Source organism: Aythya marila (assembly GCF_965140915.1).
Source record: "Aythya marila genome assembly, chromosome: 2".
NCBI classification, from domain to species: domain Eukaryota; kingdom Metazoa; phylum Chordata; class Aves; order Anseriformes; family Anatidae; genus Aythya; species Aythya marila.
In genome coordinates, this window is record NC_139043.1 from 47,963,749 (window position 1) to 48,251,394 (window position 287,646).

Genomic DNA, 287,646 nt, shown 5'->3' on the forward strand with positions numbered 1-287,646 from the left:
CTTCAAAAGGAGAAAATACAAATTATTAGCACCACAATAATCAATTTGCAGGCAGCTTAAATGTGTGCTTTCACCAACTTTTACATCACCTGGCTCTTTTTTGAAAAATGCAATCTTCATGCTCAGATATTTCTGGCAAATACATTTGGCAAAGCTCTGTGCTCTTCAGTGGAAATATAGAAGAGGCTAATTTAGCTTCTCAATTTTTGTTTTTCTTGGGCAACCTGAAAGAAAAGGATATATAAAAAAAAGAAAAGTTTGTTACTTTCCTCCCCCTCTGCCCCTTCTCTACAACAGGAGTTAGTTTTACACTGATGAATCTGCATAGGTATATTTTTAGGAGTGCAGAAAATTTTTGCATGGCCCTATATGTCAGTATACAAACTGGCTCAGGCCAGCTCATCCATACAAGAGATTATCACATACACACCTACATGAGTATGGCTACTCGTACATACCTCAGCACAGACACATCCTTTTGGTCCTGCCCTTGAAAACCCTTCAGGTATTTGTCCTTAGTCATAATGTAAACCATAATTTACTTTGTTGAGGCTACTCCCCTGGTGCCATGACAGTCAGGCTTCACATCTTGGAGCTCAAAGATTTTTGAAATGTGTGACTTGGAAGCGCTTCTCCCTGTCCTTAGCAGGGATATGTAAAACTCAACATCCCTTCCCTCCTCTGCAGAAGGACAATATATCAAGGCATTTTCTTGTTGATTCATTTGGGACAAAAGTGAATGGAAGCTAATAGCAGAAATTTTTGTGCCGTAAGAGCAGAAATTCATTCAAGCTCTAGAGCAGACCATCAGCCAGAAAGGACAGATAAATTGTCAGGCAGTTGAAGCTGTTTGTGACTGCAAAACTTTAGAGCAGTTATTTGCAGCCTGTGTTCAGCAGACTCCTGTGACCTGTTGAGGTCCATTGGTGGTGGTTAACAAAGACACTTTGCTGCCTAATAATCTACAGGTGTGAATGTCCTAGGGGGTCCCTACCTCCACTGGAAAACGTACAGAGATGAAAAACAGCAAATAGTTGAAAAGCCCTTCTTAACAGATGTGAGAAATGTTTTGTGACCAAAACCTTTTACCTTTCCCTTCCCTTTAAAACCACTGCCACGACTCTTCAGCCCAAGAAAAAAAAAAAAAAAAGGTTTTGAACATCTTTTGGAGACGGGCAGGTGGCAGCAATGAGGCTGGATAGCGCTGCTTGTGCTGTGCACCGTGCCCACAAGGTGGCACAGCCGGACTGCTTTCTGCAGCGGTAGTGGCATACATTTGTCTGTACTTTACCTTAAGCAAAATGCCGCCGTGTTCTTTGAGAAATAAAGTTGAAAATACTGAGTGTAACAGTTCTTATTTCTGCCAGAAAAAATCTCCACAAGCCTATTTAGAACACTAGGGAAGAATCCACTCAACTGGGAAATAAGAAGTATATTTTTTCATCTGCATAGGAGCAGGTAAAACGGATCAGGTAGAATTTAAACCAGTTTAGAAGAGGATTGAAGGTAACACATTCGTGCTTGTGGTGGATCAAGCAAAGTTCAAAAAAAGCAAGAAGGGATAAAGGTGTAAAAAAAAGAATAAGCTGTATGCAGTGATCTTTAATCAAAGGGAAAAAAAACATAGCACGGCAAAGAGATAGGCCAAATCAAAAGTGACCTAGAACAGAGCTGCCAATAGAAGTGATAACAAAAAGTCATTTGGTATAGTGCATTGCTGAGGAAAGATGTGCCTGGCAACAGAACAGCCACAAACAGGTGAGAACAGGGTGAGGCAGGCACCACTTTTTTTTTTTTTTTCAAAGCAGGGATGAAAACAAGTACATCTGAAATGGAGGGGAGAAGATGGTACAGCTGCATAAACAATCAAAGAAGACATACCATATGCTGCATTAGCATAAGAGACAAGCATGGTAGCTTAACCAACCATAAATTATGGCAGTAACATTAGGTGTAAGTACCTGGTTTGGTGGAAGTGCAGTTCCATGCTCATTGCTAAGGAACCCATAATCATATGTTGAGACACTCAGAAACAATGTGGGTGTGCAAAATGAGGGTTAAGTCCTTCTTCCCTCTTTATCTGAAAACTTTCTACATAGTGCTGAGATTTTTCTTTCTCATTACTTCAGGAATATCTTGTGGGAGAGATATTCTGTCCTCTTTATGGCAAAATTTGGACTCACCCTGATGCTGCTGATAGACAGTTTTTAAATAGAAAAAAAAAAAGGTCTTAGTGATTCAGGCAGGAGCCTCAGTCAGTATACATTGCTCTATGGGCCAATTTCTTACAGCTTTTGACACATTACACAGATGGAGAAGCCAGCTCTGAATTAACACAGTCCTGGATCATGCAGTCTTTTACAAGACTCCTATGTGTTTCCTAAGGGAGACATACTGAGAGCTAAGAACCCACAGTATCCCAGGGTACCCTGTCACTGGTTTTTAGACAAATGTATGTATTGTATGCATCTCAGTCTGACAAAAAGTCTCTGTTTTAGAGATGCAAGTGAATAGGGTATGTGTCTGCTGAGGGTGAAGACAGTGCTCAGTATACCAACTTCACTTTTTTTTTTTTTTTTATTGTAGTGAAATCACAGTCTAGTAAAAAGAGCAAGCCTTCAATGTGAAAGCACCTATCAGAACCATCCTCATGCAGAGTTCAAGTACAATCAAGACTTTCTAGCAAACATTTTACTTTTCAACTGCATATTTTGCACACTATTTGCATGAAATCTCTCTCTTTCCCTTGTTGGCTGACTTCATGCCCTTTTGGCTTGTCCATTTTTTCCTTTTTATGCCTAGTGGTGATTCACTGGAAAAAAATCCATTTAGCCAGTGAGCAGGAATTTATGACCTATTTACAAGTGAACTTCACTATACTTTTCATAGGCCCAAATCAACATTAGGAGAATCCCCAGACTGTCTTTTAGCTGACCATTAGTTGCAAGTGATCCCCAAGGACTCAGCTCCAGGCTATCTGTACTTTCCTCACCTGGCCTGCCATACCACAGCTACTATTATTCACCATTTGACCACCCAGACTATTTTCCCTTTCTTTTGATTAAGAACCTACATTCCTGGAGATGGACAACGTGTCTTCTGTAGAAGATACTGGATGCAAAAGAACAGTATTTGATATTCTACTTTCTGCTTCTTGGGGCAATTCCTGGTGTAACTCTGAGAAAGCCAGCAGACTTCTGGCACAGCAGTGAAAAGAGGGTGTCAGTAAAAGCCTGGGGTATATGGAAGGTGCTCACAGCAATCTCCCTGAGATCAGAAAAGTTGTAACCCTAGCAAAGATTTGGAAAGGCCTGGGAGGCACTGCTTGTGAGGAACACAACCATCAAGCTAAGGGTGTCATCTTTACAGAATTTTCTACCTCTCCTAGAAAGTGAAACGCCGAGTACCATTACCACAGAGCTGGTACTTGAGCTGTTGCCAGCTCTGCTGCACAGCTGTCAGATTTCACAGAAGATAACTTGCAATCCATGAGCTAGACAAATTCATGTTCTCCTAACTTTCAACACATGGTGGCAGTGCAAGATTTTAATTTTCAGCCTCTGTTGATGTTGTGTGTGTGCACGCCTTGTGCGTGTGACAGCATAGTTAGGCAGAAAATTAAAAACAGTAGTGCTTTTTTCCATTTTGAAAACAAAGATGTAGTAGTTTCCTGTCAACTAGAACTGGATTATGAAAACACAAAGCCAATATGAAAACAATGCTGTGCGTGAGGTATTGCCATAAATACCACATTTCATAAATGCACATCAGCTTTGTTTCTATGCTGACTACGCATTTAATCAATTTACACTTTTTTTTTTTTTTTTTTTTTTTTTTTACTTTTCAGTATACAACTTGTATTCCAAAGATGATATATCTTGAGTGTCTTCTGAATTCAGGGACCTACTGTCCTAATTGCATCCTTGGCCTGTGTGCTAATGTACACTCTGCCAGTAAGACTCCAAAGCATGTGGAACCTGAATATCCCCTGATACAGCTTCAAGCTATTCCCTCAGGTCCTATCACTGGTCACTAAAGAGAGTAAGTCGGTGCCTGCCCCTCCACTCCCCCTGGTGAGGAAGCTGTAGGCTGCAATGAGGTCTCCCCTCAGCCTCCTCTTTTCCAGGCTGAACAGGCCCAGTGAGCTCAGCCACTCCTCATACATCTTCCTGTCTAGGCCCTTCACCACCTTCACCATCCTCGTATCCTTCCTCTAGATACTCTCCAACAGTTTGATGTCTTTTTTTGTACTGCGGTGCCCAGAACTGCACACAGTACTTGAGGTGAGACTGCACCAGCACAGAGTAGAGCTGGACAATCACCTTTCTTGACCGACTAGCGATGCTGTGCTTGATGCACCCCAGGGTACGGTTGGCCCTCCTGGCTGCCAGGGCACACTGCTGGCTCATATTCAGCTTGCTGTCAACCACAACCCCCAGATCCCTCTCTGCAGGGCTGCTCTCCAGTGTCTCATCCCCCAGTCTGTACGTAAAGACAGGGTTGCTCTGTCCCAGGTGCAGGACCTGGCACTTGCTCTTCTTAAACTTCATGAGGTTGTTGATCGCCTAGCTCTCCAATCTGTCCAGATCTCTCTGCAAGGCCTTTCCACCCTCAGCAGAGTCAACAACTCCAAGTTTTGTGTCTTCAGCAAATTTGCTCAAAACACCTTCTATTCCTACATCCAAATAATTTATAAAAACACTGAAGAACACTGGCCCTAAAATGGAGCCTTGGGGGACCCCACTGGTGATTGACCATCAGCCTGATGTTGCCCCATTTACCACAAGCCTTTGAGCCCTGCCCATCAGCCAATTGCTCATCCATCGGATGTTGTTTTTGTCTAGCTGAATGCTGGACATTTTGTCCAGTAGGATACTGTGTCAAAAGCTTTACCGAAATCCAAAAAGATCACATCAGCTGGTTTCCCTTGATTGTCTGGATGGGTGATCTTTTCATAAAATATAATATGATAAAATCATATTTGATATCATAAAATGATATCAAATTTGTCAAACAGGACCTATCCCTCGTGAACCCATGTTGGCTGGGACCAATGAGTGCATTGTCCCCAGGTGTGCTTCAATAACTCCCAGGACAATCTTCTCCATATTTCTACCAGGCACTGATGTGAGGCTGACAGGCCTGTAGTTGTCAGGGTCTTCTTCCTTGCCCTTGGCACATTTGGATCTCAGTTTGAACACAGACAAAAGAAGGCCCGGCACTCTCAGCTCTGGTCTCTATTCAGCAAAAGCTCTGAAAGGCACAAGTGGGGGAATGAGCTTTTGTCACCTATTTGCTCAGGCTGTTGCTGGAGAGAGACAGTTTGAGCTTTTGTTTTGATGTTAAGGGGCTCTTCAAGTGTCAGTGTTGCTACTTTTTAAAGCCTATGTACATGTGTTTAGTGGTCCCAATAGTCCCCTGAAAGATAAACATAATGTACAGTTCAGCAGTGCTGTTTGAAGTGTAATAACGTCTTCACATAACTGCAGCAGGGCAGCACTTCTGCTTTCTCCCCTTCTCAGTAATGGGCAGTTTTATGTTTCAGACAGTTTCTGGGATGACTGATATGATCTTGCTGTCTCCGGTACCAGGCTGTATGCAGTGGGAGTGTACACTGGAAGACTTAATGGAGGAAAAATACATTTTCTATAGCTAGTAGCTCCCAGCACTCTTAGCTATATCTGAGAGAAGAGCTACTCTTACACTGTCAGTCTTACACTTTATCTCATATCAGAAACATCTCTGAAATACAGTATTTTTTTCTGCAAGGTAACTTCAAGTAAAATCTCAGTTATGTCTATAAAGAAGATTTTTTTTTTTTTTTCCCCAGGACCTTTCTCTCCATCTTTTCTAATGATATAGAGATAACTGTAACCTTTGGTGGTACAGCTAATACTCTGATATGTTTCAAGATGCAGTTTCCCAAAACAGAGACACTGCAGTTTCACAACTACACAGACCCTCAGCATGTCACACAGCGTGTAAGGAACTATGCTTCATCAAAAACCTGTGGCACATGGAAATATTTTGACTCCTGGTGGCAGTGATTTGTATTTCCATAGCAGCCGAACATGGCTGGCTGCAGGCACCATAGGAGCAGGGAAGCAGGGAGCTGTTCTGCCGCATGCAAACCACTGCACAAATAGCCACCACTGCAGGATGTGTGGAGATGTGGGGTGCTACATGGAAGAGTTGGGGGCAGCAGAGGAATGGGGCAGCCTCCTTGTAAATCACTGTTAGGATAAGGGATCCCCCTAGGCGTGATGTCCTGCAAACATATGTGCAAGTAGTTATTCTACCTCTGGAGAATTTTCAATATAATAGAGCCCAGATCAGTAGTGCAGGTGGGGGTTGCAACATAGGTATCAGCAGTACAGATGAGCCAGCAGCACCAGGTCAGAAAGGTGCAGATAGTAAACAGTGAAGATGGAGGCAGACCGCGACTATGGGCAAACACTGCCAGTTGCCTCTAATGCTTTTAATTACCTAAGCTGGAGCTGAGTTGTCCCCCTTTGGAAGGGAGGGTGCTACAGAAGAAAGTTGCAAGGTAGCAGTGCCTACCTCCTAATGTTTTCCTTTGACAGCTGCAGCTAGGGGCTGAATAGGGGAGTGGAAGAGATGGTTGAAAGTAAAACTGAAAATGGGCAAAGTGAAGAGGAAAATAGAAAGGAGGAAGAAAGAGAATGGAGGAAGGCAGGAAACATAGATTATATGGAGATAAGATATTGAGAGAAGACCTATAAGCGATGGGGATGGGTCTTGAAGAAAAACAATCATCAAAGAGCATCAGACCAAGTGGTATTACCTGTTCACAATCACTTGTTCACACACATCTCAGAATTGATGGAAAATGGATGTTAGAAGGAGGGAGGCTATCTCACAGAGCAAGAGGCAGGGTTAAAACATCTGTGGCCATCCTGGTTACAAGAAGGCCCCAAATACCTTGTGATCTGCACCCTGTGGAGATGATACTTTAACACAGAGGTTCTGGAGGTGTCCACAGCTGCACTCCTGGAGCTTCCTTCAGCTGCAGCACCAACACAGAGCAGCAGGAGAGTGGTTGCTGGTGAAGATCTCTGTGGCTGATGGCAAGCAGGTGAGTTGGGCAGCTCATCTGCAGGAGCCAGGCAGAGCTGAGAATAAAATCCGGATTTCCTGTGCTCAGTCTATCCACAAGCCCATCACTTCCCCATGCAATAATCTGACATTACAGAAGGTATGGCAATGCAAAGCCACAAAGAAACTAAATTCAGAGAGTAGTGGGCGTATGACTTGCGTGTAATGTTTCCCTTTTCACTGCAAATTTCTCATTTACTGTTATTTTTGCATAGACCTGTGTGACTGAATTCCCATAAAGTGGTCTCTCACACTTCAGGCAGTTATTAGAGAAAGGTAGTCACCAGGCTGATCTGTGCCTGGAAATTAGAGAGAGGCAGACACAGAACAGGCATTTGAGAAAGAGTCTGCTTCACAGGAAGGGATATATGAACCACTCCGGCACAATTCGGCTGTTAGGCAAATGATTAAAGCTAAAAAGGAGAAAAAATGAACTGCTTCCCTGGTTGTATATAAGCTGGACATTTGCGGAGAGTGAGCAAGTGGAGTGGTTATCAACAATAAAGGAGTAATAAAAAGATAAGATCTTTGCATTCCAATTAAAAGAAAAATCATTGCAACAGGATCAGATGTTTTCCCTGGCAAAGAGGCAAAGAATTTCTCTCCAGGCAAGAGACAAATACCTACCTCTTCCATTTTGTCAAGTATTAACCCATAGGCCTCAGATAGTAAGAGGCAGAGAACCAACATAGGAATTTCTACTGCAGATGAGAAAACATGTATTTTTTTTTTTTTCTTTGTACAAATCTGAAGAAAGATTGGACCAATGAATTAATGGGGGGGGGAGGGAAACCAAGCTATTAGGAGATTAACATCAGGGGAAACTTTAGAGCAAGATGGCTTTTTTGATGGAGCTGTGTTAGAAATTAAAGAAACCAATATCAGCTTTGCTTCCCCTTCCTGCCACCCCCACATTAGCCACATTTTTGCAAAACATGCCATGCAACATGTACTGATTCAATGGTAAGGCTTACTTCTGAGATAATAATTTTTCTCACTGAGACTTTCAAAGCTCCAAATCATGAAAAACAAGTATAAGTTTAAATGATCCAATGGCAAGTTTATGATATTAAACGTATAGGTGACATATATACAAAAACTTCAGTTAATGAAAAAAAAAAAAAGGTGTGCCTTTTCTTTACCGTTTCTTTCATAGTTGCTCTAAAGTAATTAGAGTGATGGTTAGGGGATAAACACACAATTTACAGAAGAACTTAAAGGACAGATTCTGGATTGTCCTCTCTCTGTGCCAGGCAGAAAGATAATCAGAAAGTGAAAAGTTGGTTTCACTGACTAATCTGAAGGAGTCATTATGAAGATTGTTGCTTTTTACAAAGTCAAGAAATGTCATTGATTCAACTCCTGAGGAGGTCTTCTGACTGTGTAACGAAAATTTCACATTATCTGAAAAATAGAAGTACTTCATAATTTCTTATCAAGTTTAATTTTTAGACCTGATTGTTGGTTGAAAATTTTCAAGTCTGTTTTCAGTGGAAAATTGTTTTTTGTGTATATGCTGCATAGACCTGAAAAAAGTATCTGCTTGCCATGGAAAATGTTGATTAGAATTGAAAAAGTGGTAGTTCTGGCATGTAATGAGTTTCTGCATTCACGTTTATAGATCACAATTTTGAAGTTGTCACTCTGCTGAAAGATGACAATTTTCCTCTGGGAAATCCCTTCTCCAAATTTTCTGACCAGAATTTATGTTTATCAGTCTCCTAATTCCAAAACCTCTTCTCCAGCACTTCCTTTCCTTTGACAATCCACTAATAGCTTCATTCTCTTCCCTATCATTGGCTCATCTTTCTTCTTATGTGCAAGCGTAGATCAGCTGAAACATGTATATCTCTTGTCTCCTTCCAATAGCAATCCGATTCTTTACATTAACCTTAAATTTCAAACACATCGAGGAGAAAGGTAAGAGGTTTTTGTAACTATCATTTTTTTTCAGTACTGGGATTAAGCAGAAATTCATTACATCATCCCATCAACCTCTTTTACATTTATGTTTTTTTTTTTTTTTTAAATAAAGATATTTTAACAGAAGAACACTGGTTGGCAATTGAACAGACCTTACTCATAGATATTCACAGGCTAAAATCTGCACGCAGTTGTCTGAATTTTTGCATATATTAAGTACCATGTCTTGGAAGTATTTCAATAGATGTTTATTCTGTAATCACTGTGAAAAAAGTATACACACACATGCACACACACACATATATACATATACAGTTATTCCAGACAAAGATTCCTTAAGAAGTTAACCAAGTGATGTCTTACTCTTACTTCTGTGGTCAGTGAGGATGATGAATACATCCTTAGTAGCAAGATGACAGTTACATCCTCATGCCAGGGGAATACCCTGAACAGCATTAGTAGATGTCAGTTGCAGGAAAATTGGCTGACCCATTGAACCTTTTTTTTTTTTTTTTTTTTTTTCCAGAGTAGTTAGTACTATTTAACATTCATTTTAACATTTTTAATGTTGCATATGTTTCATACAGTATGTGTTTTAAAAAGTGGGTTTCTAGTACTGCACAGTGTATTTGTCTAAGTAATCTTTTACTTAGTTGCTAAGGATCTAGTATAACACTAAGACCTATCTTAAACCAAGCCAACAGCTTAGCTTCTCAAGGGTGCCTGCTAACCTAGGTACTTCTCATTTAGTCTTAACTTAGAGCCCTTAGATCCTAACTTAGCCTCCTAACTTAGGTAACTGAAGTTAGGTGAATATGGACCCTCTCACCCACACAGTCTCATATCTTTGGCCTCAGATAGGGCATTGAACTTGATCTCTTGTAGTGTAGGTGCACAGGCTACTGGCTAATAGGGGATAAATCTTCTGTCTTCTCCTGTGAAGGGTGTTCCACTTAATATCAATAATTAAGTACTTATTTGAGAAGGTATTTGAACTCTGAACTCTGCTGTATTTCCCAACTAATGGGCTAGAGAGTCAGGGCATCTTGTCTCTCCCCTCTCTCTTCCCTCTACTTCCATTTCTGGACCAGTGGTAGTTAATAATTTATATGAAATGGAACATTTCCAAAGGAAAGATGGAAAGAAGCCACCCTTCTTGTACTCATATTACCCCCAAGTTATGACACTAATTAGAGTTTTGGGAGAAAGTTTGGATGTAAGAGCCATCTTTAGACAGACAAGAGCTTGGATCACACAATTTTTCCTTGAGTTGAACTTAATACAGGGCCAATCTTCATCTGTCAGCTCCATTGCACTACCCAGACTAATCTCCTTCTGGTGAACGTGGGGAAAATGAGAGAGCCTGAGTTATAATAAAACCTATTAGAACAGAATTACCTCCAAAATGGCTGAGATACATACTGCAATCCTGTTGACTTTCCAGAGTATTTGAAAGATATAATTAAATCTGCTTTCTTTAGATAATTTTAAATGCTATAGTTATTTTAATTAACCGTGTTTTCCTAATTTTGTGCCAGCAGAAGAAAATGCACTCTCAGACTATACTCGTCCACTGGCAGTAAATATTCTGGACTAAATTAAGGAAAAAAACAGCCAGATACCTGGTACTCTGGAAATACAGCTTTAACTAACAGAACTATGATACCTCAGGAAACTGTGCACTAATGATCAGCAAGAGCTCTTTCCTGATGAGTAACGGGAGAGATTTGTCATTGTGTTCTCCCACTGAAGTGTTTACAGATGAACTCCACTTTCAGAAACAATTAGGCATCATATACTTTTGCACCCAGGCCTGTTTTCCTGAACAATAAGGGAAGGACAAACTTTTGAATAGAAAAAAAAGAGAAGTTCAGATCAATCATGCTTATTTGCAGCTTGCTTTAAACGTGCTGTTTCCTTTTTTTCTTTAAATAGCTTTCTGTGTGGTTGCTGAAACATCTTTGTAAAAGAAGAAACAATACTCAGACAAGGAAAGTCCCTGGTGGTTTTTAAACACCCTTTTATTATTTTTTTTTTTTAATTAAACAAAAAGAGAAAGATCTAATGACTACATAGATGTCACATGTTAGTCTAGTCTATGGAGGTGTGTAAAGTAGTTTGCGAATGTACATTCTAAAGGAAACATTTTTACGCGGAGCTGAGTTATCTGAAACTGTATTAATCAGGCAAGGAGAACAGCTATGCAGGTGATTATTTGGGTGTATAATTTTACATCGTTTGGTGTGCTTAATCACAGGAAATGAAGACATATACATGCATATAAGCCAGCAGATGAACTGATCATTTGCAAGAAATTTCTTTCTTAAAAATATTTTCCCCAATTACATTAATTTCCTCTAGATAACGTTTTAATGACTGAAGCTAACAGCATTAAAGACTGATCTTTTGTTTATGCACGGTACAGTACAATGTCAATAATGCTATTGGGAGATCTCTCTTATAGCACCATCTAATTTTCTCACAGATTTCTGACAGGTTCTTGAAAAGGACTTTGGAAGAACTAGAAAAGAGATTTTTCCAAGGAAATTTATTCACAATATTGCACCAAACACTCCATAACTTTTGATAGGGCCACAAGATGTTAGTCATGGTAGGCAAATACTCCAACAGTGCAAATATGCACTTTAAAGATCACAGTTAGGAACCTTCACAAAGTCTTTACAAAGACTTTACAAAGTCTCTGTAATGTTCCAATATTTTGGGAATTTAAAATCTATCAAACCACGTTTTCTTTAGATAGGACAAAATGTCAGATTATCTAAAGCATGCTAATTGTCACTTATTACTATAGAATCCATGACCAGGTTTGAAAGTGCTAACTATTTCTTACTTTTGCAATCAAGTGGCAGATGGTAAATAATTTCAAAAGTATGTGAACAACACACTGGGTATAGAGATGTCTTTGCAGACCATGGGTAGTGCAGAGCATGGCTGGATGACGATGTGCAGCACATTGGCCATGAATCAGCAATGCCAACACTGCTTGGAAAGCTGTGCTAACTAGCTGCTGTCAATAGTGTTGCCAGCCAACACAGTTCATGGCCATTTTAGCATGTAAAACCAAAAATAATGTCCAATGAATCTGCGGTGTTGCCATTGACCTACTTCTTGCTGTGATGATTAAGATCAGCTATGTTGAAAGATGAACCAGCCCTGGAACCTTGTCACCCTAAGAAGACAGGAGGCTGAAGCCACACAGTTGATTTCCAGTGATTTTTAACTGTGCATTTTCAAACATGTACGAGCAGCCAGATTCCTTTCTCCTTCCCTATGAAAGATGCAGGGTGTTTGTGAGTAGTAAGGCTACTAGGGTGTTATTTTAAGCATTCCCAGATACTCTGGAAAAGTTTTGTCTACCTAGATGTACAGAATAAATTTGTGATCATTCTGCTTACTGGACTAGACTGATTTTTTTTTCCTTTAAATTTTGTTTTTAATAATATTTGACCTAAGCACTCAGAGGCCTTTAGGCACGAATCTCGTCATTCCTAGCAGTAATAATTAGCCCACGTTGGTACTTTTTGTGTCTATTGTGAGCAGGAAGCACAGAGGCTCAGAGCATGGATTGCTACGTGGTCATTATACAGTGTCTTTGCAACACTGGGGAAATGCGTAGACTCCTTATAGGACAGCTTATTTCTATATACAGTATTATACCACAAGAAGATAACCCTTATTTATTATTAAAAGGCAGCAACTAGGCTGTCTAGGTATTAATTTCATATTCCCCATAATTACGGAGTGCTTGCCTCTGCTCACAAACAAGATAGTGAGTCACCTTTCAAACCTTCCTCTTCCTGTCACTCAGGCCCTATGCTACATATGCCTGTGGTTCACCAACAAAAAAATCACTAGGTGAAGCTGACTGTCAGCAGTGACTTCTTAAACTTCTTTTACAATGAGGCTGTGAAATGAAATCATAGAGTTTTGTTTTCTTGATTTCCACTCAGACCCTACTCAGTTGTCTCCTTCAGTGTGCAAATTAAGCCTGGCTCTTGTGGTTCAGCCTCTTTTCAGCGTGGCTGTAGTTAGCAGTTGGCTGAACACCCAGCATTGTCACTTTGTTTCATAGCTTTCACATCAGCAAAGGACAAGTATAAAGCAGTATTTTTATTTTATTTTATTTTATTTTATTTTATTTTATTTTATTTTATTTTATTTTATTTTATTTTATTTTATTTTATTTTATTTTATTTTATTTTATTTTATTTTATTTTATTTTATTTTATTTTATTTTATTTTTTTACCAGGTATCTGCGTGACACTTGGAACCTGGCATGTGAATCAGTAAGATTATTATTATTTTTTTTTTTATTAACCAAAAAACAACCAATGAACCAAACAGAAACTCCACGCATCAAAACGACCACCAAAAAACACAATTTCTGGGCATGGCTGTCCCAGCACCCATGCTCTGGACAAGAAGTGCACTCTCTTAGGACATGGGCAATTCAATAGACTGAGCTGAGCAATCAACATATGGCAGCAAAGGGAGGTGTGTGTTACTTCATGTGCATTAAACAGAGTCTGCATGACAAATCAATCTCTTAAAGCATTTCTAGGGGCTTGAAAAATTTTACAGTTCATAGATTTTTGAAGGGTAAATGGAACAATCATCATCATCTCATCTCAGATTTCATCTATGCTCCATGTTGTCAAGTTGAACTTGAGTATCCATTTACTGTTAGGACCTCATCTCTAGTATGTAGAGATCTCCAAGCATCAGCAGGAGAACACATCATGCTCCAGATCACACTATGCCAGCTGCTGGCACCTCAACATCAGAAGACAGTCGCAGACATAAAATTCTCTTGTGTATAAGTTGGCCTTGGACTGGGACAGCGGTTTCAGTTGAGTACATGCTAACCATATTCTAACCAACCTTCACGTGGAAAACTCAGCTTTTTTTTCACACAGTTTAAGTGTATGTACTTTACCAGCTGAGCAGTTTAAGTTAACCTCTCCTCCCTGCTTCACCTGTTTGTAACTTCTACACCCATTTGCTCCTCATCTGAGTATCATCACTGGCAATGTGAGGACTCTGAGACTTCTTCAGTATGAAAGAAAAAAAAAAAAAACAACAAAAAACAAACAAATAAAAAACCACCACAGCTGAACAAAATCATAACATTAATAATTTCCAGACAGTGCTTTCCAAAAATGGAGTATACATGACTCACTTACTGGACCATCAAAGATACCTAGAGAGGTTAGACTAGAAGAGCAAAATAAAAAACATAAGCAAAGTGGCATCAGCATTAGATAATTTGATAAATTATGGTTATTAAATTAATGAAAGCATTGATTCCCTGAAAGAAGGGACACACATCAGATTTAATGCATCTTCCATTCTACATAATCCTGTACATGCATGGGATTCTTCCCCACACTGTCTGTGATATCTGTGGGGGTAGGGAAGGGGAAATGTTCAACTTGCTCTTCCTTGAAGCTCTAGTATGTGTAGATATAAGATGCTGTAAAGGGAAAACAACAACAACTAAACCAAAACCAAAACCCACAAAGCCCACAGCACATTCAAGCACTCCTATGATAATAGGAAATTAAGATGCCTTTTCTAGAATGTTACCATCTTGTTTTTTCTCCCCTCACAGCTTCTACACAAAGCACACACACTTACCATTTCTCTTATTAGGATTCCTTCCTTCTTTTTCCTGGAGAGGCCCTGCCCTGTTCTTCTTTAACAAAGCACAATGTCAGGGCTTTTCTTCTGGGCCTGTCTGCACGGTCCCTGTGGAGTGTCTGACCTACTGCCTCACTCCTCTTCTTATTCTCTCATCTTCAGCAGACAGATTGCCCTCTCCTCTTCTTCTTCCTGGTGTTTTTCCAATATTCTTGGTTTTACTGTTCAGGACTATGCTTCATAATACAAAATCTCAGAGTGTATGAGGATAGCAGCTCTTTCATATGTAATTCTGAGTGTCCTTGCACTGAAAAAGTGAATCTCATTTGTGAGTGTTGGTGTAAGAAACATGAATGCAATTTCCTGAAGTTTTGCATGAGATGTGTGGGAGCAACAATGTACCTTTCATATCCTGCCAACTTGATTTCATAAGGTCTTGGAGAATGTAGACTCTAGGGACAGTCGATAGCCAACTTGTTATTTTGTATAGCTAATATTTGTTATTTGACCTTTCCATGAGCAGGTCTTTCTGCATATTGAAATATCTATGTGTCTATCCCTCTGCCCATGGGATGTCTTAGATCCTTCATAGAGGCAGATCCGTCATACAACCTTTTTTTTTTGGAGACAGTCATTTCTGTAGGAGCTGTGCAGCAAGGTGAAAATGCTAATTCTTAAATGGATTGCCCCTCATTTAAGATTAAGCACAGCTCTTCCCCTTCACCTAATATTGGAAAACAAAAATTACTGGGTGCTAGGCAGGAAGGGATGCTGTTAGCATACTTATAAGCAATGCCAAAGTTTAATGAAAAGCAATAATTTCTACTTGATGTTGTACCTACCTGCCATGTGGGTTGTCCCCCTCTCCTCCCCACATGGTTTACCCTTAATAAGAGTACAAATTCCTACAGCATCCTTGTTAGGTAGACAAACAATATTATTCCTACATTACAGAATGAATGAAGTGAGACAGAATGGGCTTTGAGGCTATGCTTATACTAATTATTCGATTAACATAGACTTAGAATGACTAGCATACAATAATACTAATACTAATAGAAAATAATGACAAAATGTGCCATTGCCCATTTCTTGGCCCCAGGATGACTGACACAACATATCTTGCATCCATACAGATGGTAAGAGACTTGAGCCAAAACAAGGTGGACACTTTCAAATTACTTACTAAGAACTGTTCCTAGTCTTTTATATCCAAAACATGCTTACAAATTGCTTGGGAGAGTGTTAGTTGGCACAGGTCCAAAAGTGCCACAGATAATTTTGCATTATGCCTTGGCCCATAGTTTATGAGCACAGACATAACCAAAGGATCTTGCCTAAGGCCATGCAACCGCTACATTGAAGAGCTTGGTTTATAACGCTGTACTTCATTTTTGGCATCATCTTTTGCTTTTGTGAAAACTTCCCCTTTCCTTTTTTGCCTCTGATCCTCTCCCTCTCCAACTCAGCTAGGATATGTTGCCACTGGGGCCGGTCTTGAGAGCAAACAAACATGTTACTATCCCGCCAACTCACTTCTAACAAGACAAAGAGCACTGGCAATGGCATTTTGCCAATTTTTCTAACAACATTTAAGTTATGATTAACTGGAGTTCCTTTTTAAGGACTACATTCTGTCACCAGTGCCGTCTTCAAGTGATAGCTGTGTGTAATGCTCTGTTGAAAGCAGTAAAGCAAGACACTGCTCATTGTTAGAAAGAATAGCAGATTCTGGCCATAAAGTATTATGTTATAGTGGAAAATAAAACCATAGACAAAATTCAATACAAAGCAAAATTGATGTGCCATACCTCTGCTGTGAGCTCTGCAAAAGGCTCAAGTTTGAGAACTGGAAACTGGTGCAGCTGTATATTGAGTGTGTAGGAATCCTACATCACTGTATTTTAAGGGATTTTAATGTCCTTCATTACACAAAGTATGCACACTTCATTTGTGTAACGTTGGCCATATTAATCTCTGGCTCAGTTCTACCCAATGCATTCAAATCCCTTGGTTTATTAATTAGTCCCAGAGCTAAATATTTTTCCACCACTCTTCCTACCACTGCTGAAGAAAGTGGCAGTGAGATTTTCATTAATTTTCATGCAACACAGCAAATTGCTTCCTACAATTTAAATCCCCATTTATCTTGTAAAAGTCAGGGGCCTTTGATGAATATGGGAGTTGAGCCAACGTCAGTGGGATATTATATTCCAAAAAAGCTGCGTGTAACATAAGATGCACATTTTTATATGCAACTCATCTACTGCTGTGAGAAATATGAAAGACTATTAGAGTGGACTTAATACATTTTCTGAGCATCTATTCTAACTAGTTGGAACAATAGCAGCAGTCTACTATTGGGATACAAACAAAATCTCTGTATACTCATCTTGCAGACAGGAAAGATGAAACAATACATTCACAAATCATCCTGAGCATGAATCAGAATCTTTTTGACACTGAATCAGAAAGTAAGAGGAAGAAACTGTAGACACATACAGTCAGGGCTAACTTGTACAGATTATTGTAAAACTAAAGGACTAAAGGCTACTCATTTCAACCACAGTATGTCTAACATCAGACCATGTCAATGCACAAAAACTGTCATCACATGCTGCTGGTCAAAAGGTGCGTGCATATTTTAATTTCCGCCCCACAATTTGTGATACAATTTGTGATGGAATAATAAAAAATCCTTCTAAACAGAACTTGCTAGGATTCTTCACCATCTCGTCACCTCAAGACTAGTCTCCTGTAATATGCTTTACTTCATGTTATCTCTTGAGATCATTCAGAATCCAAAGCAAGCCCAAGATGCAGCAGTCACATTTTAATCAGAGCTTATCTGGTCGCACGTAACACCAGCACTCTCTGACCTGTGGTGGCAGCCAGCAGGATCCAAGGTATTGGTTTTGACATTTAAAGCTCTGGATGCAGGCTTTCTCCATAAAGCATGCTACCAGGCAGCCATCAGCAGAGGCATTTGGGTGGGAGCTCAACGGACAGCAAAGATGGACAGCAGGGCATGGTTTGCCAATTTCACCCTGGCTCAGCAGTTCACTGCGATAAATTGCCAGACATGCTGCTAAGGTGGTATTTTTTTTTCTCTTGAGAATTTGAAGAAAGGTGATCCAAGGGATGGACTGTCTTTCTCTTTTATGAGCTAATTCCAAAGCTTAGTATAGGTGTGCCTCATTTCCCCATGTTTAATAAATAAGCTCGCAATAGTTGAAAGAGATTAGAATACGCCTACAGACAGCACCTGAGATGCAGGCTTAGTGTACTTGGAGGCTTGACACATTAATTTAAGTGGAACCTCTGTTTTACCTTACAAAGTACTAAAAAGCAAATCTAATTACTGTGCTTCAGTGAGAAATGTCTGCATCAAGTCAACAGGACACAAGAGACAAGCACTGAGTGCTTGTTCCAAACCTGGCCTGTGGAAAAACAGAACCTAAGCTAGTTAACGTAAAGTCCAGTAATAACGTTGTGTTTTCTCCTGGGTAGGAGAAATGGCTGAACACTCAAGCATCTGTATGTTGGCAGTAAAGTGACCCGAGCTATACTACTAGATTTTACCATCCACAGTGCTAATAGAAAATGCACTGATGCATATTACTGAAGGAAAGTCCTGAATATGAAGTAGCAACAGAGTTAAAAACAATTCTCAGGACATTGTATGGGGCAGAAACTGACAGCAATAATGGGGATTTCTACCCCCTAAAAGTTGCTTTTCTTCAATGACAAAGTGCAGTTGCAGTTGCATGCTGCAGCATGCAGTGGCACCTAGTTATGATGGTGAAGTTTGTTGTGGTTTAACCCAGCAGGCAGTTAAATACCACCATTCCCCCCAAAAAAGGGATGGGGGAGAGAATCATGAAAAAAAGAAAAGGTAAAGGCTTGTGGATTGAGGTAAAGACAGCTTAATAGGGCATATAAGGATGGATGATAATAATAATAATAATAATAAAAGAATATACGATGCAAGTGAAAATTAACTCTAGTCCAGCTTAAACCAGGACACAGAAGCAACAAAATCCTATTTGTAATGAAGCAGAATTGAAGAGTGAAACAATTTCAGAAGATGTATGGATGGTTTGAAGGAGATGAGTTGCATTGTCTCAGGTTGTGTGTTGAGAAGACTAAGGAGATATGCAGTCCTTGTTCTGACTCCTACCTAAGTGACCATCATGTCTGTGAAAAAAATAATCATGAATTTTCTATAAAGAGGAAACACTGCTGTTCTTTACTTTGCTCGGTGAAATAAATAGACAAATAATCAAAGTTATTTTTACATATTCACAGAAGCTTATATGAGTATGTTAAAGACATGCTTTAAAAACACTAGAATGTTAATTGCATAAAAAACCTGCTTAACAAATAACTATATGTTCACATGCAAGCACGGATTCATAAAGTTACTTTTTCGGAGTGGATAAGTATGATATCTGAAAATAAAGCCACAGAGAGGTAGTTTTCCCAATGATTACCTACTATTAGAAGTTACATTATTCAAAAGAAATTGATGGCAGTGATACTACTGCCTGGGAGATCTCCTTTTCTTTTACTGTATTGATTTACTTAATATTTTTCCACATTACAATACTCAGCATTAAAGACTGCTTGTCTTGTAAATAGTTTCTCCATTACAGAAAATAAGCAGATATTACCGAATGCATCCCCTGGTCCTCAGCATTTGTAAGAATGACTCTCCTATCTAGTTACGACTAACTATGTCAAAAATATGAAATCCATCACTATGGATTTTACTCTGTTACCTGGTTGCTCTGTGGCATTATTCAGGTATGTGAGGAAGGCAGAAGCAACTTCAAAATAAAGATACTTCTAACATAAAAAGAATAACAAAATGAATAAATGCCAAAAAGGGGGGGTTGTGTGAACTCACTTCACCCTAACACCCTTTTCTTTAAAAATAAGGTAAGAATTAGGGGCCAAGCCACAAAATATTTTACAACAAAACCACGAAAATATGATTAGGTGGTGGCATCACTGTCCCTGTGTTAAAGAAAAGCTTGGACATGTTGCTTAGGGACATGGTTTAGTGGGTGACATTGGTAGTGGGGGGATGGTTGGATCACATGTTCTTGAAGGTCTCTTCCAACCTTACTGATTCTATGATGTTGTAGTTTCTCACCAATGTAACTGCCAGTGAGAGTATTTCACATAGCAGTACCATGTCTTGATGCTCTCCTGGGGAAGCTAAGCAACAGTGACTTTTGCCAAGAGTTAGGACCATTTTTAGAAACTTCAAAAGTATCTAGGGAAAATACTTTTTGCTTTTATTCATATAAAGATTAGATCTACCTCTTAAAAATAATAATAAAAAAAAAAAGTGAGAGATATTTTTTCTTCAACTTTAAATGGCTTTAACAATAAAATTCTGCTTACAAGGTCTTAGGAGACACATGAAACCTTTTGATAAATGGGGGTGTTTTGGTGATAAAGGGATGACAAAGACTCAGGATGTTTCAGATTCCTGCCCCTGGAGCACAGTGAAATAAAGGTGAGTTCACTCTAGATCCTAGCTCTGTGTCACCTACCAGTTTAATCTCTTGTATGCCTATGTGGGGATGGACTGTGATAACCATACAGCCTTTTCCATCTTAAATTGCTAAAAGGCTACATCAGTCTTTCCTGCTATGAAAGAAGGAAAAACCTATCTAAATGTCTAGGTTCCTAGGTAGCTACTTAAATATCATTGAAATCCATATAATTTAAAGAATGTGTTTAAATGTTTTGCTGAAGGCAGAAACATTGCTGAATCATGGACACGACTTCTAAATTGATGAACTGATTCCCATGAAATTAGTAACACATTCAGTATCAATTCCGTACTTAAATGCTTTGTTTAGGAAGAATAATTTATTATTTATTTATTTTTTTTTTTTTTTCAGGGCTTCCAGTTTGTTGTCTACAGGAACATCTGTCTGGATCAGGGATTCAGAATAGAGTTGATAAGTAAATATATCAGGGGAAAAAAAAAAAAAAGAAAAGCCCAACCAGAGAAGGAAATAGTGGGATGAGCCAGAGCAAGACTTCTGGACAACTAAACTGCTATTGACAACCTCAAAGTTCAATACACTCTCCTGTGGTGCTACCTCTCATTCTGAAGTTTGCTTTCCAGTTAACAGAAAACAAGATGCAGATTATATATTTACAGGAAATATATAATCTCCATTGGTACAAACTGTATGATCTCTGTCCTTTTGTGTCCTTCACCTGAGGATATGTCCAAATGTTTACAGTGTTAGCAGTTAAAACCTATGGTATGAACAGGAAACAAAATAGTTTAATACTGTCTCTCACTGCATAATAATTTCCAGTACCTTTTTCTAGCTTTCTTTTCCTGTCTTTCACCACTTCTGCAATAAGCCTGCTGATGCACCAATGTGTCAAACCTGCAGTGTGCTCTGAAACTCTTGCTGCCAGCTGCGGGTCAGCGTATGTGCCTGCAGTTAAGCATATACACACTTACACGATTTGCTGGGTCTGGCTGCAGCGATCAGCAGCTGATGAGATTGAACCAAACTTTTTAAACAAAACATCAGCGAGGCTTCAGACGTGAAAGACGGGCTTTAACCGGCCACTTCTTAACTTCAAGGAAGATGGGCTTCGGGTTCAAACGTTTTACCTTTTGGCTGTTCAAAAACTGTTGAAATGAAAAGCTGTGAGGTTTTGTGTCTGCCGTTCCCTATCAGAAGCATATCTCGGCTGGGCGGCAGTGAATTTTACCGTTTTGCTGGGCACCGCGTTACCCTCTGCTCTCGGTTTCCCTCATTGTCGGCTTTGATGTCTTTCTGCAGATCAGACCTAACGAAAAAAAAAAAAAAAAAACCGATAAAAAACAAACTGTCGGGAGGCGATTTCTGAATCTCTGAGTTCCCGCAGCAGAGATTCAGCGGCTGCCGAGGCGGTGGCAGCGGCGGGGGGCGGCCGCCAGGGGCCCTGCGCGCACCGCGGCCCCGCTGCGCTCCGCGGCACTCCGGCAGCCAACGGGTAACAGGCTCCGGAGATGGGAAAGCGGTAAAATGATGCGAGGAGAGCCGCGATCAGTACGCAAAGATAAACACTTTCGGCTGCCAGCCCTATAGCATATATAACAGGAGTGTTGTGGGGGAAAGCAGGAACAGAAAGCGTGAGCGCGCATCCAGGAAGGGATGGATGGTGGGAAGACTCCTGGCAGGACTTTGGGAAAGCCCACGCTGTTCAAGAATGCTGGAGCCACAAATAGTTTAGGCAGGAGAGCCTACTACGCCCAAATGCCACATCACTGCGTGTCCTTCTGGCTTCCCAGAGCTGGAAATTGAGCTATAGGGTTAATGTGCTAAATCTAACATCCAGGGAGCAAAGGTGGAACATGTGCCATAAAGCTCCCTGCAAGCAAAAGAGGGGAATAAAAATTCTCCCTGTGCAATTGAGGTCTGGTCTAGAAAGAGAACAAAATGCTTTGTGTTTGCATGGAAAGGGAAGCTTTGCTACGTACTTGCTAGAAATATTTTTCACCAGCTACTGTTCGTTTTGTGACAGCAGGTCTTAAATTTGACATTCTCCATAGTTTTAGTGCTGCCCAATGCAAATCTCAAATTGCTCTTATTTTGATGAAGAAAATTTTAAATACAGAGAAGAAGGACACTTCTTGCAACAGACTGATTGGAGGAAAGAAGAATGTGCTGTTCAATGCTGTTCTGAAGTCTCTGAATTCAGTCTGCGTGAACTGATGGCCACTGCAGTCACAAGCAAAACATCCCTGCCAATTTCCTTCCTTCCTTCCTTCCTTCCTTCCTTCCTTCCTTCCTTCCTTCCTTCCTTCCTTCCTTCCTTCCTTCCTTCCTTCCTTCCTTCCTTCCCCTTACCTGCTGACACTAACACACATTTTTGCAGCTGTGGACAATTTCAGCTTAACTTTATACACATAGGAAGTGGTGGCTGGCAACAGGTATTCTCTGGAGTACAAAACCCTCACAACGATAGCTCTCTGAAGTAAAAGTTTTTTTTTTTTTTTTTTTTTTTTTTTTTTTTAAAAAAAAAGGAGTTTCAGCTGCTTCCCTGCAATTTAAAGCAATGAACACTCAGCTTCTAATATTGCCCTGCCCTTTACTTCAAAGTAGCAACCTCTACACTCTACTGCCATTTTGCAACTGTCCAAGACAGGTGAATTTGTTGAACATATTATGAGAGGTTGACACTACAGAAAGAGGTGATTGAATTTGACATGGAAGGAGGTCCTTTCTGGGTAGACACAGGGCTGATGACACTGGTAAGGCAGTACTGCTGCACAGGTCAGCCACGTTCAACCCTGTTGCCATCAAACATGCCAAATAGATATATCCTATCTTCCTTGCATCTGTGAAGCTTGGAGGAAAATCTGAACCATTGTCCATATGACAAGAGATTAATCATGTGCAGAATTTGGCTTAAGGTACAAGTTTAATGGAACAGAAGGAGGGGTTCATCTGATTCAAGGAATCATGTGCTATGGAAAAGTGTTATAGGTTGCCCAAGTCAGAGCAGCCCTTCCCCAGCTCGAATTATTGCTTTGATAAATAGGAATGGATATAAAGTATGGAACAAACAAGACCCACCATTAATTTTGAAAGAATACAAGTAGATGGGGGAAAAAAACCAAAAAAATCTGCCTGAATAAATTCAGCATCTGTCATTTTCATCTTTGATCAAAAGAAATGGCATCTTTTAGTGCTTGAGACAGACGCAACTAAAATTACACAGCATCAAACTGGGTAGCAACTTTAAAATACTTCCAAGAAATTATCATTATGGTGTACAGAGCTCCTTTTAATGCATTCTACATGTCTCAAATGAGAGTTTTATCAATTCTTTTTTAAAAGCAGATAGCTCACATAAGTGTTTTGTTTAGGTATACGTAATAGATTAGTGGCAGAGATGAAAAAAGACACATCTTGGTCCACTGATCCCCAAGTCTAAGCTGCTCTGTCCTGTTTTTTTCTTTCATGGTATTACATCCTTAAAGCTAGTATATTTTGCCCATTTTTCTCCAACATGATACTAACATTACAAGTATTCTCATTATTTTAAGCACTGAGGGACAACAACAGAGGTTATTTCACATATTGATTTTCTTTTTAAACTGGAAATTGCTTTACTCAACCATTCAGTGTCTTTTGTTTCTTTTTTAGTCTATTGACAAAAATTTTCATCTAACCCAGTGTCCCGGTTTTAGCAGAAACCAGTGGCAAACACAATACCGGTGTTAAATGGATTGTTACAGACTGCAGGATGCAGTTCTCTTCCTGCATGAAAAGCTGCCAGCCGCTTAACCTCTCTATGGATGTCTGGTGTAACACAGCAACACCTGAGACAGCTTTAAATTAGATAGGTGTGACAGCATTAGCACTTGAACTGCAGCAGCATGGGGCTCAGCACTGGCTGGGAAGCTTATGTCCAGTATTAAACAGAACCCTCAATACTCGTGGTGAAGGAAATATAAAAGTAGCCTTTCTTTATTATGAAGCGCTGTCCTTAAAATCTTGTTATGCGTAAAACTGTTAGATGAAACTGCTTGATACATATGTCACATGCAATTCCTGTTTTATTCTGGAAATGTAGAAGTTAGTACAATGGAAAAACATCAGTTAAACCAGTAAGCTGATGCTTCAGAAAGCCAACATACACTACCTTACCCCTTCTTTCAGTTCATCATTAGTACAAGGCTCTAGGACAAGACATTGCTGAGTAATGCACTTGTTAGGATGCTGGAAATACTCAGCACTGCCTCATCCTCTGCTGTGCATCAATGTTGGGTGTAATTCAGCACAGCCATATAGAGTCTGGTCTGGGGAATTTTATTGCCAGGCATCAGGAATGACCCATGCACAAAGAATGATGTTAGAGTTTTCAGTGATCAGATTAACATTAAATTTCCTTTGGCTTAATTTTGCAGTTTGTTTTCTTCTTCAAAGAGAGGCAAGGTGTCCATAAGCAGGCATGGTCCACTAACAAGAACCATGGGAAACCAATACAAGGTTTATGAAATGCCTCAAGAAAAAAAGACGGCTCATGCTTGATAGTCTCCTGGCACACTCTAGCATGTCATTTATAGTGTATTAGGATGATTCATGAAATTTAAGCAGGACCATTTGTCAATAGATCATTTATAAACAAGTTACAAGAGTTTTAATTTTCCTAAATGAACATTTTGATAAATGACTCCTACTAGTGAAGTAAGTAAAGAAGCAAGAAAATAAACAAACTGAACTTAGAATAGATGTCCTTCTGAAAAACAAAAGGAGAAGAGGATTACATATTTGTCAGATACACTCTTTGCCACTAGAAGAAAAAGGCAGAATCTCTCTCTGCCAAAGTGTACTGTTTAAATATTCAGCTGGAAAGCTGCTGAGATACATGACTTAACAAAGCTGTTTTATCCTCATCAGGGAAAACTCTTATCTCTACTCTAGGCCAAACCAACTCCTTGAAAAGAAAATAAACACAATGTTTTCAAGCTGTGAGAAAAAACATTGAATAATTTTTACTGGATAATCAAGATAGTTTGATACTGAAGTGATAATAAAATGACTTCATAATTCTTTGCACTTGGGTTATTCTAATAAACAGAATTTTCAAAAGCCAATTCTAATAAATGAGGCCATTCTAATAAATTAAATAGTTCTACTCTCACATGAGAAACAATTCCCACTTTATACTAACTGTAAAGAAACGTTACTATCACTTTTCAAAATAGCTGCAGTTCTACAGCAAGGAGTGTAGCTCCAGCCATAATGCTTTCCAGCAGAAGAAGATGCAGCCCTGTTGAGTCCCTCCCTCTGGCCTTCTAGGTGGTCTTTCCTACGAATCTAATGATAGGCCTGTCAGAGTGATTTATGGCATTTGTCCATGCTTTTGTGTGTTTTGCTCTTCAGCTTTGGGGAAGTTCTGCTCTCCAGTGCTCTGTGGTTGTTCTTAATGCACATTCAGTCATCTCGCAGACCAGGACTGTATTTTTCTACATTTGTGTTTTCTTTCATTTTGCCTGTCTTGGAGTTTTCAATAACCTTCACCACCACAGGACTACACTTCTGTATTTCATGTGTCAGTAAAGACTGAACTAATCTGCTATGACTAACAGGCGTCTCTGCTGTCTTATATCTACACACATGCACAAAACCACAAAAATAGTGTATGGTCATATTACTGCTAGTTCGAGGTCCTTGTGCCTCTGATACTTGATCCATATCCCATAAAATCAGTATGAAGTTTACTATAAATATTAGCAGGAATTTTAATAAGATCACTTTATCTAATGTGAGGATGGACTGAATTCTCCTATATGGTGTGCAGAAGGAAATAATATATCATGGAAAGCCCCCTTCCATACTCCTTGCGTACAGTCATGCTATTAAGAAGTGCTAGTTAGTAATTTTTGAGAGAAAAAAAATCTGAGCAGGGCTGTGGCAGGAAGAAATTCTCTACTCCACATTCCTGGGGCACTTTGGTCACCTCATCATGGTGCAAGCAAAATGCCTACAGGACTTGACGCTGCACACGCCTTCGGAACATGAAAGAAGCAACAAATAGATCTCATGACAGAGACTTTGGCCTGAGACTACTTGGGATGACAGTCTTCTCTTGTACTTGTCTTGTTAATAATAAATCATACATTACTTACTGCATGGCTACCAAACACAGGGTACTACCCATTCTTTTATATTTAGCAACTGTTTCTGTACAGTGTTTCTTTTTTTTTTTTTTTTTTTTTTTTTTTTTTTTATGTGATTATAGTTCTAACAACCAAAACATCTTTGAGATACTTTTCATAACATCAGTAAAATACTGGAGGTTTATCTAGAGTAACTTCAAGTATTTCAGCTGAAAAATGTATAAAAAAATGACCTTCAATGGAGGAACAGACAGATAAAAGGAATGTAGACTACTGTAATAATTTTAATTAAATAAGAGGGAAAAGGGGCTTTTTATGTGTTTTACATAGAAAATACAACCCTACAGCTTCTCTGTAGGTGAAAATCATCTCAGGCAAATATTAGTTTTGTCCTAAATGGAGAACTGAGTCCATATTTACAGTAGAGACCCATTTCTTTGCAGGCCTGATCCTATATTTCATGATTAAATAAAGTTCCATTAAATATGAAGAACAGGAACTCTGTCCAAATAAGAAGCTTCCAGCCCTCAGTGGTTACACGAATTGTCATTTTCTAGAATAATAATCATTTTGGAAAAATAACAGCCATGAAAGCAAAGAAATAAAATAGGTTAAAAAGCAACCAATTCTGTGGCATTTAACTGAAGATGTTTCGCCACCACCTGAGACTCATGGTCTAGAAGAAATGACATTGAAATAGCCAGCAGAGGACACAGTGCAGCTGAAAGCAAAATGCAAGCTAAAATTTCCAGGAAGCATCTGACTTGTTTAATATTTTGACTTGGGTTGTAAAAGAAACAAGAAGTTTAGTTAATTTGCAGCAGAAGAAAAACATTTTTTATCAGTAGAAAACCTAGAAAATGCTGTATTTTCTAAAACCTCTGAGATGTTGAAAGAGAAGAGAAAAACCAAGACATGCTACCTCATGCCCATGACATGGGCAAATGTAGCTGGCTGAGGTAGCCTGATGTGCAATGTTGATTTGGGACAAGAAAGGTGGCAGGATTTTCTCTTAGTCTTCACTTGACTGACAATGGACACCAAACTTTCTCACTGAGTGATCACACCTTAGTTTTTGTCTATTTCTTATTCCTTTCTTGCACTACAATAGGAAATGCAAATCCTTCCCTCTTATTAAGTCTAGGCGTCTCAGTAGCTCTTGAGAGTCTTCTTGAAAATGTACATGTAGAACACTGACATATTTAAATTCTCCCTCATCCCAGCTCTTTCCACATTTCATACTGAACTTCTCCTGGTTGGACCCTGGAAGGGAAGTGACCAGATAAATAGGGGGTTCCTCTGAACAGGATCAGCCAAGTCTGAGTATGGTCACTAACATCTGGAAGAACATTATAAAAGGGTCCTGTGTTTTCAGGTAAACCTGTTCAGGTGCCATTTTAAGCCCTAAGGTCTAACTCCAATTTTGCTCCATCAGGGCTGAACTAAGGAGTGGTATTTCCCTAAGGTAGGGGCAGCAGGCTGAAAAATCAAAGAAACTTAACTCAGAATTTCTCTGTATCTTTCCCTTTGGTAGAGGCAACAGGTTTAGAGGTTCCAAAGGGGTGACCTTGCTCAAATAATGTGCTGTGAACACATTACACATTACAGATTTACCAGCCTTTGCTAGCTGCTGAGACTGTCTGTCAACACTGATAGAATATCAGTGACTTCTTCCATAATTTTAGGAAAATTGCTTCTGCAGGGTCATGGGATGAAGCACAACAAGGAGGTAACAACCTCTCTCTAAGGATCATCAGGAAGAGTATCATCTTGACATCTTGACTTACCAAAGTTCTGGACTAAATGAGTTTTTGTTTGTTTATTTTATTTTATTTTGTTTTGTTTTTCCTGTAGCTAACTATGACAGCCATCTAGCTCAGACACCAACCTTGAACATCACTGGATCACAGATGAGAGACTGCCTCAACACCGTGGTTGGGGTAGATTCTTCGGAACAGCTCCCTCTAAGGGCAGCCCCAGACAGACACAATCTGAATAACCCTACTGGACTGATCACTGTTTACTGTGCTACCTAGAACACCTAAACACTAAAAAGGGACAGATTGCAGAGCAACATATTTGACTTTTCACTTTATGTCACTGTCTCTTGGAAAGCTTAATTCACTGAGTATTAAATAATAACTTTTAATTAATTAATTTATTGATTGATTGATTTTGCAGGGCATTCATGTGATTTAAAAAAATAAATAAAAGTGACCTCAGGCTGTCACAGAAAGTGACAGACTACAATGGCAGAGTATAGAATTTCCCCTAGCTAAATGTTAAAATGCTTGAAACACCTGAGCAGTTTTGGAAAGGGTGCAAGAGATCAGAAGATGGTTTGGTAGAGGACAGACTGAAACTGTGCATGAACTGTCCAACTGCATTTGTCCACAGAGAGGTTCGATCACATATCCCTAGTGACATTACTAAAACCATGGATCCTTTTCTGAGCATCTCATTTTCAGGTAACTGCAGTCCAGATGTACTTGGTGCTGCTTATTACCTTTTATTTGGTGCCTTTTTGAGAAGCTATGCCACATCAGTGACACCCACAGCAAACATCCCATGTAGCACTACTGGACTTGGGGCTCTGTGCCTCACTAGTGATCACATACATGACATTATACCAACACCCACCTTTATAGTTCTTTCCATTTTCTGGTTTTGCTGAGTCCTGCACCAGAAGAGCTACGTGTATCCACCACTACACCTGCCACTAGTCACTGTATGATACAGACACCCACAATTAGAGATACAATCGTCCACAATTAGAGATACGCTCATTTTCCTCTACTTGCCTCCTCTTACATTTTTGCCACAGCAGTAGCTCTTAATAGCCCTCACTGGCATCTTGTGGTTTATACTCTGAACTTACTGCTTCTACTTTTTTCTTCCTAAATGCGACTCAGGTCTACCCTGTCCCCGTGGGCTGGATTTAGAGGGAGTATTATTCAGGTGACATACTACTTCTAAAACCCAGTAATGTTGCTAGGCAGATTGAAAGCTGAATGTGGTCTGAAAATATGGACGTACTTTGTTTCCCTGTATATCAATAGCAAAACTGCCATTGACTTTTGCATTTGCAGCATCAGAACCTAAACAACTTGCTGAACTCTGCATCATCAGCTTGTGGCAAAGAGTCTCATTCAGCACATCTGGAAAACACTTCACTGTAAGAGTTTGGTAGCACTCCATAATCTCACTGGGGCCTGTTGCTTTCATTTGCTCCTGCGGTCAGTTGAAAAACATCTGATGTGGGGCAAAAGACACATGTGTGCGTGTGTGTGTGTGTGTCTAATACACAGTGCATTACACTTATCACCTTGTTTTAAGGTGACTTGTGCTCCAGATGACATTGACTCTTGGGACTGTAAGTCTCTTCCTATTGGCTGTAGAGCTTCATAAAACTACCACGGAGGCTAAATTACCTGCTGTTTTCAGAGCAGCAGGTGCTGTGTGCACTCCTCTGTGCACAAGAGGGAGAGGTTACTGAAAGGACAACTGATAATAAAGGATGTACTTGTGGACTACACCTGGCATATGTAGTTCTACACATTGTGTTTTTTTTTTTGGTTCTATGCCTTTCTGATTTCCAGACAGCACTAATATCTTCTCCTCTCAAAAACAAAACAACAAACAAACAAACAAACCACAAACAAACAAAAGAAAACAAACAAAAACCAGACATTTTCAGTACAATAGATATGTTGCTTTTCTGCTTTTACAACAGACATAGCTATGAATGCACAGCGTGCATCAGGTCACAAATAAAAAAGCTGTATGAGTCCACAGAAGTGCTCTCTCTCATGGCCTGAGAGAAAGTTGCCAAGCATTTATCTTCCTTCACCTGACACTTCCACTGCAAGAAAAGACTGGAGGGCGTACAACAGCTACAGTGGAATAGGGGAAGAAAATGCATTTGCTCTTTGAAGAAAGTGTTATAAACTGGCCACAAAAGGTGTCCCAATGAGAGGGAGCTTCTGTAGCTTGTAATGAGTTATCAGATTTCCACTGAACTCATATGCTCTGTTAAAAAAAGTGCAAAAAGTACAGAGCTATGGCTATGCAAGATGTCTGCTCTGGAATAATTTTTGTCCTTCTGGAATATCAAAATTTCAGTTGGAACTAAAACTCCCAAGTCCAAGTTCTTTTCTGTGGTGTCCTCTTTGGGCTGAGTAGTAAAGGATAATTTACAATTCATTCCAAAACTAGTGAGTCTAGACCATGACTTAAGGAAACTCTGCACGGAAACACTAGTCAGCCCTGGCTGTGTTCCTATTCAGAATGGAAGAAAGGAAAGCTACACAAGTCCAAGAGACTGAATAACTAAATAAAGGTTTCCCTCTAATGTGCATTTTTGCAGTGTCGGGCTGGGGGTGGGGAGCATGGACCAAGTGACTCATACCATTCAGCATCTGCCATACTAGCAGTTAAGTTTGTCTGTTTTCACCCAGATGTTAAACATGAACTGTGGGGGTCCTAAACACTATCTGTGTGCCTTGCATGAGCATTTCCATAGATCAGAAAGCACTGAACTTAGTCTGATCTCATTAAGTATTGAATAGCTGTGACTCCATCCATTCCCTGAAGTTTCCTTGGAGTGCATAGTGTTTGAGAAAGCAACTTTTCATATTATTCTAAAATTTCATCTTTGCTATGCATTGCTTTTTCTGGCTTTGGTAATGGGTACATGAACAATTAATAAGATCAGAAATATAAGGTTAAGTGAGGATGTGAAAAGAGGCTCAAAGTGAGGGGGGAAGTATTGGTTTTTGTGGCTTGTCACAACGTGATGATGGGTCAGAATGAGTCACCTTATTGTCTGTGGACAATAACAAGTGCAATAGGAGAACTGCCCTGGGACAGTACTACGAGAGACAGTAAGAAATAAGATCAAAGGCAAGGAAGATATCAAAGTGGAGATGGAGTGAATGTTTATGAAACACCAGAAGTAAAGAAGAAAGTGGAAAAATGAAGTGGAAGCACTGCAGAAGCAGTAAATTAAGGGCAGGATTTTCACAAGTGCCTCACTGCCACAAAAAGGTGTAGTTACTTTCCCATTGATGATGGCAACAAGTACTGCTATTAAGTAGAAATAGCAGAGTTAGGCTAGTAATGAGCACTTTAACAAAAAAATCTCACCTTAGAATTGCATTGCTTTCTTATAACTTCTCCTGGAACAATGATGTCAAGCAATACTTGTGGCTACTAAATTATAGTGATAGTCTACTATATGTCCTGGAAATCTTCACATCTGTGGCAATAGGGCGCCCCGTGACAATTACAACACAGAAAGTTTTTGAGGCCTGGTTAGAAGACTTACTTGTTTTAAATATTGTAAAACAACAACAACAAACCCACAAACCTTTATTGTGGAGCTTAGAAAAATTGGTTTCTGAGAATAATTCTAATGAAATCACTAAAAGTCAAATTGCAGTTGAAAACAGCTTAAGCTTATACGCACCCTTTCATTATTCTGGTTTCCTAAGTGCATCCAAATTTGTGTCTCTGCAGACTGGGCTTCTCCTTGTTTATCGGAGGCTGATCAGAGAGGAGGGAGTGGTGACGTGTGTTTCCCGTGCTGCCCTGCCAGCCAGCCCCAGCCCTGACCTGGAGGGGCCATTGCCGGGCGTGAGAAGGCAGCTCAGGCTCCACACCTCTGAAAACTTTGGCATCTTTGCTGAATCGAATAAAAAAGAAGCCAGTGCTGCTGGTGATATTTCTGATGTGTACTTTTATCCATGGGAGACTATCACCATTAATTTCATTTCGCATTTTGCATACATTATTGAACAACTTCCTAGTGGTGACTGTTTCAGTCACTACTGCCTTGGACTGAGTCCATTCCTGCAGTTTAATATCTCACTTTTAATCCCTCAACTCAAACATTCAGCAAGACTATGCCTTCAGGTATTTATGCCAGGTGTAAAGAGAAGAGGAGAGTTTTTGTCAGTGTCAAACTTGTTTTGTCTGTTTAGGGTCCTAAGACATAATTTATCTGCATTTCCATTTGGGTCAAATTTTAAGCCTCACAAATGAAATATTTACCACTTGAACATGTTGGAAAGCTCAGATCCTTATGTTTATTAGTTTAGAGTGCAATAATTATTAGCTGGAGAGAAACTTAACTGCAATCAAAAAGAAAACTAAATAAAACCCACCTACACAGATTTCTCACACTGGGCTCCGGGCATGACTCACTGGTTATGCATTAGGCGCTGTGGGTGGGTACTCTAATTTGTATGTGTTCCATTGTTCAGATGTGTTTTGTATGCACTAATTCTGACTTTGTGTTCTGGCAAAATCTTAGGAAAAAAAAAACAAAAAACAACACACACACAACAACAACAACAAAAACCAACTGACTAACCTTTGTGGGTCAATCATGAAATGCAGCTGCATCATCTCACCTGACTATCTCAGAACCAGGGTGGGCTCTGAAGTAGAAAGTGATCAGCACTTGCTCAGGCTGCCGGCAGAAGCATGCCACCAGCGAGCTTTTACATCTTTCCTGCTCCATAAAGGAATATTTTGCACCCTTTTCAGGCCAGATTTTCAAGATCAGAAAAATATTTTTTGTGCTGTAAAGCACTAATGGGAAAAATAATAATGGGAGAAATTGGTTTGAAGGTCACACCCAGGGAGTGGTGGTCAATGGTTCCATGTCCAAATGGAGGTTGGTGATGAGTGGTGTCCCTCAAGGCTCTGTCCTGGGACTGGTACAGTTTATTATCTTTATCAATGACACAGACAGTGGGATCAAGTGCATCTTCAGCAAATTTGCAGATGACACCAAGCGGAGTGGTGCAGTTGATACAACAGAAGGAAGGGAAGCCATCTGAAAGGCCCTGGACAAATTAGAAAAGTGGGCCCATGTGAACTGAATGAGGTTCAACAAGCCCAAGTGCAAGGTGCTGCACCTGGATTGGGGCAATCCAAGATAGGAGAACAGACTGGGAGAAGAACTCACTGAGAGCAGCCCTGCAGAGAAGGACTTGGGGGTTCTGGTGGATGAGAAGCTCGACACGAGCCAGCAGTGCACGCTTGCAGCCCTGAAGGCCAACTGCATCCTGGGCTGCATCAACAGAGGGGTGGCCAGCAGGGGAGGGAGGTGATTGTGCCCCTCTGCTCTGCCCTTGAGAAGCCCCACCTGGAGTGCTGCATCCAGGTCTGGGGGCCCCAGCACAAGAAGGATGTGGAGCTGTTGGAGCAGGTCCAGAGGAGGGCCACAAAGATGATCAGAGGGCTGGTGTACCTCCTCCATGAAGAAAGGCTGAGAGAGCTGGGCCTGTTCAGCCTGGAGAAGAGAAGGCTGAGGGGGTGACCTCACTGCAGCCTTTCAGTACTTAAAGGGGACTTGTAAAAAAGATGGAGAACAGCTCTTTGCTCAGTCAGATAATGACAGAACAAGGGGGAATGGTTTTAATCTAAAAGAGGTGGGGGGGTTAGATTAGAAGTTAGGAGGAAATTCTTCACTCAGAGGGTCGTGAGGCACTGGAACAGGTTGCCCAGAGGGGTTGTGGATGCTCCATCCCTGAAGGTGTTCATGGCTAGGTTTGACAAGGCCCTGGGCAACCTGATATAGAGGGTGGCATCCCTGCCTATGGCAGGGGGGTTGGAACTGGATGATCTTTAAGGTCCCTTCCAACCTAAGCCATTCTATGGTTCTATGTTTCTGTTTCTATGATTCTATGAAATATCTCAGCCTGTAGTTTGCAATGCATTTCTGAACTCAGGCTAACATGGTAAAAAGAAAGGCAAGAAAGAATACATGAAATGTCAAATGAATACTTTTAAGGCAGAAGGAAAAGGGCATACTTCCAAAATATCATAATGCATGCCCAAGTGAAAAAGGTAATGATTGGAAAAAAATGGGAAGAATAGAATTGATTAGAATTGAAATTATTTTCTTGGCATTGAACCCTCAATAACCATCTTCATTTGTGGAGCTTAAATTATAAATAGAAATTTATATGCAATATATATAAATTATATAATATGTGCATTATAAAAATACACACACATATATATTTCTATTAATAGTAAGATAGCTTATGTGGCAATTGCCAGCATGAAATGACAGAGGCAAATAAGGAGATTATGAAAAATGGAGCATGATGACAACTTGAAAAATACTGTGATATATCTTGGAAACTGACTAGAACTGCTAGTCATGCTGGTTGCTTGGGAGACATGTAAGGCTGTCTCCCACTTTGACCTTAAAAATGTGCCTCCATGATAGCCTAATGTATGTCTCCGGATACATTCTTAGAAGAACTGTAAGTTCAGTAGATGCCATCAGCTGTGCAAAATAGTGTGACCATCACTGTCAAGGAGTAAGCACGCAGCTTTGACTCTGAGGCTGAACACCACACTCTGGGATAGTTCTCTATTCTGACAGCTGAAAGAGAACGAGGAAAGGCAGTACCACATATCACAAAGGTGTTCAGCCTGTCTGATGCCTGAGTGTTACGCTTGCCCCTTTGCCAGCAGTGCAGCAAGCTACATGACTGTTCTGCCTCTTCCAGTCCAATTTCAGGAGGATTGCTCTGCCAGTCGTTTCAATAGTTTCTGCCCACCAAGAGATGTATTGCTTCACAAGTGACTGTGCATGGACTGGGGACTGGAATGACAATAGGCTACAGCTCTCCAGGGAGTCCCCACAGCCCAAGAGTTGCTGGTACCACTGGAATTGCTATCACACCATCACTGGAAACTGAGGAAGAAAAGGTCTGCTTGAAGACCCAAACAATTCTTACCCACAGTCCATTCAACTGCATCTCTGAGCTTCCTGACTCTGTAAGCTGGCATCTCAGCGGCTGCTGCAGACTGTCTGGAGACATCACAGCTGTAGCCGATCTTGCTAGCAGATCCTGCTGGCATCCTTCATGATACCTGTACCCAGCTTTGCAGGAGAGAGAGGCTAAACCAAAATCTTGAGCTTTAGCCTTACAAAGCCAATATAAATGAGGTACCTAACACACCACCATTGCTTCCCTTGTTTAGTTCACTTGCAAAATATGCAACTGTCTTGACCTTAGGTACACTCCTTAGGAGTGTTCAGGCTGAAAAGGGCTCCACATCAGCCAAAAATAAGCATAGCTGACCTTAAGTACTTGCTTTCAATCACAAGGGAAACACTAAGGCTACACCATTGTGTGCAGCACTTTTCCTTAACGCCTACACTTGCAGTGAAAACGCTGCACGAGTTAACCCTGTCACTGCTGTTACCAATGCAAAAGCCCCATCAGTTTACAGATTGGAGCAGGTCCTTAACAGCCCCTCAGGCTTGTTTTCAAGGGGATACTTGTGAGATATGTTAGCCATTCAAATTTTCCACTACATCACAAAATGACACCCATGCCTGTTCCTACTAGTTGTTTAAATATGAAACAGTGCTCAACTTTCCAGCAGCAGTTTCCTGTTTAACAAGTATTTAAATGAATGGCTCCGTAGGTTTTACAAAGCACATTTGGCAGCACTAGAAGTGTGCTACTCAGAGACTGAACAGCAAACAGCACTTATGGTGCTGATGAGGGAAACAGCAGGTAGAGAGGCAGGGTGACCCTACAGTCCCAGATGTGCTGGGCTTTTTGGCACGTGGTCTGCAAGAAAACAGAGGAAAGTGCAGAAGCATAAAGCCAGGAAGATTATATGGCCCAAAATGAATTTAGGAGAGGAACAGCAGGCTTCCTCCTTGCTTTATTTTATTTATTTATTTATTTATTTATTTATTTTTTAAACACAGTTAAAGAAAGAAGCTGGTTCATTGCTCAGACACCCTGAAGTAGCTTAGTGGGAATATGTTGTCCTTTATCTCTCTGCTCAGTGTGAACTTGGGGCATTGGCTTCTGCAACAGACCCTGAACTGCACTAAATAGGCAGGGTGTGGTGGGCTTTAGGTCAAAAGAGATGATACATTTTGGCTTGATAGTCTGAGAGTCTTCTGTGTTCCTCACATATATACAGTGTGATTTCTGTGAAGTCTTAGAAATTATGCCAGATTTAAGGAAGTGCGACTCATGGCAGAGTTTCATCTTTTTTACTTAATGCCTATTCTTCCTAATTACTTCATTATGCCAGGACCAAAAGCATGCTAGGTGCCTGTAACATCCTCATTTACTTCTCTATTTCTTATAATTTTATTTCAAACTGCAAAATCATTTTCTGTAATTGGACCTCTAGATATCTATTGACTTTCTGTGAAACCGTCTGAAACCTACCGTTCTGTTCTTCTTATATTTCCACTGATATTTATTCAACTGTAGATTCCTTAATCTTTTAATTGGTTGAAACAGCTCACAGACAGAAAAGATGCTTCCAATGATATTTCACATAAAGAAGGTTACTGCACTGGGATGAGATCAGCAACCTTGTTAGAGGTATATGAAAGTATGCAAATATAGCACTGCATTAATTGTTTATATTGCAGGGAGAGAGCAGTGTCTACCTGATGTAAATATTAAGTAGTAAAATGGAAAACAAACAAACACACACACACAAAAAAAACCCAAACAGTCCAAATTAAAACAAATTGTCAGAATTTCTGGAAGTGAAATAATCAGATGCAGAACAATACTAACACTAAATGGTCGATCATTGGCTTTTACACTGCATTCATCACTGTAGTCTGCACAGTTCACCAGCTAAATGATTTGCCATTCAACTTCCCAGAAAGCAGAGCATATCACCATGATGAACTCTAGCTGCTGGGGAAAAAAAGAGGCAATATTTGGGAAAGCAGCCATTGGATTCTGATTGTCTTTGGGTTGGTTTGATGCTTTGTTTCTTCTACTATTAGCAGATTCAGGTAGCAAGAACCCCTCTTTAATCTGCTAGGAGCAAATCCCTGGAGCAAATACCAAAAAGCAACTTGGTCACATGATTTAAACTTGCAAGATAGTAAATACTATGTATGTACTTGTCTTTAGATCATTTTGCAGTCAGAGGGGATTGGATGCTGTTTATAATTGAGCTGCAGAGAGTTCCTTATCACTGGTGGCACAGACCTAGAAATAAAATTCTTATTGCCTGGAGTCTTAACACATTACTCAAACTTTTTGTGGAGCTAAAGTGTCCATGCAGATGTCTGATTAAAATACATTAGAAACTTTGTGCAAGGGGAAAACAAAAATCTTTAAAAGTGTATTTTTAAAACCACTCTTTCCCTCTAAAGTTTCCATGGGATGAGGCATTGTTGATGTGCTATTCCAAGTCTGGCTTTCTTCACCATGGGAAGCCTCTCATGGCAACTCGTAGTCCTCACAGTTCAGAAGATGGAAACTCTATGTAACAGGCCACCAGAATTCATATTTCACAGAGGATTTTGCTGGAATATTGATTGACATATATGGCATCACTGTCTTGTGCCTCTCAATCAAGAGGGACTTGCTCCCAAGCAGTAAAACACAAATAAAGTGCTTGGTTGCCAATTAAACTGTTTTGTTGATTCATGTATGACAGGTAACTTGTATTAGATTGCTCATTATGATCTGAGGGTTATATTGTGGTAATATCTTTAAGCGTGCTGAATGTTTGATAAACTTTGAGGTTAAAAAGTTCACTATTAGCTCATGCACTATGAGGAGGGAGAAAGTGCACTGATGGAGACCTGCTGGCCTCATTACTGTGCCATGGGGTGAGCCTGTTTTCCCTAGAGTGTTGTTGAGGCTGGCGTGTACTTGCCTTATGTGGAAACCACAGCAGAGACACAGTGCCCCATGGTTGCTGCCACGCTCACAGCTGCTGGGGATGAGGAGGCCTGGTTCAGCATTATGCTACAAGTTGCAGCAGTGAAGTTGGCAGAGGTACCCTACTGTAGAAGGAGTGATGGGTGCATGTGTGTGTGTGTGTGAGTGTCAGGCAGCTGGGGAAAGAACTTTGAAAGATTTACCCTCTGTGGTTAAAAAAATAGAAGTAATGTTTGTATTTGGAGCTCTGGCAATGAGTGCTGAGTTATACACTCTTTAAAGTCTTAACCAGTAAGTGATGATACCTAAAAGAGAGAGATGAAAATCACACAATTTTGATAATGAACCGTTCTCTTTCCTGCTTTCAGATCATCCCTTTTGGAAACTGTGTCGTGGAGTTCTTGGCTGCCCATTCAAACCAACCATTTTTAACAAAGCCATTTCCTTGCACGAGGCACCAGCAACTCATACCGGAAGCCAGTAGGCTTGTAATTTGAGTCTATAATTAAGAGAGCCTTGGTCACAGTTCCTGGGCTAACTTCACCTCTTATCCTTTCTGGCCTTTCAACAGCATTTGCTCAGATGGCTATTCCTTTGAGATGTAGACAGGCTTGTATTCCCTTTTCATTACATGATTCAGCCTCAGGTGCCTGACTTACCTTCAGCATCTGTGGTTTTAGGTGCAATGACAATGGCAGACAAGAAACCTAACTGACTTTTTAAACCAGAGTTATTCAAAAACAAAAATATGAGAAAACCAGTATGTCACAACATATCCTTACAATCTACATGCATATCTGCCTTTTCCAGGTGCTTTCTCATTCCTTGAACCTGAAGGGAGCCCCAGATCTTTCAACAAGATGTGTCAGCCCCTAAAACTCTTCAGCAACTGTCTCCCCCTCCACCTCCCAAGAAAAGGTTGTTAAATATTCAGCAACATTTCAACTAAGCAATCCATGCTGTGCATTTTGGCAGGAATAAAAAAAAAAACACAACCAACCAACCAAACAAACAAAAAACAAAACATTATGTAGCTGTCCAGTTTCTCTTACTACCCTTTCATGCATTAGCATCAGCATCTGAAGGTATGACAGGCTGTAGTTGTTCTTCCAGCAACCCCTATCCAATGGCACACAGGCATGAGATAATCACAGAATTAAGGACTTTAATAAGGACAGAAATAAGGGCTTTATTAACTTCCAAGACATACCAAATCCAGTTCCTGGTTAAGATACATACATTATTACATCCCATAACATTGGTTGTTAAAAATCAGCTTCATATCTGCTGAATCACCCCTTTGGGCAATAGATAGATTTTTAGGGAGACCCTAAAAAACATGGTAAGATTGTTAATTAAGGCATTAAAGACTATGTAGCACAACAGAGCAAAAGAAAATCAAACAGGCAAAAGTATGTGGATTTAGGGAAGGAAAGGTGAAGACAGAGAATCGATGTAGGTAGGAAAGTTACTTACATAACAAATTTGAAGTTTAGCTCTATCACTTGCAGTGATGCCGCCAGTGAAAATGGCAGGGAATATGGCTTGCATATATATAAATCCAGCATTTTTTTCTGTTGTTTATTGTTAGCTTGTTTCTTTTTTTCCTCAGATAAATTGGAAACTAATGATTCACCACCACCAATCTTAAGGTATTTTCCTTTTGCCTGCCATATGAAAGAGCTTAGTGAATCTTATTGAGCAAAAAGAGCTTAAGAGTCTTACTGAGCTAAAAACAATCAGTATAAAAATCTTAAAAATACTAACAGCAGTAGCAGTGCTGTGTCCTTGCACCATGCTAAGTGGATGAACAAATCATACTTTTACAGCTAGATTGCAAATAAGAACATTTGATAGCTTCACATATGTACCTTGGCTGTCTGAATACACTGCTGCTCTGAGCCTCAGAGCTTGAGCATTGGAGCCCTGAGAGATGACCCCCAGCTACTGCAAAATGCTGCCCAACAGGAAGGGAACATGAGAAGTAGTTTCTGAAATGTGACTTATGCCAAGTGCCTCTGGATTTTCCTGTGTCTCCGTGTCATCTACAGATCATCACAGCTTTTTAGATGCTTTTCTCTCCTTTGTAGCATCCAAAACAAGTGCAACAGGGAGAACTGGGAGATCTGGCTGTAGTAAGAGGGCTGTGAAGGAAAACAAGCAAAAGGAAAATACACAGCCCCTTTCCTGTAACACCAGCAGGACATTCTCAGAAAGCAATGCCATTTTTTGAGCTGATCGCTTGCCTTTACATTTTTCACATGTAATACTTCTATGGTCTGAGCCAGATGGCTTCTGTTCAATATTTCAGTTTTTACAAAGGCTATTGTATTTTGCTTGCTGGGCATGTACAGTACCTTCTGGCTTGCCTTGCTTGTGGTAAGGCCATGCATTTCCCTTGCGCATAACAAAGGTAGGAAGGAGCCTACCGAATGACCAGACTGTGCTGCCGACCTGCCTGTGCCTCGAGCAACAGGAAGGCTTCTGCCTGTGAGCTGGGCTCTGAGGATCAGCTTTCTGCCAAGCCATTCGGTGTGGTGACATGCTGCCACTGGAATTTAATTGTACCTTTAATCAAACGAAAGTAGCTAATTTCATGCTATAAATCATATCCTGACATGCAAACTCCTGGCGTCTCATTTTGTTTGTGTGAAATTATTTAATGCATCTGACTTTGAGGTGAGGAACTCTTTTATGTTGTTGATGTTTGGAGAAAGATTAATAGATTTTTTGTTACTGTTTTAATAAATGCACTCCACCAACAGTGATCGACTGTCTCCTATTCACCTCACAGCTGCTAATTGGCTCAGGGTACAGATTCTAAGCCTGAAGTTCCAAGCTTATGTTTATTAAAATATAATTACTTTAATGTAATTGTTCTGAATTATTACATCTCCACTAAGTAGGACATAGTTAAAACAAATAAAAGTGCTCCTTGATCAAAGCTGATTTTTTTTAACCAATTATGGAAATGACCATGGGGGAAAAAAAAAAAAAAAACAACACAACACAACAATAACAACAAAAAACCCAGAACAACAGATCTAACACTTCAATATAAGTTGTTTTCCTCATGTGAATTAATCTCAGTCTTTGTACCTGCATTAGGGCAGTACTTAAAAATGATTTTTTCACCTATAACTTCTGCATCACTCCACAAACTTCAAAATACACAACATTTGCTCTTTTAGAGTCAGCACTTCAAGGTCTGCCCATTGTTCACAAGACTATAATAGCAAAGATGAAACAAAGTGAAGGGCTCATATTTCTGTGTCACCAGCATAACCTTCAGGCTCAGACCAATATCAGAAACCTCAGTTTTGTGAACAGTATTCAGCAAGGAGAGTTTAAGTATTTCAGTACCTCAGGGTTTCCAAAAGCCAAAACTGATTCCAAATGTGCATTTCTCAGTTTTCTTCTACCTTTAACAACATCCTTGCAGAGGCCAAATCTTTAATAGATTGGCAGGAAGGGGGAAGAAGAGAAGCTGATCAACTAGGCTAGACTTTGGACTGCTTAAAAATTGGCTTGCAATGGTGGAGTTTGAACTCATTTCTAATTTCCAGGAAACTTGTCTGCCCAAATTCAGTTGCTTTACATAAATTCAAACTCCCAATTAGGCTATATTTGAAGGCCTGGCTGAATTTTAACTTGTACAAAACCTCAGAAGTAAGATTCATAAGCCAGCCTGTCTTACTGCCAGTGATGGATCCAGACCACTGAGACTTCCAGTTCCTCTGGGTACAGATGTCTATCCAAAGGGGGGGGGGAGAGGCCTTCCCTTTAAAACATTCTGGTTTTCTTTTTTTTTTTTTTTTTTTTCTTTTTGCTACAGCCTTTGCTTTTGTCCATTCCCTCAAAGTTACAAAAACAAATGAATTTTACACTTCATATACCTTGCCTGGGACATGCGATCCCAAAATGACACCAGCATTCACTGCATTTTAGATATTAAATGGGTTCTTCACATTGCAGAGACAATAAGTATCAGGCTGGAAGTGTAGACTTGGCAGAAATAAATGTTCACTGAGCAGCAAGCACCACACATTCAGGGTATATGGGAGTAGTGTGATCTGGCTTTGCACTCTTTAATAGGAACACCAAAGAAGATGGCACCAAATCGTACTGCTTTAAACCTGGGGTGTGTGAAGCAATGTAAATTGTTGTGATTTCAAGGCTGCCAGTGCTCCCGTTTTAACTACAAATCTCACAGTATTATTTATTATTATTACTATTTTTTAATTAAAACTCCATGTCCTGGACTTACATCTGCTTGCAGCCCTCATGGATATAGAGAAGAACTTTTATCTAAGAGCTGCCAAAAATTATAAAAGTAAAATAATTTTTAAAAATAAATAAAAAGAAAACTATGTTATCTTTTTATTAAATCTCATGATCATTAAGTCCCATGATTTATCAAGACATGATTAATGCATTTTGAATGTAAGGGTTTTCCCAAAAATCAGCTATGAATTAGATTTCCCAGGTTATGCAGTCCATTGAGCGATGTAGCTAACTCAGCTGTGTAACCCTTGTGTACTCCTGGGATCCTGAGCGCTGACTCAGATTAACTTAAAACTAAGCCATAAGAGTTATCTGGAGACCAGAAAATGAAGGCCAGCAAATGAGGGATCTGTGCTTAAACCAAGTTGCAAGAGCAGTTGCTTTGGGAAGGGGTGTTGAAGCCTGGAAGGAGCACTGTGAACATGGTGTAGCCTTGCGAGGAAGACAGAACGTTTCCCTTCCCTTCATTGACAGTAAGAGAATTTTGACAGTAAGAGACTGAAATGGAAAAGGGCAGTGCTCAGCATTCACCACTGCCAAAGCAGCAGGAGGGGATTCCCAGGGTGCCTCCTTGCCATCCTTGCAGGTATCCCAGAAACAGCAGGGTCAGGTACTGCAGCTACCAGGATCTCTCCTGCAACAGAGCCATAGCTCTTGCAATATAAGAACTGATTTCAACATTTTTGTATCTCTCTAAATTATAATAATCAAGGAAGCAGAAATATTAAATCCTGATCTGGTTTGTGAACTACAGTTTTGATTTCCTAATCAACTGGTTTTTGTTTCTCTTTTCTCTAGTTCTTCTCTAGTCTAGCCTAGTTGTTTATTTTGGTCTCCCATTTTACCTTTCCAGTTGCTGAAAATCTAAGCTCTGTGGCTAAATAATGGTCTTCTTCACTCAACATGTGTACAAGTACAACCCACAAGCCAGCCTACCCAGCACTACCATAATATCACCAAATTATAGTATGCTCTGTTCTTTAAATTGCAATGCAATCTTGCAGTTGCAAGAACCAAACTCTTATTCACATCTTATGGTTTTTCCATCCTATTTTACCCCTGGAGGTGGAGGAGGTTGGCAAATACACAGAACAGTGCACAACATGTTGGAAGGAGCCCCGTGGCCACCTTAGCGGTGGAGTCACCCTTCACTGGGAGAAGTCATCTTCAAACAGGGTTTGACAGGTTGAGGAAAGACCTGCTGGCTTCCTCTCATCTGCAGCACAAGGGCTGAGGCTGGGCAGTGATGTAGAAGCATGAGACCATGCAGCAGTGACATGCAAGTGGGACCGGGTGACTCAGGGGAACAACCTGTCAAACTACGCATGTAGTGCAGGGGTGCTTCAACAATGTGGCTGGTGAGCAATCAACAAAAATCTACGGAAAAAGCTTCTATCTACAGTATAAAAAAACAACCATACTTCTCAGCTTGTCAGGGTTTAAAAATATAATAACTACAGGAGCCTTAATACCTGCTGGGGAACTGTTTGGCACTCACTGACTCTACTCAACCAAACCAATTATCTAAACTTTTTTTTTTTCTTTTTTCAGAAAGAAGAAACTTTGGTTTCAGACACTGCAGCTTCTGACTAACGTTCTACAAGTGGGGCAGTGAGGACAGCTCTGGGGAGCAACAGCTACTGAATAACAAAGCCAAAAAAATCTGGTGTGAATTCTGCCCATAAAAGAGACAAAAATCATGACCCCAGCCAAATTCCTTTGTTTGCTGCAAGCATAGATGATTCTAGTAACCAACATAACAGTTGACTCAAATCACAGCCATCTACATGAAGAAGAAATATGTGGACACTGTTGCAGAAGGGACACTTGCAACAATGCTTCCTTCTCCTTGCAGAACAAGGATCAGCAACAAAACCCTGGGAGCAAGTTTGTCATCACAGATACCTGAAACAGCAACTTTTTTAATGTTAACAAAAGAAAAATGTAACATGATATAACAAAGATAATATTCTAGAGGATTTAGATGAAAAATAAAAGTTTCAGCCTTGTGAAGCAATGATGATAGATCAACAGGCCCCATTGAAGCAGAAATAACTCCCCTCTAAAAAAAGGGCGTAACAGTTACAGTTTGCTCTCACTTTTCAGCACCTACAGATAAAAGAACAAAACAAACAACAACAACAAAAACACAACAAAAACAAAACAAAACAAAAAACAGAAAGCAGCCTTAAGTCAAAGGATGAAACTGTTCAAAGAAACAGGAATGGTCCATATCCTCACATAAGAAACTCAATAGTGAAAGAAGAAACATCACTTGAGCTATCCAGAGTATCCACACATTTGCTCACTTGTGGAAAACAGGAAAAAAAAATAAAGAAATAGGGGATATGCCAATTGATCACTATGAGATGTTGTTTTAACTTTAACAGCATTAATTTGGATTACTGTAAATAATAAATTTTCAGAAGAGAGGTAACTAATATTGAAATCTGCTTAGCAGTTTAAATTGTCATTTGCTAATGTTACAGACAACCCATTTCAATATCGGGTATGAAGCACTTGACTTAATCAGAGAGAGCTTTGTGTTTTGGTTGCACAGCTCCTGAGCAAGTGATTTTCAGTCGCTGGGGACTGAGTGCTCAGCTCATGCAGTTTTGTTCAACTGTTGCATTACCCATCAGTTCCTGAGTGATCAACCACTAGCACATGCAAGAGGAGAGCAGAAGTGCAGTAGCACAGGCTGAAGCTTTGTTGTCCTGGTGGCAGTCAAGTGGCCCAGCCCCACTAAAATGACACCCAATCTTAACTGGTGAAAATCTGTCTGGATTAGACTACTCTGCCAGTTAAAGAAACTGATTATCCCATATGTGCACCTCATGGACAGCCTTCCAAATTATTTCTTCTGACTGTCCTAAATGAAGCAACGACTATTTTGTCAGAGAAGCTGTAAAATCGCACACTTTATAAAGACCTATATCACTCTGGAAAGTGGAGAGTAAAATCTTTGCCAAAATCTTTATACAAATAGTCTAGCGCCTTTTCTGACATCTATTATCCACAATGATCAGTCAGGGTAACCCCTTCAAAGGCAGGCCAACAATAACATAAGGAGGTCATTAAATATTATTCATTACCTTCAGTGGAACAAAATAGAAGCTTAATTCACAGTTTTGATTCCAAGAAAACATTTGATAGGATCGTAAGGGATTTTTTATCCTTTACTTTAGAACTTTTTAATTTTGGCTCTGAGTTGAGATCATGGATAAAAACTTTCTTCCAACAAACTATGCCTTGGTGATAACAGCTTGAAATCCCTCTTACCTTACCTCTTGATTTAAGAGGAATGAAGCAATAATGTCTCGTCTCTTCCTGCTACATATGCTATCCTCGTCACACTCACCAGGTTATAAATGAATAGCTGGGAGGCAGGAATACCAGAAGTCATTCTCAGAGATTGTCTTGAAAAACTAACTCAGTTCTTCCCAAATCATTTGCTCATGTCATAGTGTACCCATGTCTTATTCTGTAAATCAGTGGTCATTCCTATTTGGCTAGTTTTATTAAAATAATATACAAAAAGTGAATTCTTGGGTGAAATGGGTTTGGAATATTTTAGTGTAAAGAATCGGGTAGAACTGCTTCTCAAGAAAATATACCAATGTACCAATATACTCTATCAAAAAAAGAAAGAAAAACAAAAAAAAAGCAAGCAACCAACCAACTGAAAACAAACAAACAAACAAAATACAAACAACAAAATGAAAAAAAAAAAACAACACAACAACAACAACAAAAAACAACAAATGACAAAACACAGCTGGCAAAAACTTTCTAACATTTGGCCTTATATCCTTTTCAAACACAAACAATTTTTAATGCTTAATAATGATAATAATATTTAGACTTAGAAGTATTAAAATTAGAAGAATTAGAAGAAAGAGAAGGAGAAGGAGAATGAGTAGGAAGCGAAGAAGAAAAAGGACGGAAGGTTTGGGTGGTAAACCTCTGCCCTCCAAATCATTATTTTGCACTTTTTATTACTAGTATTCTCCTCTTTTAAAATAAAATGCCCCTGCTCACTTGTGAAAACCCAAGTGAAATAACTGGGAGGCTGATGAAACCTTGACTGTGCAAATGCAAATTAACTGCAGCAGCTCACATGAATGAAGAGGCTCATGTGAATGAAGAAGCTCCTTAGAGCTAGGACATGTGCTGGCACAGTCCTCTCTCACTGCACCTTACACCTGGAAGTCACTGCAACAGCTTCACACTATGTAGACCTTCAGTTTATACACTCCCCTTAAACAATGGCATGAATACAAATTCCATGCTAATGGTACTCATCAGCTACATTCAAAGGAAAACAGAGGCTTTTCTCAGCTGGTATTGTTCACCTCAGCAATATTTTTAAGATAAGGGGATGGCAACATGTTGCCTGATGTTCTGAGGACCTCTGTAATCTCACTCTTATTTTGGAGTCCAAGATGCTTCTATATAGGCACTATGGAGGTCTGGAGTTGTCAGACTTGCTGCCCCCCTTGCAAACCAGTAGTTACAAGAAATGACTAAAGACAGAAAGTTGTCATGGAGACTATGCACTAACTGTAAGGCTAGTTCAATCCCAGCTGACCATACATTTCCATTACTGGAATCGGGTATTAAATTGGCACTTGAAGAAGGAAGAGCCATCTCATGCAGCTTCTTGATCAATTTGTATCAGTCATGCAAACTCCAGACATGGGTGAGGCAAGCAATCCAGTGCATGGCTTCAGGTCTGAGAGGTCATTATCAGGGCAACATTTCATTACATCTTCATTTGATTTTGATGATCATGGAAAGTACTTATACATGAAATTATTGATATCATTGATTCTTTTTAAGGTTCACTGGTTAACATATGTCAACATATTTCAACAGTGACAGAACAAATATATGCATGAAGAAATTTCAGAGGATAAAGTGACAACAGCAATATCTTCTTAGCTTTTGGTTTGGCAATATATATAGCCAGATATAACATTTCCAATATTAACTGCAACACGGTTAAGTTTCCTAAGACTGTTAAACAAGATATGGTCAAATCTGGTGCAAAATTCAAATACTTATTTTAACCAGCTAAATATTCATCACCATGTTTTAATGAGTCAGTTTAGGCTGTGTCTTTATCCAGATAGAGAGACATCCTTGGGTCACTGCTGTGCCCAGCTGATGTTAAATTGCCCAGTCTAGAGTCCAGCAGCAAGGAAGTGATGGCAGCAGGTAGCTCCCCATCAGCTGATTGATAAAGTGTGCATGGCTGACAGCCCAAATCCTTACAGCTACCAGGATATTCACTACTGCAAAGACAATTTATGCATGTCTACTCTTGCTGCTCTTGCTCCTTTGTCTGTGTTGTACATGTGATATGCTCTATGTAGTCATTTGTTACTGTCCATTACATAGCCCACTTATTTTTATCTACTGGATCCCAATCTATGACTTTGATGGTGTGATGACTAGAAAATGTATACCACAGAGTTTAGTTGAGCCTAATTACGAATGAGATTAATTATTAAATAAAAACTTTAATTGGCAGGATTTCAGATATAAAAACAAGAAAACTTTTGCTCTACAGAAAGCAATAGTTCAATAGTTAACTTTTTTTTTTTTTTTTTTTTTTTTAATTGCTTAAAGTAACATAACTCTGAAAGGAAATAACCTGTAAAATTCTGAGATAGATTACCTTGATTTAGAACAGCTAAATCCAGCAAACCTGAAGTACTCTGTGTTAATTCCAGTGATGGAAACCCTTTATGATAAAGAAAAATGTATAAAACTATGCTTCTATTGCACTGTGGTTATCTGCAGAATCAATCTTTTATCACAGCTACAGATAGCTCAATCCGTTGGAAGTGTATCAGCAGAAGCAGCAGTCCAGATGACCTACATTTTAGCAGGACACTAATAGGAAACAGATTTCACATCTGTATATATGTCAGGGGACAGAGATATTATTGGCTTGAACAAAGTTTCAAAGAACAATGTTTTACCTCACCAATCAGAGGAAGGGAATGGGCATTTCCCTTTGGAAACCTTCTATGAAGTGATCTGTTTAGTAACTCCATGTAGCTGGGGCAGACCCATTCAAGAGGGTGTTAGAGAGGAGAATGGAAAAAGGCAGATGAAAAGGGGGAGAGAATAAAAAAAGGAATTTCGTTAAAGAACTGAATTTAAAGAGCTGGTGGGTTGGGTGAGGGAGGAGATGGTTCATCACAGTTACTTGGCTAGATTTCTCATTCCAGTGTGCACATTAGCAGCAGATGATTAGGAGCTGAAGACTCTTCCAGCCAATCAGACAGCAATTTATGGTATATTTAGCCATTCCTCAGTGATGAGGAGTCCTGGGCAAGCATTATCAGAGAGTTACTGCCTTTTCTGTGGCCCTTGTATCACCATCCAAACTCTGCAGTCATCATCTAGAAATTTATACCTCACAGCTAACTACTGTTTCAGTAGAGCAAACACTACACTATTTCTTACCAAGCAGACAGCTTGTGATGATATGCAGCTTTAAAAAGTCTGCTGAGATCTTACGTGTACGATAAAACATTGTTGGCAGCTTGTCAAGGAGAGAACTGCAAAAGTGATCATGTTTTGAGGAAGAGGCAACAATTACAGTTTGGTTTCTGTGGCTTGATGAACTGACAGGCAGAAAAGAAAACAGTTATGAAGCCAAATACATAGCTGTATTAAATTACCAACACTTTGTTTACTTATCCACCAAACAATCACTCTCAACCTCTTACTTACAGAAACAGTTAAAAATAAAACCTCAAAGAACACTTGAAGCTGGCCATAGGCATTTCACTGAAGTTGGTGTTTCCCAGCTCCTCGTAAGCCATTAGGGCTTCCCTCCTATACCTCAACGTGCTTCAGACAGAAACAGCTGAAGGCATTAAGATTTTAAACAAGGGGCTATTTACATGAGGCTTTTTTGCCTACATCTTTTCCACTGGCAGTAATGATGACAGGAGTCCAGGTAGGCAGGGCCCCAGGCAATTTCGGCACCATGTTGTCTGTTACCGCTGAGAGCACATCTGCATGGGATGGTGTTTGAGAGGTGGGCGGCTCAGGAAGTGACATTTACCTCACCATCCTTCTCCCTGCAGCTACTTCTGCAAGCAAGGAGATGTAACAACAAACTGAGGATGAAAACAATCTTCAGGTCTCAGGGCTGTGGTCCTGGGAAGAGGGTGAATCCTCTGGTGATGCTGTTTCTGTCTGCAAAACAGGCATATTTTGAGGTGTATATAATCCTTGAAAACTGTCTCGTGTTCTGATTTTATTATTCTTTGGTACAGCAGTCATATTATACTGTGCTGTGTGTACCATTCTGCATGGAATGACAAGTGTTGTGGGTAGGCAACTGTGTAGATTTTGTTCTTAATACCTTTGAATCAGACTGGGCAATTAGAAACACATGTCCTCTCTGTGATAAATATTTCTTACTAAATAACATTTTTGTGACATTGACTGGGCAGTCTCAATGTAGACAGAAAACCATCACTAAAGCTTCATCTAAACACAGCCAATTTTGTGTCAATTTATCTGCATCACTGAATTAAATAGCATTATAAGGGGCTACAGGCTTGCTGACCTCACTTTCTAGTTTATCCATAGCAGTGACCTCCTCTGAGGGTTGTTGCAAATATTTAATGGGTTACCACTGCCCTGACTCATGACCTGAGTCTTTATCTAAACCTCTAAAGAAATATAAGGAAAGTGGAGGTGAGCTATAGCTGTGGCAAACAGGATAAAAAGGCTTGGACACTTTGTACCTTTGGGATAACTGTGTCATCTCTTCATCTTTTATTACAGAGCACCTCTCCAGCACGTGTCAGATGTACCTTCTTCTGCTCAGAGAAAACAGAAGTTGGCCAAAAAACTGCTAAGAAACTGCTCAATGATGATTTGCTTGGCCTGACCAACTGCTGTTCGTGTACATGCTCTGAAACTCCCCAAACCTCCTGACATGATTGATCTGTTTCTGGCTGAAGACTGGGACAAGCTAGACAGAAAAGGAAGAATGTGGGAAAGAGACAGAAGAAGAAGGGTGGTGGTCATGAACAGAAATAAATTGTAGATGAGGGAAAAAGTCAGGGGGAAATAGGAAGAAAAGGTATTAATACAGTACAACACTCAAAAAGAAGGAAAATGAGGGGGGAAAGCAGGCATTGGAAAAGACCTAAGAAAGGAGAAGAGAAGGGAGGTGAGGACCTGGCAAGGGAGATAAGAAGCATCAACAAAAGCAGTAGGTTTTCTTTTTTATCTTTTTAAAAAACCCTGCCAAAATAAGATACTACGAGCATTAATAACCATAACTATAGCTAAATATGTGGACAACGTGAAGCTAAGGAGTGTGTCAAAACCATAGCTCTGGATGGATGCCAGGTACCAAGGAAGCTCGCAGGAAGACAATCTAGCAGTTTTCCTGAAGGGGGAAGGACACTCTAGGGCAACCTGTGTGGAAAGTCTGGAGGAGAGACAAAGTCCTTTGTCTCCACTTACAAGAGGAGGAGAAGGAAGGGCTGAGCAGATCATTAAAATAATGTGTTGTCTTTTCCAGTCTCACAGCAGGTCTTAATGCAGATGTCATGGTTGGAAGTAAGGCTTCTTGATGCGTATTGTGGGTCAGAGAAATCCAACTTCTTTTGTAGCTTGAATGCTGGTATTAGTGATAATTTAACAATGCTTTTGCATGAATTTCAGCTGAATTTAGCATTTGGATAGTATATAGTAGAAGCAGCACTATAGCAGGATTTTGGTATTATTATTAGCTGGTATACTGGGCAGATTTGAGCATGTGAAATTACTTGTCTGTTTTTCATTTTCCCCATCTGTAAATAGATAGTAGTACTATCTGATTTACTAATTTACTTTAAGATCCATGAGAGAAAAACACGAAATAAGAGCTAGGAGTGACTAAAATTATTTTTTCCCCTTGCATACACAGAATTAATTTTCTTTTCTGTTTTCAAGCCTTTGACATGTTCTATATCATTTTCCTGTAAATCAAATCAATAAATGTATCATCTCACTTACTTTTCTACTTTATAAAATGCTGATATTTCATAGCCCAGTATAAAGGTAAATGAGGGAGGAATATGGAGTCCTATATCAAAGGGACAGTAACATCACTTAAGTACCCAGAAAAAAAATCTTTCCTCTTAATCTAGGCATAATCTGCTAATTCCCCTTACGCCACTTTACGAATACATACTGCATTGCAGTGCTCAGTAAGGAAGATGGAAGGATCAGAGGTCATCCACAATATACAGTGCACATCCCAGATCCAGCCATCTTCATGAATAGCGGAAAACATCATAAGCTGTGTGCAATTTGCTTAAATTTTAAATATGATAATGTATTTTGCAGCAGATTATATAGCCCTAGCATTCTAAAGGTATTAGATCACCAAGAAGTCTATGTTTAAGCACCACTTTAAAACATCCTTCTCGTTTTGCACAACCTCCTATCAAAACATTTTTTTTCCTTTGTTCTGCAAATTTCTTTTACATACAATCTCATATCTAGAATACCTCACTTACTTGTCCTTTATATACGTAAGCATTAGTGAAAACTCATGTCCTCACCTTACCAGTACAAGTGATAGGCAACCTTCTAGTCACATTCACCTGTAAAACTAGGACTGTAGGTCATTCTGATAGCTGCTGTATTTAGTAGGATTTTTCCCAGCAGTGTCTGGCAGTTCCACAGAGGGCTATCAGGTTCCCCTTTGTAAGAGATGAAATGATTAGTGTCTATCAGCCACAAGCAGATCAGTCCTGAAAAGGGGAGAAGGGACTAAGCAAGTCAAATAATAAAAATTGGTAATATGTTTGTAATTTAGAAGTTACAAGTAACTTCCAGATATCAAAGAAGAAAAAAGTAATTATTTATGTTTGGCACGATTTTCAAAGTTGTTATTGTACCCATAGGTTTTTACTGAAGTCAGCATGAATTGTGGGTATGCAGCACCTTTGAAAACGTTGCCAAAATTGCCCTTAGACTGTAATCTCTATAGGGCAGAGACCTGTTACTCATTTGGCAAATTGTATTGCATAGCTCCTTTGCCTAAACAGGGCTGTTTGCATAATAATAATAATAAAAATAATAATCATAATCATCATAGATAACAGCTGCTGGAATTCAGAAATATCTGATGTGGTTCTATAGTCTTATTAACACAGTATTTCAAAACATTAGATAAAAGCTCATTTTATAGGCAAATCACCAAGGAAGTATGACCAAAGGAACCTGGCTGAAAACAATTTAAAAACAGAGGGGTGTTTACTTGGTCAAACTTGGAACTTTCCTTCCATTGCACGTTTCAGTTTCAAAGTATTTGATTCATAGGTTGCCAGCTGGGAGCCTTGGTGAAAAGGTAGACCATGAAATAAGCATTTGCTTGTGGTATTTTAAAGCACAGAATCTGATAGATGTAAGTACATACATCAGTGCACACACCCAGAGCCCTGGGGTTGTTGCTACACTCCCCATATGCATGTGCAATCCCTCTGACTGTGCCAGAGACAACTACAAATACATGTTGACTCACTTTGCCTGAGAAATTCTGGAGAATTAGGTTTCAATTTCAAAGGGTATCAAGACCGCAACTATTATTCTTTGCTCTTAATTCAGAAATCTTGCTAAGTTCAGAAGTGCTGTGCTTTCAGTCTACCCCAGCTCAGGATGATAGTATTTTGCATTTTAATTTACAAATTAACCTAATTACACACCTTCTCAACAGATGTATGTAAAGCCAGTGGTGAAGGAAACAGCACTCTCACCCTAACAGTGTTGGGGAGCTGCGAATAGCACACAGCTTCTCAAAACTGTCTACTTATTTCTCTAAGTCCTAGTTTCTTCCAACTGCTCCTCATCTGCAAAATGGGGATAATGATATCCACTTTTCTGAAGGGCTTGGAGACAGGAGAGGAAGACTACTACCCAAGGAAGGTGCATCCACAGGAATGTCTGCTGCACCAGTAAATTAGCACCACGGTGGCTCTAAATGCTGGCTATGTCAGCAGACAGCAATGCAAAACTACCTTTACAGTATTATTTATCCAGAAGATAATTACGAGAAAAGGGAAAGAAAACTGACCACTCCTAATAAATACCATCCCTTTCAGGAATGAATTTGAAATCCAGTTTTCTAGGTATCAGATGATAGGTATCATAAAGTTAAAACATGCACTTACTTTAATGAACCTGGTCAAAAGTGCTGTCTAGAGTGTTTATTTATTCATTAATTTTTACTTGTGTAGACAAAGTAAATCTGTCCTTGGTTTTCATAAAATCTGTCTTGCTACATTCTATTTAGTTTAAATTGGCATCTATTAGATTCAACATGGAAAACCCAGCCAAGTCCAATTAGTGTCATTGAAACTCCTGGAGTTCTTTTTTTTTCATCCAGTGTATCTAAAAGCTGAGAGGAAGAATCCCAGAGCTCTAAATCTGAAATTGTTCCCATTTTTTCACTTGCAAACAGGATAGGATGGAAGGGAGAAAACAACAATAATCTCACAGAAGTAAAAATAAAAGTAAAATAAAAATACAAATCCTGGTGGACTCAATTGCAACCTGCAAGTCGTAACACCACATATTTTGCTCACAGACCTCGAGTTGCTATTGGCAAGCAGAGAATTTGACAGAGTATCTGTTGCTTTTGTGCACCCCCATGCCTCTGCTGCTGGAAAGGTCAAAATGGAGCCTGGGCAATGAAGGCAGCCAGTGAATCGTGGACAAGCTTTTCTTGGGAGGCGGAAGGGAGCGTGTAGTGCCTGTCTCTTGGCTCTGTCACTGATGGCAGTTGCACGTGCTGCTCCTGAGGGAATTGCCTCTCCTTCCCTGCTGAACCAAGCCTTGATGGTGCTCCAGCACTCCCCTTCACTTTCCAAAACAGTGTAGCTGGACAGCTGCAGGACAGCGCGTGGTGAAGGAACAAGTTAATTTAGCTCACAAAAGCTTTAGTAGATCATTACAGAAAAGAAGCCTTCAAAAATATTGCTAAAATATGAATGTTTTGCAGGGGTTGCCACAGAAACATGTAGAGAATATAATCCAAAATAGGATGTCTAGACAAACTCCTACTGTCTGACCTTTTATGTATTTCCTAATCCAGCCAATCTTGCCAAGCAAATTGGTGACTAAGCAGCAATTCACTTTACACTGTGTCATAAAGGCCTGACAAGGCCCAGGTCACGGTTATAAATTTCAGTCTGGCTACTTCAGCAACTCTCAGCTTCCTTTACCAGCACAGATCCCGTGTGGTTTCTGGGCTGTGATGTGTGCTCTGGATCATCGTGAAGTAATTTTGGGGCTGTAAAATCCACAAGCCGCAGCTCTGCTGAGAAACAGAGAGCACTTTCATCCAGCAGGACCCCAGAGTTTACATAAAACCGTAAAAGGGAGGCTGGCGAGAGTCTCGGGTGAGAGCAGAATGAAAGGCCGTGGCGCTGGGGCCTGCAGTGGCTGGCTGGGCTGGGGTTGCAAGTCAGCCCCCCTCCTGCCTGGAGCTGGTAAGGGATTGACACAGACGATGGGGCTACAGTGCCAACAATGGATAATGCCAGTGGCTGCAGAAGTCTCGGTCCCCATTCCTCCTCCCAGGAACATCCCCTTTGCCTTTCTTTATTTTCCAGAAGTAGCCCTGCACAAAAGAGGTAGACATCTCTGGTTCTCCTGCTGCAGTGGCAAATTCATGAAATACTGTTCAGTGGTGTATTACTTTTCAGCACAGCCAGGTCTTAATGAGTCTGAAGAATGGCTTCAAAAAGTGAGAAGGAGAAAGGAGGCATTGACACAGTATTTGATACCTCACAGAATGTTATGTGCAGCTAGACAGATGCATCTATGTATATATGCGCATATACACATTTGTATATATACAAATGAAAAGACATACACAGGCATATGAAAGTGAATAGATTTTACAGTAAAAAGAAATCAGAGCAATAACATTATTATTATTATTATTATTATTATTATTATTATTATTACTATTACTATTACTATTACTATTATTATTATTATCACTTTGCTCCACATTGCCCATTCCTCACTCCCCACAAAACAAGATTTTGGGCTGTGCTTGGGCTGAAGGTATAAGGGCTTCCCTGGGTAGGAGTCTGAGGCGGAAATTGCTTCTTGAGGTAAGTTGGTCCTGGTGCATGTTCTGATGAGCTTAAGGAAGTCTTGCATATGCTGCAGGGATAGGGGTACATAACACAGATGTTATTGCACAGAAAGCAAGTGAGAGAGGGAAAAGAGAGTTGTTGTCAGAAGGAAATGGGAGGAAGGACCCAGAATATATTAGGAAAAAAAGTGACATAAATTACAGTTTGATCACCACATTAAAAGAATCATGTGCTGCACAGTATTATATAGTGGTAATTATATACCATGTATTTATTATACAGTGGTAAGAATTAACGACTTAATATCTGGCCACTCCATAGAGCTTGTTATAGAGAGGTGTTGGATTTTTTATATATTTTCTGTGAAGTTTAATTTTCCATGTGGTGTTGAGTCAGGAAATGGAGAGCCCCTCAGGTGGTGTGCTAGGAGAAGTCCTTTGAGGAGAATGTGTGTTCTGATGTGCAGGGGGAGCTCCCAGGAGCTAGCATTTCATCGTCTGAGCTGCTCTCTTTGCTTTATGCTCAAGATGTTTTTTTTTTTTTTTTTTGTGAAAAAGTGAAAAAAGGTCTCTGAAATGCACGGACATCAGTCCATGGGGGAAGCACAAAATATCTTAACAGCTTGTGATTAATTAGAGCAAGGGAGGCACTTGAGGAGAAGCGCTGTACTGAATCTATGTACTACATCATGGGTAAACAGCTGCTCCCTTCATCTAGAAGTTTAGAATTTTCCTTTTCAATCATCGCCTCTGTACCACGGCACACTGGGTAGAGCCATGGAGTCAGAAGAGCTGACTCTTAAACCTTGCACTGTCCCAGCACTATGTGGCTCTGGGCCAATTACTTTACCACTCTGGGTCTTTTTTTCCCGTGCCTGACCTTTCTCTGTCTGATTTCCTCAGCTCTCCAGAACAGGAAGTTCCTCTTACTATGAGCTTGTGCAGTGCCTAACACAATGAGGCCCTAAAGTGGAGGCTACCAGGTGCTACCGCAAACTGACTGAGCTGACACGGATGTTAAAATTTGACAAATTTCTGAGCTTCTGAAAAATTAATCTCTTGATGGGAAGAATTAGACACCACACACTTTGTCTGCAGAGCAGAGAGCTCTTTCTCTGGTGTAAATATACAAGAACAAAACAGCACTCACACAGCCTGGGTGCTGTGATCCACGTGCAAAACAGAGGGGATGATACTGAGGATGATAAGGAGGTTATGGAGGGATGCTTAAATTAGCTCTAGAAAGAATTTTAGTAATGGAGAAATACAAAGATAATGAAAGAAGAGCAGTCAGCCTCACTTCTGTGCCTGGTGAAATTATAGAGATTATTCTGGGAGTTATTGAAAAATACCTAAAGGACAATGCAGTCAATGGTCAAAGCCAACATGGGTTCACTAGGGGAAAGTCATACCTAACAAACTTAATTTCCTTTTATGATAAGATCACCCAGCTAGTTGACCAAAGGAAGCCAGTTGATGTAATCTTTCTGGGTTTCAGTAAAGCTGTCGATAATGTCTCTCATAGTATCCTTCTGGACAAAATGACCAGAATATAGTTAGATAAAAGCATAATAAGATGTGTGAACAATTGGTTGGCCCAGACAGTTCTCGTAAATGAGGTTACATTGGGCTGGAAACGTGACATTTGTGGGGTGCCTCAGGGGTCCGTTTCAGGACCAGTCATCTTAAATATTTTCAAAAATGATTTGGATGAAGGACTTGAAGGTTTTTTGAGTAAGTTTGTGGATGATACCAAATTGGATGGAGCTGCTGACTCTGTTGGGGGTGGTGAGGCCTTGCAGAGAGATCTGGACAATTTAGAGAGCTGGGCAATTACCAACAATATGAAGTTTAACAAGAGCAAGTGCTTGGTCCTATATCTGGGAAGGGGCAATCCTGGCTATATGTACAGATCAGGGGATGAGACGCTGGAGAGCAGCCCTGCAGAGAGGGATCTGGGGGTTTTGGTTGACAACAAGCTGAATATGAGCCAGCAGTGTGCCTGGATGGCCAGGAGGGCCAACCGTATCCTAGGGTGCATCAAGCACAGCATCGCTAGTTGGTTGAGGGAAGTGATTGTCACATTCTGCACTGGTGTGGCCTCACCTCGAGTACTGTGTGCAGTTCTGGGCACCACAGTAAAAAAAGGATGTGAAACTGTAAGATGATGAAGGGCCTAGAGGGGAAGACATATGGGGAGCGGCTGAGGGCACTTGGCCTGTTCAGCCTGGAAAAGAGAATGCTGAGGGGAGACCTCATTGCAGCCTACAGCTTCCTCACAGGGAGGAGTGGAGAGGCAGAAGCTGATCTCTTCTCTCTGGTGACCAGTGATATAAGCCAAGGGAATGGCTTGAAGCTGTGACAGGGGAGGTTCAAGCTGGATATCAGGACAAGATTCTTCACTGAGAAGGTTGTTGTGCACTGGAACAGGCTCCTCAGGAAAGTGGTCATAGCACCAAGCCTGTCGGAGTTGAAAATACACTTTTTTTTGACTCGGTGATCCTTGTGGGTCCCTTCCAACTCAGGATATTCTATGATGATTCTGATTCACAGCAATTTTAGCAGTCTTACATGAAAAACAGTCTAGAAATCCATATAGTGTAAGACTTGATCAAATTTCTCACAATAGAAATCATACTTTTCAGCTTTTTTTTTTTTTTTTTTTTTTTTAATAGCAATTTCCTGAAACCATTTTGCTGTCCAGATTGTTCCTACTCTTTGCTTGAATCAAGAAGATGAGTGTGTGGTATGGTTCTCTGTTTTGGAGGCACTTTAACTTGGGGTGATAGAGAGTTGTGCTTTTGGATCTTAATATATCTGGTTTATTCCCCACTCTTGGTGAAGACAGCAGCCTGTACAATATAGTCAGTGAAATAATTTTATCTATTGGCTGCAGAGAAAAAGAGCTTTGTGCCTGGCCCACAGCACTACTGCACTACTGGTATTTCTCAGCAGTTCCAACATAACCCCTCACTTCTGCTCAGCTTCTCTCTTCTGAAAGGGGACATACTGTTTTGGGAAAGATTTCTGTTCTCTGTAATTTCAGACATAATTATATTCTGACATATGGTTAGATATCACTAAGAAAATGGCAGTCTGATCTCTGTCTCCCCATCTGCCCTCACACATTTCATACACACACACACAACACACAAACAATTACATGTACTTGTGTATGCATTCTGTCACTTTCAGTACTGGTACTGGTAGGCTTTTGTCCAAACACAGCCCTGATGACCACTTTCTCCATTCACTGTTAATGGTAGCAAGATGATTCCATCAAAAGATAACACTCCTCTGGAAAATATTTATAAGGGAAAGGAAAAATATCATGCTAGGATGTTTGTTAATAGAAATATCCATGCTTAATTTTTTATAGGGCAACTAATTTATTTATTTATTCATTTATTTTCTTTTACCCATAAGGTAAAGGCAGCTCATACCTGAGGTTTTGTGGACTGTACAATAGTCATCTGATCATCATCTGATCAGTAGGATCAAGTGATATTAATGTTACTTTGGACTAACTTTGGACTAACATTAAATTAGACAATTGGTTCAACTAAGCAATGCTGACTCCATCCCAGAAATAAATGAAATAAATGCAAATTCCTTGGAAATCTTATGAAGATTTAACATTAACTATTCCCCAGCAATGCCTCAATGCTGTCTGCACCCTCAGCTGGTCTCACTTTATGTGTTCACCCCATCTGAGTAACAGCTAACTGAAGGCGATTAAGTCAGCAAGAGGGAAGTAAGCCTTGAAGTGAATGCACACAGACACAGATTATCACTTGCTGCTAGCTTCTTTAATGGTTATAGTTACTGCCATCTTCATAACACCATTAGAAATTAAGCTTGTTTTGTCTGAAAGTATGTGCCTCTTATCCTGTGAGACAGAGGACAGCCTCATTTAGGTTATGTATCATCCAGCTGAATTGTTCCACTACTTTCTGATACAGGCCAGTAGCAAGCATTCGTTTCACTCCAATAACATGAGAAGGACTAGGACCAGCAACCTTTCTGAAAACACATAGCCTTTCATTTTTGAAAGATCCAACATACATGTATGTTTCAAAACCTCTCAATTCAAGCTGGGTCATCACCATCTACCGTCTGTAACTTTTGTGTTACCATACAAACAATAGGGTGATCATGTTTTACAGGACCATTCCCTGGTAAGGAAATCTATTTGATTTTTGGCCCTTTTTTCTGCACAAATTCAGGATGTTTATCATTACTTAATAGGGTACTGCAACAAAAAACATTTCTTAAGCAAATATCTTCTCTGTCTGTAAACGTGCTTATGTAAGTACCTTACATGCTGATGTTGCTGAGTGTCTGAGAGCTGAATCTTTTAAATTAAAACAAGAAAATGAAAGTTTAAAAACTGGTTTTCTTTGGGGGCTCTGAGATTTTAAGAACAGTTTTGATCTGAAAAAGAAAATGGAAACAGCAACTTTTCTATTCATTTATGAGCAAATTAGTCATTTACTGCCTTTTGATCTTTAACACTAATATATAACACAATTATGTAATTTTTCTTATTCTGCAACAACTGTTAGCACTGTTTTTTGCAGAGAAGCAAGCATCTAGAGGTGTCAAGCTGACACCCTACTGCATGAAGTACTATTCAGATATAAGCAAGGGTTGTCTAAGCTGTCCTGACTGTTGTGAATTGCTTTTTTTTTTCTTGCCTTTTTTTTTTTTTTTTTTTTCCAAAGCACCTTATCATTAAAGCACATTTGCTATCAAACCCCATCTGTTAACAATTAACTTCTGGAAATCCAAACAAATGGGAAAGCATTACCTCAAATATATTTAAGTCTTTGCCATACAGTTTTTGCTATATTATTTCCTGAGGAATTAAGAAAATTTAATGAAGGGTATTTAGATGTCTTTCATATCATGGTAGGGACTTGTAAAAAAAGCTTATGAATAGTTGCTCACTGCATTAATCAAGGAAAGAAAACTATTTCATACAGCCCAAATAGGAAAAGTAATGATGCTAACAAACATAAAAACAAGAATATCTATTGGGACTCACAACCTTGATTTTGATCAAAAAGTCCCAGTTCCTATTCAAGAGGGATACCTCTGGCACTTGTTCAGTGCAGAAAAACGGCCACAGGACTGCTGGCCAAACTCTGTCTGAAGAGAAAGAGCCAGGATTAAGCGTAAATAAAGAAGTGGCATGTTGTAGGAAACACCTAAGCAGGTAGTACTGCAGAGAGTCCAGGCACTGTTGTTAGCTGGAGGAGTGCCACCATTCAGAGACTAAGTGCTTGATGAAGCAACAAAAAGAAGCTGCGATTACAGCATGGATAGGCATATCTGTGATAGCTTTAGCTTGGCAGTCATACATAGCAGCAGCAGTTAAGACATGTTGGCAAAGATATCAGCACCTCCCTAAGACACAACACTGAATTCAGGACCATGAAGTCTCCACAGACCATTTTTTGATTGCTTGGTTGTGGTGTAGTCTTTACTGCGCTTACTGCCCAGACTAACTAGAGTCAGTCTTGGACAGATGTCAGACCTTCCACATCCTGTGCAACCAGGACAGGAATTTCTCCTGTCCCTAGGTAATCAGAAACCTCAAGAACAGAAGAAGCTCCTGATACCATGTCTGATTTTTTAAATTCAGTTTTTCCTGATTTTCATTTTAATATAGAAGAGAACCTCAAAAGAGCCTCTTTCATTTAAATAAATAGTAAGCTCAAAACCAAACCAAATCAAACCAAACCAAACCAAAACAGTGCCTTCCTTTGTATTTTGGGTAATACCAAGAACATTGCCAGGCTCACAGAAAAGGCTTAGTGAGATGTGAACTTTTGAGAACCATACAGGCCTTATTCAGAATTATACAGGCCTAGCCTACTAGTTTTATACTGTGATCACACTGAATTTCTCAAGGTAACTGAGAGAAAAGTCAGGCACTGCACTCATTGTGATATTGTGCTGAGCAAAGTAAAGTCATTAATTTTTCCCTTCCCACTTCCTTATTTCTAATTTTGAATAAGGAAGCTGTCCTGGAGAACCTTCATCCCCTTTTTCTTAGTGTCATAATGAATGTTCCTCTTTGATTGATGAGTAGTTTTCTCAGACAGATGATTTTCAGTGATCTTCCAAAATGCTATTTCAAAAAAGCTACATTCAAAAATGGTAGCAATGTGGAATTTGCTTAATTTCAGAGTACTACAAATTTAGCATTCAGATCCTAAGCATTTAAATATTTTGTGAGATCAAGTTTATTCAAATCTGGAACTCAAGTCAATGGGAAGTAATGCAGAAAAATGGGGGAAGTAAATCATACGCACTCCAAAGACACCCCTCACCATCCCCCATATTTGCATGAATCACCTTATGCTACAGTAATGTGTTCTATGTAAATCCATCTGTTTCTGCTATTAAGTTGTAAATACATAAAAAGTATGGCCTTATAACATGCAATTTCGCCCAGGATTGTGGCTCTATTCCACTGTAAAAGCTTATGACCATATTTACTAACCTGAAAAAACAGGCCTCCCGGATTATTCTTTTTCTCTCTGATCTGACTAAATCCAGCCTATATGGGATCTACCATCCCATAACATCCATAGGGTTGGAAGGAGCAGGACTAGATGCATGCCAGGGTGTTTAATACAGCTGCCATTATTTCTTCCTGGCCCAAGAGATACCAAAGTGGGTTTAGATGTACTTCTCTAATGCAGTTGAAATATCCTGGTCTGATTGAAATGGTCAATATTTTTTTTTTTGTACTTAGTCCCATCTGCTTTTTCACCTTATTTCAACTTTGGCTAAAGCCGGGATTCTTGCTCCATTTCTCCCCCCTGTTTGAATGTTACCTGAACAGAAATCTTTCAGCTCCATCAGAAGGAGCCCTCCCCACCAGAACACTGAAGTACACTATGGACCACAGGGTATGGCCTACACAAAGTATAGGCAAAAGGAGATTTAGATCTGATGCAGCAAAGAATCATTCAAAAGACTCCAAAAGTACTTCATATATTTCGCAGTCCAGGTGAGAATATGTATAAACCAGCAGGGTGATTGCCTAAGATAAGCCAGGGTTCAAAAGGAGTTGGTTATTATTTGTTGGGACAAGGTGCCACTGCCATCTCTGTTTGCCTGTACTTTTGCAGCACTTCCCCTGTACTTCTTTGTTCAGTCCTTTCTGTTTGCATCAAAACATCAGAAAAATTTCCCCTAAATAACCACTGTATTATTTTATAGATTTAACCTTGTAACTCTTTCCTCTTATTTCCCTCTAAGTCACACGTTATCTCTTTCACTGCTAAATATTTCCTGTCTGTTTCATTCATTGGCTTATTTTAGCTTCTTCCTTCCTCTTTGTTGGCTGGCTGCCCCTTATATGTCTGCCCTACATGTTTATACTCGTACCCATTGTTGCCTGTTTTCTTGGCCAGCATACTGGTTCCCATTCTTTGCCATTGTGAAACTCTCAAAGAATAGCCAAGTTACTTCACATTTTCTTTGTGTGAATCATAACTCTTGTGGCCTCCACTGCAGCAGCCATCTTGACCTGTGGCAACTCCTTAGAGACAAATCACAGAGTAGACTCCGTCTGCTCAGTAGCCCTCGGTACCTCACGTTTAATAGGTAGCTATAAGTCTCACCCACAATTTCTTTAAATTCTATATTTTTCTTTTCTTGAAAATTAACAGAACCCAACATTCTCTCCTTTTATAAAATTCATATTGGGTCTCCAATGGTCAAAGCTAACTTAAACTTTGGAAAGCTTTATTACTGCTATTTGCTGTCAACCCACTGAAAGGAAACAACAATTCCCAATGCCCTCAATCACTGTCCTCGTGTATATTAAAAAAATAATTAAATAGATAATATGTGAGAATTTTTATTACCGTGAAGTTTTGTGTAATAGCACACAAACATCATGATACTAAACACCTTTTCTATTGATTCATGCTGATTTAAGAGGCACAAGAATCACATCCCAAACCAGGATTCTTCAAAAGTGACATTTCCTGTTTCTATGTCAGTCCACTGCTCTGTTCTGTCCCAGCATGTACCCTGTGCCATTACTTAAGTGCTCGCTTGTTGTTGTTATTTATATTAGGGATGCCAGAAAGAAAAAGCCTCAAGAGAGTGAGTGGGAGCTCTTATGACTCAGATTTGCTTGATTAGCAAAATGCACCCACTGAGCTCCTGAATGCAGGACTCCCAGGAATGGATGGGATAATCCAGGATTAGATTTCTGTTCTACTTTTTGCCTTTTAACTTTTTTTTTTTTTCTTTTCTTCTTTTTTTTTTTTTTTTTAAATGATGATCGTTGCTATGAGACAAAAGTTCATTAAAACATTGAAATTGGAAAGAAGGTATGTGTTGATTATGACTGAAACACAGATCACTGAGGGAGCTGACCTCCACCTTCCAACCTTGGATAGGTCGCCCAGGCTGTGAGAAACAAGGAACATGCACCCCAGATGACCAGGAGCTGTGCAGCTGTGCAGCTGCAGGGACCACAGTATCCATCACCATTAAGAAGCATTTCTGATTGTGAATGAAGACTTAACAGATTAACTTTTTGTTTGTTTGTTCCTTTTTGTTCCTTTTTTTTTTTTTTTTTTTTTTTTTTGAATACAAAGTAGTTGCAAAAAGGGGAAGAAAACATCCTTCTTACTTATTCCACAGCACACTGATGCAGTCTGTTGTAATAAATAACTGTAAGGAACAATCATGCTTAGAACTTAGTTGCATACTTAATCTCTGTTGATTCTGAAAAGTTGCATTTCTCCATTTTTCTAAGTATACTCCCCTGAAAAAAAATGATATTTGATGGTTTCCAAGACAGACCTTCCATATCCAAAAAGACTCATTTCTAAGGTGTATACAAACACTCACACATATATTCATATATATACTCTGTGAAATAAATGTATAAGTACCACCATTCTTTGAGAGCATTCTATTTCCTCCTTGGTGCTGTTTCAGCATGGCTTCAGCATTTGCTTGTGGCTTTTTTTTCCCAGTCACTGGATTTTAGTGGTGAAGTGATATGTATTTTTCAGTTTCTCACATGCAAGCTGTTATTCATTCAGATCATCAGAATGTACGGTGTGATTTAGTATTTATAAAATTTTAGGTTCACTAACCACTTCATGGGACATCATGAGAAGACAGCACAAGGCTACTTTTTTGGTAAGTATTTACAGATCTCAGAATAAACATTCAGTGGGAATCCCAGCTATAAAACAGCTTGTCACATAGTATACATACACTGGAAATCTTGCATCTTTGGCATTTGCAGACTGGAGAGACAGTTCCTCTTTAGAAGAGATGCTATCACAAGTCAGCATCAGTCTCAACTTGCATGCTGATCAGTTTTCATTACAGGACTGCTGTATATCACTCTCTAAGTAGTCACTAATAAATAAAATGCCAGGAGAGACACATCAGCAATTGTTCTCTATTCTAGACAGCTCCTTGTTTTTGCAGAATTAATAAAACACGTTGTTGTGCACTGCAATCCAGTTTCCTCTAGCTACCATTTCCATCAGCTCTTTGGCTGTCATAATAACCCACATATGCTGAATTCCCATGTTCTTGCAGGCAGGTTTTTATAGCCTGCTAGCATAGACCTCAACTCAAGCTCATGGCAATTCTCTGCTGCAACACACAACCTACCAGTCTGGTTTCTTGTGTTAGTCCCTGCATACAGCTCAACAGTCTCCTAAGTGCACTGAGTTGAATTGTTATTTCATCATTACGCTATTCAAACTGCTTTTAAACTGCTCATGATCCAAATATTGTGTATTTCTGTATGCATTACATCTGCTTTTATTATTGTGGCCTTCCCTGATTGCTTAGATAAAGGGTTCCTCAAGTTACTGGGGAACATTGCAACCCACATTTACAAAATGGGACCTTGTTGACCTTGCTGTGGCTCTCAGAGGGAAAATAATTCACGATAATGATGGTGTGGACTCTCCTACTCAAGGAAAAGTGCATAGCTCACCATCTTTCACCACTAGCCAACAGTGAAAATGAGGTTCAGTTGCTGGAGGGTGGCTAGTCCATGATGCCTTCCTTCACCTAAGAGTTTAATCTTTACTAAAGTTTAGTACCAGTAAGGTTTAGTATCAGTACAAGTCTATTGCTATGACTCTGGTGCTAGCCTAGGCTTATCCCTTCCACAACACTCAAACCTACAACATTCATTTCTATTTGATGTGACCCTGTCACAAGCAAGTTATCTGTCCTAGTTATCCATCTCAGAGATGGGGATGCCACTTTCAGGTGCCTACTGCCCTCTCTTCACATTTTGTGGTGGCGAGATAGACAACAACCTGGCTGATCTTCAGAATTACAGCCTTTAACATATTTCATAGAGTTGTTCTCTGTTGGAGAGAAACAGTACAGAGAGAGTAATCAAACTGCCAGAAATTCTCCAGAGCAGGAAACCAACTTGAATGCTTCTAGGTATTGGGATATCACTCAGACCTACTGCTCATCCTCCTAACCAAAACAATTTGGGGATGGATTGCTACATAAAGACTGTCATACCTCCAAATAGAAGCAATATTGGATATCTTTCACAGGAAGATGCCACAGAAAACCTCTCAAGGACTGAAAGTTTGATTCAGACTCTGCTTACTGATCCTCATGGTCTAAAGACATGTTAGGTTTACCTAGTCGTACCTGTTGCACACTCCAGCCATGATGAACAGATCCATTCAGCACAGTGTTTACCACTTTCACCAAACCCAAACAAACATGTTCTGAGGAAGAAAATCATCATCAAAACATCCTTCCCCTTTAAAAGTGTTACAGCTTTTATGTCTATTAAATGTGCATAGGATATTAATGAAATGGGAGATAGGAGCAGCTATTACCCATTACAGGCAAGATGCTGTGTTATACAGGCATATGTAAAATCACACATTCAGACTGCTACTTGTACCATTTCCTCTAAACATCTAATTTGAGTGCCATTCAGAACCACTGCTAGAAGTCCAGGTTTATTTGTAAAGGGGAAGAAAGACAGACATTTTCAGACAGCAGTTCAGAGCATAGATAATTGCCTAAAAGGATGTTTGGTCTTCCAGCCAAACTGCAATATTCATCTTAACTTGGATCTTTCATGATCTTCATAGTCTATGTATGGGATCACATGATTTACAATTCAAGTGGATTTGGTCAATCCAGTTATCAAAACAATCAGTTAAGGTAAAGCGCTGCCTTAAATCCAAGCTTGCACAAATTATGCAAATCACCCATGACTGAGAAAGTTAATTTATCTAGGTTTCTATGTATGTAAAGACTAACTTGGTGTTTGACATTTCCAAATTCGCAACATAATTCTTGTCTATTTGCAAAAACATGTAAGTGAAAAAATCCAACACTCAAACTGTTACTTTTACAAAGACAACACAGGGCAGAAGAGAACATCTTCTGAGGCACCTATAGTACTGAAAGTATTCCCTTGTAGTGTAATAACATATCCCTTTGCTGTGAAGCTCTGCTCTCTCATGTTTACTTGGGGAAAAAATCCTGAAATCGATGCTGAGCTAATTGCAGTCCCCAAAGGCTCAAACACACACCTTTTTTTTACAGAGGCAGTGGAACAACAACCCCATTAAAAAGCCATTGAGAAGGACCACAAGAGGCTCCTCAGGCACTTTGAAAAATCTCTGATGTCAGTGACTTCTATATCCAAACGATCTTCACCTGGCTGACAATCACCTTGACAGTGAAAAACATAAAACATTCTTCAGTCATCATGTCACCCCTTTTCCATTTGACCCATGGTTTCAAACCACTCACAACTCTGGCCAAGAGGAGCAACTCCTGAATGACTGTAACTGAGAGATTCTCAACCCTGGGAGCTTTAAAATACCCAACAGCCACAAATGCTTGAACTAATGGAGAGAAAAAAAAAAAAAAAAGTCATATGTTCAGCATAGCCTAAGTGTCTTCATTTTATGAGAGCTTAAACCTACTGCACAGAAACTGAGAAGGGGTAAATGGGGGCTTTCTGCAAGCCAATGAGGAATATATTTTGTCATGGCTCTTCACAACAGCAGTTGTAAAAGTCTTTGCATTCATGGCATTCTTGCTTAAAAGAACTTTTCTTGCTGTCTAGGTATTGTACAGGTAGAAATGGGCATGCTTCAGTAAAACACTCTCCATTAATTTTCTAACTTGTGTTTTCCTATTTGAACTGAACATGGGCTGTTGCCCCCTCTTAACTATGGCAGCAACATGGAATAGCTACTTTTCTGACAAATGACTAAGACAACAAATTACACAGGGCAAGTATAACTTGCCCTTGAGAATGGACTACATGTCCTGCCTGATTCTTAACCAACCCCTCCTTGCTATTCTAGTAGGCAGGAAAATGAACTGGCTTCAGAGCTGAGCAGCTTTCCCTACTCAGACTCTGTTTGTGGCACCATCAGGATGAAATCAATGTTTGTTTACTTTTTCTGAGTAAACTGGGAATGTGGAAAAGGAGGAGTCCCAAACCTCAAAAAACAAAAATGAAAATTTCAAGGAAATTCATGGATTGTACCGGGCAGTTTACTCAGCTGACAGAAGAGAGGAATTTTAACTTGGAGAGAAGGTAGGGTGACTCTCACATAACTTCTTCCATTTTTGCCCTAGGTCTCTACAGTGCTATTCCCAGCTGCCAACGTGGAGGAGAGCAGTGAGCTCCTTTGTGCACATTTACAATAGTAAGTACAGCATCCTGGGACCACTTAAATCCTCTGTGTTCTTAAAAAAAGACCTTTTCAATCTTTGACATTTTAAGTTAGAAGTAAAAGCAGTCAAGCACATTATTAAATTCAGCCTCAGTTTCAAGAAAGGGATGGGTGTGGGTGTGTCAAACCGAGACTACACTAGGGAGACGATAACTGTTTCTAGGAGAAGAGTGTCAACTTTTATTTTTGGGACAGCAGAATTGGCAGACGCTCTTGGCTTCCACCACACAATTCATGTGAAATGAAGAAAAAAAAAAAGAAAAAAGTTTAACTGGCGCTGCCCAAGAAAACCAGACAGACGCACACAAAAAAGGAATGATGTACCATACAAAGCATTAAATACACACACACGCACACACAGGCAGGACTCTGCTTTATACGATTCGAACCATATGGGCATGTACACATACACACGCACTAACTCACACCCGTAAATCATTTAGCCGGATTATCTGTCTGGTGTGTGGAACAGAAACACACTTATGAAATTTCTTTTCTTCTTTTAGCAGCAGGCTAATAATTGATAGAGAGCCAGACTGGGGGCTCTGAGTTTTATGTGACAGATATACAAGGCTGCAGTTCTCTCTGCCTGCACTTCGCCTGGTCTTTCAACAGCAGCAACTCTAGCCTGAGAGCAAGAAAAGACCCTCACCACCTGGAACATATCAGGCTCCTCCAGAAGCTGCCAAGTCGGCCTGTGAGGGCAGCACGGATCACCTGATTTAGCCAAAGAAATAAGAAAAAAATAGCCCATCGGGTGACTCAACAGGCACTGGAGCCAGCCATGCTTTCTGTCCCACTTGGGAGACTCCAGCTGCCTGTCCAGCCCTCCTGGTAAAGCCTGAGCACAGATCCGTGATTGCAGCAAGTCCCAAGCCTCCTTTAGCAGCCACCCCAGCAGCCAGAAGTGGAGAGTGGGTGGCAGAGTGGTCTTCCTGTAATGACAGAGTGGGCAAAGCAGCTGAAGCATAAATACCCTCTTGGCCTTTCTGAAGGCATCCCCATTGGCTCCCACTGGCTTTTCTGGAGGCAGGGAAGCACAGAAAATGCAAGTGAAAATAATGGGCTACTCTGAGGGGAAGGGCTTTTCTCCCTCCTCTGCGCATTTCCTGAATTACAGTGCGAAACCCAGACTCTGCATTAATGGCGTGTTGTCTAAAGTTTCTTTTTTAAAGATTTTTGCCTTTGCCAATGCAAAGGAAACTCTTCATAACAAACGGCCTGAAGGTGTGGAAACAGGGTGAAGAGTGAATAGTTCCTGGGTACTCGCCCTGCACTTCCACTGGGTTAGACAACCTCAAGCAAGTCAGCTGGTTTATCAGTGCTCTCCTTTTCTCATGCATTAAAAGGAAGAGGAGGTAACAACAAGTAGAAGATGAAGTGGGGTGTGTAGTGCTAACATGTACCACAGGCTGGCTTTCATATAAAGAAGAATTAGAAGTCGTAAGTCAGGATTACAAGGATGTTGGTCACTGCATAAGTCCACAGTGTTCTTTTTTTGTGCTTTTTAATGAAAAGTGCTGCTGGGAGATAACACCTCTGCCACTGCTGAGTCCTCCTCAGACGGCATGGAAATGGGTGAGGTGAAAGGGAGCAGCTCACCACCAAGAGGCCTTTGTGCAGGGATCCACTCCCCTTCCCTTAGGCTACCTGAAAACCAGTGAGCTAAATTAAATGCCCTTTGCACATGGCATGACAGCGCCCAGAAAAGCCATGAAGAGAAGAATTGGTTCCCATGTCCAACTGCACTCTGTTGGATCAATCTTGTATGCGACAGATAACAAGAAGCAACTCCTGAAGCAGCTTTGTGACAGGTAGCCTGGTGCTGCTTGCTGCAGGCTTGGAGGACTCCAGGAGTCCTCATAAGCTGTGCCTCAGAGCTGACTGTACTTGGAACAAGAGGTAGGCTTGGAGACTGCCTGAGATGTCTTCCAGCCTGACAGATCCTATGATCCACCATAGTACCACTCAGTGGATAGCTGGGACTCCCAGGCTTTTTGTGTCCTGCCTTCTGCTCCCTGCTCTCTTTGTTTGCATGGTACTGGCACTCCATTCTTTTAGCATACAATGGAACTGTGGGAAAAAAAAATTAAATGCAAAACAAAATCCAGACTTCAAATATAGTGATATTAAGGAAATAAAATCCAACCCACAAACAAACAACAACAACAACAACAACAAAACAAACAGTGAAACACAACCCACTCTGAAGTTGTTTCCATATTGTTAGGCATAACTTATGGACGTCTCTTTTTCAGGCAGTCCCAATTTTTGCCACTTTATTCCCTCACATTGAAGGGCCACAACTGGAACCTGAGAGCATCTAGAGAGACACATCAAGGAAAAGCCCCATGTTGGTGAATCTCACAAAACAGAGAGCTCATTTGCTTCAGTGACCGGAGCCTGCCAAGTAACCCTGCCAACAGGAGGTGTTACTGGCATAGAAAGTGCTTTTACCAGGCTTCCTGCTGACAAAAATACCTGGTGCTTGTAGTGATCTTCCTTCTGTTACACTGTAAGGAGTCCAAGTCTCTGGGGAGGCAGCTTTGTTTGTGCTGAGTTCTGCACAAATGCAATTGGAGTAAGAAGCAGCAGTATAGTTTCTGATTTTCACTAATTGTGTCCACCTTGATTTTATCCCCCTGCATCAATCCTGTATAAAAGGACTGAAGCTGGCTCAAGGATATGCTTCATTTTTTGACTCTCTGTCAGTTGGAGCACAAGTTTCAGCTTCGGGAACACACGTGTGCTATGCACACCCTGTTGACTAAAGGGAGACAAGATCTACATCATTAGAAAACTGACTTCACTTCCATCGAAGGCACAATACTAACCAGAGAAACAAGAAGAAATAATACCTCACCTTTGTGATCTACAAGATATTTTAACAATTCCATTCTGCTCAGAGAAACCACCAAGATTGCCACATATTTAAAATGCAATCACTTCAGACACAGCTTCCTTTACAATGGCATCAGAATACTTTCTTTGACCCCAGTAGCATTTCACCATCTTTGTAGAGGTGTCACTGAGAACAAGACTGAGTTGCACATGCTCTTATAGGACTGTGCTTCCAGGGATAACAGCATAAAGCTAAATGACAGCACAAGTCAGCTCCTTGTTAAGGTACACACAGGTACACATTCTGCTTAGTCCACTCAGAGAGTTTCATTCCATGTTTGCTTCACTTTTAAGCCCCATCACTAGTGAAAAGATGAATATGTAGCAGGCTTTAGATAACAACCCAGATAGAACCCTCCAGTATACCAGAAAACAGTCTAGTTAGTAATCATAGCATATTTGCAATAATGTGGTACGAGGGACCTATACCATGCAGAGGGCCTGTTGGAAGATGCCAGCTGCACAGTGGTACTGGGGAGAAACATAGCTCCTTGTATTTCGGTGATGACATTTTAATATTAAATCACTGTAAACTAGGATGATTGCTCTTCTGTGGTGAGCAAGTACAGACCTTGGCATCTACTCAGAATGGGAAGGAAAGGAAAGGAAAGGAAAGGAAAGGAAAGGAAAGGAAAGGAAAGGAAAGGAAAGGAAAGGAAAGGAAAGGAAAGGAAAGGAAAGGAAAGGAAAGGAAAGGAAAGGAAAGGAAAGGAAAGGAAAGGAAAGGAAAGGAAAGGAAAGGAAAGGAAAGGAAAGGAAAGGAAAGGGGAGCAAGGCTCTGTCTTTAGCTTGTGTCCTTTGAGTTGATGTTTTTCTACCCTGTCCCCTTTTCCTACTTAGTCCTTAACTGCCATCACCACATTACATTGAACTTCTATAGTTGATGCAACTCAATCCACTTTTGGCTGACTTCAGATCAGGTAACCTTGTTTATATCTTCAGTTTGATCCAGGAATTTCATGGGAGCTTTACCTTCTGACTCCAAGCTGCATTTGGCTGAATTTGGCCTTACATGTGGGAAAAACCCTTTGGAGAAGCACAGTAGTTACTGTACAGACACAGCTGCTGTTTTTCCAAATGAAATAGTATTTCATCTGTTTCAATGCTTTTTTAAGTCAAATCAATTTGGCCCATGACTTGCTCTGTATTTCATTTGCCAGATTTGATTTCTGTGTTCAGAGTTTGGGACAGTAAGTAATAATGACAACAATGTGTCTGAAATGAGAAGTTATTAACTCTATTTATACCAGCATAAGCAAATTATGAAAGTCTGTTGGTACCAAATTTCAAGCAGGCTTTGGTATGCATGGAATATATTAACGAGAAGAGAGTTTGGCAAGTGAGAAATACGAAGAAGCTAGGAGGAATGTCAGTTGGAAAGAAGACCCAGGTTTGCGCTGTGGTGGTGGTGGGATTCAACAAAACAAGCCACTTTTATAAGGAGAAGGAATAGATCTGGTGTATGTGCCTGGACTAGTCATGAACACGTGCTTAGTGCAAACCCTGTGGCGCAGCACACTTTCTGTGACACATAGGCTAGACTGCAACTACAAACTCCAAAAATGAAATGGTTAAGACAAACGCAGAGCTGCATATGATGTATGAATCAGTAAATATTCCCTACCCGTAGGGAAGTCTGCTGTCTCCCTGGGGCCAGGGTCAGGGACGTTGCCAGGAAGCTTCCTAACCTGGTACGCCCCTCTGACTATTACCCCCTTTTGATAGTCCAGGCGGGCAGTGATAACATCGAAGAGAGAAGCCTCAAGGCTATCAAAAGGGACTTTAGGGGGCTGGGTCGGTTAGTGGATGGAGCGGGAGTGCAGGTGGTGTTTTCGTCCATCCCTATGGTGGCAGGGAGGAGTTCAGAGAGGACACGGAAAGCCCACCTGTTAAACACATGGCTCCGGGGCTGGTGCCAACGCAGAAATCTTGGGTTTTTTGATCATGGGGCACTTTACTCAGCACCTGGCCTGATGGCCGCAGACGGGTCCCTATCTTTTAGGGGAAAAAGGATCCTGGGCCAGGAACTGGCAGGGCTCATTGAGAGGGCTTTAAACTAGGTAGGAAGGGGGATGGGGCTGAGGCTAGCATTGTTGGGGCTGTGCCAGGGGGAACAATGGCAAGGCCGGAGGATAAGGCAATGGCCCAGCTGAAGTGCATCTACACCAATGCACGCAGCATGGGTAACAAACAGGAGGAGCTGGAAGCCATCGTGCGGCAGGCAGGCTACGACTTGGTTGCCATCACGGAGACGTGGTGGGACCAGTCTCATGACTGGAGTGCTGCAATGCCTGGCTATAAGCTCTATAGAAGGGACAGGCAGCATAGAAGGGGTGGTGGTGTGGCTCTCTATATTAGAGAGTCTTTCGAGGCTGTAGAACTCGAGGTTGGGAATGACAAGGTCGAGTCCCTTTGGGTTAGGATCGGCAGGGACAACAAGGCTAGTGTCCTGGTCGGGGTCTGCTATAGACCGCCGAACCAGGATGAGGAGACGGATGAGGAATTCTACAGGCAGCTGACAGAGGTTGCAAAATCATCAGCTCTTGTACTCGTGGGGGACTTCAACTTCCCTGACATATCCTGGAAGCACAACACAGCCCTGAGAAAGCAGTCTAGGAGGTTTCTGGAGAGCGTGGAAGATAGCTTCCTGACGCAGCTGGTTAGTGAGCCTACCAGGGGAGGTGCCCCGCTAGACCTTCTCTTCACAAACAGAGAAGGACTGGTGGAGGACGTGATCGTCGGGAGCTGTCTAGGGCAGAGTGACCACGCAATGGTGGAGTTCACTATTCTTGGCGAGGCCAGGAAGGGGACCAGTAAAACCGCTGTATTGGACTTTCGGAGGGCTGACTTTGAGCTGCTCAGGACACTGGTTGGTGGAGTCCCTTGGGAGGCGGTTCTGAAGGGCAGAGGGGTCCAGGAAGGCTGGGCGCTCTTCAAGAGGGAAGTCTTAATGGCGCAGGAACGGTCTGTTCCCACGTGCCCAAAGACGAGCTGGCGGGGAAGAAGACCGGCCTGGCTCAACAGAGAATTGTGGCTTGATCTTAGGAGGAAAAAGAGGGTTTATAAGCTTTGGAAAAGTGGGCAGGCCACTAAGGAGGACTTTAAAGAAGTAGCGAGGCTGTGCAGGGACAAAATTAGGAAGGCCAAAGCTCATCTGGAGCTCAATCTGGCTACTGCCGTTAAAGATAACAAAAAACGTTTCTATAAATACATCAACACAAAAAGGAGGACTAAGGAGAATCTCCATCCTTTACTGGATGCGGGGGGAAACTTAGTTACAAGAGATGAGGAAAAGGCGGAGGTGCTCAATGCCTTCTTTGCCTCAGTCTTTAGCGGCAATACCGGTTGTTCTCTGGATACTCAGTACCCTGAGCTGGTGGAAGGGGATGGGGAGCAGGATGTGGCCCTCATTATCCATGAAGAACTGGTTGGTGACCTACTACGGCACTTAGATGTGCACAAGTCGATGGGGCCAGATGGGATCCACCCAAGGGTACTGAGGGAACTGGCAGAGGAGCTGGCCAAGCCGCTGTCCATCATTTATCAACAGTCCTGGCTATCGGGGGAGGTCCCAATCGACTGGCGGCTAGCAAACGTGACGCCCATCTACAAGAAGGGCCGGAGGGCTGACCCAGGAAACTACAGGCCTGTCAGTTTGACCTCAGTGCCAGGAAAGCTCATGGAGCAGATCCTCCTGAGAGTCATCATGCAGCACTTGAAGGGGAAGCAGGCGATCAGGCCCAGTCAGCATGGCTTTATGAAAGGCAGGTCATGCCTGACGAACCTGATCTCCTTCTATGACAGAGTGACGCGCTGGGTGGATGAGGGAAAGGCTGTGGATGTGGTCTACCTTGACTTCAGCAAGGCTTTTGACACCGTCTCCCACAGCATTCTCCTCAAGAAACTGGCTGCTCTTGGCTTGGACTGGCGCACGCTTCGTTGGGTTAGAAACTGGCTGGATAGCCGGGCCCAAAGAGTCGTGGTGAATGGAGCCAAGTCCAGTTGGAGGCCAGTCACTAGTGGCGTCCCCCAGGGCTCGGTGCTGGGGCCGGTCCTCTTTAATATCTTCATCGATGATCTGGACGAGGGCATCGAGTGCACCCTCAGTAAGTTCGCAGATGACACCAAGTTAGGTGCGTGTGTCGATCTGCTTGAGGGTAGGAAAGCTCTGCAGGAGGATCTGGATAGGCTGGACCGATGGGCTGAGGTCAACTGCATGAAGTTTAACAAGGCCAAGTGCCGGGTCCTGCACCTGGGGCGCAATAACCCCAAGCAGAGCTACAGGCTGGGAGAGGAATGGTTGGAGAGCTGCCAGGCAGAGAAGGACCTGGGAGTGATGGTGGACAGTCGGCTGAATATGAGCCAGCAGTGTGCTCAGGTGGCCAAGAAGGCCAACGGCATCCTGGCTTGTATTAGGAACAGCGTGACCAGCAGGGCTAGGGAGGTGATTGTCCCCCTGTACTCAGCTCTGGTGAGGCCGCACCTCGAGTACTGTGTTCAGTTTTGGGCCCCTCGCTACAAGAAGGACATCGAGGTGCTTGAGCGGGTGCAGAGAAGGGCGACGAAGCTGGTGAGGGGCCTGGAGAACAAGTCCTACGAGGAGCGGCTGAGGGAGCTGGGCTTGTTCAGCCTGGAGAAGAGGAGGCTCAGGGGCGACCTTATCGCTCTTTTTAGGTACCTCAAGGGAGGCTGTAGCGAGGTGGGGGTTGGCCTGTTCTCCCACGTGCCTGGTGACAGGACGAGGGGGAATGGGTTTAAGTTGAGCCAGGGGAGTTTTAGGCTAGATGTTAGGAAGAACTTCTTCACTGAAAGGGTTGTGAGGCATTGGAACAGGCTGCCCAGGGAAGTGGTGGAGTCACCATCCTTGGAAGTCTTCAAAAGACGTTTAGATGTAGAGCTTAGGGATATGGTTTAGTGGAGGGCTGTTAGCGTTAGGTTGGAGGTTGGACTCGATGACCTTGAGGTCTCTTCCAACCTAGAAATTCTGTGATTCTGTGATTCTGTGATCTTACCAGCTGAAATATTTGAGGCCAAACATTAAGTCCTTACTCAGTGGGATCTCTGCCAGTAAGCTCACTCTCCCTTGATATTTATGATTAACACTTGAAAACATCCATATTGTCTTTTTGACTCATAAGAATTCCAGTTGAAGGGAACAAATTTCCGGGGCAAAGTTTCTGGCTGTTACAAGAGAGGAGACTTCTTGTTCAGCTCTCTCTGTCCTTTACTGTTATTGGATCACAGAGCAGCAAAATACCTTTGGGAAGGAGGTATCTACAGGTGTCCCAGGATCAAAGCTCACTCCCCAGAGAGCTCTCTCCAGGCAAGCAAGCTGCAATGGGAATGAGTCCATCTGCACCTCACCAAGGTTTAATGAGAACTAGCTCATCTTGGGTTCCTGGGCTGCAGGAGATATGTGTGAGGGAGCATTGGCCCTGGGTTTATGACACACTCTTTGCAACATCAGCATTAGCTTACCTAGCCAGGCTGCTGTGCTCCCCCTTAGAAAAACTGGGACAGGAGACTTTGCAGGCAGCAGAGGCAAGTCTGGTGAGGTAAAGCAGCTGTGGACAGCAGATTTCCTGAGTCTGGCGTTTTGATTGCAGCTCCTAATAAATGGAAAGTGATGTATGTATGAAGAAGAAATAGAGTTCAAGTGAAGAAGCACATTAGGAGTAAAGAGCAAAGATTTTTTTTTTTCTTTCTCCAAACTCTTCCTAATTAAAAGAAGGATGAAGTAGAAAGTATTTGAAAATGAGACCTATGGTTGCAGAACCACATTTCTGAAATACAGATCTCTCAAGTATCAAACTACACTGCAGAATGACTAATTGTGGGGTGACTAATCCCTGTCTTCCCTCCAGAACTATTATTTCACAGTGGCCAAGAAAACATACCATAAAGATGTTGTTATCACATCACTCACATTTACTTGCATTGAGAAAGACTGAGGCTTTTATGGTACTTGTCTGATTACCAAGAGATATGTTTCTTCCACATAACAAAAGAAAGAATCACTTAGTCTTCATAGTTCATTCCCGGACAGTTGTGAAGGTGTTTGGTTAAATGTCTAGGGATTAGGAAGCTGGCTTTCAAGCAAAGAAAAAAATTATTTGGAGGGGAGAGAGGGAGAAGAGGAGGGGAGATGGCAGGAGCAGATGGATATTCAGGTTGACAGAAAATGAAAACCTGCCTTTGTCTTGCTTTCATTAGTCTTCATTACATGACCACGACAGCTTTAATTGCTGCCCCGCATACATAAGTAATAAAAATGTAAAATGTTTAAATGAACTGTGGCTCCCAAAAGCCATTATAAAAGATTAATGATGAGTACTCTTTGCTAACTTAAACATCTTCAAGAAACACATCTGAGCAGCCCTTGTGGTTACGATGATATTAGAACAATATTGGCTGGACCACTTGTCTCAAACCATTATGCATCAAGCTTTGACGGTTTTGATTATTCCGTCTTTAGCTAGTCTGAATTCTAGACATATTTGATTCCAATTTACTCGTTCCTGACACGTTATCCCACCCCTGCAATCCAAAGAAAGAGTATTCAGGTACTCATATTCTGTCTTCAAGAACTGCTGATGGCTTTTATTACCAAAGATGTTGAACATATGGTTTAATAGTATTACTCCAGAAATTATTCTGTTAATTAAGAAAATATTCACCTGAAGGGGAAAATACATGATATTTTCTATATAAACTGGAAGTAGTACTAAGACGCACGTTTGAATTGTAACTTTCCCTTGAGGCACACAGATTTTACATGTATTCTATTTGAATTCAGATGCAAGGGCAGAGTTAAATTTCTAGAAGTGCATCAAAGCAAATCCAAGCTTTAGCATAGTTTTGACCACCCATCCCTCATTTAACTTAGAAACCCATCTTAAGGTTTAGGGAATGCTTAAGTAGAGGTGGAGGTACCAACACTTGCCTTCTCATCGCCACCACTCAGTCTTCCATTTCCAATATACACGTATAACCATGTTTACCTCTACTTATCAAAATGGAGTGTCATACAAAGACTTGTAAGTTATTACCAGCCCATTATGTCATGTATTTGTGCCCTGCACACATAGCAGTGCAGGTTTCGGAAGCAGTATTTCTGGTCCACTAAGCCCATGGGAATAAGTTGTACCTCTCAGCAAAGCTTGTACCTCTTAGCAACCTGCTTTCCTCTTCCTGTTTTCTATAGGCAACAACCAAACTTCGTAACGGGGCACTCCGAGCTTTTCCATGGGTAAACACCTCCCTTGTGGAGTCAGCTAAGTACTTCAGAACTATGTATCTATGGAATGAAGAGATATGCACAGGCAAGCTGAACTGTTTCTGTGTGGTATACTCTTATGTTTGGCTTTCAGTCCAGTTTCGAGTTGGACAAATTTGGGAAGACTTATAAAACCTGATACTGTGAGGCATAAACCACCCTCCGGCTATTTGAGATTGAACTGGGTTTTTCACAAATGGCAGGAATTTGCTGTTTGCAGAGCTACTTTATGCCTTCCTTTCCGGTGTCACTCATGGAGACCAAAAAGTAGACTGTGGGACCGCCAAATTATGTATTTGTATCTTCCTTTCTGCTTTAGTGCTCATCTCACTCTATTCCACCCATTGTTGACTTTCATAATACAGGCCCCTCTGCCAGGAGCAAATTATATTGGCTAGTTAAGGTCCTCCAGGCCTTTACCAGATCTCCCTCACAAGGATCTCCAAATTTTCCCATTTCCTGTCCCGCTTCCATTAGCTCTTTGGGCTCATTTCTGTTCACGTGGTACCGTTTCTATTTCCTGACTGCTGTTTGGAAGCTGCCTCCTTAGTAAGTCTGGCTTCTGGGCTCTCAGCTCTTCCTGCACAGTCTTCTGGGCTGGTCTCATTCCAACCTGCAGGCCACAAGCTTGTCCAAGACAGCTATCTTCTCCTCAGTACTGAAAAAAAATACAAAATACAACACCCAACAACACCCAACAACACCCATCAACACCCAACAACACCACCACCACCAAAAAAAAAACAACATGAGAAAAAAATAAATAAATCCACAAAGAACACACACAAAAAAGACACCCTAAAAACAAACAAACAAACAAACAACAACAACAACAAAAACCAACAACAGCAAACGTTCTCTGTTCAGCACTGCAGAATAAACTGATATAATTAGGACCACAGGATATTCAGGGAGAGCAGGAGAAGTCTGCTGTCCCAGGGAGAAGAGCAAGACGATGGAGAAAGGAGAGCATGGGTTAGTGTTACTATTTCACAGCTGGCTGAGCAAGTACTTGGCTCCACTTTTCCCAGCCTAGGAAGTAGGCGCAGGAGCCACAAAGATACAGAAACTTTCTTGCCAGGTCTTTTAAATCAGTTGCAGGGTGAGCAGGAGGAGCTCATCCCACTCTCTGCCCCCTTCTCCTGTCAGGGAATCTCCTCGGGGTGGTGCTCAGCCTCTCTCAACTCTTCTGCTGCAGCTGCCCTGGAAGCCCCCAGACATTCCCAGCAGAGTCTGGACGGCTGCTTTGGTGACAACCTGGGCTCCATTTAATGAAAACGTTCTCGTTCACTTGCTGTGCTGGCAGCCTGCCAGCATATTTTCTTGAGGCACATAAGAGACAGAGAGAGAGAGAGAGGAGGGAAATGGTGATTTTTAACAGTTTTTTTTTTTTTCATCCAGCCAAACCTGACTGGAATTTCATGGATGAAAGAAAAGGCACTTCTCTAGCCCAAGGGCCTTGTCCCTGCCAAATTATAAGGGCCTGCTGCAAACAATTGAGGTGTTAGAGCTTCTAAAAAAATAAAAATGTTGAAAGATTCTTTTATAACGGAAAATATTAGGCAACCCAAATCTAGGGCCAGCTGGTAGTGGGCAGTATAATATAAGCTCTTCGAAGAAGAGCTGTGCAAATAATAGATCTGCAGAATTTCTTTTCTTCCACTCCACCCAAGTTTGAACTATTTTAGCCATTTTCTCCAGCTAAAATTATTTGCCAATTTCAGCCAACTGCTAAATTCTCTCTCTCATTTTTATTTTTTTTTTTTCAATTTGACAGGTTTCTTGTAAAAACAAACTCGTTCTCCCACCTCTGGTTTGGACTTGCAGTATTCATTGATGACACCGTTAGGAAGAAATTTGCCTGTGGTCAGCTCTTTTTTTTTTTTTTTTTTTTTTTTTTTTTTTTTTTTTTTTTTTTTTTTTTTCCTGCTCTGTTCTTGTCAGATCTCACACATTACAGTAACCGAGCTGGCCTGATAGCTATGTCTGGATCCAGAACCCATCGATATCCACAGGAAGTTTTCCATTAGACTCTGCCATCTCCAAATCAGCCTGCACCAGGCTAAAAGCCTGTGCACAGCGTGGGGTTGGAGGTTCAATAGGTAGCAGTTTTTAGCCTGAGCCTTCACTGGACCAGTTAATAATTGCTGTGTTTCTGGTATCAACTGCAGACCAGATGTTGCTTCCTGGTGCAGGGGGAGGGAAACAGGAGGTGTGGGGTGGGGGCATGCTGCTGGAGGGGAGAGCTTCAAGCAGACATAGGGAGTGGAGGCTCTGACTGCTCAACGTCATCGATTTCGTGGCATTTCTTGTAAACACGCAGGTGTTAGCCACCGTGTCCTGGCCAAATCCCTTTATGGCACTTCACCAGCTCTGGCAGTTTACTGACTTAAAACCATCTCTGTGTTTCTAATTGCAGGAGCCGCTCCTCGCCTCTTTTCTTTAGGAGCAGATTTGTGAAGTGTACTAATGGGCTCACGAATACCTGCTGTGTCCTTACCCTGCTCCTGGCTGGCCTCCTTGCCAGGGATGGCGGTGCAGTCCTCACACGTGCAACCCGTTAAAAGCTCTGACATCCCTCAGGGTGTGCGGCAGCCACATGCACACGCGGCCGGGAGGGAGGGAGCTGCCCCACGTACCCAGACAGGAACAGTGGAGACCTGGGCTGAGCCTGAGGCAGGGCTGCTGTTGGCAATCGGGCACTATAAATGGATTTAAACAAGCTGCCTGAGCCCTAAAACACAGTTCCAAACTAATGAAATTCAGTTGTTTGGCAGTGTCAGGCGTTGTGTTGATTTCAGAGGCTGCTTTATGACTGCTCGCATAACATCGCTGCTCCAAAACCTTCCCCGTTCCTTTCATTTTCCCTTTCCCTTTTTATTTTTATTTTTAATTTTAATTATTAGATCTATCTTCAGAGAGGCAGTGCTAGATTTTCAAAAAGGGTATTCAGGTCTGTTATTTAGGTGCTTAAGTGGATAGTGCAAGTGATAGATATTGCAGAGCACATAAAATGCAGGATAAGACAGATAATTCGGGTCCCCATGCTGGAAAACAGAATACTGACAATTTTGCCAAGAAAGAACTATTAAAACAAATGAATCTCTTGTGGCAATTTAAAGTGAAGCAAAACTCCTAGTGTGAAGGTAATCTCTTTTTGTTGGGGCTGGCGTTACATCTTGGTTGGAGGCTGTTCCTCCACAGCGAGCTGCGTTTAGTGAGGCCTTTGTTCGTGCCTAGCACAACGCAAACAGAGCTGGCCAAACTCTGGCTCCTGTTATGCCCCCACAGCTGCAGTCATTTTGTGAAGGGAAGATTTGGATCCATTGTGCTCCATCACATTGTCAGAGCAAGGTGGACTTGAGACCACTGGGGATGGAAGTGGTTCTCAGAGCTTTTGTAACATTCATGAATTTCAGACACACAGTAGCAAAGTAGGGTTAAACCAAAACCTCAGATTCAGTGATTTGGCAGTAAACATTGTACATAACCTAGTCTGAAATACGAGTTCTTCCATTTTCCATTTGACATTGCCACCTGAAACACTGCAGTCATGCCCCACATCCCTTCCCCTTTTCTGTTAAATCTGGGAACCACAGTACATTATGTGCCCTGAGCTTAGGGTACTGAACTCTTCTGAACCTTCCTTTTGCCACTTGAAGTCATGATGGAAACTGTACAGAGGAAGGATTGTGCTGTAGCTGTGGGCCTTCTAAAATAATTCCTCCATGCATAAATACTGTTACTCAGCACTGACTTCTATTCTTACACAGCATAACTGGAAAAAAAAAAAAAAAAAAAAAAAAAAGCATATGAAACTTAGAGAATATTTTCCTTAACTAAAGAGCAAAATCAGCCTGAAGTACAAACAACAAGAAAAAAAAAAAAAAAAAAAAAAAAATTAAAAAGTATGTATTTTAGCACATGTTCCTTTCTATTTTTTTCAATCTTTTGTCATATCTGAGAGCAAAGCATCAGCAAGCATTGCTTTGGAAATCTTTGAGACTGTGTAAATATGTATCGTTGCTAGGTTGTGAAGCATCCCAGCATCGTGCAACGCAAGCCGTGCACGTTAGCAGAGGAGGAATAAAGCTAGCAAAGGCCACAGGATCGGATTGAGATGAGACTCGCTCTCTGTCACAGTGATATTGATGGCTGGGTGGCCTCTCCATCCTGCCCAGAGCACAACTGGTGGCCACAGCTTCGGCACCTCACTGTTGAAAGAGCCTCGGGGCAGCTGGACCTCAGGGCTCCTGCAAGCTGTGCCTGGAACTTGCCACCTTTTGGACTAAGTGCTAAGGTCCAACAGGAGTTAACAGTGACATGGGAGGCAGCTTCCCTGTCACTCATAGGTGCCATTTCTCCTATGCTGCAGCAGCAAGTTTCCCTTGAAATAGCTACAGATGTTGCATCATCTGCAATTGAATATGCCTTTCAGAGAGGGGAAGGGGGATTTGGCGTCATTTAGGCTTGAAATATAGTCAGCCAGTCTGGCCACAGACTAAATCTGTAGGCTGGCACATCTGCAGCTAGTCACAGCAAGGAACCAAACGTTCAGAAAGCAAAGTGCTTGCTGTGCCCAGGAGGTAAGTGCACCTACAATAGGAACAGAGAGCAGCCAAGGTGCCCTGATCTCCCCTGAATGGCACCGTGAGGTCGGAGATGGAGCCTAGAGCCTTCCCCTGAGACATTAGGTGGAACAGGCGATCGAGCCTCCTCACAGGAGTTTCACCCCTCAAATGGTGCACCAGTTTGCACATAGGAGCAAGGGACAGGGATGCCTGCTTTGGGTAATAACTGATCTAGGAACTTGCAATACAGTAAGACATTTATCCTTTACTCAAATCCTTCCAAACATGACCATTGCCTCCGCACTGAATTTTCCACTTCACTCTTTCCAGTCCCCTACAAGCTGCAGTCTGGGATACTGCAATGAGTGAATGATGGGATTTGTCCTCACCAAGTGTGGTCCATGCAGGCAGCAGAGAGCCTTCTGGTGCCTGGTGAGCTTTGCTGGCTGGAGAAAGTCTACAGCATCCTGCAGACAACCTGTTTGGTAAGGCCTTCCTGTCTCATGTCTGCTGAGTGGTCCACCTGTCACCCAGGTATGTCCTACCCTGCAGTCACCGTCAAAGCCTTTTGCAGTATGCTTCTGGTTTCTCCACATGCATACAATTGTCTGTGCTTTGCATCACCTGAAATGAGACCCCTCTGGGAGCCAGTGCACAGACGGCACGTCTCTCCTTCCAGATTTGTCTCTCTGTGATTCAAAGCAGCAGAAGCCGGAAGCAGGAAATTATGGGATTGCCACACTGCTGTGCTCCCTGTGGCACCAAGATAAGTCCCTTACATGCCGAAGGAAGAGGAACAGATTGGGAGGCCAGCAGGAGCAGGCCTGACCTCAGACCCATAAGTTCAGCCAAGTGTCCTGGGTCAGGATGGAGGGACAGCAGGCCCTGCAGTGCTGATAATCAGCATCTACGGGCCCAGCCGCCTGGCCAGACAGAGCCTGTAAATCATCTGGGAAGAAAGCAATGCAAGTTCACCTTCTCTAAACTGCCAGGATGGGGTCTAAAGCACATTGCTTTTTTTCCTCCACATGGCAGCCAAAGTGTAGTGTGTATAGCGTAGCTACTGCACTAACCCTTTTTTGCACTGCAATAAGCTGATTGTCCTCTATTTCCTTTACACTCTAAGTGTTTCTTGTACAATATAACTTTGATTGTAAGGCTCTGGAGAAACAGGATTTTGAGCCTGATTCTGAGCTCCATTATTCTGGCATAATTCAGGAGTAACTACAGTTATACTTGTAGAAGAATAAAATCAGTCCATTTCCTTTTAACTGTGCAAAATTTGTGGTCTGCAGAAAGAAGAAAATAATAAAAGATGTGAACAGCCAGATGAAAAATGAGATTTTTTTTTTTTTTTCTCCTCAAGAGTTCAATATTTTTGGCTGGCTCTTTAAGTAATTGAAAAAATAGTTTTGTGGGGAAAAAAAGATCCCACGATACCTACATATTTGGCATTATGATGCAAAATTTTATAGAAGAAAACAAAAATTGGAAAATTCTCATCAGCTGGAAATAGTACTGATAATGTCTCCAGTGGCAACTTGTATTCTCAGAGCACAGGCAGAACATGGCAATGCTGGGATGTGTGGCTTCACTTATTATTGAGTACTGAATGAACTTGGTTGAGTAACGTCAAGTGGATACTCAGGCAACGGGGCTAAAAACCACTGCTCTTTTCCCATCCTAATGTGGAAGGCCAGTGTTAAGGGATGGCATCAAGCAGGCAAGATTTTTGTACACAGGTCTATAAAACTAGACCCCAGTAAGCTACAAAAGGAAAAAAGTCCAGAAAGACCTCTGAGTGTTGGCAACAAAGTGTTACTGCCTCATCTGCACGTCCTGTTGTAACACCCACAGTGCCCGGGAGCCCCTCGAATATCAGCTATCCTCTGCAGTTTTTGGGTGTAGGCAGCGAGCACCCACACAGCTCGCTGGGACTGCACCAGCTCTGCAGCTGGCTCAGCAGCAATCAGCAATGTGTCCATGCAAGCAAACCATCAGAAGAGGTTCCCTGCCCTGGGGGGCCAACATGGGTGTCCCTCTGCTCTTCTGAGCAGTGTCCTCAAACGGCCGATGCCAACGGAGGTAGCCGCAAGAGTCTGGATAAAGCCCTAGCAAGTAAAACCACAAAAACCATGGTCAGGCTGGCTCAGTCTTTCCTTTCGACCTCAGCAGTTCAGGCATTAAACTGATAAAGATCTGCCTAGAAATAAAAGGCCTTTCTGTGTTTTCCATCACCCAACTGTGCTGGCGGGAGCTGTACTCTGCAAGACTGTACTGTAATCTGAATCGGGAGTGAAGTGCGTCAGCAGACAGCATATGGTATGTTTATTATTCTACACTTCACAACCCTGGCTGCAGGGAAGGGGAAATGTTGGGGTTTTAGGTCAACCGCTGGACCAACAGGTAGCAGTGATAAGTGATGTGTCGTCACTGTGCATTACCACTGCTCTATAGCTTAGAGAGAGGACTTGAGTCACCAGAAAGGTATATGCTTCAGCCACAAAAATGTTTTAGAGGCATGCAGTGTTATATAAGAAGTTACTCAACATTATTAGTCCAACAAATGCTCTGCTTAATATTTAGGCCTATAAAACTCATTCAGGCCAAGTACACATGAAATACATGAATGTAGGGACCACATTCAGTTATTATTTTTAGTAACAAGTCTTATTTCTATACTTAACTTTTGGTATGCCTGTGTATCTTAGAAGGGCTTGGGTAGATGTTGAATTCTGACTGGATCTATGTTTTATTAGGTTCTTTACTACTTTGTGACCTGCCCTGCTGATACATCCTGCTAACACAGTGATTCCTGGACCTATCGGCCTTGGGTAGCAATAAATACCAAGGAGTTAATCTGCCAAAGGCAACATCCCTCCCAAGCCAGGCTGACTGCAGCAGAGGCACCAGTACCCTGTGCCTGTGGTGTGCCAGAGGTGTCCTGTAGGTGTCATGCTGCCTAGAGGCCAGAGAGAAGTCCGAGTGATCCTCTGTAGCCAAGGTGGCCAATGCCATGGGTGTGGTGGGCCCTTCTCTACTTCACCAGGTAGCCACCGTTGCCCTTGCTGTCCCTGAGGTGAGGAGGACAGCTCTGTCCCCAGCCCTCTGGCAGCACTTGCACACTCGTGCTTTGTAGGTTAAAACCTGAAACTACCAACTTTCTAAACTGAGAGTGAGAGTCTTCTGATCTTGTTCATAACTCTCAAAAATGACTTTCTGAAGTGCTGCTGCTCTTGTGCTCTGCAAGGAAAACTGAACCAGAAACTCCTACGCTGGCCTGCATCTTCACGCAGACACTTGTGTTTTCATTTGCATGGCCGAAATCAGTGGCAGTCATAAGTGGCTTCACTGGAGCACTCCTAAAACACCCAGCACGTCCTGCTCAGAGGGGTACTGCTGTGCTGAAAGCACTATTTTGCCCCTGAGGGCAAGGAGCGACAGCAGAACGGTGCCTGGTCTCTGCCACCTTTTGCCCCTCTGCCCGGATACGACTGTGCAGTTGGAAAATTGAAGACAAGTTTTCATCCACCCACCTAGTGCAGACTCATCCTGGGAGTCAGGCAGAGTTTGCTCCCTCCCACGCACTGCTGGTGCTGCTGTGCAGGCTTGGCCCTGGGTCCCATTCACCCCTTACCCCCTTGGGCAGCACGTTTGGGGGCCTGTGGGCTGCACCCTATGGCTCTCCCCTTGCTTGCGGTGTGCCGATGACTTGGTTGGGGTGTAAAACCCAAGCACTGCTGAGGAGCCTCATGCTGCACAGTGCTGCGAGTGGAAAGTTCAGGAGCAACTCACTCAATAAACTATAAGTTTGATTTAGTGTCATTATCTGCATTGTCTTATAGGACAAAATATACAGTAAAAAAATAATAAAAATAAAAGATTGCCAAAGGATGAGAGCAGTGGGCTGGATCAGCTTGGCCCAGGCAGGAGTCTTGGAAGGGGTCCAGGGAGGCAGCAAAGATCCACGAGGAGTTTTCTGCAAAGAACCATTCAAAAAAATTGGGCAGAGGCAGGTAGCATGTGATGCCTGTGATGCTCTACTTGGGTGGAGGGGGAGCCACAGCCTGGGAAGGCAGCCCAGTCTGGAGATTTGGAGGGGGGAGAAAAAAGAAGGTTCAGTTTGCATCAACCTGACCCAAAATAATATGTGGCTTGTATTTTCTAAGCAGGAAAAAAAAAAAAAAAAGAGGGTAGGAAAAAAAAAAAAAAATTATGTCAGACAAAATGTCATTTTTTCTCATTAAAAAAAAATATAATCCCAAACCTTATATTTAAAATATTCCTGCCAAACACTAACATATTTTCTAGTGAGACCCAGAGATCTCTGCTCTCTCCCAGTACCGTTGAACTGCTGTAACTGGGATGTCCTCTGGCTGGCGGAGGCTGAATTTTGGGACCCTGCTGTGGGACCCCACTATGGGTATTTGGCTGGTGAAGTTTCACACTCAGCATTGGGTCTCTGGCACCATGGGTGAGCAGACACCTCAGTGATAGGTATAGGGCACCCCACAACTGGGCAGGCTGAGAGTCAGCCCCTTGCTAGGACAGTTGTGTCACTGACACTGCTGCCACTCTTGGCTTTACGTTATTTTCAATCCAGAAGCCCTGGGCCAGCAGAGCTGGAAGCAGACTGAGGACAGGAGCTGTGGGTGTGAAATCAGTTCAAAAGGAGGGTTGGAAACCAATTGGAAAATGATGCTGGTGGCATTTTTGGAAACTCCCCATGTTAGGAAAAAAAAAGAAAGGGATTTCCTAAAATGACTGAAAATGAATTTGCCACATTTGCGAAGAGCAGCTTGTGGGTTGTAGCTTGTATCTGAAAGCAGCTAGGAAGAGCTACAGTCAGCAGCTTTCTGATTTAAATGACAAAAGCCAATATGCCACAGGCTACAGCAACTGCTAGGTAGACCACCAGTTGCCTTAAATCTCAAATACTCAACCAGTTGAATTGTTAAAGCTCCATGAGTTTTCACAGTCCAGAAATACACTCTCTTTGGCCAGAAAAAAAAAAAAAAAAAAAAAAAAGTTGGTTTTGGAATCAAAAATGGCTTGTAATTAAAGCCAACAGTATGAGAATCTGTAACTGATCTGCTCTGAACAAATTATTTGGCTACCTGAAGAGAATAAAAGCCTTTTTAATTTTTGGAAAGAGGCTCAAAAAAAGTTAGAGAAGAAAAACATGAACTTGCTGAGAAAGAGGAAACAATGCAGGCAAATTAAATCAGGCAAATGCTTAACATCCTTGTTGGGCAAGTGTATGCAAAGATGGGGAAAATCAGTGATAGTGGCATAAAATCAGAGAATTTGTTTAAAAATAAAGTTACAGAAACTAAAGAGATCCTATGCAATTGCCCTTAACACTCCACAGTAAATATACTTGAGGAGAAAGATTTTGTTTTACTGAGACAAATTCAATAGATTTACAATGATGAATACAATAAAATTACACACATGGTAAAGGAAAGCTTAGCTTTAAGGCAGTATGGTTTTATCCAAGAAATTTAACTCCTTGAAATTTGCCATTTTCAGCTGTAAAGGAAAATCTCAAAGGCACGACTCCAGGAAGGATATTTATTCAAGCAGTACCAGATGGATGTGTGGGATTCACCTTATGTTTTGGTTATGAATGAAAGTAGTCAGCTAGGAGTTTGCTACAGACTATTTTTGCTTTAAGAATTATGGTGAAGATATGGTTAATGCAGCCATGCTCGGGTCTGCTGTGTTTTGACAAGGGGATTTGTAGAAATGAGAGGAAGCTCAGAGGAAGCCAGGTAGCACAATGACCAAAGTATATTGCTCAAATGAATTCAATGTGTGACCAGACATTTTGGTCTGGTATAAAATGATGCCACAGTCTCCGGAAGATATAAAGAATGTGTGACAATTTTCTGTGCTGTCAATTTTCCAGGAACCTCCCCAACAATATGGTTCACACTGTCCACATGAGGAGTAATATCAGTATTTCCATCCTGAAGACAGGAAGCAGAGACTGATCTCTAAAGAGCTGAGCCACTTTAATGGGTTTGGAGCATACATCTCTCCTTAAATTGTGAGGGATTCAGCAGCAGACTAACTGAAAGTAGGTGGGATAGAGTGAGCAATGTGTGTTGTCCTGTACTCACAGGAAGTCAAATGCAAGGTCCTTATTCAACAAAGTTTTAAATTTTTATGTTTTGCTCTTCCGAGGATTTTTTTTAAAAGGTGTTCAAAGGCTTACCTAAATCAGGACTGCTGTCATAAGCATGCTACTCTTTTTCATATACCTTGTAACTTGCTTTTGGTCAAGAAAAACTGCAGAATCTCATTGTAATTTGGCCAATTAGGTGTCATATGTCGGTACATACAAATGCACCACCTGACAAGGTGATGAGAAACTCAGATGTACATTCAGCCCAGCTTTGACTAAGTTGACACCCTTCTGTTACCCCTTCTTCTTTGGAGCAGAGGGGGACTCAGAGAGCAGCATTCATCGTACCGATCATATTCATGTCACGGCAAGTCATCCCCTCCTGCCAGTCTGTGGGCAGCCCTCCTGTCACAGGGCTACAAAAGCCTCCAGACAAACAAAAATGTCTCTTGTAGACACTGCACTGAAGACCACAGGTCCAAAGCTTACCCTTAGCAATCCACACATTTCAGAAATAGTTAAGGGAGAGAAAAAGACATTGTCCAAGCAACCTATACAGACACAAATACTTTGTTGCATGATTAATAAGGTATCTTGTTTTATCGTTTAAAATTCATCCGAAGTGTTCTTTTTCACAGTCAGAATCATCCACGACAAAAGTACTTTTGAACATAGCTATAAGGGCTACACTTAAGTTCAGAGTGTTGTGGCTTCTTTGTTTTGCTTTTTTTTCAAAAAAGGTCGATGAACACAATTTTCATAAACTGAGAGCAACAACCATAACACACGTACAAAAACAAGATAGCAGTCTCATACTGGAAATATTTCTGCTTTCATTTTTATTTTATGAATACATATAACAGAGATGCATAATCTTCCATTATCCAGGCTTAAAAGTAACAGTTTTTTTTTTTTTTTTTTTTTTTTTTCCAATATAGCTTAAAGAGGAAAATAAAAATGAAGACGAAGGAGATGCAGAGATGCAACATATCCAAACCATACAGTTGAAAACCTTGCTAAAGTTATTGCTGAAATGCAAACATTGTGTAGGGTGTGTCTGTGTGTGTGTTGTCTTGTATCATAAAAGCCTCACCCAAGGTATTTATGCATGTGAATAAAAAATACTTTGGCATAACCATTCCTCCACACACACTTTGTTGACACTTCTCAAATACTGAGAGAATAAAATCTGATGATTATATCATATATCATTTTCTCTCCTTGGCAGCGATGTCTTTAAATGCAAGGGAATAAAGAAGAGTCTGTTGAAAAGAGGCTTTACTTCCATGCTAAGATGGTTATATTAGCAGGATGCAGCAGGATGCAAACAGTTTCAAATAGAAGAGATGGAGATATATATTTATAATATATATGTATATAACGTAAAATTGCGTATTTTATATGAGAAAGGAAGATTTGTCAAGATAACATAAAATGAACCACTCTAAGACTAGCTTCCAGCAAAACATTTTGCTTTATTGGAACTATTTTCTAGCTACAAGTCAAGCTGACATCTGTCAAGCTTTTTACTTTTCATATGGCAATCTATAAGAAATGTTTCATGCAACGTCTACAATGCTAAATACAGGGTAAATAACTGGGAGTAAACAGGTGAGGAGTAACAGACTATTATAAGGACGAATAACAGCATATTATGTACATATAGCCATATTATATTCTCTTGTCTTCACAGTAATGTGCAAATGTGACAAATATGGCTTTCATTTTTATTTTCTAAAGAAAGTAAGACATAATTATACAGAATAATGTTTTAAAATGCTTAGGAGGATTTCACCTTTTTGTGAAACCTGTTCAATCTTCATTGCATTACGGTTAACGAGTCACCCCAGCACGGAGGTGTAGTTCAGGTATATTTCCAGAAGGGGGCACAGATTCCTAAGGCACAATATTAATGTTAAACATTTTTAATTTAATTCATGCTATTTTATTTATTTTTGTTTTTATTTTTATTTTTTGGTTATACGAAATAGGTTGTCGCTAGTTATATAATAAGCAGTTGATTGTAAAAAATACAATGTTAGAGGCTACACTACATGCCTATTTGTAGCTCCAGAAACATTAGCTAATCTGAAAACACACTATACAGCGCTGCATATTAAACCTTCGTGTTTTTTTGGTAATATTCTTTTCATACATGTAGCAGAGAGTTATAAGGCTTCTGCGGAATAATAATATTATAACTGAACAAATATTTTACACTCTTCCATAATGGTATTTACAATTATTTTAACTAATAATTTGCCATTTGGTAAATAACATGTATCTTGTATGCATCCTTCTTGCCTATCTAAAGTGCTTGCTTAACTGCATGAGGAAAGAAAATGCATACCTGCTTTAGTTTCAACAAACCCTAAAAAGAAGTAGCTGAAATATTTGTTGTGGATCTGAAATGCATTCTCAGAAATTGAAATTATTGCTAAATTCAGTGCCCTCACTAGGCAATCATCTATATTATTTGTCATATATAAATATATGCATATATACTAGTATGTATGTACATGCATACACATTCATCTATCATGTAATAGATAGATTTCAATTTTTTGTCCATCAACCTTTTTTATTTTGTGCTATTCAACTCACTTGTGCTATGACTGAAGGCAGTTTAAATCAAAATCTTAACATGCTACTACTAACAATCCTATGATTCATTAGCACGTAATAAAGACAATATGCAAAAGAAAGCTGAGATGATGACAAATCAAGAGGCTTTTGAAATGCACTAAGAATAAGGCAATAGGCTGTACATTACAGCGAAGAAAAGCTGAAGAAATTCTGGAATTCATAAGCACGTCTTACTGGATAGGGATTTCACTCCCTACTTGGCTGCACAGTCTTATGTTTTGTTTATTTTTTTTCCAATATAATTCTCCAGAATGTAAGCTCTATAGTTTCTGCACCTACCAACACTTTTAATGGTAACAAATTCAAAGCTTATTACAAATGCCCTGATGCCACAACCTGGTCAAATAAGGCACTTCCAGGGCTGTATTCCAGCGGTGCCATGGCGAAAAGATCAGCATTGGGAAGAAGCACTCAGATTTTGATGCGTTTCCTAGTTTTGTCCCACGAAATGCGCCATCTTGGAGTGTACTCCCTCCTCTTTCTTTTGAGATGATTTTCTTTAAAGAAGCTATTTCATCAGCTGAAGTTGAGGACCTACTTCTTTGTAAGCAAGAGGTAAATCTTCAGTTCCTGACATTCAGTAAGGTGGAAGATCGGAGTGGTCTTCAGTTTATTCGGTATCTCTGCACTCAAGCTGACATGCCATCTAAGTCAAAAGCGTGTGTGGATTTCATAAGAGGCCCATATTGAAAGCTATGAATGGACACTGGTACTGGAAAGGTCATTCCTTATAATTTCATTTACTGTAAAGAAAGAACACAAGAAAAAAGGAATCGATTAGCATCACACTGCTGCAGGAGGGTCTCTTCAGTACAGCCCCTCCCAAACCTGCATTGATTCGACAGTTTCAGTGCAGCTCTGAACATTAAGCATCACAAGATATCTAGTAAAGGCGGATCACAGTGCAAAACAGCAGGATTAACCAAGGTTATTAACATGCTAAACATTGTGTAAAACCAGACATCACAAAAACAGCAGCATCCTGGATCCTTGATTGCATCAAACATATTTAACATTTTCAGTCAGTTACAGATAAAACATTTCATTTGCTCTAGTACTGGCTCTGGAATATAAAGTAAAGAGTATCACAGGAAATCTTAGAATAATCTACCCCTTCCATAAAAAGAGTCCTTTGGAAAGTATGTTAGCCATGGTATGTGCTAATGGCACAAAGCTGCCAGCCACTGAACTGGGTATTTGAAGCTGCAATGCCTAGATACAGTGTGATTTCACATGCTGATTTTTTTCCCACTGTAGGCTGAAATTGAGTGAGTGCGAGAGAGAGAGAGGGAGAAGAAACTGATGTGTGCTTGCCCATTCTCCATAGTTGATGACATGTATAAACAAATACTCTCCTTTCGTAGTGATCAACACACATGGACATGTGGTCTTTTTGCTCCTATCTGCACAGACAGGTGGGAGGGACAAGCAAGTGAAAACCCTCGTCAAGAGTCAGAGAAAAGAATAAACAAGGCAGCATCAGCCAGTCAGACTGCATCTCCATTGATAAAGTGTTGTTTTCTTTATTCGTGAATCTTCTTTCATTTTTTTCCCCCTCCCCCGTAGCTCATCAAGAAATACTGTTTCCCACACTCAAATTATGTCCATTTATCAGCTTGTGATTTTTGGCAGATGGACAGGAAATGACTGAACCTGGCAAAGGCCATCTACAGTAGGCTACACAACATCCCTTTTATTTCCACCCCACCTCCCTGCAGCAACCACCACCACCTGATTTACATGAAGATAGACAAAATACCATCAGTAGTGCTATCACCACTTCTGAGTGAAAGCTGCTGGGAGTGGGAAACACATGCCCACGTCATGGAAGTGCCATGGAAAAGCCCGAGTTTTCCTTTCCTTGTGGGCGGCTGTTCACAGCCATCCAGATAACTCCACGTGTTTACTGGAAAAGACCAAGACTGCCTAAAATCAACTTCCTGAAACAATTAAGTGTTATTTTATTAATTTATTTTCTGTAGACCCATTACCCATTTTGTACTTGTAGCACATGAATCAGTCAGGATTTGTGTCACAGGTCCTGGCCACAGCAACCACTTTTACCAGTGCCACACTTCAGAAAAGAAATACCAAGTGCATTTGTTACTACCTATTTATGGCAGTAAACTAAGAGCAGTAATGGAATTGAGATGTGAAGACAAAGCAGTTCTTTCTCTTAAGGGTGCTGTAGAATTTATCTTTAATAATCCTGAAGAATGGAAACAAATTTAAGCAACAAGCCTTGCTCTGTGACAAAGACTGCCTTGCATACATCTGAACATGGCAAGAAATGCTACCCCATGCATGTGCTGCAAGACTTGGGACAGCGTCCTGAATTGAATATCTACCTTGAATCCAAACAGTATACTTTTTCTGTGGGATGATTGTTCTATGATGCTTTTGAAAAGACAGTTTATTTAATAAACTTCTCAAAGCAACACTGGGCATGCAGCAAATCTCACAGTAGTATCTTTGTGTTGAGTGTGACAATGAGGACAAATCCTCATAGGGGTCAGCCAGCGTTCCAGTTTTGCTAACTTTGCCTCCAAGTTTCTCTTACACAAACAGAATTAAGACACTACTCAAGGCAATCATCAGACTTTGTATATGCAGTGCTTAGAAACATTAGATAACAAATCTTTATAGTTCTTCTGTACCATGTGGATATAAGCATCACCACTGCTTCACAGATGAGGACAGGCAGGTGGAAAAGCATAGGAGCTTCCCATCACAGTCAACTTTAGTACTCAGGTATCTCAGATCTCAGGGTAATGCTAGGTCATAAGCTGAGGTACTCTAATTTGGTTTGTTCAGTAAAATTTCCAAATGTGACATCCCCCAGCCCAACAGCACAAGGTTTCCCCTATTAAAGCATTTAGAAAAAGTATTTTGGAAGCAACTTGGTGACATGAAGGTCTAAGATCAAAAGGTCCATCACCAGAATCAGCTTAGGAACTCAGAGGCGGTCTTCTCCAGCACCACCCGGTACCCTCAGATGAATCCTCTGTCACTCAAGCACTGTAGGAAACATGACGTACCCTAGAAATGATGTGACTTTTCTTTTCAGCTGGGAGCCCACCTGCCTTGGCTTCGTCATTGTCCTTTGGCTCCATCATGGTCCTTTGCCCATGCACTCTCCAGCTCTGAGCAGCCAGACAAATCTGTTACCAGCTGAAACTACTCACAATTACTGACTCCAACAGGACACAGGTTAGACCCTTGGCTTTATTGCTCATTTTAATTATATGTTAATTCTTAACAGAGGTTGATTTCTGCTATCTTGAGTTGAGTTTGGTGTCTTCATGTAGCAACATCTGACAACTGTTCAACAGCAGTCACTACACAATATCAGAACTGAGCCTCAACCAAGGTGCATCCATTGCCACCAAATCTCACAATCAAATGGGGTCAAAATAGCCAAGAGGATGCCAAACACCTGTTTCACCCACAGTGGCTCACAGGCAACATGGCTCAGACACAGGTTCCTATTTCACTGTCGTTTCTCCCACTTTACCTGCCACTATGCTGAAGATGTAAAAATTCCCAATAGGGTAGTGGAAAAAAAAAAGACAGAGAGACAAGGTGCAAGCAGAAGTCCCAGGTGGGGCAATATACAATCCAGTAAGGCAGCTGATATTGTAGAGGCAGACTGCTTTACAGAGAGTGCTGAATATGAGAGCTGAAAGGGGAACTGCGCTGAGAGCGGGCTTTCCCATACTGCCCACCAAAGGCACCTGAAACTGGAAGGAAAACCCTCTGGCGGGTGGGAACTGACAGACACCGGGCATCAGGCACACGTGGGCAAGTGCTGAGGTGAAGTGAGCTGTATGACACTTGCTGGGCTCAGCTAAAGACATGTGCCCAGCCCCATCCAGATACACATCCAAGTGTTCCCATGAAGACATTCCCCTCTCCCTCCAGGTCTGAGAAATGGACGTGGGGTGGAAAATGCAGTTTTGGATCTGTTAAAATGACATGAAAATGTGAATTACATTTCTCAAATAGCTCAGTATAGAGAAAGAAATGTCTTTAACATCAACATTTTTATTTCAAATTTCTGGAAAATTTGCTTCTTTTCATATTCCAAAGTCTATTAACATTGCTGGATGTTAATGTTTTGTTTTAGATCAAATGTAATGTTTTGTTTGACCTGAAACTTCTTTTTCTTTGCTTTCTTTGCTGTTTGCTGGAACAAAAACATTGAACGCTCTTGTAGTAGGTTGACCCAAGATTATCCTTGCCAAATGCAAATTAGAAATTCTGTTATTGAAAAATGGCTCTATCGAAGGGTTCTGTATATCCGTCTGTACCAGTGCCACATCTCTGACAAGTAGGCAATTCTTCAGGAAAGACCACAGGCACCAGGCAAACCTTCAGTGATGCTTCCTCTAATACACCCTGTACCTCCTGACTGCTGGAGGGCTTCAAGAGCAAGAGGTCTGAGTCCTTGTTTTTAGTGGACTTTCTTCCATGGATTTCAGTGGATTTTCTTCCGTGCAATTCTCTAGTAACCTTGAAAACCTGTTCTGGCCTTCATGGTTTCTGCAGCAATGGATTTGATAGGTTCCAGTTGAAGGATGTGTTGGTGGAAACAGTACTTTCTCATTTTAAATTTGTTTCTTGATGGCTTCATTCACATGTCATGTGAACAAGCTGATTGCTCCCTGTTCAGCACTTCTTTTGCCATCCATCACACCCCTTCCCCCGGTATCCTTAGGGCTCTGCTTGGTCCTGTAGGACTGATGCAGAACACGCCAGAGAAGTAAAAGATATTGCTGATGCAAAGAAAATAATGAATATTTTTCTCTTATTTTTCTTCTGATTCTTATAATAAATAATCTTTCTCTTATTTTTCTCCCTACTAACAAAATATTTATTAAAAATCAAGGTGAGTCAACTGATTGCTGTCTTTAATGGTCCAGTTTTGGCTTACAAACCTGTTGCTACAACAGGATTGTGTGTGTGGTAGAGAAGAGCAGTATTCAGTGCAAGCAGTGTTTTGTCCTGGGTTTGAGTTTTATTTCTAAAACAAACCATGGTGTTTGATTCAGCGTCTGCTTGGATATATGTCCATTTACATACTATTCTAGGAGTAGCTGTGTTTGGAATGAGTGTAACATTTTTCAAAGAAAGATAGCAGATGCTTTACACCCATCTTTAAAACAACAGAAAATGAGTATTCATACAGACCTGTTTTATAGATAGGAAGATGAGACCCAAAGAATTACATGACTCACTGGAGGCCCTACATACAGCTTAGCAGCAGATCTGGAATAGCATGCAAAATGTTTAATTTTCGATGCCTAGATTAGCCTAACACGTCCCTTAAAACAACAGGGTCATCCCTATCAGATCAAACAGCTGATTACAATGATTTACAGCAGTTTTGTCATCACATTTTTTTTTCCTGTTTTTCTGCTGGCTTTGGGAAAGGGGGGCATTGTTGCTTTTATAGCTAACACCTACAGTTCCCCACAATGTCCTCCCTCAACTTATATTTTCCATCATCAAGTTCAGCTTTTCCACTGACATAAACTCAAGAAGTAATAGTGCTGAGAAATGCAGGTAACACGTGACCTCTCTACCTGTCAAGGCGTCTGAAAGCGGAACCTTTCCTTTGCTAAACAGCAGATGCCACAGTAGCAGGATGTGGTGAGCTGTTACACCACATTTTAGTTTAATAGGGAGTTTTTTTTTTCTTTCTTGTATTTAATTTTGCTTTAAGATGCCCTTTTGCAATGGAAATTTTTGCTTCATTAATTAGCAAAATCAGTGTCTCACCGATGAAACAGTTTGAGTTCCTGCATGAAACAGATATATTTGAACAAGTGCAGATTCCGTATATAGATGTGAACTTCATAGGAAATGAAATATTTTTAATGTTTGGTGGCTACACAAGGATTCTATAAACTGGCAAAAGTTTAAATTTCTGCAGATTTCTGCTCTCCTTTTACCTGATGACTAATTAGAACATGGATAACATTATGGCCTTTTGTTTTAATAAAATAACTGTTCTTTTGAGACTAAGTTCTGCATTCCAGCTCAGATACCAACCCCACTCAAATCAAGGAATTTATCAGGTCAGAGGTGCAAGAAGTGAGGAAAAGGCACAAGAACGGTTCACCTCAACTGGTGAACTCTGGGGGCTACACAGAACCCCCAGGCCACACAGCTACAGGAGCCTGGAAGACATAGCTTCATAGCAGTATTACACTTCATATTCCTCAAGGCACATGTTCTCAAGAGTCTGAAAAAATGGGAGGTGAGCTGAGAGCTGTGATCAAAATCACAATTGTAAAGAGCTGCGCCTACAATTTTAGGAGGGAACCACGGCACTCTGAAAACACATCCTATTTCTGTGAACCTTGCTAACAGTGTCACCCCTCTGCCTGCACTCTTGAGATTCTGCACTGTGAAACCACCAGCATACTTACACGGAAACATACCTACTATGACAGAGTCAGTGAGTTTGTCACGCCATGGACACTCTTCTACCATACTCCAGAGAAAAATGCTGAGGCGCTGGCCTCTCTTGGAACTGGTCTAAAGGCATGGCCTCTGGTCCAGTGACACTTTTCTGCAGCTCCCATGGTGCCAGGCAGGTTTAAACCCAATTTAGACAAGAAGCAGGCCCTCCACTGACTGTCTGCTCTCTATTCACATAAGCTTTTAATGCAAAACAATAGAACACCTTTTAATTAATGTTGAGAGGTTTCTGGAAGAGAGACTGATGCTAATATAGATCTTCCAGTTTCACCCATTATTTCTCCCTCCTTTTCTAATTAAGACCCTAATTTTGTCCTGTTTAAGACTGTCTCTTCACACATCACACACCAAAGTCTGTGGAAGTCAATGACCATCTTCCCATTAGCTTCAGTCCTCTTTTGCAGTGTCCCAGAGAGGTCTGTTAAATGAGTACTGGTGTTGTGGGTTGTATTTACTGTTGTGCTCCTTTTCAGTGGCACGCTTCACCTGTGTTCAAAATAAATAAGTAAACGCACTGAGCTCTTTCTTGGGCAAGGAGCATTTTTGTCAATGAAATCATCTGCATAAGTATAAGTAAATGACAGAGACACAATATGAGAAACTAAATGAAGCTCCTGGGGTCTTCTTTTGTCTGCTAAGAATGAAGACGTGGACTGATATTATCAATACAGTCCCATGCTAAGACATAACTGGGTTACCTCTACTCTCACAGTTCTCCAGCACCACACAGATGTGTGCATTTCAAGTGACCTGCCCTGCTTCAAGCCATATGCACTGCCATCCTCACATCTGTCTCCTGCCCACCCTGGCAGTGCTGTGCAGGAGTCATCAAGAGGCTGTTGGGTGACTGGGAGAAGTCCAATGGAGTTTTTCAGTGGAAAAGCCTGAAAGCTCATGTTGATCAGGAGAGTTTTACTATTCTACATTGCATTCTTCTTTAAGGACTGTGATAAAGCTGCAGCAAAAAGACACTGAAAGGTTTTGAGCAGTGCAAACATCTTGTGATTAATTGAACGAGCATGTGTCCTTCTTCCTATATAAATAGCAATGGTGTCTGCTCGGTGCTGTGAAGGCATTCTTCACTCGGGATGGTTTTTGATTTCCTTGATAGGAACAGCCACAGAGCATGTCCCAAGTCATCTGTGTCTTCAGGTCCATGCCAATCTTTTTTTTTCACAAGTGACTGACCAACCTTGTTACTTCTTGTCCACCTGTGACCACTATGGACCATTGTCTCTGTGATGCAGCTGAACTGAAGCAAAAAGTTCAGATGCTGTAATGCTCTCTCACCAAAAAGGAACAAAAGCAACCTGTTCTGACTGTTGCATGTGTCATGGAAAATACAAATAATACCAGCTGTATCTTTCAAGATACATGTGTGAAAAGCCTGTGTGAATTTTGCTGTGTCCTGATAATACATTTCATCATTCAAATGGGTATAACTATGCAAGCAATGTGGTGCCATGTTTGAACTCCATGCTCTGGCCCTAGCCAAATTACATGGCTGTGTGTCACATCTGAGCAACCTTCAGAAAAGAGCAGCAGTCCTGGAAACAAAACTGACTCAGTTTTGCCCATCATTTTTGCTTTTCAACACAACTCATTAGCACTGGTCAAGCCTTACATTGGTACAACTCCCAGGTACAACTCCAAAGCCTTACATTGGTACAACTCCATGTACATCACTATACAGTGCAGACATACATACCCCTAAGTGCCCTGAACTTCGATGACCTTCAATAGCTCATTGGCCGCGAGCATCTTGGAGTGGGGACCATATTTTCCTCTCCATTTGGTACAGCTCTGAACATGCTGTGACTATTCTGCATATCACAGAATCACAGAATTTCCTAGGTTGGAAGAGACCTCAAGGTCATCGAGTCCAACCTCCAACTTAACGCTAACAGCCCTCCACTAAACCATATCCCTAAGCTCTACATCTAAACGTCTTTTGAAGACTTCCAGGGATGGTGACTCCACCACTTCCCTGGGCAGCCTGTTCCAGTGCCTCACAACCCTTTCAGTGAAGAAGTTCTTCCTAACATCTAACCTAAAACTCCCCTGGCTCAACTTAAACCCATTCCCCCTCGTCCTGTCACCAGGCACGTGGGAGAACAGGCCAACCCTGAATATATGAATATTCAACATATATGGAAAGATAACTCTGTAGTGAGTTTAAGAGTTGACATTAACACTGAACTAATCTGTAGCAATACTGCATAGTATGATGTTCACTTTGCTGCCTATAATCACTGCCCTCAGATTATTCCAAAAGTGATGGCACTTCTTGTTCCATCAAGCTTCTGTGTTTTTGTATGTATTTTCTTTCAGATTAAACGCCACATGTTAGCATGCTGAAAAGGAATTCAAATTCACAAAAGAAGAGAGGAAGTAGAAATACAGAAGGAAAAATGTTTTCCTTTATCTCCATGTATAGGTTTTATTTAAAGAAAAAATGGCTAAATACAGACCCATTTGCACTGACAAAAGAAATGAAGCTTCTGAAGTTCCATCATATGAGTAAAATCCTACAGTTTTTATCTTGGTACCTACTTTCCCACTACTAATAAAAAGCAGCTCTTTCTGACATATAAAAGATGCAACAAACAACATAGACTTATTACATGAGGGCTGGCTTAGAGAATTTTTTTTTTTTTCAAAGCTAGTATTATGCTATGAATAAGAAAAGAAAGTAGTGATACAAATTCCTGAGATGCCAGTTGGTAATGCGAAACTATAGATCATATTATAGCTTACTGAATTAAAAACCAAACAAAACAAGTCTTGTGAAGCAATGGAAAATATAACTTCACACGTTCCATAAAGAAGTCAGATCTTATATTACCTCAGGTGTCCTGGATGTGTTAAAACCTTAAAATTATTTTTATCTGTTTAATCATAAAAAGCCACCACCACAGGGCATGCTATTTTTGGAGACAACGAAGAGGACAGTGGAGCAAGTGAGTGACAACAAGTAGCAGGTTTTAATAAAACATGATCCTCCCATACAAATGTAGGCTTGGCAGGATGAAGGTTATTGTTGTGCATGACAGCCATTAATATGGAGTCATTTTCCTACCTGCTCTATCCTTTGCCTTATTTAGCTCAGTAACTCCAAAGTAATGCGAAATCTCCCACAGTGGCTGCTCTGCAGAGGGCTAATAGGAAAGGTTCCTCACTGTAGTGCGATGACAGCACTGTGTGGCAGTAATTTAACTGGGGATCTTGACTAGGAGCCCAGATTAAATGAGTTCCATCCTACCACACCAGAACTCCTAGATTTGTATTCATCCCTCCCATGTGCAACCCTGGGAATGTTCTGCATCTTCTTTTCTGCAGACACTTAGGATTGAATCCCTGGCTGCTGAGAATTAGTACAGGAATCAGCAGAGTCGTGGTGATTCCCAACACTATGGGGTCTAAACCTTATCTGGTTTTTATTTTAGGTCCCAGGATGACTGTGCTCACACAGTTTAGCTTTTACACCAAAGAATCAAAGAGTCAAGAGGGAATTTTCAGTAGCCCTTACTGAGGTGAACCTTGCCTGGAGCTTCTGTGATTTGGACTGTGCAGAGGCTGCAGGACCTGCCTCAATATGATTCAAGCCAGATTTGATACGCACATACACACATCATGAAGAGAGGGCTGGGCAACACACAAATAAACCACATTTTAACCAAAATTATGTGTTTACGTTCCTAAGAGCTTCCGTAAGGGATACCGAGCAGACATACTTCACGTTTTACACAAATTTTCCATACAACAGAAGAACTACACAAATACTACCTAAAGCAGCCAAAAACAGAGGTCAGTGTTGCTGGAAGCTTTGTGGGTACAAGTAAGGGAGGAATAAGGAAGAGCATGCAGTATTTTGCTAGAGACAACAGAAATTTGCCCCCACCATACGAGATACAGTAATGCAAACTGATCATCACAATCAGCATTACTTTCCAGTTTAGTGCCCAACAGTAAAGCAGTGCTGTGAGACCCCAGTATGCAGCTCTGAGCCTGTCTCAGCAGGCTGCTAGCAGAGAGCTTCCTTCCCTGTTGGAGGGGCCTCCAACAGGCATGGACCAGCCCTTCTGGACAAAATCCAGCAATCCTCTTTTGGCCTAGACCTATCCACAGGGGACAAATTGTTCAGCATCTGGGGGCAGGGAGAAAAAGAAGGGGAAGAGTAATGGCGAGGAAGCCATTAGCAGACTATGTCTAAACTAGAGGATTTTCCCCTACTTGCTATCTCCTGGAAAGTGGAACCCACCCCACAGCCTGGCCCGCATCCTCTTCACCCGTCTCTTACAAAAGGGTGGTGCTCAGCTTGGTGCTGGCCCCTGGCACACAGCTGCTCTGTGTCTCCTTGCTCCTTGACAGTGAGGGCATCGGGCACACACAGCTTATGCCACAGCTTGAGACAAAGAACGGGGCAGCTGAAGTAGTGAGACACCTGAAGGTACCTATCTCGCCATTTCTGGGTTAATTTACAATCTCTAGCATTTCCGTTTTACATCTAGATTATGCACTGAGAAAAGTACTTTCATTCTAGCTTATAGCATTTATCAAGAAATCTCCTGTCTCGGTGCTACAAAGACAGATGAAGAGAGTAAAGCTGAGAAAAGAACTGATTTTTATTTCTAGGTTTCAGAAGGAAGGGGTTTCTCCACATGCAGGAGAAGTGATAGAGTAGCTTTAGAAAAAAAATAATCTGGGGTTTCATGAGGAAAATGGGGAGCAAGAGAGAATCCAAAATCCCTCTGATTTATTGATTTCAGAGTTTAAAAAAAAGCCAAATAAGACTGAATTTCTGTATCGATTATACAATTATTAATCTTTTTAGAAGCTCTTCCAACATTGCACATAATGAGCAATTCATCAAAGCATATTAGATGCCACAGAAGTTGCATTCAATATAAAGGGGTCATTAAGTTTCTTGTAATTGCACATTACTGAAGCTGTTGTGAGTTCTAAATCAAATCAATGGGATGTGCATGTATGCTCTTTAATCGACTGTGTGTAATAATAGTGTGGCCACTAGTGATCATCTGGAATCCTCCAAAATGAGCCACTTTGCACTACTGCTTAAAAAAACAGCACCACCACCAAAAAACAAAACAGCTCATGTGCAGCTAGGCATATCAAATAAAGTAAAGAAATAATAACTGGGTGGAAGGATGAAGCACCTCAGGGTCATGCATGAGCATTTGCTGAGCACCCTTTTCTTTCCACAGCAGAGAACAGAGAAGACAGGCAGCTCTGCTTCCTCTGAATCAGCCCCAAATCTGATGGACATCAGTAAGTGGGAGTAGCATTGGGCCTCAACTCTGGGAATGTCCTGGAGACAAGTTAAAAGATAATAAAGGGCTTATCTGATCTCTCTCTGACTAAGGAGGGTGTTTGGTGGTTTTTTTTTTTTTTTTTTTTTTGAACTGGACTCTATGGACTCTTGCCCTATTAACATTGCCATCACTAACGCCTCCTTCCTTTACAACCCTTTTCATCAGCAAACCTCAAAATGCATGAAGAAAAGAAAAGATCAATGCCAAGATGAAAAGATCAACATCAAGATCGTTATTTTTACCTTTTAGCAGAGAGGCCACCAATGCAGAGACAACACTGGGATGTCACTGTTTATATAATCTATGGTGTGCCTATGTGTTGCTCTGGGGGGCAGTGGGAAATGCCTTGAAACCAGGTTGGGTCACATTCCCACCTAGCTTGTGGCAAAGGCTGAGCTTTGTTTTTTTAACCCCTAGCTCACAGGGCTTTTTGCTCAGGAAGATAAAATTATGGCTGTGAGATGACTCACTGAGCAGCCACAAACTGCTTGATGGAAGAGGAAGGCCGGGTGGAGCTGATGAAATTTTTAAGACAAAGACATGTTTGACGAGCTAGCTGTGGGAAATCCTCAGGTGAAGGAACACAGCTGCTTCTCCTCAGTAGTGGGCACAGAAGTAAGGGTCAGCTCTGTGAATCTGCATGCGTGGCTATGAACAGGCTGCTAAAGAAATGAAGCAGGCAAATCGCCATGTGATAAATTTGTCTGTGGCCTTATGATTTGGCCACCACCATAACATGAGCTGTAGATAACGCCACAGGTTTTTATTTTAACCATAGCAGCATCTGTTGCTGAAGAAAGCTACAGCTCAAAAAGGAATACACATCCTTTCTGTCATGGCTCTCTGGAGACGAGCATTGGTGGTGTTTAATGCTACTCTTGCACCAGTTTTACACCTCATTAGTAACTCTAAGGCGAAGATCTTTTCTTGATAAAATTCTCACCATTTTCCAGTTTGACTGGGAGGGTTTGACCCAAAGGTTGATTTAGTGGAGCTGCAGTCAAAACCCCTCAATGCAAGTGGGGCCTGGGGCAGCCCCAGACAGTTCTAAGCCACAGTGGGGAAACCACCATCTGGGTGTTATTAGGTGTTCTCCTCAGCACACGAGATGTAGGTATGAAAAGTACCACAATCAGGCAGCTGCTGGACTCCCATACTCCTTGGATGCTAAAACCACCTGTAGCAAGTGGCTCAAATTAGAGCAGCTGGAAGAATACTCTTATTTGCACGTGCTCCCAGTGTGACAGAGCTGCAAACACAGCAAAATATCTTTTCCTCTCCTCCTCTCTCCCACATGCTGTGTTAACCTGCATTCTGGCTCCTTAGACTGGACTGACAGAGCAACATCAGCAGAAAAAACACCAGACATGGCTGCAAAAGTAGAGTAAGAATTGCAGATAGGAGAAACTTTCCCCTTTGCAACTGAACTCTTGATATAAAATCTGTGTAGACATCAGTGCTCTCCACTAGAGAGGAAATTTGTTCTGCCCCAAGAATGAGGTGCACAAAACCCATGGCCCAGGGACTGGCACTGCATAAGCGGGAGAAAGGCACCTGAGAAAGTTATGTTGAGAGCTCTTGCTTCACTCTCAAGCACCTGTAATGACCTCCAGTTTTATTTGACATACTTGTACTGCATTTTCTGAACAACCACTTGCAATGTGTGACGGACTTCTTTTCTGCCTCTTTTTGAGCACTTGGACTCTTAAAAACCTTGCTTCTTGATAGCTGAGAGGTGACAGCACTCCACAGGCCAGGGCTGCGATCTGGCAGCACATCACAACTTCAGTAGGAGTTTGCCCTGCGTTTTGAGAGGTGCTCCAGGCAGCAATATATGCAGATGAGCTTTAACTTCAAGAGTAGCTTAAAAAATTGATTAATGCTACAATGAAGAAAGCTAGCTGCTTACATCAGAATGTTAATTCAGTTCAGGTGAAAGACCAGGAGCTGAATGCAGGGAGCCATTGGAAAGCCCAGACGACTACACATGGCTCAGGCAGACAGGCTGATCCCCAGGGGAGTTCAGCCAGAACACGTGGACCCTGAGACTTAGCTGTGGGCATGCAGATGTGTACAAGTTGTCTGAGTATTCAGACACAACCTGGTGACAGCAGCCAGCAAGGTCCTGAGTGTGCTCATTTTTCACTTAAGTCTCTGGGAATGCAACACTTCTGAGGTTGGTGCCCTAGGACAGTCAAGGACATTTCACCAATGAAATGAAAGAAAAAAAAGTTAACTGCAGCAAAGGTCTTGATGAAAGGCTGCATGAGCTGATCGTTGTTTGCTCCACACAACAGCCTTTCTAGCACACCACACCTTTTGTAAAACAGTTACATGAAACAAATTATTATCTCCAGTAGCTTCCGTCTACACACATTTCTGAAATACTTTCATTCCAAACTGTTTCGAGTTAAAAGAATGGAATTTCCATTATAAAGAATGGAAACCTGGCATTTAATCGGATGGAAACCTCTGTTTCCATTTTACACAATAGGAAAAAAAATTATTGAAAGAATATCCAACATTAACTACTAAGTAGGGAGATAAAAGATAACTAGAGGCTTGCAACTGGGAGCACTCGTACGCTGCATGCATTTACCTGCATTTGGACAAGCTTCTGAAGGGTGGATCAGACCTGTATTTGCTGTTCTCATTCAAAACCACATAAACACCTAGTTAGGAACCGGATTTTGACAGATGAAAATTCTATTTTCTTAAAAACTCACAAAATAAATACGTTGATTTTTTTTTTCCTTTTTTTCCAAAGCATGGACGAAAGGCTCTTCTGGTCAAGACACAGAGCAAATATTTACAGGTGCTGGGGAGACACCATTTCCTCCCTTTAGGCTTCAACCTAGTGTCTGCCACATAATTTTATCCATTCAATGATTTTTTTTTCCAGCCATCTGCCAAGAGGAAATAACTTTGCTGTATTGGGAGTCTGGGAATCCTAGAAAACAATCTTAAATCCATAAAATAATTGAAGTGCAGTTTTACTGAGCTGTTCAGTTCGATTCTGATTTTTATTACAATGTCAACAAGAGTTTAATTTGTTTTAAAGTTTAGGTTCTTAAATCTGAGTGATATACGGTAGTTTACAGCTTGCTGGCAACAGCTACTGTGGAAAAAAAAATGGAAAGTGCATATAAAGGCGGTTCTAAGTTTGACATTGTGAAAGCAGGGAGCAGTGCCAAGAGCAGCAAACAGCATGGCTTTCCCAATCCTGGCTGGCTTTAGGGACTGCTTGCTATTGACATCAGTCGCTATGGGATACATTTCCCTGCTCTAACAAATCCAATCTGGAGACTGTAATTAAAAATGAAATGTCTCAAAGTGTAATTTCTTTCCCTAAAACATTTACAGATGTTAACTAGATTGCTAATGGTGTGAGATGTCTGTGGGCGGACATCTTCCTCTTTATCTGCTGTGTCAAAGAGGAAGATTTCTTTATTAAAACCAGTTCTAAAGGTAGCATCTTTTCCATGTATGTCTTTACGTGTGGGGTGGTGATGGCAGTGCTGTCTTTTTTTTTCTAAACCACTTGCTGAACTGAAACATTTGGAGGTGTTTTTCATTTATTGTTACTTCTTTTGTTTTTCTTTCGGAAGTACTCTTCAGAGTTACCCTGACTGAAAAGTGAAGGTATTCAAAGCATCTAGAAATGTCATCGCTTAGCAGTTAAGAAATATCCCATCTGAGTTTTACAATTATACTACTACTACTACCTACTACTAGTCATAATAATAGTAGTAGTGATGTAAGTTTTTTGCTCTAGTGACTTTCCATCAGTATCTTTGGCTGACGCTCTTTCCTAAGTGCTGCTAAATGCATTTATGGGAGCACGCTGAACGAAGGGGTAAACCGATCTGCTTTATGTGCACATGGGACGCAAGCAGGGAGAACACAGAAACAGCCAAGGTTTTTAGAAATGTGAGTCCCTGGGGAGGCAAGAGAGGGTTCTCTGCTGGCGGAGGAGGGTGCTGGCAACAACGCTGGTGGGCACAGGACTGCCCATGTGCCAGCTCCACTTCTGCAGCACCAGCCAGGTGCAACACTGCTGCCAGCAAGCACCTCATGAGCTGCACAGCCAGGTCGTGTACCAGCACCCTGCAGATGGTGATGGCTAAAACATTCATTTCTGGCACAGGCAGTCCAGACATGGTTGTCTGCTTGGGCCTTCCCCCCACACCTCTTTGCCTTTTTTTTTTTTTTTTTTTTTTAACTGGCTTTGATTGGAGCCAGAGCCTTGGGTAAATCAGAGGAATTTCTATATTTTTTTCTGAGTGCTGTGAGCCCTTGCTGTTTTCCGGTACCTACTTCCTGCCATATCTAAAATAACAGCAGCTGCATGGGCCTGATAGAGAAGAGCTCCAGGGGACAAATTCTCACAAATGGGGTGGGAAAGAAGAAAAAAATAATAAAAAAAAAAGACAGTTATTAGGGAGCTGATAACACACATAGCCAGCATCAGATTCATTGTTAAGAGTCGATAGTACTGTAGGCTGTGGATGTTGTTGTCAGAACAAAACAAACCCTGTAAAACAGCCATGGGAATGATAAGTCTTCATGTCCACTGGGATAACAGAGGTAGCTTTACAGCACTTGTCCTATTGTATGGAGTATCGTGCCTCGATTAGCTAATGTCTCTGAGGGCCAGATAAGTAAGGATGAATGTCCTGCACTAGAAGCTTTCATGCTCTCTCTTTGTCATGGCTATCTATGTATAGTTGCAATAGAAAGCCTTGAACTCATAAAGAAGGCCCTCACATCAGAAAGAAACATTACAGAAAGTGGAAAATTGTTGGAGTTAACCCATTTTCCATGGAGAACGCATGGTGCAGTGTTGTCATTGTTTCATTATGGACTGCAACGCAAATGAGTACAGCAAGTCAAGAGACCTCCAAAATAGCACAAATGGACCTGTGCTACAATGAACAGATGAAAACACGACTCCTGGCCTCAGCAACACTGCAAAAGCCTGGGCAGAACTGTTAAATTATTTGCCAGACATTGTTGTGAAACAACTGCTTAGTAACTAGTTACTCCAGGAGAGAAATTTCTTTTTCCTACTGGTATAAAGTGGGATACAAACACATGTGGTGGATTCACCCAAAATATACTTCCCTGTATTCAGTTTGTGAGAGCATAGTGCTCCTCGAGATCCCTTTGGCCTACGCCATGTAACCAACACAAACATTGCTTTAAATATTAGCACACCCAAACAACCAGAGAACTCAGTGGGGGTTCTTTAAATCTCTGCAAGTTGGTCACACTGCATAAACAATACTGATAGCATTTCAAATTAGTCTAAGTGTTGTTAACCTTTACATACTAATTTAACAATCTTTTATCATCACTCTGGAAACTATAACTTGTGCCTACATCTACTTTGGGGCCCAAAAATTTTCACCAAGTATTAGAGATTTTCATGAATATATACATATTTTTTTCTGCATAGGACTTTTTTAAGAGCACTAAGTGAAAAGTTCTGTTGACCGAAAATAGGAATCTGATCCAAAAAGCACAGAAGAACTCCTACTGAATGTAATGGGCTTTGCATCAAGTTCTTACTAAACACAGGCAGCTATGTGAAACACATCTACAAAAACACAGTGAACAGGTCTGATGGGTTGGCAGGAAAGAATCAGTTACTGTATTGAAAACAAGCTATATGGCTGATTATTGACTAACCATTATTTAAAATGTTTTCATTTTGATGTACAAAAAAGGCAAGTAGATCTGTTCTATTCATTTTTCATAACTTTTAAAGCATATACAGTTTCTCTGATATCAGGAGACTTCTAACTCTCAGAAGACTATCACAGGGAGACAACATTTCTGTGTTTACTTCAGTGTGTTGGCTTTAATGCATATGTGTGCTGGTACAGTTTGATCCCAGAACCCTAGCCTGTTCCTAAGTAATAGTGAAAAAACACCCATAAGGTTTTGGTAGCATGTTTTTTCTTGTTGTAGTTTTTATAACATGTCTCTAGGCCTAAAAATCCTTCATCCACTTGCTTAGGTTGAGTACACAGCTCAACTGACAATTTTAATTTGCTAAAACAAGATGATGTTAAGCTACATGATTCTTCCTATCCCTGTAAGAGGCTCCTTAAAACACAAATCGTTCCTGGTTCATCTTCAGGAAATAATAACTGGAATTATACAAAGTGGCCAAGTTTAGACAGACTAAAGAACATTCTAGCCTAAACTCGTAAAACCTGAACCATTTAAAAATATTTTTTTACCAAAAAAAATCACTCAACAATACAAAAAAAGGGAATTTATATTTCTACCAAAGTAGAAGAAGTTAAAAAATATGATGTACCACCTAATCCTGTTTTAAACACTTTTACAGCTGTGCTATATTACAAATGCTTATGTGGTAGCATATTTATGGTAAACTTAAGGAATAAGTTGGAGTATGATTCATATAGACTAGACTAGGTCAGATCACAGAAAGAGATAATCTGTTATCATTCTCAGCTTTTGTTCAAGAAAGGGCAACCACAGTGAAGGTCAGAGACTCAAGAGCAGCATTACAATTATTTACTGACGTGACACTGGAAAGAACATCACATAGCTACATGTAACACAGCTTGGACTTTAGACACAGGAAAGAACAGTTCATTTTATGCCACTGATCACAGCCAATGATTAAAATATTTGGAAAAGCCCCACTGTTTCTTATTCTGCAAACCATGTTTTCATTATTGGTATACCATGAAATTTATGAAGTCCATTCATACAAATCAATTTCCTTTACTGATTTCCACTGGCATGTGAGATACAGATACATAATACAAATACAAGTCTGTAGAGGAAGAGAAAAAGATACACAGAAATGTTTGCTTGCACTTAAAAGCGGAGTAATCTCAAGTGAGGATGTAGCTTGAAGAATTATCTCTACATTCATCCTTAAAGAGTTTAGGCTCTGAACACATAGAAATCAGTGCAGATGCACTACGTCACAATGAATCTATGCTTACTTACTGTAGTAGTCTCTATCAAGAATAACTGAAAGTTCTTCCACTCTAAGATTTTCATTTTGCAGCAGCAATGTACAATCTAGACATCCTTTTCATGCTATGAGAAATATTCATACATAGACATCTTAAAGGAATTCTTGCAATCATTTTAGTGTGTCAAGCTGTGGGGTTTTCTACCTATAGTGGTGTTTCCCCTCAATAAAAGGTTTTCATATGAAATTTAAATCTGTCTTTGGACAACTTTCTGAACACTGACATTTCAGAAAAGAGTTACAAGGAGGCAGCGGACGAGATAGTTCAGGGGACCATGCACAACTGAAAGCACGATACAGCCTCATTTGAAGTCAGATGAATCTGCCAGCTCCTCCATGAAACAAGCTCTTAACTGACAGCACAGAAAGTATGTTGATTGCTGAAGAAAGCCAGATTTCATCATCAGTGAAACCACAGATTTAGCCCCTGAAGCATCAGATATATGGCTGGCTGACGTCTAACTGTCTGACTGAAAGTTTTTAAGGTTACAGCTCACACAATCAGATGCAGGTAGTCCTATATCTGAAGTCCTACCACCTTCCTGACTAAAATACAGGAGACTAAGTTTCTGTTTCCAATTTCAAAAGCAGTTTCTTTTTCTGAATATTCATAGAATCATAGAATCATTCAGGTTGGAAAAGACCTCTAAGATCATCTAGTCCAACCCTCATCTAACAGCTAAAGAAATGTTTCATCCATTTGTAGTTTTCTTAAAAGAAAATCCTGCAGCCCTATCAAAAGTCTATTTACTTTTCATACTCTATTTTGTGTTGAGTGCTTGAATCCGTAATAGTCCTTAAAATAATAAAGTCTACCCTACTAGCTAATCTGTTATACAAGGGCAGGCCCTGTTGCAGCAAACTAGTGCGGACAGAGCATGCATTTTGCAGCAGCCAGATGGACAGAGACCTCAGGTACTAGATCTTAACAATCAACAAAACACTTCTGCATCAACAGTTGCACTTTGTTGCTTCTCTGGTTTAAAATGGTGATATTCCCCAAAGTGAAACTCAGTGCTAGAGAAGAGCTGAGAGAGGAGTTTTCTTTTTCAGTTGAGCAGATGATTTTATTTTTTGTAAGTATATGAGTGATTTTGGTCTGGAAACACTTACAAATTTTTGATGAGACACCATTCAGTCCAGGTGTTTTTCCCAAGTTAATATTAAATATAGCTTTGGAAACTTCAGCAGATGTTCATTTTTTTTTCTAGTTACAACTACTCTTTTTTTTTTTTTTTTTTTTTTTGCTACTACTTGGTTAACTATCTGACTCTAATTGATTCTTTCACACTGTGATTCATAATGTGTTGTGAATCTTCTGTTAATTTACTTGTTACTCTCTTATTATTTCCCCTGATTTAACACATCCTGTTTTAGAAAATCCATTGAAGATGATGGAAAAAAAAATCATGGCATTTGGATCACGTCCTGAATGTAATTTGAATGCCATCTTTCTAAAGTTGCAAAGTAAGGGGATTTCCTGTTTTATTCTTCAATCATATAACCTTGAAAATGAACCTTTAAAAATCCTTCTGTGCCTTGTCAAAGGCCAATCACTTCTACTCCTTCCTGCAATATTACTTTTTCTGCATAATTTCTATTGGGGAAGAGCCAATGAACAGTCTCTGTTTTTCTCTTATTTTTAATGAATGCCCTGTTATATTGTAAGAGAAGTCTTAAACTGATACAAAAAATTCTCACTGAGTTCAGGTGATATAGCTCTATTTACTCAAGTAGTACCCCCTACCACCTTCTATTTTACCTTATTTCTGACTTTTTGGGGGCTGTCTACAGGAGCTCTCTCCATCCAGTGGTAATGTTGAAGCCCTTTCCCTACTCCTTAGAAAACTTGGCAATACAGTGTGGAAATAACTCCCAAGGAAATACTTCCCCAGTGGAGATGGGCCACTGAAACCTCCCATCTCTATGCAGTGCAATAATCTCACTGCAGATCAATATGGACAAACAAATTGGCTCTTCTAACTTGGGCAGTAACAGATACACACTCTCCTTAGACAGATGAACAGGCAACTTCATCTACTTTTAAAATGTGCACATTTGCCATTATTGTAGGATTATTAGTCCCCATTGCATAAATGTAGCAGGGCCAAGGCAAAGGTGATTCATGTTTATCCTTGGGTATATCAATTAACCATTCATGAAAGCTCTTTTATTTAGGTTTCATTTAACCTTCCTAAAGACAATAAGCACATTGCTTATTTCATTTTCTCCTTTTATTTTTCCCTACACGTAAACTATTTTGAGGCAAAATGCAGTATTCTTCAGATATACTTTCCTGTGGCAGTCAAATCCTGGGCTAACTACTACTCATTTGTACTATTTCAGTTTTAGACAAACTCTTCTCTCTCACACCCACACTCACCTTTTCCCCTCTTCTTCCAAAATTCATCTTTGCTCTTTTTTTTTTCTTTTTTTTAATGGGGATGTTATATTTAACCTTTCTCTCATTTCTCTTTTTCTCAAGCCTTCTTTCGTTCTAGTTACACCACCAGGTAGTTTCACAGTCATACTCTAAGTCTGAAACTTTCAAATGTGTGTTAATCATGCTACAGTGTCATGAGAAAGCTTCCATATTTTTAGTATGTTCCCCAAGTAGAGAAAATTTATATACACATATTGCACTTGCCACAAAAGGTCTCAGTCATCTAACTGTGCTAAGTCCTTGTCCCAGAGCAGCCCCATGCAGAGCCCCCACCTTGACTGCGAGTCCTGGAGTCTCATCACACAGATCTGACTTGGACAGCAAGCATGAACCTACTCAGTGATTTCTCATCAGAAAACAAGCAATCAACTAAAGCAGCTGAGAGTTGCAGGGTTGCAGCTATTTCTGTATTTTTAAACTAGCTATTAAAATAATGCAAAAAGATTCTGTCACATTAGCATGTTTTCTGGTAAACCTTATTCCTCAATTTCAGCATTACTGGTTCTACTTTAGTATTTTACTTTACCATTACTTACTGTGAAATATTTGGGATATTGGATTGCAAAAATGTAAGTCTAAACCTTCTGCAAAGGAGACAGTCACCTTTACCTCCATAATTCTGGCTATATGCTCAATAGAGTGGAAATCAGCCCATCTTGTCTGACAACAATGGAGCTTTACATGTTCATGCCAAGTGGTGATCTGACACAGTATGTCCAGGTTTTAGTCTATGGTTTAAACAGACTGTAGCAGTGTTTGTCTGACCTGCAAAGGTGTAACCTGGGTTTCTGAAAACAGTGGGAGACCTCCTTGAAAATTCTTTGAAGCAGTTGTTGCTGCCCTGTTCAACCACTGATGCAAAAAGTGTAGTCTTGGACTAGGCCGCATAAATTCTAGCAACTTCAGGAAGGCCTTTGATTAGCAGGACCCAAAGGCAAACTGTATAGTCTGTATTAACAGTATTAACAACTGTATTAATAGCTAATAAATTGGGGAAATTTCTCAAAAGAAACAAAAGAAGCAAGATTGAAAAGAAAAAAACAGGACCGGTTTCTCTGCTAAGCTCTTTCTATATGACAATTTCACATATAGACGTTTTGGACTGAGAAGCACATTGAGCCTCCCAGTACCACTAACCTAAAGACATATTGCTACGTGGAGAAGCTGCCTGGATAAGTTGTTAATGGCTAATGCAGACACAAGGAGGTGAAAGCCCTCAAGTGAACAACTTAGAACATGGTGGAGCACAAGAATTGTCACAGCTAGGACTGGAAAAAAAAAAGCCATCTAAGAGAGAAGAGATCATCTTTATCAGCTCCTTCAATTTTCCAAAAGAATAGCCGGATAACAAATGTTCAGATGCCTGAAAATCATTCAGCAACAGTGACAACTGCAGCTCAGAGGCATGCAACAGAATGGAGCCAGATTTCAGAGCTGTAACAGGCATTTCAGTAAAGAAACTGAACACAACTGAAGACCCATAAGATGAGCTTCTCCACTTAACCTCATGTTTCTAGGAAGTTTATCTCAACAGACACCTGCAGGATTTTCAGAGAATTGTCGTGAGTAGAAGTGATTTACCACAACTCTCGCCCACCACAACTTCAAATAAGCAAAAGAACTAGTGTACTAAATCTTACATCTCATTACATATATTGGTGTGTGCATATGTGAACACATATATATACACACTTTATGTGTTTATAGACTTGCATATACAGGATAGAAACGAAAGTTTAAATAAGTATTTTGCAGCTTTGCATTTTGGGAGGCTTCACTTGTGATTCAAAATAGCATTTTTTCTACCTCTTATGTAATTTGCAGAAGATTTTACTCACAAGGTAGCAACAAAATGCATATTTTTTTCCAGAAACAGTAGAAATAGAGCTGACTGCTGCTTCCAGGGCATCAAAATCAATTAGTAATATGTACTGCAGTATATATTCTGCAACCAGAAAGGTATCACAATACTTAGAAATTAAACAAATCTTTACCCTTAGCTCCCACAGAAAGCTAACATCAAGAGAAACCTGAACAGCATTGATATGAAGAGTGAAATCCTGTCCTCCTCATTCTCATATGACTGCTGAAGGGCTAAAACTAAATAGAGAAATCATACTTCAGTAGTGTAAAGGCAAGACAAGAGAGGAATGTTCTTATACATACACGATGCTTGGAAACACAATTTAAAACTACGTAAGAACCAAAGAATTGAATCCACTGATTCTGGAACTTTGATAACCTGTAGAGTTGCTTTCCAAGACTTTCCAAATGCTCATGTTGTAATTCATGTGGTTAGGGACAATACAGTCTGGGAATTTTGATATACTTTCAGCATCATCTCACTTCCTGGTATTTGTCTAGTGGTAGGCTTGAAAGCATGGAAAATGTAGAAGACCTACTAACAAAGCCAATCCTGTAGAGACTGTTTGGGCCAGCTCCTTACTATTTCCAGGTATTTTCAACATTTAGACTTTGCAGGTTTTCTCAGTTACAGAGGAGGAGGAGAACATTTGAGGGCCCCTCTTTTTTTTCTTTATTTTTGATTTTTTTTTCCAGAGATAAGCCTTGTGTGGAAAGCATGTTTCCCCTTTGGTTGCAATCAGCATTAGCTCCTCAGAGAGGAGAACGATCAGAAGTAGGGTTATCAAATAGTCCACTCTCAACAGCAACGGTCAAGCCACTATCAGGTCTGCGACTGAGCCCCCCAGTTTTCCAGCAGATGTAGACGGGACAATCAACTGTGCTGCACATAAACCTCCCATAAAAGACTCCTTCTCTGTGTGTCTATCAATGACTAGATTGCAATGAATGCAGCTATTATGCATTTTAACTACCAGTCATACGCCTGGTGCTGTTTCCAATGAACCCAAAGGGAATGGTGTTATTGACTTAAGTGGGAGCAGAGGCAGGCCCTCTGCTACTTTGCGATCTAGCAACATTACAGCTTGCTAATGCTTAGCCAAGTGCGCTGTACATGAAGTCAGTGAATTTACTCATGAACACGCTTCCTCTGACACGTGTGTTGCTGGGCTGGTTGCTTCAGTCTAACTCTTCCTGGATGTATCAGGGGTCTGTATGATACTCCTCCCTGTGGAGAAGAGGGATTTTTATAAAACAACTTCCCCGGAAATGATTTGCCAGGAGAGGTTCAGGACACGAGAGCACAGAGTCCATATACGAGCCACACAGCCACACCTGACCAGCTAACACTGCATGGCTCAGCAGAAACATTTCAAACAAACATATTCCTAAAATGAATTGCATCAGAACAAAGCTTTCTCACGAAGCTTGTGCGTCTGCAAGCCACGTATTTCCCTTGGCACTGCTCCAGGCTGAAAAGCAAATGTAAATGTTACAAAGACTCAGATACAGCAACTTCTTCTCCCCTGATCGCCAAGGAAAACTTACAGAAAATAACCCGCAAAACCTTTACCATTTGAAACAGCAATGCCAACAGCCATCATTATGGAAATAGGAGAATGAATCAGACGTGGAAGTGAGGAGCAATTTCTTCTCCAGCTAATTGCACAATGACTACCAGGGCTGAAGTGTGAAGCTGGCATTTGGTTGAAAAGAGGTAATGTGGCTTCAGCTGTATACCAAATGACTCGAAATGCTTAGTATGAAGGTGTGTGCGCAGAGCATATTAAGCAAAGGCTGTGTTTTGTGCACTAAAAATACTCTGGGTTATAAAAACATTGCAAAGCACAGCCTGCGGATTTCTACAGCTTTCCCATCATTTGACACGCTCCTGCTCCCAACACCAGTGCCCCTTTAAGTGTCTGCTATCACTGATTGAAGGTGGAGGCATTCAGGACTTCTCTGAAGGAACTGGACACTTTCTTGAAAGCTCAAGACTCAAGGACGTCCCTGGACATCTAAGTGTGGCTGATAGAAGAAAGCAAAGTTCATTGCCAGATTTCACAGCATACTGCAGCTAAGAGGTAGGAAGGTCTGCTTTGTGGGCAGCTGGGACTGGAGAAAATCGGGAAGTGACACCTAGTCTGGTCATTTACTCTTTTGGGAGCTTTCTTCTAGTGAGCCTCCAGGGAGACTTGATTCACCTAAACCTGCTAGAAACAGCAAAACCCCATCCCTGATCCTGAGGGTGTGTGGCTTTATGTAACAGGACACCCCTCAAACCCAGACATGCAAGTCCACCAAAGGTCTGACACTAACAAATTACTTCAGTCCTCCCTTACTCATCGCGTACAACTGAAGTCCCAAATGTTAACGACTCAGCATGTTTTATCACAGTAGCATGTACACTTTCAATCATCATTAGAAATGAGGAGGGTCTAGACACAGGCAGCAAGCCAGGTTAAGTAAAACTTTCCATGAGGAAAGCTATTTGTTTTCTCCTAGAACTGCTATGCTAGGCCAAGAGGGAGGGAGGGAAAAGCTCACACAAGGCAGACCAAAGTGTAGACAGTGTTACTGAATTTTGCAGACTACCTGCATGTTGTTCTAATGACATCTGGACTACTGGAAATCACAAAATGCACTCAGGAGTTTTCAAAAGCATAATTGTGGCAGCAGCAGACTAAACTTAATGCCTCAAGAGCCAATCACTTTAATCATGAAGCTGAGATGTATGAAAAAGGATACATTTCAGCAAAAGAATAATTCTGTCTGCTATGGTTCCTGTTCAAATAAACTATATCACCAAACCACGTGCATTTGAAGAATACAGAGGAATAATAATAAAAAAGAACATATGGTTTAGAGGCAAAAAAAAAACTTTCATATATACAGAATAGGAGATATATGGACTTGTCAGACATCTAACAGTTCAACACTGTAAGCAATTCATGGGAATGACATTAGCAATAGCTCATGTTACATCCAGGAGTTACAGCTTTTACTGCAAAAGTTATTTTTAAAAGAGCCATGTTTAAAATGAAATGGCTGGCAGGGCTGCAGCTTTCAGTAACACTTTACCTGTGGTTTTGCCACTTTTACATACTTATTGGGGGCTTAATGCTCCCAATTTACCTTTTCAGAGTAAAATAAAAGTTGCAATGAGTGCATTCATTGGCATGGTACTATAAAACTCACAGCTGTGCAAAGACAATCACAAGAACAAAAGCCTCCTTGTTTTAAAAAGGATGATGATGTGGTTTTGATACTTTCTGCTAGCCATGTATCTAAACATCAGATAACTTTGTTTATGGTTTATGTATTTTCATCTTACTACATAAAGATTTATAGCTCAGATCAAGTTAAGATCAGAACAGAAACCTTTATGAAAGTGTCTGTGTGGAGTTGAGGAGGCTGAATTAATATACAAAACTTCAGACAAGAGATCTGTCTTTCAGATACTGTTAATCCAGTTCTGACACCTACAAATGACTTGGGGCATTCTGGAAAACAGTTTTTTTAATTGAGGTTGCAATTCTGGCCCCACTGCAGTCAATAGGAGCTTCCTGCTGCCTTCAGCATGGCTTTGACTTCATCACAAAATTCTAGATTAGAAAAAAAAAAAAAAAAGTGAAGAAACTGAGGTCTTCTTCAGCTTCTTCAGCTTCTTAACTGAAGTGTAGTTTTATTAAAGAATCTTCCAGAGTGCTGTTTTGCTTTTCATTAAAAAACGCTTTTGTAAAGTTTTATGTACTAATACAACAAGTTGGGATCATAGTGTGTAAAATACACCTTGAAACCTGCTGAGAACATAAATCATAAGCCTTTTTCCTGTTGGTACCAATGTGTTTCTCCCTTGCTTTTTAGAAACAGCTTAATTTTGATCCATAATGAAAATGAATTTCTTTGATGTTTCTAATGGCAGGAAATAATTTCACAACTGAATATCATGCTGCTGCAGGTAAAAATGCAACAGCTTGTGGTTTCAGGTTACAACCTGAAAAATTTCTTGGTGTTAGTGTGCCTGATTGTACTCTCTCTATCCCGGTGAAATAAAAAGATTTGGAGATTCTGCGTTCCACCCAGACTACAACAGGTCCAGGAAAAGGAAATGAGGATGAGGAAAGTAATTTCAAGTCACCTTTAGCATCTCCTGTTGTGAGCCTGGCTCACAACTTCCTGAAAGCTGTGTGAAAGTAACTCCATTGACTATGGCTTGGGTTTCTTCTACCACTAAGAAAAGCAGTCAAAATTTGGAAAAATTATCTGAGTTGCCCTGGTCAACCGAAAAGAATTCTTTCAAGAACAGACTACCACAGTTTTTGACCCAGGTCCCAGTTAGAAGGCAGGAGAGAAGAGCATATTCATAAGTGAGATATAAATTAAGGTAAATTTTCATGTCCCTTTGATATAACGACTGGTTCAAGGGACCAGTAAGAGTTCTTGTCAACTCATAGATTCTCCAAACTGGCCATCTCTTTGGGCAACACTAATTCCACTGTATCCCTCAAAGGGCTGTATAGCACATTAGACTCATTGCTCCCCATATAAAATGTTTAGTCTTAAAAGCAACTATCTTGCACTGAAGATGTCCCTCAGGCTGATAAATCAGCCTTCCTGTGTGCCTATCTAAGGATTTTCCATGCGCCCCACCACTTTAGCACCCTGTACTACTCCCAAGTTAGATCTGAAAGGGGAAAGTCATGTAACCTTTGCTGTCTAGGGCAGGGACAGCACAGGTACAGGAAGACAGCATTAGCTCTGGAATGATCTGCCAGGGTGCCCCAATGTGCCGCATGTTGCTGTAAGAGCTTCTGGCAAGAAGGACAGGAGACACCCCCTTTTCTGCTGCAAAGAACCATGGGTTCCCATAGGGGACCAAAAACAGCCATAAATGTCACATTTCAACTACTTTGTTAAGACTGTTCTTTTAAACAGCACATCAAATCTTGCTCTCAACACAGCAAAGGGAGTCAGCCATAATCTTTGTTTGGAGGTTGAACTCGTAATTGCTTGAAATGAGTGCTGGTATACAAGCCAGATTGTTTTCGATATCAAGAGCATAGCCATAATATATCAGGTATCACTTTACGGGGTGAGTTTGAAATATGTTATACATTTTGAATCATATATGCACATACTGAAATGGACAGGAGATTTAATGAGTAACCCAGGTGGCTACTGCAAATTTTGATTTAAAACAAGATTGCCAAGACCAAAACTTATTTGCCAAAATGGAAATCTCTTCGGGTGCTCCCTTTATATCAATTCAGCTGCCCACCATTACAGAAGCAGAGAAATGTCGTGTACAGGATATATATTTATATATACTCACTGACTATTTTTTTCCATCTATACTCTTTAGTATAGATGGGCTATATTTGGAGATATTCCAGACCAAAAGGAATGAATATTGCTTTGGTCCCATAAACTTAAACCAAAAAAAATCTGTTTATACTTGGTCCAAGATTGCTATACGTATATTAGATACATAAATCATATCTCCCTAAAATGGAAAACAATCAACCAAAACTTTACCAAATATCATCTGGCATAACTGGTTAGGTATTTTATTTGTCCAGTAGTCCCATAAGTATGTTAGAGGTCCACACTTCAGACTTTTCAAATGTACCTTCAGGTAAAACTGGAGATATTGAACAGTTACAAGACACTGTGAAGATACACTTTGTTATGGAATGAGGCTTTGAGAATTCAAATTTTCCTGTCATTAAAATAATGCATTACTTTTGAACTACTTTATGGATGGGGGAAAGAGCTGATGTATTTAGAGTAGTAGGGAAGGAAAGCAGTCAAGTACATCTGACCTCTCTCTGACTTTCATATTGTTCATTGGTACAATTTCTTTTTTTTAATTTAAATTATGCAATATGAATGGATCCGAACTGAATCAGCAAAACAACAAATTATAAAGAAGTGGAGCAGCAATCTATTAAAAAAATAATAACTGTCCTTGTTTGCCAGTATGATTTTAATTCTGATTTTCAGAATATAGTTCCAAACCATAGATATTCCACTTTTCCAAAAAGGAAAACATTTAAAGATGGATACAACATTTACATGAAACAATGAGATTGCTTAAAACTCCTATTCCAGAAATAAATCAAGCACATGAAAAATAAGTTGCTCCTATTCAGAACCACTGTTCTGAATATGAACATGAATATGAATATGATCTGAATGTAAAAAGCATTCTCCCTCTAGGCTGTGCCTTATTCTATTTACCAGAGGTCTGAATGAGACTGCTCCAGGCACAAAAGCACTGCATATGTGGAGTATGTATCTCAGTGAATGGCATCTACTGGGACACCAGGATCCATTATGCTGTTTTCTAGGCAGTCACCGTAGTGGTCAAACTGCCCTTTGAGACTGTGTCAGCTCCCATCTGACATCTTAGCTCCCCATAAGTAATAGGTAAGCATGAGATGAGGATTTTTTGCTGAGACAGGATGAGTTGATTAGATAGTTGCTGGGGAGAATAAGATGGTATCAGGTGTGGCTTCAAGTTATGCTTACTCTGGCCTATGGGCGGACTGCTTGCCACCCAGCGAGGCTCCCACTGCACTACCCAACCCACAACAAAAGGCTTCCTTCCCCTCTTGTGGGCTGTACCCACCTATTGGACCCAGGGGATGTGGTTCCATGAGCTGACCCAGGGGAAATCTATGTAGGTTTTGCTATTTTTGGCAGGTTAATTTTCCATTAGACTGCTTTGCCACTTCATAATCAATTGGTATTACTCAAAGGAAGCATCACGAGCATGTGGCTAAGCACAAGATGGATTGAGGCCACCCCTTCTATGGAGAGCCTACAGTTCCACCGGTTGAAATTTTGTGAAACCATTGTCTGCACTGGTACTTTAAGGTTGCCTCTATGAATAGGCATATGCCTATGAATAGGCATAGAGGCAACCTTAAAGTAGCATGGGATGTAAACTGGCTCCCACTCTGACCTGCGGTTTGGTGCTTCTGTTCTGTGTGTGTGAGGTATGACAGGGATGTGCATGGTTTGAACAGAGTGTCTTGGACATTACATACTCACAAGGTATGGTTACTACCTTCAGCTCCTCTGTTGCACACTTCCTCCCTCTGCCCAAATACAGAGAAAAATAAAAAGGTGGCAGTAGTCTTTTCTTGACTTCTACAAGGTCTTCATTTTGTCAATGCAACGCACAGAGTAGATGGTCTTTTCTTTAGTCAGTGAGATAGGGCATAGATAGGTAATGACAGCCCATGTGGATTGGGCTGCATCAGTCCGAAACAAACCTAAATATCAGTTTAGACACAGAAGGACTTCCTCTAGTGACCATTTCTGATTACCCTTAGAGAGAACTGTCGTTGTTTAATTTTTTGGAATTACTTTTTTTTTTTTTTTCCTATTACATATTGTTACCATGACTGTTATGTCTATGAATTTTTTCTTGGTCTATAGTTCTTGTGGTCAGCCACAAAAGGAGTCTGATAGCCTGCTCAATGCCAAAGGGAAATATATCTGGATTTGGCTAGCTGGAAAGATCTTCAAAGTCAACTCTAAGTATCAGTGCAGATGTACACGGTGGCTTCTACAATTACTTTCGATTATCCAACAGAGGACTGGTGTGCACATGTGTCCAGAAGAGGGAATGGAAGAAAAATGGGTAAGGACTAAAGCATTTCTGCTTTATCAGAGAGAATGAGCTATGCTGAAAAAAATAAAACCCGTGTCCCAGACTATATCGCAGCAAAGTTCCTCTATTGCTTCAGGAGAAACCTGAAGTAGACATACTTGAGGAGCTTCATCCTCCACCTCTCCATCCCTCCAGCAGAGACAAAGGTAGCTTTGGTAGTGCTGAGAGAAAAATGGTTGATGGATTTTGGAGAGATAAGGCCTCTCTGACTGACCATTTTTTGTGCTTTTCTAGAGAGACAGGCATAGACTAGGTTTAGATTCTAATTTCTTCCAGCCACACACAACTTCTGGTTTCTCTCAAAACCAAAATTTGGGCATGTTTTTTTGTTTTGGTTTGTGTACATTTCTTGTTTGGTTTGTTGAAAATCTTGTTCCTCAAAACACAGATATGTGGTAAAAATGCATATTATATGAGGGAAACCTTGTCACAAAAGATGTTTTGTGCACAACTTTAGTGAACTGAACTCCTAATTATAAAAATTCCTTTTGACCTTTCTATCATGTAATGAATAATAACTTCTGTTGAGAAAAATAATTTTCCCAGAGTTGAAAAGCAAAAGGCTGCAGCTCAAACTCCAAAGCATTCATTTGTACTCCTAATTCAGTGAGTATCATGCTGTTTAAAACAGAATGACTAAAAATCCTCTTTTTAAAAAAATAAAAAATGCCATTAACTGTCTTTAAATTCTCTGTAAAAGACAATCACATTCAGATGTTCCTTGGCACCAATTAGTTTCAATGCAGCCATTTTAAAGGCATTTCTTTTTTAAATAGCATGGTGTTATATAAAGTTATACGGCTATTGGAAGGGAACTCACGTACTGCGTTAAGGTGAGGGTTCAGAATACTACTGGGACACTTTGCAGCAAGTGCTAAATCACAGTTCAGTGAGGTCACATAATCAAATTCCAGAGTACCCCTTTTATTATGTTCAGCTAATAAATCTTTGGAAGCTGGCATCTGACAAGTTCATCGCAGCATTTTAACATTTCAGTGGTGCGTGTAGAATATATATGCATAGAAAATCTTACAAAGAAAAAAAAATCAGCAGCAAGACCACAATAAGAACAGAAGAAAAAGTAGTCTTAATGTCGGATGCCACCAGACTGAAAAGTTACACTGAAAGATGTGCCTCCATTTTTAATTTGAACTTTCTCAACTGAAGGGAAGCAGTTTATCATTTAGTTCCAGTGAGCAGATTTGTGTATCAGAAGTTTCACTGCATTATGGATGGGACAATGTTAAATATGTTTTCACTGCAGTTCCACAGGTCACTGGCATGGGCATAAGCCAAAACCATACAGTTAATACTATTGCAATATAGCTATTGGTCATGCAGCTAGCTCTACAGTAATGAACAACGCTTACGGCTTAGATAATATGGTTTCATTATCGCAAGTGAAATTAAAGAACCTTTTCCCATACAGAAAGAAACTGAGCAAAACTGTCCATCACTCCACCAGGCTGTTAATTAAACTTTTTTTCCACCGGGTTTCAAAAGGAGGAGGGGGTTAAAGAACTCACTGATACAGAAACATGGTTGAATGCAAACCTCTGTGCTGTCGAAGACTTACCATCATCCAGGTACATCTGGTCCAATTCCTCAGGTTCTCGCTTGATCGTTACAGGAATAGGGGCCAAATTATGATTACTTTCCTCATGCAACTCTGGCAATGACAGTGGTTGGGTTGTTGGAGACTCATTTCTGTGAACCTTCGGCAGTTGCTGCTGCTGTTGACCCATTATGGATGAGTGAGTTGGACTGCAGGACTGCAAATAGGTTGGCTCTTGGGTAACAGATGGAACTGGAGAAGAGGGACTGTTGGGATAGAGTGTTTGTTGATAACCAAGGGGACAGCTACTGCTCAGATGTTGACTCACCTGCGGCTGCAGCATGATGTGAGATGATTGCTCGGGGGAGCTTGGGTGCACAACTATAGACCTTGGCACTTCCTGTATGGTGGGGACACCTCCAGTGGGCTGCTGAAGTCCGAGGTGACCGTGGCCTGGGTTGGGGATGCACTTATAAGGAGAGGACGAAAGGTCGTGCAGCTTGGGGCTTGCGTTGGGAGAGGGTGACATCACTGCATTTCTCTGCTGACAGGAGGCGAAGCCAGCCACAAGGCATGAACCAGGATCCGGGGGCATCATGATCTGCTGGCTGTAGTATGGTTTAGAGAGAGGGCTTAAGCCTTGGTTCATTGGTCCACAGGTTTGAGCAGGCTCATAGTCATCTGTGGGTTCTGTTTTTATAATTGGAACTGTTAAAAGAAAAAAGTTTTAAATAAACATGAGCTGCATATTGGTATGATCAAGTTGGCTTGTGGCTAGGATACCCTTTGCAAAACAAACAATGTCTTGAATAAGACTCTGTGTGTCTTTTGCCTAGTTCTCCCACCCTATAAAAAAAATGAATGAGTCATCAGCAAAAGAAAGTCACAGCTGGTTCTAATATTGAACAGGACTATTTTCTTTGGACTCTCCTCCAGCACTAATGTGCTATAAAAATCTATTTGCAAATAGCTGTGCTTCAGTGGAAGCTTTGGACCCAAGGGCTCCATGGATTTGTAGTAATCAAAGCAAGAATTTTAACTTGGATATACTACTGCATTTCTACGGCTACTGATGGCCCATTTGATAAATGTCTGCACATTTGGTAAACTGGAGCATAATAAGGTAGAGATGGGGCTTTCAGAGTTCAGTGAAAGCAAAATTGCAAAGATAAATGACAAACTACTATGTACAAAAAGTTTTCAATTATGAGGATATTTTTGAAAGAGTAGGATTTGGTTTATTTAGTTTTTACATGATTGTGTTTAATCTTATTAACCAACAAATAGGTGTAAAATATTCAAGAAGTCACATCCAACTCTCCATGATTCTAAGTTGGATCCACGTTGCAATACCAGTTCATAAAGGTATTAACTCACTCTCTTACTAGCAAGAAATATTGATTACTGTTCTACACCTCTGCTTGCACCATTTGCTGTCCCAGAAGAGGGACATAATATTGAGATGTCAAACCATGTCTCTAAATACTACCAGCTCATGGACAAAATGACTGTCTATGAGCATCAACCCAGTCTTGAAAAATATAGAGCAGCTTTCTCAAATCAGAGAAAAGATCCTTATTCAAATAAAAGTGCCTTTTTCATATCATCTTTCTCTCTCAAATCAGAGAGTGCCTTTCCTGGTTCTCCCACAAACACATGCATTTCACTGGTAAAAGATAGCCACTTACTCTATCGGGAAAATTATTAATAAGCTAAGCCAGTATGTAGATGCATTTCTTCTAGCCAGATCCAATTGTAATTCATACAACAATTGAGTTTGGATGATTGGTGGCATTTATGTTCTTTCCCAAAATGAGATCCACAGAACAGCCATAGATTGAAGGCACTGTAGGAAATTTATGATGAGACCACAGAATATCTGTTAGAATATTATTCTAAACAACCTGTTGTGGCACAAATTTATTAGTGAAGCATCTTACACAACTCAGATTGGAGCACATGCTCATCACCTAAGTGTCTCTGTTTTTATTTGCATGTGTTTTACAAATACCCTTACACATTTCTCCAGCCATTTATTACTGTGTTCATATATGGGTCTTTTGAACCCCTAGAAATGCATGTGTGTGCATATGTACATATAAAACTTCTTTTAAAACTAACAAATTTTGTTGCTGGTGAATGTACTTCACTACCCGTGTTTTACAGCCCCCTAGCCTCTTGTTAACTTTGCTCCCTTTATGTTCTTTTACATATAGATGCTTGCAACACTTGTTTCAAGATTTCTAGCACCCCTAGTAAAAATATGTCTATATATGTAACAGAGGCACAGGTGCTGCTCAGGATGAATGTGCAAAGGATAACAGACTGTCATTGGATTCCTCATAATCTTATTTTCACCTGCTCAAGTGCTGCACGCTGGTTAGCATGGCTACTAATGCACTTGGTTGCAGAGAAGTAGATTCCAGGTTCAGCAACAGCTTTATAAAACCAATATCACACCTTTATGAAAATGCAAGACCAAAGAAACGCACCTAGATAAACATAGCAGCTTAGATATTGTAAGAAAATACCTTTAACAAGTTCCTGAGCTAGCAAATATTCTCACATGTTTTATATTAGGTTCACTGTACTAGCACTAACCACAGCACAGCTGGAAATATGATGGTTGTTGAACACTGAATTTTCCCAATATATCACTGTTATAGAACACCTGTGCTAAATAATTCCAAGCTCAACCACTGTCAATTCAGCTGCAATAAACCCTGGAGTTGTCTGACTTGTTATAACCTACGGAAGGATTAGAGCCATGGTGGCACACAGGGCTGGAGGGAAGAAGCTTTATGATTCCTTATCTCAGGCTGATTTTTTGTTGTAGTTCTTCTATGGCACATCTTCGCTACTTGGCTTACCAGACACTTTTTTTTGTCACTTCACCTTTTTTTTTTCTTTTTTTTTTTTTTTTTCTTCTTTATAAAGACATTGCCATGGGGTCAGATTAGTGGCCATGGACATCATCAATCTGTAAATTAAGTTGTTGGTTTTTTTTTAAATCTCCTTGTTCTGAAATAACACCTGCAGCACCTAATAGACCATGACCGGTAAGTCCTACTCTGCACTGAGCAATGGAGCAATGGGCAGCAGGAATATCCCAGACTTGTGTGGTGATTTTACTCAGCTGGGCAGCTGAGCTCCAACACAGCCACTATCTCACCCTCCCTTCTAGAAAGAAAAGGGGGAGAAAATATGATGAAAAGGGTTCAAGGGTTGAGATAAGGACAGGGAGATCGTTCAACAATTATCACCATGGGCAAAACAGACTCAGCATAGGGAGATTAATGTAATTACCTATTACTATCAAGCTAGAGCAGTGAGAAACTAAACACAAACTAAAACCACCTTCCCCTCCATCTGCCCTCTTCCACCTCCTCCCCCAAGAGGCGCAGGGGAACAAGGAATGGGGGCTGTGGTCAGTCCCTAACACTTCATCTCCAACACTCCTCCACAGGCTGCAGGGGAACTGCTGCTGCCTGTCCTCCTGCACCTCCTGCCCTCCTGCTGCACTGACCTTGGGGTGATGATCTGGAATCAAACCTTTGAAGCTCAGTATGTCAGCAGAAATGTAAGATACTAACACTTCAATTTCTGACCAGACTTCAACTTCTGTATTTTACATGAATAACTATATTACTTGCCTTGCAGAGGACAAACATGCCACTATTCCCTGCCTCATTCCCTTTTTGGTGGCTGAGAACCTTAGCTGGGGTGAACAGTTGTAATTGACTTAGAGCAGATGAGGACACAAACCTTACAAGTCCACCTGCACTATCATGTTATCTTCTTCTTAGAGAGAAATTGGGTGGGTTCCTTCAGAGCAGTTAGGGACAATCACCAACCAGCACTGGATTAGCATTGCCACTTTTCTACTGACTCATGTTTGACTGACTGCTAATGTTTACAAACTTAAGTTAGAAAAAGTGTCTGCATGCTCAAATATATCCCTGTAGAGGCCCAGTTAGCTGACTAACATAAAGCAGATCCATTTCCACTGTCACTCACCTGCAGAAGTGAGTATTTCACACAGGAAGATGCAATGTGATATAAAGCATGCCATTAATTTTCTCAGTATTAGAATTTAATAGAGAACAGTATTAGCCTGACCAACTTCTAGCTCAAATATTTCAAATTAGCCATCATTTAAAATAACTTGCTAAAAGCCTTCCAGCTCAAAGAAACACTCCTAGTAACGCAGCACGCCTGGACTGGCCTACAGCTGTTCCAAATCTGCAAGTACTTTTAACAGAAACTTGACTATTTCTTAAATTCAGTAGAGCTATATCAAATGGCAATGAGCATTCTGTGTTACAGTAGGTCTGTGCTGCTGAGATATCACCCAGTTTTGCAGACTTTCAGCTGCCTAGAATGAAAAAATGTGACTAAATTTGCCATACACTGAGATTTGCCAATTATCAGTTTCAGCAATGACGCCAGAATTTGTAAAATTGTAAATAGATAAGACAATGCATAGTTTCTACATAAACTCATGCTCAAAAGTAATGTCATTCATTTAAGAGACCCTATTCTGCTGAAGGATCAGCCCCTTGCTATAAAGGAAAAAATATTGTAAGTTTGGTGAGTACAGTTAATTTTTAAATGCTTGTTACTTCATAATGCATAAGGTCAGACGACAGAAGATTTTAAACTGTCTTCAATTTGAATATTAAAATATGACAGAGCTTAAAGTTCTAAATTAGTCTGATAAGCAACTTAATATGTGCTAATTAGTTTAAAATGGTTTGACGATGCCTTCTTAGACTATGGACTTGTGTCATTATGTCATCTAATTTAATACAAACTTCTGAGAACTGAGTGTTGGCAGCAGCCCCAGCTATAAATCAAAGCTACCTCCAATTCTTACTCAGAGAGACCAGGTTTATGACATCATACTGAGGCAACTGGACTGAAGACAATGGCCCTCTGTGTGGGTCTGAATGTGGGAGAAGTATTTCAGCCAGTTCTGCAAGCCCACATTTAAATGAAAGGCTTTTCTAGCAGGTAAAATGTTAATATATCAAGCCTTGAAGAAAAATAATAAATCATCAACATCCAGTCAAGGGAGTCAGAAAGTGCTTAAATATAAATTATATATATTCTTGATAATTGTAACAAGTCTGTTTGCTTTTACACTTTGGCAATCCAGATGGGTTTTTGAATTATTTTTTTGGAGGTGCTATTAAAATATGTGAACTGACAAAATATAACCATGTAAATTAAACAGATGTTTATCCTGATTAATATTAAACTAACAAACTCCCATTTCCATGTAGTATCATTGATGCAGACATTTATGGCACTATAATATATTTATCTTGCCCTTCGTTTGATTGAACATATCAAACAAAACAGCCACCTTTCACACTGCAGACTATGATGTAGCTCTCCGGCACCAACACACAGATTTTGATTAGCATATGAAAATCAAAACAGTAATTTTTTTCATCATGTGCACACACATTTCTTCAAAATCTTCAATAAACATAAGTGGTAAGAATTTGGGATGAGACTTTCAAAGACTGTCAAGGAATTAGATGGCCCAAATCTCCATTACTGAGCCGAGGTCTGAAATATCATTTGCACCTCTAAAAACCTCCCCTCTAAGTCAGTTTTGAACCAGGCAGCACCCTCTTCACCATGAAACAGCTGTTCCTTCAGAAGGTGTTGCCCAGGTCATGCCAACTGCTACTGCCCCCCTGCTGCTGGCTGATTAGAGACACGGTTAGGAAGGTAGACACATCTACTCGTGCAACTTAACCATTCTGGATTCATTCGAGGACAAAATCCTGGCCCTTGTGGCAGCACTGGCTGGATCTAGCAGGCTGAGTGGAGTGAGGACCTCACCCCACGTTCTGATTCTGGAGTGCTCTGGTGCTGGGGAAAGGCAATGGGCTGGCTGCCCCCAGAAACTATAATCCTGCTGTTCTGTAACATCAGAGCAGCCGTGGGCAGGGGAGGCTTTCTGTAATGTCCTGCCAATTTATGTGCAGCATGGACTCGACTCCAAGGATCTGAGACAGTCGTTATAGGGGTCTTTGCAGATACTGTTCATGAACTGGATGTTTTTCCCTGGGCACCAATTCAACCAAAATGTTTTTTAAAGGTCAGGCTACTATCAAGACCTTTGCTGTTCAGTAAATTAAAAAAGAGCACAGTGACTCAGAAACAAAGGGAGCCCCACACTATCAAGAAGCTGTATGCCTCACGCGTGTGCAATTGAAGCTTTTATCTACCTAAGTGACTGAACTCATTCACCCTCTCCTGATAGTACATTAACAGAGTATCCCATGGACTTTTTCCTAGTTATCGCTGCAGTATCTTGGTGAAACAGAAAACTGCCATATTCACCACACTGTGGTGGACTTGTCCCCTGTGTGTGCCTGAGGGCAATAGAAGGCCACATGGGTAATCTTAGCATTTCAGTCTCCTTGCTAGTGCAGGAGCACCTCCTGTCTCTCCAGAAGAGCACTGACCAAGCCATGTTTCTGTTACCCCTGTTAGGAGTACGTGAGATGATTGTCCTGTCTTACCTTGCCTAACCAAGACAGAATTTTCAATGAGGCCAAATGAACGATTTTCAAAACTTTCCCATTAAAATATATCTATTTTTTTCAAGTGTACATTCTTCTACCTAGCACAGGGAAGAAGTTAAGAAAATTCCCTAAAGAAGTATTGTGGGAAATAAGAGAAAGAAAGATTATTTTTTTTTTAGTATGTGTTGTTTGTTTTATCTTCTATGCTATTTGACAGAAAGAAACTCCTCTCAGCAAGCTAGGAGGCACTTGTAAAAGATGCCTGTGCACAGGAAACACTGAGCTCCTCTGCAACCTGCCAGTACCCCCTCTCCCACCTGCTTCTACCTTTCTCCATGCCAACCAATGTGGGTTACCAGGACGCAGCAGTTCAGCATTAGCACGGTGCACCCAGTAAGCCCCACTGGGTGCAGGTTCCAGCCCATGAAGTCGCTGCAGGGCAAGTGGGCTGAGCGGTGGTGGGAGTAGATGTGCTCATGAGTGAGGCCATGGGGCTGCAGGAGCACAGAGGGGTGCTGCTGCTGCCACATGCAAGGTGTGGGGTAATGTCACTGTGGGGCAGGGGTCACAGTGCTGTTCCCAGAACCACAGACACAGTGCTGTTCCCAGAACCACTGGACAACATAGGGAAAGAGCAAGCACCGCCTTGCAAGCTGACGAGCTTTACCAGTGCTCATTGGGAAGGCTACCTAACATACGCCTGCCTGTCCTCTTTGGTTTTATATATATATATATATATTTATAGGATCAGATGCATATGTACACTTTTGTACAAGAATAATATCTGGGTAGATGGGAGCCTTGTGTATACATCTCAGCTGGTAATCTTGCATAGTGCCATTATCCAATTAGAAATTGCTTTCCTGGTAACCCAATTACTAAATGCTTCTCAACAGCTGCTGATCTCTTAGTTTGTTCAATGCCTATTTATGAGACAGAAGATTATATATGGTAGCTTGGTGTATACCTTTTAAACCAAAGTGGGGAGGAGAGGAGGGTAGGTGGAGAGCATTTGGTTTGTGTGTTAGTACAAAAGACAAAATATGCGTTAGTTTCCTTTCAAGAGAAAAGGGAAAAATTATTAAAAGGCACCATTCCTTCTCTATCATAATACCTTATTAAACCCTACAATGTTGAAAAGGATAAATCAAGTCAAATTATTTTTTCTCCTCTAAGGAAAATGCAAGACCTGTGAAACAAGTTACAGCTTTACTTGCTACCTCCTTTTTAAAGACAAAGCACTGCTGTTTTCAAATCTCTTTGGTCTCCTTGCCTGTGTGAACCTGCTACAGTCAAGACAGCATGGCTGGAGATGCTGGGATGCTGCTTGAAACCCCAGCGTTTAAACCAGGTGCCTGCCTGGACTGGATTAATCTTTTAGGTATAAAACGTGATTTCTCTTCTAAAGATTTCTTAACTCCTTATGACAAATATTCCTTCCTGATGCAGGGGGAATATTATTTGGCTTAATAAGGAGTGAAAACTAATACCAGTGGCTTTCACTTGAGGTATTCCTGCACGTGTTATGCTCACCTGGGCTACTCCACTGCTGTTCCCCCAGCACAATACCTAGCTTCATGCACTGTCTTAAGCTGGGCACACCCTAACTGGCCAAGGAGTTTTACGTCATTTCTGTCAGGTGTGTTAAAATTCCCTGGGGTGAGGTCTTTTCAGCTTGACAGTATGGCATGACATTACACCACCTATGCTGACGTTGCTCCTGCTCTCCCGATGAGGGGAGGAGACCGGAAGGGTGGAGGCTGTGGGCAGAGGTCCCTTAAGGAGGCAATGTGGGGCAGCTGGATATTCCCACAGCTCTGGTCACCAGCATTCATGCGGGAAGCACTGCAGGATGGGCGGGCAGGAGGATACCCTTACTGCTCAACACCTATCCCTGGATCATAGTCACAGAAGATCTGCAGTGGTTTAGGCAGAGGGACTAACTGGTTAACTAGCTCACAAAATTAACTTTTTTTGCTATGAATGTTTATACGTCTCCAGGTAGAACATGTATGCCCATATTCTCCCAGGCTCTCATATTCTCCCAGGCCTGGTGGCATGCGCTGGCAGGCAGCAGTACAGGCCTGCTGCAGTGTGCCACAGCAAAAGGCTCACCAGGAGGGACTTCTGCCTCCCTCCTCCCCTTTTCTCCCCAAGCTCACACAACACTCCCCGGCCAAATGGCCATCTCTCATCCCATGTGCTGCATTCCCACTCTCTCTGGAGAGTGGTTTGGACCTGGCTGATCTCAGCCATCTTGGCTCTGACATGCTCTTTGTCTTCAGGGAGTGAGGCAGTCCCTCCCACAGCCAGCTAAACACATCCTCTCCTGCATATTTCACCTACAACAACCACCAGGACCACCTCCCCCTTAGGGTCAATCACTGGGCTAGACTAATTATGATGATCAGCCACTTAAAGAGAACAAAAATAGCCACCTCCTGTAATCCAGCCCATGTAATTCTAAACCATGTTCTCCCTTACATCAGTTTTATCTTTTGGCTTTTAAGCTAATTGGAAGATCCTGAAGCCCCACAAGCGAACTAACATGTGCATGTGAAATCACTAGAAAGTAAGGGAGGGAGTTCTCAAAATGCCCATGCAGAGTGATTTAGTAATCAAAACTACAGGCTGGGTTTTGTCATCTGATGGGGAATATTTGAAAAGGGAGGTACTACCAGAGGACACATTGATATTCTGGAAGTTAACTGTTCTCAGTGATTATTGCAGCTGTAACAGAGCCTGCTGGTCATACATATCCAGGGGCATCAATACAGTGCATGTCCACCCCTGCACTTAGCAGGGATATCACAGCAGGTAATGCTTCTTCTTGGTCTTCCAGATGAAGATGGAGCACTGTACATGGAGGCATAGTTCATCTCCAGTCAAGAGAACGACATCTGCAGGTCAGATGTACCTGGCTTGGCTCCGGCCAGTGGCCAGGACAGGCAGTCATTTGGCTACAGTGTAGGCAACTCCAGTGGGGATCAAACAACTCAGAGGAAAAGTACTCGATGGTGTAATGTTGGAGGGAAATGTGAATGTCTTTCCTACACTGCCACCATGGACCTTAGTCTACTGTGGGAATGGAACAGCAGGGCTGATGATGAATTTAGTGATCCTCTTAAATGGAAACAGGACTCTGACAAAATCTTGCCTGCTTTTTGTTACCCTGTTAAATGTCAAAAGTAGCAATCAGCCACCTAGCAGCCAAAATGAAATAAACTGTAACAGCACATACTATAAAAAATGAGCAACCATGATTCATATTTTCATCTAAAAAAATTTAAAAAAATCCCCTGTGGCCAACCTCCTTTTCCCTCCTGTTGCCCTGCCCTGCTCTGCGCAGTCTTTGCAGCGATCCAGCTGCTTCCTGGGCTCGACAGAAAGACTTGCAGCAGATCTGAGGTTTCAGGCCTGGCTTGGCTGCACTCGGCCCTCTCATACTGACTCAAAATGGGTCTGTGTGTAAGGAACACCTACACATTTCCATGCCTTGTACTCCCTCCAGCCCCCCCAGGATGGCTGCGATGTGCTCCCTGTTGCAGCACTGCTGCTTGGGATCCTTGGTGGTGGGTGCTTGCTTCTCCTCACCACGATCTGCACGGGGCATTTCCTTCCCCACCAACCCCTTGGACCTCCCACGCTCCCAGCATGTCAGAAGCATTGCTCCATACCCCTTCCCTCCATGCTTCTCACTGCTGGGTGCTTTATCCTGCTTTATTGCTCATGTCCAGCATGGAACTGCTCCTTCTTGCAGTGACTGTGTTGCATGTACTGCAGTTTGGGATCCTTTCACAACCCAGCCCCACTTCCCCCACTCCTCCCCCAACCACCCCTTCTTGCAATAATTTTGTAGACACAATTAGGTTAATAGGTTTGCCAGCCTTGACTTGACAATTTAGCAAATATTCTAGGTTGGGATGTGTCAGGAGATGATCATTAAAAGCTGTACTCAGTGTTACATTAGAGTGGCAACACTTTGCCTCTTCATTTTATTGTTTTCTGCTAATGTGACTGACACAGGGTTTTAACTTAGAAAGTGAAGTGTGGGCGGAAGAAGTGAGGTGAAACAGAGGCACGTCTGCTAAATGTAATCACTAGAAAACTGCTGATTATACTCATCTATAGCACACTCAAGAGATAATTTTAGAGCTGAGGCAGGAAGTTAGTAAGATGCTGACAAAAACGTACAGTGGGCACTGCTCACCATTTTCAGAAGCACACTAAGAACTTTCTTCACTTTCGCACTGCTGGGCTGCAAACAATAATAAGGAACAGCTAGAAACCATGGGCAGGTTCTTGGCACAGACTAGCATCCACAGACCCAAAGGACCTCTGTTCCTACCAAGCCCCTCATGTAGGTGGCCAGATTTTCATACACAAGCGCCCCTGCCCTGGCTTATGGAGGTGCCTGCATGGAAGCAGACATTTCAGAAAAACTCGCTGTACAAGTGAAGGCCGTACACTTGAAAATCTGACCCTAGAGATGGTTAAACACGTCTCAAAATAAGAATCGCTCAGCACAGCAACACCATTTTAATAAATACTAAACGTAGTGGATTGATTTTTTAATAATGTTTCGAAAATTAAGAAGCCTGACAGAAACAGAAACCGGAAATGCTTTATCGTCAACTCTTTGTAAAAGCATATTTTTCATTCCAGTAAATGAAACACATCAACTTTCTTTTTTTCCATCTAATTAAATATTTCCTGGACAAACTAGACTGTCTTTGCCTTGTCAAATATCACTACTTGTCTACATAACATTCAAAGAAAAACATTTCTATGTTCACTATTCTTGATACCGATTATTTGTCAGATAACAGAAATCATAGACAGCATTAGCTCCTATCTGCAAAAAGTAAGCTCTTGAACGGGTTTCCTCTATTTTGATGCATCTACTTAGAAGAAATATGAAAAAAAAGAACAGTGATCTAACCAGTATCATTCAATTAGTTATTTAAAGTCTTCTGCACTCTTGCCTCTGAGCTGGAGAATTCTTTCAGCTTTCTCAGCAGATGAAAGCACTGGATTTTGAACCACAGAATACATATCAGGTTGTTTGTGTGCTTCTTCATTCTCTTCAGATTAGGTTATACTTCAAATGTTACTGCTTAAGTCTAGTGATTTCAGAAGTCTATTCCTCCTGTTTGAAAGGCATATATATGCCAATGGTATAATAAAGTCATAGAAGCAAAATTATACACAGTCATAAATATAAATAATTAAAAAAAAAACACAACAGCATTTTTCTAGAGGGTAGGGTTCACAAACGCAGGGTTTAACAATGGTATTCCAAAATGTTCTGCTGCACATAATGGGGCCAACAGAGAACAGCTGCACAGAGCTACAGTACTGCAGGGATTGGAAAGGCAGAAAATCCCAAGTGTCTGTACACTGTGTTTTGTACAGACTCCTGACTGCAGTGCTTGGTGTTGGGCCTTGCTCCTGATACTCTAATGGGATGTGGCAATGCAAAGAACATTAGTACTTACCATATGATCTGGGGGGATTCACCTATGCCAGAATGGTAAGGACACTACTTATATTTCTGTGTTGGGCATGTCTAGGTAGTAGTCTGGAGAGCCTAGATCTTGCAGGCTCCACGACAAAACTGATATGCACTTGCTCAGTGGTAATAATATTGAAGCAATACTTAAAAAAAAAAAAAAAAAAAAAAGCCATTGCAGCCATTTATATACAATACAGACAAATACAGGATTTGGGATAGCTCAAATTCAAATTCAGCAGAACTGGATCATTAATTCAAAATTTTAATTAAAAGTAGATTATGAGAACTTAGGTTCATAGTCTGTCCCCAGCCAAAGACACGCTGGCTCCTTTTCCAGACCTAGTCTCTCCTTTTTGATGCCTCCACTTTTTTTTTTTTTTTTTTTGGTTGGTTGCTTTGGTTTGTTGTTTGTTTGTTTTGTTTTTGAAACTTCTCATTTACAGAGCAGTAAGATTTTCACTTATACAGTATTTCTTTTCTTTCTGAGGCAGGAACTCTTCTTCACCAAGTAAGTCCCTGCTCTACAAAACTCTTGAGCTAACACAAAGGAAAAGTACGGTCCTGCCACATCTCTGCAGCACGGGAGAAGCCTTATGGTGGTGAAACTGTGACAATCTGCTGGAGAGGACAGTTTGTGTCAGCTGCATGTCACAGAGCTGTACTCCATGGAGACGCTATAGGACCATCCACTGGAGATGGGATGAGTGAGGCCACGTGTCCCTGGATCCACTGGCTGTTTTCCCCTAGGGAATGAGGAGAAATAGGAGCTACAGGAAAAAAAACACCTATTGTACTGTGGTCTGGGTGGCAGCCACACAGTGCTGCCACATGCATCTGTCCCACTGGTTGCACTGTGTGTATGCGCACATACCCACCCCAGGAGCACAGCCATGGTGCTTGTGTACTGTTTGGGTTTTAGCCCATACACGGTATTCTGCTTTGGCACAGTGTAGTTGGGCTGTAAAATATTTCTAATGTGTGCAGCTTTAAAAAAATCCCCAATGGAGACGAACCTGCAAAATTACGGTAAGCAATGAAATGCTAGCATTTTGACTAGTCCTAAGACAGAATAAGAAGCTTACAGGACAACGAATCTGACACGTGTAAACCCTTTCTTCATACTTGGTGATCCACTTTGACATTTGCTTGACAAAAAAATACACCTTCTGTGTTTGTGGAATTTATTTAGACAAAAGACAAAGTGTTACCTGGAGCAAAATACTGCTCACCTCCTTTAGTTTTTTGTACCTAGATCACACAGTGGTAACTCAACTATTTCTTTCCTGATGAGCTTTTTTTTTTTTTTTTTTTTTTTTTTAATAATGCCTTAAAACATTACAAGAACATTGTGACTGAAATCAAATGAAGTACAACATCCTAAAATGGACTCCTAGAAACACAGTGGCTTAAAAGACTGATTGAGTCGTTCTGACTGATTCCTGAATATGCAGTCAAGCTGATGATAGCTGTCTTTAAAAGGTACAAAGGAAACAACCAGCAACATAGGGCAAAACCTTTCAGTTGCAACACAGCCATAATAAATAGATAATCATCATTATATCATTAATCCTGATAATTACAGTAACATATTCATGCTTACCACTGTTGTAAGTTTGAAAATAACTTTTTTTTTTAGTTACCTACATGTACATATTCACATATAAAAAGAAAATCTGAGTGGAGAACAAAACAGGAACAGGGGGAGGCATATTTACTATTCAATATCAGCTTCCATTTCCCCTACTCTGGTTTTACACTTGTTCTTTCAGGTTCCCCTACACTGAAACAAAAAGATTTCACAGGAATTCAAATCAGTACAGCAGACTAAACATGATTCCCACTGTTTTCAACAATTACCATAATTAAAGATGTCTTTGCACAATAATGTCTAGGCTGTTTCTCTATTGCCTGTCACTAGGTAGCTATCCCCATTGTTTCCCATCAGTTGAAACATTACATGTTTCAACCTCAAAATGGTGATATCATAAACTGACTTAGCAATAGTGAGTATTATTCCCATGGTTTGGAATAATGTTAAAAAAAAAAAAAAAGGTGTATGTAAATGCTGGAGAGGAAAGATGCTGCTTAATAAACAGCAATTTTCAATAGAGGTATATTTGAAATACTTATGATGGGATTATACTTGGGTGGCATGGCAATACCTTTTGACCTTTAAAACATATTTCTGTTGTTGAAAAGAGTTGTGTAAGAGAATAACAACTCTTTTCAATTTAAGAAACGAGCAGTCTTTAAATATACACAGACATATCCACTGGGGATCAAGTTTGCATAAGTATGCTGATTCAGTGAGGCATAACTACTCAGCACATACGCAGTAAGTATTCTGTTGCCCATGTCAGGTTTCTTGTACTTTTATTTTAAATTAAGGTCCTGATACAAGTCTGTAGTGCATGAAAGCTAACAAGGTGAAATTCCAAACTTGTATTTTATGGGATTTCACCTGCAAAAAGGTGGCAGGGCTCTTCAAGTCATGTGGCATGACCCAAAGACTGCTTTGTGGGTACCACCCTCGGAAGGACAGTTTTCACTTGTAAAGTCTACAAAAAGCATGAACCTAATCTTTTTTTTTTTTCTTTTTTTTTTTTTTCTTTTTTTAATTCCTCTTACTTCCAAAACATCAAAAACAAAATAAACCCTCCTTTTTCCCCCAAAAAAGTGTTCCTAACAAAAGAGCTATTTCAGATTAAAAGAAATAATCTAAATTTGCTTAATACTAGGATCTCCATACAAGCTTGCTTGGAATTCAGCTAGCATAAATATTTTATTGTCACTTTGTAGTTACCAATATACACTTCCAAAAATAAATTGGCACACTTGTTTTAAAACATTTCTAAATAAACATTTATAAATTCTAAATATTTTTAAATACTCTGATCTTCATACGCATCAGAATTTTAATTACAGCCTAAGAGTAGGACCAATGTGGAGCACTGTTTCTACCCTGGGAGACACAGCAAGGTGAAGGATGACTGGAAGCGGAATCCCCACACCACCCCTAGCAGAGCTTAGCACGCTACAATGTTGTGGTGAGAATTCAGAAGTAGTATTCAAATCCAACGTACCCTCTGGGGCCAAAAAGTCACACTGAGGGTTGACAGCACACTAGCAGGGATTTAAGCAGGTTCACAATTTGTGAGTACACGTCAGTTTGTGCAGGAGCAAGTCAACTCCCCAAAGCAAAAAGAAGCCCTTGTTCTAACAGGTCTCTGCCACCAATACAAAATAAAATAATTTGCAGAGAAGGCCTCTTGTGTGGGCAGCAGAGAGAAAGGCAACCCTTGTGGTTTCTTTCTCACTCTCATTTTACAGCACCGGGCATGCCTGCGAGTTACTCAGGTTACTAAAGAATTATCAGTGCCATATATCTTTCTAAGCTGCCATCATTATCTCTCATTTTTACTAGCAGAGATAAGAAACATATTTTGTTACCATTAGCTGGGAGATAGGTGAAAAGCTGGTACTGGCTTCTCTTTCTCTTTCCGTTGCAGACATAGAAGTTGACCTGAACAGGGCTGGTAATTCTCTGATTGCGGAAAGGTGGTATCTCAACCACCAACGAATTCTGCAAAAACAAACAAATCAGAAGGTCAGGGCATGACTGGAGCAGAAGAGTGTACAAACATATTTATATGTTAACCCTGGGAAGGAGAAGACTCATCTCCTAGGGAAGAATGTACTCTCTACATGGAACTGTTGGATTTCATTAGCAGGGGTTGTCTCCTGCAGCCTGCAGTGTACTGTGTGTCAGGCAATCCCTACAACTCCTTCCAGCTTTAAGCCATTTCAGCACAGGCATGGCACACTGGTGAGCAGGATGGGTACTCGTGCTTTATACATGGGGGTGAGAGGCTGAGAAGGGCTTTGGAGATGGGCACTGCAGAGCCAAGTAGAAGGGAGCATATTTAACAGCATGACAGTTTTCATAAAGTCCTGAGGCTCTCCTCTGCCTCCTTATCCAAGGCTGTCAAGCTTGTTTCAGTGGAGAGACATCAATGTGGATAAGGCGCAGACTGACTAGGTTCTGTTAGGTTGCTGTATACAGAATAGCACGGAGGAGGTCACCTGGGACATCTGTCTAAACAGCCAACAAGTGGCACACTTCTGGAGCAGAGCTGTGAAGAGACTCACACGTGAGACTAAGCAGCTCAAAACCAGTGGAACAAAACAGGACCTGGAGGAAAAGATTCCCTAACTGGGAAAATGAGATTTTAGCACGGCTCAGGTCTTTACAGATTCATTAGTCTTCAGCTATTCACTTTGGACAGCATGTACAGTATTGTGTATAGATAATGCTTTCTCCCTTCTGCCTCTGACAAGAACCTGGAGCTATAATCAAACTGTGGCCAATAACTTTGCAGTAGAAAGCACAACCACTCAGCTGGCAGGTTGTCCCCAGTACATGCTGCCCTAATATAACTTCCTTTGAAAGGAGAATTAGGACTGGAATATGATTATTCAAGTATCTCCACTTTCCAAAATTTATTTCTTTAGTTATTTATTAGCATAACAACTAAGGAAGCTTTAAGCATGCTAATTTCTGTGGATGGGAGATCTTGCAAGAATATCTAGTTCTACAGGTTGGAGCTCTGGAGATCGTGCAAATGGTGTTCCACAGTCAGATAACAAATGCTCTGGCATGGGGCTAAGGAAAGACTTGGCTGCTAGGGCATCAGCTTCCATAAATGCACAGTGAAATCTGCTGTGACCATCAGAACTTCCCTTGGCAGTCTAAAAGAATAAAGGGAAATGTTAACCTTAACATTTGGCTTGTTTTCAGCTGAGGTCTTGAAATTGGTTGTCTGCATGTCTCCAGCAGGTTCACAGATAGCAGACCATTGCTTATCGCTACAGAAGTTAAATAGTTGCCGTATTTCCCACTTACAGTCATAGTTGAGTAAGCCACAGTTCTTCAGCACTGGGTTTGATCTCCTGAGAGAGGACTCACATTTCCTCTGCTGAAGGTACACGAAAGCCAGGGAAAATGCTCAGAAATTGTTTTGGGAGCAGAGGCAAGAAACAACCCAGCAAGACAGAAGATGAGCAGACAGGGCTGGCCCATCCTGGACAATGAAAAAATATTTTCCAAATGGTCTCTTCTACTTTCGGGATAGATTCCAACGAAGGCTTTTTACCCCATGCTCCCATTAAAGAAAGATTTCCAGGAGGGGAGGCCTAAGTACTTGTTCTGTTTCAGTGGGGAGACGCAGTGCCAAAGGCTTGGAAATCCCTCTTTAGTAATAGTGCTAGAGAAGGCAGTATATATTTTTCATCTTGATGTTAAAATATTTAAGGCAGACTTACAGGCTTGCACATTTCTTTGTCAGTTTTGGCTTCCATTTCCCACACATGGTGACCATCTAAAAGACAAAAGAAAAAGATATCTAGTTCTGACCTTTTTTCCTCTCCCAAGCCTACAAAAGAGTGACTTTTGAAAAAAAATATTAATAATAAAAATCTCTTTAATGGAAGAAGCATTGCATATATGAAAAACAGCTCTCAAAACCCATTGCCAAAGCTTTGCCCAACCAGCAAGCCAGCTGGGTAACCTGCTACAGAAGCCCATTTAACATTCTTTCAGGGGAGAACCACAGTCCAGAGTACAATATACTGGGATGGAGGAATGCCACTGGTATTTTATTCTGCCACTAATTTAAACAGAACATACAAGTGTTCTACACATTAGTTTTCCAAATGTTCAGACAAAAAAACTGCTACCTATAAGTCCCTTTGATCTCTACCTATGCAGTCAGTCATGCTCAACATTAATATTAAACAAAGCAAAACAAAAAAGTAGTATTAAGGAAGCTCCTCAGCCATGCAGTGTTTCCTTTTAATATACTCCTAGTCTGGCTTTTCATATTTCTGCTGCTTGGATCAAAAGGCAAGACAATATGCTGGGATATGTAGCTTCTGTGAATCACGACTCCATTTCAAAATTGTTTTAGATCAGCTACAGTGGTCCAACCAACAATTTTCTGGAGCTGCTTCTGGTAGTGTGTTGGGTCGTCCCAATTCACTGTATTCCTATTTTCAAATAAAAAGGGATTTAAGCCACAACTATCAGGTTTTTGTTGTTGTTGTTGTTTAGTTTTGTTTTGTTTTGTTTTCTGAGGACTTGTCTTTTGGAATAAATTGGTTTTGTCTGGTCACTTTTTCTGTGTCTCACTGACACAGAAGTAACTGGTCAATAACAGTTGTTTTTTTAACTTCCTTGTGGCTTCAAAGTACAACTGCAGAGAAATTAGAAAAAAAAATACAAAATGTAGGGTTTCCATTCTGCAGGCCTAGAAAAACACAAACATATATGAAAGGCCACAAGCAGATTGCTTTCTAAGTTCAGCAACAGGGACACACACTTGCAGCTTAAGGAGTCCCACCACTGTCAGATGTCCCTGGAATGAATGGGGAAATTCGACTTTATGTCACCTCTTTTGTATATTTATTGCAGCATTGGGACATACAAATGCAAATATTAGTTATTTTGAACTTCATCACATAGACTTGGGCCTGCCTTAGAAAAACAGCTCTCAGCAAGGTAAAAAAGTGAATGCACTTTTTCTTCTCTCTTCACTTTCATGGACAGGATGGAGGTGACGCATTTAGAACTGTCTGATTTATTACAAATGGCTGTAAATAATATTTTTGTGTACAGCTGTCCTACTGTGAAAGGAATGTTGTTCAGGAACTAGCACTGGCAATTGCTTAAATGTTCAAAACCATTTCTTTTTAACATATGGAAAAAAGTGCAATGTGAAAGCTGTAACACAAATAGCATGGCAGATTTGGCTGGTCTTTATGTAGGAAACAATTAGCAGATCTACCCTTAGTTTCTTCCTACTTTTTAAATTGTGACACTGGAAAAACAATCCCTTTAATCGGCACTGCCACATTCGGGTGGGGAAAGAGAAGGATCAGCCAGTTCACGTTCAGATCTCCTAAGCCTTTTAGGAGTGCCAGCACTGAAACAGACTTCTGGAGGATGAGTGATCACTTCACAATTTATCTAAAAGATGCTTCCCCCAAGCTGTCAGTAAAAAAAAAAAAAAAAAAAAAAAAGCTGACAAGATTCTACAAGTCAGGTCATATCTGTTGTCTGGAAGTAGCCACCTCTATCTTCCATCCCTTTCCTACAGAGCCCTTGTAGCTACCTCCTCCTCTCTTCCATCGCAGTTAATTCAGTCAGCTGTAAAGGTGACACAACACTATCACACATTTTGCAAAGTGTAGAAACTTCTGCTTTGTAAAGGTTTTTGGTGTTTGTTTGTTTTTTTTTCTCTAAAATCTAAAGACATGCAGACTAGTAGTTAACATGTTCAATCTGCTTTTGTAAATGGATTACCAGAAATTCTTTTTTTTTTTTTTTTTTTTTGTGTTTGTGTGTGTGTGTTTAATTTCTGCTTTGTGAGGTGAATGATCTGATTCAGGTTTCTGTTTTGTATTTCTTGTCGATACCTCAATAAAATTCAAAATGACTCAATCTATGGCTAATACTTCAATTACTTCACATAGTGCCTTTATGCACTTTTGAAATTTTTATGATGACAAAGAGAGTTTGTTCAGAAATATTTTAAATGTTGTAATCTAAACTATTAGGAAAATAAATATCCAGAGCCACAGTTTGTCTCTGGAAGCTAATCAGAACAATACGGACTTTACTCCAAGAAATTCTCTTGAGACTGTCCAGACCATGGCTGCTCAGCAACTGAGGGGAAAGGGAAGAGAGGAAAGAAGTAGGGAATAGACAACTCATTAACAGCTAGTGACATTTCATTTAACAAAAACACAAGGAGGAAAAGTTGTTATGAAGCAGAGACACAAAAAAAAAAAAAAGACAATTCCTCATATTACGTCTAGCGAACCAAGAGGGAAATCTCAACGCCCACGGACTGGGACCAGCTCCAGGAGGGAAACCTTAGACCACTACGTCAACCTCTTACAGTAAACATGTTTTGCAGGTTTATACAGTTCAGCTGAAATTTTTTTTAAAAAAGAGAAAGGAATAATGGCTCTGGAATGGTTTGTGGGGGCTCAAAGCCTCATGAAAATCTGTCTACACCAGAGAAAACTGTTTTGCCCCCAGTGCCACATATGCTGAGGACCCTCAGAAGCAAGCGGGATACCATCTCCTGTCAGAGTGTGCTCGAGGAGCGAGGACTGCTCAACCACAAAAGTTTCCATTGTATGCCTGCCACATCTGCAGCAGCCTGGTTCAGAGCCCAAGGCAACTCCCTCCTGGCCTCCAGCCAACCAAAGTACACCAGAGCAATTTATACCTTTCCAAAATGCAAATAATTCAAATTACAGACATAACACAAAGCTGAAGCAGACACATTTCAGGCATTCCCGTTAAAGTTTACTCTCTGGAATTACCGTACCCAAATGGGCAGTTGTTATACGAGGAAGGGGGGTAGAAGGCAGAAAAGGAAGGAGGCAGGGAGGAAAATAGAGAAGGAAGAAAAAGGCTTTTCCAGAGGTCTTATTTCATTCCTTTTCATTTTGTTATTTACTTTTACCAAGTAATAAGAAGAGCCTTCTCCAAACCAAATGTCTGGCTTTGTTTTGGTGTTTTAAGATTTATACTGCAATGTTTTGAACAGAAAGACATCCCTTCATATAGCTAAAAATTTGTGTCAAAGTATTATATTGTTGTGTTGCATTTTGTTTCTTTTTTTCTTTTTTCACAAAAGGTAATGAAAAACAAAGCAGCTGCACACAGAACCGCAGGGAAAAAACCTTACAGAGTCACCAGCTGAGAGCCCGACTCCTGTGATGCCAAAAGCACTTGACTTGACAAAGCCAAGACTTCAACAGGGACTCCTGCCATGGGCTTCAAGGAGCTCTGAATCCCTCTTCTTCCACAGCGGCAGCATAAAGAGCACAGCAGTGTCATGGGCATGAGAAACCCCCTGTTTGACAAGAGCTCTCTAACTGTGCCCAGCTGACCTGGGCTCAGCATGGTGCTGTGTTTCACTGGTAAGTGCCCATCAACACTGTCATCAGCTGAAGACGATGTTTTTTGTCAGGAAGTCTGACATTTAAAGACTGATCACTGCTCTGTGCTGATATTTATAGCATTCACTGTTTTGGGTGCATTTCATCATGGTCTGCTTCAGCTTTTTTTCAGACCCAGAGCACCTGGGTTTATTAATGATGAAAATACCACGAATACCGTGAATGAAAATACCATGTTGCTTGGGGTGGATTTTCAGCTCTGCAAAATATAAACATGCAATTTTAAGATGGAGCAGTTTAACAGTGAATGGGTCTTTAAAGTCTGTCCTTATCAACCACTCACTCCAGCGTTAAAGGAAACTGCGCACAAGTCCAGAAGTAAAAATACTCTAATTCATTAGGGAATTCCCTGCAGTATGAGTCACTGAACGGCTTCCCCACCACACCCAGCTAAAAGATTTCCACATAAAAAGGCACTGTAGAGGCCTGTTTTAACACAGAAGCAGCACTAAAAAAGTAGTTGTGTAAATCTAGCAGCATCAGCTATTCACACATAAAACCTAGCAGACCACAACATATGTATTTTCTTCACAGAAGAGCAACCCAGTCAAAGAGCTGTAAAGTCTTTCCTAAGAATTTTTCTCCTGTCTTCTGCTTCTCATTGTCCGGCAGGAAAGATTCAAGAGGGTTTGCAGAACTGGATTCACTTTGTGCACTCCAGAGGACTGTAAGCATAATGCCATAGGTCTGTAGGCTTACAACAGTCAAACCAACAGTGTAACTTTAATTACAGGCTGATGGATGACAGAAAGGGAAAACCATATACAAAACAACAATAACAAGAAACCCTAAGCCTGGAAACTAGTGAAGGTGTAACTTGTGCGTCTGGCAACCACTTAAATCCTGCCTCCGTGAAATAGACATAATAGGAGAGTTCAGATATATTTAAGTGATCTTTACTACAACAGGTTAAAACAGTCTATATTCTGTGGCAGCCCTTTGTTCACTTGAGATACAAGAATAATAGACATTATCTAGGATTTCACTGCCTATACAAAGTGTGCATTTTATATTCTTCCAGACTGGGGCTCAACAAACTGCACTGGCTGGGCTGTAAATCTGTATTTACATTCATATATTGCCAAGTTAGCCAGTGACACTAATGCTAACCCTCTAAAGGAAACCACTACTTGATTAATGTGTTGTGAGATATCCCTGAGCAATAGTGCCTATATTACATCCCACATTTCTTTAACATGTCCACAGCAGGTAGGGCACAGGTGCTATGCAGAATGATTATGCCGTTTAATTTTGAGGTGCTCTGCAAAGGTTGTCTACCTTCCTATTCAACTATGCTAATGCATATTCAGCTCCTTTAGGACTTAAGGATTCAAAAGTTTTTAATTTGCGCACTAACCCCTTTTTCCCTGGGAAGTACATTCTGGCACTGAGACGACTGATCTGTGTGTATGTCCAGAAGGAAAGGACGGGCTTCCAGCAAGAGAAGAGGATGAATATCCATTAAAAGTCCTGTCATTCAGACATAGAGTCATTCGGCTTTGTGCAGAGATGCTATCAGCTTCCATGCACAGGCCAGGTCTGTGCTTGGGCTGAGAATTAGAGGCAAAGAGACAGCTCTGCTGGCTTGGAGAAGAGCACTCCCTCGCCCCAGTCCTGGGCACAACCCCCTGATGCTGTCTCACCTGCCAGCTGAAACACACAGGCACCAGCCTATTAGTGCCAGGTTTCACTTTAGAGGTGACATCCTTCTAGACCTGAGCATAACATCAGGAGCCATGTCACTTTTCTAGGCTGGTCTGTATGTAGTGAAGGTGTCTTGCTGTGAAGAACACTTCCCCAGCTAAACACCAGCAAGCCCAATATTCTGTGGGTGGAGTCAATCCCTGTGTTTACACACCAGTGTATGTTTCAAAAGACATTTACAAGGGACAGGTTATAAGGATGAACTGACAGCAGCCAAGCAGTCTACTGTGGGATGTGAGGTAAAGATGGGACAGAAAGAGAGCAAGAATACAGACAGAAATGTGGATGCTACAGAGAATAAACACCTGCAATGTAAGTAGCCAGGACCTTCCTCTTGACCACCCCTGTGGCACTTCAGTATCCTGAGATCTATTGTCTTTTAGGCCTTTGCAAGGAGGAAAAGGCCTTGGGTTGTGCTTGCCTCGAGCCAGCTGCTGAGCCGCTCCACCTCCTACCCTGCTGGTGCCATCAGCTGCCTGCTGCCCGCCATCTCGGCCTCATCTGCCTCTCCAGGCACCCCTCACCTCTCCTTTGCTCTTGCACTTCTTTTGCTACAGGACTACAAGACCACAGGACGACTCTGCTTTCCACCTACTTTATTTCCTCTTCCTTGCCAGGAAGATCCCAGATAACCTCTGCTCTCCTCTCAGCCCACTGTCCCTCTACAGACACTTCCCGCCGTAGTTTTGTTCCCTGACCCTGGCATGCATCAGTCCACGTGAAGCAGGGTTCATGAGTAACTGGTTTAATTGCATTTCCACATCAAAGCTGCTGCATTTGTTTGTGTCTCCTCCTAAGCACCTTTGCAGCATATGGATTTTGTGCATATTCCTTCAGCTATACATTTTTGCAATCTTGAAATTATGTATGAATATTATGTATACATATTTACGTCTGTCATGCATACAATACTTTGAAGTTACTTTTTGTCTCTTTTCTACCTTAAAAATAAAAACGTCATGCAGCAACCAGGTGATAAAAATGCAGCACAAACTGTATCTTGCATTACATTGGCATCTGTGCCAGACATGAACTTCCCCTCTGGTTGCTCAGCTGGGTAAGCCAAAAGCTGAGGGACTCACATTCCCTAAATTGCAAGCTTTTTGCTGCTTTTAACACAGTGTGTCTAATAGACCTAATTATTCTGAGTTCAAGTGCTTTGAAATCAACTGTAATTTTAGTCCAGGTACTTAAAGAAGGCGCTGTGCTGAAAACTAACTGATCAGGGCTCATTTTGAACCCAAACCATCTGGAAGGACCTGCCAGATCCTATTTTCATCAGAATGGAACTACTTATGCAATTTGTGTTCTTTGGCACCTCCCCCTATTCAAATTACCCTTGGTCTGAGAATTTTATTTAACAATTCTCAGTAATTCCAGGTCTAAGACACTCAACTTACCAGTAAAACTGCATCTTGATAGCCCTGAAAAATCTCCCTAGAGCATGCAGGGTGAACTGAGCAAACCAGCACAGCCACCCATCAGCAGTCATGACAATACTTAATTCCGTCTTCAGCTATATTTCTGTGATTTTCTTGTCTTCACAGCTTTGCTTTCCTCTGGGAACCTCTAATAGGCTGACTTGGGTCCTAGCAGCCAGAACCAAGTAAACCAATTCTGCTCTGAAAATCTTCAATCTGCTGTCTTGTATTTTCTCAGAGACTGTTGGAGTAACAAAACCTCTAAGTCAGTTTAAACCAAATTCCAAATTTTCCTTCCAACAATTCTCTTCCAATTCTGTGTTTGATGCCAATACCACCACCTGTACCACTGCTCTCAGGCATGTAACAGTTGAAGTTACCTTCCACCACTACTTGCTTATTTTAAATACAAGTTTGATCCAAACATTTTCAATTCTTCCCTCTTGATTATTTTTAAGACACAAACTCTACACTTCATCTATGTGGCTACAACTTCTCAGCTTCCAGAGACACCTCATTATGGCAACTCATTGTGACTTTCTAGCAGAGTCCAAAAAGTAAACTTTTGATCAGCATTTTGATTTTTCCATCTCATTGTCCCCCTTCTTTGTTTTTTCTTGTCCAAAACAGTCAGGCTCAATCTTAGAGGTCAGAGAGTGTAGTAATTGTGGAGAATTTGTGTTGCTGTAATGTGGTGAAGGGATAAGGGGTGGAATGTGTGTAAATTGTCCACTGTTGTTGGTGTTGCAATGATGTTATGCTGATTTTGGTGTGGGCAATTTTCTTGTTAATGTAACTGAAGTTTGTGAAGATTGTGTGATGAATGTATGAGAGCTGGGGCTGGTTAGCCTGGAAAAGAGAAGGCTCTGGGGAGACCTTACAGCAACCTTCCAGTACTTAAAGAGGACCTACAGGAGAGATATGGAGGGACTCTTTGTCAGGGAATGTAGTGATAGGACAAGGGGTAATGGCTTTAAACGAAGAGGGTAGATTTAGATTAGATATAAGGAAGACAATATTCATCTGAGGGTGGTGAGGCGCTGTCATGGGTAGCCCAGGGAAGCTGTGAATGCCCCATCCCTGGAAGTGTTCAAGGAAAGCTGTGAATGCCCCATCCCTGGAAGTGTTCAAGGCCATGATGGATGGGACTTTGGGCAGTGTGATCTAGTGGAATGTGTCCCTGCCCATAGAAGAGTTGGAACTAGATGATCTTTAGGGTCCCTTCCAACCCAAACCATTCTATGATTCTGTGGTTTAATGTACATAATAATCCCTGATTATCTGCCTTGACATCAGCTTCCTTGCAACAAGGCACATCTTGCAAATGTCTTATCTCTATTTCTCTCTTAAATGTCATTGTACTGTCTTCCACATTGCTCTTGAAGGTGTAATATTACTCCTTCAACAGACCAAAAAGGGACATGCTACTCTTCCTTCACGTCTCTTCCCTGTTCTTCCTGTGATGCCCACATGAGACTTGAAACAACTTTTGATGACCAGTCAGGGAAGGAACAGGACAGAATAAATTCTGCTTTAGAAAAAGTTGTAGAAAATCTCTACAAAAACTAGGCACTTTGGAGGTATCACCTTGTATTGGGGTTTCTAAGGCAAGGTGTTGGCAGTGGAGCAATGCAGCGGTGGCCTCTGTTGGAAATGGCCAGGGGCTGTCCCATGTGACACAGCCAGTGCAAGCTGGCTCTGCAACAGACATTGCTGGCCAAAGTCGAGCCAGTCAGCAACACTGCTGGTGCCTCGATGAAAGAAAGAAGCTGAAGAACGGATAAAGAACACTGCACAGTACCTTTGAGAAAAAGGAGCGAGAAAAATTTGAGAGAAACAACCCTGAAGACACCAGGTCCAGAGAATAAGGAAGGGGAAGAGGTGATCCAGGTGCCAGAGTAGAGATTTCTTTGCAGTCCGTGGAGGAGATTATGGTAAAGCAAATTGTCCAATTCTCCTGTGGATTTGCCCTGCAAGCCCATAGATAGCCAATGCAGGAAAAGCATCCTGGCAAGAGCTGCAGCCTTTGCTGGAGCAGCCTTTTCTTTCAAGACTGTACCCTGTAGAAAGGACCCATTCTGGAACAGATCTTGAAGATCTGCAGTACATGGGAAGGACCCATGCTGCAGCAGTTTGTGAAGGACTGTATCCTGTGGGAGTTAATCCATGCTGAATCAAAGAAAAAGTGCGAGGAGGAAGGAGCAGCAGAGATGAAGTGTTATGGCCTGACAGCAACTCCATTCCCCATCCCCTGTGCTGCTCAGAAAGGGAAGATGGGGGAAGGTGTTATTCAGTTCTGTCTTTGTTTCTTACTATCCTATTCTATTTTTAATTGTCAATAAATTAAATGAAATTAATTCTGTGGGTCTGTTTTGGTAGTAACTGGTTAGTGACATCCCTGTTTTTATCCTGACCCACAAACTTCATCATCTTCTTTTGTCCCCCTGTCCTCTTGAGGAGTAGGAGGAGTGAGAGAGCAGCACGGTGGGTGCCTGGCAGCCAGCCAAGTTTAACACCCCAGCCACACTCCTTTCCTCTATTATCTTTAGACAGACTCTGAGCTTTCTGGGTAAGGGTTGTGAATTCCTGTGTGTTTGGACAGAGGGTCCTACTGGAACTGTAACAACTATCTGAAATCTTGTGGCAGTTATAAATGTTCAGAGACAGCTTTGATTGCACAGATGCAGCTGCTTGAAGCCACTTAGTTTGGCAAACACATGAAAGAATAAACTTCAAGCAGCTGTAGGTTCTGTAATAATTGAAAATTCACAGGATTGCTCAGACAAATTACTTTTACCTAGAGACCTTATGCTTATTCCTTATTTCTCTGTTGTCCACGGTAAGTATTTGTGATTGACTGATCTTGTCCCTAACTATGAGAACAACACCCAGGATGAGGCTTGCTGCCGCTGATACCATCTCATGCGTATGGCTGCAGTCCCACTCTGTCTTCGCCATTCCTTCGACTAAACAGCCAGGAAAAACTGAAACGTGCTAACATTTCCTACAAGCTACATCATTGCTTCTGCGTGCGCGTGAAAGGGTTCCACCATCAAGTGACTCTGCCATTTGATGATACTATTCACCCAAGGCTATCTATTTCTGGGCAATGGCCAGAAACCCTTTCAGCTATCAATACATCTCTAGGAAATAGGTTCAAATGACCTTCACATGAACTCTGTGCTCCCAACTCGTATGTCTTTGAAGTTTCCAGTTTATCTAGTTTCCAGAATTTTTAACCTCACTGCACATGAGTCAGTGCATAACTGCTCACTGCCAACTGGAACATGTGTCCTGAACTTGGAAAAACAGACAGATAAAGACAAAATTATGTAGTATCTGTCCATCTGACTAAAGGGGAAAGGGAGTTTTGCCACTTGCTTATTTATTATGTGAGCTACAGTATGATTACCAGTGTGAAACTTGACCCCTTTTGGCCAGTTGCCCCCCAAACTGTGACTGCTACTGGCAATGGAAAGAGCAATGGAAAGATCTCTGAGAATGTAAGATCTTTTACCAAATGGAGTTCTGCCAAGACTCAGGTCACCCGTCTCCCCATCACATCACATCACGTCAAAACAGACTCTAAGCCCTGAGTTCCAAAGTACAGCTGAGTCAAACCAAAAAGTCCACATGCTTCCCCAACACATCCGTTCCATCCACATGCCACTCGAGTGTTTCGGAACATACTATTTTCCAGAACTTTTTGTAAGTTCTCTGGAACTTAAAATACTGCAGTTGAGGATCTACCATGCAACAGAATAACGTATGCTCCCAAAATATACAGGAACTAGAATTTCTCGACTCTCCTCCAAGACTCCAAACTGACATTTGTACCTTAAAGCAGCAACTGATTGATCACCATCTTTGACAGAAACAATGAAATTTCAGAGGAACAAAAAACCTGTGAAATGCTTGAGTTGACACTTAAATTCATCTGGCTTTTTTCTTTTCCATATTGCATTTAATTTGTGCAAATATTTGGCTGACCAAACTTGACCACTTCTAACAGGGGGGAAACTTCAAGTTTTCCTATCTGAAATACTTACAGAGAAGAATGATTTCCTTTGGCATATATACCAAAAATTTGGTGATTTCACCCAGCTATCTCTCATCTACTCCAGCATAATTATTACCATGCTACATCAGCATTTTTATGTTTTAAGAGCAAAACCTGTTCCAGCAGGAAAGATTAATAATTTTGACAGAAAAATCCATTTAACAAAAATAAAAATGACAGCAGAAGGAACAATTTGAAGCAATAACTAAATCTGAAAAACTGTTTAGCTTTTTGAAAATACCCCTAAACAGGAGAAAATCATTGGTGGAAATGTTGTTTAGGTGCTGTTTACTTCTCTGTCTTTCTTGAAATTGAGTTTCAAATGCTTCGGGTGCAATAGCTGGGATATTATGCAATTAGGTTAGAGGTGCTACAATCTCTGTTGATTTGAAGGATGAGTAATTAGCAACATGTTCAAAGCCACTGAAATCCGTAAGCCAGGAGTTACTCAGAGATACAACATTAAAAAATAGTAAAATCTATTAACACCCATCAAAATGAGCATCTTCAAGGAGAGACATTTGTCATGAGGACTTTCAAATGCACCCGCTTTGACCAGGACAAAATGGCCATCAACATTAACAACACGGAAACAGAATTTCAAAGCCAGTGTTATTAGAGGAACTGAACATGTAGTGAAGTTGGGTGTTACATTTCTACCTTTTTCCTCTTTAAAACTCTTGCACTGAGCTCTGGTCACTAAGCACAAAACCCAAATGGGTGTGGTGCTCTAACTTAACAGGTGGAAGCTCAACTGAATGATAGCTAATAATAGGATACCAAATAATCATTTATTTCCACAGATCACAATTTGCTAATAATGAAGACTGCAGTCATTTTAACCTGATCTCTTAGGTATGTCTTGACTTGGCCAAATCAACGAAGTCCAGAAATACTTGAGCTAGCTCTACTGCTAAAATCATTCTAGCTACAGGAACAAAGAGCGACTTTTGGGATAACTGGGTAAGTTAACCCCTTCAGATCTTAGTATGAGACTAAGATCTAAATCCCAAAGTACCTTGGGCAACACTATAATGTCCTAGAAGGAAGGACATGGGTGTGTGCCCGGAAGATATACCTGTAATTTCACTATGCTTTGGTGCTTGGGATACTTGCTTTGTGTCTCATTAATCAATTTACATTTGTCAATTACATGAAGCACTTTTTTTGGTGAACTGAAATAAAGAGAAACTGTGATTTTTCCACTGCACTTAGTTTTATAGATCACATAATCTGATACACTAGGAGCTAGCAGTATGGTTATTTCTATCAGTATTTTTTTTTCTGCTTTATGTTCAATAACTAAAGTTACTTTTCAAAAATACATTTGAGAACAGATAGATAAAATATATAGAGATGTTGTTACAACAACAAAAGGTAACTGCCAGATACATAGTCCTTAAAACATAGTCTTCAAACATCTTCGCATTTTTTTTAATCTTCCCTTAAGACTTATGTTGCCTGATACATCTAGAACCTAGAAATTACATTAAAAGCTTTGAAAAGATAGGTAAATAAAACAGTGTCATTTATAATAATCCCAGATCATGATCTGTGCTTTCTCAGGTGAGTGTGTTAAGCAGAAAACACTTTGTTGCTCCTACCCAAACACCTCCTCCCACAGCTAACAAACATAAAATTCGTTTCATTCACTTTTGTCGCCAAAATGCACACCTTGCCTCAGAGCAAATACCAGCATACAGACATCAAGGGTCTTTGTTATTAGTATGCTGCAGATGTGTATTTTTGTATTTCAGAATGTGCTAATCTGATGACAAACAGATTTCTATTGGATGTCCTAAATCTAGCACCCAACAACTGTGACACACAGACTCACAAGACACTTGAAAATTAGGAAGAGAAAAGCAGAGACTGAAACTGAAAGAAGATAAGAACAATTATTAGTGTAATTTGCAAGAGACAAAGTAATTGTGGGATTCTCTTCAGTCTAAGGAGATTCTGTATTTAAAAGTGCAAATCTCTTACAATACATTCAGCATTTGCATCTTCACTGTCACTAGGTTTCTTGGAGGGTTGTTTTATACCATTGTTCATCAATGGAAAATACAGTCTTATGTGCAAGCAGTAAAACATTGACCAAAATCATCCTGTAAAATAAGGACTCATTTCAAGACATGAGAATTCCTTTATGGTACTTCAAGAAGCTTGAGCAAATTTTAGTCTACTTCTGAAAAGACTTGTTACTTGCCCAGACGTGTGTCCTCTGCCTCAGCACTGAGGGGTTCTCCTTTCAGAGGAGTTCTTCACAGCTCACCTTTCACTGTCCTTTCAGAACACCTTCACCTTGCAGCTGACTAGTTTTTGCTCTGTGTGACATGGTGTTGCACTGATTGAAAGTATATTTTACTGTTTCACTTCTTCGCTGAGAAGAAGCCAGTAAGGGGTTAAGCTGAAAATACTATGTCCTGCCTCCCCAGCTCAAGGATTAATTTGATCATTCTTCAGGGATTCCCTCTTGTATGAGTCACTGTTAAGACAGACTCCCCACGCAAGGAGGCCAGGATAATGCCATTCCTCCAGAGATTACAACAGCTGAGGGCTAGCCCTGAAGACTGAGAGCTTGGGACTCATGCTTGGAAAAACATTCAGCATACCACAATGTGCTCAGCAGACTTAAAGAAATTATTCAGACAGAAGGAAAAAAAAAAAAAAAAGCACACCAAAAGCCAAACAAAAAGTGTTCTCAAGCTCTCTGCATTAACCAATTAAGTATGCAGACTAGCATGAATTAGACGAGCTCATAGAGACTTGCCTCCTAGATTGGGGACTCTGCCTAAATAAGGACTGAAGACATGAGATCCTGTAGTATAGTGCTTACATTTTCTATAAAGGATATTTTCTCCTTATGAGTGCAATTATTCCTGTGATCCTTTACTTTGTAATAGCTGTTTTTGGCTGTTACCCACTAGGAACGTGATTAACATTTCGAATTCAAAAACAAAAGCAGCAACAGAGGCAAAACTAATGAACGTCTCCAGCTAATCACAAAAGTTCATAACCAGCTTTCTAAAAGAAAGAGGAACTATGCTGCCGTTCCTTCTCCTGACCTATTTTCATAGATATGGAATAGCTGAAAGGGAAAGAAACACTGCTTGCATTTTCAGAAGTGAAGGCTGGTAATGCTTTTTCATTTCTCATTAGGGTAACTCTGCCCCAAAATTGAGCTGGAGGTGTCTGTCACTAAGACAATGATGCACCATGCTTGTTTGTTTCAAATGCATCAAGCTGTGTTAGGCAATGTAGCAGACAACTCATCACACAGGCCCTAGAAATTACTCAGTTGGGATTCACCAGCAAAATTCCTTTCTGAGCCATTCCTCGTGACACAATTGCCTTATGAATCAGAAGCTGGGCAGCTGGGAGACTAATGTAGGCTGGGCAGTTCCTGAAGATGCTTTCAACTTTAAAGGCTCAGCCTCTGCCGGTGTACTTCCATGCAGCAGGTACCACCCTGCAACTGCACCAAGTCTGCTGTGATACCATTAAAACTAGGCAGGCACAGCTTCAGATCAGATCGGTACTAGTGACTTAATGATAGTGTTTGTTCTTCACTGACTGGCTCCTGCAGTGTTTCCACCCACTTCATGCCTGGGGTCAGGGGGAAGCATCCAAGGAGATCTCTGACGATGCTTTTGTGTAGAGGAGACACTCCTGCATGGGCCCATCCTACGAACCCGTGCACCCAAGCAGTTCACCACCTGGGTTTTTCAGAGCGATGGGCAAAGCCTTTGATCATTTCCTTCATCGTCAACACACCCAGTATGCAACTATACACTTCATTTACATAAAACCTTCATTTCTCACAATTTCTTTAAAATGTTGCATGTATGTAGATGTTTCCTCTATCTGCATGCTGCCTTTGTGCAGTGTCACTTTCCTTTTTCTTGAGGGAGAAACGACACCAAGTCAGGACCCCGCTGGGAAACTCGGCTCGTCCCCTGGGAGCTGAGCAGGCACTTGGGATGGGGTCTCTGCTCGCAGGGAGGCCCGACTGGGTGCGCTGTCACAGCTGGAGGAGCGCCCAAGACGCTTTAAAGTTCAGGGGGGGGGGTTCAGCCAGCAGCTGAGGAATCCACAGCGTGAGCCAGCGCCACGGAAACCCTTTCCAAAACAAGACTCAAAACTGCCCTTAACTATCTCATTTCAGAGCCTGACTCGAGCTCGCAGCCTGCACCCTGCTGCAGGGGTGCGCACGCGAGTGACGGCGTGTGACACACACACCTCTGGCCCAAACCTGCGTGATGGACCCAAAGGGGGACCCTAGGGGGGACCTGGCTGCCTGAGGCTGCAACCAGCCTGCCAGGGGTCCCGCTGGGGGTCCTGACAGCCCATGGCTGTCTGCCTGCTGCTGCACCTGCCGCAGGGTGGGTGAAACATGCAAAAGAAAACGTGACCACAGCGATGACACTGTCCCCATTTGGCCGAGATTTTAAAACTGGGGGGGGAGGAATAGGCAGACGGGAATCTAGTTTGATAAGGCATACCTGGTGCTTTCTCCACAAAGACGACTTTGGAGTCTTGCAGAAAGTTATGGCCGGTCAGGATCATTTTTTTCCCTCCGATAACAGGAAAGCTGTCAGTACTTTGCTTCTCCACAAGAGGCAGTTCTTGGGCAGATCTCTGAGCTGGAAAGTTATAAGAAAAAAAAAAAAAAAGGCAACCACATACACAAAAAATTAAATACTGCATCAGTGAGAGACTTAATGCTTACAATCCTTACCCTTGTAAGATAAACTGAGTTTGATATAGAAAAGGTCAGAAGGTTTGCAGGAAACACATTTGGTTTTCAAGCACGTTGGTCATATGCTGTCAAACACAGAAGTACAATTCAAAAGGCTCACAAAAAGAAACAAACAACCAAAAAAAAAACCAATAAGCTGTTTAAAACTTACCTTGACCTGTACTATACCAAAAAGCATATTTTATTGAAATTTGTTTATTTAAATTATTTTTTAATTAATTTATTTAAAAATATTTGTTTAAAATTTATTTATTTTTTAAATAAACACTGTTTATTTAAAATAAATTTTAAAATAAATTAAATTAAAAAATGTTGTCTCTAAGACATAAAAGGATGCTTTGTCTATCACATATCCGCCATGTGCTTACAAGGCACACATGAGAACAAGACCATCCATGTTCAAAATGCATTTCAGTCACTACAACTGTATTTTCAATTCTTCAAATTGTCTTTCACTAGAAACCATGGGCCTCACAGTACAGCAAAAGTTCACTGGTTGGAAAGCCTGTTTCACCCCCAACTGTAACATGGAGTGAACATGGCTGTACTTCAAGGGATGACGTGACATTTTATCCAGCTTACATGGTTCCTCCTGGTGTCACATGCATTAAGAGATGCATGAAGATTTTGGCACCAGCTTATTCCACATTCTGCACTGGAAATAACACTAGCACTTTTTTTTTTTTTTTCTTTTTTTTTCTGCTCCTTTGAGGAGGCATGTACCATACTTTTGCTCATTACACAGTCTTCAAAACTTCAGGTCACTGATACAAATCCAATCATCTTTATATTTATTAGCCTCCCGAGCCTGGCATATTTGGATGGGCATTTCAGGGTGTATTCATACTGTAGCCTTATCCTACTACATAGCAGTTGAAAAAGTCTCATGAGCTTCAACACAAGCAGGATGAAACCATGACTCCTCTTTTTTTTTTTTTTTTTTTGCTTTGCTTGTTAACCTAGAACTTGCTCTTGAAAATGAAACAAAGGGAAAATTATTCATCTCATACATATCCTGGTCAGAAGACAGAGCTTTATGCCAGACTACTTGTTACAGGTATGGAGGCTTTAGTATTCTTCAGAATAACATCATCGTATTTTAATGTATGATAAGATATGATCCCTTCCCATCAACAACACTCATTTGTTTATTTAAATGAATGACTGTGAAGGAGGGAAGCTATAACTGTTGCTATAACAGCACTATCCTTTCCCACATTTCACCCTCTTGCAGAATTGGACTACTGGAGTGGCAGCAGTGCTACCATACACAAAAGGATGGGGGTACTGTCACTGATCTGAAAGTCACTGCCTTTGCAAGAGGAATGCAGAAATGCTCTTTCCTGTAGCTTCTCCATTAACAATCCATGAAAAAGCACCACGCTTCCAAGAGATCAAATTTTGAGATCAAATGGTTGAGCTTTCTTCCCCATCCCCTGCACACCCAATCCCCAGAGTTCACCCCTCACATACCCCCTGGCCATGAAGTTGTTCCCTGCCCTGGATGCATCAGAGAGATCCACTTTATCAAAACCAACTCCCCAAAGGGCAGAAAGCAACTGGAGGTGCATCAAGGATAGTAGCTTGAGGGAGGATGGCCTTCCCTCAGGGGGAAGTGAGGAGCAGTCAGGGGCTGGCATGCACTGCGGTCACATACCCCTCAGGATGTGTATGGAGTGGGAGGACTGCTGCAAATTGCTTGCTGGTTTAGTGGGACAAAAGGATGTAGCCAGGGAGGGCTATAGCAATGAATAAGCATCTGGCCTTTTGTCTCCTAATCTGAATCCAAAAACCTTAAAAACCTTTGTCTGTCTGTCCAGGTGACCAAAATAGCAATGGCAGTTAGACTGAAATTCAGTTTTCACTACTTATGCAGGAGTGTTAAAACTACACGGAGCTAATTGATTTTGTCTTGTGTATGCACACGTGGCAGGCTGAGGACCAAGAATGATATAGGTGTCTTTGGAGGGTGCATCAGTGTATCTGATAAAAAGCAGTCTGGTCAGTCAAAGAGACCCCAGTACGGAAACTTGGTTTCTGGAGGTTTTCTGAAGCCACAGGCAGCTTGTACCAATGTGTCAGCTGTAGTGTATTGCTAGCTCCTCATCAAAGGGATAGGTTTTTGTTTGCTGTTTTTTTGCTTTATGTTCGGGAGAGAGAGAGTGACTATGACATGGTAGCTGTTTTCCAAAACTCCTACAGCAGTTGTCTGTATGATAGTAAGTAACAAAAAAAGCTACAAGTCTTGTCAATTCCAGGTCTACCATTAGTTGAACAGCACTCTGTTTTTGTTTCAAGTGCATTCTTCCCTATAAAAAGATAAATGCACAAAGTGACACATTTTTTCTAAGACAAAGGTATTCGTTTTCAATATAAAATATGTGTTTTTGAAAAGCAGAGCAAGGTCCGATTAGACAGTTACAGCAAAACCAACGTTTTGCATGTCGGTGGCCAAAGGCTGCATGTTGGGTGGCACAATAGCTGGCAGGAGAAAGATGTCTGTTGTTACTTACAGCACTCAATGGGGTTGGAAGCTACTTGCAGAGAGAGGGTCCTCCCATTGGACTGGGGGATGTGAACTCGGAAGACCAGCCGCACGCGTGTGTTCTTCCGCCCAATGTCCGTTTCTCCCTTCCGCAGCTCAATGTCAGAGTTTCTGAGCTTTAATATTCCAGCACAGTCGATACTATCCAAAAGAAAACATAGAGCAATTCAATTCATTTCAAGCAGACTTCAGAAAGACACAAGCGTGCAGTTTCTTCCTTCTCTCCTGTACATCTTTCTTAAAATAATGTGCCAGACACAGCCCCATGGCCAGGCTAAAGGGAGCAGACTTCATGAAGTCTAGTACTTACATCCAGAAGTAGCCTAGTTCAGGTTATCAGCAGTAATGCATACTAGCTGCAGTTAAGCACACAAATTTAGGACGTTACTTCAATTGCCAAAGGAAATAATCTAAAAGATCCTCCCTCCCCAACACACCCTGTAAAGATGGAGCTTACAGATTAATTGAAGACCAAAGAAATAATGAGATTAAGGAAGTCTATGGGATGCAACAGTAGTACACAAAGTGTTACTAACCTAGAATGCAGGCATACTTACCTGTTATAGTTAATTTGGATAAAAATATCCCATGATTTTTATTCTAGGGCAAAGTCCTAAAAATGCTTATTAATAAGCATAGCTCTAACTGAGTCTGTCCTACTGTCAACATGTTTGTATTTGAATGAACTGGAAGGACTCCCAAGCTGAGCATGGAGCTGAAGCTCTGAATGAAAAATACTAAATCCAGGGTTCTCTCTCCACATTATGAAAAAATGTTTTTTGTTTGGTTGGTTGGTTTTTGTTTGTTTTGTCAGAGAGAACTCTTACCATTTAAGACCTCTCTTGCTCCTATTTTTTAGTTTTGGTTTTCTTGTGGATGAGTCAGAATTTTTGTCAGAGCAAATTCCAATAGAGGAAGTTCACAGAACAAAAGCTATATAAACATATACACTCAAAAACCCACTGCAAAAATACCTCTGCTTTGGCCACGGCTACAAAGCCTGCATGGCAATTTCTTCTGGGTACTGGTTTCTGGCATGCATTTCATTGCATTGAATATTCATAGTTTAATTTTATTTTGCATTCAAAGAGTTTAACTCCCCCTCCAGACCTTTGAAGCTCTGTTCTAAAGTAAACTGCAAACAAGAACTATAGTAGCCTGGTTTTGACCTGCATTTTGTCTAAAGTATGGATTTCAGAGTAACAAAAAGGTCCTTGCTGATATGATCAAAGAAACTAATGAATGTCTTAAAGCTTCTCAATATTAGCAGAGGAAGCCGGAAGAATTATGAAATATTTGTACATATGTCAAAATTCTACACATATTAGTCCAGACTCTGTAAGATTCAGAAGAGACAAAGCACGTAAATTTAGACTTGTAAGGTCATGGATATTAAAATCTGAAATCAACAGGAGTAGTTAAATGTGCAAAAGTTAAAATGTGCAGATAAGCTTCAGTGTTTTGCTGAATCAAGGCCTAAATACACAAAGTATCCGTGAGAAAGGTCCTTGGCTCTAAATTTCAATTCACTGTTAGCACTACATGAGGTTTCAGACTACTGACATGTAATGCCAAAGCATTGTTTGTGGTTCTTGAGAGAACTCTACTATGATCTGGCATGCGTGTCATAAAAATATTCAGCTTGGCTCCAGAATTGTGTGACTCCAGGACTGTGTGACTACCTTTATTCTACAGAGATGATGATAGAAACAGTAATAATGTTCCTAGGTGGCCAACAATATTATTCATACTGGATAAAAAAAAGGCCAAAGAATTTTTTGTGGGTGCAAATTGGTGAAATTTCAATAACCTCAATGGATCTGTGCCAACTTACAATGACAGAAAATAAGGCCAATTATTTTGCTGGTTTGTCATGACTTTAAACACAATGAAGTCACAGAGGTCCTCAGTTCTTGAGTGATTGCCCTAATTCTGGCTGGCAAAGCAGTTAAACACATTCTAGCTCTTCTATTTACACGATGAACTCCAGTGCATGTTCTACACGACACTGCAAACTAGCTTCTAATAACTGCTACGTGCAGAATAGCTTCAGGTGTATGATACCATTTTTCACTACATTAAGATGCAGAAAACAGTGTATGAATAACAAGGAGTGAAACCGTGGTTTTAGAAAGCTCCCTGGGATTTTCCCATGGTCTTTGTTGTGGTGAGGCCAAATTTCCGGCTTGCTTTCTGTCTGTTTACCTACCTATCTTTCTACCTACCTATAAATCCACACAAACATGCATTCATCTCTATATAAATCTGCATACACACACGTTTATACATACACCAATAGATGTACATGCACACAAGCACATACAAACTCCTCCCAAAGCACATAACTCAGGAAAGGGTTACAATCATTTGAATGATGGGTGGAGAGGGGAGAGGATGAAATCATATGGAGGGTCTTGTGCATGTTACATATGCAGCAGGATATTTGACACTTTATACACAATCTTATAATAAAATTTACCTGTGTCGAATGGACATATGGGTCACTTCATGAACACTCAGACTCCTATTAAGTCAGAATTTCTTAGATGGAGATGCTTGCTTTCCTGCACAGGACTAAACCAGTTTAGTAATGGTAATCTCTAAGTTTATTCATCTTTACTCCTTTGTTGAAAGTTTTGCTTCTAAACAAATGCCATTGACAAATGCTGATTTTTATTACATAAGAAATAAGAATAGTTTTATTTGTCTTGAAAAAGGTTAGGTTACTTGGAAATGCCCTCTAAGAGATTCCATTGACATCCAAAGATAAATTTTAATAGGCCCTGTTCCTTGTGCTAGCACGTACAGGAGTAAGAGGTGTCATATTTAGAAACTAAATGCAGGAGCTGAGGTAGGAGATATTTAGAGCTTGGTAACTGAGATACTTATTTTAAATGGCAAATAAGCACATTGGCTGAAACTCTAGAATGAAAGCAATCAGTTGTCATAAATATTTGCGAAGTTCATTTTGTTGTTAAGCTGATGAGGGGCAGTTTGTCCTGGCAAAGCTATGAAAACCTACTACTACTGAGAGAAATTAAAAAAAGAAAAAAAAAAGACTGGAAGAGGAAAATAGTGTACATAAAAAAATAAAATAAACAAAAAAGAACTAACCAACCCAAACAAACAAAGAAAAACCCGACAAAGCAATAAAGAAGAAAATAAGTGGGGAGACCAGGAGGAGACTGCAAAGTTGTCAGATACAGTATCTGGGTCTTACATTGCTCTCATGTTGTTCTCTGGAAGCAGTGGAATTTCCAAGACTTTGGTGTTCGAAAGTATTGTTTCGTGGCTGGTGGTGGAAACGGTCTTCCCTGTGATTCGGTGAACTTGGTAGAAAGCATGGGGTCGCAGCAGGCGGTCGTCTGCAGTCCCAATGAACAGCTGTAGCGTGAGCGGCTCGCTTTCTAAGTAACCATGTAGCTGGCAAGAGAACAGAAAACGCCCACTGAGCACCATGCACATAAACTGCTAGGAATCAATTAAATTTTTATAAGCAGGAGAGCCTAATTCAGGGAGAGAACTTGTGACAGGTGCTATGTGTTAAGTTCCCCCCTTCAATTTTTCCTGTAACGTAATATTGGTACAATAAAAAGGTGCACTCAGAAAATGTCTCATTATCCTAGAAGACCTGAGGCACTTTAGATGGAGTGAACTTTTGAGCACTCCTGCTACGTCCACAGAAAACTTCGCATAAATTCTGTTGCAGAGTTTGGCAAAAAAAACAATGAAGTCAATGTTCCCCTGCAGTACGGAGAGAGGGTGGCAAAGCCAATGGAGTTTGCAAGTGGAAAGGAGCAAAACTCATACACCTATGAGCTTCCTGGATCATCCCACATGCAGAGCAGGCTGCTGCTCAGGACACCTTCACTCATTAGCTGATTTTTATGTTGGTGAATACTGCCTGGAACAGAATGGAGATAGATCCTGTGTACATGAATCGTTGCAACGTGTGTGTCAAATACTTGTTATAATGGCACAGAAATCTCATTGAAGCTACAGGGCCTAACTTGAACTTCATGTACATTAGTTACAGTGACCTCTCTGATGCCAACAAGAGTTATTTCTGCTACATGCCACAGCAGAAGCAGGGCCTGACCTCATCCTGCCCCCTGTCAGCCTCTGCTCTGAAGAAGACACTCCGGGTTTACACTGGTGCAAAGGAGGCCACAGCCCAGTGTGTGTCTGGGGACAGCAGTCAGGCATGGGAGTGAGCCCTGCAGATCCTGCTCCTCCATCATTAGCATCTGGCTGCAGTAAAGCCCAGGACATGAAAGCTGATGGAGTTTGTCAGACTGGCAGATGAGGAAGGTCCAGAGTGGGAGGAAGCTCCCAGTTGCATATGCCTGCTCCAGCACCTGGCTAAAACTGGCAGGCATGTGGCAAACCAAAGCTGGTGATGGCTCATGCCACCACACTGTGCTGGGGGAGCCTGCCACTGCATACAGAACATGCCCCAGACAGGCGGAGAGGTTTTACATCTTCCCTTCACCTGCCCTTACTGCTGCCCAACGCAGGCCTGCCATGCCTCTGCTCCAGCCAGCTGGGCCTGGCAGCTCCAGCCTTTGCATCAAGCCATGGTGCTGGCAGACATGACACAGAGCTCACAGCACCCATGAGCCATAGCCCTCAACCTCCTCTGTGTTACTGGCACTTGTACTCAAGTCCAAAGCCACATAAAGCTGAAAACCAGTGGTGAAACCCGTATCAAATGTTGTTGATATTTGTATTCTGGTTGCTTTCACTCTCCTTAAATCTTAAGAGGTCATTTGTATCTTCATAATCATCTAAGATCCATCTCTCCAGGGTATTTTAGCGCCTGGAGACATTTTCACACATTTTAATATCTGGCAATGGGAATTCTATTAGGGACAAAGATCTCAAGTCATTAATACTCTTTGAGCATGGCAAGATTCTGGCGAGTGCAAACACAAGCACAAAGCCTTCTTGCTGCTATCAAATATGCTGACAGCAACAGGAAAGCACAATGGTAATTTTTCTGATGCTAAGGATGCCAGAGAGCAAGGAGGGACACTGTGACTATGAACATCTTCCCAACACCAATCAGGTATGTTGCAGATTTTTCACCCCATGCTTTGGCCAGAATAGCCAAAAGGAAAACAGAAATGTTTTGTTTAACTTGATGTAACAGTTTTTACGTTCTTATCCAAAATGTGGATGCCAGGAGGGCATGGACAGGAGGGGACTCGCTTCCAGCTCTACAGTACTTTATCAGATCTGCATTGTTCAGACCATGCAAAGCCAGCTCGCAGCTGGGGTGGGCAGGCTGCGCTCCATTTTCCATATCGGCATTGTCAAATTGAAAACACATTAATGGTAGCTTTAAAATCCGACTTTTCAACTTGCTTCTCTGTCATTCCCTTCCCCCAGCTTTCTATTTGTTTTCCCACTGAGGGTTTGCTGCCTGAGATTCTCCCATCAACCTAGATCAAGCAAGATGGTCTGTAGCCATGCCTTTAATGCACGTAGCTCATTGCAGAGGAGGCTGGAGGCTATACTGCTTTCATTAACTCCTCCACACCTCTGCCCTTTCCCCAGAACAGAGCACTGCAGTATTGTCAAAATGGCAGAGAGAGGAAAGCAGACCTCAGCCTAAGTGCTCACTTCAAGGAGGTGCCATGGCCAGGTCTTTCAGTTCAGTTACCAGCCTCAGAGAACAGAAGCAGCAGAGGAAAGGCTGCTTCTCTGTCAGGTCACAAACAAACAGTGGCAGCAACTTTCTAATTTGCTGCTTGAGTAACTGCAGGAAGCTGCATTTCCAAGGTTTCAGTAGGAGACCTTAACAAAAGTTTTTTCTTTTTCCCTTTTTTTTTTTTTTTTTTTTTCCCAGCAGGAGTTTTAAATATGCTTGCCATGAGGCTGAGCTTCACTGTACTTCAGCAATCCCCAACCCTCCTGTCTCTGACCCCACCATCAGTTGTCTGTGCAGCCACCGCCTGAACCAATATGATGTGCTTCCAGTGCAAAAACAGGGTAGCCCCCAAAACACCCAGCTCCTACAGCTGGCAGCAGAAAGACCCTCAACACAAAGATTTGTGCTGTGCTGCAAAAATAGGATTTTCAGGCTCTAACTCCCAGTGTGCAGAGATGCAGCCCAAGCCGCTGGCAAGCAATCACAAATGTGTTCCCAGCACAGCCAGTGACCATGGGGAAGCCACTGTCTTACTCAGCACAGCTCTGTCCCCACGTGCCTCATGGCCATAGCTGTTTACTACCACCACCAGCGCAAGCAGGGGTAGCGGAGTGACCTGGATTCAGCCTGGACTGATCTCACGCCGTGTCAACATTTCCAAAGCCTCGACGTTGAGGCCGCGGTGACGGAGGAGACACGGGGTACTGCTGGGTATTTTTGATTGCAAGCAGCACACTGGTTCGCAGGGGAAAAATGTAATGCAGTGTGACACAAACCGATTAAATTTCTACAGGAAGCTGCTGGAAGAAAAAGCTACGTAGTTATGCGTTACCACTGGTGACTTCTCTAATGTGTTATGGAGAGTGCTTTTTATGGAGAGTGTAAAATTAAAACAAACTCATATTGAATTACAAGGCTGCTTAAAAAGTAAAAATAGAGCAGCGAGTAACTCATACCTCAATTCAGCAAAAGCAAAATCACACACTGAGGCACCCATATGTTTTACTGAATCAGGGCAAATGGGTCAAAAAATGTTAGTCTTGCGTTAAGTTCTGCTATTTCAGGGTTTATCTTCAAATCAGAACTTGGCTGCTGCCATATCTCATAACCTACTTGTGAGTCTCGGCTTGTGCTTTTCCCACAGGTTTTGTACCAGAAGTCAACCTAAAACCCAAGTCCTCAGCTTTTCATACTCGTCCTCATCCAATAAGCATTCAAATACTGGAAAGTAACTACTAAGATCTCAAATGCATGTTTTGCACTGTTTTTCAAAGCCTGTGATCTTCAAACTAGATTTCTGATTTTTATTTTATTTTAAGGCCCTGTTCTAGAGCCCTGCTGGGCTTTGCTAAGCCATGAGCTCTTGCTGGATCCATCACGCACTGTTATTCATCCAACCTCCTGGAGCTCTTCCCCAACTGTTAGTTCTGAACCTGAATACAAACAGTGCTTAGTTTGCTGAACAAACACAAGTTTTCAAGACATGGTAAGTGTCAAAAATATCCAGAAAGTTCAGTTTGCTAATCCAGTCTCTATACAGTTGATTTTTGCTGCCCTCCACACAAGTGAAATCCTCACTCTCACTTAACTGTAAGTTTTATGTTCTGCAGTAGGAGGCAACTGATCTCAGATATGTATCTCCCTTTAAGTTTTACCCATTGCATCATATTATTTACTTTTATATTATGTCACATAATCTTGTATGCCAACAGAAGCAATAAAAGAAAACGATGCATGGATTAACATTAGAAGGGGTACATACTGCGGATGACTAATTTTAGATCATGCACCCAAAGCACAATTTCTGTGACAGACAGCATTGAGTTTGGGAGAGTTTTTAGCATGCTGCATATGTCTGGAAAATGGGCATGATTTTACTTACTCTTAGTTGGGCACAGCAAGAATAATCTGTGGCTCCCTTAAAATATAGAAGAGTGACATTACTGTCACATCATTCAACAGAATGAAGACAGGAGCGGTGGTAGTAGAGGCAAAGCTGTGGTATTTTGGGCAGTTATATTTGTCAACAGGTAAAAGGAATACCAAGCAAGATGAATGTAAAACGGAAAGGGGAAAAGGGGGGCTGAATATTTCTGTTGGTTAGGAAAGATTTCACACGTTCACTACATGGATATTTTCCACGCATGCTCTGGAATACTGTACTCGGTATAATGATTCTGTTTCCTGGCGTGCGACATGGGATGCATGCGTCAGACACCCTATTTTTATCCTCTTCTCTGTGTAACACAGTCCCAAAGCTGAAGCTCTTCTCTTAATATCTCAGCAGCTGAGTATGGGTGAAAAAGGCTGCTTGCAGCTACAGGATTCGTAAAAAAGAATGTGCCTTTCCTATCAGACCTGCTTTGCCTGATGATACCTAGATCCAAGTGGAAACAGCCGTACATTTCCCTGCTGTGAAAGTGTAAAGGGCCTTAGCCCCACATAAGGATCAGATGTACAATGCTTTGAATGAGTTTTCCTTCCCAAATAAAGGTGAGGATACAGCAGTCACCTGTTTTAATACAAAGTAAAGATGCAGGAAAACTGAAGTAGATAAGACCACTGTGGTCCATTTTATTGGTTTTGAAGTGAAAGTAGGTCATAGTCTCCTGTTTTGACTGACCACTGACTAATCTGCTCTTTTCCTTTTTTAACAACACTGTAAAAAAAAACTGAACTAGTCTCCAATGATATTTGCATTTACACTGTCTGAAGCTGCTAAGATCAAAATCAGACTTAATTGTGGGCCTGCTTTACACTCCTCTCATTCTATCAAAAGCAGTGCAGTCACCAGTAATTAACACTCAAAACACGACTGATCACAATTAAGCTCTTTGTCACCTTACATCATCTTATGCAAGAGCGAGAGAAAGACTGCACCGCCTGGATGACTGCCCCACCACACCAAGCTTTCTCTGGAATTCCTAAACCTCTCTGTCACCTCTTTCACAACATCCTCTCCCACCAACACCTCTTGACTCTCACTAGTAAATTGCTACTCATCTTGGCGCACGGTGCCAAAGCAAATCCCAGCCTTTCCCCTGGAGTGCACACCATGGAACAGGCATTACTGTTCTAGCACATCCAGTAACCGTGGTTTTAAATGCCAGAAGGTCTTCCTTCGACAGACAGCAAAGCACAAGGAAAATAGCACTATTTCACGCCAGCATTGAATATGTGACTGCAAGGTAGTACCTGACTTAGTCCTGTATCAATCATAAAACAAGGCTTATCACAGACATAAGATGAGCACACCAGATCATAGGGCATACCTATCTTTTTGATACACCAGAAGATATGCCTGGTATGTATGTAAAACATTCGGCAATCGGAATTGAGCAGACTTGTAAAACAGCAAGCAGAAGAAGCAGAGGTGCTCTTAACAAGAACATTAGAAACACCAACAAAACTTCTCCAAACCTCACTGCAGCTACTGAATTTTGAGGATTTTTTTTTTCTTTTGCAAATGTTGTGCCCCATCCAGTATCTCAAATGCTATTTCAGAAATTATGCCCATTTTAGAGACTGTGAGGAAAACTTCTATTATTTAAGTCAGGACATTTATTTTAAGAAAGGCAGTTGAAATATTCTGCAAGCTTCCTTCCAAGTGCTTTATGCTTTTGGCATGCTGAAGTATCTGTTGAAATGCTCAGAAAACTACCTGTCATAACAATGAGCTCTCTGTGCCTGTAAAGGCTCCTGGAGGCCACTGAAAGAATGGTCCCATTTTGACGGGAGCCGGGGAGGCAGCCGTGGCTAGACGCACCAGCCAGGTACACCGTCTGTACCCACTGACGCTGTCAGGAAAAAAAGTAAGCTATGCTATGCAATAACTTTTCAGTGTACTTAAAGGGAGTTCTGGGAAAAGACCACAGAAACACCAGTGCTTGTTTTTTGCAGGCAACTAAAACAGTCCATTTCCCCAGACTCTGACTCTGTAAATATGTTAAATTACTGTTGCTGCTGATTTAGGGCCTAGCCCATCCCAGTACTTTCAGGGCAGAGCTCTCAGTAATATCAAAGTGGGGCATGACCGGGGACTTCATATCCATCCTCTAAACTACTCAGGAGCTTGTGTTCGATATTCTCCAGGCTGTTAGGTGCTGCGTCCTTCATGATAATGATGTGCAAAAAAATCCATACATTACCTCTGTATCAGTAATGAAACTGTAAATATGTGTCCTTGCTCTTTGTACATTTGGTACATAATAAAGACTGTGAAAATAAACTCATTTATTTCTCTAAAAATAGTAAGGAAAATATCTACCTTTCTTTTCCAGCCATGTAATTGATGGACATACTGCTTGCAGCAGGTACTTGGCAATACTTTACACTTCTGTCTGGTTCCACTTGTACTTCTAGGACTGTTCAAGAAATAACCTGAGCTAGAGTGTTAGCCTAGAGAGAATCATTAGCAAGACTAAACATCCAATCTGGTGAACAGGGACTTCTTTTGCTTATTCTTCCATCAGTGGTTTGGAATGTAATTCCTCAATGCATTCAAAATGGGAAAACAGGATAAAATGTAAAATCTATAAACCAGTGAAATCTCTGAAGTAATTGCTGCTTGTGTCTTTAAGCCAGAGTTTTAGGAGATATACACAGAATAGCTTTATTGCAATCTTTCTCAATCAGTAGGTCTTCGATGTATTTTTGTTTGTTTGCTCTTTTTTTTATTATTTTTTACAGTAACTGCACATGATGAATGATAAAATAAAACAAATTGTCATGTTTTAAAAATGTACCTAATAAACAGCCTCAAAAACATAACATCAGTGAGCACTCAGCGTTTTGATTTTTTAAAAACAAATTGAAGATCAAGCTGTTTAAACTATAAAGAAAGTACATAAACATTTCAGGCATTGATTTTAGCTGTGAACACCAAGCGTGCATTAAAATAGAGTCATCCCTCCGATTTTTAAGAAAAAACATACTTTTAGCTACCACGTAGAAGTATGAGGCAATGTAAGCTGTTACATCATGGGTTTAAATGGGAAGAGGGAAATGTGGTCCTGTGTGCAATGACTGTCACGTGAAGTAAAGGCTCTGACACCGAGATCAGGAGACCCAGGAATCTATTCTTGTGCTCACTGCAGAGATCCTGCCTGACCTTCGCTTGGGCTAGTCCCTTAGCAACCCTGCCTCAGCTTCCCCGCAGCTCAATCTGCCTAAGGACCTTCTGATGAAGAATCAGAAAGCCAGAAATCTACTCCTCTGAGGGAAGAAAAAAAAAAAAAAAAAAAAGACATTTAAAGAATGCCCTCCTCATCACAATACTCCCTTCACTTACTCCTCACAGTTTTGACTCTGAGTTCCTTTGCTAGGGTAGGCTTGGGGAAAAATCATACCTCAGGTGTCCAAAGCCAGGGACTCAGAGGCCCTTCCTTCAGCCTCCCTTAAAGCAAACATCTCAATAGCCCCTGCCCATGCTCCAAAGGGCAAGCTGCGCAGCCACAACTTGTGGGGATGTGGGTGACCTGACAGAGCAAGGAGCTGCCCCAGCAGTGCATCCCTGGTGATCACACGTTGGTTTGTCAGGGCTTGCTGCATTCACAGAACATCAACAAACTGGTGTGACCCCTGCCTCAAGGTGGGCTCGTCCCTGTTTCTCTTCAGCTTTATCATCATGCTCTGCAGGTGTATATTTCAACCATGTGTCCATTATGCATTTTATGACTCCAGCCCAGAACGGTACAGGCTGCTGCAGCCCAAAGCACACCTAAAGAGAGTCACAGCACAGGAGGTGAACTCCTCCGTTCATTAGCATGACAGGTACCCCTTCCCTTTGACAGGCACAAAGCATGCAATATTGGGTGCCGTTTTTTTTTGCTTGGGTGCAAAACTCAGCTCCAGACCACATATCTGCGTGGATGAAAATCAGAGGCACTAAACTTGGGCCACTCGGATGCTCTTATACACTGTGTTCTCTGGTAAGAGCACAAACCAAAAAAAAAAAAAATGAGTCTTATTCAAAACAGTATAGCAGATAAACTTCAGAATAAATAAATAAATTAATAGATAAACAAACAGAAAATAAAACACCTCTTCAGGAGATGAGTTTACCCTCTGGCTGTAGGGTATAAATAGCATATATTTTATGCCAAAAACAGTGTATAATTTATGCCCTGTATGACATAGTATATATGCTACTCCTCACAGTCCCTCACTTACTTCTCATAAAAATATAACAGGAATTCCTTCAGTTTTTGTGCTGCTTTCAAGATTTATTTTTCCTTTCTGGAAATCCATATTCCTTGGATTCACTCAAACTCTACTTTAAGATCCAAGCATAGAGTTTGTCCACAAATAAAAATGAGATGGCTTGCTGCTGCAAAGGGCTATGTCTAGGCAGAGGGTGAGAGCTGGATGGAAGAAAGAGTGAATGAAAAGCAGCAGGAGTGTGTTTTATGTGGCACTTTCTAGGGCTGCCACTTGGACTTAAATTCAACAGTGCAGCAAAAGAGCAGCTGTTCACATCACGATGAATAAATATCTATATAAAACCTCCAGCTGCAAATACGCTGTGAGGAATTATTAATCTTAATGTAATAGAGATGCTGTACACTCAGTCACTGGCTCAGTAGTCATTTCAGTCTCTATCCAGGGAAAAACAGCCTTCGTGGCTGCTGGCTCCCAGCACAGCTGTGAAATCTCCTTGTCTAAACAGCTGCAAGATGCTGCTCCCTATTTCTAGGAAGGCTCTTCCTCCTCCAAAATAGATGTACCTAGAAACCAATCCAGCTCACACTCCTCATAAAATCATTAGACTTATGAGAGTGATGCCCATCAGACTAACTAACAGAAAGGAATTTGTAAGTCCTGGAGACACCTTATTCACTGGGACACTGGCAAATCACTACTGTCTGTGTGCCCAGCAAAAGGCAATCTTCTATGACAAGGCTGAGATGTCCTTCTCCTAATCCTAGCTGTCTCCATCCTCCCTTTCAGGTGACCAAATGCAGCCAGCCCTTTCCACACTACAGCTCTATCTCCATCACCTAGCTGTGCAGCTGTGGGAGGTTCCAACACCTCCACACACCTCCCTGCAGGACAGAACCAGGAGAATTGTCCCCCGTGGAAGGAGGAAGGGAGGGAGAACCAAAGCCAGGCAGTCCACTAAAATCAAGTTTTCCTTCTCCTGAAGATACCTGCACTTCCCTGAGGCAGCTGCAACCAGTGCCCATGCAGGAGGACCACCTCTCCCCTGGACAGTTTGTGCTGCTGCACAGCCACCCCATGCAACCTTTTGGGGCTTCCCACCATGAGCAGCTTGTGTACATAGCTACTATGAAGCCGAACTGCGGGAGACTTTCAAATTGCAATGAGGTAATTTCACGCTGACAACATGAAGAGGGGATTAAAAACCTGGTCTCCTGCTCAGGTCTCTGGCTGCAAGGTGACAGAAGCTGATGCTGCACAGGGTACATAACAGCACGGTTGGCTGAAATCACTGTGATTACACTAAGATCAGATCTCTTTTTAGGTACCTGATTTTATACAGTAGCAGCAAACACAATAAAGGCTTTGGGCACAGGAGGAAGTTCAATGCAACAGCTCTCTCCCAGACACTACTTTATCCCTCAATCTCCTCAGCTTCCACTCAAGTTTTTGCCCTCAGCATCTGTTATAGCTTTTGGCTTGGACTGTCATACCCATGGTCATGTGAGAGTTAAAAGAAAAAAATAAATCACAGAAGCACTGCAACAGGAATTTATTACACATCCTTAGGCAGATACCCCAGGCAAGCTTATGCTTGCAAACCCACTTCTCATCATGATGTTTACACATCATTCACATGTAGAAAGCTCATATTCGTGCATAAGCATAATCTAAGCCCAGGATCCCTAGGTGTATATCAGGTGCAGCAGGCAGGAAGGGTTTTAGACCTTCACCATGCCGATGTCTTCTGGAAGGTGCTGGCATTCATCCCAGTGACAGCAGAGTACTACTGCCATTATCCATCAGCAATTTCTCCACATGCCCTTTTATCACTTGGCTGCTCACAAGTGCTGTGGTATCTGCGTGCCTTTGAATTCCCATCCCTCTAACTTTAAGGGCCCAGCTACACCTGGAAGCTCTTTGTTTAAGGGTCAAAGCTTTTTGCTGTTCACCAAGATGAACCTTAGTTCACATGAGACAAGGGCATCAGACTTCTAGGCAAAATACCCCTGAGGCTCACAAACACCCATGGGACAGCATTAGACCAAAAGTGGTTACTTTCCCCCTAAGTTTTAACCCCTATTCCAATGACATTTGTTTAAACTACTACTGAAGACACAACGCTGAGTCTGTGTTTAAAGGCTTTATCTCTGCAAATATTTGGAGAGCTATAAATACTGAGCCATATTCATAATACGGATATTGGACTTCATGTTCTGTTGCCATGAAAATTACTACAAATACACTTTCAAGTCTTAATTTCTCACTGCATGATAACTGATTTCCAAGAACTCCTTTAAAAAGGCAATATAATTCTTATGTAAGACCTCGTACTATTTAATTAGCAATTGGAGTCAAAGGCTACTGCACAGAGCAGGAACTGAAAAGGAAAACTCGGTGATAGAAGCAGACAAAGCACACAGCGCACTAGCACACCATACTATTGCATGTCTCAAGGGGGAATTATAATCAGACAGCCCATGAGTCAAGCCCTGACTGCCTTCTCTGGTGAGAGCAGGAAGGGAGGTTGTCTGAAGGTCCGAAATAAACCTCCTTGCTTCTTTTGTGAGTAACATGATTACTGATGGCTTCTGAATTTCACAGTACCTCTGTCCTTTGATTTATGTAGAAGTGAATTAAAGAAGGAAAGCATATTAAAATTTTATTTTATTTTTTTAAATGCAGAGCGAGGATGGCTTTGCCAGTAGAGGAGAGCTGGGCATAGGGTGATCGAGTTCTCTCCAGCTCTGCCAGATAGTTTTTGCTTCATCACAGATACATGACTTGATTAGAGCAGAGAAAATTTCATAACAAGTTTTTATATATTTCCAGCCTGCTCTATGTTTAATCAATTTGTGCTTCAGCCTTCTTGTAAAATAAAAAAACATCAACTGTGCTATGTGGTAGAGTAACCCTTTCTTCACTGTGCTTCACAGCACTTCTCATCCCTTTGATTCTAATCCTTGTGTGTAATTTACACCTGCATTCCTTGAGGGATAAAACAGACTAATGCATTCTCTTGCTCTTCAGAGTCAGAAAAGTGCTGTCTGCAAACATATGCTCTTTAAGGCAGGTTCTGCTTCCATTTTTTCAACCCCCAAAAATGTACCAAAGTGTTGTCATCCCATACACAACATCCATAAACGTGCTGCTTGTGATTTCTGTCTTAGAGCAGAAAGAACAATATGCTTTGCCAGGTCACCACACATCTCTGGTCTTGTTCCCCTTCCACAAACCGCCCTTGATCCACCTGGTCCCAGAGCTCTGATCATTCTGCAGTTTTATCTGGGAGCACACCCTCCGTTGAAAGCATCTTAATGCAGTAATAAAAATAGGCCAGGTATATGCTATAGCTTAACCTCAAGGCCTTGGCCTCCAAGACAGTCTGATTAAACTGTGAAAAATTCTGAGAGACTGGACTCTACACTGTGAGTTGTTTAAGAGCAATGGTGATACCCCCCTTTTTACACACACACAATAATAATAAAAACTGGCTGTGATACTTGAATCTCTAACAGAAAGAATGTAGCATTTTGGCCTTCCAATTTTGATAGAAATAGAATTTAAAAATGGATGTAGCAGACCAGATTGTCTAACTAACAAGCACAACATGAATAGCATTGCCCAACAGACCACGAGGGCTAAAATGAACTGAAAGACCAGTGATCTCTAACAGTAAGTAAATTAAGTAAGTATGAAAGTGTCTTAAGACAAACTTTGTGGAGACACATGGACAATTTTTAAGCAATCATATTAAATAGTCACGTTGAGTAGCATTATTTGGCAATTTCCAAAGAATTTCACCCAAATACTGACCAGCTAATACCACTACCTGTTTAAAGCTTAGTAAGAAAGCTAAATAAAATGTTGCAAATGTCAACGACAGAACCTGCTAATAAAAGCTTTACAGAGGAGATTATTTGCTGCTTAAATGCATGACACCTTGCAGCAATTGGTGTAGGAGGATGTGATCATACAACTGGGATTTGAAGAGGGTGCTGACGGTAACAGTCTCCTTCAAAGGCAAGCATGATGAGTGCCAGTGACCAACACCTGTGCTTTTATACCCCAAACAGAACAGCATTTAGATTAATACCTTGACATCAAACATGTGGCTCCAGCATGGGTTAAGTTACAGGCCTGAGCCAGAAACATCGAAGTCTTAAAAGCCACTATTCCTTCCATGATACTCAAAACTTACCTGGATACCTCAGCTAAGAAATAAATCTTGGTCCTGGCTAACTGGTGAAAGCCTGCTAGGCCCAGTGATACCTAATTATACCTAACACATCAAGCCAAAAAGAAACATGGAAAAGTCAAGTGATTCATGCCCTCAGACTTCAACATCTACAGGCTGAACAACCACAATGACTGCCTTGACTGCCTTCACAGCCCTCAAAGTGAAATTTGCACTCTGAAGGTGTGACTTACCTGAGCTACTTCAGATGCTCACACCAGAACAAAATTAATAGCTCCCTACACTCTGTAATGACAAGCTTTTCCGTGATCACAGAGAAAAAAACAAGGCAATTAGCTCACTTGCAGACATCTACACTTAGCCAAATAAACCCAAAAACAAAGAGTTGCCCCTGCAACCGACCCAGTACAGAGTTCAAAGCATGAGTCTCACAAACCCAGGGCAGTACTGCAAGAAAGGAATGTTACACCTAACCCAAAGAGACATGCAACAGAGCTTCTGTGGGAACATCCCCACAGCGGCACAGTCTGCTACAGGCATAATGCTTTGCACATCATTGCCATGCATTTTGGGCAGTCACCAGTGACTTTTCAGTGTGGGTACAAGATCATCAACTTGAATCACAGAATGGCTGAGATTGGAAAGGACATCTGGAGGCCCTCTGGTCCAACCCCCTTGCTCAAGCAGGATCACTTCCAGGCACCCTCTGAATATCTTAAACGAAGGAGAATCTGCACCTGATCTGTGATACCAGTGTTCATCTGTGTTCAGTCACCTCCACAGTAAAGAAGTACTCCCTGATGTTCGAACAACACCCATGTTCCAGGATGTGCCCACTGCCTCTTGACCAGGAACTGGGCACCAATGAAAAGAGCCTAGCTCCATCCTCTTTGCATCCTCCCTTCAGGGATTTATACATCAATGAGATCCCCCCTACTTGAAGATAGGAGTGACTGATTGATCATGTGCTTTCCTGCAGCCACAGGACACTTACCAGTTGCAATAATCAATCAAGTCATGGGAGCCATCCTGCCATGTCTCCATGACCCCAACAATAAATACTGTATCCCTTCAACTGTACACACATCTCTAACTCATCTTGTTTATTCCCCATACTGCATGCATTAGTATACAGGCACTTTTGAGAAGCACCACTGCTTATTGAGCTCCTCAAAAGAGCCTGGGGGATTTTACCGTACTGGTGCCTTGTAGGCACCTCCTTGAGTACATGCAAGTACTAGGGGTGACCCTGCTTTAGCCCTTTTCTTGTTGATTCTTTGATTCTTTCCCTGTCATATCACCCTATGTCCTTTGTTTGTCTTCCCTGCCTGTCACTTTTCACAGGTCTGCTGGATACTCTCTCCTTCCAACATAATTCCTATTTTAAAGTCCCCACTGGTCCCAGCAACACTCCAGATTTTACCTCTGGAGCGAACTGGAAATTATAGAGGAGCTTCAGATACACTTTGCGTGGCTTTTTGTACTGTTGTTTTAAAATTAGACTGCCCGTTAAAACCATAGTAAAACAGGCAATCCCATTCAGTATTCCTGCTAATGCTCATTTTTGTATTAACTTCAAACTTGTAAATATGAAAGGGGAAAAAACATTTGCTAATAATTGGAGAGAGGGGAGCGTAAAGGCCAAATTTAATCATATTTTAGTTTGTTTCATTGTACTCAGGACTGGAGGAAAAGAATTCTTTTACTTGTTAGATGATTCCCTCCAAAACATCTGCTGTTAAACACTGGGATTCTAGGTTAATGCTGCCCTGTGATTAGAGAAAACACGTATGCAAAATCCATTCAACTGAGAGCTTCAGGGGCTTCATTTACACTAACAAAACTGCAGAACCATAGCTTACTGTCAGCACCACCAGTGTGTTGTTTTCCTGTTTGCGAAACCTCTCAAACGTGCCTCCATTTCAACTACTGCTCTTGAGCTGGCAGCAGAGCTATGTCAGTTCACATATTTTAAGGTTTTCCTCACAACCGGTAAGGATTAGAAAATGAGGCTTTGATGTGTTCAGGACATGTGCTTGAGATTACTTGTGTACCTAGATGCTAGCACATGTGTCTGCAAGTTGTGGTCTAAATTTGTTTGTCCCTGGCAGCTCTTATTTGCAGCTGTGGGTGGAGTTTGTGTAAAATTCTACTACTATCTGCCATTTTACATTCAGTAATACTCTATAACCTATATTCAGTAACTATATTTTATTCTATATTCAGGAGTATTATATTATTTCAGAATAAGACTTACAAGACATAAGGACCATGTAATGAAAACATTATTACAAGAGAGGAGGCTGAATATTAATTTTAAAGCCACTCAGGAAATTTTTGCAGGATTATTAAAAATTATTGATAAATAAATGCCATCCACATAATAACAAAATGTAATAATAATAAAAAGATGCCCATTCCATGCCATTTTATGATTTCCTGCATGTAACAGGAGAGATTTACATATTTGACGTAGCTTATAAGGAATTCCAGGATGACAGGTACTATCTAAATATTGTTACATGTATAAAAACGACCAAGTGCTGTTATATTCTCTTTGAACCAAATGAAACTCCTCTGTGGCACAGGAGGTTCAAGATATTAACAGAGAATTCTGCAAAGAGTGGCAGGAGTTTTTGCTGTTTGCTTTTCTTTTTTTTTTTCCCCCAACAAATTTCTTCTGGGGTCTTATCCAAGGTAAAAAGAAACAAGCTGACCCCTACCAGCCACCCTTCTTCAGCACTTGACAGACTTTAGACATGCTATTCCTCTTCAAATCAATGAGAGTTTTACAGCTAAATCTAACCTTGCATAATCTGCCATTTTTCTCTGGTGTTTCTGTTCTAGAAATGCAGACACTTAGTATACATATAGCAGTGAAACTGTATTAAAAGCCACAGCAGGTGGAGAATAATACAGCCCAGGGAAGTTTTTGTTTTTGACTCTACTCACAATCAAAGCTATGCAGAAAGCACAATGAGGCACAGTAAATAAAGACATTTCACACAGACAAGCACGAAAATCTTCCAAAACAAAGAAAATTAAATTATCTTTCAACTAAAGAACACACTGCAGTGAAACACTAAATGAGCAATTCTAATTAAAAACATGCTGTGAATCTCCTACTCTCCACCAAGAAAAAAATCTCGCTGATGTTTGTGTATGTACAGCCACCCTCTAAAACCAGTCAAGCAGCTTTCAAGCCAAACAATGCAAGACACAGCATCCCAGAACTACAAAACATATTGAAATTATTCCCATAGCAATCATAACAACAACATGCCAGGCTGGGATCTGCAGGGAGGGGGTGGCTCCAGCTGCAGCAGCTCCCCGCTGGCCCTGGTGCTGCCCGCTGCACCCAGCACAGGGCGTGCAGCACCCACGCAGCACGCTGTCCCTCGCCCCACTGCTACCTCCAGCACTCTGACAGTGCATGCAGCCCTTTGGTTTCATCGAAAACACAATTCCCATCCCCACCGTGCTCGTAAACCAAACATTTACGTATCCATGCACACACGCAGGAGAGCTGCGGAGCTGGCAGACCTGGCCCAAGGCAAGCACGGGCAGCCACTGCACAAGCTCTTCCACGTAGCTCTGCTCAAGCCTCCTAATCCCGACATGCTGCAACCATCTCAGGCTCAGGTCTTTCTTGTGGAGGTGCTAAATCAAGCTGTGGCCTCAGATGAACACACTGAGATAGGAATAAAAACTCCAGATTAATTCTTTGCCTCTACACAGGGTTAGGATTTCATGCACGGCTCAGTTTTGTGCAACTCTGCAGAAATGAAATGTGATCCCCCTTCCAACCCACCTCCTTTTATTTATTTATCTGTTTGCACAACCACAATATGCTGTGGGCTTCCCAAACACTAGCCACTGTCCTTGCATGGGCAGACAGCCAAAGGGACAGGAATGTGCAGCTAATTATGCACAGCAAAGACGGACAACACATGCTTTATGCAGAACACATATGATATGCTGATATAGCTATTTTGATGCAAGTATAGGGACAGAGATCAGCTAAATATAGCAAACTTCAGTGACCGATGTAAATTACAGATTTTTATGACACAAAGAAAGGTGTAGCTTGCCCAAAGACAGAGGAAAGTAATGGGAAGATTTTATGAGTGATGAGAAGTTTGGTTTTATCATCATTATGCCTGAATTGCTATCAAGACATCCAGTAAAAGCTTCAAAGATGCAAAGACTTCATGCACAAATTAGATGTTGATAGGCATATGAGAAAGTCACCATAATGGCAGCAGAACGAAAAGATGTGATCATCCTTAGTTGATCCCAAAATCAAAGGGACTGAGGACAGAGACAGAGGAAAAGGAGCATTCAACTGAAAAACACCAGAAAGAAATAGGAACACATGTGGGGGAGAAACCTGCAACTAGTGTCCAAACTACATCAAATTTTAAGAAGTAAAATGTAATGGATCTCCTGAAAACTGGCAAGGAGGCCTGCAAGAGCAGAACACAGACTCTGTGGCCCTTTTTCATGCCATTTTCGGGTAGTTGGCAGTCGCACATGCTCATGTGTGACACTCTTTTGTAGCCCTGGTGCAAGGCAGTGAAAGTGTCTTAATCTGTATTTTGCAGCTGAATAACCTGAGTGACATTAAACAACACAATTAAGTGCCACTTTATCAATGCATACTCATTTGGTAGAAAACTTGTTAAGCTCGTGTTAAACATTTAATCCCACTTTATTAAAATTTCAGGATGTACTTACATGCTTTGCTGCACTGTAATAAAAAGACCACTTTGCTCAAACCCTCATACATTTTTTTCTTTTATGTTACATAGAATTGTACCATCAATATTTTTTGCACAAATAAGACTGCAAGCGGCAAAGGAGGCACACTTTCTGGCAAGGCCAACAGGAATTTTGCTCTTGACATCTGTGGGATTAGCATTTGGTGGTAACACCATGTTATCAATGCCACAAAGATCAAAACTTGTTGATGGGGACTTCAGTCTATGTAACTGAATTGCAGAGGGACTCCCCAAAATTTGGCAGTGCTGTGCCTGCAAGTGTTGTTTACTGCTTTTAATGGGGCTCTACTTGAAACCTATGCAGTAGACTTTTAAACCCTAGTGTACATAACGTCTGCATGCAAACCAAAAGCAGGAGTTCCTCAGTTTTACTGGGTATTGAAACATTAAAAACAGGTGTTAAAAGAGCATATTACAAATCTGTCTGCAACCTGTATTATTTTTATCATGTGCGAGTAAATTGATCACTAGCGTGTTTCAATTGTTTCAGTGAAAAAAATGCAACTCCTGCTAAATTATTTCTTAAACATGTGGAGGGAGGAGAAAGTTTATTAGATTTTGCTGCGCGGACAGCATGCAACATACTTTACTTATGTGTATTTATATAGCAGACGGTGTAATGGATCATCTCTCTTTCAAGGCACGTATCAAAGAAGATCTCTCAAGCTATTCTTCACGGGGAAAGGAGAGATAAACCCCTGCTCATAATGAAAGCTGCAACGTACTTCTAGAGAGCAACTGAGTAATTTGACACCGTATTTTCCACTGATTCAGCCTGTTAGTTGGAACAATAACTGATTAAAATGGAAAATCTATATTATAACCACATATACTGACATTCCAGATTACCAAGTATAATACAGATGTGATTTTACTCTTCTCACATAAAAAAATTAAAAACTACAGACCAGAAATTATTCCAGTGGACTTACACTGGTGTGAAAGTGATCTGAAATATGAACTGGCCTCAGCGTATCTTCATACAGAATGCACACAATATAATTTTTGTGATATAGATTTTATGTAATTTGGAGTACTCAGAAGGGAAAAAAAATCATTTGCCCTGAGATATTACTTTCAGGAACAGAGGACAGATGTCTAGTTGCTGAAGCAGACTTGTAAAAAAATTAATCACTTGCCTCATGCAGGTTAGCAGCATTTGGCAGGTAGGTTAGTACAGCCCATAATGAAGCATCTGGCTTTTGGTAAGGCTGCATTTTAATTTTAACTGTGTTTCATTTCAGCTTTTGGGCCCATGTACACGTGCAATAACCTGACAAGTCTGGAGCAGATTTGCTGCTTGGTAACACTGGTGTAGAGCTTCTAAATTGTAACCAAAACTGCAGTCAACTGAGTCAAGTAGTAACTGTGGTTTATGTCCAGACCAGTGCCTGAGGTATCTGCTGAACCTCCCTATAAAATCATTTTAAACCCAGTCCTCAGCCTCTTACCCATTCACACTTGTATTTTCTTAAAAGCAGCCAAATTAACTAAGTTTAGTAACTCCTAAGCATATGCTTGAATTAAGTACACTATGCTTAGTGTAGGACACTTACCAGGAGTGCCCCAATACTGCTTTGAATATTTTTGTTTGTTTGGTAATTTGAGGCCTGGTCATTTGAGGCAATTAAAAGATCTACCCATGTTGTATTCTTCCTTAGAAAAGCAGGTACCTACTTGTAGCACTACTGATAACCTCTTCAGGCTAACCAGATATGTTTGCAGCTCCTTCTCAGACTCTGGTAAATTAGGACAGAGCATATGACGCTCATATGAACTATGAATATGAATGAGAATATGAAGCTCAGAGAAGTCTTTCCTAATTTTGTGACTCTTATCACTTCTATGTGCTCACCCTGACACATGCATTTTCAGTGGAAGGGTGCCTACTACCACAAATATACTAGGGAAAATTAAAAAAAAAAAAAAAAAAAAAAAGGAAAACAACAAAAAACACCAATTGTCCTTGTGAGAGAGTAATCACTATGCAGATGCAGGGACCATTTGTTAACATGAATAGCTCAGGCATTTGAATAATGTTCCCAAAAGACAAAGATCTATTAGAGCATGAATTAAGCAATGGCTAATTTTGTTTTTATATTATAACCATATTTGAAGCTTTCAAATACACCAAAACCCTCAAGAATTTCACTGGCTGCTATTTTTCTCTTCTTGTATAATTTAAGCTGAACCATTTCTTTCTAATACTTTTTTTAAAGGAAATATTAAGAAGAATAGATCACAATAGAGGTTCCTGTCTTTAGCACATCTCAGCACAAAGAAAGGAACTGGGAACACGTAGCTCTGCAAGGGAACTTGCAGGAGTTTCACCAGCAGTATGACAAATGCCTTAGCCCAGCTGCTGCAGCTTGTGCAGGTACTTTCCTAGTGTACTGCTGCAAAGAAATTGCCTATGTCAACCACTGATTATATTCACTTTTTTTTTTTGTTTCCATCTTCATTGAACACTACCCACTGACAGATACTACCAGGCTGACAAAACACTTGCACTTCATTTCCTTAGGTAGAAAATAACAGGGAGGGGTAGGGGGCAGATTTATTTATTTATTTATATATTTTACATTTTGCTTTAGACCAGAACACTTTAGAGAACTGGAGATGGCAACTTCTAGAAAGAAAATTCAGAGACGGAGCAAGAGACATGGCATTGGCAACTTTTAGCAGAGGTGATGCAATATCAAGTAGGTGAGAAGAATGTGTGGAAAGGACAAGAAAAGCACAGCACTCAGTCCAGGATGAGTCCTGGTTCCTCCCTGGAGAGCAGCAATACACCTTTTTGAGGTACACTTCCAAAATAATGATGAATCACCCTTTCAGAAAACATTCAGAAAAAAACTCCTGTACACTGCTATCAATTCACTGAGTGAAATGATGCACCATGAGACCTGAATGAGGTGTCAGAAAAGAAAGACTACTATTTTAATGCTCCCATTTTCCTTGGCTTTACAAAGACTTCTATCACATTCTTTCTAGACATTCAGGGGGTACGTACATCTCATCACCAAAACCAGCCAAACAAGGGAAGCAGATAGGATGGTTCTGTGATGGTTGTGTGGAGATAAAAATAACTCCCCTGCCTCCTTGCTAAGTCTAAACGTGATGGAAAATAACCACTCAGCTGTGTAAAAGAGGTACCACAAAAGAACAACGGTATGGTTTGCATTTTATCAGTTGCTGCCAGAGGACAGCTAGACAACAGCCCATGGAGCAAGAGCAATGCCGCCAAACTCCTTGTCACAGAGGATGAGGCAGAAAGGAAACTGGAAGAGGCCAAGAATAAGAAAGCTGGGAGATGATACCCTCCTCCTTCCAGAGGGAACGGTCAGTGAGGCTGAAATGAAGGCAAACCTAGGAAGCTGTGCTGAATCCTAACGGCTGGAAAGACTGATTAAATATCATGTCGTCCTAACAGATGGGACATGTTCTGCAGTGTCAGTCAGGCTGAGCGTGGACGAGGTATTGTTTTTAAAGGAGTGCAGAATGCATCCCCTTGAGTGCTGGTTGGTGGAAGTTTAGTTTTTCACTTGGAAAGGGCTGTTGCTCCAAACAGCAGAGGCAAATCCCCAAGACCACTCATAAATCAGAGCTGAAGTTGCATTTTCAGGGTCATGAAATCCTCACTGGCTGACAGAAACACACTTCCCAGAGTGGCTCCTGTCTGGACTTGGCCTTTCCTAGACAGCCATATAGGCTACCTATATGGCTGTACTTGTGGAGTTACTCTGTGGGACCAACTTTATATGAAACACTGAAAAAGAGTAATTCCCTCCTTCCCCAAATAAGATCTTCTAATGATGAAATGCCATGATAAAAAACTTTAAATGGGCTTTCTTCCATTCATTGGATTTATAGAAGTAATAGCAGCCTTAAAACATCTGTCAAATCATTCTACTTTTCAGTTTTGATTATCTGTCTGCTAGTTTGAGGTTAGTTTTAACTATACACATCCAAGAAGTGAGAAAGTCGTTCAGTTTAGATTTATTCTTAAGAAGTACTGGCTGTCTAAAATAAGGCTATAAAAGGTAGGCTCCCTGTCTGGTTCATTGTATGGTTACATGGGTTTGTGCTATTAATTGCAACCTGGCTAACAGGTACTTGCTAGTGTCTTTATATTCTCACCGTACGAAAGCATTATATTTCCATCTGGATAAAAGGGCGATGCTGTCTTCTAGAAAGAAGCTAAAAAAAGCACAGAGAGGAAGTCCACTGTGGCACAGTAAATTGAATCATTGCTTACTAACATGAACATGGTCTCTTTTCTGCTCTGACAGATCAAGAGTGGTAAGGGGAAAATGATTAACATTACTTTTTCCACGTCTAGTCCTCTTGGTCAGGTGTCAGACATCCATGAGCTGGACACACCACTTCTTTCTTAGGCTCCCTTGACTCACCCAGCAATGGTGGCAACCCTGTCTTTCATACCAAACTCACAGGACTCAGGGTTCCCTACCAAGAAAAGTATTTGCACACACACTCCGGGTACATGAGACCTCCAGTACTATGTGCTTAAAAATTAACCACAAGCTTGCTCTAGCTGCACTCTGTCACGGCACTGCTGTGAAGGACTTGCCCTGCTCTGCCTGGAAGAGCCTTTCTCTCAGGTTCCTCATCCCTTCATCTCCTTCCTGTCATCAGCTGTGAACACCTCTTTCCAGTCTTTTCCTTTAGCTCTGAATTTCTCTCTTCTTCCCATATTGCTGTTTAACCTGTGAAGCTCTATTACCTCATATTGTCAATTATTTGTGAAGCAGTGTGCATGAGAAGTGCTATGTGAGACTGTGAAGTCCAACCCTAACATCTCCATTTGAATGCGTTTGCATTCTGGACTGACTGCTGCCCCCTGAACTTACAATGGTTTGATATTCCCTAAGGGGTTCACAAAAGGTATTCACAGCTCTTGAGTCCTGAAGCTGAAAGGATTTAGGTACTAGTGGTGGCCAGTGCCTGGACTCTGACTACTTCAGTTCAGTATCCGAAAGCAACAAAACCAACTGACTCAAGGGAAGCAAACAATAAGGTATTCCATGTGTTAGTGGGGTGCACAAATAGGACTGAGCCATGTTGGTGCCTAATCATAGTGATGCGGAGATGTACAGCAATAACAAGTGAACAATTGCTTCTGATAAGAGTTGAAGACCTGTTAGATATCTGTGGATATAAAAATCCCAATGTATGCCTCAGGGCCTTTGAAAAATGCACCCAAAGCACCTAACTGAGATATTCTTGAGAAATGAAACAATCCAGCTGTTTTGTACAGGTCTCCTGGCACAGACTGTGTAAATCAGCAGAAAAATCTTTTGTTTTGCCTATAAAATGAGGGAGCTCAGGCTTTTCATCGTTCACAAGCTCAGATCAAATTCTTTATTGGAGCGCAGAAGACATACATACACAGCCTATACCATCTCATTGCAAAGCATGTGATACAGTGAAAGGCAAGATGGCATTCACTGTATCTTCAATTTTATCTTTTTCAAGAAGAACACAAATCTGGGCCAATGCTCGTTTACCTAGATAACAAAAAACATACAAACACAAAACCAAACAAAAATCCTTATTTTCTTCCCTTTTTCTAACTGATTTATCTACCTCATGTTGAGACTGATCTTGGAGAAAATTCCTGGCATATTTTATGTCAAAAAAATTAAATCATAATCATGACTTTTGAATATGCTTACTTGACTATTCTGTGCAAGTGAGTATTTTCTTTCACACTTTAGTCCAGTCTTCTATGGGAGTAATTCATATGCTTTAATTAAACATGCTTGAGTACTTGGATTTTATCTCACAGATACACCACGCCCTGCCTGTAAAACTTCCATCTCAAGCAGCCAAAGTACTTGACTTATTCCACAGATAAGTTATTAATTAGGATAACTATAGACCCTATATTTATAATCTGGTGCCATCACTCCCCTGAGATCCCAAACTTTTACCTGCAGATCGCTTACCTGCAGCTGAAACAGCCATCTTTGGCTGGAGCATAACCCCTACCTTATGCAACCACTCATAGCCATTTTTAAAATGAACATCATGAGAGAGATTGAAATGGAGGATACTTTTAGGATGTTCTGAATGTAAACCCCTTGACTTAAGCTCACCCCACTTAAAGTACAACTCTAGCTATTTAACTTTTCTCTTTGTGGGTTTCCTGTACTACCCATTCATTGCATCCCACTCTATTCAGAGCAATCCTCATCCCAACCATGTATTCTTGCACATGCTTCGGTGCCAGCACAATGCTACCAGGCCTGATTTCACTCCCCAGCATGGTCTGAGCCCCAGGCGTCTGCCTCACCTGGCACTGCATGCAGTTTCCTGATGCTTATGGCCAGCTGGGGCACCGGCTCAGCTCTGACTCAGAGGGGAGAGTACCCCAGTCTGAAATCATCAGAGGCAATTATAACCAGCAAAATACTTCCATGAGCCAGTGAATAAAAGCCAGTGCCAGCCGTGAGCTCACCAGCACCGCTCCCCAGCACCTCTTGTTTGCCAATGCTCTGCAGCATTTTTAGCTCCCTAGGTGTGCCGGCTCACCATACTCTCAAAACATTTAGCAATCAAGAACAGAGATATCTCAGGGCTGCCACAGCCACCAAACATTCACAAAGGCAAGGGAGAAACATGTGAGAGGCATATATTGTGTTACAGGACTCATCGAAAACCCTTGTGAGCAACTTTACACTCTTAAACACAGAAGGGAGGGTGCAGCCATCCCACAAAAGGATACTCAAATGAAATCCTGCTGGCTTGAAACAGGCTGGGAGGCAGCCCACAGGTGTCCCCAGTGAGCAAGCCCCCCGGCAGCTGACGGACAGATGGTAAGAAGCAAGTGTCACCTCCCTGCAGCAGGCTGGGGCAAGACCATGCTGCCTTGGGTAGCCGTAAAAAAGTCATACGCCTGGAGGAGCCGCTAGAGCCAAGTTAAAAACTGGTTTCCAACCCCAGACTTAATGTCCAAGAGATGCCCACCCTCCTACACTGCTGATCACCTCATCCTTGCCTCAGACACCTTCTACTCCCGGACTCTTCCACCTCCTTCAGGAAGAGACAGAGTGGCAGCAAGGGAGCTTCTGCCTGGAAAACACGCCCCAGCTGCAGAGAAAGCAACCTCCTGACAATCGGCGTGTAGTTTTTGCTGGGGAACCATGCCACGAGCAGCAGATGCTTTTTAGATTTTCTCCTTCTCTGTCTCAGCATGCCCCAGAGATATGTGGAGGTATGAGTGTGAGAAAATCTTCTGTCTGGAAAGCAGGATCCAAGGGTGGGGGTGCTTCAAATGGAGAAGGCAGAAAAACACCTCTTCTGCATTTTTCTTGTGTTGAAAGAAAGGAGTAAGACCTTTGAAAAAGGCATAATTTAAGCAAGCTCCCCACAGAGCACCAACAGAGGGAAAGACCTGACTGGCTGCAAGGGTAGAAGGGAGAAGTAACACAAATGGATAGTGCAAGAGGTCAGAGCAGTTTTATGAAGGGCTTCACTAAGTCAACACAATGGAAAACACTGGAAAATACTTGAGCAAAAAGTTTGATCTAAAATCTCACACCTGAAGGTACTGCTTGCGCTTATACATGGGTATGAACTTGGAGGTTTGGGATCCTTTTTGTATGACAGTGGATTGAGTCAACCCCTTGACCCAAACACCTGCAACACCTGGAAATACATTGATTCAAAGTTGCTTTTCACAGCTTTTGTCAGCTGCAGAGTTATCAGAAGTTACTCCCTAGATTACCTCCTCCTTTATTTATTTTATATATGTATATATTTTATATTAATAATTATACTATTTTTATATATTTATATATTTTATATAAGTATTTTCTTTTTTTTTTTTTTGACATTCATCCATCCAGCTGTGGTCTAAGTCAGAAGCTTTTAACTAGTTCATTGAACAGATAATTCTGGCTGGGATGACAATACTAGTATGGAGAAGCTTTTTCTGGCCCTCTTTTTTTGTTCTTTTTGGACAAAAGTATGTTCAGGTTGTAGTAAATGTACAGGAAAATACATTAATTTTTATTAGACCAGTAGAGTCAATTGACATGGCTAGGACTGACTGCTTCCTCCCTTTCCTCTAATGCCCTTCTGCAGCTTCCTCTCCTTTCCTCTCTTCTGACAGTGTTTGTGTTTGTGGAAGCAGCACACTCACTCCCTACAGGCTGGGACAGGGGATGACAGGGGAAACGTCTGGACACATTTAGTCCAATTAAATGTTGGCATCACATTCAGTCTTTCCAAAAAGCACGTAGGAAACTTTAAACGTCAGGCAGGCCACTGTGAATTGATGCCTCCCCGTTTACGTTTCCTTGCATCAAGCCACAAACAGAGTAGGTATTAATTGTCGTCAAGTGCACGGCCACAACCCCCTCTTTAATATCATTCATAAGTGTTCTGCTAAAACCTTCAGTCTTTCAGCAGATCACTTCTGTAATCCCATGTCACTGATGAGTTTTGGCAGAGATAAAGAACGAACTCCATTTGCCACTGACAACTCTCCCTCACTTTCCCTTTTTAGCTGTTGCAGCAGTACACAAAATCTGTAACGGCATTCCCTGCTGAATGTCGTTTCAAACTGGCATCATTCCTCCGAGCTACGTGTTTGCTAACAGGGTTTTAAGGCAAACAAACAAATGCACTCTGCACGTGTGGTCTGCACACCGCCTTGAGCCACCCAGCCTTTCAAAACACTGCTCTTCCTACAGAAATGTTTGTGGCATGAACCCAAGTATCCCGACCACAGAGGCAGCTCGTGCCTCGCTCCCACGGATGGTGCCCTGACACCTGTGGGGTCTGCTGCAGGAGGGAAGTGGAAATACCTGGGGTCTGCTGCACAGAAGGTCACAGCCCAGGCAGAATGTGCTGACACTAACTTTGGGGTGAGGAAGAAACCACCATCGAGGGACATGGACAGCTGTCTCTCTCCCATTACTTTTTAAAAACAAAACAAAACAAAACAAAAAAAAAAACACATGCACAAAAAAAAAAAAAAAAAAGCAAACAAAAACTAAATCTCATTCTTCCTGCTCCTAAGAAAAATCCTTTAAAAACGAGTGACGCTAGTCCTATAAATTAATTAAGGGTCAGTTTGCAGTGTTATTAAATTATATGCCTTATATACAGAACTGAAGAGATTGTCGGAATTCATGAAACTACACTCAGACCTCAGATACTTTCCAAAGTGCGTAGAAGGACTTAAAGAACTAAACAGAAAAAAAAAATCAAGAAGCCTCGCTTTGAATAGCATTCACTGCAATATCCAAACCAGCGACATACTTCCACATTACTGCTATGGCTCTGCCCTCCAACATGTGTTCACAGCTTTGATTAGATCCAACCACAAGTTAAGGACTAAATGTACTGAGACATGTCCCCAGCTGATTTCAGTATAAACTGCATGTCTGGAATGCGACTTCACAGACAGGTCCATGGTCACGGCATTGCAGCTAAGCATTTCCTAAGCTGTACATTGATGCATGGACAAAGCAGATATGCATTTGTGCCATATTCACATTGATAGAACTGCTGAGAGAGTAGTCAGGAGAAGGAAAAGAAGAGAACAAATGGGTAGTGTTGCCATATTTGTAATAAAGGCTTGGTCCACCAAGTTTTTTTAAAAAAATGTACTGCACAGGCATACTTGCATGCAGTAACCTTTGTGGACATGAAAAACCTCCCATTGCTTTTCAGGTTTGGAGAATATATGGTGTTTACCACAGAGTGCCAAGACCAACAACCTGTGTGTACTTCCATTACACATTTTGGTACCTGCACAATCGGGTGGCCCCCAGCAGATGCCTTCACAGCCCCTCGGCTGCCTTCTGTCTCGTAATGAGCTCTGTGGTGGGACTTCGGCTGCACTTCAATACGCAGTTCATAAGGTCCCGAGTGAGATGGCAGCTGCCAATCAAGGGCAGGCAGGGATGGGCTATAATGGAAAGGAAAATATATTAAAAATTAACATCAAGTACACTATCACAAACCACAAGCATCCAGCACTATTACTTTAGAGACCGTGTTTCACAGTTCATCCTTCACCATCTTACATTTAAAATTTCATCAATATAGATAATGCCATGACATAAGTAATTTAGAAGGTAATGGTTATTTTATGAAGATTGAGTGTATTTGATGGCCCAGATGCTATCCAATTTGTAAACAAAATGGAAAAACATTAAGATGCTGCTTACAAACATCTTAATATATTGATTCTTGAATCAAAAGGACAAAGGTAGGTGGAAAGATGCAGAGGAATTGCAGGGAGAGTATTTCTGTTGTGAAAGAGAATGCCCAACCAGCTCTGAAGAAGTCATATGTTTAATGAATCTAATGGATGTCAACAAATCCATTTCAGGTGTAAAGAACAAAAAACCACTTCCCAGCTTTCTTCCAAACACACAAACAAGTCACAGAGTCTCAAAGTGAAGCTGGTCTCTCCCTGGTTCACACAACATAAGAAAGCAAGATCCGAAGTCAGAACTTGGTTACAAATCCTACCAAGGATGACGCACAAGCCAGAAGAAAATCCAGCTCACTCTTCCGGCTCTGTATTGACTCAGCAATTACTGAACTATTAAGGACTCATTACTATCACAAAAGTAAGCAGGCCTGACAATATGCAATGGTGGGGAAGTGCCATTCTTAGAAACCCACTTCCAGAGTAAAACCACACTTGAAAACACTGTCAGGAGAGCTCGTCTGTAAGAAAAGCCAAGCTGGTGCTCCAGGGAAAATAAAAAATAAAAGGAAGGAACAAATATTTTTGAAACAGTGTTAGGCTTGATACAAATTTATTGACTTTAAAATTGGCACAAAAAGCTTCATAATGAAAACACTAATTTTATGCCCAGCATATATTTATTCTTTTGGTAAATTCTCCTAACCAGGGTGCCCTTCAAAAGCCATTGCAAGTAGTTAATTGGCACAGCTGAAACTCTTCCATTAGTCTTCATCAGCCTGGAGAAGAGGATCATCATGCAAGACAGCTGTCCTCAGCCCCCCTGTTGTCCATTGATGCAGGATGACCTCCACACAGGACTGCAGGGTGACCACAGTGGTGAGTATGGCACTGCTGAGTGCCCCAGGCTGGATGGCACTGCCAGCCATGGCAGGAGGCCCAGACATGACTGAGGGCAGGTGAGCAGGTTCAGGGGCTGCACAGCTCCTGCTGGAGGCTGAGTGGAGGCTGGCCATCCGAAATTTACCGCACTGGGTGCATTTATTACAAGCACGTATTCAGCTGAAAGCTGAGCGCTCCACACAGCACCACTCCAGCATGCTGGTGGTGGCTCCATGGGCATTACAGTGCTCATATCCCTCAAAGCATCCCCGCTACCTCCCACTGAGGGAGGGCCAGAGGCTTTAACCACTCGTACCCACTACTATAAGTAGCACCACAACCAAACAAAGGAAGCTAGAAAGCGCACGACTCTTCTCAGGCTGGGGTGTTATACCACATGCTTTCATTTAATTTTATTTTTAATGTTTATTCAGTACTTTATCACCAGTATATTTCACTTGAATCTGCTAGTGCACATGTGCATACATGTATACTCATGGGACTTTACATGGCGTCAAGTTTCTCTACATTATCCTTCCTCGCTGCCTATAAATTTGCCAGTTTGAGTGACTTGAGTGCCTATGGACAAGCACTGCTTGCACTACAGAAGTTACCCATTTCTGTAACAAAATTTGAAGCCATGCTATAGACAGGGCACCTGACGATAAAAACACTACACCAACACAGCTCCCTGGGTTTCTATAGCACATTTATACTTTTATAAATGGTGGCTGCTTAAACCCAGCTGATATGGACATTATCTCATAGCTAACACTTCCCATGGACTACATATGTACTACTGCAGCCTTTGGGGGCTACCAAATGGTATACTGAAGGGGAGGTATTAGCACCTCTTGCACACTCGTCAGCTATTAGACACATACCAAAAGACCCAAGAACAGCCTAAAAACTGTAGACAATTGGCTGTTGCATGAAGCCACTTTTCTTTGCCTAGTGCATTAGGTGCACATTCTTTAGTCTGAAAAATTCTAAAAAAAAATATAAAAAGGACAAACCATATTTGACTAACGATGAATGACAAAGCACAGCAAAAACAGCTGTGCCTCTTCTGGTGATGATCAGCACACATTTTTAAACAGATGTTTCTGTTTTTAAGTAAATTCTCACTTGATGAATCTTTTTTTTTTTTTTTTTTTTTTCCTGAGGACACAATATCTATCACATCGTTAAAAAATTAATATTATATTAGAATGGACTACTCTAACTGGCAGCACATAGTCCACACAGTCCTTGAGTGAAGAGAGATTTTTTAAGATATATGGAACAAAGTAATAGTCCCATAACTAATTAGATTTCTTAAAAATAAAATAAACACTTTCAAATCAGCACCTGAAAATGTCAGTATAATAAAGGTGTAAAATTGATATTCTCAAATAAAACCTGAAAATAAAATACAGTTTGTTCTTAGTCTGCAATCTATAATCAAAATTCCAAAATACCACCTGCTCAATTATAAATCGACAATTAATGACAGTTTTCCTGATAAAGGAAGCAGAGTGATGCATTTAACGGTGTCATGGGTTGGGGCTGTCAGAGCTATTTCCTATGTTAGGTTATCTTCACCATGCACTTAATTTCCTGCAGCTAAACATGGTTAAAGGAAAAAGGCACCAAGCAAACAGCATAGGGGTAAAAAAAAATCTGGTTGCTGCAAACAAATCTTATCAATTTGAAAACTACCCCAACTAGTAAGCATCATGTGGAGGGCAGATGAGCTGCTCCACTAGGAAGGGGAGGGAAGGAGAAGGAAAAGACCTTTGCACAGTCTTCATATCACATATACATTAGTTCATTTCCCTCAGACTGAATTTTCCACCAACTGCCAATCTGTCCCGCTCCTTTCTACACCATAATAAATTCCACTGTATTCATTCAAAATGCTATAATGAGGGATGGTTATTTCAAGGCAGGTTCACAAAAACTGGTGTTAGACTGCAGAAAACGCACTCAATGTAACTATGTCCTACATAAATCATATTACAAAACAGATGAATAGTGATTTATTTTGCATACACCAGATACACAATATGATTAAATCAAAAACAGATTATCCAGTCTGGCTGACTTCTGCCTTTAGCAGAAAGATTTATCAAGTTACAGGGAAAAAAAAAGAAAAGATATTAAGCAGCACACTGGAATATAGACAGGGAGGAAACAAAGCCAAAAAACTTCTATTAAACTTTGCAAAGGTGTTTAAGCCCCATTTTCATAAGATTATTATGCATTCAGGAATGAAATTGCCTTTCTCTGCATAAGCTACTAGATGCCAAGGGCCACTTGAAAAAGATTTGCAAACATTTTTGTCCTTAACTAGGCTGTTGTGCAAAAGGTGTCAGAACAACTGCTGGTCTCATACGGGGACAAACCGTTCTGCTTTGCCAACTATCACAGCGTGGAGTCATCTACCAAAGATAGCTGTGTGACAGTGGCAAAAGCTGCTGCCCCACAGAGCAGAGTGGTGTGTTTCAACACCTGAAGTAAAGCAAGTGGTCGGAGGAGTGTGGCTGAGCCTCCTCCACTAACCTTATTTTTACTAAGAGTGAGTGTTCCTTCAGAAACAAAAGCGTAAGCTTGAGAAACCACAGGGCTGCTGAGGCTTTTACCAGGCTGCTAAGCTTGCCCCTGTTCCAACCCTGCACCAAATACAAATATGGTTACAATTTATTACTTATTACACATCTCATGTGAAAGTGGATGCCTGTTGAAGATTCTAGGGTGTTTTTTAGAAGAGTAAGAAAACAACAAGGATCCCTGTTAGTCCACCCACTGGCTTGTGGTCTGAGAAATGCATGTGCTTTGTATTTTACCTGTGAGTTAACATGGGTAGACATTTTTTTTTAATTTCCTATCCGACAATTGAGCAATCTGTCTGTGAACTGTTAACATACACGCCGTGTCCCAACCCAGACTTGGCTGTGCTTCTCTGACATGTGGAGCAAGTAGCAACTCCACCAAGTTCATGCAGCACTTTGGAATCCCTCACGTTGAGATCTAAAAATGTGAGTTATCGTAATGCTTACAGATAATACTCAGCACAACAGTCCTGAAAGTTAACATTCAGAGATAGATTTACATAGGAAATTTTTCATTTGTCAACTTAGAGAAAGAACAAGAAACTACTGCTGCAAGAATGGCAGGAACAAGTGGCTTGCGTCACATCTCTGCTTGTTCTGAATTTAGTATCACACAGTGCTGAAACGAGCTTGTGAAGGAAGGCTATCAATAAGAAGCTTACAGGGGCATTTGAATAACTAAAAAGCAGTCAGAAGAAAGCGCAGGGATTTAAATCAAACAAACAAACAAAACAGTTTACTGAGACAGGCTTCCTACCAGACCTCAGCATCACAGTACAGCAACCCAGCACAGTCAAAAGATTTTTAAGAGTTTTTTTTTCTTTTTTTGCTACACGGTGGCAAAACCAACTTGTCAAGTCTGTAAATACCCCCATGCAGCATGAATACAGCAAGAAAAAGGCTGGAGATGTGGGCTCTTCCCTGTCCTCCCCCTCCGTTCCCCAATTAACAGCAGCTAGCCCCAAAGAGATGGTTACCAACACATAGCCACAAGTCCCCATTTTACCGGGTCTTGTTAAGACAGTTCAGCATTTGCTTTGTCTGAGGAACTTCCTCTGGTTTGCCATAAACAAAGAAGTTTGCCATGAATGCACAGTTCAGCAAATCTTGTATTGCCGCACTTGTGACATCTTAAGATAGCTGGGGCCCTTTTTCACCTTTAGAAACACCAATTTTGTGAGAAACTCAACTTCTCTCCAGTAGGGTTGTTCTCTGTCTTATCATCTGGACCAAAACATCTATTTAAAAACAAAAACAAAAAAACACCACCATAACAAACAAACAAACAAAAAAAAGTGCACCCAGAAGGTCCACAAAGAATGTGGAGAAAAAATGTATCACTTTAAAAATCATGATTTTTAAAGAAAATCATGCAGTTTGGGGCCTCAGTAGATGATTTTTGTATGCTTGAGTTTAATACTGTCACAGTCACAAAAGTGGAATCCAAAAAATCCACAAAAAATAAACAAGCCCATTGATGCAGATAAAAGCCAAATGTGCTTTTGAAAGTGGTAGACAGATATCCAAACATACATTCTCTGTGTGCAAATTACAGCCTCCATATGTAAAACTACATGTTTCTCTCTGTGGTTTCAAGAACATATATGTATATTTTTGAGGCTGAAAAGGAGACTGAAGCTAAAAAAAAAAATAAACCATATAAAAAATACAGTAGAGAGCTTTTACAAACCACCTGGAACTGGGTGTCTATTCCTGGAAGCTCCTTTTCGTGTGGCAGACTTCAAACATGCCATACACCTGACCAACAAATCCAACCACTTTTCTTCCCACCTCCCCCCCAGCTACCCTACATCTAATGAAAATTAAAGTGATACAGGCTAACACACTTATTGGATGAAACTGTTATTAAAGCCGATATCAAAATAAAGTTATTTTGAGGCAACTACAAAGCATATAAAGAAGTTGTTACTTTTCAATGAGTAAGAAACTGGCTCTAGATTTCAAGTTTTGTTTGGTCAAGTAGAGTGGCATAAGAGGAAGACGTAAAAAAAGCATAAGATACTCAGAAGTCTGGCATTGTCAGGAGTGCCAATCCTTTCTGCTAGAGCCAATAATGATTTGGGACGTGCTGATGAGTGGGTGAGAAACAAGATCTTAGTCTTGGAAAGTCACTAATACCATGCTGTCAGTACTGTCTCCAAATCCAAGGGCAAAAGTCAAACTCTGTACTTCCATCTTGCCTTTGACAGAGCATGGAAAAGTGATGTATAAATATCAGAGAAAAGAAAGCAACTGATTCAGCCACAGGTTGAGAAACACAGAGTATCAGCTGCCTGTACAATAAATGGCTGATGGAGTGCTTCTTCTTGTATATTGAGGTCTGGAAGAGGCACAATTCCCATTGCCACCTCATGGTTTGATCCAAAGCTTCTCATGTTCATCTCTACTTGGTCTCTCAATATCTTCTACACCAAAAGCCTTGGCCTGAGGCCACAGACAGCAGTCAAAGCACCAGGGACGAAGTCCCAGCTGCACTGGTAACCCTAAACAGCCTGCCTGCCTGGTGCCGTCCCCAGCAGCAGGGCCAGGGCCTGTCCTCCCACCCTTTGTCATGAACCTCAGTAACCATACGCTGACTCCTGCACAGGAATCAGGTCGTGTTGGTAGCCCTTGGTGGGGATCTATCAGCCAAAACCTGCTCTGAAGAGCCCAGAGCTGGTGGATCTGGGATGAGCTTCCAAGCTGGTATGCCTCACATTCCTCTTAAGAAATCAGAAGAAACTTGGGGCATGAAAAGATAGTATTTCTGTTGAGCCAGGCATTACTTTCTCTACTCTTATTATACCTCTTTGTCCCAGTACTTGAAAAGCTGAAAACTGATTGAGTTTTAATTACAATAAATGAAAAACATCAATTTTAGAGATAACACAAAAACAACACTGTTTCTCTTTTAGACTAATGCCTGCCATAAAAACACAGAAAAGGAGACAGCCACACACCCAGCTCACGCTGTTGGAGCATATTCCCCAGCAGGGAAATACAGGGGAATGAAAGGTGGGGGGGTGGGGTGGGGCATCAGTGATTTTCCAAGGCACGCTTGCTTTTGATGAAAATGTAATGCATATTCAGGAAGTGACAGAGGAGGTAATCAAATATGGTTATCTCAAAATCATTATGACCGGGTAGATTTTGGAGCCTGAGTTGTTTGTTGGAACTCACCCCTAAAGCCCCAGCATTTGAAATAGAACAGATGTGTAAAATAACAGGAAAAAAATCCAGATCTGTTGTGACAAATTCTTAACCAATTTTTTTGGAAAGATTTAAAATAACATAGTTTCTGTTGCGTAGGCTGTGATCCTGTTGACGTCTGTGCTCAGTTGCCCAGCACTCTTATATACATAAAATGAGAGGTATTTTTGGTGGAAGGAAGCACTGTCAGTGTATCTGATTGGTAAAATAACTTAAAATCACATTTCGACAGTAACTTCCAACTGCCCTAGAGCACAAGTTAATGAGATCACATGGAAACATATTGCGAACCAGGAAACATATTTTATATGAGACCAAAACAGTGGAAAAAATGTTAAATACACAATGTAGTGGGGCTCTGTTTTGTACACTTCACCTTTCTTGTTTGTGTTAGCACACAGGAATGCTAGGTTGCCTTCTCACTGACTACATTAAAGTGCCTACAGGCGACTCTCTGCAAGAGAAAGATAAAAATGTGTTTGGTCGAACTGTCACGTTATTGCCTGTGCAGTCTTTGGCAAAAAACAGCCAAACACAAAACCAAACGTCCTGCCTCTCTGATAAATTCAGACTATTTTACACCTTTGGTGGGAGAACACAAATGGTTTTTTTTTGAATACTCAGGAAGTCTCTGATGGATTTTCTGGGTGTGGAAAGATCCCATCCCTGCGCTGAAAGACAGCAAGCGCCCATCTGTGGGTGGCTCCAGCAGACACAACAGGACAGTTACATCTCCCAGCGCTGAACTGGGCCAAGGTCCTGCCAAGGAGCTGGGACAATGCAGAGAGGAGGATGGGAGAACAGTGAGGATGAGGAGGGACAGTGCTACTTGTTGTAACATGAAGTGCCATGGTCCACTGTCCAGTTTTTGTAGGAAGCAGGTAGCAGAGAAACGCTGGGTGGAGACAAATGAGACTGGCAAGGTTGAGAGCCAAGGAAGCTATTACTAACTAAAATATTGCAGCTATGTGTCCACATCTTTCATGTTGGCAAAGACAGTTGTGTTGTTAAAAGCAAGAAGCCTTATGTTCTTGGGGAGGGAAAGGAGAAGGATTGCTATCACAGTCAGGGACCGGAACAGGTCTGTGAACTTTTGGAAAGCCAAACTCTTTTTCTGCATCACATGCCACTGTATATGCAGTCTTAAGATTTCAAATTAAAGACTGTAATTGAGACCAAAAGAGAAAGCAATGCATGTAACTCAAATCCAGGCCATTTGTTCCTTTCTACTTGGAGTCCTCTTATGATAAATAAATGTGACACGTATTATCAGCTTACAAATAAGGTTTTCTTGTTTAAACATAAAAATGGTGGAGAAAGGGAGAAAAAATAAAATCATTGTCCATTGCAGACAGGAAAAGAAGACTGGTATGAAGCTTTCATATAAAGTTTCAGATTAAGTAAGTGCTGAAGTAAGTTGTAAAAGAAACCTATTCCTACCCTGTTTGTATTCACTGTCTGTAAAGCACAAACGTAAAGTGCCCTGTAACAGCACAATAACAGGAACATCTCATAGTCCTGCCGCAAAAACATGTTAAGACATGATGAACAACATCGATAAAACCTTGGTTTGATGGTACCCAATAGTCCTGCTGCCTGTCAAGCTTCTGAATACCCATGAATATCCTATTTTGAGACTGGCTGGACTTGGGCTTGTCCCCTGGGAAGCAGTAACCAGTTACAACCAACAGGCAGTCAACTTCTGGAGTGGCCTTTTTAACCTTTCAAAGATGTACTCATGGTCATGTCACACCAATGACAAGAGGCGGCATCACAAGAAATGTCTAAATGAAATGAGTGGATGGGCAGATTTGGCTGGCCAAACAGATATGGGAAGGGGAAGGAGGAAAAAAAAAGAAAACCATACAGTAAAGATATTGCCAGGATTGTCCTCTAAGTTAGGGCTCCTTACCTCATGTAGGATGTAGGAGACAGAGACTTTGGTTTGGCCCACTGGTATGGATGCTGTGGCACAGACAGGTACTGCTCACAGAAGTTTCCTTTCCTGATGTGCTGAAAGCTGGAGAAGTCTTCTGGTGACAAATCGGCAGTTGGCGATATGGTCCCATGATCCTCGCCAGCCGGTTCGGTTTTGAGAGTCATGGATGGGGTGTGGTCAATAGCGGTCTTCCTTGACTTGATGGGAATCCCATCGTTCATATCTATCGTGCTGTCGGTGGTGAGAGCATTGATGGCAGCGACAATGGCAGAGCTCGTGTACTGGTTGGTGTTCCCCAGCCACGTCTCGTCTGTGACACTCACCCGTGGCGAGTTTTGTGGTGAAGGTGTTGGGGAGTGATGCGGTGAGTAGGAGGTCTGCCGGCCATTGAGGCTGTACTTTCTCTTGTTACAGGGAGATGGAGGCCTGGAGTTGCGAGCCCCCAGCCAGTTCTCCTCTGTGATGCTTGTCCTGGGAGATGTAGACGGAGAGTGCCTTGGCGAATTGAGCAAAGTGCAGGCCACCATGCCACGCTGGTAGCCTTCCTCTGTGTCAGTGGTCTTCGGAGAGACACATGGGGACTGCCACGGAGAGGTCTGGGGAGAAGTGTATGGGTACGAGTAGTTGGACTCGTAGGAAGATGCTTCAGAGTTGCAGCTTCTGGAAGACAAGCTACTAGCTGGACTCAGGCAGGACGGGTCTCTGTACGCCTCGATGTTCGGTAAGTTCAAAGTGGCAGTGGAAGGTGATCGCTTTGCATTTGGGATGGCTTCCTCAACCTCATCGTGGAAAAACTGGTTGTTGTTATGATGAAGTCCCATGTAAGAGGTGATCTCAATTCTAGGGCTCTCCAGTGCTGGAGCTCCGTTAGGTCTGATGTTTGGAGGCAGGTAATACTCAGAGGCCCCACTGTCAATGTGTCCTCCATATCCAGAAGGATGATTTGTTGATGGGACAACTGAAATGACGGGATTTGATGTCTGAAGGCCATGACATGGAGTTGACAATGAGGAATGTGCCACATTTAGAGGCAAGCCAGCATTTACGTTTGAAGATGTATAATTATAGTGTTCTGGAAAACAAACAAACAAACAAAAAATAATGATATGAAGTGTTGCACATAAATACTCACTTAGCAACATACCGAGCTGGAGTGGAGGAACATGACAAAAGACACGAGAGAACAGCACTCTTTGACAACCCATCAGACAGGCATGCCGTGTTAGGGGAGAAGCTGCACGCTTGCATCCTTGAAAATCCTACTAACTGAGCAGCACAAGACAAGCTGTCTTGTGACAGGGATGTACATGGACTGAGTTTGTCTTGAGGAGACATATGTAAACCTTCAGAACCAAAAATTGAGTCTTCAAACAGGGGTGCAATAGCATTCAGAGACTGCAATGCTGCCCAAGAGATGTGCTTTTACACATGAGCCTAATTCCCTCACTGAAAAGCTGGAATATTAAAAACTAAAAAACAAACAAAAATAAAACAACACACCAACAACAAAAAAAAGTGGAGGCAGACTAAAACAAAGAACACGATCAACTGCATTCTCTTAAAAAAATTATACACAACTGAAATTTCCATTACAGAGAGTTTCCAAACGGTTCCAGTTAACTAGGTTTTTGGAACGAGATGGATCTATTGACCTGCTCTCATTTCTGGGACCACTTATCCTCCGGCCTAACTGGCAAAGACCAGGTGATGGATAAACATGGATGTGTTGCTACTCTGTGACAGATGAAATTCCACTAAAATTGCTGGTTCTCGTGCATGCCACATTAAGCACTGCCAGCAGTGTGCTCTTGGCCAACTCCCTGAGCATGTTACAGCTCCGGGTGTACTAAAGAAATAGCACGGTTGTGCTGTGTGGAAAACCTGAAAAGTGACAGATCACATCACAGACTTGCACCAACACAGGGGAACAGCCCAACCTTCACGCACCTTCATCCACTTTCATCCCTGCTGTGCTATGGAGAACCTGGCCTGCAGGAGACCATTCTCTCCTCACCCCACCGTCAGCCTGCTGGTGGGGCACCTTTGGCTCTGCTCCTTCTGCCCTGGGGCTGCATGTGGGTCTCTATATGCCACCCAGGGACACCCCAGGCTGTGGACAGGGAGACAGGCAGCCCTTGGTGCTATGAATGGTGGTAGGATCAGGAGTCACCCCGTACTTTCTTGCATAAGGAGGCCTGGCATCACCGGCACACTTGGGCCAGACACCCTCATGCTGGTGTCACTCTCCATGTGGGAAAAGATAGCAAACCCTTGCTATCAGCCTGCTGAATTTGAGATTTGGGTAATGCTGTTCTAGAAGTTTATTCACAGCAGGCTGGAAATACACCCCGCTCCAGCTCCATGCACAACCAGCATTGCCCCGGGTTTGTTAGGGCAGTGACGCTTTCCCATATGACAGAGGGAAACTTTGTGTGCCCCTGGCCAGACCTGGTCCACACAGGTAACTGGTTCCCATCCCTCCCAGGTGGCAAGCTCCTGGAAGTGCCCAATGTCCACCTTCCCCGCATAGATGCAGAAAAGCTCTGTTAATCATCGTGACTGGTATTCCCAACACGACTCACTCCCCAGGAGCACTGTGGATGCAAACAAGCCTCCGAGCAGGTTATGCCAGCCAGTGCTACCGGCTATTCGCTTTCTTTTGTGTATGAGCTCAGCCCTCTCTGGTGTCATCCTCCGGCTACCCCATGCTCATGTTTCTCTCTGGCAACCACTCCGAGACAAATGGTACTTACAAAAAATTAATGTGCTCTAGCAGTTTCACAGCTACTCTGTGAAGTTCCAGCTGCTTTGTGCCACGTCAGGTACCATTCACAAACAATAAGAAACAACATCTTTTCAGCTCACTTTCTACTCTACCTTCAGAAATGAGATGTTTAGTGAGAAGAGTCATTAAATTACAACAGAGCATACCACAGATAGAACTGGATTATTCAACAGCAAGGCAAGGAGGAAATGTGGAAAAAGGGGTGCTCCTTTGAGACGGGTTATCTGACTGCAGTGGTCATGGCAATGCGCAGTTCTGCCTGGGGGACCAGAGCCCTCTCCTTCCAAAATGAGTTGCCTCTTCTTACTGCCCTGTTGCGTGGCAGCACTGCTCGCTCACAGCTACTGCAACCACTACTTCTTTCTCACTTTTCACAGAAAAAAAAAAAAAAACACCACACAACAACAACACCAAACATCAAAGTGGCAGTCAGTGGTAAGACCTTCTCCGTTTCAGAAAGTGGCCTCCAAGGCAGCCCCAGCCCCTTTCTGCTTCCTCCAGCTCCGGAGGCAGGCGACGTCCCTGGCGCTGTCCCAGCTGCTGGGATGCAGGCCCGGCTCTTCCTGGCAGCCCCGCCACATGCGCCCCATGGGCCCTGCTGCACGGCCGGCCCCTGGCACACGGCCAGAGACACACGGGCAGGGGGCTGGGGGCTCTGCGGGGTGCCCCAGCTCTGCGCCCACCAGGTGGGCTTGGCAGACCAGCTGCATCTGCTGACTGCTGCACCGACACCTTAGTTATTATAATTAATAAGTAAATAAACAGAGATTGTTGTTACCTGCATAAAAAGTACCGTGAACCCAGTGGTACTCCAAAATCTAATGCGCAGCTAGGGTAAAAAAAGCTAGAGTAAAAATCGGACATTGAAGTCTGCCAGGGATCTGCAGCCCAGGCTGAAGAGCTTATACAAAGCCTCAGACTGGCCTCAGGAAACCAGCTTAAAAAATGTATATATAAGCACAAGCTACCAATGCTCCAAGCAACAAGTCCTCCTAACGCACATCGCAAGGAATAGTCTCTTTTAGTACTATCATGCACATTTTTAAGAAGTCAACTTTTAAAGGGCATAGGAAAAGTACATGGTGTACATCTTCTCACACAGTAGTACTCAGAATCAAAAGATCCAAACCCTTTACGTACATATATTTAGGTAACTTTTCAGACTGTGTACAAAAGATGCCCAACAAATATAAAAGCCTGAAAACCAGACCTAGGGACAAGACCAAGCCCCTGGCTTGTGCACTAAGACCCACCAGATACATTTGTGAAAAATCACGTTCCTGTGCTCAACTCCTGTGTTCACAAAAATTCATCAAGCACACATAGTGAGTGTTCATAAAATGCTGTTGTTTCCCTCACAACGGTAAGACACGCAGAAATAAAATGCCAGTCTTGAGAGGGAAGGGAGATGGAAGTGGCTACATAGGTATAAAACTACACCACATAATGCAGCTTTGTAGGGTATTTTGACAGCGCCGATACGGATGAAAGGAAGGTAATGCTTGAGCATGGGCAGCCACTTTGACTGTGACCCTGATCCACAGAAGCTCCCTGCATGGCGCAGAGCCCGTGAGCCTGGGCTTATGCTTGTACTGCTGTTCATGGGCAGTAACTCACACAACTTGGTACCACAGCACTTTCAAAAGCCTGTTTTAGTATCTTGAGCCAAACCTCGGTATCAGATAGACCAGCGGAAGTATGCAATGGTTTGGTTGCCAACATATTTACACTTACATTAGGTATAACTAGAACAAGAAATTGGACTCCTTGATTTGTGAGCACACCTTCACATTACATTTCACTTCATGACAGCATAAAAAAAAAAAACAAAAACAAAACAAAACAAAACAAAAACAAACAAACATTTTTTTTCTCTAGTTAGTTTTACTGGGCATAGGCTTTATCCCTTTCCATCATTAACAAGCTGATCCTACAAAGCACTGAGAACCATCATTTTTTATTTATACACTTTAAATAGGACTGCTTAACACCTGCAGCTCAAAGGGGCTTCAGAGAAGGCAAAGGCTGTTTTACACTTCCAGACGTGAAGCCACACCTAGGCTTACACTGAAGTTCATGCTTTCAGCACTGCCTAATGGAGTTACTCTTCTCACTACGACTTTGACACTTAAGTTGTTCAGGCCCCTCCACTTTCCAGGTGCCTAATTCATAGGAAATTACGTCTATAAAGCTTGGTGTGACACTCTTAAAAGCTAATTTTCTAAAAATCTGGGAATCTCCTTGCAGCCATCTGGACACTGAGAACGTGCTGGAGAGCAGGGCATTAGGAAGGGGAGCACCATGCACAGCTATGCCCTGACAGGCTGTGATATGCAGGGAAGGGTTTGGGAACCTCCTTTGATTTAAAGGGAAAAGCACTAGAAAAATAAATAAATAAATAAATAAAGTAGAAAAAGAAACTGGAACAGCTTTACATCACCTACTTTTACTTTTACATTGACCTGCTATAGCTGAGGCAGGGACAGCCTGCTTGGTATCGGGAAGCAACGACAACTTTCTGTGTGTGTGTCAGCTCCCAACTCCTTTACCCTGTTCCCACCTCCAATATTGCTCAAAGTCATAAAACTGCCACACGGAGACACCGGGCTTGCAAACCGTGACCCACGACGAATCCGGGACCGTTATTTTTGCTTGCGGATGACCTTCAAGCCTGAATGCCTGGAGGACCGAAACCCTGAGCCGAGCTCGCTCCAGCTCACAGGCGGGGGGCGAGAGGAAGGGCAGCAGGGGCTTTTCCCCCGGCCCCATCTCTGCCACGGGGCGAGGCCGGACCCGAGCTGCCGCTGCCGGTCCCGGGGCTGCGGAGGGCGGCGGAGAAGCGGCGCTGGGCTCGCTGCCGGCCAGCCCCTGGCAGCCTGCGGGGACGGCTCGGTCGCAAGCTCCCGGCTGCGCACGCAAGGCAAAACTCCGGCTTTCTGAACAGCTCCGAAGTTTAACAAATCGCACACGGGCTGCCTCCCGCGTGGCCTCCCCTCCGAGACGTGTCACGGTACAGACACAAGGGCACCGAAAGGGAAAGAGGCTCCGGGCAGGATTTCACTGCTGGCTGCCGGTGCCCCCCGCTCGCCGCCCCGCAGCTGCGCAGGACCCAAAATATCGCCCCCGCTTCTGCCTCCCGCTCGGGAAGGACCCCCCGCAGGGCCACCTCCCCCGCCCCTTCCAGCAGCATCCCTCCCCCGGGACCCCCGGAGGTGCCTCCCCGGCCGCGACCCACCTCCGCCGCCGCCCTCATCGCTGTGCTTGAACTCAAAGAGGAAATCGAAATCAAACTCCTGCTCGGCCTCCACGCCGGTCATGGCTCCCGCCGCCCGCGGCGACCCCCGCCCGCCTCGCTCCGGCGCCCAGGCGGCGGCGCAGCCCCCGGCCCGCCCCGTCGGGCCCGCCCCGTCGCGCCCGACACCTGCTGCCGCCGGCACAGCGGGGCCGGGACGAGCTCCCCTCGGCGGCGGGGCTCCGGAGCGAGGCCCCGACAAGGCGCAGGAGGCGGCCGGCACGGTAATGTGACCCCGGCCCCGACGGCCGGCCTATCTCGCTATCGCCGCCGCCGCCTCTGATCCGCCCTCCGTCGCTTTGTTGATGTTTCCGGGTCGATGCAAACAACCGCCTTGCCCTGCCCTCCCCCGCACCCCCCTCCCGCGGCACCGGCTCGCACAGCGCAGCCCGCACGCCGCGGGGAGCCCCCCCGGGGTCGCCCGCACCGGGAGGGGATGTGGGCTGGGGAGACCTGGGGGCAGCGGGCTTTCACCTGCTCCCGCACGGTGGAAATCGCAATTGCCGCAGGTGCCGGGATCCCGTGGGGCGGCACGGTGCAGCCGGGGAGGTTTCTACCCTCGGGGCCTCGCCTCCGCTCGCCTTGTCCCGGGGGGATCCGCGCCGGGCGCTGAGCGCCGCCGAGGCACTGGTCTTGCTCCGAGGGTCCCCACCTGGCAGCTGCGAGCCAGGAGGCTCCGAACTCCTGCTTTTTTTTTTTTCCCCCTTTTCTTTTTTTAATTTATTTTACTTAGTTGCAGCACCCACTAGTGCCAACTGCTATAAAAAGCGCATTAAAGTGGGGCTCGCAACACACCAGTTGCCTCTGTGCGCCGGGCCGGGAGAAGTCCCCTGGCCCAAGCTGCGTTGGATGTGGCTCGGCCGCGGCATGAAGAGTGGCACGGTGCTTCCCCGGCCTGCGGGGTTCTGCTGCTTAAATGGGTTTAAAATCGGGTAGACGAAAAGAAATAGCGTCCATCTCGCATTAGAAATGCACTTCTCTGGGATCATACAAAGCCATTTTAAAGTCTCCAACACGCAAATGACCTCTCCGGCCCAGCAGCTAGGGCTTGCTGCGACTGCTGAGCTCCCAGAATTTAAGGCCGGATTTCAAAAGGAATAGCTTTTTAAAGCAGTTATGGAAATGGTATTCCCTTCTAAACCGAGGGAATACCATTTTCCAGGCGTATGGCTGAAATCTCCACTGCAAAGTGCCAGGAAAACACAGTTTTTTTCCATCAGAGTCCATCACACTTTTTCCCCTCCCCGCACGGCCGCGCCGCAGTCTCGACGTGCCTCCGGAGGCTCGCCGGGCCCGGCGCACGTCGGAAGCCCCCGGAGCAGCCCCAGGACAAGGTCCCTTCGGCCCCGGCACCCTGCCAGAGGGCGGCCCTGTCCCGGGACAGGGCTTTGCCTTGCAGATGAAGGGGTCTGGTCCAGGGCGGAGGCGGTGCCGGGCCCGGGTGCCAAAGCGCCGTGCGGCTGCCGTCGGTCCCCCGCTCGGAGCCGCTTCCCCAAAGGGCCGGGGCTGAGTCACACGAGTGTGCAAAAGGCCCTGACAGCAGCGGAAAGCCCCGCCTGGAGCTGCCGGCCCATCGGGACCACGCTCGCCCTGGGATGCCGGAGCAGGCCGGGGACGAGTGTCCCCTGGTACCCGCGCACGGCCGCACCGCAGCGCGGCCCGACGGCACGGACTGCCGCCCCTCCGGTCCCCCTGCCGAGGGCCTACAAGCTGGACAGCTGCCTCGTCCGCACCCCCAGCCTCCGCGGCGGTGCCCCCCGGTTTCACGGGGTTCATCCCTCCCCAAGTGGGGAGCTTCCCGCAGGGCCCCTATCTCCTGCCGGGGCTCGTCGGGAGGGAGGCGAGGAGCAGCTCCCAAATTGCTCCCGTTGCTTCCACTCCTCTGCCTCTTCCACATCTGGTACCTGCAGGATGGGTAAACTGTCGGAAACTACCGTCCAGGCGGTCTGATTGGCCAACTCCATAAATATTAGCGCCGTCAATAAAATATTTCCATTGGCACCCTTCCCTTGGAGAAGAAGTAAAGATGTAGAGAAAAGTAGAGCGGAAGCGATGCCGTACGTGGGGACAGAATAAGCGTAGCGCCAGTTACTGCGCTGGTTTAAAGCATTGAAAAGGGGAGAGAGAAACGAGACGGAGGGGAGCCGATGTGCTCCGGGGCAAGGCAAGCTCCCCGTCGAGCTTTACAAACCGACCGACGGACCGCCAGCCCAAATGCAGCATCTCCCCGTAGTGAACCCAAATTGTGCCAACTCCACCGATCGCACTGCAGGTCCAACAAGTCACCCAGCAGACTGGCTGCTCCAGCCGCAGTCACACAGCCTGAAAAAAGATTTTAAATCGTATGTGGCATTAACCCCCAGATATTTTCTGGACTCCGCACCTCTGTAGGAACCAAAGAAAAGAGCGGGGGCCGAGCTGCGCCCGGTCCTTCCACCGAGACACTGCGAGAGTTTCTTCCCACGCTAAACATGAAATAACCTATTTTCTGTCATCTTTTGGTAATCAAGGAACACCTTAATTTGCAGGCAGTAATCCTGACTTTTAGGGTCGTCGTCGTCCCCGTTTCCTGGATTGGGTCACACCTTCTAGACTGCCTCATTTTCTCGGTCCCTTACAAAATCTATCATCAACACAGGAGAGAATTATCGAAGAGTGTCGGTGACATTTTAACACCGGGATCACAAATGCCACAGAAATCAAGAGAGGGGATCGCTTTCTGACAAGAGACTCCATTACACATTTAGTCTCTGGGTGTAATTTTTACAAGTTGGTGCATTCCCTGCCCTTGAAGTCCGGAGCACTGCAAAGGCTGCACAGCCCTCGGGGGTCCGAACGGGCGGGAGGAACGAAAGCCAACGCGATTTAATGAAGCAGTAATTATCTTCCATCTAAAACTGCCCTTGCATGCCTCAAAAGTGGAGCCGTGGTTGCAGCCACGCTCGTAGCTTTTGCATTGACAGGATCCTGTCAACTGAAAGGAACCACGGCAGTGAAAAATCTGTGTTGAAAGGAAGAAAGAGAGAGAGAGAGAAGAAAAAGAAAAAAGAAAGAGTAGAAAGAGGAGAAAGAGGAGAAAAAAAAAAAGAGAAGAGAAAGAAAAGAAATTAAAGAAAAGAAGAAAAGAAGAGAAAGAAAAAGAAAGGAGGGTCCTGAGCGACTGTCCAGCTTTCCTGGGACAAGCCCAGGAAGGGGAGCCGCGCTGTCCCACGGCGGAGCTGCGGGATAAACACGGCGGACTTGGACGCGACCCATCCTCAACTTCTTCACAACTTTCTAAGACGTGTGGGCTTGCTATGCCCCGCCTGGGGCCGGCAGGCCATTTCAGCCCGAGCAGCAGCAAAGCGGAGGCAAATAGGAAGCGAAGCGGGGAGCCTGGCAGCGCGGGGCGGCAGGGCAGGGGGCTGCCAGCAGGCCCGCAGCGGGGGGCTGCCCCACACCTGCCCCGGCACGGGGGCGATGCCCAGCATCACCCCGCAGGGTCCCCCCCGGCATCCCGCTCTGGTACCGAAAGGCTCTGGCTCGCAGCAGCGACGTGCGAAAAGGCAGCCAGTCGTCAGAGCGGTGCTGGGTAACGATGCTCCGGGGAGAGAAAAATGTCCCGACTGGCACAGAGGAGGCTGCAGTCAGTCCCCGCGCCGGCAAAACGCTGCCCCTGGCACTGGCACGTTCAGTGCAAGCCGACAAAGCGCTTCCCAAGCCCCGTGCCCGCGATCTTTCTCTCCAGAAACTTTGTCGGCGTGCTTTCAGCGCGCTTTGTGGAGCAGGGTCACTGCAGGGTAGTTACAAGGAGTCGCGACACGGCGCTGGGGCGACACGGAGCCGGAGGGGGGAAGCGGCGGAGCCCCCCGCAGCCTGCCCCGGCTTGCGGGATTGTTTTGGTGCGCCAAGGGACGGCTCACGGCTAGCACGGCGCCTGGCACTGCCCCCAGACCCTCTCTGTAGGCGGCTTCCAAACTGTCCCGAGAGAATTTGCGAGGGCTGCTTGCAATTACAGGGCACATTCCGCCCCCTCCCCAAAAAAATCAGGCCTGCGCCTCGGGGCGGGAGGGGGGGCAGTCCCCGAGCCGGGGGGACGAGTCCGCGGCGCTGGCTCCCGAAGGGACACCAGCAGCCAGGCGGGTGCAGCCTCCCCGCTGCCCGGCCGGCACCAGGACCGGGACCGGGACCGGGACCGGGACCGGGACCGGGGCCGGCGGGAGGCGCCCGGGAGCGGCTGCGCGGCCGAGGCGGCGCCGTGCGAGAGGCGAAGGAGACACCTATTGGCAAGCGGCCGCCGGCAAACCTCCGGGCCGCCGCGGGGAAACACCGGGGGACACCGCCACCCTCCCGCCCGCACCCCCCTCCCGCCGCCCGTTACCTTCCTCCGCCGCCTTCATGGTGCTGCCGAGCGGGCGGGCGCCGCGCTGCGGGGCCGCCGCCGGCTCCTGTCTCCCGCTGTCTGCGTCCCGCGACGGCGGCGCGGCGGTGGCGGCCGGCGGGGCAGCGCTGGGCATCCACCCGGCGGGGCGGCGAGCCCCGGCACCGCGCCCCGGGCCGCCGCCGGCCCCCGTTCGCCCTCCCGCCCGCCTGCCCGCGCCCCCCGCCCGCCTTCACGCCCCGGGGGCCGGGGCCGCGCCGCCCCCGGCGTGGGAGCCGCAGCCGCGGAGGCACGGGAGCTCGCCGCCGCCGCCCCCCCGGGGCCGGGGCATGGAGAGGAGGGCGGGTGTGCGTGGGGACTGCGGAGGCACTGCCCGCCGCGGGGCGCCGGGGCCGGCAGGCGCTGCCCGGCGGCCGGGCTACTGGGGCGAGCGGGTGAGCGGAGCGGGGAAGTCTCGCTCTGACGCAGGGCTGCGCGCCCAGCGCCGCCTTTTTAAAGCTGGAAAACACCCCCCCCCCCCGCCCCCCCTCCCCCCCACCTCCCTTCCCTTCCCGGCCCCCTCTCTCCCCGCCCCGGCCCCGTGATGTCAGCCGGGCCCCGGCCCCGCCGCCGGCGGGCGGCCAGCGGGAGGCGGGCACCGGCGGGCACCGACGGGCCCCGGCCGCCGCGTCGCCAACTCGCTTCTCCGCGGGGCCCCGCAGCCGCCCGGCACGGCACGGCCCCGTCGAGGCCGACAGCGGCGTCGCCGGAGGCTGCGTGCGCTCCTCGGGGGAGCGGGCGGCACGCCGGGGTCGCGAAGTGAGGGAGGGGAGGGAAGGGAGACGGGGGAGAGAAGGAGGGAAAAGGAAAAAAAAAAAAAGAAAAGCGGCCTTGCATGCTGAAATCATTATGTAAAAAATCGCAGGCTTCCCCCGCTGTGGAAATTTGGAAAAGAGCATCAACTGGCAGGCGAGAGAAAGGAAAATCCCATTCTGCTAAATTACTAACAGACTCGGCGGACTTGGTTGCAGCCGCTCCAGATTTATTATTATTTTATTTATTATTATTCTGTAAATATCTCAGCAACACAGTTGTATCTCATCACTTCGTAGCGGGGGAAGGAGAGGTTTCCAGCCCGCAGCGCCTCCTTCTCCTCCTCCCCGCTCCCAGCTCCGGGATGCCCCCGACGGGGCCGGGACACCCCGGCGAGGGGCCGCGCCTCTCCCCTCGCCCCTCGCTCCCCCTTCGTCCTCCCTCTGCCCCCACAGCTGGCAGGAGGGGGCCATACTTTCCTGTTGGAATTGGACGGCAGCTAGCAGAGAGTTAGGGTGGTTTCGAGCGTATCTGGTGTATGAAAAAAAAAATATGTAAAAAATCATAAATCTAGCGCATGACACCCATATGTGGTTGAAAATAAACCCAATATAAACGAAATCCTGTCTGCTCCTGGGGAACGGGAGGCCGTGGCTGATCCTTCGGGGCGAGCTACTCCACTAAATCATCGTGGAAAACGCTCCCCACCGACGGAGCGAGCCCGGCAAGGAACACCCCCTCCCCCCGACGGCGCGATATCCCCTCGCGTAGGAAAAGAAATAAAATAAAAGCAAAAGAAAGGGAGACGCTCTTCTTTCAAAGGAAAGGAGGAGAAGGCGGCGAGGCGGGGGCACTGAGCCCCGGGGGCGCCGCCAGGGGGCGCGGCGGGTGCGGGGGGCGCCCCGGTCCCCGTCCCCCGACGGCGCGGCCCCGGCGGCGGCTCCGGGTGTGCGAGGCGCCCGCCTGCTGCCGGCCCCGGAGCGGCCCGAGGGGCACGGGGAGAGCCCGGAGCCTTCTCTGGGAGGCCGGGGGCGAGTGCCGGGGACGAGGCGCGGAGCAGCGGGCGAGCGAGAGCCGCGCTCTCCTCCCCGGGACTCTCCTTTCCTGCCCCCCCCCGGCTCCTCGCTGAAATGACGGAATCCCCCGTCTGTTTCCTCCTGTTTAATGCCGTTGCCCGGACCACCGTGGCTCCGCTCCAAGGCCCCGGGAGCTGTCGCAGGCAGCCGGCGGCGGCAGCGCAGAGCGGGTCCCCCCCGGCCGCCCCCGGCCCCGGCCCCGGCCCCGCCGCCCCCCGCCGCCCCGGGGCCGCCCGCTGCAGCCCCGCCTCCGCCCGCTGCTCCTCTTCCCTTTCCCCTGCGCCTCCCCAAAGTTTGTTTACAGCTGCTACTAGGAGAGACTGTTACACGGCTCTTATTTTAGGAGCCGGTGATGACTAACGGAGTTAAAAAGGAGCTTAGTACAGAAAACAACCCTATTTTTAGACGGCTGTTGTTTCGGTGGATTATTGTAGCGAACGCGCCCTGGCCGTTTTTAAAAGCCACTTCCCAGATGCCAAGTCCTTTCTTCTGCGCTGCTGCCGAGGCGCGCACGCCTGGCCAGCCCCTACAGCGGGCGTGCAGTCATTGTTTTCTTCCTTTTCCTAAATCTGATGGCTGAACCCTCCCCATAATTGCTGCGGCTACGATTGGTTTCAATTAATTTGGACTTTCCAGTACACAAGCCTACAGCTTTTTCCACAAAAATAAAAATAAAATAAAATAAAATAAAATAAAATAAAATAAAATAAAATAAAATAAAATAAAATAAAATAAAATAAAATAAAATAAAAACGGAGCCAAAGGCAACCGTGGAGTATTTGCAACAATTTATAGTGACCTGAAACAGGATCCCCCTCACCTTTTGAGGCAGGGCCAACTGGCCTGTAGCACTTTTTCTGCCTCGTCCTAGATGCACGATGAAAGAGAAAAGTCTCTGCTTTTATCTACCTCTCAGATGGTCCCCTGGGCCTTGGGGTGACAGCACTGCCCGCTGCACCCAGGTGTGCAGGGAGAGGGTGGCCAAGCATGACGGGGAGAGATGTGTCTGCTCCCACTGTCATGCTCCCCATAGTCCATTTTCTTCCTGCTGGGGCAGGGTGGGAATCTCCATGTGGCAGCTTGTGCACTGGGCTCCTGTGTCCAAGGCCAGTCCTTCGAGGATCAGCCCTGTGTCCCTGGTGAGTAAGTTAGAGCAGGGCTGGCTGGGCCTCAGCACGCTCTGCTCATCCGGACACACGAGGTCCCAGCAGAGGAGCAGTAAAGGCACCCTCTCCATCCATGCATCCATCCTGGGTGCTCCCGCTCCATCCACACAACCCACAGCAAGGGGGAAGGTGGGAGCCAACACTCCCCTCCCCTTGTGCTGCAGTGGAGGCATGCTCACTCCCACACAGGCTCTGCCTGTGGAAAAAGGCACGCTGCATTTAGCCAGTAATTAGATTAATTGCCAGAGAGAGCTCAGCTGCCTCCCTCCACCTCTCTCCCTTTGCTGAGACTGAAGGCAGGGCAGGTTGCACAGCCCAGGTGAGGTGGGGAGACCTGGCCACGCAGCTGAGCATCGAGGGGAAATGGCACGACATGGCCCTGCCCTGTGAAGAAACAGCCAGGCTGGGATGAGGGCTGGGGAGAAGGAAGGGACATGGTGCAGGCCACGTTGTGCCCCTCTGTCCTGGAGCCGAGGTGGCCCTGGAGCCAGCACTGACTTTCCCCATGCAGCCTTGGCATCTGACGTGCTTCCTCCTACCCGCCCACAGCACTCCTCTGCTGCGGGAAGGAGCCAAGTGCCACAGGCTTGAGTGCACACTTCTTGCTTGCTTTTTACCCCTTCTGGATATCTTCACTGGCAAAGCTATAAATTGGTCCTCTACCCTCAGCTCTTGCATGCAAATATAGTCCTTTAAATGCTGTCCTTTAAAAAAAAAAGAAAAAAAAAAGGCAAAAGACTAACAAAAACACACACAGCCGAACAGTGTTTATACAGGATGTTTCAATCACAGAAGAGTCTGATTCATGCTCACTAGATTAATTTCACATTACACTTATTCGTGTGAGTGTGCACGGGTGTGTGTTCCCTCCTGCATCTTGCTTTCGCACCCCTCCCCTTGGGTCTCAGCAGACCGAGAGGGATGGTTTGCATGGAGCTCTCTGTACAGCTGCAGTATTTCTTGGGGAACCTCTTATTCCACCAATTTGCTCTAGTTACTGCCTCCCTGGAGACTGTAGGTTGGTAGCATAGCATAACAGATAGGGCTGCTGCTCCTGACCTGCAGCCTGATCTGCCTGCAAGACTGGGGACAAATAGCTTCTCCACAGGGTCCTGTAAATGGAGAATCGTTCAGCTTCACCTCCACAAAGGTGTTTGGAAAGTAGGGGGGCGAGGAAGAAGGGGGAACAACACTTCTGCCTCCAATGTTTACCAATATTTTCTTACAATAACTACACAGATTCCCATATTCTAACATACAGATCAGAAAAAGCTACCTCTGCTGGGCACAGTACCGTTGTTCTGTTTGGGGCTCCCTGTCCTTATATCCTTAGTGCCTTTTCTGTCTAATAACTATAATAATGGCCATCTCCTTGGGGTCTGGGCTCCCATCTTTTGGGTCTTGGCAGCTTCAAAAGCATCAGCATCTGTTCAGAATTTCATCCATTGTAACAAAAGATTTATTAGTCTCAAGCCTCCCTAAATAAGTACCTAATTAAAGCCTCTCTAATCCCCCACTTTGAAAATTGTAACAAGATTTGCTGGAAAGTGAGAGAGCACATGGCCAGTGTTCATGGCCGGTACCACACATTTTGAAAAACGCATCAGCAAACCTTCAAACAACCCACAGACCATACACCAATGATGGCCAACTGCTGCCCTAAGTCCCCAAAAGTAAAATCTTGGTGAAAAGGCAGGGACTGAGCTCAGCCTTCCATCCCCCAGACACAGCCTTTTCCAGAGGCTGCCAGAAATCATTTCACCACTTTTAAGGTGCATTGCACTTAGCAGGACAACTGCCAGAGGAGGAATTTTGTGTGCCTGAATAATGTTGTAATTTACCTTATAACTGGCCTCATTACGACGCTGAGTGCTCTGTTGATTTACCTGGCTTTTGATTTAGTGGGTTCTTTGTAAACGACTGTGTAGGAACACAGCCAGGGACTGCAGGCAAGGCAAGGACCTTAAACCTTTTTGGAGCTACAGTCGCCCATTCAGACACCGACTTTTTAAACTAAAGACAGACATCAGACAGCCACACCAGACCCATATACTGAATTAAATGGGGATGTTAGTTCAGAGAAGCAATTTCAGAACAATGCATACCATGTTGGTGCCTCTTTTTGTTGCAATTTGGTTTTTCTCCTTCAGAAAACCCGAATCCCAGGCAGGTATGAGCCTTGTGTGGAGGGAGGGATTCCCTTTCCATGCAGTGCCTGCTGTGTGCAGAGGGGGTTTCACCGTTCCCAGCCTCTCTTCCCCTCTCTGTGCTCTTCCTGCAGCTGGGGACCTCATTTGGGGTCTCCCTTCATGAGGCCAGATGGATGTCAAGTGTAAAAATACAGATATGCTGCTCTGTGTTTCCTCTTGGATACTACCAATGAAGTCTGAAATATGGTGGTCAGAAATGAAGGACATGTGTATCACATGTATCTGGTCTGTTTGTAAAATATTAGTGAAGGGTTGGCAATTTTTAATGCTCGTGAAGTACAGACAGACTTCCAAAAGAGCAGAGACAAAGTTTTTTTTTTTTTTTTTTTTTTTTTTTTTTTTTTTTTTTTTTTTTACCAGACAATGCATTTTAGCTCTCAAAATACTTCATGTCTTTCAGACTTCCCTGGCTGCTAGTGGTGAGAGGTCTTTTGCCTCACCTAAAAGCAGTTAATGAAAGAAAGAAAGCCTGACGGGGTGCACTGAAGTGCAGGGACTCGAGCTGGCAGCATAGCTGATCCTTCTCCAGGTGAAGGGGAAGGGAGATGTGAGATTTACAATGCCTGGGGAGGCTGGGACCCATGTATTGATTCCTACACACAGAGAGGAGGCTGTGCTCACCTCATCCATCTGACAGGGAGCACACCTGTGTTTCCAGGCAGTGCAGAGCAGCCTTTTCCAGATGCCTGTTCTGTCTGCAGGAGCAGGATCGCTGCAGGAGGCTCTGTGGCAGTGGAGACCCAGGAGGACAGACACAAAGCCTGGGATGGCTGCCTGCACAGCAGTGCATGGGGCTGTACGGGACTCTTGTGGACTCTGCGTGACCCAACGTGGAGCCCTGTTAGCCAAAATCTCCACTGCACTGTATTATTCACTTTCTGGGCTGCTTCTATCTCTCCCACTGCTCACCACTAGCCCAGGTCTTTTTCTTCTTCAGTTCCTTCCTACCCGATATCATTAAGCTTGCATTTACACGTGCCGTTGGTGCTCTCCAAACAAATAACCTTCCATTGTGTAATATTGAATTCCTTTGTATTAGCCTATTCCCCCAGAGCCTCCAAATCCTCCTGTAGCCTAGTGCATTCCTGAAATTTATCAGCAGCCTCCCCTCCTAGCATGATGTCATCTGTGTCTGGACACCCAGCGGCTTGTGCCAATCCTGCGCTCATTTATACAAAACTCTTAAGCAGAACTAGTCCCAGCACTGAACTCGGGAGATCTTGCCTGTTAGCTCTTTTTGTGTGCGTGGCCCTGTTTATTGCACTCCTCTCTTCTCTAACCCAGGTTTTTATCCTTTTAATATCAGTATTCCAATGCTTCTGTACTTTTTACTGACCTCATTTTCTGATGCGTGATCAGTAGACTTGTTAAACTTCTTCAGACAAAAAAATTATTGCTTTAAACTTTTTTGGTCTCACCTCCACAGACTTTATGAATAGTATTTGGACTACTTTAGCAGGAGTTTTGACTATGGTTTCTTGTGCCAGGTGCTTGCAAACACCCGTTTCTGCTCCCCTTTCCCCCAGTATTTTCAGCATGATGGGACAACAAGGCAGATGAGGGGTACTGGGGGAGAAAGTAAATATTTTCCAGGTGATGTAATGAGGTACCAAGGTTTTATTCACTCACCTGGGGCTATGCACTATTGAGAAGCATCCTTCACATTTCAAGTAAGGGAGGTAATGATGAGCTACAGCCCAGTGGTGGAAAGCAGTGTGCTTTCTTCCCCTCCTGTTTTCAGCAGTGAGCTGCTCAGCCTTTCCAAAGACAACAGCCTTGAACAGGGATGAAACTCAGAGCTTTTCAGCTACTGAAAGATGAAATTGTAGGACAGTGTCTGCTACCTGCAACCCTAATGAAGGGTTGTGATAGAGATGCTGAAGGCAGATGTCTCCAGAATCCTGATTTCACAGCAATGGCAAGTTTTCGGGTACGGTGTTCAGAGGTACCTAGGTCATGGCTGAACTGCACCAGACACAGAGGCAGAGGAACCTCAGTGGTGGCTAGTTTTGATCCTAACTCCCAGTCTAACTTTGTGCAACTCTGCCTGCTCTGGCTGTTCAGGGATGCCATGGACCTCATCTAAATCCTGCTTCTCAACAAAAATGCCCCATGGATGAGGAGTTTCTGGGAAGCCCTCTGATTAGCTTGGCAGAGTCAGAAGTTTCTTTTTACCATAGGGATTGTGAAAGGTTGGCACTAGACTGAGCTCTTAGCATATCCCTTTCCTTCTTCCCACCCTAAGTTTTCTCTCTCTCATTATTTTCACACCATATTCATGCACAATGGGTGTTTCTGTCATGGGTTTGATTTGGCTGAGGGGACCAGCATCCAGAAATGGATTGCCAGACTCCTGTAGTTTGGTCAAGGATGTAAGCATTTAGTTCTCAGTGTAGCAAAATGACATATAAGCCTAATGCTTTTGTTCCATTAGCTGGTGGCAACATTCCTGTTTTGTGACAGCCTTGTATGCTGAAGGAGCTATCCTGAAGAACAAATGCGGAAAATTAAAATCTTCTTGAGTCAAGCTTCCTCATTAGCAGCCTGCCTGGCTAGACTCTAGCTTTTTTTTTTTTTTTTTTTCTGGTGTGTAGCTGTAAAGAGAAATCCAAGGAGAAAAATAGGCAATTAAAATGCATTAAATTGATTTCCAAATGAGTATGCAGAACCAGAAAGTCTCTGGAAGAACCCCATTTCTTCTCTTGCATCTGTTGCTGTATGTGAGAGCAAGAATTCACTAGCAACTAAATTAAGGCACATTTGCAAACATTAGTAGGGTCAAACTTCTATCTAGGAACCTTCAGTCAAGTCTCTGAAAACCAAACGTGTTGCAATTGAAGTTGCTTGGCATGTATTATTTGTGGAGCAGGCTTTCTCAAAGGCCATGCAAATTTTTCAGTAGGAACTCCTCAGCCCCAGCAATTTAATTGTGAGACTTAGCTCTGCAAATCCAAGGAATTGTTAAGAAAAGAAATGCCAGAAAGCACCCCATGATTCCTCTGCTCTAAATTGTGTGCCAATGCAACAGCGAAAGTACAAGTGTTATGAAAACACACACAACCTCCTCACACAATGCTCGTGGCTGAGGTTTCATTCACAGGCCAGCTCAACTCGAGTTAACGCAGATAGAGTGAATGCAAACCCTGGAACAGATAAAGAAAAGCCATGAAGATGATATGAATGAATCTCCCTCTTTACTTTCAGGACTTTCCTCTCCCTATTCCCTTCATCCCAAGAATCTAATTACATTATTTTTGGGTTGCTTTTTAAGCATGTTAAGTAAATTACAAAATTAAAGAAGCCTCTCAACTGTGCTGCATGACAAGGATGCTCCCTACAGCTGAGCATGCAGTGTAAAAGAAAAAAGAAAACAAACTGCACGGACAGATGCATGTAAAAAGTAATGCCGTTGTCAGGCTAAGTGGTAGAGAAAAGACAGAATAACCTCCCAGACCTTCTAATGCAGGCTGGATCTATCCACTAAGCTGTAATATGGGAGAGAACTAGAGAAGGAAAAACTTGGCCTTTAGTGTCACAAGGCAGAAAATGTGAGTGTAAGAGCTTATTCTCTTAGGGGAAGGCAGCCATGCAAAGACAGTCTGAAGACTAAGGCTGAAAATTAGCTCAGGCTGCTTTAGGACTTCTGCTGAGGTCAAGAAAATCCATTGCTGGAGGTGAGTCTTTGAGATTAAAGCCACTTGCACTTACTGCTGAAGGTCTGCTTGCTGCCCATCATTGATGCATTGAGCAGTCCATAAGAGCTGTGCCACAGCAAAATACTTTTCTCAGTGTTTCTCAGGTTACATGAGTCAAAAACTGCCAAGTCTGGATGTCTGGGATTTGGCTCCAGCCAAACTTTTGCTGGTTGCACTCCAGTAAGTGGACACAGACTGATTTTACAGAAGTGGCCAGCAAGCTCCAGCAGGACTCGGAAAGGCTGTTCCCACTGCTGCTCCCATCCTGGAAAGCTCCTCCAGGGAGCTTCGGAGCACCTCATCCAAACCCTTTTGTCTCTTGCCACTGTGTTCTGGATGTAACGGGGTACAGAGGGACTCAGGGGATTTGATAGAAAGGAATCCCAGAAGTTGTACATGAGTGGGCACACACACGCACGCACACAGATGGCTGGTGCAAGGACCTGACCACAAAGCTGGGTCTAGCACAGCACTCACATGGACTTTGATGATTCAGATGTGCCAAGGAGGAGAACATCTTGCTGTGATGAACCATCCTGCCTTGCTAGGAGCACAGGGACTCGCTTCTTTTGATGGTGGCTGCTGCTGTCTGGCCAATAAAGCTGCTACAGCAGACCTTGACACAGTCTGTCTTGTCCCAACAGTCTGCCTGTCTCCATGGCTACTGAAGCACCGTCCATAGGTTATCACAGTAGATGTTACCTGTGGTGGCTTCCTGTGAAGGGCTTTTTCCTCCCTTCAACCCAATTAAAAGTTTGATAAAAAACAAGCTCACTGCAGACGGTAAAAGTGCTGAGTATCCAGGACTGTTGCTTGAATCCAGCCTAGATGGAGAGCTGTATGAACCCCCTCTATGTTTCAGCACCACTGGTGATTTAAAATAGCCCGTTCTGTGGAGAGTACAGCCCCAGCTGCAGGTATTGAGATGCTCTTGTTTGGCAATGATAGCTTTGGAAAAAAAAAAAATCCTTTTTGTGACAGTGATTTCTGTCTAGGCTAAAAAGATTTAAGACTAAGCCATTAAAGAAATTCTTCTTTCTCATAGTACTGAAATGCAATTTTAGAAAACGGGCAGTGAGTACCTTGAAAAAAAGAGGATTTTTTGTTGGTTATTATTACATCTGAGGCATGATATTTGTTATTTGTTAGCTTCCACTGCCCTCTTCTGGGCTGTGTAAAAATATCACGCTTCACAAGAACCTTCCTACAATTGCCTTCTAGAAATAAATCATCAAGGAAATCAAAACAAACCAAACATGCAAACAAACAAAAAAACCCTGAAATTATTTATTGATGTTCACTTTGATGTATTTCAATGCATCAGTCATTCAAACAGAAACCAACCGGTTTTGGAAAATGCTGAATTAGAAGGGAAAGGCATTTGTAGCAGATGCAGATACTCTTCTGGCTGTGTTAAAAGGCTGGGTGGACTATGAAACCATGCTGTCTTACCAAGCTGTAAAGTCACTCACAGTGTCTCCCTTTGACATTCTAGTACCAGTTTACAGCTACTTAAATCATAATACTGTGTTTCAGTCCTGTTGATGATGTTCCACATGAATCACCTCTGAGAGTGCAACCATGCTCTCCACCAACAGGCTTCCAGACTGCTCACACACCGGCAGAAAGGCAAAGAAAAGAGCCAGTAGCCAGGCTCTGGCAGGGGAGCTCATGGGGCAAAGCCAGGGGACAAAGCAGGAGATGGAACCCACTTCAGTCAGAAACAAGTCAGAGGACCAGCTCAGGGCCCTAAGCAAGACAAGAAGCTCCTGTACAGCTATTTTCTATCCTCAGTAGTGCATGTGTTTGCGTAAGATGGCAGTCATCAGGAGGAGGAGAAGAAAATCCAGTGGCAGGTACAGAATTACAGGGAGGCTAACCAACAGACTTCTAGGGTGACCAACCCTTGAGCATAACCAAAAATTACATTGTATTTTCACATGGTGTGATTCACTGTAAATCACAAGTGAAGCAATCCCTAAGGTAAAGTGCTACTCAAGCAAAAGTAGGATGATCAAGTCTCAGGCTAAAAGTAAACTCTTTCCTTTGTGCTTTGTGTAGATTCAACAGTCAAGCTCCGATATGCCCAAGATTTTAAGTTAGCAGGTTAACTGCCTTGTTAAAAGCCCTGCCTCCCTGTAAGAAAAGATTACCTCTCCTTTCCTCCAAAATCACTTAGAGGAGCTCCTAGGACCCTCCTCCTTATACACTGTAACTACCCTTACCTTACTACATCCTTTCAGTTGCATTACTTCATCATCAAAGTGCTTTCTAAGTCCCCATCTTCACTATTCCTGTTATCTTTCCTCACTTCCATCCATTTTCAGCAATGGAAAAACCTTCTCCCCCATAAATCTCTTAATTAACAAGTAAAACGTCTCTTCACCTCTCTCTGAGTAAGCTCTAACATCAGTCTCCAGAGTGCTGCTCAGGGCCCATATCTAACATGATAACAATAAAAATTATTTAGTTGCTGCTGCTGTGCTCTTCTTTTCTCTCCTCACTGATCATTTTGCCTGACCAGCTTGAGATCTGTCAAGAGACTGGAGCCTTGTAAAGTGAGTACTTCACATTGGCTGGAAACCAGGCTCCTACTCACAAGGCAAACATCTTAAAAATAGCGGCATTCATAATCACTAGTCACTTCCAGTGGAGACCTGGAGACCAACTGGGAATGGAAATTGTTCTATGGGAGAAAATATGGACCTTATGGCACTCTTCCTACTTCACCTGTCTTGTATTTCTAGGTTCCTGCCTCAGGTGTTGGTACTTGTTTAGATTTCCCTAATAAGAAGCCGATTAACTGCTGTACTCCAGACTCCCAAGCAGCTCTCGCTTCTTCTTGCTCTTAAGAACAGATGAAGTCTTGTCTTGGAAAACTATCAAACCAGAAAAGGAGGGATGCAAAGCAGAAGAGCTGGGAGATGTCTGTGCCTCAGACAGGACTACCAGGTAACAAGACAACTTCTTTGTTTTTTGTGCTTTTCCTTGAGTTTCTGGAGGGATCTCTTTGGTGTCTTCCCTCCAAAATTTCTTCCCTAGCTGGACTAGCAGTGTGTGCGTTGCATTTAGCTTGCCCAGATCAGCCACGAGCAGCTGCTCAGTCACTCTCTTCACATGATCACCAGATGAGTCTCTCTCTCATGGAATTTTTGTGTCCCATCTTTAAAATTAAATGCTACAAAAATAAATGAAAACTTGACTGCAGTCACTAACCCTGACACGCACACAGATGTGACTATGTTTGAGTCAACAGCTACATGATCTGCAAGCTGCAATTTCAAAGAGGCCCTTGACACCCAGATTGCTCAGAGAAGGAAAAAGAAAAACCAACAAGCAGGAATAGTAGGAAAGTGCTAAGGAGTAGCTAGGGCAGTGAAACGATCTGCAAGGCTGCTTGCAGGAAGATTGCTTGAGGGAGACCTCACAATGTCCCCAGGGTGGCTTTGAGTGGCTTGCTCTGAGTGCAGCGTCTGGTTTCCACTTGCGTCAAAGCAGCATGTTGTGGTTAGGGGATGGCATCTCCATGCTGAGCGTTGGGTTGCACAGGACCAGACAAACGAGTCCCATGGGCTTTGCTTAGGGTTTTGCAAGCAGCCTTCTGAATTTTCCCGATGGACAGGGGAATCACTATCTCCATCTGCTAACCATGGCAGAGGGCAAAGGAACCAGGTACAAGGCAAACAAAAAAAAGAGCAGGAACTCAATGCCTTTGACCAGTAGATCCTTTCCTGATGCACTGGTGCACCAGAGGGGGAAGCTGTATAGAACTGCACTGGCACAGCAGCACTGCGCAGCCTGGGTTTCCCACAACACTGGGCAATGCAGTGTTGGGGTCAGTGGAAATTGGGGACGTATTTGTCGCCTGGGTTCTCAAACAAAATTGTTTCCCTACATGCTTTCATTTTCTTCCCCGGCCTTCTGCCTCTGTAGGCATTTCCTGTGGCTGGCCAGAACACGCAAACTGCAGCTTCCAACATCACGGCTCCCATATCCTGAGGTAGCTGCCTCACAGGCAGGCTTTGCTACACGAAGCCTTTCTTTCCCCAGTCCTCCAGCAGTAAGCTCCATCATTCCCCGCATTCATACGTCTGAGCTGGCAGGGTGAGTTACCTGCATGTCAAGAAGAGAGACTCTCACACTGCCGAGTACTAGATCAGTGACGCTGGCTGGCCCTGCATTACAGCTGAGGTATAACCTCGTTCTCCCACCTTACCTGCCATTTCCAAGTAATTGCTTTTGGACAGATGGTAAGCCAGTAGCGTGGTTATGTGACTAGCAGCTTGGCTCTCTTCCCACTCCCCGACAAAAGAAATCTGCTTCAGGCTATGCAGACATAGTTTATTTTTCTTCGCCCTGCTTCCCTTCCAGCACTGCAAACCAGTTCACACAGAAGCTGATTGCTTCGACAACTGGAGCTCTCTGGCTGAGGACTACTTCCACCTGTGCCTCTTGACATGTGAGCATGTACAGCTGCATGAGAGCACCGAAGAGTATTTGTACCATTGCTGCTCTTCAGGATAACGCAACAATGAGTATGCAGTGTGACAATAGGCAAAAGCACTGAGATCCTCCCTGATGTTACTGGTAGATAATATCTGCGTCACGAAAAACCTCTTTGTACAGGTTTATAACACAGGAAGGGCAGACTGAACAGTAGACTTAGGCAGAAATGCATGGTATTTTGACTGTTTCTGTCAGGCTGGTGTACCTGAGAAGGCTTATAAATAACAGGATCTCCCTCAGTAGTTCTAGGCTTTCAGCTGTGGGCAGTCTTAAAACACACTTTAGGCAAGCTTATTTTCTGGATTTTTTTTTTTTCCTCTTTAGTAAGATTTCAACATATATATTTCTTTTTCACACTGAAGTCTGCACAAATTAAGGGCATCATAAATCTAAGTTATTGTGAGCAGCACATTACTTTTTTATTTTTCCTTATAAAGACTACGCATATTGTATGAGCTTAGAAAAAAAAAAAAAAACACAACACTTGAGGATGTTAAGATAGTCATTTCTTGAGCTTTGGCATCCGCAAGTAACATCCAGTTCTTAACAAATGAACAGATGTCCTCAAACTATATGTCACTTTCACCTCTCACCACTCCATCTATTTTAATGGCAAAAATAATGTAAAAGGATCTAGCAGAATTATAACTAGCCACGCACAGGTAGGAAGGTAAGGTAAAGGTTTCTAGTTAGGATATTTTTAAATATCAGATTCATATATATTTTTAATAATTTGAATTGATTTAAACAATTTTCTCATGAGTAAGTTCGTGGCAAAAATTGAAAGGCACCTACCTATAAGCAAGGCAAAGCCAGTTTATCTCAAAATGATTGTAGTCACAAGCTACAAGTCTTAGAGCCATTCAATCTTGTTCCCCTTCAGTTCCTTCCCAGAATTTGATGGAATTGTGTAAGATTTTTATTTATTTATTTATTTATTTAAATAAACAAACAAAAACCACCAGTGCCTACAGTTGCTTCAGTTACACTTGGATTGGGATAGAGCCATAGGCACCAAATGTGTGTCACCTCCCTTGTTGGTAACACTCAGATGGATGCTTGCCTCCTACAGGTAGGATAAACTGCCATCAGCAGGGATCGAGATAAGCAACAGGTTTTATTCAAAGGACTGCCACAGCAGAGTCACTATCCTGATAGAGGGAGAAGGTACTCTGGGAACCAGAAGGTATGGGTGGAAGTGGGAGCGTACACACAGAGGTGTTCCTGCAGATGAATTTGGAATTAAATGGCAAGAGAAGGCAGCAGCAACCAGCGATTGCACACAGGGGAGACAACAGCTCATCTTTCTCTGCTGAGCACATGCAGCACAGTTTTTCCCCCAAGGGAGCATCCTGACTCAGAATTCCCAGATCTCTCCTTCAAATAGGCAATAGATGATTGCAATAAATGTGTAACATATGTATATGCACTTATCCCTTACAGGTCTGCTTAGAAAGCATGCATTAACATTCCCCTAACCTTCCAGTCCAAATGGTCAGGAATTAATTTTCAACAGACTTTTTGAAGCAGTTATCTATAATTTGCTTCCCCACAATGTGTGTTTACTTTGCAAAATCAAATTCATGCTTAGAACCTGGAGCAAAACATGGCAAAACAGAGGATCATGGAAAAACTAGATGTGTACGTTATAGAGAAACAATGGAAAGTAGTTCTACAAATAAGAATTACAATGGTCTATTTTGTGTACTGCTTGCTTAAAGCTACAGAACCATTATTACCAGAGGCCTTTCTATTCTCATAACTTTTGTCAATAGAAGAGGAAATAAACATAGTCTACTGCTAAAGGAATAAAGCCAGGGCCATAAATACCTATCATGCATAATATTTATAGCAAACAATCTCTCCTCTTCTTAGGGCAGATTATGATCTTCTTCTTTTCAGAGCTTAGTAATGCAAAAAGGCTGAATACTCACTGAGCTGTCTTTTTCCAGACAATTTGTAGGTTTAGCTTTGCTGACCAGGATCTAAAACTGAAAGCATCCTGAAGGACAGGAGGGGACTACAGTAACTAGAAATCTCAGCAGTTTTGATACAGCCTAGTCAGGAATGGGAGAATAAAATAGAAATTGAGAACTCAAACATGCAGCATGCACTCTCATTATTCTGTTCAAGGAATTCAGTTTGCACAACTTCCTCTGTGAAACATTTTGGTCCAAACCATACTTTTGGTCGATGAAGTAGCAAATAGGTCTTCAAGTGTGATTCCCTACTTGGAAAAGATTTTGTTAGCAATTGGTTGAGCAAATCCCGACTCACAGTAACAGCTGTGAACCCTGCTGAGGGCATCTGTTGGGTAGTTAATACTTGTTAGGAAATATCTCACTTTAAGTGTGTTTTGTTTACAAAAGAAATTCCTACGCTTTTTAACATGGTGATAAAGATATTGTACCTCCTGTTTGTTTACATATAATGTTCGATCTGTGTTCACTTGTACTGATTTTCCTCCCTACAGGGGGCTAAGATTTTGAAGGGCTTTTTTGATTGCCTTCAACTTTCAATTCAGTTATAATAGTGACAGCCTAGATACAGAACGGTTATTAAACTTAGTGTTACAAGAGACTGCTGGCCCATATCTTTCCTTTCTGACCAGTGAAAATACAGAGAAAATCTGTGGAAGGTAAAATGCAGATGGATGTCAGAAGTTGGACTTGCAAGAGCTTCTGTGCCAGTAATGAGAGCAGAACAGTTACCTCTCCTCCTGTGGCTGTTAAGCGATAGCCCAGATTCCACCGTCACTTTGCATATACTCTGCACTAAATTCTTTTGCCCTGCAGGGCCTATTGAAGCCACGTTAAAACCTCTGGACATGTAAAGGGATGCAAGTGTCAGATACATGAGACTCCTTCAAGTTATCAATACCAACATAAAACTCATGGATAGAGAGCTCTGCTAAACTCAGAAAACAGATCAGGTCTGAGTATCTCTGTTAACAGCATGTCTCTGACGGCTCTAAGGAAAGTCTATACTGTCCAGTTAAACAGTTAGCCCTTCCCCAGACCTGTCTCACCATCACAGCTTGCATGGTTAACACACAAAGGTGATCAGGCATAGCCTCAAACTCCAGCAATGTTCATGAAGGAACACTCCAGTGTACATATATGTATATGAATACAGTGTAGGTATACTCCATGTACGAGCAAGGGCAGAAGTACGTCTTAGTCAAGGGCTGGAGGATGATTCCTGGAATACAGCATCCATCACATTAGTAGAAGATCTGAGGCAGGTTCTGTCTCACAGTAATCTGTATGCATTGAGACAGCAATATGCTTACAAAGGAGTACAGTGACTATGCTGCTAACATATACAAAGTGGCATAAGAAAGAACAATCTGCAGGAAAATTATCTCCTGTGTCTACAGAAGTTGACCTCTATGACTAAGTATGTAAGTTAATATTTAAGTTCTTGACTAAATTCCTGCAAAACTGGTGTCCAGCTACTAAAGGTTCCCATCTGCAGAGTTCCTTCTTGCAGATGGTTTTAAAAGGAGAGTAAAAATGTTTTGGCTCACACATGTGCAGGCAGGTTAGAAGGACATTTATAATACAGGTTGGCTCAAGTGGATGCTGCTCATCAAAGTAACACGTGTTTCACATGCACAAGCAATGGCATGTTTATGGACAACCACTCAGATATTTTTAAGAAGAAAGCAGGAGATGCCAAACAGTTGCATTTGGATGGTATGAATCAGCAAGCTCAGTCTGAACACAAAAACAATGTTGAAAATGTCCACGTTCATGGAATAGTGCTACAGAATTAGTGTTAAGTATGCAAGGATTTAATTTTGGCTTCCATTTGCAAGCCAGTATCTTCTGTAGTAAAATGTTTTCCAGCACTTACACGAACGCATAGGTTTAGAACAGCATCAGAAGAAATTAGTGGAATCATTGTCAGTACTGCTCCCTCCTCTCCCACCCTTCCTTTTCCTTGTGTTCTCCCATCAAAATACACCAGAAATACAGCAAAGGTTTAACTTTTACAGTTATTAGACATGGTCTAAATAAGTCAGTATTAAGTATGGTACTTTTAGGAAGGCAGTTCCTGTTCATACCTTATCGTTTATCCTACCCTGATTTTGAAACTGTTTTCTAAAATTTTCAAATGCATTATTACCATTTCAGAATAGCATACCTGACAGAGCAGCTCACAAAAGTAAATGTGTATTGAATATTTAACAATAATTTAATATTTAAAACTAAAGTCCTTCTGGGTGTAACTTGCGGATCCAAGGCCTAAATCTGTGTTTATGTAGGTGATATGGTTCCCCAGGTTTACTCCTGACAAATACTGATGTGAATGACAACAGAATGAGATTCTTAGGAAATCATTTATTCACCTGCACACCAGACATGTTACCATTCCATTCTAATAGCCAGGGATTATGATGGTATTTAACTTATTTTGTGCTAAAACCCACAATAGGTTAAAGTTTTCTACTGACAAGTATCATGTTACAATACGTACATTTTGTGTTCATACTGTTAATTGTATACTATTGTAATATGGCAGCACTACCCCCTTAACAGGGCTGTGGCTGAGTGATGTGAGTGAATATAAAGCAAACTTTCCTGGTATACATTGTTTTACACTGACTCAAAAGCCAGGTAAGTCATCTGGATCTCAATTCTGCAGTCTTCAAATTAAAGTGCTAGCTGAAACCAGACGTTTTCAGTAGACTGGAAATACTCTAAGAAAGCAGGCACTCTAGAGAATTAACTAACTCCACTTCTGAAACACGCATATGCGTGTAGAATCTATACATTTGCTGGTACACTAACCTCACAGTTTTAATGCTGAGGATTAACATATGTACACTAAATTCCACACACATGGATACAGAGGTATCTCATATGGTTGTGTCAAGGTAATATTATCACTTCCATATTCCTAGTTTAATTTCTGATTTTTCACATTTTCTAATATCAAATATGTGATGAAGGCCTCCAAGTTTTTGCTTACCTACTATATCTAACTTGTATGGTTTGGGACTCACAATGCATAAGACAGTCTGAAAAAAACCATCATCATGTCTCAGAATGGCACACATTAACTTTTCTTAATTGGTTCAAAATAATTACCACTTACCGAGGAAAAACAGAAAATGAAACCAAATCAGCAACAAAAAAGGTATCAGGACTAAACTGAAAACATAAACCAGGAGACCTTGCCAAAGCCACATAACAGGAAGAAAAGCTTCTGCTAGTATGCCAGAACAGTGACACCTGGTGGGGGTTTTTACAGAAGCGAGTTTACAGATGGACACAGAGCAGAATACTCCGCAATGTTGCGTTAATTAAAAGAAATGCTACTTCAGTAGTTTCATTCAATACATATACCATTAATAACATTTAGTAGAAATTAGGCTTTATTGCTTTTATAATGAGGAATGAAAATTAAAAAAAAAAAAAGCAGATAAATAACTAGTAAGAAAAACTTTCAAAACAAAATCACTGGAGTGGATTATAGTCCAAATAGCTCTGCAGCAATTTCCTCTGCTCTCCCAGGAAGTAGATTTATCACTTAAATATCACTCATCTAATATTATAACCGCATAAGGGAGAAGTTATAAGATACTAGACAAGGATTAATGTTGTAAAGGCATAAAGTTCAACATAAAAATAACATCCACATTGTTTTTTTTTTTTTTTTTTAAATTAATAAAGCATGGGTAATCATACTGATCTTCTCCACTAATTAATAGACTATGCTGAATTTGTTATATGTACTTCTTGAGAAAGCAAGATTATATCACAATGGGAAACTGAAATAATATAACCTACTTTCCAGCACAGCACACAAGATTTGGACCCTTTGGACTGTATCAGATTAGAGCATATGAGTTTCTGGAACAAATCTTCAACTGCTGTAAAATGTCATAACTCAGCAAAGATACACAACTCTGACAGTTCACAACATGCGAAACCTTTTGATTTTTTTTCTTTTAACATGTTTGCACCCAAACTGAGTTATAAAAACGTAACATTTACAACTTGGAAGATGACAGATTTTCCTATCACAATGCTCCTGTGTTCATCTTATTTCATTTTACCTGAGTAACCTAAGTAAACAGATTACAAGGCAATTTAAATATATTAGCTAATACAAGGTTTACTGGACTTCTCATATATAGAAATGTACTTTAACACTATTTGCAGTTTTACAAATACAAAATGAATAAGAATTTTAAAACATATTTACTGAGCAGCTATGTCTTTGACATCTGTACAGATCAACAGGTACTGTGGAATTATGTACAGAATGTATCATTTAATTTTTTAAACTGCTTTTGTGCAACCTGGCTTTAATGTGCATTTAAAGAACTGCTGTCAACATCACTGATCTGTAATGCTTACTGGTGCCAGAACTCAAGAGTACAGAAAAGGACAACAGCTCCTAAAATAATACTGTGCTATGCAGACACCTGTACATAATTCAAATAGTGCATATTAATCAATGCTTGATGACAAATAAAATTCAGCTGCTAATAAAGACGACATTTACAGGTATTAGGTTTGTTGTAGTAAGTATGAATGAATGAACTTTTCCATACATAAACATTAAAGGAAAAGACTTGAACTAGGAAGTTATGTAATCATTGAAGCTTTCAATTCAACTTGCAGAAGATTAATACAGCAGGAAAAAATCCTTTACAGTAGCAATGAAATCATTCAGAAGCATTGTCAAATCAAATGTAATTTAGTTTTATTTTACAATGAGCAATTGAAACTGAAATAAAACAACATAAGGAAAATTTAGTTTATTTATGATAGTCTTGTTAGTGTACTTCCGTGTTATGTACCTGTCATATGTTTCCTTTTCTTTTTGTGCTCTGTTCACTTGATCACTTTTGATTTTTATTTTTTAACTTATTTAGTCCAACATAAATCCATAGACACTAAAGCACAGTGAATGTGCGATTTGCAGACTGGCATGAGTGAAAAACCATAGGAATATAATTACTTTTACGAGGTAAGCTTGGAGTAACTTGGAGGAGAAAATTTGCGCTTCAAGTACTTGAGAATGTAAAGTGGAAGACAGCTTACAACAGTGATTGCTGACACTTTCCACAGGAAGGTCACAGTTGTGATAAAGGCAACATCTGCAGAAATAAACAGGGAAAATAAATAATGGCAGCTGATAACATGGAAGCTGGAACTTTCATAGAGCAAAGTCAATAAAACTCTCTTAATTGTTTGCTTATGCTATTGTTTAAAACCAGGCAAAATAAATAAATAAATACAAAGCAACAAAACAACACAGAGACAGTTAACCTCAACATTTCATTTTTGCCAACTATTTTCTTTAAATAGGAGCTGACAAGTTCCTTTATGCTCCTTACACTGTTTTGCAGAACAAGGTAATTTTAGGGGATTTCAGCTTAATGGCAAGACTTTCTCATATGAAAAAGTTAAGCCACCTTATCCTTATTTTTCTGCTGCTATGAAATATTTATACAAGTTCCCAACCAGTCCTGGTTGTATATTTTTTTGGATCCTTTATTCCTTTTTTTTTTTTTTTTTCCTGAGACAGACACAACAACTAGACCAAATGATTCTTAAAACTTTAGAGATTAACTTATAGCCCAAAATTATAGAGAGAAAGCAATGTAGTTATATTGCCACAAGTAGATGTGGCAGTCAAAAGTTTTCTGTGACAAACATTAACAAGAATGGTGACACACTACACTTGCTACTGAAGTTTTTGACTATAGTTTGCAATGGTTAAGTTGTACTCTAGAATCATGGAAAGATCTGAGACCAACCCCCAAAACCAAGAAATCTTCAAGAAAAGTTAAACTTCACCTACCTAAGAAAGCTCCAAAAGACACTCTGCCTATACCTGTTTCACAAAGGGGGAGAATGAAAATGAAAGGATAGATTTCCAGAAAATATGAAATTTACATGAAAAAGAGAAAACAAAAAACAGACAAAAGATTAGCTACAAAAAAGGAATTGAAAAAGATATTAGTGGCATTAACTGTAATATTACTGATTTTCATACGACAACTGAAAGATTTTAAACAGAAATTAATACAAAACATTTTGAAAATAGATTATTTGGATATGTTTTGATGCTGTAAGTAGCTAGGCAGTTTCTTATTTTGTTTGATTAAACTTCAAAGTACAATCTACTTTATAAGCAAGGTGATTAGAACTGTTTTAGATGTGAACAAAAGTTCTCTTCAGAAAGGTGCAGCAAAAGAAATGCTTTACTGCTCCAACTATAGTCATTTAAAAATACTTTGTATATGTAGATTCCAACGCATAAACTTTGTAGATAGTTTTAACCTGCTTAGGCATACTAAATGCCAATGTAACACATCATAGAGACATGTCTGATGAAACCATTGCATGTGATTTACTCAGAAACCTAAAAACTGATTTAATTCTATGAAGGAGAATTGCAGAGCAGTATCAAATATTTTTGTTTTCCTAAGTTGAGTACCCAGTCATACTCGTGATATCATTCCTTTGCAAGTAGGTGATTGTTATAAATAACATTATTGAAAGAAGCAGTTTATTTGCCTGTAGAGTCAACTGGATTGTTTTCCCAGACACATTATTCTTTACCCTGTACTATAAACCATCACTTAGGTTTATACTACACTTTATGAACCAAAAGAGATGCTCTCTCCCCCAGTTATAATCTGATGGATTAAGTAAGAGGAAAAGTGCTAAGCAGAAGTGACTGCTTCTGAAATTGAAATGCATTTTTTCAGGTTAACCCATGAATAATACACATCTGTAGGAAAGCTCATGAAATTGCAGCTTTTTCTGTACCCCTAAAATATTCATCAGTGAAGATGAAACATACAAAAGTTAAGACCACAGGCTACAGGAAGCCATACAACCATTTATTTACTAATTTGTTTACACTTGACTAGCAAACACAGAGGTAGTAAAGTACTCCCCTTTACACCAGAGTTTACACGAAACAAAGCACCTATTTTTTTTTTTTTTTCAGAAACATCTATGAACACCACCTTAAAGGTGTTTCTCAATGAAAAATACCAACAAAGGATTGAAGGACTGGCTGCCACCACTACAGAGAACTTAAAAAGGTGAAGCAGCAACTCCTGCTTTATGAAGTTCCTGTAAGTTCGGAACAAAGAGCTTGTACCTGTATACATTCTTGCTCATTCATTTACCATCTAGCTGGAGAAACTCGGGAACCAACCCAGTAATCTCTATTAAAGAGTCTGTGTACTAGTACCAGAGAAAAGAAAAAGGTATTCTGGAAAACCTAAAATAGTGTATAATACAAGTATCAAGTGCAGCAAGATTGCTTGTTCATTAAAATTTGACTTTTGATTAAATCTGGGAAGTGAACAGAACAGTTGAGACAGGCAGCAAAGCATTCACTCATTAAAAAGTAACTACACTACTCTAGTGTTAAACACCTTGGACATAAGAGAGTGAAATCAGAATACCGGAAACTACCATATAACACATCTAATTCTGATATAGGAAGTAACAAGTGAAGAAGGGAACTTCTTACTCAATAGCTCCTGAAAAACAGGAAGGTGGAGCTGGATTCTAGTCCTTGTGAGGTATAATCAAAAACGTCACATATATTTCTGTAAGTTACATCTGTAAAACCACACTAAGAGATAGTATTTTTTTTTTTTTTTACTGAAGTGTAATTTGATATAAAAAGAAATATGTACTATTTTGATGCTCAGATCCTTGACTGTGAAGATTTGCATCCTCTCCTTTCAACTTGTGAATTATGAATAATTAGAACTAGACATAGTATGGTATAGACATAGAACTAGAATAGTATGGAACTAGACATATAACAAGACATAGTATGGTATACAGCAATTTAAAACAAAGTAAGCTTAATATAATTAGGAAACGTGATGATTCTTATATAATATATCTTAAAAACCTTCTACCTCACTCTCTAGTTTAGAAATACTTCAGCTCTTCAGTTATATCTAATGAGATAAAAAGTAATTCACCAGTTTGGTGAAAGATACTGATTTTATCAAATCATATCCATTTCAATAGTGCAAATCTTGAAGTTAATTTAAGTTGAGAAGTTTAGATTGTCACTGGAAGATCAAATCAAGCAGGTGAAAAGCATGTGTGGTTCCAGTAAAGTTTATCATGCAGATAAATCATAATAACACGAAAAAAATTGTCAGCTTCTATGAGAACAGGGTAAGAGAATATTTTAAATCAACATGAAGTTCAATTTCAACTCATATTTTCTACGGAGAATGCTCTATTTTACAAAGTGTAAAAAATTGAGAAAAAAACATTACATACGGTATGCTACAAAGCACAGTTATTTGCTAAAATACTTCTAAAATTACTCACCAAAGTATTCATTTAGAAATGCAAGAGAGGCCACATAGCAGCCAAGACTGAGGAATTCAGCCACCACCATTAACCAGTGCCATGTTCGTATGGTCAGTGCAACCATCAAGAGCTCTGTCAAGATTAGGGCAGTGAAGGAAATGGCAACGACGTGTACAAATTCAGATTCAAAAAGCAGCAGGGCTCCATACATCAGAATACCACCTGGGAAAGGCACACAAAGTTAACAAAACTCCACAATGAAATTTCAGTGTACCATCTTTTACAAATGCACACCGAACATTTTATTGCCTATTACAAAAGTTTCTTAACATTTTTTTCAATAAGGTAACAAGATTAATCTTTATAAAAAGAGAAGTGTTTTACTGTACTTTGTGCATGTGAAATAAAACAAACAAAAGTAAAGCAGTAAAGAAATAAAACTGTTAGAAAATTAAACACCTTTCAGAGCAATATATCTGATGAACTGTTAATTAACCTCATTTTGTCTAGTGCTATAAATGAGAGATTGTTGAAAGTGTAATTACGTTTAACTGATTACATAATTCAGATTTCTTCAACAGTACTTCTGTCATTCCATGAAAGAAAACTACTGTGTAAGTATATGCAATGTGATAAGCACTCATTAAAATTTTTCTGGATTAGCATTTAATTAAAACCATGTCCTTTTTTAGGTGACATGCATCAATAAAAATACCAATCTATGCCATGTTTTGAATGGTCCTGGCACGCTACAGGAATATCGATTTACGAGATAAACAGAAAGCAATATATATAACTGCTGATGAAATGTTAAGCTTTGGGAATTCAATCTGCTTCTGAAAAACAATACTGTTAATAGCAGACAAAAATTTCTCAGTTCAGTAAAGTCATGACGCTCTCCTACCTTGGTAAATACTGATTAAAACCCAGATGAGGAAGGTCTTAAATGACAAAGATCTCCCCTAAGGGAAACAAGTGAGAGGACAGGTAAACACTACTTAAAAAAAAAATCTACTAATTTCATATATCTTAATAGTTAAGCGCTACAGAGACATTTTGCAAGTATAATAAGCAGTCTTTGAAGAGACATAAGCTAAAAAGCTTCTACTTATACTTATGTTACTTCATTGCAAAAGCATATGGAAACTGCACAAAGTCAAAATCAAGGAGCAGGACAGTTAAGGTTTTAAATAGCAAATATACACCTTAGTTTGCAATGCTATGGCTTGTTTTCAGAAGAATAATTACAGTGAAATAATTGTTTTTTTTAAGGCTTTTATGTTATTTCAGAAGTATGCTTCAAGAAAAAGAGAATTCTGTGCCTACTGACCTAAACCCCATACAAAAGGTAAAGTTACTACTAGTCACTTCAAAATGTTGGATAAACTATTTGCAGTCATGGAAAAAACATGACTATTTTAAGTATTATTTAAGCAAAGATTACCAAATATATTTTTGATCTTGTGATATTAAATGTTATAGTTTGAATCACATGCATCAAACAATAAATGCTGTATGTGCTGAAGAGTTGCATTCTGTGAGAATACTGATGAAATATGTTAGAACTACAAAGTTAAAAGGATAAGAAGTTGGACTTTTACCACAAAAGTGTGGTCACTAGAATAGGCAAGAATCAGCACTTTACAGGGAAATGTATGTGTTTCACTGCTGTAGAAACAGATGAATTAACTCATTCAATTATTTCAGTAGAGGCTAAAACATTTTCTTGTAAACACAGAGTTCATTGGAAGGTGCTGAAGGCATTTTCATAAATCTGTATACAATCTAGAATGTTGGAGACAGACTAACATACAGGAAAAAATTCTAGTACAAGCAACAAGAAATACTAGATTTTGTTTTTCCTATGAGTCCCTACTCATTTTCCTTTGAGTACTGGACCCTGATTCCACTTTAGACCATAGCTCCCAATTAGCAAGATTTCTAAAATAAAAATAAGCTTGAGTTCTGATTTAACTTTATGAACTAGAAGGGAGTAAATCACTCCTGAGCCTCTGGCACAAAAGGCACCGAATAATTTTCAGATGAAAGTGAGGAGCCCTCTTACTTACTTTCTTATCATAGAATGGGTTGAGTTGAAGGAACCTTAAAGACCATCATCTAGCTCCTCTGCCCCCCTATGCCCACCATGTGCACGGACACCTTCCACTAGATGAGGTTGCTCAAAGCCCCATCCAACCTGGCCTTAAACACTTCCAGGGCAGGGACATTCTCAACTACTCTGGGAAACCTGTTCCCATGCCTCATCGCTCTCTGAGTGAAGAATTTATTCATCTAATCTAAATCTACCCTCTTTTAGCACATTTAATTTAAAACCATTACCCCTTGTGCTATCACTATACCCCCTGACAAAGAGTCGTTCCCCATATTTCTTGTTGGTCCCCTCTAAGTATTTGAAGGCTGCTATAAGGTTTCCCTGGAGCCTTCTCTTCTCCAGACTGAACAACCCCAACTCCCTCAGACTGTCTTCATAGCAGAGGTGCTCCAGCCTTCTGATCATCTTCAAGGCCTTCCTCTGGATTCACTCTACTAGGTCCATGTCTCTCTTGTGGTGAGGGCCCCAGAGCTGAACACAGTACGCCAGGTGGGGTCTCATGAGAGCAGAGTAGAGAGGGAGAATCAAATCCCTCAACTTGCTGGCCACACTTCTTTAGATGCAGCCCAGGATACAATTGTCTTTCTGGAATACAAGTGCACATAGCTAGCTCATGTTGAGCTTTTCATCCACCAGTATCCCCATGTCCCTCTCTAATGGGCTGCTCTCAATCCACTCATAGCCCAGCCTGTATTCATGCTTGGGAACAACCTGACCCAGGTGCAGGACCTTGCACTTGGCCTTGTTAAACTTCATGAGCTTCACACAGGCCCACCTCTCAAGCCTGCCAAGGTCTCTCTGGATGGCATTCCCTCCCTCCAGTATGTCAGCTGTACCATGTGGCTTGGTGTTGCCTGCAAACTTGCTGAGTGTGCACTCAATGCCATTGTCCATGTCACCAACGAAGATGTTAAATACTTCTGGACCCAACAGAGACCCCCCCTGAGGGACACCACTTGTCACTATCTCTACCCCTGGACACTAGCCATTGACTTCAACTCTGAGAATGACCACCCAGCCAATTCCTTATTCATCAAATCCATCTCTTTTCCATTTGGAGACAAGGATGTTTTGCAGGACAGTGTCAAATACTTTGCACAAATCCAGCTACATGACGCCAGTTGCACCTACCTTATCCACCAAGGCTGTAACCCCATTGTAGAAGGCCATTAGATTTATCAGGCATGATTTGCCCTTAGTGACGCCATGTCGGCTGTCACCAATCTGTTGGATGCCACCTATCTGTTCTCTGTGAGCCTAAGGATAAAACAGGACCTATGACCTTGGTGGGTACATAGTGACTGCCCTGTAGTTCCCCATGTCTTCCTTTTTTCCCTTTTAACAATGGAGGTTATGTTTCCCCTTTTCCAAAGGAAAAAAATTGTACTTCCTTTCAAGTGTTCATCTGCTATTCTAGCATCTGTAGGAGCCACAGTAACAGGAATGTTGAATCACTGTTTTCTCCATGGTATGTGTCCACACCTGTCCCTGAACCTTGCTAATTTTCTCTTGTTCTTGCAACAGAGGAAGAATCTGTCCATGAGTTATGCCAACACATCTTAACCTTAAAATCCTAAAAGCCTTTTGACCATTAGCACATCTCAGAGAAGAAACCAATTCCTAGGAATACAGTTCTAGTCCACATCAACACATATTTCAGTAATGTTAGCTGAATAGCCTTAGTTGAGATTTGCGTGTAGAGTCCAGAATTTCAGAAGTAATGTGCAGAAATAGGTACGCTCCTCAGTGTCACCACTAAGGCAGTGTGGAACCAGATGATCTTTAAGATTCCTTCCAACCCAAACCATTCTATGTTTCTATGATAATAAACGCTCACAGTAAGATTGCCTTATAATGGTGAAGTCAAATGTAGTATTAGTAAAGTACATAACTTCCTGTACTACCTATCCATAATTGCTCCTCATCATTGTCTATCTGTCTGAATATAATGCAAACCCAGTTTCTCCATGTTCTCATTTTTTTTAACTTGAGAGATTTATTTGGATTCTACTTTTTAAAATATTTTGAAGTACAACATAAGCTGTGAAAGCCAGTGATTCATCATTGCCAAGAACTGTCATTTAAGTTAAACAAAAAGCTAGTCTGTGCATCTACACGTCCTGAGCAGTTTCAAAGTACAGTTTACCTTCTTTCTCTCTGTAAGAATTTAGAGTTTTTCCACACCTGAGATTTCAACGGTTATTCACACGTGAGCACTGAGAACATTCATACCTTTGTGAGATCCTTATAAAGTTCTGGATACAGCAATGCCATTTCTGGCTTCACATCCTGATCCAATACTAAAGAGAAGACTGGAAACATGGTATATATGGTTGCATACCTATATAAAAGGAAAGCACAAACTGACATTTTTGTATCACGATTTTAAATTAATCTATTGAGTTCAATTACTCTTTTAATGTAAATGAAGTTAAACTGGTTATCCTACCCAGTACTGAAGAAACTTACTAATGCAGCTTTACAAAGGATGGTTGAGTCACCATCCCTGGAGGTGGTCTTCAAGAAACATACAGATTTGTAACTGAGTAGCATGGTTTAGTGGTGGACTTCAGTACTAGGTTAAAAGTTGGACTAGATGATCTTAAGAAGTCTTTTCCAACCTGAATGATTCTATGATTCTATTGTCCAAATGCAACCTACTCTTAGGCTTCTGAGAGCTGCCATTTGTGAGAAGTTATAGACACATTATTTATCTAGAAATAATAACCAGATGTCTTTTGTCCACATATATCACCCAAATGTATTGTCTACTACCATATTTACTATGTATTTGCATTTTGACAACCAGTTAAAAGAGCTGGCATTGAAACTCATCCACAGAGGATGAAAAATGAAGAAAAAAAACAAGTGCTGTGTCCCTGACATTACAGTAAAGATAAGAGAATTAATGGAAGTCTCACCAGCTCAGAAAGTGGCTTTAGATTTTAGTATGCAAGTGACAGTTGTATACCTATAGACCACATGGTATATGTTTTCATAGGGGTTAGCAGAACTATTTACAAGCATTTTGGAGAGGTTTACTGTTTCCTTCTGCGGTGCCTGGTGAAATCAGACCTTTATTTGGCTACAATTTGAGTTACTACTGTTTAAATGAACTAAAACAAGTATAGAAAGAAGCTTTTAGGACAGGAGGGGCAGAGAACAGTGAGAAATGTGAATATGTCCATATACCTCAGCTGAATAACTTGGGGGAGCTATATTTCTAAAGCAGCTTTTGCAACAAGACAAGGGTACTTCATATTCTGCATGCATGATCCAGAATGGAAATCTATGTAGTGGACTTGGTGCACTTTCAGAGGAAATTTCAGTCAGTAGCTTCAGCTCCATTTTTTAACAGATGAATCTGTGATTCTCACTGAGACTTCTATAGCAATTTGTGTAACAGCTAAAACTGGTTTGTGAGATTTCCTCTATCATTTTCACCCTGCATGTCAAAAAAACTATATGTTTTTCTTCTTCTAAGGCAATGGCAGATTGCCCTCTTCAGAGAATCTCCCCAGTCATGTAGTGGATATAAGTGAGTATCCAACCTAGTTGAGTGTTCATTTGTAGGCTCATTCCAGGTGTCGTTAGCATACCAATGATAAATGTATTAAAAATGGTCCAGCCACCAACTACATGATGTTACTTAACAAGTGTTTGTAATTATTAACATATACCACAACTGTTGATTTGAACTTACCCTACCATTAGGAATCCTTGGTACAAGGGAACAGATGCAAAATAGAAGACTGATGAAAATACAGCCTACAAAAGACAACAATTACATATATTTAACATAATTCTGTATATGAAACATTACAATAAAGAAAAAAAACACATTACTGCTTAAGGTTTTGTGACTTTTCAAAGAGTGCGTTTAACTATTCTGAAAACAAAGTTTTAAATACCTGCATAGTTGAAATAATAAGGCCTCGGTGCATGACAAATTGACCAAGTGCTGCTGATCTTTTGTAACTATTTCGGCCATGTACCATCAGCAGCCTTCCTATGTGTTTAAATTGTGTGATAGAAAAGTCAGCTGCTAAGGAAGCTTGTTTTCCCTCCTAGAACAAAAAAAGGTTACAAATATGAAACCCACTGTAGAACATATGTTTCAAATTTTAAAATTCTAAATTACAATTAATTTCACAAGTCAAATTTACTACCGCTTCAGAAATCAACTCTACAGCATGACACAAAGGACAGTTTTTTGGTGCACATTTTAAAAAAATGCAGTGGCAGTAACAAGTACGTTTAACTGCCTATCTTGCATCTTTCAGGTAAATACATATATACACAGAAATAACTAGTGTTTTCTGCTTTTCTTGCTCTTTATATTTAAAAAGATAAAGCAGAGAACACAGAAGCAGAGAAAGTATTATTTCAAAGACTGAGCATTTTTTTATCATCTTATAGCAGACTTAAATTTGAAATATTCGATTTAATGTTGTTTAAGAATCATGTCATATTTGAGAATTGACCTGGTAACATTACCTTGCCTTCAATTCCAATTCCACAGTCGGCTGCTTGGATCATGCTGACATCATTTCCTCCATCACCTGGAAAATGTCACTGCAGTATTCAGCACTTCAGAGGTTTTACTCTCCTGGCCTTAAAGTATTTTAGGAATCTCCTAATATATCTTTAAATTCTTACAGTTAATCTATGGATTATGATTAATAACTTCAGCAATCAAGACTTTTTCCTGTGGAGTAAGGAAAAAAACCACACCTTTCTCACGGAATGACATTTTCTGCTACAACTGTGTAAATACCTGGCTGTTGATAAAGAAATCTCTTTGGTTTTGTTTCTCAATGGTGTCACCTACTGTGTAAGTTTATTACAGATTTTAGCTACTGCAATGGAAGATAGTGTCAACAGTTACCTATTGCACAGGTGCGTTTTCCAGTGTGATGCTGTAACAGTTTCACGATATGGGCTTTTTGAGTGGGAGAACATCGACAGCACACTACGGCAGGACACTGGCAAGCCAACTCTACAAACTCATGCTCATAGTATTTCAGACAAACCTAAGAGAAAAATACACTCACATTTATTTTTAAGATTAAATAATACATGTACTCCAACACAAACACAGTATGAAGACTTCTTTTATGAGGTTCTGCTTAAACAACAGCCCTCTGGGAGCAAAAGCCACTGTCCCTTGACTGCATTCTATTATTTTAAACTGAAATTCTCTTTCATTTGGACAGCTAATGCATTTTAGAGTTAACAAAAGAGACAGTACTACAGCATGCAATGTACAAATCTCATTCTATTACTATACAGGAGTCCAGAGAACCAACAAAATTTGAACATACATGCTCTTTTTACTATTGAACGAAAAACAGTAGTAACTCTAAGGATAACTTATGATATGGTTAAATATTGGAAGAAAGTTTAAGAGCATGAAGCCACTGATACTTTATAAAAATAGTTACAAAAGCTTTATAAAAATAGTTTGTATGAACTTAGTTCATAAAGTATAAATACAACTTGACAGCAACCAAACTCTTACCTCAAGTGAGTCCCCAGATATCACCAAGGCACAGTCATGCTTCCTCCTAAAGGCATTTAGTTCTAAGTGAGCCTCCCCTCGAGTAGCAACCTTTAATAAAAATCACTCAAGATTTTTAAAGGAAAAAACAAAACAAAAAACAACAACAACAAAAAACAAGGCTTTATTTTTTCAACAAATGTTTTATTCTAATGCAGTACCAATGGGTACTGCATTGCCAATGGTACCAATGGGATGTGACTTTAAGTCTTGAATCTCTATGGAGTGAAAAATCAATCCTCAGACAAAGAAAATCTGTGTAGTCAGACTAATTGGTTCCTCATAAAAAGTAGACTAGGGCAGAAATATTAATGAATTAATACAATTTAAATATCTTAAATTCAATCTGACCCTAGTCTTTCCATCTTGGCTGAGTCAGAGGAAAAAATAGTCCCCAAGTCAGAAAAAAAGACTTTATTAACCAGTAAAATATATTCTTGGAATAATGCAAGATGTTCATATTAGTAGTTCTTTCAGTTTGGATAAGTAAACAGAGTTCAAGAGACACAGAAAAATGTGCTTACTAGCACTAATCACTTTGAATCTTGCACAAGTACGCAAACAGGACCAAGTGACAAAATACAGAAGAATTACATCATAGTTTTTTTTTTTTTTTTTTTTTTTTTTTTTTATAATTTACATAACTATTGTTTCAGAGCGGCCCGGATGTCAAATGTGGGAAAACGAAACAAAACAAAACAAAACAAAAACACACCAACCCTAAACCAAATAGTTCAAAGGCTACCAAATGGATTTTGGAAGGTTTTGAACTAGAACACAAAACATAATTAATTTATACACAGATTTTGAAGAGAAAGGTGTTTTTTTTCTTCAATATACATCAGCTTCTTTTAGAGCTATCATGTAGGCCAAAATTACAAGCAGAGAATAAAACCAACTCTGATTATACCTCTAATTTTGGCTCTGTCAACATTGTGCCTGAAGTTTTGATATATATGAGTCCGAATCACATTACTTCCTACAATAACATACAGCCCAAAGACATTCATCCCTCTGGAGAAGAGTCTCTACCATGCAAAATTTGGGTTATGTTAAAATGCACTTGTAAACAGAATAACCCATACTCATATCACAATTCAGATTTTTTCCCCTCCTTTCCCACAATGAAACACATAAATAGAAAGCTCCTATTCTGCCAACGGTTAGGAACCAAGGATTGCATTGGTCCACAATAATCTTTCTGCATTGCAGAGATTATAAGACGTCAGCACTTGGCACACACTGAAGAACACTAATTGTCCACTCTGTTCTACCTTCACCTAGCAGAGGTATTTTTTCTTTGTAAACTCTCTATATATGATATATATATATATATATATACACACACATATATATATGTAAACAATATATCAATTAATTTCATTATAAAATTAACAGGTTGAGAATGTTAAGAACAAGACAGCTAGAAAAACAAAATGCATCTTTTTGGGAAGCCAAACTAGTAAGTTATTTATTCACTAATTTATAAGCAAAATAGAAGCGTTAAAGTACTAGGTATTTTCTTACATTAATCCAGGAGTTCATTCTTTGCAGCAAATATAGCCACAGAAATACTGTTGTATGAATCTATTTTCTAACTAATTTAAAACTTTGTGTATTCTCAGTTAACGCAGTTTTATGTTTATCTCTTATTACTAGTCAAGGTAATGAAAATAAAAATCTGACTCAAACTAAATAGATTATGTTCAGGAAGACAATTTGTAATGTTACAACATGGAAAGGTCAACAAAAATTGATCTGAAGTTTTATCAGAAGCATTAATAATTTAATTGCAAATAGTCTGCAGGGCTTAATTTGCCATTCTGATGCTTCATAGGAAACTACATTTACATGTAAATTATATTCATATAATTATTTTTGTAGGTGCAAGTGGTTCATTTAGAACAAACACAGACATATGTCTGATCACACAGCATCAAGAAGTTTGGAAAAAGTCTGGAAAATCTTTATTTTTGTTTGAGCTGAGTGGAGTTGATACTATTTAAATATAACTGATATGTATAGAAAAATATTCCATTTACTTTTCTAACAATTATCTTAATCAGTATATTAAAAAAATGTACATGTTTTATTGGAAAAATCAAAATAGATTTTTTTGATTTTCATCTGAACTGTATCTATACAGGGGACTTTGGCATCAGAGTTTAATTCAGGACTAAGTCTGCTTGAGTCTAAGGAATGCTATTAACAGAAATGTTAGAACAAGCTAGAACCATATTCAGATTGCCTAAGTTCCTAGAAACTCTTTCCTACTGGCTCAATACCTCACATGGACCTCTCTTTATCATTATTTCGACATGCCTTACTATATCCATTGTGTAAGTTAAGAGTGAAAAATGCACGTAAAACCTGTCTCGCCTAAATATGCCCACAAACATTTCTGTAGCATATGAACAAATCTAAAAACAACCACCCTTAAACAGAAGCAATGCTCTGTAATTCTAAAATCCTTGAATGACAACCTAGCTTAAGTAATACTCTACTTGAGTAATACTCTACTTGACTGTTGCTATGACGCCCTCTACAGTAACTCATCTATTTTATAACAAGTAGCCAACTAGTATTCAAACAAAACAAAATTGGTATTAGTTGTCTTTTGATGAATCCAACAAAAAAGTCGGACCTATACTTACAGGTCTGAAAATGTGAATATCCTGAGTCCTAGACACTAGGTGAGAACTTTTCGCGATGCAAGTTGCGGTCTCCAGTTTATCTCCTGTTAACATCCATATCTGCAAAATAATGTAAGAGTTAATTCTGACAGACATTAACATATCTGTTGTCCATATCTGAATGAAAATTTTCCCCAACCTTTTTCTAGTACTCCATAAAATCAGATTGCCATGGAATATATACCGATATACATACTTTTAACAAAAAATAACGAGCAGTTTTTACTGCAGTAACACACAAAGAAAAGGTTCATCTTTAAGAATCTTTCATTCTTCTTTCCCTATCACAAGAGTCTACATCTCAATTTACGTGAAGACAAGGGGAAACTTTGTGGCAACCCACTGGCAGTTGAACAGGCATAAAAGACCTTCCCTATGGCCCTAATACTACCTTGATCAAAAAGCAGAGGATACAGACCCAAGTACAAGAGAAATAACTACTGAGGCTGCTCAGCAAAACGATGTGACAACAGTTTGTGATCCTAGTAAGAATTTACCAAGTAGCAGCCAAGCTGTTGGATGGCATATCCTGGAGGAAAAGCTACAGACCCAATACTCTGAAGAAATCCTGCCCACTGACCACAACGAACTGGGATAAATGCATTCCTTAAAGTGGGAATAAGGCTGATGATCCATCTGTTCTTAAAATAAAACAGCTCTCTTCCTCAACCCCATAACACCAACAAGACTGAAGGATGCCTGTATGAAATAACATTAGCCCTATACCAAATAGAAAAAAACAAGGAAGAATGAATGACCTAAGTTGCAGAAGTTATTACCAAATAGTTACTAAGTTAATAGTTGCAATTTTATTAAACCATAAGCTTCTGTCTACCTCTGTTCCCGTATGTCTCAGGTAAGATCAACATGGACACTAACAAAAATGGTCTGTGACTTCACAAAACCCTCATTACTGCTTTCCCATCAGTAATCGCGTAATCTATAATTTTATGACTTATCTATAGTTACTGTTGTGTTCCCAGTCTACTATAATGTGGGCTGTGATTAAAGTCAGAACAATTTCCATCATCTGAAATCCTAGAACTCCATTGATAAGAAACCCTAAAAACTGTCACACTATGCCTATTCGTAGCAGGACATACTGATCCAGATATCTCTTAACAGTTAGAACGGACCACATATGGAAAAAGTATCAACAGTAAATAAGAAAATAATGTACATGAAGTACTACATACAAGTACTTTGCACTAGTTGCACTGTAGTAAAGAAATGTGATGTGATCACAAGGCTTTAATCCAAATATGTATTTCTCCGATTGCACAACACTGTGCTGCCAGCAAATTCAACTGAGAGCCTTTGGGAAGCTGCGATTAACTAAAAAAACAACCAAACAACAAAAAAAGAATCACAAAATAGCCTATTTGGGAAGGCACCTCTGGAGATTACCTACTCTGACTTCCCTGCTCAAAGAAGAGTCAACTATAGCGGGCTGCTCAGGACTATGTCAAGGCAGTTTTGAACTTCTCCAAGTATGGAGACTCCACAAACTCTCTGAGAAACCTGCTGCAATGTTTGATCACCCTTATAGTATAAAGGTTGCTTCTTTCATTCAAGTGGAACTTCTGTATTTCAATTTGTGTCCATTGCCTCTTGCGCTTTCAGTAGGTGCCTCTGAGAAGAGTCTGGGCTCTTCTGTAGTTCAAACAGTTCACCTTTTGAACTTGGCTGAAACTTTTTGTGAGTGACAAGCCTGAAAACATTATCATAAGAATATTGGCCCAAACTGATTTAGTATAAATTTCAGCTAGGACAGTTTACTGTAGGCAAACAGAGGATAAATGACAGGGACATACATTGGCATTTTTTCCTATAAAAGTTTAAGATTAATGAAACCTGTGGTTTGCAAGGGATCTTCGAACACAGTGCCTACTTGTTTCTGCTAGATCATGCCCAGAATGCACTTAGGACTTCACATATTTCTTATTGAATGAACCTTAATGTAGACAACTATAAACGGTGTCTTGTAAAAGGAAAAAAAAAAAATAATCCACAAACATTAATAAATGATAGATTGTGTGTCACAACAGTATGCGTTCACTACCTTTATTCCAGCGTTTCTTAGCATCTCTAGAGTTGGTCTAACATCTGCTTGCAATTGATCTTCTACTCCAGTGAGACACAGCAATTCCATTTCTCGCTCCAAACTCTCTACAACAGCAGCAACTTTCAAGTTTCTATCATGTATGCTTAACTTTGCTTGGTTATATCGACTCTGTTTGCACAAACACAAAACTACTTAGACTTGGCTGTGACTTAAAAAAAAAAAAAAAAAGTAAGCATTTGGCCTATCAGTTATAATAAAAAGTTGCATTTAAATATCTTCAATAAAGAACAAAATTAAAAGAGTGGATTTGCATCTAATCTTATATGCATTTTTTCTGACAGGTAAACCCAAGAGAGCCTTCTGAAGACCTTCTATAAATTAGGAATCTCAACATCTAAGCGGAAACTGCTCTCATCTTTGAGAACAAGTAGGTTTTTTGGTCAGACTAAAGCTATTGGTCAGACTAAAGCTATGGAATTAACATTATGCTATCCTCTGGGAAAATACAATCCAGTCACTTAAATTTATACAGTATTCTGTGCATACCTGCAGAACAATCAATAATGAATGGTAAGATCTGTAATAGTCTGTCATACCTCAACTATCAGTATTTTCAATATGAGTTGTCTTCTTTACCTTATTAACAGAGTAAAAAAGATTATGTTCCCCTTGAAGTAAATACATAAAGCAAAACACAAGAGCAACGTGAATAATATAGATGATTCTATCCCTTCATACCTCGAAATCTTGATACTGTTCCTCAGTCAGTGATTTTTTGGCAACAACCAGAGTACGCAGTCCTTCTCGAGCCATATTACCACACTAAATGGACCAAAACATAGAATAATAATGGAAATATTTAACTGTATGCACACATTTCATACCATATACTAGCAGGGAATGTCTGTAGCATAACAGTTTGTTTCTTTAAACTGTAGATTAGTTTGGAGAAGTCACAAAAACACTTTCACTTCAGTTTTCCCAAAGTAGTATACTATTGGCAAGCCAATTAAGACTTTCTCTTCAAGCTTAAAGAAAAACTCTTGTAGGCTGAAGTCTAAAAGTAAATTAAAACTATTTTAAAAGCACATTAAACCTATTTTTAACACTAAATATATATATATATTTTTCAGAGAAACGTACCTCTTGTCAAAAAAAGGTCTACACATTAAAAATAGCCGTGGAATAGCATATCTTAATGAAAAACAAGGCTGTATAGAACAAAACACTTATTGATTTGACCTCATAAAAGCTAAATAAATTAAACAAGTATTTTACAATTAATTGTGCATCATTATCGCCAAAAGTAATTTTTATGACATTTCGCTAGGTCTTCAGGGAGTTTAATTTATTCATGTCCCTGAATAAATCAAACTGCCCTGCAGCACATATTGATTCATATTGCCAATATCATTATGAACATACACGGTGTAATCATTGTATTAACATATTGTCTATATGTCAGGTCAAAATAAGATGATTGCCGGCACCTACTAGAACCAAACAGTGAAAAATACTAATCAGTTTTGAAATTTGCTCTGTATTTTATATTAAATATAATAAATATGATAAAAAGCTATTTCAATTTCTCTATATCCCGTATTAAACTTTAACTCATAATCATACTTCACTGTAGAATTTGATAAAAGGTTATTACAGGATAAACAGATTTATAACATAATACTCAGATGTAATTAGGTTTTACGCGAAACCTGTCAATGAAAAAAAATCTTGTTTAAATAAGAATGTGTTCTTCTGTGACTACTATCTTTGTTTTTTTCTGTGTGCTATACAAGAATTGGAAAGAATTCTAAATCCTAAAAACCCATTCAGAGTATATGTAACTGAACTAGAAAAGCCATTGCCACACTGGCTTGGGATCTCCTTTAAAACTATTCCAATAGCATTTAATATTTCAATTTGACATTTAAAGAATTTTTATTATTTTTTTTTAAGTAAATGTTGACTTTATTTCTTACCTCTTCTTCTAACCAATCATTGTACTGTACAATAGTGGACATTGCAACATCTGCACCCTTCATATAAAATGTAATATCTCCTGAAGATTCATCCTAAAATTTTGCAGAAGAAATAGAAAAAAAAAATCAGCTTATACAGTCAAAACTTGCCTACAAATAACCTAATTGTTTTTTGAAATATTCAATGGATTGTCATTTATGAATAAAAATGAAGTACCTTGCAAATGGTTGCATAAGTTTTATTATTTTATGTTAATATTTTCAATGATTCCCAATTCCATAGATGCACATTCCCTACTTTCCCATGTAAAGGGATCAGTTCTAACTGAAGTCAATATAGCAGGTTCCCAGCATCCCTAAAATACTTGTCCTTTACAAATTTTAAAGTATCACTGCTATGCCCACCCTAACTACTTTTTTTTTTTTTTTGTGGCATTTGTTATTTAAATTGAAACAGAAAGTTTGCTCTGTATCTTTGAAATATCTGAGTAATTAGAAATTAACAAATAACACTGTAATGAATTTAACAGATGTTTTAATGATGATACATTCATTGAATATTCAAACAATCCACAATCAAGGCAGACATTACATAAATCAGGAATTTGGTGATATATGGTCTGTTGCAGAAATAATGGATTCCTCTGGTCTACAAGCTTCATAACATATCTCTGAACATCTCTAACACACTGTTAAGCAGGCTCATAATGCCAACCTCACTTAATGAAATGCCTTGCCAAGATTTCTCCAGATCTGAGCATGCACTTACCCTATCTGAAGTACCTCTGCCTACGGCTGATGGCATGCCTGGTTTGTTATCCACTTACAAATATGGAATAGGATGAGTTCAACACCTATTTGATTAGGACTTAGTACTGATCTGACCATATAACCACGTTATCTGAAGCTGTTCTGTTACAGTATCTGATTTTAATCAGGACAGAAGTACACAGTATGCACGGCTTAACATTAGCAGAGGTTTAAACCTTCCTTTGCATGGCGTGGTGGCTTTCTTGCAGTTGAAGTTTTAACAATCATTATTATGTTCCCATCTAAACATCTAACAGATATATATGTGGTATATAAGCATATAAAGTAAGGCATATACCTGGTACGTCTGAGACCTTGCGGCGTTTTGCTGTGTGCATGCATGCCTGAAAAAGCAGTATCAGTAGTGATACAGAATAGAAAGATGCAAACTACTATTGCAAGAAACTTGTTCCACTTGTTTATCCCTTGAACAGGCAACACACTTTGTAAGATGAAAATTAAAAATGAAGGGTCAAAACTTGCAACATCAGAGCCTAAGCATGAAGTACTGAAACTAACGTATTGCATGTGAAAGAAGAGTTTGTCCTTTATAAACCTTGCTGCAACATCAGGTTGGCCTGAATTTTATACAATTGCTTTTCTAGTGTGTATCTGTACCAAGTGTCTACTTTCCATTTGAAAGTCCAGTGTAATACATTCCTTGAAGCATCAAGTTTCTATTAAGAAATATCAAAATAAATGTTCAGTAAAAATAGCTTTTGAAAAATTAAAATTAACACCCCCCCGCAAATTACCCGAACTATGATTCCCATGCGCTTGCTCTCAGAAGTGAAGGGGAAAATCTGCAGAATATAGTATGTCAGAATGTGTCCACCAGGGGTCTTCAATTGCATTGAGGTCAAATCCCTGTTAACTAGTGTAAGACCGACACTCTCTGTCCACTGCACCAGAGCTACCTAAAGAAGACAAAAGAAAAAAAAGACACATTTAAATGTGAGAGGTCAATTGCATTGTATAGATTAGGCTAAAGACAAAGAACTGTCAGTAGAGTAAATGTTTAAGCTGTTCCAAGGATTTCAACCCTCTCATAGAAAAAACAACGGTATACAGTACAAAATCTTAGTACATCAAAATAATGTTTTACTTCTGAAAGCTTACAAAAATTAAAATTGAGCAGTGTGATAAAAGACACACAAGCAGGAAAAAACTCAGGTAAGTTCAACTGACATGATGACTAATGCCCACTAAGAATTTCATACAAATTGAGTAAATAATTACTAAGTAGCTTCTGATGAAAATTTAAACTATGGGGGAAAAAAAAAGTTGTATGAACTCCCAAGAAATCCTCGTAGTGTTGTCTGTGTAGGCACCGACAAATGAAAATGCATTGAGATGCAGTTAAATAAAGAGAAAAGAACACACTTTAAATAGCAGCATTTTAAAATCCCCAAATCACAGGAAGTCTTTTTAGAGATTTTTCTTCTTCAATAAAAGTACCACATAAGCTGTAAGTGATCCAATACTCCCAAGGTTAATTTTCAATTTTCACAGTGAAAGGTTACTATTACATTCTGACCTGTAAATTGCATCTTTCTCCTAATACCCTATCATCTCATTTGTGTCCCTCTGCAGCTAGGACTTAAGTGTTCTATATTTGGTGACTCACATCTGTTTATTATTTTGCTTATGCTTGGCTTCACCAACAATTTGAACTAGCATTTTACAGCACAGTCATTTTGGATTCTTATACCTGGCCTACACACAACTACTTATTTTTTTTAAAAAGTGCATATACCATAGCAGTGCAAATACCGTAGCAGAAATGGTCAAGAAGACTCAGGAATCAAATAGTTGCCTAAAAGGCAACTGAGCAAACTTGAGAGTAACACACGAAGTTTGACTCCTGTCTTTATACCAGAGTAGCCATACTGTAACAGTACCCTAAACAACACAACCAAACCATACCATTAAATATCTGCAGCCTTTATAACATACAACTACTAAAAAATGTATTTCACAGATGGCATTAAAATATAAATTACAAATCTGCACAAATAAGTATATACTGAATCACTGGCTGTACAGAGTTCAGAAAAAGGATTCTTAGATTAACACTCTCTTTTGAGGTTTCCCCTCTACAGATATATTCCATTCTCTTTAATGTTTCTGATGTTACATTAAAATGGTCTTTTAACCCAGTGTAAAAACATCTAGAACCCTTAGAATGGCATGTGAATGCAGCAGCTGTGGCTTCTACAGCACTTTACATATTGGATGTAGTCAGATAAAAAAATCAAAGGTTGGGGAAGCATAAAAAACTTCTCTGGATATGCTATCATTTTGCTTTAAAAAAAAATAAAAATCTATTCTAATGATAAATATATATTTGCTGATAACCCTTAATTTCCTAACACAGACAGAAGAAATGCATCAAGTATCCTGAATCCAAGGTAGGGACTTATTTGAATACTCTGTGGGTCTTGTCTGGCTGATCACTAAGTTTCTTTTCTATAGAAATCAGTTTCCCAGGTGACAGAATTACACTGGTTCCCCCATTACTGAGACACAGGTCTGTGCCTCATCCCATTAACCATGTAGTGTTCCTGGGATGGGTAACACAGGGAGAGTCAAAGAGAGCTTCTATTGTTTCTCACTTGCTATTTGTCTTCCTCCTTGGTCCAGCTAGTAACAACAGTTACCCACCTCTGAGTAAGCTGAAAGTAACATTAGTAGTGAAGGTAGTAAATATTTGCATTATGGAATGGAAATGGGACAGATCTGACAAAAGCTACTGAGAAACGTCTTGTTTGGTGTTTCTTACTCCAGAACTTTCAGATGTTATCATCACTGCTCAGTTCTCATTCCCCGTCAGTAGTCTCTCTCCACTAGAGGCCACCAGCCCCTAAGAGCTGCCATAGTTCACAACCCCAGTACTAAACTCTTCAATTATGATAGCAAAAATTGCCACTCAAAGTAAAATTCCAAGACTTCAAAAGGAAACTCTCCCAATTAATGGGCGAAGCAGCATTTGCTCAGCCAAGATACCCACAAGCAAATGTGTTTAATTTTATGGCAGTACTAGCCCAGGAGGTGGAAGTAGCTTCTCTGAGCATAATGGTTTATCTAACTCAGCTATCTGAGGAACATGTGCATCTGAAGTGGGGCACAAAGAGGGGAAACTTCAGAAGCACTGTTGTTGCAGACCTTGTTGGCAGCCCTGCACTGAATTGAATATGTCCCCATATTCAATGGCTTGGGGACAATCATCCCAATTGTTTAGAAACATTCATTTACTGAACTAAAAAAAAAAAAAATCAGTTTATATATATCTTAAGTAATTTCAAGAAAGTTCCGTTAAGCATACGAGGTTGTTAAGTGACAAGGATGCAGTTATGTATTTCATCAGTGATGAAACCTAATTGCCTATTAAAGACAAGAAAATGAATAGTTAGGAATTTTGTAAACTCCATATTAAGCGGAGAACAAAAAACCATATTCCTGTTGAAGATTCAGAACTTCATATTTGATTAGACCAGTAGACTGACTTTAACCAAAACCAAATACTAATCAACAATTTTAAACAAAAAAACATTTTAGGAAACACGTAAACTAATACTCCACAAAGGTTTTGGAATATTTGATTTTATCATAAACCAATTTTAAATGACAATTTTTCAACTGCTTCCAACATTATTTTTTATTTTTAAGGAAAAAAAAAATCTCTTTTACAGGAAACTCTATTAGCCCATTAGTCTTCCATTTAATAATCTCAGTGAAAATAACTACATGGCAGAAAAAGCTAGAGGTATCTAGCCACACAATTTAACAGGCAAAATAAACACTGCTGTGCAAGATGAAGGATTGTCCACAGAAAGCATTTAAAGGAACGGACATATCCTTATTTATTTTCAACCTCGAGGATGAAAGAGTTAAGTGACTCCCTTACAAATAAAATAAGTTTTATTCTCTCTGAAGCGGTGTTAAATGATGTTAGGCCATGCAATCAATAGGTACAGGTCTGCCCCTTACTCAGCCCAACTCCAAGATATTCTGTGAATTCTCCTTCAGATGAATTCACCTTTCCCCATAAGGGTAAATGACTTGCACAAGGGTAGGGACTCTCACTCCTCGTCAGGTAAACATCTGCCCCATCTTCCTCCGGATTAGTAGGAAATAGCAGGTATCACCCAAATGTCTTACTAATTTTTATTTAGGGGAATAAAATTTTCCCCCTCTACTCTGCTCTGGTCAGGCCTCACCTGGAGTACTGTGTCCATTTCTGGGCTCCTTAGTACAAACAAGACAGGGATCTCCTGGAAAGAGTCCAGCGGAGGGCCACAAAGATGATATGGGGCCTGGAGCATCTTCCATATGAGGAAAGGCTGAGAGACCTGGGTCTGTTCAGCCTGGAGAAAAGAAGACTGAGGGGGGATCTTATTAATGTTTATAAATACCTTGTGTGGGAGACAGAAGGATTTGGCCAACCTCTTTTCAGTGGTTTGTGGGGACAGGACAAGGGGCAATGGCCACAAAATGGGTAACAGGAAGTTCGACACCAACATGCGAAAGAACTTCTTCATGCTGAGGGTGACAGAGCACTGGAACAGGCTACCCAGGGAGGCTGTGGAATCTCCTAGATATTCAAGGCCTGTTTGGATGCCTACCTGGGCAATCTACTCTAGGTAACCTGCTTTGGCAGGGGGTTTGGACCTGATGATCTCTTGAGGTCCCTTCCAACCTCTACAATTCTGTGATTTTGTGAATCGCGACATGGAATCCTTTTGCTCTGTGGGAAAGATAATGACCTCTAGTTACTTGTCACCTTGAGACCCTGATGGCAGGAAGAAGTCACGGTTGATGAAAAACTGATATAGTCATTTGAAAAAATGAAACTTGCCTCGTCTTTGAGCACACAGGGTCATACATCCACAAAGTGAGCTATGAGATATCCTACTGAATTCTGAAGACCTTCACTTACTAGTTTCATCCTAAAAGGCCGTTACTGCTTGGCCTAAGACCAAAAAAATGCCCCTGACCATTTAGGTGAAAAATGGACCATATAAATAAAGGCTTTGAAGCCTTTGACATTTAGGAACGAGCAGTTTGTAGGCTAAGAGTGAAGAACTACGTGTGGAAATTTCTTAAGACAGTTTCGCTGCTTAAAGAATTCTCATGTAAACAACCTTCATTTATTTCAGAGCCAATTAATAGCATCTTAATATCAGACAATCGGATTTACTTTCAAAACCTGGTTCCCATGTAAGGACACAGAGGACACACAGGTTATACATATGGTATATTGAGGTTACGACTATTGGTATGGTAACAGGGAAGAAGCTGGGAGCTTTTTTTTTTCCCCTACTGTCTGAATGTTCTGAACAGTTTCTGTTAGGATTGTTCAACAACATTAATGTTTCCAATGAGCACCGCTTTGTTTATACTTATGAACAATGATTTGGTAAAGGAAATTTGCAGTCAATCCCTTTTCATCAAGAACCTTCAAAATTAAATAAAATTATTAACTTAAAATACAGCTTGATATGTGAAAAAACTGCCAATCGATATTCAAGACAAGCTATGAAGTAGTTATTCTTTGTGGGTCTCGAAGGTCATGAAAGTGATGGTTTTATGCTACTGAGTGATTTGCTTTTCACAATACATTGACAAAACAACACAATTAGTCTTGCTTCAATAAGCACACACAATAAAATGAATTAAACAATACAACATGTCTCATACATTACAGCTTCACTCTTGTAAACACAAAAGCTGCTTCACTAAGGGCATATCATTTCCCTGTCTGTTTTTAAATGATTGGCTGTGTATCATTGTAATTAATTTTAGAAACTGTTGTCTTTGGACAGAAACGTTGGAATTAAGTAACTGACCACACTTTAAAGTAGTATTTAAATACTTGAAATCCTGGAATTAGAAATGCTTGAGAATATAACAGTGCAGGACAACGCATAACCAATAAATAGCTGGTTTATGAGAGTACGCAGTCATTAAAAATCGTGACTGATCAATCTTTTCTGACCAGAGAGGAGCAAAGGTCTTCAAAGGCTCCTGTTCATAGCATGCCCCTGAATTGCTTGGGTCTGTGACCTTTGAACTCCGTTGCTTTACCTACTTAGCTTATACCCTTTTATGATTGTTCATTACATTAAGGTAGCTGACTTTCTACAGATGAGATGAACCCACAGCTATCATGGCTGACTAAAAGACTTTTTTTTTTTTTTTAAGCAACTTCTCGATGAATGTTTATTGTTTGCTATGCTACATCTGCAGAGGACAAGTGACAGACAAATGAAACTTTCCACTCTTTCAGAGAAAATGAAATATTGATCACTTATCATAAGAAACAAAGAGCCTGGCATAAGTAGGGTTCACATTATGAATACAAAACCAGTTACTTATCTCAGGTTACTCTAACGATAGATAAATACATCTTTTATGATAAATGTACCTACTTCTAAATGTGCAGACTTTCTTTTGGTTATATTATCTGTATATGGATGCACACATGCACGTGTGAAGAATTTCAAATGAATTCCTCAAGTAATTTCATTAACTGTATTATGTGTCAATATATTACTGAACTGCTTCTTGTACTCTTCTACAGGGAAGATCAGTTTATACTTACACATTGTTCTCTGCTCTTTATATGCTATGGTGATAACATGCAATGTTACATAATGCAAAAAGACAACTGAACAAATCACATCTTCTTTCAAAAGACTGCAATCAAACGAGTTCCATAAACAAAATCTAAGAGAATAGAGTTGTAATGTTGAGAAAGCACAATGTATAAAACTGGTTAAGTCTATTAAATGATAATGTTGCTTATTAACCAAATATGTTGTGATAGGTCAGTGTTGAGGTTAAACAGAAAACATCAATTGAATCATTTCCCTAAATAAAGCTCCAGGGTGCAATATTCAAAGCACTTTATTCAATAAAAAATGCTTTTAAAATGGTACTTTGGTGATTGGGAAACATTGGCATCATCAGTCAACCTAACTGCAGGAAAGTTCAATAAGCTAAATAATGAACCATTTACATTATTTTCCTTAGGCTCCAGTGATTTGCAAGCATTGCATCAATACAACTCTTTAAAAAATTATGATAAAGACCTGCTAAGTCTTTCAACTCTTAGCCTTTTTGCTGTTATCCTGCATTTTTTATACTATTTAAATGTTTTCCGTAGCTTCATCATTTTATAAGACTCCTTTCAGTATCAATTTCTAAATATATTAAACTATACCTATTCAATATATTTTTAGTAGTTTCAAACATCTTTGAAAATGAAATTTAATGCTGTCTGTTCTGAAGTGTGTTGCAAATTTTTCATTTCACTTGCATATAGCTATAATGTATAAGTTCAGGATAAAAAAATTGTTATTAAAAATGCCTGTACATTCTCTCCCTTAAAGCACTAACAGTTTCTTTGTTGCTGTCTTCCTCTTACACCTTGCTTTTCACCCCGAGCCCCATATCTGTCATCTAAGCACTTTATCAACTTTCCTTTCCTTTTTCCAAGGTCAAATCCTTTACCGTCTTCCCAGGGCAACACTTGCATAATTCTCAAGTCTTACAGCTGTTTCCTTTAGCAAATACTGGAGGAGAATTGCTATTTATGGCATTATTTTCAGATTCCAAACAACTGAATGAATTGAAAAAAATATATAGAGAAGAGCATGTTGTGAGAAAAGTCACCATTTCTCTTAATTGCACATCTCTTCACCTTTGTCTGTTAAAGCTGAAGGGTTTACTTAATCTTTAGCTGTGATTACATCTTTCATTATATTTAGTGGTACCTTGCAGGCTCATTACACTTATACATTTAGTGAATATGATTATATATGCATATGAAAAATTGTATGTGTGCAAATATTGTCAAACGTTATGCAGATACAATAACAGCTTATATTGACAGCATCTCTGTCATAAACAAATGCACTTCGAACATTCTCAACTCATATTGTAGGTCAACCTGTATTATACAACACCACACATGATATCATGGATTATTTATTCCAGCCAAAGAGCTCAAGTCCTACCTAGAGTTTATTTTTAAAATGGATGTACTATCTGCTGCTTTTTAATCTCTGAGAACCAGCTATTTCTTTATATTCTGCAATCCCTTGATACAATGAACTATTGGAAGCGGATATAGTTGTCTGTTCATCAAGAAAGACTTCATATTATTTAATACTTGAAAGGGCTTGTTATAAACTTGTTTCTTTTAGCAATTAGTTTGCAGTTTGAATTGTTAAGATTCTGTTAATGTTACATATGGTGATATACTCAAAATGTAAACCAAATGTATACTAAAACTACCAAGCGAAGCTGTAGTAAGATCATGTTTGTGGAAGAAATATTACCTAGTATTAGATCAACTTGTACAGTTAGAAAAGTATACAAGCTTTCACATATACAACTCCTTCTTCACATCTTGTGAAAACCATGTTTTGATTATGACCAAGTTACTGTGGCTACACCACCAACAGTATATACAACCTTCAGACACTGCTAGAATTTCTTTAAAACAAAGATGCCCTTCAACCTATTCAATTTAAGATGCAAACTGACTTCTAAATATTCTGTTTTCAAGAGTGCACCCATATCCATGTCAGTGGACCAGAATTATTTTTATGCTTACTTCGCAATGTGTTGAAACTTGATTCAGGCCCCAAAACACGACTACTCAGAACAATAACTCAGGTCTATTGAAAGCAGTAGGATTTGTTTCAGATTTGGATTTCAGTGTAAGGCAAATGCATATTTCACTCAAATAGGGTTTTAGGTTTGTTCCACACTTCATGAAGTTTTGACTGAACCCTCAAGATAATGCAGCTGTCTAAGGTAAGCAAGCTCAAGAGCTTTTCTACAGGAATATTTGAGGCTTGGGCTTTTTTTCCTGTTAAGAATCTGTATATTCCACCAATTGGTAGTGTCACTAGCAAATGTACCTGGCTGTCCATCACTCAAAGCTTAGTTTCATATTCTCTTTTGCGTATCTGTGCTATGATCCATGAATTAATGTTTTGAGAATACACCTGGTAACTTTAATTCCGATACTCAACGCAGTATTGATTCCAAAGCATTAACTTCATAGACCTCTTAGTCAAATAATTCAAACCACCTTTATATAACCTAGATCTTTCCTATAGCAGTAAAGGAAGTAAAACCAGATTATTGGAAGTATAAAGAAACCAAACCCCAAAACACGTGTATTTCACAGTTCTGTTCTTTTTAACTTCATGAGCCCTGTTATTTGGCTGAGATTAATTTTTTTTTTTTTGCCCTTGCACACTAACCTCATCAGGGCTGGAAGCCTGGTAAGCTCGATTTTCATCACTGAAGTCCTGATCCACCTCTGCATATTCTGTTTCTCCAGACACACCAGCACGCGATTCATAAACTGGGGTCACATTGTGGCACAGTGCAATAGCCTTCACTGCTTCATGTATTCGGCTGCTGACGCTCTTGCGGACTTTGGGTGCAGAAGACTGAGGTTTCCTAGATGGTGTTGAACTTACATTGCTTCCACTATTCTGAGAATGCACCTTTAAGACCCAACACAATGAATAGTAAAACGAAGTTTAATAATAGAAACAAAACATGAACACTGATTTATATCTGATTTTTCCCTTTGTAAAAAGGGTGATTAAGTTTTAAGGATAGTAACTATTTATTTCATAAAAACTACTGTTAACTCTTTCAGTTTGTGATTCATAAAAACCCTCATCTACTTTTCTCTAGAACTAATGCATAACCAGAGTTTCATTATCTTGAATTTATATTTAATTTCAATAAGAGAGAATTCAAACAGCAGGTAATTGAAAAATGCGAAGTTAAAAAAAGTAACCAATAAAATGAATGAATAGGCTGACCAGGTTCTGCAGAAAACCCTGTTCTCTTAATTCATAATTTATCTATTCCAGTGATCCATCACACAGTAATCCTTTTATGTACTTTACTTCCTATACATTATTTTAGAAAAGTACTTAAGCCAGCAACAAACTGGATCATTTTAGGAACACCAGAACAAAACTGCAAGGGTGTTTTTTCTTTTGTTTGTTTGCTTTTCTTCTTTATTCTGTCATCTGTGTACATTCAGAGGTTGGAATCTTATATTCCATAATTTAATATTGAAAAAAAAATTCCTTTACATCTTGACCAAAATCTTTGGCATTTTAAACAGCACTTTGGTATGGACCGAAATAACAAATGCAGTTATCGTTAAGTATAAAAATTAGGAAAAAAATATCACTGATTAAATTTAAAACCTATGTGACTTCTACATTATTTGTAAACTAATACATTTTGAAGGGTAGTTGCTTTTGCTGCAGGTTGGAATTTGTTCTTCCTTAGCAAAATGCAATATTATAATAAATAATCCTTCAAAATAATAGTTTGACACATATTTGAGGATCATATTATTGTTGAATAACATTAACACTACTTTAAGTTATCCTTCAGAAATAGTACATGATTGAATTTGTCTAAGAGAGTATTCTGTTTATAATTAGTTGAAAGCAACGGTTTTATTGTTTGTTTGGTTTTGAAGTCAGCATTGGAAATCTATCTATTGTATATCTATGTATATCTAAATATACATGCAGTTCTACCCTGGAGTGAACAGAAGACTCTTTGGTAACTCAGAAAACCTCTTCAGAAACCATGCGGTTTTTCCTCCTGACTGTAATCTGCTGAACCGTGAACATTCTGCCCATCAAATTACAGTGTTGTCTAATAAAGGGTTTAACTTTCTGCTCATCTGGCACTGCTTTTCAGCTACTGCTTTAAACCTCGGCATTTGCATTCTGCTAACGCTGATGCCATTACAGCCGCAAATAAATTAAGCTGATTTACTCCTCCTGAATTATGTTATGTTTATTGATGCTTGTATAATTTAATTTCACACAAATTCCATTAAAGATTATGCCCTCTATCACAAAATGCTTCCAGTGGGGAAATATAATCAGGTTATAATAGATTTGTGTGTTACATTAAGATGACAATAGTCTAGTAGGTCCACTGTAATAATAAAACAGAACACAAACAAGGGATAAAATCAATGTCACACAAGAACCACTGCCTAGCTAACTGGCAGCCTCTATTATCATAGATTAAATAAATAAAAAAAAAAAAAGTCACTATAGTATTGAGATTGAAGCAACTGTTTAATAGTTGCTTGTTTTGTTAAAGAAACTCCTTCATTTTTCTGTTTTAAATAGTTGCTAGCAACACACATAATTAAAGTATTATTTAAACATTAAGCAGTGTTATATAAAGCTGAAAAAAGGAAGTTCCAAAAAAGTTCTTTTCATCATTTAAGAACTGCTAACATAGACTTGGGAAATCCTTTCCCACAATTCAGGGAAATAAAGCTTCCCTTGCATTTCTTCTTTTAAAGAATTCAGTGCCCAATCTGTTACAGTAATTAAAAAAATAATTAACCATGGGTACCACTCATTAACATCTACAAAAAACTAGTAAAACCTTTAAGCAAGTAAGAATTCCAGAAATTATGCCATTCTTTTCAGATAGCATATTTAACCTAAATAGATGAGAGGTGTTAATGAATGTGCCTCCTCTACAAGAAGACTGGTCCCCCGTCTTCAAATTCAGTCAGTACTAAGTGTGCCTGCTAAAGTTTATCAGTTAATATTATCTATTGCTACAGTTGTTACTGTGAATACCCAAACAATCCATTACAACGAAACTATGGTTGGGTGATTTTTATAAACTTTGTCAGGTAGCAATTACTTCCAATAACCCATCCTGAACCAAATCTGGGCTACTGATCTTTAGGTAAAAGAACTCTGTATCTTATTTCTCACAGGCTTATTATTGCAATTCATTGACATATTCATTGCTATATCTACTAAGAATTAAGCAGAAGTGAATTAATTTTTCTTGGATAAATCTAAGAACTAGATTCCTTGATTTGTTTATATGGAAAAGAAGATAGAAATTCAAGTTGCACACTGAAAACTAATATACAGCGTTTAGTCACTGCTTTCCCTTCTGCCTCTCTTCCGAAATGTTACAGAGTATTAACAAATTGGTGTTAAACTTTTTGGTTTTTGTTTTTAAAGAATCAAAAGAGAAGGAAGCTACAGTTCAAAAAGATCTGCGTAACTAAAGACCTGAGCTAATTGCTGATCCTACAATCAATCCTTTTACAAGAGAAAATGAGGACACAGATAAGGGGGTCAGTCTACAAACTTAACTGGGTCAGCCAATGATGTTTTGTATCCACATCAACTATGGGATGTAATTTATGTATAAAGTCTTAAGTATCACACTGTAGGCAACATATGAAAACATCAATTAACATATCAATTATTTGCTCCTATATGAATTTGTTGTTGTTGTTTGTTTCAAATAATAGAAATAAAAAAAAAAAAAAAACCTTCCTAATCCCAGAATGGAATCAGGTCCTTAAAAAGGCCTGCAGAAGGAACCCAGATACTTTACATACATGGGAAATACAAAGTGTTTGCAGAATTTGATCCTCCTCCACTCCACAACTTACCCACAGACAGACAAGGAGTCATAATGCTCTTCCTAGACCAAGTATTCATATATCACAGGAAGACCAAACACTTCATTCTCAACCAGAAGAGAGTTAGAGAGTTTTCATTTTTTCCCCTGGTTTATGCCATTTTCAATCTTAAATTTCTCTAAAACAGTATTTATTTTAAAATATCTTTTTATATATGTCTTCATTTTGCCAACTTTTTTTTTTTTTTTTTTTGGTTATGCCAATTAATGTGGTTTTCAATGTTTATTGCTGATGAATATATCTTCAAAGATGTAATTACTGTTTGTTGTGTTCTGGTCATTTACCCGTAATTTGCAGTCTCAACACTGAATAGCTTACTCTGAGATGATTTGGCAAAAGACAAACTGCATTGTACAGACAAGTTAACACAGATTCCTGATAGTGGGGAATAGAAAAGTAAAGTCTGTAAAGTGGGTGTTATGAGGAACTTTAAAATCAGGAGAGAACAACATGCTGTCTCACTTTCCCCTTTCATCCTATCAGTTAAGAGAGATCTACAAATGGAAGAATTTTCATAACATCTCAAATTTCTAGACATGATCAACAACAATGCTTCAGCGCTTAAAAAATATCTCCATATTAAAGGTAAATAATTTATAAACGAGATACCTGTGAATAAGAGTTTATAATATGACTCTGAATTTCATCCATCGTGTCTGTTCCATAGGACACAGTACCTAGGTGGAGACGCTTAAATATCATCTCATTCTGTGTAAGCGTTCCTGTAATGAAGAAGTGCATTACAAAGCAGCAAAAAAAATACCATGACAAGGCCACAACACTTCACCCCTCAGCCCCAGTCTTTCTTTTAGAAAGAAGGAATGAATCATAAGTTAGCATCAGTTTAGTTAATTAAAGTAATGTTTGTGCAGAAAGATCAGAGTTAGTCATACTGGAAGAAATCACTGGTTCCACCTTCAGCCTGATTCTGCCAACACAACTAAACATACAAACTAGAAAGACACAAAATCATTTCCCTTAGTATAAAACACAGAAAATGTAGTATATGGATGAAACTGATTCTCAAACATCAATGCAACAGTTTGCACCATGCCTCATAAATGCTAAAGGAAAATAGAAAACCATATAGGAATCTAGCACCTCATGTACAAAAGCAGACATGCTAGCAAGCAGGCACATTCAATGTTAGCTAGAATAAGACAATAAGAATGAATGTCACTTCCAAATTTGACAGATTTAGCCTCCAACTGGAATAAGGCAGAATGAATCCAATCAGTGTTTTCAGAACACACTTTGCATTTGTGAGAAACTACAGGGTGTCAGTCACAGACTGACACTTTGCATCCATCTCTGCCAACTGTTCACATCCCTGGGTTTGGAAAAACTCTAAATAGAAAGGTGGAAGGTTCAGGTTTCCAAGATGAAGCACATCAGGCAAAAAGAGGTCACCTAGCTTCCCATGGTAAACTCACAAAAGATTATCCTGATAATGGCCCTTCCTCAAAAACTATTTATATAATTGCTCAGACAAAGGGGAAATAATTTACTATGAAACTTTTACTATATTTAACCATATAGTCTTGGGTTATCAAAAATCATAAACGTGACAATATCCTGATGATAATAAACACAACATGATACTAAAAGTGCCATTCTTGAAGATTTTACAATAATTTTAATGCAAAGGATATTATAATTACCCATGAATAAGAACTGCAGAATAAACTATTTCATATCTTCATCCCAGTATGCTTAAAGACACAAGCCACAGGAAGAGAGTAGGTTACTTCTCTCCATTGTGTGGAAAACAGAAATTTTTGGACAGCATCCAGCTTATGCATCTAATCGGGCTAGAACTATTAGTAATTTTGGAAGATTCATTAAGGTGTAAAAGTCACGTCTTCCTCAGTTATATCTGATATGTCTAACACTCCTACATTCTGGTAAGATCTGTATGGTGACACTTCATGTCAATTGTTGTACCATCAAACCACAGTTATCAGACCATGTCTTGTTGTATTACTATAGAAGCATTAGATGATCATTACAAACACATCCCCTTTTCCCTCTCTGTGATTAAAAACTGACACTTTCCATTCACTTTTCCTTCAGGATTTTTTACCAGTCATACCATTTGAATTTAGAAAAATATTTAAAACAAATATATGAAATACATAATTTCTTCACAAAATGCATAACATTATTAAAAATACATATGAGAAGTAGAATATTCCCAAGGCTGGAAAACAGCCCATGAAGATAAAGTTCTTGATCTCCGCAATTAGGGAGACAGACTACTTTCATACAATGGATAAGAAGAGTTTGTTTTTATGGTCATCATGATGATTTTTTGTTTTGCCTTTATACGCTTTACTTTTATTCAAATATTGTTTGTTAAATTTGATTACATTTATGACTGTAATTGTGGGCTAGGAGAAAAAAAAACATACAACAATCTACATTTTGCAGATGAGAAACAGGCAAGTTTCCACTTGCAATCATGAGAAATTAAAATCTCCATTTAAAAAGAAAAGAAAACAAACAAAAAATCCAACACAACAAAAATACGAAGTACTTTGTTCAATATTGTTTATTGCAAGAAATTTCCAAATAAATCTGCATAACGTTTGTTACTTTCCAGGCATGCTAACATCTTTCTCACTGCCCATAGCTTTGCCAATTTTTGAATTAAAATAAATGCTCCCTAGGAGTTGGGGAACTAAATGCCACTCAAAATTTGAGACAGCAGGCAACTGTCAAATCTGTTTCTCACTAGTTCAGTAATTGCTGCTTGGGAAAACAGAGAAAAAATAAAATTGGCTCTACGATTATTATAGGAAAAGATTATTTCTTCTGACATTACTAAATCCGTCCAAGTCCAAATCATGTGTAGTTGAGGGAAAGGTAGATAGATGGAAAATTAGTGTCATTCCTTCTTGCCTCCCATCTCAGCAAGCAGAGAAGAAAAGCTTCAGAGTACAAAAGTATGGATTTTCCTATCTTGCTAGAATCCATGAAAGGAGGTTCAGGAAAAATGAGCAAGGGAAAACTATTTATAAAGACAAGGTTAAACATTCCAGCAATCACAAATTAATACTCAGATCTTATGCATTGCTTATAGAATCAACATCCTTCCATTTTATCAGCTACAGTAGTAGGAAACATCTATGGCATAAGAAAGCAAGCTGCAAAAATATCTGTACTCGCTACTGAAAATTCTAATAAAAAAGAATGAAAACAAAACCCCAAAGAAACAATTAATTTTTGCTCTTGTTTTTTTAGACTAGCATTAGGCTTTCAACAACAGACACAATACATCTGAAGCACTGTGAGAGAAACATGGGTAGTTGCATTTATAGATGCATAATTACCCCAAATTTCTACAAAAATAAAACAAAATACACATTTTCCAGTCATCCAAATGGAAGTTAAAAGTTTTCCTGTATGTGAAAACTAAGAATTTACTTTTACATTCTTCTAATGAAGAATTCATCCAAAAAGGATGAAGACATCCCCAATAACTTGGTCCAAATACTTCATAACGCCAATTAATCATGTTACAACTTAAGAAGCAATTCTTAAATTGTAGTCTTCTAGAAGAAACCTAATACACCTTGACAAAACAATGCATCCTTTACTTTATCCACCAAAATGCAAGCCTTTCAAACATGGAGAGAAGGAATTTTTTTATATAGCTTAATTTAGGAATGAAAAGGAACCCCAAAACAGCCATTTTTCTAGTCTGCTCAAAGTGATAAAAGTACTGAAGAACGGTATGAGACCTTTCTACTTTTGATAATGCTTTTTAAACACTTACATATCAATTCCACACTTTTAAGACATTGCTAATATGAAGTTAGTGGATAAATAAAACTACTTTAGAAAAAAAAATCAGAAATTATGGCAGTCAATGTATGATCTCCAACTAACATCACATATTCGTTGCTCTGCTATACTGTTAGTTACCACATGAGGAAAATATCCTGACAAAAAGTTAGTAGACAATGGCTGAAAAAAAATTTAGTATATTCTTTAGTGAATATACTAAAGTATAAAGTATTAAGAGTGTTTTTTGTTGTTGGTGGTTTTGTTGGTTTTGGTCTAAAACTGTGTCATTAAACACAGAGTAAAGCAGGCAAAGACGAAATTAATTTCTAAGGAAAAAGTCCTGAAGGCATCATTCCCTGGATGGCAACAGATGTGATTCACAACAGAGCTGAAGAGTGTTTTTTTTTTGTTGTTGTTGTTCTTGTTTTTGTTTTGAGAAGCAGATGCAGATCTATCTGATCCTACATTACTATATGGTAACTGGGACTAATACCAGCAATCTAAAAATGCCAAAACAAAAGAGCAAGAAAATACATACAACGCAAGAATTAGTAACTTTATCAAAAATTGAGAAGGTGAATAATCTATAAGGAAGTATGAATTCTTTGATTGAGCTATGTACTTAGATAAAAAGTCAGGGCAAAACTGAACAGTTCTATTGAAACTTTAAGGGAAATCCAGCTCAATGCTCTTAATAATGAAACTGTAGGCAACAATCTCGTGGCAGATATACTTTCTCTTAACTTTGGAACAAATACAACCTGGTAAGATTACAAAAGGAAAATTTAAAAGCTCATGGTAAACACATATATATGTCTGCTCACTCAACTGCTCCACTTAGGAACAAAAGCCATAAACATAACCACAATAAAACCTCAAACCAAACCCCAGGATAACCTACAACCTGCTAGGAATGAAGGTGAAAAAGAGCTGAGATTTGCTTATCTTTGCATGGCTGAAGGTAACAGTACTCGTATCGCTGATATAGTCAAGAATAGCAGTAGCTATTTCCTTCTTGTATCAGCCTTTCACAGCAACATTCATATTCATCGGATATACTGTGGATTTTCAGTAGATGGGTGTCCAACTGAAGCCACAAAGTAAGGATTCCTTTGACTGATCTATCTTGAATGCATGTCTTGAAGCTTCCCATAGTATCTTATGACAAAAAGCTTTCTGTTCTAGTGTGGCTCTACTCAGCTGCAACCCCAGTGGTACTAATACCATGGAGACAGAGAACAGATAAAGTTAACTGTGTAAATATGTTTGCATCAAAGTGAAGTGAGGAGAGATTATTTCACCAGCATTTATTTATTTTTTTTTAATTAGTCTATGGTAGCTTATGTTAAACAGAAAAAGACTCAATAGTCTTTAAGAATACCTTAAAAGATAAATTTTCAGAAATAATTAGTGAAATTCACTATTCTAATAGTCCTTTACATTAGGCACATTTAATGAAAATGCCTACATATACCAACCTCTAACAAGACTTTCCCAGAAAATCAAGAATCACATTGCTCTATGCATCTGTTCAACTATTATATTTGTTAAGTATCTCATTTGGTCCAAACACCCGCTAAAATGTTAATTACAGAACTCAAATACAAGTGTATGCATTAGTAAATAACTATGTTTGGAAGTCTGTACACATTTGTTATAGCTGAAAATGCTGGAAGTTGTCGTGAATGGCATAAGGCTTGCCATCCCACATCCCAAGCAACAAAAATATTCAAAAAAATATTGCCAAATATCTTTATTTTATTCTTTCGGGATTAAAATCTTTTTATGCTCTGGAGAGGGTTAGATACCATGCCCAGCTGCCCTTGGAAACAACTGGAAATAGCTCCCCCTTATAGCTGCCCCCCGCCCCATAACAGATGACGCCTTTCTGTCAAACTTATACGTGATTCAAGTCCAAACAACATGGCATTTTGGGTAATGGATGCTATAATTAAAATGTGAGTCCTAAAAAACCTGTTGTTTTAGTGGGTGTTTTTAGTAATGGCTTTGTTCTACATGAAGATAAAAACTCCCTAACAAAGGAATTAATGTATTGCTTTAATAGGCTGCACCCTGAGTTAAGTTTTAAAATTTATGAGTTCTCTGCAGCATTGTTCTTTAAACAATGGCATTGTCAAATGCAACCAGTGAGAAGATTAAAGTTCTCCCAGCAGATTAAGTACAAATTATCTGTCCTCCTGTTTCAGCATCATTTGTTCATTTATCACATAACGTCTAGTATTTCTGGTCAGTGTCAATATGCTCTGCATCCTTGCAGTTAACAGATGTCTTCTCTTGTCGAATGAATTACTTTATGTTTCACGCACTGGTGGCCGCAGATGTGTCACTATAGCAACATCATTAATTTCAGATCTTACCGGAAACATGCACTCCAATCAAACCTAATTATACCACATTGCTTTCTTGTCCCACAATAAGGAAACTATAATGCAATTATTGGGATACTTCATTTTCTATTCTACTGTGGCAAATGAGAGAGCCACTGTGATGGACGCTTCTTGTCAAAAAGCTTATTGATGAAGCACAAACCCAATTTACAATCATACAAAGAACTACCTTGCAATTATGTTAGTAAGGCAATGCTCCTTAGACTCAACAGCTAATTCTCAATCATTTCCAGCGAAGCTTGGACCACAGTATAAGATTTTTGCAGACTGTTCTCTGTATTTTTATTTTCAATATTGAGAAAAGATTCGCTTGTTTACACTTAAGAAGATAAGCCTTTTAGTTCCACTTTTTAATAGCACCTACTTGGAGAGACAACTACAAAACTGTCTCTCTTTCTCCACTGAACAGCCAAGCCTTAAGTGGGCTTAAGAAGAACAGAATCAACTAGTTTGTAAGATTATAGCTGGAAGTTCAAGCATGAAAGTACTGAAACCAGCTCTCATGAACACTGTATAATCATGCAATAGCAATCTTGGATTAACTGTACAGAACCTGTTCATTACCTAAAAGGATGCTTTACATTTATGATAAAATGCAGAATAAGACCAAATATATTCATCAAGGAAGGAAACTGGAAGCAGCTACTGATATACTCAGGTATATCAGGTATTGCACATTGGCTGCAAGTTTGCTTGGTGATGTAAAAAGTTTAGAAGTTACAGGACATTTAAAACTAAGAAAATTGAGCAAAGCTTTGTATGATGGTCTGAAGAAAAGCATGGTCTGGAAGGCCATGGCCAGATTTCTGAAGCTTGTCAACTCTGCTGGACTCCTGGCTTATTCTCAGTCACCTCAACCTTCCACTAACACTTAAGTAAGAGCACATAGGCTGCCTGTTAGTGCAAAACTACTGCCCTAGAATACTGCTTTTACATTCATTTTTATATCAAGTCAATAGACTTCAATGCTCTGAAAATCCTTTAAGGGTGAATGCTAGCAATCTTCCAGACTGTATGTAAACACATTTGCTGCTAAAGCCTTTTTACATGTCTATTTAGCCCCATTCAAGTATGCACTCTGAAAGGCCAGAACACAAGTGCTTCTTAAAATTAAACAGAACTACTGTGATTGCAAGTGGCATGATGCAGCTTTGAAAAAAAACAACAACAAAAAAAAAAAAAGAAAAAGAAGAAAACAAGACTGTTTCTCACAAGTCTATTAAGTGTTTTCTTTCAAAATTTTATAAATGTAACTATTTTCACTTTAAAAAAACACAGTACCACTACATTTAATGCTATTAGAAAAAAAAAAAAACTATTTTTAAGAAAGTTATTTTTAATTACTGTTGCATTAGGTTAACTTTATCAGTTATTTTTCTACAAGTAGATCTGAAGCTTATTGTTATTATTATTTTAAACTGGGTAATAGGTACATAGCTTGAGGAAAAGAACACAGCACAGTGATTCTTGTGCTTTATGTTATAAACTGGTCACCAGACAGGATCAGAATATAATTCTTGCATTGTATAATATAATTTCAGGATTGTAAAGCTGGCTGAATAAATTATTAGCATTTTATTTTTAACTTCTCAAAATTTTCAGTGCAGTCTGTAACTGTAAGGAGACAATGATAAAGGGCACCAAATTTCTAGTTTGGTACGGTAACTGGAGTATTTATCAGAAAAGTTTTAGTATACATTGTCTTTGTTTACAAAGTAATGCTTTGGGCAAATGAACTCTACTGCACTGTTCTGAAAATTTATTATTTTTGAACGTACTTTCCTTTTTCCAAACATATGCTGCAAATTGCATATTTCAAGCTTATGATGAGACAGCACTCTTGAAGCTACATAAATTATCACAATGAAAGGTGCAATTAAAATCAATAAGCAGTTTCAAACACAATGCAAATCATTAGATAACTGAAATAAAACTTGTTAAAGGAATTGCTCATTTGCTTTGAAAAATTACCACACTATAATTAGGAATACTTTTCTATATGCTAAGAAAGATGGCAGTTGTCTTTTTCTTTTATGAAATAGAAGAACAGCATTCAGCAGCATTTAAGTTTACATATGTACCTATAGAATAAGAAGAAATACATTTTCAAAATATGACAATATATGAAATACATGTTTCATTTCAAAATAGGCCTTACTGGAAGTGTTCAGCACAGGAGGGAATGTGGACCTATTTCAAGCAAAAAACTGTGAACTGGGTATTACACATTCTGAACTGCATAACAGAGTGGAAACCACCTCCAAACCATCTCACCATTTTGAAGTAGATTTTACTTAAAACCACTAAAACATTCCTTCAGCTGTTTGAGAAACAGCTTTCTCATTTCAGAACTTAGTCTAACTCAGCTTCTTAAAAAAACAGAATGTCTGCCAGAACTGAATTATTGAATCTCAGAAAGAACCAAGAAAGGAGAAAAAACACTGCATTTGCTAAAGAACTTGTTATTTATTATGATGTTTTCTGAAATAAATTCTAAGAATCCCTCAATACTTCTAAGACTTAAGAGCATGGTAAGACTGTCACAAGCTTCAGCCATAATGGTAGATAGCAGAATAGAGCAAGCTATCACTTCTTCACAGTTACCTGTCTTCTGATCCTAGCAGGGACCAGGTTTTCCAATATACCAGGTCACGTACCATAATATATTACAGTTGCAAAGATGAAACCATACGGCAGCTCTAGAACTGGTCTTTGTAAAATAAACAGCATCTAATTTCATGGGAATAACAGATACCATTTTAAGATGTGATCTTATGACTTGTTTAGGAGATTACTTTTTCTCTTGAAGGCTGTTCTTAACTGTTACGATCATACAATATTGCAATAGAAATAAGATGCAGAAGAATAAAGTGCATCTTAAGCGCTAATCCAGAGTTTTTTCAGAGTAAGAGACGTGTGGTACTCACTAATGCCATCAAATGTCCTGTTACTGCATCAGGAGTGTTTCCACCAGATTATACCTGATTATTAATAAATACTCACTTTCTTGTGTAAGAACCAGCCTAGCTAATCCCATTGGCATTACTGCAACAAATCCCTCAAGCACACGCTTAATATTTTGTTGAAAAAATAGAATGAAAAAATAAAGATCAGTAGTATAAGTCCACTTTAACGTTAACATATTAAAATATAGAATGAAGTTTACACATTTTATAAGTCATCACATTTTGGAATTGTAACCCGATATACCTGTTTTATCCGTTAGCAAATAAACTAATCTTCCCAGCTCTTCTGGTATGGTGCTAGTTCGAACAACTGTTCCAGGAATATTGTCATCTTTCATAATCATCCACCCATAGGCTGCCTTACCCATGTCCAAGTTCACACGTAAACTGCAAAGGAAATGTATACCATAATCAGTGTGAACATTAGGCAGTGAAAGTTATAACCATAAAAGCAAAACTCAAAGCTGTTTTTAGGATACCAGAAAAAAAAAAAAAAATCTTAAAACTACATACAACAGACATTTTGGAACATTTTTTGTTAACTGTTTGTAGAGTACATAACACATTAGAAACTCAGGCTCTATCCCAGACTTTTAGGAACTACTACAATACAAACAAATGCAATACCATGTCTCCTACATGAGAGACTGCAACTCTTTTGGAGACTCTTAATATATTTATATTGCTACACTTACACACATTGACAGTATTATACACTTCATCAACAAGTTAAGATTCAAGTCACAGTTTCAATCTGTTAAAAAAGCAAAACCAACCAACCATAGTTTTTCTTTATGATGTGAAAATAGAGATATCATTGTAAACAGTGTTGACGATTCTTCAGGTCTCCATTTTTAAATAACTATTTTTCCTTGTCAAGGTCCTTGCCAAAATATAGTTACAGAAATCAAGTGAAAAGTAAGAATCGTGTCCAAACAGTGAAATTCTGTGATAGCATGTAGGCCAGAGCTGTTACTGCCAGCAGTAAAAAGTAGCCTTTGGGTAGGCTCTATACTAGAAATTTTTCTTTGCAGAAAGTTTTACTATTTACAGAAGTACAGGATCACAATAAATTTATTTTTTCCAATTCACCCTGTGTCTGCATATATGTTAATACTTCCATGACCATATCACACAAGAATTAATTGCTCTTATTCCTTATAATCCTAAGTCATAATAAAAAAGAAGCCTTCACTGATGCTGGTCAGAGATAACTTAAATCACATTGCTTCTGCCCAAAATTGAATGTTCTAGCTCAAAACTAGTTCTAACACTTCCTTCCCTTTAGCTATTCACCATACTCCTAGTTACCATGTCAGAGGAATAGTGACTGAGGAATATGCACATGTTCATTTCTGTTGACTCTGCTCTACCAGAAATACAGAAAAGACAGCTAGGATGGTAGTAATGTAAATGATTTGTAGCTAATTTGCCCTGGCCAGAGTCCCAGGATTAATAACAGGTTTACAATAACATGACTTAAACTGTCCAAGGATATACCGAGATCAAAATACTTTTTTTTTTCTTAGCAATCCTAAAGTACTGCTTTACAGTATAACCAAAACCACAGCCACAATTTTTGTCTGCCCCCCTGCAATCACAGTGACAAAGTGATTGTAAATTACCTGAGGTAATAGTGGTGGTAACATCTCCTCCTATAAGGACGAGATGCATTTAACTAGACTTGTGGGATCATCTGAAATTTCTGCACTTTGAAAAAATCCAGTTTATTCAAACCTCTCTCCTTCCTAAATTTGTACATGTTGTAGTCTAAAGAGAAACAAGCCTTTTTGATACAACACCCTTGACCGTTGAAGATGGTGCTGTATTCTTGAATTAGATTTTATTTTTCCATTAAAATCAGCAATGTCAAAAAACTATCCCTCTATCTGGTGAGGTATCCCAATTACTTTTGGAATAGCATACCTAACTTCAGCTCTCTTCAATCTCACAAATATTTAAAAATCAAGATAGAAAACAGAAAGGGAACTTAATCAGAGTTTTTTTAATTGAAAACATTACAGTATGAAAATACTGGAAGCCACTTGCCTCACAGTGGTTAAATACAGTTTTACGTTGCCTTCGTCAATACAGAACTGGTAGTATGCTACCAGCATTTGTTTATGTATGTTTGTCAACATGCAGAAAGATAGAAATAAGAACCATTGCAACAGACTTCACACTGAAATATGTAACAGGTAACAAAAGGAATGACAAAAGATTTACTCCTCTTAAGGATGAGAACCTCTTACTTAGTCAAGTACAAAGTGTGATCTCTAGCTCAAGAAGGGAAATGAGCACGCTAAGAATGGCTAGACATTTGCTATAACTTATTTTAATTGAAAGATAAGAGCTGCTGTCAAAGATGTATTTGGACTATAATTTTATTTTTCTTATTTTTGCCTGGGCTACCAAGATATGTATTCTGTGAGGAAAGCTCTATTTAAGAGTTGCAACCTCAGGCACAACGTGCACAAAGGAAATCCACATGGCTGCTCATACCACGGGAGAAGTACAGGTCATCCAGATATGGAAAACTGTACTTAGGAAAGATCAAATCAGAGAGATCTCTCAAAGCTTAAGTGCTGTTCATATATTCACTTGCATCTTTTATAAGCATGTGTTAGCAGGTTTTGATGTTCTGAATGTGCTCTATATTCATTTAATTACAATCTGTCACACGTAATTGAAAGATAAGGAGAAAAAAAAAAAGACAGACACCTCTTGATAAGCAATGAGGAAAAATCTATAATTCAAAGCCTGGAAGTATTTTAGGAATTAACCTAGCTTTCCAGCATGTACTCCTAAGTGGAACAGAGTGTATACCCTCTACACTCACTGCAAAGACCTAACAGAAAGCTGGCACCACTGCCCTCCAGAGAAATAACGTCTCCAAAGTGACTAGTACAACCCAAGGTAGCTATCTAGCATGAGAAACAAGAATAAAAGGAACACAAAAATGAGGAATATAGATGCATTCTTAGTATTGATTCTAAAATTTGTATGCTGTATCTTGCTCTGACTTCCTTCATTTTGTGTCCGTTGTCTTAGTACAAATTTTTTCCCTTTGAAATCATTGTAGTTGTCACCTAGCACATCAAGAACACTAGTGAAACATGGAAAAAATAATGGAGTCCCATTAACATTGAGTTTGCTTTCAAAACTAGAAATCTCTCCAATAGAGCTTCACAAGAATGGATAGAAATACTTGACGGAAATGTCCAATTACTTTTATACATTAAAAAAAGGAGAAACCAATCTTATTCAACACCTAGCTGTTTTCTGTGCTTGGTAATATTAGCAATCATTTCTCATAAGCCCTTTCTGGACTTTAAAGAACCTCATGATGCAAACAAAAATATTTTAAATCTATCAGTTACTTAATGACTTCTCAATTTCATCCAATTTTAAAGACTCCAGACACATCGGTTAAGGAAAATTCATAAAATAGCATCATATGTAGCACAACTAATAAAGGTAACACTGATATAAATTTTGCATTAGTAACACTGATTTGTACAAAGCTAAATAAAGTGTAATCTCTAAACAGTAAGTTAATATAGGTACTTAAAGGCTGTTGCATAGAATAGATATATTTAGTGTGAACTTTCTTGTCTCTCATCCTCAGCACTAGTTACCCTAGTAGGCAAACCTAAGGCAACTTTCATCCAACTCAGGGATTTATTCTGCTATAAGCCAGGACAACATTCCTCTGTAATTCAGCCTGGGAACAAATCAATAAGCACAACATTTCAGAATCTACACTGCTTTTTACCACAGGTTAAAAACAAATACTTTTGCTTTTATTCCCTCAAAAACATCAGTACTGGTTTAGGGCAAATAAATTCATATTTACAGGAATTCTAAGTTTATTTTTTTCCTAAATGGTAACTACATTAGGTCCTCTTGTGAAAATTTCTGATTTTGCGTTTTATTCAAAATAGACAAATTTGCCAATAAGCAAAGACCTTCATTGAGCAAGTTTCAGGAAAATATATTTAGAAACTCCAGAAACATTCTGTTTTTCATGATTCAGTGAAAAGCAATCAAGATCTAATTAAGTTAGTTAGCAAAGAATTTTATGAAGAAATTGATACCATGCCTAATAAAACTCATGGGTGAGTTTGAATCAGAAATGTATGATAGTTTTATTTGAACTCTGGCAGGCAAGTAAGACTTTCCTCAGAAGTTCCATATATAAGCATAAGCTTTGTAGTAAAAGAGAAAGTCCTGCTGAGACTCTATACACTCATAGTGTTATCCAATTTTTAAAATAAAGCAATTAAGATGTAGTCTTTATTCCCAGTATTTCCTTCTAAGTGAAATACTAAAGATCATACTTGTGTTGCACCGGTGTCCAAACCAGTACCCAATCCCCCATACTTCTAACCTTCCCATGTCCTACCTACTTGAAACAGCTATAAACCATACACACATACATGTTATTTACAAGTTAAAAAGATATAGAATCATTTCTAAATAGAAAGCATTGGTCAAGAACCAAACAAAACTGTTTTTAATTTTAGCATTCATGGGAAGTTAAATCTTCACAGAAAATTATTTTTGGAGCCTGACAATTTCTGTTGCTTGTATTAATTTGCACTACACAAATAAAACAAACAGAAGTTACTGCTTTTAAATGCAATACTCTTATCAAAATTTAAATAAAACCCAACCCATTTGCAATTCCTGTAATTCCTCCAAATGATACCCTCCCCCTCCTTTTTTTTGAGAAAATTTTTTTTTTTTTTAGTTTTCTCTGCTGATACTTTCAAGAAGAGTTAGATCTGTGTTCTTGCTTGCTTCATAAATGGTCTCACTAGGACTCTTGGCCTACTTTTTATTTTCTTTCTAAATTCTGCCTGTAATGTTACCATATAAAAGAAAATCAAAGAATGTACACAGCACTTTACATAAAATCCAGACAATGTATGTAATTTTGAAAAAGGACTCGATTCCACACATTTGTTTTTTAATGTGTGGGAACAAATGTGCAGCAACCCCACATTACTACAGTGACTGCTGCACATAAAATTTTTAAAGGGCAACATGCAACATATATACAGGTAATTAGATATTGTAACACAGGTAGAACTTAAAAGTCTTGGGAAGGTATCTGGAAAATGATTTAAGAAAATTATCTACAAAATTCCTACAAAAAGCCTCACAACAATATTGTCATCTCATATGTCAATAATAATTTTAAAAAGTGAATATTTTTAGTGTATTTCAGACAAATGTGTTATTACTTACTGCAATGAGATTAAAACGAGATTATGAGATTAAAATCATATAGGAACTAAGAGCAGATAGGGCATGTTGCAATGCTAAAAAGGAAAAAGATCTACTATAATAGATCTGTTAAAAAGTAACTTTTTTTTTTTTTTTAAACCGATGGTGTGTGTTCTAGATGTAGGATGAATATCAACCATTCTAAGAAATGCACAACACACGAGCTAATTTAGGCATCAGTACAGCACCACACTGAACAGGCTGTCTTGCCCTTAATATAAGGGACAAAAACCATAGCTCCTGTTGCATAAAGAACTCAAAATCAGTTTGTAAAATACCCGTTTCATACAGTGTTTTTCAGTCTCTTAAACAGATGGCATTATATATCATGACATGATACAGAAGCTTACACACATTTATAAGGATTGCTTAAACTACTTTATGAGAAGCTCTTTAGCACTTCCACAGAAGAAATTTTGCATCATAGATAATATGTCTGTATGCTACGTCTGTATATGTGAGACCACATATACAGATACTCTCACATCAATACTTTATACATGGACAGTACAAACAAGATTAAAAGTAGCCTATTGCTGCTTTTAAACACCACAATCTTGCACAGGTTTGAGTACTCTGCACACTTGGAATACAGAGCAATACACTGAGCAAAACTGCCTTTTTCATGTTTGCATGAGACAGGGTTTGGTTTAGCTATTAATGAATTCCGATACAAGACCTCCTGACAGTATTTTCCCTACACCCCACTAAAACCAGACTAACACAGCTTGAAGGATTTTCTTTAAATGTTCCTCTTGCAAATCTGGAAAAAAAGCAGCTGCAAGCTGTCTTTACTCAAGTGCAAGGGAGTTCTGTCCAGATGTTTGGGACAACTTATTTTTGCAGAATGACTATTTGCCCAGGAACCTTAGGGTGCTTAAAGGAAAGGACAAAAGACATTTCAGCTTCGGCATACACCAAAACTAAAAGTTCTTCCTAAAAAGATAACTGATTAGGCCCCTGCCAATCCAACTTTTAGCTGTTGCTAAATATACAGCCTATGCAATACACATTTTTACCACATTCTTTCCACCACAGCTTTCATTAGATCTCCAGTCAATACCTTGTCACCTTACAGTAAATCCTCTAGAGTTCTTAAAAGCTATAGAAGCACATTTAGAAGCTATAGTTCTTAGAAGCACATAGAGCTACTGGACTCCCATGCCTGTGTGCAAGGCAGTAATTTCAGTGAACTCTGCTTGCTATGCCAAAATTATCTTGGAAAAAAAAATCTTGGCTGCATTCATGGAGTGGGTGGAGAAGACTTCCATGGGTCATTTTTTTTTTTTTTTAAGGTACTGAAGAAGACTGCACAATGAATAAATAACATCCCATCACACGGTGGTAGGGATCACATTTGGTGGTGGATCATGTCTAGCTTTTTCTTCCATGTTGGCTGCTAATTCTGAACTTATCATGTTAACTCAAGTGAGCTGATGAAGGAGACTAAATACCAGGGGAAAGGACTGAATTCTCTAACAGATTGATAATCTCTTTCTGTATCATACCAACAGACAGACTGCCTCCATACATGCACGGGGATTTTCAACTTGCTGGTTAAGAAGGGCTATGTCCCACTCACTGAAATCTCTTCTACTCCCTTGTACTTAAAATACAAATAGTGGTAACTCCCTGTGGTAGTTTTGTTTGTTTGTTTGCTTTAAACTAAAGCTGAAAAACCCTGATCAAATTAGTAACTGGAAAAAATGAAAGAAAAACTCCTTAGGACTTGCATGATTTGTATCACAAGTTTAAATGTGTATGGAAAATGTCTGCATTTCTGCATAAAAAGGAAATTAAACTCTCCTAATAAAAATGTAAGCCTGATCTTAAAAAGATGTAAAATTAAAAAGAATCCATCTATAACCACAGTGATAGAGTTAAACTCTGCAGCTAGGTAAAAGACAATATGACTATGACAAACCTCATATTCCCCAACCTGAGGGGTCTTTTCATTTGCATGACTGGTTTTGCTTTGTCATTTGTCATTCAGAAAATAGCCACCCCCTGCCACAAACAACAGGATATTACTGTTTTGAAAATAAGAATGAACAAACAGGCCTCAGTACTTCCACAGCAGTATCACAAACCACAGCAGCATGGGCATACCTGAGGACATGTACTTTCCCCCTCACCTTGCCATGTGATAAATGTACTAGATAACATAGACAAGATCTCAGTGATACAAGAGGAACCTATGATGTGCCTTAACATATCTCTACTTGGCTAGAGGCAACTAAAAAAAGCTTAAGAAATCTGGAGGAATGTGGGACACTCCAAGAAATTCCAGCACATCTGGAAAAAAATAATCAGTGAATGGGTAAAAATAATCCGAAAGAGGTTTATTTAGCTTTGGACATTCTGTCAAAGACTTGCTTTCTATCCTCTTTTCTCAGTAAATTTTAAGGAATTCAAACAGATTAACTTTGTATGGAAGCAAATTGTAGGGAACCTCTCTAGACTATGTGCATCCTCCTTATGGGAAAAGAAACATCAATACACAGGAAGCATCAATATACACTGTCAATACACTGTCATTTTTAAGGGCCAAACATTTCTGTAGGTGGGGGTGTTCAAAACATCCTGTGCATAACTGTTCTAGCATGAAACCCATGAAAAGCTAGGCTAAAGCTTTTCATGTCCATTTACTTCTATTTTTTCTGGATTTTACTTGATTCCTCGCAAGCTACTGAACATGTACATTGCCTTCCCAATTTTACTTATGACACTGTTTTCATGTTTATGCTTCTGAAGTCTTGCATGCTCTACCAGCCACAGCTAAGTAACATTGCCCTACAGTAGTATTTAGAATGCAGCACAAACAAGTAGCTGTCCCCTGGAATAAAAAGAAAAAAAGTTCCTCTTTCCATTAGTTATGGGAGAGGCTGTATGGAGATCAGTTACATTCTGCTAACAGTTAGTCACCCCCTTCTGGCTATCTCACCAAACATATCTGGCTGTGCAAAATTATTTTTATCAATTACCTGGATTTTCCTTGCCCTGCAAAGCAAAACCCCAAAACAACAGCAAAGAACGTCCACAATTAGAATCATCCTGCATTCTCAAAAATCATCAATCAACTGATTTCACGCATGCTTGAATGCAGATATACTTTGCCTTTACCATTCAATTCTAACCTCCTACACTCAATTCATTTACCTGTGAAGAAAAGTTAATTACCTACCTCCATTTAGCTATTTTTGAAATAAACAGAGGACAACACCTGGTGCTTCAGCATCACTTATCTTGTAATTTTCAACTCCAAGAGTTTACGCTCCAAATACTAAGAATATTAAGAATATGTCACTTCCACATTTAACATTCAGAGGAAAGGAAGAGAAGTGTAGTTATACTTGAACACCAGCATGACTAGAGTTGTTTATTTGCTGACAGTCTAGGAAATGACCACATATATACACAATCTGAGTTGAAGAAAAATTGGTATAGGAATAAACAAACACCTAAAGTGGAAAAAATTATTCTCTGCTAGATTCCTGTCTGACCTTCCAAGAGGGTAACTATATGGTCCAATGCACAACTAAATCAATTACATTTTCTTAATATTTCTACTTTGTATATTATCTTTCACATAGAATTGAAAAATTGGATTAGGCCTATCCTAGAAATTATTTTTGATAAGAATTATTCCACAAGTCCACTAGGGCATATAAATTGCTTTCTTAGGAACTGAAAATGAGCTGTTCAAATGTGTTACTTTTTTTTGAGTGGCACATGTTGAACTGTTAATGTATAGTCAAATTTATACCACCTATATGCTCTTAATTCTGTTGCACTCAGTAACAAACATATACCTGTCTTTTAACTATTTCAGTAAATTTGGACTTCATGTGCTTATTAAAAACACAGTGAACAACAACAAGCAATCACTGATATTCTTTTTCCCCTTCTCGTACATGTCTTTGATGATTAAATGCATCTTTCATCAATATGCAAACTTTACCCATCACTTGAATGCAGCTCTTTTTACCTCTTCACGTGGATAAGCTACTTAATATTTAGTAACTTGGAAGACAGGAATGACAACATGACTGAAACAGCATCATCATACAAACAGTAAGCGAGTAAAGAAGATTATAGTATTTAATTAAGAGAACTATAGTATTTAGGAAGATACCACAGAAAGATAGATGAAGTATCACAGAAAGGAAGAAAGAATTCAGAAAGATACCACAAAATTGAAACACGGAGGTGTAAATAAAACCAGGAGCCAGTCAAAAGAAGTGGAAACTGTTCTAAGAGAAGCAGTTTTTGCAGTGAGATCTCTGTAAACCCCAGCAGATTGCTGGAACCTCCTCCTACAACATCCGGACTCTACATCCATCCTACAACTATCATCCATCCTACAACAACAGAATCTACTCTTAAAACAGGGAAGTACTATAAAAGCATAAATCCTTGAGACACTGAGTATCAAGTTGGTTAAATATAACAGTTTGCTTCACATAGCTATACATACATAAAAAATGTGAACTAAGTAAGCTTAGATTAAATACCTAATGAAATCATTTCCCCCCCTCCTTATACTACAAAGATAAAAATATTTTGTGCAAACCTGAGGAGATAGGTCTTCAATCTATCTACGGTTTAAGCTACAGCTCCTCACTGAAGTATCCCAAACTGAACTGTTCCAGAGCACATCTAAAATTAACAACCACCTTAATCTAAACACCAGGTATTTTAACAGAGTGTTTCAATTTTGCAAATGCAATACACATTCAAGAAAAAAAAAAACATTTCAGAGTCAATGTTCTCATTTCTCTGTCCACATTAGACATCTTCTCTGTCCATGTTAGACATGGTTACACAGATGGATATTATTTCCTGTTCCAGTTTTATCTGCAATTTGAATATAGAGCACTCATGCTTAATGAATTAATTAATTCAGGGCAAGTCTCTACTTGGTTACACCTGTTAAATGTCTTACCATTGCAAAAGTGCACCTACACTATTAAGGCATTCAATCTAAATTAATCATGGTTGTAGTAAAAATAAAGTCAGCATTTTAGCCAGAGAAATTGAATATTTTCAGTATTTAAGGCATTAAAGAAGTCAAATTCTAAAGTACACCTGACACTTCATTCAAATGCATGTTTCCTAAAACCACATTCTCAAATATACCAAGATTGTATCCTTATTAATACATTTATGCTAGTAAAGGATTAGATATCCTGATTACTCCAGCAAGATGAACATTATACAAAAAAATACAACAGTATTGTTTTCTGTATAGTGATCCTTCAAGAATCAGCAGATTTGTTGGCACCTGCTCCTTCAGCTTCCTGATAAGATCAATTTCCTTCACAAAGAGAAGCAAGTATAACTTTCAAGAAAGCCACATTCAGTGAAATTAGACATCTGTATTTTTCTTTCAGTCTTATACATACCTGATTGGGATGATATAGGAAAACAGGAGGAGGAACCGGAAAAGGTTGCGATACCACGGGCCTACAAATCCTTGCAAGGTTACCATAACAATTGATAGTGCAACTAAAGCCAAAAACAGGGCCTTGGTCAATTGATTCAATTCCAGGTCCAGCAAGCCAACCTAAAGGAAGCAGTAAAAACCATAGCCATAGTTAACCATAATGTTTGCCTTTTTTCTTTTTTTAATTTACACTTTGCTGTGCAAACAATCACCCTGTCCTTCTTCTTCCTATTAAAAATCCATGCACTTGTAACAATTAATTGCATTCCGATAACTGAATTAATTATTGTTCCCATGTGTGCATCTAACAGATGTCCCCTGGCTCCAAGACAATAACAACTCCCAGAATCACAGTGTGATCTGTCCTAGCCAGGCCTTTTGAATGCCTTTATTTCTGACACATCCCTCCCCTTGTCTTCTGATCCAGGATAGGAACACAAGGCAGGGGGAGGGTGTGTGGAGAAGACAACTGAAGAACTGAAGGTGAACTAATGAGCAGGAACAATTTTCTTCTGTTATGCATGCAGCAAAACTACTATCACTTCATTTTATATTTGTAAGGTGGCTACTGCTCATTTACTGCTGGAAGATCTAAAAGATGGTAGAATCAAGAATCAATGGACAAATGCAACTGAGCATTGACTTGTTCATATAAGTAGCATGCTTTAACTCATAATTATACTCTCACATCAGTCTGTAAATCTGAACTCATCTCATAGAAATAATTTTTAATTACATGAAACTTCTCAGCTTGCCTAGAGGAAGTGCTCAAGGTCAGGTTGGATGGGGCTTTGAGCAACCTGGTCTACTGGGAGGTGTCCTTGCCTGTGGCAGGGGGGTTGGAACTAGATAGTCTTTTAAGATCCCTTCCAACCCAAACCATTCTGTGATTCTGTGAAACTTTCAGTTATTCAAGCTAAGTTAAAAATAATCAATGGAAAAAAAAAAACATTTTCAAATCAAAATAGTAAGAGAGAACTTCAACTTTTCATGGGTAAAAAGGTGTTTAATTTAGAAACACTCCAGTAAAAACAATAAGTGAAGCTATCTTCCATCCAGTTTCCCATGAAAAAGTATTTTTAAGCCATGTAACTAAGACTCTCACCATTTCAATAATGTATGCTGTAAGCTAAGTATTTATATTCCACTTTTTGTGATGCTCTTGTAGTCAGTAAAATATGTGGGAAAAATTATGTCAGGAAGAACTTCCTAGGCCCTGTTACAGATGTCTTTTTATCTCTAAGTCATGCCAGTAAGACCAGTAAAACATAACACTTCCTTAGATAAAAAACAGTCTGCAAAAGAACCATTTAAATATAGTTCTTAAAAATTTCAGCAATCTTGCTTGTACACGGGCTGTCCCTTCCCTAGAGAACCAGGCAGCTGAAGACCACAGCGGCTGATTTATCAGCTGCATTTAAAAAGCAGCACAACGAGGACAAATATCTTGCAATTTCCGCTGCTTCAACTACTACATAGTTTATGCTTGAATTATTGAGAAAAATAGGTTTTTTGGATTAAAATGAAGAAAAATTAAGCCAGGGAAGTAGAGCATGTTTCAAAGCCCAGATCTTTTTGCGCTGACAAAGGCAGCCTAAGTTTCAGGCCTCGCTGAGGATCAGATGAAGTCATTATTCATTCAGTCAGGGAAAAAAGACTCAATTACCTCAACCTAAAGATGCTATCAATGAATGCAAAGTGCATATTTTACTCTATTCATCCAAATCCCATTAAAAAGTGAAAGGAATGATTTAATCTGGCCTTCCAGAGTTGGTCTTTTTTTTGTAATAAAATAAAGAATCACTGTCTTGCAATATGCATAACCACTACCTCACACTTTTTTTTCCTGCATCATAGTAGTGAATACTTTCCCCTAACCCTCTCAATGTCCCCCCCCGCTCCACCCCTGCAAAAAACCCCACCCCATAATAGAAAGGAATAAAGAGCTTCTTTGAAAAGAATGCCACTTTTTGGACAGAAACATTAAATGTAGTCCACTGCACACTGATATGTAGCTAATTCAATGCATTCGTACCTTTCTAATTGATGAAGACTGAATTGATATAAATCTGTATTTGGAATCAACAAAATTGTTTTTGGAGTAATATTAAGAGAAGAAAAAAAAACACTTGATGATGAAATTTTTTCACACAAATCTCTTCCTCCAAAAGATTTGTTTTGTTACTAATGATGTTATCCTTTTTAATACAGATCATAGTATTGCCTATACACAATTTTCAAATTTTCATTTACAATTACAAGAGAAAGCAATTGCAAAACTCTTCTCAGGGTGGTAAATGAAAGAAGTTTTAACAGAAATGCATTCTCCCTTCCCTAAAAAAATTATTATAATCTATTAAAACATAATTCCTTTCCACTTAATAACTTCCGCAACCTGAATGAAATTATCCACTTTTCATGTAGAAATGCACTTATATTCTCTAAATTCTCCTGAATACTGGAAAAGTAGCAATCTAACAGTACTATTACTTTATCAAAGCATTTGTAAAATATGTTAATATTCCTAAGAAAGTGATTTATTTCCTTTTGAAAATAATCATAACAAGAATAATTATGACAACATAAGAAACTGATGAGTTAAGTACTGACGTAACTTTCCACATTTATTGCTATTTCCTATATTAATAAAGCAAATTTTCTTTTACTTGTCATAATATTTGTTCTATTTGAAACAACCGTGTTAACAAAATTAAACACCACTGGAAATTTTAATCTCCAAGGAAAAATTTGTACATAATGTCTAAGACAACCACAATAGTTTTGCAAAGGGGCTTCTCTAAGATAATGAACACAATAATTGCCTGTATAATCTAAAATGCTACTAATGGCAACAACTGCAAATCCATTTAGCTCCTTTTTAATTTATGTAGGAAGTTTTAAATAGCTAATGGTTCTCAGTAAAATAATGGCTAGTACCATCAGTAAAAAGTATTGTATTGTCTACTTGCACCAAAAAAAAGTAAAAATAACATTTTTAAAAATACATAATTTTGGAAGCAAGGAACTACTAGAAGTCTAACCTTCACATTTTGGACTACAATGTTTAAGTTACTGTCTTATAAGAAAAACCTTAATTTAATTTGCAAAAGTTGAAAGCAGCCTGACATTTGTGTGCATTATAGTAGGGTGCTGAGGAGGTTCAGACTGAATATTAGGAATACGTTTCTCTGACAGGGTGGTCAGGCAATAAACAGGCTCCCCAGGGACACAGTCATGGTACTGAGCCTGCTGGAGTTCAAGGACAGTTTGGACAACGCTCTCAGACATATGGTCTGATTTTTGGGTGGTCCTGTGTAGAGCCAGGAGTTTCACTTGATGATCGTTGTGGGTCCCTTCCAATTTGGGATATTTTCTGTGATGTGATGATTGTTATCGCTGATCATGCTTAACTTCTGCGGAAGGTTATCCTCTGAAGCTGTTAAGTTGTTATACTAACAGAATGATTCTGATATAAAAAGTATATTCCTTGGACACTTAGATTTATTTTTTTTTTTTTTTATGCTAGAACATTAGAAAACAAACACTTAGATTTTTATTTTTTTTTTATGCTAGAACATTAGAAAACAAACTTTGATAATTAAATATTGCATAACAGTAAAGATTTCTCACCTAGTCTAATGTAGTAATGTTTTTCAGTTACAGTTTCCAGTGCATTTGAAAGCGCTGGTTTCAAATGGTTTTGTTACACACCTTACATTAATATTTCCAAAGTATTAAGGCAGTATTTTGACTTCCCTCCTCCAGGAAGGTAATTATATGTCAGTAATCAGTCTGGTTCTGCACTGACAAACACCACATTGACTACAATGAAATTTCTTGGTATGTTTGAGACAGACAGAGCTTTAACTTGCATTATGAACATATATATATATATGTACACACATACACATGTATTACTATTCTTTATACATGCTTTGAACTTAACTTTTTTACACCTTGAATGCTAGTTCAACTCTTATTAATTACAGATGTTACTTATAGTCTAAAATTGTATCTGATGAAGCTGTAAAGCAATTTAAAAATACTGAAATTCAAGTAAATTAAATTATCTTTATTCTTTAGGTTAATAAAAACAACCTTTGCCTAAGAAAAATGGGCAGTTCATGGCACTTTTTCATTAAAAAAGTAAATAATAAATTTGTATGCGGTCGCATAAATTTGTATATAGTTGGCTGCATATATCTGAAACCCTGTGGATTTTTTTTCTCCATCTGTTGACTTTTTCTTATATCCCCTGGAAATAACAGATTACTAACCTGTGCTAAAGGCTATATATAAAACAGGATCATTATCTGTTTAACCAAGTCTTTGACACTAAAAATATACAGCAATTTTAGAGTCTGTAAATGCTTTTTGTAATGCGTTATTTCTGTAGGTAGTCCAGTGATTCTAATTCTTGACAGTTCAACAATTCAGGAAACCACATTGGGATAGCATAACCATCATTCATAATACCTACAAGTGAATTCAAGCTTAGGAAGGGCCTTCGCGTAATTCACTGTATTCAAGTAATAGTCTGACAAACATGTTTCTGTACAAGCCTCTCTTGACTAACATAAAAAAATCTACAACTTGTACACAGTTATATCTACAACTTGAACACCCTGCTCATTCTTTTAAGCAGCAGATACAAAATAGGAAAAGCATACAGAACGCTGAGATACATAAACTGAATAATGTCACCCATACTTGCTTTTTCTCAGAACCACTTTCAAATTTTCCAATCATTTGTTTAGCTGTGAAAGCAACGACTAACCCTGAAAACATTTTTGAAGCACTAAAAAACCTCTTGCAAGTCTTATTCCTTTTAGACATAGTGCAGCAATGGTGATGGCTTAGTGGGGTTCTACTTGACTTAGTAGAACTGAAATAAATTTCAGCTATTTATTCTACTCCAGTGGTATCAGAAAATACTCCATTTGATTTCAATAATATATTTTGTGTTTCCTTTGGCAAAAAAGTATGCATTCTTCATGCTAGCTTAATAAAACTCAGTATTCACTTTGATGAAGCTAAACTATTTTGTATTATATTAATACTGCAGGCTTATAGAACAAAGTTCATTACATTTTTGAATTATCCTTCTGATTTACTTGCTCTTAATTCAGCAAGCTACTCCTAACCACATATCTACATTTGAAATAAATTAATCTCTTTAGATATAAAATTTCCATTTGTAGCTAGTAATATCTGTAATGCTACAAGAAAACTAAGAAAACTCAAACAACCTTCTCTCTCTACCTCCTTTAATCATCCATTTTATATTGCCTTTTCCAGGCTCAGCATCACCTAGTTTAGATACTCAAAGTGAAACTTCAAAATCCTCTCCAGGTCTTTAAAGCTGAGTGCTTAACTCTCTCTAGCTAGTCTGCTACAATAAAAACTGCTAATGAGCTATATCCACAACTTTTCTTAAATAGTGGACTCAGTTGCTTGAAGTAAGGCACTCATTTTGGCAAGTACTGGCTAAAGATTTCAAAACATCCTTAAGTGTGCTTTCTCTTTAAAATGCATCCTGATTTATCACCACACAAATGACTTACTGTATCTGCAGTAAAACACTATATATCAAAAGATCTGAATGAGAGAAACGGAAGGTGACTCATTCGAACATCCACTTGGCTATAAACCCACTTTTTCCCAACAATTTGCTCTAGAGTTTAATGCTATCCCAACGTCTCTAAATATTCTTCAATCTGATAATTTTAAAATCAATTTGTATATATAATAATGAAGCAAAATAATTGATATTTGCTTTTTTTTTTTTTTTTTTTTTCAGTATTTTGGTCTAATTTGACTGAAGGCTAAAAAGATTTTTTTTTTTTTTTTTTGCATTTAAAGATGTGCCATATATAGTTTGGTCAGCAGAGGGTGCTCAAGATTGGTGTTAGCTACTGTTTTAAAAAGCTCAATTGGTAATGCAGAATCAAGCATACCTCTCTACCTTTACAGGGCAACCTGGACTTCTATACGATCTTACTAGTACAACCGTATTTACCTCGTTTCATCTGGGAGAATTATTTCAAGAAGTATTTAGCAATTCAATTTGAACTGAAAACATAGCATTTCCTTCTCATCAAAAAGTTATACTTCATATACCTTTGTACAGTTATAGACTACCATCTTAAGGTACCAGTTGTCATCTGCTGTGTGACCTCAATTTTGCTATGTATTTGTCACACACAAGAACGATTGATTAGAAACATCCACAGAAGCTATTCAGAAACTGAAAAGGTCAATGGCTTCTTAAACTCTGGCATCCATACAGAGACTGCTATACTAGTAACATACCACCCTCTATTAAAAGCTATCAGGTGTAAATTGTATTTTTTTTTTCCCCAAGACCACCCATCAATTTAGAATAATTATATCAATAATCTAAAAAAAACTAGTAATATTGGAGACTTCAACAACCAAAATCATTCATACAACA

General features: G+C 40.6%; 2 protein-coding genes across 10 annotated transcripts in view; both read right to left on the minus strand.

Moving 5' to 3' along the window:
- Nucleotides 1-89,735: 89,735 nt before the first annotated feature.
- NFATC1 (nuclear factor of activated T cells 1) lies at nucleotides 89,736-210,216 on the minus strand. Of its 6 annotated transcripts, XM_082754598.1 has the most exons (11): nucleotides 209,764-210,215; nucleotides 199,300-200,398; nucleotides 190,293-190,452; nucleotides 162,939-163,141; nucleotides 159,687-159,859; nucleotides 156,917-157,057; nucleotides 141,516-141,571; nucleotides 139,644-139,776; nucleotides 124,462-124,841; nucleotides 124,155-124,350; nucleotides 89,736-92,491 (listed from the first exon to the last, which is right to left on the minus strand). In XM_082754598.1, the coding sequence occupies exons 1-11, from the start codon at nucleotides 209,897-209,899 to the stop codon at nucleotides 92,442-92,444; spliced, it is 2,727 nt and encodes a 908-aa protein (XP_082610724.1). In that variant the 5' UTR covers nucleotides 209,900-210,215; the 3' UTR covers nucleotides 89,736-92,441. The 6 variants fall into 6 exon arrangements, with proteins under 6 accessions (XP_082610724.1, XP_082610722.1, XP_082610723.1 ...); XM_082754596.1 differs by having other exon boundaries at nucleotides 124,155-124,841; nucleotides 209,764-210,216; XM_082754597.1 differs by lacking the exon at nucleotides 209,764-210,215 and adding an exon at nucleotides 205,347-205,648 and having other exon boundaries at nucleotides 124,155-124,841.
- A 17,344-nt stretch (nucleotides 210,217-227,560) lies between these two features.
- Nucleotides 227,561-287,646, minus strand: part of ATP9B (ATPase phospholipid transporting 9B (putative)) — a 165,607-nt gene continuing 105,521 nt past the window's right edge. For 3 of the 4 annotated variants that reach the window (XM_082753069.1, XM_082753071.1, XM_082753072.1), the window contains 19 exons: nucleotides 281,152-281,312; nucleotides 270,699-270,841; nucleotides 261,901-262,013; nucleotides 258,035-258,283; nucleotides 249,509-249,670; nucleotides 247,944-248,036; nucleotides 246,703-246,786; nucleotides 245,962-246,132; nucleotides 243,861-243,959; nucleotides 241,168-241,257; nucleotides 240,535-240,679; nucleotides 240,144-240,208; nucleotides 239,558-239,713; nucleotides 239,350-239,414; nucleotides 237,879-237,987; nucleotides 234,438-234,495; nucleotides 233,552-233,755; nucleotides 231,033-231,065; nucleotides 227,561-230,325 (listed from right to left, as the gene is read on the minus strand). In XM_082753069.1, coding sequence (XP_082609195.1) covers nucleotides 230,189-230,325; nucleotides 231,033-231,065; nucleotides 233,552-233,755; nucleotides 234,438-234,495; nucleotides 237,879-237,987; nucleotides 239,350-239,414; nucleotides 239,558-239,713; nucleotides 240,144-240,208; nucleotides 240,535-240,679; nucleotides 241,168-241,257; nucleotides 243,861-243,959; nucleotides 245,962-246,132; nucleotides 246,703-246,786; nucleotides 247,944-248,036; nucleotides 249,509-249,670; nucleotides 258,035-258,283; nucleotides 261,901-262,013; nucleotides 270,699-270,841; nucleotides 281,152-281,312 — 2,337 coding nt within the window. In that variant the 3' untranslated portion in view covers nucleotides 227,561-230,188. The remainder of the gene's footprint in view (nucleotides 230,326-231,032; nucleotides 231,066-233,551; nucleotides 233,756-234,437; nucleotides 234,496-237,878; nucleotides 237,988-239,349; nucleotides 239,415-239,557; nucleotides 239,714-240,143; nucleotides 240,209-240,534; nucleotides 240,680-241,167; nucleotides 241,258-243,860; nucleotides 243,960-245,961; nucleotides 246,133-246,702; nucleotides 246,787-247,943; nucleotides 248,037-249,508; nucleotides 249,671-258,034; nucleotides 258,284-261,900; nucleotides 262,014-270,698; nucleotides 270,842-281,151; nucleotides 281,313-287,646) is intronic. The other variant, XM_082753070.1, reaches the window with a different exon arrangement.

Coding starts and splice junctions, on each gene's coding strand:
- NFATC1 (XM_082754596.1), bottom strand. CDS start 209,899: ATGCCCAGCGCTGCCCCGCCGGCCGCCACCGCCGCGCCGCCGTCGCGG. Junction 159,860..162,938: donor GAGAACAACATGAGAGCAAT/GTAAGACCCAGA, acceptor TCTTTTGGATAG/TATCGACTGTGCTGGAATAT. Junction 141,572..156,916: donor CTTTGTGGAGAAAGCACCAG/GTATGCCTTATC, acceptor TTTGTCTTTTAG/ATGGTCACCATGTGTGGGAA.